At 45.7% G+C, this 288358-nt stretch overlaps 9 protein-coding genes and 2 pseudogenes across 11 annotated transcripts in view; 5 read left to right on the top strand and 6 right to left on the bottom strand.

Annotated features, from left to right (window-relative positions):
* LOC309550273 overlaps window positions 1-515 on the top strand; it is a 38919-nt pseudogene extending 38404 nt beyond the window's left edge. The window contains exons 4-5 of the transcript in view: window positions 1-276; window positions 358-515. The exon at window positions 1-276 is cut by the window's left edge and continues 758 nt beyond it. The product of the transcript in view is annotated as an uncharacterized misc_RNA (transcript). The remainder of the gene's footprint in view (window positions 277-357) is intronic.
* Window positions 516-34150: 33635 nt separating this feature from the next.
* Window positions 34151-34740, bottom strand: LOC309550772 (ferritin heavy chain, oocyte isoform). The gene has a single exon (XM_082251107.1). The coding sequence runs from the start codon at window positions 34713-34715 to the stop codon at window positions 34182-34184; it is 534 nt and encodes a 177-aa protein (XP_082107233.1). The 5' UTR covers window positions 34716-34740; the 3' UTR covers window positions 34151-34181.
* A 5568-nt stretch (window positions 34741-40308) lies between these two features.
* On the bottom strand, window positions 40309-58885 carry LOC309550272 (uncharacterized protein; the record flags this gene model as incomplete). Its single annotated transcript, XM_082250680.1, has 2 exons — window positions 40309-41706; window positions 58880-58885. The coding sequence occupies 2 exons, from the start codon at window positions 58883-58885 to the stop codon at window positions 40504-40506; spliced, it is 1209 nt and encodes a 402-aa protein (XP_082106806.1). The 3' UTR covers window positions 40309-40503.
* A 32912-nt stretch (window positions 58886-91797) lies between these two features.
* On the bottom strand, window positions 91798-93753 carry LOC309550271 (uncharacterized protein; the record flags this gene model as incomplete). The annotated part of the gene is made up of 2 exons (XM_082250679.1): window positions 91798-92358; window positions 93681-93753. 2 exons carry the CDS (start codon window positions 93751-93753, stop codon window positions 91955-91957), a joined length of 477 nt encoding a protein of 158 aa, XP_082106805.1. The 3' UTR covers window positions 91798-91954.
* A 14899-nt stretch (window positions 93754-108652) lies between these two features.
* Window positions 108653-115452, top strand: LOC309550270 (uncharacterized protein; the record flags this gene model as incomplete). The annotated part of the gene is made up of 4 exons (XM_082250678.1): window positions 108653-108682; window positions 112916-113407; window positions 113936-114407; window positions 115337-115452. The coding sequence occupies 4 exons, from the start codon at window positions 108653-108655 to the stop codon at window positions 115450-115452; spliced, it is 1110 nt and encodes a 369-aa protein (XP_082106804.1).
* A 436-nt stretch (window positions 115453-115888) lies between these two features.
* On the top strand, window positions 115889-225940 carry LOC309550269 (uncharacterized protein; the record flags this gene model as incomplete). The annotated part of the gene is made up of 4 exons (XM_082250677.1): window positions 115889-115894; window positions 122115-122327; window positions 181359-182328; window positions 225583-225940. The coding sequence occupies 4 exons, from the start codon at window positions 115889-115891 to the stop codon at window positions 225807-225809; spliced, it is 1416 nt and encodes a 471-aa protein (XP_082106803.1). The 3' UTR covers window positions 225810-225940.
* LOC309549904 (uncharacterized protein) lies at window positions 152738-162029 on the top strand (the record flags this gene model as incomplete). Its single annotated transcript, XM_082250394.1, has 2 exons — window positions 152738-152929; window positions 160473-162029. The coding sequence occupies 2 exons, from the start codon at window positions 152738-152740 to the stop codon at window positions 161991-161993; spliced, it is 1713 nt and encodes a 570-aa protein (XP_082106520.1). The 3' UTR covers window positions 161994-162029.
* Window positions 225941-262469: 36529 nt separating the features above from the next.
* The window catches only part of LOC309550268 (uncharacterized protein), a gene marked incomplete at both ends in the record, with an annotated part of 461917 nt that continues 436028 nt past the window's right edge, over window positions 262470-288358 (bottom strand). Inside the window, 2 exons of the mRNA XM_082250676.1 lie at window positions 262470-262480; window positions 262748-263298. Coding sequence (XP_082106802.1) covers window positions 262470-262480; window positions 262748-263298 — 562 coding nt within the window. The remainder of the gene's footprint in view (window positions 262481-262747; window positions 263299-288358) is intronic.
* Window positions 275407-280386, bottom strand: LOC309549902 (annotated as a pseudogene). Its single transcript has 3 exons — window positions 280362-280386; window positions 275653-276144; window positions 275407-275577 (listed from the first exon to the last, which is right to left on the bottom strand). The product of its transcript is annotated as an uncharacterized misc_RNA (transcript).
* LOC309549901 (uncharacterized protein) lies at window positions 282415-283981 on the bottom strand (the record flags this gene model as incomplete). The annotated part of the gene is made up of 3 exons (XM_082250392.1): window positions 282415-282621; window positions 283028-283125; window positions 283957-283981. The coding sequence occupies 3 exons, from the start codon at window positions 283979-283981 to the stop codon at window positions 282418-282420; spliced, it is 327 nt and encodes a 108-aa protein (XP_082106518.1). The 3' UTR covers window positions 282415-282417.
* The window catches only part of LOC309549900 (uncharacterized protein), a gene marked incomplete at its 5' end in the record, with an annotated part of 101551 nt that continues 97172 nt past the window's right edge, over window positions 283980-288358 (top strand). The window contains 1 exon segment of the mRNA XM_082250391.1: window positions 283980-283986. Coding sequence (XP_082106517.1) covers window positions 283980-283986 — 7 coding nt within the window.

Below are 288358 nucleotides of genomic sequence, written 5' to 3'. Positions count from 1 at the left end.
AGCTTCCCTATTCATGTTCAGAGTGTGGGAAATGTTTTAATGATAAAAGAAACCTTCTTAGCCATCAGAGAATACACACAGGTGAGCGTCCCTATTTATGTTTAGAGTGCGGGAAATGTTTTATTCGTAAAGGACAACTTCTTAGCCATCAGAGAATACACACAGGTGAGCATCCCTATTCATGTTCAGAGTGCGGAAAATGTTTTAATGATAAAAGAAACCTTCTTAGCCATCAGAGAATACACACAGGTGAGCGTCCCTATTCATGTTCAGAGTGTGGGAAATGTTTTAATCATAAAGGACACCTTCTTCGCCATCAGAGAATCCACAGGGGAGAGCTTCCCTGTTAATATTCAGAGTGTGGGAAATGTTTTAATAATAAAGGAAACTTTTTTAGCCATCAGAGAATACACACAGGTGAGACTCCCTATTCATGTTCAGAGTGTGGAAAATGTTTTGCGCTCAAACGTTTACCTGTTAGACACCCGAAAGTTCATAGAGGCAAGCCTCTCTAATCTTGTGCAGAGTGTGGAAAATGTTTAACTAAGAAAGAACCTACTTACACCCAGGTGAGCGCCCTTTTTAATGTTATGAGTGCGGGAAATGTTTTCCAAACAAATGTTTATTTCTTAGAAACCAGAAAGTTCATACGGGCGAGTGTCCTATTTCATGTTCAGAGTGCGGGAAATGTTTCACTCCTTATGTACGTTTCAAACGTAAAAAAAATTAACACTTATATTAGAGGCTCCGTTTTCATGTTCACGTACATGTACTGTGGCAGGGCGGGCCGTTCTGGACAGAATCACGTACCTGTAAGTCATCTGCATTTCTGGGTCTGGGGCCAGAACAGTTCCAGGAGTTCTACTCTTATCACAGTTCCCAAAGCAAAAGGAGACATCCACCACATCTTCAATCCTAGGGCCCTAAATGTCCTCAGCTGGGCACAGGAGGCCCTAAATGTCCTCAACTGGGCACAGGAGGCCCTAAATGTCCTCAGCTGGGCACAGGAGGCCCTAAATGTCCTCAGCTGGGCACAGGAGGCCCTAAATGTCCTCAGCTGGGCACATGAGGTCCTAAATGTCCTCAGCTGGGCACAGGAGTTCTGCATGCAATCCACCAGGTCATAGTCTCTTTATCAGGGAGACTTTTTTCTCTGACCATCCCACATACATGTACTGCAGTAGGGCGGCCGTTCAGCACAGAATCACGTACCTGTACATCATCTTCTTTTTTGGGTTTGTGGCGTGCACACACACCGCCGGCGCCCATCTTCCGCTGGACACAGCAGGAGCCAATCAGTGGGTCCAGCGGATGCGGTGTTTGTTGGTACCCGGCAATCATTCTCGAGAGAGGCAGAAAAGTTGTCCGCCAATATAAACAAGGTAGATCGCCGTTCTGTTAGTAGGGAAGATGGAGATCCTGTGTATCTGATAATGGAGAAAGGAGATATTGGCGCACAGAGATTATATATAGTCCAGCCAGCAATAAATATCTAAAAATACCAATGATCAGGGTAGGGGGTTGTCAGAACTATGGTAAGAAATAGGCATATTTTTCATATTGCATGTGAAGAATTATGAACTGCATGACCCCAGAGACAAAGTTCAATTCATGGCCTTCACTAGAAACTCAATAAGAGACTCCGGTTTGTAGTTTCCATTGTTTGTTGTTGAAAAGTGGTAAGCCGTTGTTGACTAACCCTGGAGATAACGACTATATTTTCTGGTCTTGAAAAGAGAATATATTTGAAGAAGCCATAAAACATTGTGTCCTGTCCATGAGTTATTTTCCATACAATAGCAGATCCTAACAGGTTCCCCAAGGACAGCTGTATCATGGATTACCTAACTAACACACCATTGTTTCAACTATGGAAAAATAAACAACAGAGGAGCCATGGGAAGAAAGTTTTTGGTTCATTTTCTGGTAATTAACTTAGACCTATTCCAACTGTATTTTTAAATGAATTTAATATAATCATAAGCATCTACAACCTCCTTGTTCCATCATATACCAAAAGGGGATGTGGAAAGATAATTATATGGACAATCCTCCATTGAAGATTATATTATATCAGTTAGATAGTAGTTGATGATTAAATTAGATTATTTCATATTGTAGATCCCAGACCATGTCATGATTATATTATTTACTAACATAATAATTCTCTAGTAGATAACCTTCTGATTGAATACATCACATGTGTCAAACAATTATAATCCCAGGTTATTGTGTATTAATTTAGATAATCTATAAGTAAGTCACGTATTCTTAATTAGGCTATATATATATATATATATATATATATATATATATATATATATATATATATATATATATAGATATATATGGTATTAGTATGTATGCTCATTAAACGGCGTTACCAGAACTGAACCTTTCAAAGAGATATTACAGAAATATCAGATGGCCAATGCCGGCACCATGAGAATATGGACAGATTCTCATTTTTTTTATTACTATAAATAAATGTAGTAACTTCTATCAAAGATTTTTTGCTCCCTGACATACATGGTGGTTAGTAGAGGTATTGCATAGTTACTCAACCAGTTAATGGTTATTTACCCCAACCATTGGGAAGAAGTTCCACCTTCTGGGTTTGGCTTATTGTAATTTTTATGGCCTTTTTGTCCTATACAATATATAAAGTAACCCAGACGAGACATAGAGACACACACATCCACCCATACACACTCATCATACTCCATCTTACTTCACCTTCATTCTACGCCTTACAGTCTGAAAAACTTTAAGGACACAAGCTCCTCCCTAACCAGCCACCATTTTGGGAAAGGCAGCCATCTCAGGACTCTGGTAAACGATCATTTTGAGCCAGCAGCCATTTTGAAATGGTAATTATTCATTATTGATTCTTTGATTTTTGTTTCCTTGTATGCTATAATCGTATGTTCAAGATATTTAGATAACCTTCCCAGTTGTAACAACCATTGTAGATTTTTCTCGAAATATTATTTTTGTTTTTATAAAATTTTTCCATTCTTGGTTTAGCGCTTTATTAGTGAATTAGTCTCACGTTTTGCATAGTCTGTTCTCACTCCAACTGCAGCGAAGTGACTGTTGGCTACGCAATTCGCAGACAACTTTGTCTGATATATAGAACTCTTGATATATGGTTTTTACTCCTTCTGGGGAAAAAGTAATCCTGTCCTTTTGATTTGTATTGCTGAGCCAAATTAATTCAACTAGCGTTATCATTAAGTTTGTATGTGAGCTATATGTGAGATTATATTTTTGTGTCACCCATGTCTATTTATTGTGAATACATGTCTTATAAATAAATATATATATATTCTCTACTGTAGTCTGTGTTCACTAAGATTGGTATATGCTGTTAAAAAGAAATTAATCAATTAAAAAGAATTCATTCTTCATTCAGAATAATATTCTCGAATGTGTAACGCACAACAGGGGTACTGTAAGAAAATTCTGAACCCAAGGTGTCAGAGGGGTCGGGAGACTTGTAGGGTCAGGACAACTAGGGGGTACAGTAAGAAATGTCTGAACCCAGGATAACAGAGGGGTCACGAGACTTGCAGGGTCAGGGCAATCATTGGGGTACTGTAAGAAATGTATGAACCCAGTGTGTCAGAGGGGTTGGGAGACTTGCAGGGTCAGGGCAACCTTTGAGGTATAGTAAGAAATGTTTGAACCCAGGGTGACAGAGAGGTCTGGAGACTTGCAGGGTCAGGGCCACCATTGGGGTACAGTAAGAAATGTATGAGCCCAGTGTGTCAGAGGGGTTGGGAGACTTGCAGGGTCAGGGCAACCTTTGAGATATAGTAAGAAATGTTTGAACGCAGGGTGGCAGAGAGGTCTGGAGACTTGCAGGGTCAGGGCCACCATTGGGGTACAGTAAGAAATGTCTGAACCCAGGGTGACAAGAGGGTCGAGAGACTTGCAGGGCCAGGGCAACCATTGGCGTACTGTAAAAAATGTCTGACCCCAAGGTGTCAGAGGGGTTGGGAGACTTGCAAGGTAAGGGCAACCATTGGGGTACAGTAAGAAATGTCTGAACCCAGGGTGTCAGGTCGGGAAACTTGCAGGGTCAGGGCCACCATTGGGGTACAGTAAGAAATGTCTGAACCCAGGGTGTCAGAGGAGTTGGGAGACTTGCAGGGTCAGGGCAGCCATTGGGGTACAGTAAGAAATGTCTGAACCCAGGGTGTCAGGGAAGTTGGAAGACATGCAGGGTCAGGGCAACCATTGGGCTACAGTAAGAAATGTCTGAACCCAGGGTGTCAGAGGGGTTGGGAGACTTGCAGGCTCACGGCAGCCATTGGGGTACAGTAAAAAAATGTCTGAACCCAGGATGTCAGAGGGGTTGGGAGACTTGCAGGGTCAGGACGACCATTGGGGTACAGTAAGAAATGTCTGAACCCAGGGTGACAAGAGGGTCGGGAGACTTGCAGGGTCAGGGCAACCATTGGCGTACTGTAAAAAATGTCTGAACCCAGGGTGTCAGAGGGGTTGGGAGACTTGCAAGGTAAGGGCAGCCATTGGGGTACAGTAAGAAATGTCTGAACCCAGGGTGTCAGGTCGGGAAACTTGCAAGGTCAGGGTCACCATTGGGTTAGAGTAAGAAATGTCTGAACCCAGGGTGTCAGAGGGGTTGGGGGACTTGCAGGGTTAAGACAACCATTGGGCTACAGTAAGAAATGTCTGAACCCAGGGTGTCAGAGGGGTTGGGAGACTTGCAGGGTCAGGGCAGCCATTGGGGTACAGTAAGAAATGTCTGAACCCAGGGTGTCAGAGGAGTTGGGAGACTTGCAGGGTCAGGGCAGCCATTGGGGTACAATAAGAAATGTCTAGAAGGGGGAAGTTTTGGTGCATCAGGCCAAAGGAGAAGGTGGGACTTTTACGGGCAAGTAGGTTTAAACACAGTTTGTAAAAATTAGTCAGATTTATTTAAAGAAATATATAAAAATTCCCAATTAGGGTACAATTAGGTACATATATTCAGTGCATAGGTGTTTGGGTTATAGACCCAAGGTGTATTTAGAAGAAGGAAAAGGTTTTGGAGTATATCCGTGACATAAGTGAAAAGGTGACTTTTTATTTTTTGGACATTTGTTCTCTGTTTTTCCAGGCTGGTTGCTTGGAAAAAATTCACAGAGATCAAGCTGTTGGTCCAAAGCGTGTTTATCCGATGCGTTTCGGCTACAGAGTAGCCTTTCTCAAGGATTTTGGGATATCACCAATTCTGTGAAGATAGTAGTAGGTAGTATTGATCTTTTAATGTACATCATTTCTGGTATAATATTTAGTATTGTGTTTTTTTATTTAATATATACATACTTTTTCTGTCTATTCATGTAAGCCTCCTTATGTCTGATCGGACACGCAGCAGGAACCACTGTGGTGCAACCTGGAGGGTATATATATATATATATATATATATATATATATATATATATATATATATATATATATATATATTATAGCAAATAAAGGTAAGAACACCTACCTGTACATTAAAAGATCAATAATACCTACTACTATCTTCACAGAATTAGTGATACCCCAAAATCCTTGAGAAAGGCTACTCTGTAGCCGAAACGCATCGGATAAACACGCTTTGGACCAACAGCTTGATCTCTGTGAATTTTTTCCAAGCAACCAGCCTGGAAAAACAGAGAACAAATGTCCAAAAAATAAAAAGTCACCTTTTCACTTATGTCACGGATATACTCCAAAACCTTTTCCTTCTTCTAAATACACCTTGGATCTATAACCCAAACACCTATGCACTGAATATATGTACCTAATTGTACCCTAATTGGGAATTTTTATATATTTCTTTAAATAAATCTGACTAATTTTTACAAACTGTTTCAAACCTACTTGCCCGTAAAAGTCCCACCTTCTCCTTTGGCCTGAGGCACCAAAACTTCCCCCTTCTAGATAAACAGGGACGGAGGCAACAAATACTATTTAGCTTTATAAAGGATCAAACCAACCCCCTCTACAGTAAGAAATGTCTGAACCCAGGGTGTCAGAGAAGTTGGAAGACGTGCAGGGTCAGGGCAACCATTGGGCTACAATAAGAATTGTCTGAACCCAGGGTGTCAGAGGGGTTGGGAGACTTGCAGGCTCAGGGCCACCATTGGAATACAGTAAGAAATGTCTGAACCCAGGGTGTCAGAGAGGTCAGGGGACTTGCAGGGTCAGGGCAACCATTGGGTTACAGTAAGAAATGTCTGAACCCAGTGTGTCAGAGGGGTTGGGGGACTTGCAGGGTTAGGACAACGATTGGGGTACAGTAAGAAATGTCTGAACCCAGTGTGTCAGAGGGGTTGGGAGATTTGCAGGGTCAGGGCCATCATGGGGGTACAGTAAGAAATGTCTGAACCCAGTGTGTCAGAGGGGTTGGAAGATTTTCAGGGTCAGGGCAACCATTGGGGTACAGTATCTTTAAGCAGCCTTCACTGCGGTAGATTTACATGGGCAATGATGTCACTGTGACAGACCTAGCTGGGACATGGGCTCTTACCCAATGACTATGGGCCCTGGTATTTAAGGGAACACTGCTTTTTGGAATGTGTATGCCTGGGGGATCAGTGAAGTGGTCTTGTTTCTGATTCATGTTCATGTCTCCCCAAAACACACAGACTCTGGGAGCTGGAGGTTCCATATTTGGGGCCTCTATGCCTCAAACTAGCAATGACAGTAGATGGTAATGTAATCCACTCAAACCACAGGGGTCCCCTGCCATAATGTGTTTATTGTAAGTAGGTCTCCTGTTATAGTCTGTTGCTTACTAGTCTGAGGAGCGGGGAGATCACTGTTTGTATTGGTAATTGTGCTAATTAACACACCTATTGTCTGCTAGCAAACTATTGGGGGGTGTGTTTACACTTGTAATAATGTGTATTGTGTGAGCTCAATGCCGGCAAGTCTGACCCGGAATAAGATCCCTGATTGTCCAGGTTGCTAATTAGCCTAATGTTTTTAGTGTTAGTTATATTTCTGTATACAGTTGTGTTTGCATATGATAATGTGATCAGCCTTACCTGAGTGTGTAGTGTATAAAAAGCCTGTATTCTTGTTCAATAAACAGTTCCAGTTTTGCAGCTAAACGAGTCCCATCTAGTTCTTGGTTGCAATATGTGGCTGTAATATCTGATATCTATGTTCAGACTGGAGGAAGCAGTATACTGATGGAAGCACTCAAGTGGAGTGTAGGACGGTTCCGTCACAATCACCACTATCCCCGCCCCTTCCTTTATATAGCGGATGACAGCTCAGGACGCCATTAGTCAGCGAGTGTTACCGTCTGAGATCGCTCCTGTGTGGCGGGTCATTGGGGTTATTGGTGGGTCAGTAGGGGGGGTTTGGCATGTTTTGGGGTGGTTTTTAACGACCGTCCGCATTTATACTGGGGCAGGCAGCCGCTCCCGGGCAAACCAACATAGCAATACAGGAGGCTTCTGCCCCCGCTCATCAGCTGGGAAGCCAATGCAGTGGGCAGACGGCTCCGATTGCCGCCTGACACCCCTGATCGCTCCCCGCTGAGAGAATACCTTGTATACAAGGTTTCCAGTTAATACATCCTGGGGTTGTGATATATGTGTAAAATATTTCCTTGTAACATCTCTGTTGTAATATCAGTTTCGTTCAATTGGATAGCAATAGATTATCGATCGATGTTGGTTTGGGCGGCAGATTGGTTTGTGTGTGTGCTGGAATTGGTTTTTGGCAGGAACTCTTCTATTAGTGAAACTGGGGGTTGTTTTAGACGCTGGCGTTTGAATTGAGCATTGAGCAGACAGATTTGGACTGCATTTCAGTTTTAAGTGGCAGATTGTGTTACACAGCCTAAAATCAGATGTATATGTATAAATGGTTCCTGCGCTATCCTGGGAATTTGAATCACTCCTTAATGCTGCACCACAATACTGACACTATAAACCAGTCTAAGAATCAATTAAAAAGGGGGTGATGGTTAATTGTAAGTGCAATACTTTATTTTTGGAATAAACTGTTTATAATACTGCACCATGATGGCCCTCTTTATTTAATGAGCCCCTGAGGTGGTGGTAGTAAACAGAGAGCCCGCGATACAAGGAGTCCCAAATAAGGAACCCCAGAGTTATACCAAGGATCGGGAACATACACAGGACCCCCTAGGAAGGTCCCAGGAGCCATAAGGAACCACGCGAGAGGGAAAGGCACACAAACACAGGCGTTTTATTTCTTTATTTGAGGTGAGAATTTAGAGCACATAGAAGTGACACCTGGTGGAGGAAATTAGTCACAGCATTTTATTTGCACGGAAGCACTTTTTTGGATCGTTTATATTTGGATTGAAGACACACTTTTGTTTGATTGGACAATCTTTGATTATTTTAAGTGGACTTTTTTAATCACACAAATTGTCAATATTTTATTATATTTTGAAAGAGATATAATTTGAAGCACCAAGCACTTTAGAGATTGATTTTATCACGTTTTAAATGAAATGCTTTATCACAATTCTTATTGAAGCACATTTATAACTTAATGGGAAAATGAAATTCACCTAATTATTCAATAGAGTAAAAAAGTCCCATCTAACAATCACGATACCAACACTTATATATAATTTTATAATAATTTAATATTCTAATTCATCCTTGAAGCGCACCATCACCCCCTTTTTAACAGCCTAAAATCAGCATTCCATGAGGATAGCTATTGTCTATATTCTGAATACGGCTGATCGTAAATCCTGTTTTTCTTGTTTTTTTGTACCTCTTTGTCGTATACCAAGAAACACGTTTGCTCAAACTCTTTGTTTTGTGCCGACCATGTGCTTGGCGGCCATTTTGTGATGCAACTTCCTTTGTGTGGCAGCCATTTTTGGGACTCCCACATTACCATTTTGTTAAATGGTGTTAAAGCCCATGTGGCTGAGATGCTATTTGGAGCTTTAACAAAACATTTTTCTCTGTTTTTGTTAAACATTTTTTTCTCTTTTTTGGTTATTTTAAACATTTTCCTCTGTTTTGGTATGTTATTTTTGCACTGTATTTCAGTTTAAAGTGGCGTTTCTTCATTTTAATTGAAATTCAACATCTAGGAAGATTTTTTTTAATTACAAGACCATTGCGGTTGTTTTTCTAGCTAGCTTTGTTCATCTTTTTTTGTTCATATTTAGCATATGCATATCCAACCCATCAGTTTTTTGTTTTTTTATGTCTGTTTTTAGGGGTAACTATTGTGTTTTCTAAGTTTTTTTGTTTAAGCTGTTTTTTGTGCTGTATTTTGTCTCATTTTTGTTGTAACTAAGTTTTTTTTCACAATGATAGACTACATTGTGGAGTGTGACTGATCCATTCTTTTATTGGATTCAGTTTTCAGGTTTGTTTTGTGCTGAGTAGTAGTGATGTCGCGAACCTAAAATTCGCGGTTCGCGAACGGCGAACGCGAACATCGGCAAATGTTCGCGAACCCGGCGAACCGCCATAGACTTCAATAGGCAGGCGAATTTTAAAACACACAGGGACTCTTTCTGGCCACAATAGTGATGGAAAAGTTGTTTCAAGGGGACTAACACCTGGACTGTGGCATGCCGGAGAGGGATCACGCAAAAAAAAGTTCTTAAAAATTATAATTTTTTGATAGAGAGCCAATTATTGGAAAAATTAAAAAAAAATAAAAATAAAAAATTTCTTTGGATTTAGCATCTGGGGGGTCTAAAAAGTGTACCTGTGAAGTTTCAGCTCTGTAGCATGTCCAGAACCCCTAAAAAACAGCATTTTTCTTATATTTTCAGGAATATGGCTTCTCTGCGGCTGGCTTTTTCTCTTGCAGGCATTTAGCGGGCATTTTTTTAGGCAGGCATGTCATTTTTTGTATTTAGTGTCTGGGGGGTCTAAAAAGTGTACCTGTCAATTTTCAGCTCTGTAGCATGTCCAGAACCCCTAAAAAACAGCATTTTTCTTATATTTTCAGGAATATGGCTTCTCTGCGGCTGGCTTTTTCTCTTGCAGGCATTTAGCGGGCATTTTTTTAGGCAGGCATGTCATTTTTTGTATTTAGTGTCTGGGGGGTCACAAAAGTGTACCTGTCAAGTTTCAGCTCTGTAGCATGTCCAGAACCCCTAAAAAACAGCATTTTTCTTATATTTTCAGGAATATGGCTTCTCTGCGGCTGGCTTTTTCTCTTGCAGGCATTTATCGGGCATTTTTTTAGGCAGGCATGTCATTTTTTGTATTTAGTGTCTGGGGGGGTCACAAAAGTGTACCTGTCAAGTTTCAGCTCTGTAGCATGTCCAGAACCCCTAAAAAACAGCATTTTTCTTATATTTTCAGGAATACGGCTTCTCTGCGGCTGTCTTTTACTCTTGCAGGCATTTATCGGGCATTTTTTTAGGCAGGCATGTCATTCTTTGTATTTAGTGTCTGGGGGGTCACAAAAGTGTACCTGTCAAGTTTCAGCTCTGTAGCATGTCCAGAACCCCTAAAAAACAGCATTTTTCTTATATTTTCAGGAATACGGCTTCTCTGCGGCTGGCTTTTTCTCTTGCAGGCATTTATCGGGCATTTTTTTAGGCAGGCATGTCATTTTTTGTATTTAGTGTCTGGGGGGTCACAAAAGTGTACCTGTCAAGTTTCAGCTCTGTAGCATGTCCAGAACCCCTAAAAAACAGCATTTTTCTTATATTTTCAGGAATACGGCTTCTCTGCGGCTGGCTTTTTCTCTTGCAGGCATTTATCGGGCATTTTTTTAGGCAGGCATGTCATTTTTTGTATTTAGTGTCTGGGGGGTCTAAAAAGTGTACCTGTCGAGTTTCAGCTCTGTAGCATGTCCAGAACCCCTAAAAAACAGCATTTTTCTTATATTTTCAGGAATACGGCTTCTCTGCGGCTGTCTTTTTCTCTTGCAGGCATTTATCGGGCATTTTTTTAGGCAGGCATGTCATTTTTTGTATTTAGTGTCTGGGGGGTCACAAAAGTGTACCTGTCAAGTTTCAGCTCTGTAGCATGTCCAGAACCCCTAAAAAACAGCATTTTTCTTATATTTTCAGGAATATGGCTTCTCTGCGGCTGGCTTTTTCTCTTGCAGGCATTTATCGGGCATTTTTTTAGGCAGGCATGTCATTTTTTGTATTTAGTGTCTGGGGGGTCACAAAAGTGTACCTGTCAAGTTTCAGCTCTGTAGCATGTCCAGAACCCCTAAAAAACAGCATTTTTCTTATATTTTCAGGAATACGGCTTCTCTGCGGCTGTCTTTTCCTCTTGCAGGCATTTATCGGGCATTTTTTTAGGCAGGCATGTCATTTTTTGTATTTAGTGTCTGGGGGGGTCACAAAAGTGTACCTGTCAAGTTTCAGCTCTGTAGCATGTCCAGAACCCCTAAAAAACAGCATTTTTCTTATATTTTCAGGAATACGGCTTCTCTGCGGCTGGCTTTTTCTCTTGCAGGCATTTATCGGGCATTTTTTTTAGGCAGGCATGTAATTTTTTGTATTTAGTGTCTGGGGGGTCACAAAAGTGTACCTGTCAAGTTTCAGCTCTGTAGCATGTCCAGAACCCCTAAAAAACAGCATTTTTCTTATATTTTCAGGAATACGGCTTCTCTGCGGCTGTCTTTTTCTCTTGCAGGCATTTATCGGGCATTTTTTTAGGCAGGCATGTCATTTTTTGTATTTAGTGTCTGGGGGGTCACAAAAGTGTACCTGTCAAGTTTCAGCTCTGTAGCATGTCCAGAACCCCTAAAAAACAGCATTTTTCTTATATTTTCAGGAATACGGCTTCTCTGCGGCTGTCTTTTCCTCTTGCAGGCATTTATCGGGCATTTTTTTAGGCAGGCATGTCATTTTTTGTATTTAGTGTCTGGGGGGTCACAAAAGTGTACCTGTCAAGTTTCAGCTCTGTAGCATGTCCAGAACCCCTAAAAAACAGCATTTTTCTTATATTTTCAGGAATACGGCTTCTCTGCGGCTGGCTTTTTCTCTTGCAGGCATTTATCGGGCATTTTTTTAGGCAGGCATGTCATTTTTTGTATTTAGTGTCTGGGGGGTCACAAAAGTGTACCTGTCAAGTTTCAGCTCTGTAGCATGTCCAGAACCCCTAAAAAACAGCATTTTTCTTATATTTTCAGGAATACGGCTTCTCTGCGGCTGTCTTTTTCTCTTGCAGGCATTTATCGGGCATTTTTTTAGGCAGGCATGTCATTTTTTGTATTTAGTGTCTGGGGGGTCACAAAAGTGTACCTGTCAAGTTTCAGCTCTGTAGCATGTCCAGAACCCCTAAAAAACAGCATTTTTCTTATATTTTCAGGAATATGGCTTCTCTGCGGCTGGCTTTTTCTCTTGCAGGCATTTATCGGGCATTTTTTTAGGCAGGCATGTCATTTTTTGTATTTAGTGTCTGGGGGGTCACAAAAGTGTACCTGTCAAGTTTCAGCTCTGTAGCATGTCCAGAACCCCTAAAAAACAGCATTTTTCTTATATTTTCAGGAATACGGCTTCTCTGCGGCTGTCTTTTCCTCTTGCAGGCATTTATCGGGCATTTTTTTAGGCAGGCATGTCATTTTTTGTATTTAGTGTCTGGGGGGGTCACAAAAGTGTACCTGTCAAGTTTCAGCTCTGTAGCATGTCCAGAACCCCTAAAAAACAGCATTTTTCTTATATTTTCAGGAATACGGCTTCTCTGCGGCTGTCTTTTACTCTTGCAGGCATTTATCGGGCATTTTTTTAGGCAGGCATGTCATTCTTTGTATTTAGTGTCTGGGGGGTCACAAAAGTGTACCTGTCAAGTTTCAGCTCTGTAGCATGTCCAGAACCCCTAAAAAACAGCATTTTTCTTATATTTTCAGGAATACGGCTTCTCTGCGGCTGGCTTTTTCTCTTGCAGGCATTTATCGGGCATTTTTTTAGGCAGGCATGTCATTTTTTGTATTTAGTGTCTGGGGGGTCACAAAAGTGTACCTGTCAAGTTTCAGCTCTGTAGCATGTCCAGAACCCCTAAAAAACAGCATTTTTCTTATATTTTCAGGAATACGGCTTCTCTGCGGCTGGCTTTTTCTCTTGCAGGCATTTATCGGGCATTTTTTTAGGCAGGCATGTCATTTTTTGTATTTAGTGTCTGGGGGGTCTAAAAAGTGTACCTGTCGAGTTTCAGCTCTGTAGCATGTCCAGAACCCCTAAAAAACAGCATTTTTCTTATATTTTCAGGAATACGGCTTCTCTGCGGCTGTCTTTTTCTCTTGCAGGCATTTATCGGGCATTTTTTTAGGCAGGCATGTCATTTTTTGTATTTAGTGTCTGGGGGGTCACAAAAGTGTACCTGTCAAGTTTCAGCTCTGTAGCATGTCCAGAACCCCTAAAAAACAGCATTTTTCTTATATTTTCAGGAATATGGCTTCTCTGCGGCTGGCTTTTTCTCTTGCAGGCATTTATCGGGCATTTTTTTAGGCAGGCATGTCATTTTTTGTATTTAGTGTCTGGGGGGTCACAAAAGTGTACCTGTCAAGTTTCAGCTCTGTAGCATGTCCAGAACCCCTAAAAAACAGCATTTTTCTTATATTTTCAGGAATACGGCTTCTCTGCGGCTGTCTTTTCCTCTTGCAGGCATTTATCGGGCATTTTTTTAGGCAGGCATGTCATTTTTTGTATTTAGTGTCTGGGGGGGTCACAAAAGTGTACCTGTCAAGTTTCAGCTCTGTAGCATGTCCAGAACCCCTAAAAAACAGCATTTTTCTTATATTTTCAGGAATACGGCTTCTCTGCGGCTGGCTTTTTCTCTTGCAGGCATTTATCGGGCATTTTTTTTAGGCAGGCATGTAATTTTTTGTATTTAGTGTCTGGGGGGTCACAAAAGTGTACCTGTCAAGTTTCAGCTCTGTAGCATGTCCAGAACCCCTAAAAAACAGCATTTTTCTTATATTTTCAGGAATACGGCTTCTCTGCGGCTGTCTTTTTCTCTTGCAGGCATTTATCGGGCATTTTTTTAGGCAGGCATGTCATTTTTTGTATTTAGTGTCTGGGGGGTCACAAAAGTGTACCTGTCAAGTTTCAGCTCTGTAGCATGTCCAGAACCCCTAAAAAACAGCATTTTTCTTATATTTTCAGGAATACGGCTTCTCTGCGGCTGTCTTTTCCTCTTGCAGGCATTTATCGGGCATTTTTTTAGGCAGGCATGTCATTTTTTGTATTTAGTGTCTGGGGGGTCACAAAAGTGTACCTGTCAAGTTTCAGCTCTGTAGCATGTCCAGAACCCCTAAAAAACAGCATTTTTCTTATATTTTCAGGAATACGGCTTCTCTGCGGCTGGCTTTTTCTCTTGCAGGCATTTATCGGGCATTTTTTTAGGCAGGCATGTCATTTTTTGTATTTAGTGTCTGGGGGGTCACAAAAGTGTACCTGTCAAGTTTCAGCTCTGTAGCATGTCCAGAACCCCTAAAAAACAGCATTTTTCTTATATTTTCAGGAATACGGCTTCTCTGCGGCTGTCTTTTTCTCTTGCAGGCATTTATCGGGCATTTTTTTAGGCAGGCATGTCATTTTTTGTATTTAGTGTCTGGGGGGTCACAAAAGTGTACCTGTCAAGTTTCAGCTCTGTAGCATGTCCAGAACCCCTAAAAAACAGCATTTTTCTTATATTTTCAGGAATATGGCTTCTCTGCGGCTGGCTTTTTCTCTTGCAGGCATTTATCGGGCATTTTTTTAGGCAGGCATGTCATTTTTTGTATTTAGTGTCTGGGGGGTCACAAAAGTGTACCTGTCAAGTTTCAGCTCTGTAGCATGTCCAGAACCCCTAAAAAACAGCATTTTTCTTATATTTTCAGGAATACGGCTTCTCTGCGGCTGTCTTTTCCTCTTGCAGGCATTTATCGGGCATTTTTTTAGGCAGGCATGTCATTTTTTGTATTTAGTGTCTGGGGGGGTCACAAAAGTGTACCTGTCAAGTTTCAGCTCTGTAGCATGTCCAGAACCCCTAAAAAACAGCATTTTTCTTATATTTTCAGGAATACGGCTTCTCTGCGGCTGGCTTTTTCTCTTGCAGGCATTTATCGGGCATTTTTTTTAGGCAGGCATGTAATTTTTTGTATTTAGTGTCTGGGGGGTCACAAAAGTGTACCTGTCAAGTTTCAGCTCTGTAGCATGTCCAGAACCCCTAAAAAACAGCATTTTTCTTATATTTTCAGGAATACGGCTTCTCTGCGGCTGTCTTTTTCTCTTGCAGGCATTTATCGGGCATTTTTTTAGGCAGGCATGTCATTTTTTGTATTTAGTGTCTGGGGGGTCACAAAAGTGTACCTGTCAAGTTTCAGCTCTGTAGCATGTCCAGAACCCCTAAAAAACAGCATTTTTCTTATATTTTCAGGAATACGGCTTCTCTGCGGCTGTCTTTTCCTCTTGCAGGCATTTATCGGGCATTTTTTTAGGCAGGCATGTCATTTTTTGTATTTAGTGTCTGGGGGGTCACAAAAGTGTACCTGTCAAGTTTCAGCTCTGTAGCATGTCCAGAACCCCTAAAAAACAGCATTTTTCTTATATTTTCAGGAATACGGCTTCTCTGCGGCTGGCTTTTTCTCTTGCAGGCATTTATCGGGCATTTTTTTAGGCAGGCATGTCATTTTTTGTATTTAGTGTCTGGGGGGTCACAAAAGTGTACCTGTCAAGTTTCAGCTCTGTAGCATGTCCAGAACCCCTAAAAAACAGCATTTTTCTTATATTTTCAGGAATACGGCTTCTCTGCGGCTGTCTTTTTCTCTTGCAGGCATTTATCGGGCATTTTTTTAGGCAGGCATGTCATTTTTTGTATTTAGTGTCTGGGGGGGTCACAAAAGTGTACCTGTCAAGTTTCAGCTCTGTAGCATGTCCAGAACCCCTAAAAAACAGCATTTTTCTTATATTTTCAGGAATACGGCTTCTCTGCGGCTGTCTTTTTCTCTTGCAGGCATTTATCGGGCATTTTTTTAGGCAGGCATGTCATTTTTTGTATTTAGTGTCTGGGGGGTCACAAAAGTGTACCTGTCAAGTTTCAGCTCTGTAGCATGTCCAGAACCCCTAAAAAACAGCATTTTTCTTATATTTTCAGGAATACGGCTTCTCTGCGGCTGGCTTTTTCTCTTGCAGGCATTTATCGGGCATTTTTTTAGGCAGGCATGTCATTTTTTGTATTTAGTGTCTGGGGGGGTCACAAAAGTGTACCTGTCAAGTTTCAGCTCTGTAGCATGTCCAGAACCCCTAAAAAACAGCATTTTTCTTATATTTCCAGGAATACGGCTTCTCTGCGGCTGTCTTTTTCTCTTGCAGGCATTTATCGGGCATTTTTTTAGGCAGGCATGTCATTTTTTGTATTTAGTGTCTGGGGGGTCACAAAAGTGTACCTGTCAAGTTTCAGCTCTGTAGCATGTCCAGAACCCCTAAAAAACAGCATTTTTCTTATATTTTCAGGAATACGGCTTCTCTGCGGCTGGCTTTTTCTCTTGCAGGCATTTATCGGGCATTTTTTTAGGCAGGCATGTCATTTTTTGTATTTAGTGTCTGGGGGGTCACAAAAGTGTACCTGTCAAGTTTCAGCTCTGTAGCATGTCCAGAACCCCTAAAAAACAGCATTTTTCTTATATTTTCAGGAATACGGCTTCTCTGCGGCTGTCTTTTTCTCTTGCAGGCATTTATCGGGCATTTTTTTAGGCAGGCATGTCATTTTTTGTATTTAGTGTCTGGGGGTCACAAAAGTGTACCTGTCAAGTTTCAGCTCTGTAGCATGTCCAGAACCCCTAAAAAACAGCATTTTTCTTATGATTTTTAGTAGAAAACTAATGCAGTGTCTTTCCAGCTGTCTTTTTTTCTTTCTGGCAAGCTGAAATATGATATGCCAAGGCAAACATGCCTATCAGTTGAGCTATGACACAGACAACACTGCACACATGGGGAAATATGTAAAACAAAAAACAGGAAAAGGAAATTAGGTGACGGTCACAAAACATGATATTGTGATTGGCCAAATAAAAAGTCACCTCGCGATGAGGTCGCGCCAAAGTCGCGCTAAGTCGCGCCAAAGTCGCACTGGAAGCGACGCTACTTTAGTGGTAGCGGCAGTGTAAACCAGCACTAAAACATCCAGTGTGTGAATACGATCAGGTATGATGTTTTATCGGTCAAGTAGTGTAAGGGTTACGCCCGTCGCCCGCTTCACAATGACAGACCAAACTCTGACAGACCAAACTCCCCGTTTAACAGTCAGTCAGTCCATTTGCACAACCGCAAACTCCCAATTTGCACAAGGTTGGATACCAAGCTAGCCATGTCCCGTTCCTTGTCCTCACTGACATCATTGAAGGTCTCTTCCTCCACCCAGCCACATACAACACCAAGGGTCCCCGAAAGGTGAGAACAAGCCCCCTGGGACGCCTGCTGTGGCTGGTATTCCACCTCCTCAAAGCCACCTTCCTCCTCTGACTTCTCTTCTTCAGACTCCTCTCTCTGCGTTGCCACAGGTCCAGCAATTGACAACGACAAGGCTGCTTCTGGTGGTGATGAGGACCACAACTCTTCCTCTTCATGCTCATCTACAGCCTGATCCAGTACTCTTCGCAGGGCACGCTCCAGAAAAAACGCATATGGGATGAGGTCGATGATGTTGCCTTGGGTTCGACTGACCACCAGGGTTGTCACCTCCGCAAAAGGACGCATGAGCCTACAGCCATTGTTCATGAGCATTCAGTAACGCGGCCAAAAAATACCCAGCTCCGCAGAAAGAATGAAAGAAAATGAATGTTTTTTTTTATGAAAAATTATCCTGCGGATCGCTTTTGGTCTGTACACAATGAAGCAACGACCTTATCATCTGGGGTGTGCCAACACAATCCTAGAGGTGATCGCTTCATTGTGATATGCAAGCCCCTTCACCACGACAAGGTAACGATCACGAAGGGGGATTGACACATGTATGTGCCTTTTTTTTTGTTTTTTGTTTTTTTGCAGCCACAGTGTAGCACCAGAGGCCAGAAAAATTAGGCATGTACACATGCATGAAAAAGCAGGTATTGTTGCAGCCGCTGCTGTAGCAGCGGCCTGAAAAATTGAGGTTTTAAGGCAGAAAGTGCACTAAAACATTGCGGCTTGAACCGTAGTTGGTGGCGGAGACGTCACGTAAGTCATCCGGCATGCAGAGAATGATTATATACAGCAGCGTGTGGACCATTTTTAGGCCAAGGCATCTCAGTCATCACCAGGCCTTTTTTAGTCAAATGCATCCCCCACTGTCAGTCCCTTCGGGATCCATGCCTCATTCATCTTAATAAACGTGAGGTAATCAAGACTTTTTTGACCTAGGCGACTTCTCTTCTCAGTGACAATACCTCCTGCTGCACTGAAGGTCCTTTCTGACAGCACACTTGAAGCGGGGCAGGCCAGAAGTTCAATGGCAAATTGGGATAGCTCAGGCCACAGGTCAAGCCTGCACACCCAGTAGCCAAGGGGTTCATCGCTCCTCAGAGTGTCGATATCTGCAGTTAAGGCAAGGTAGTCTGCTACCTGTCGGTCGAGTCGTTCTCTGAGGGTGGACCCCGAAGGGCTGTGGCGATGCATAGGACTAAAAAAGCTCCGCATGTCCTCCATCAACAAGACGTCTGTAAAGCGTCCTGTCCTTGCCGGCGTGGTTGTGGTGGTAGGAGGAGGATTACTTTCACCTCTTCCCCTGTTGGATTCCCGTTGTGCTGTGACATCACCCTTATACGCTGTGTAAAGCATATTTTTTAACTTATATTGTAGCTGCTGTATCCTTTGCGACTGCCGGTAATTGGGTAACATATCACAGACTTTCTGCTTATACCGGGGGTCTAGTAGCGTGGCCACCCAGTACAGGTCGTTCTCCTTCAGCCTTTTTATACGAGGGTCTCTCAACAGGCATGACAGCATGAAAGACCCCATTTGCACAAGGTTGGATGCCGAGCTACTCATGTCCAATTCCTCGTCCTCACTGATGTCATTGAAGGTGTGTTCTTCCCCCCAGCCACGTACAACACCACGGGTACCAGATAGGTGACAACGAGCACCCTGGGATGCCTGCTGTGGTTGGTGTTCCTCCTCCTCAAAGCCACATTCCTCCTCTGACTCCTCTTCCTCACACTCCTCTTCCAGTGTTGCCGCAGGTCCAGCAATCGATGGTAAGGCTGTTTCTGGTGGTGGTGATGGTGACCACAACTCTTCCTCTTCACGCTCATCTACGGCCTGATCCAGCACTCTTCGCAGGGCACGCTCCAGGAAAAAAACATATGGGATGATGTCGCTGATGGTGCCTTCAGTGCGACTCACTAGGTTTGTCACCTCCTCAAAAGGACGCATGAGCCTACAGGCATTGCGCATGAGCGTCCAGTAGCGTGGCAAAAAAATACCCAGCTCCGCAGAGGCTGTCCTAGCACCCCGGTCATACAAATACTCGTTGACCGCTTTTTCTTGTTGGAGCAGGCGGTCGAACATTAGCAGTGTTGAATTCCAACGTGTCGGGCTGTCGCAAATCAAGCGCCTCACTGGCATGTTGTTTCGCCGCTGAATATCTGCAAATTGCGCCATGGCCGTGTAGGAACGCCTGAAATGGCCACACACCTTCCTGGCCTGCTTGAGGACGTCCTGTAAGCCTGGGTACTTCTGCACAAAACGTTGCACAATCAGATTCAACACATGTGCCATGCACGGCACATGTGTCAACTTGCCCAAATTCAATGCCGCCAACAAATTGCTCCCGTTGTCACACACCACTTTGCCGATCTCCAGTTGGTGCGGGGTCAGCCACTGATCCACCTGTGCATTCAGGGCGGACAGTAGTGCTGGTCCGGTGTGACTCTCTGCTTTCAGGCAAGTCAACCCCAAGACAGCGTGACACTGTCGTATCCGGCATGTGGAATAGCCCCTGGGGAGCTGGGGGGGTGCAGTTGGTGTGGAGCAAGACGCAACAGCAGAAGAGGACTCAGCCGAGGAGGTTAGCAAAGAGGATGGAGTAGGAGGAGTAGAGGAGGTGGCAGCAGGCCTGCCTGCAAGTCGTGGCGGTGTCACCAACTCCTCTGCAGCAGAGCCACGCATTCCATGCTTGGCAGCCGCCAGCAGGTTTACCCAATGCGCAGTGTACGTTATATACCTGCCCTGACCGTGCTTTGCAGACCAGCTATCAGTGGTCAGATGGACCCTTGCCCCAACACTGTGTGCCAGACGTGACATGATTTCCTTTTCCACAATAGAGTACAGGTTGGGGATTGCCTTTTGTGAAAAATAATTTCGGCCGGGTACCTTCCACTGCGGTGTCCCAATAGCGACAAATTTTTTGAAGGCCTCAGACTCCACCAGCTTGTATGGTAAAAGCTGGCGGGCTAAGAGTTCCGACAAGCCAGCTGTCAGACGCCGGGCAAGGGGGTGACTCTGCGAGATTGGCTTTTTGCGCTCAAACATTTCCTTCACAGACACCTGACTGTGGGCAGGTGACGGGCAGGAACTGCTGAAGGTGAGAGGCGGAGGGGCGGGTTGTTGATAGGGGGCATGGAGGACAGCAGTGGTTGATGTGGCTGAAGATGCTGGACCAGGAGGAGGATGGTGGCTTTCAGTTTGTGTGCTGCTTTTACTCATGTGTTGATCCCATAGGCGTTTGTGATGTGAGATCATGTGCCTTCGCAAAGCAGTTGTACCTAGGTGGGTGTTGGACTTCCCACGACTCAGTTTCTTTTGGCACAGGTTACAAATGGCATCGCTGATATCAGAGGCAGACACACAAAAAAAATGCCACACTGCTGAGCTTTGCAAGGACGGCATTCTGGTGGTGGCAACAGCTTGCGTTGATTGGCGTGCTGTCTGGCTGACCCCGGGTGCCGAATCTACATGCTGTCTGACTGCGCCACTAGCTCCTTGCGATGACCTCCTCCCCCTGCTTCCAACTCGTCTCCTCCTCCTCTCTGTCTCCCCATCTGAACTTTCCCCCTCTTCTTCTGCTCTTCGAGCAGGCACCCAGGTGACATCCACAGACACATCGTCATCATCAGCCGCTTCACTTGACAACTCAGCAAAGGCAGCAGCAGCAGGTACAACATCATCATCATCACAATGTACGTCCATGTGTATAATGCTGCCTGACTGAGACATATCCCCGTTATCTACATCCTCTGGCACTAATAGTTGCGCATCACTTATTTCTTCAAACTGATGTGAAAATAACTCCTCTGACGGATCAAGTGAAGCGGCTGTGGTGCTAGTGTTGGTGGTGGTGCCGGCGGGCTGGCGAGTGGTAAATTGAGAGGTGCCCGAAGCTGAGCTGGAGGAGGATGGTGCATTAAGGTTCCGAGCGGAAGCTGTAGACGATTGGGTGTCCTGTGTAAGCCAGTCAACTATGGCCTCAGAATTTTTTGAGTTCATGGGCTGTGGTGGCCTCTGAACACTGGGCATTATTCTAGAGCCTAAGGAAATCACAGCACCACGACCACGACGGCCCTTGCGGGGTGGCCTGCCTCTGCCTGTCATTTTTTTTTAATGTGTTGTTACTGTTGTACTATGAGTGCAAGCTGCTGTGCCACCTTATATATCAGTGGTGGGTGGGCAGTGGCACAGTACACTCTCTGTGGACCTGACAGCAGTCACTGGCACCCAGACAACTGCAATTTTAAAAATATATATATATATTTTTTTTACTTTGCAAGCTGCTGTGCCACCTTATATATCAGTGGTGGGTGGGCAGTGGCACAGTACACTCTCTGTGGACCTGACAGCAGTCACTGGCACCCAGGCAACTGCAATTTAAAAAAATATATATCTTTTTTTTACTTTGCAAGCTGCTGTGCCACCTTATATATCAGTGGTGGGTGGGCAGTGGCACAGTACACTCTCTGTGGACCTGACAGCAGTCACTGGCACCCAGGCAACTGCAATTTAAAAAAATATATATATTTTTTTTACTTTGCAAGCTGCTGTGCCACCTTATATATCAGTGGTGGGTGGGCAGTGGCACAGTACACTCTCTGTGGACCTGACAGCAGTCACTGGCACCCAGGCAACTGCAATTTAAAAAAATATATATATTTTTTTTACTTTGCAAGCTGCTGTGCCACCTTATATATCAGTGGTGGGTGGGCAGTGGCACAGTACACTCTCTGTGGACCTGACAGCAGTCACTGGCACCCAGGCAACTGCAATTTAAAAAAATATATATTTTTTTTTTACTTTGCAAGCTGCTGTGCCACCTTATATATCAGTGGTGGGTGGGCACACAGTGGCACTGCAGTGGGCACAGTACACTCTGTGGACCTGACAGTCACTGGCAGCCCAGGCAACTGCAATAATAAAAAATATTTTTTTTTTCAATTTATTGCAACAAGATGCTGTGCCAACGTATATATATCAGTGGTGGGCAGTGCACTGCAGTGGGTACAGTGCACTCTGTGGACCTGACACAGCACTCACTGCAATTATGACAGAGAAAAAAAAAATATTTTTTAAAATGCCAGGTACTGTGCCTGTGCCACCCGAAATGAGTGTGGTGTGCACACAGTACAGTCTGTGGTAGGTCTGTGGCCTCTCACACACAGCGGGCAGGCAACTGCAGTGTACAATAGATATATATATATATATATATATATATAAAGAAAAAAATCTATTACCTTACCAGCCCTTGAAAGGGCTTTTGGGGACACTATATATATATATATATGTATATATATATAAATAAAAAAATCCTCAATTACCAGCCCTTAAAAGGGCTTTTGGGGACACTAGATAGATATAGATATATATATATATGAAGAAACAACTCAATTACCAGCCCTTAAAAGGGCTTTTGGGGACGCTAGGTATATATATATATATATATATATATATAAAAAAAAAAAAAAACACAAATACCAGCCCTTAGAAGGGCTTTTTGGGGTGCTGATATTACAGCAGTAGTGGACCAAGAACACTGCAAGACCAGGAACACTGACTAACTGTCCCTAGCTTAACAGCAGCAGCAGCAGCAGCAGCAGCTCTCCCTACTCTCACTACACACACTGCTTCAGAATGATCTAAGATGGATGCTGCCCTTGCTTATTTATAGGAGGTGGGAGGGTGTGGGAGGGAGGTACGCTGATTGGCTGGAAATGTGTCTGCTGACTGTAAAGTTCAGGGTCAAAGTTTGCCTCAATGATGTCTTATGGGGGGCGGACCGAACATCGCATATGTTCGCCGGCAGCGGCGAACGCGAACATGCTAAGTTCGCCGGGAACTGTTCGCCGGCGAACAGTTCTATACATCTCTACTGAGTAGCGGTTGTTTCTCACAGAGGTAGTTTTCGGTACTGCAGGTTGGATTTTAGGTAGAGAGGTTATACCTTCCAGTGTGCAATCAGTAACCGGCATCTCAATTTAATTTTTAATGCGACATCAAGGAATAGACTGAAGCCAAGGTTTGTATAGGGAGGACTTTCATTGTGCCTTCGGGGTTGTTTGACTGCATAGGTTAGGTCAAAACGAACATGTGTACTTTGAGCCGTCTACATGAAACGGGTAATTGCGACAAGCTTGTTTCAGCCTTCAACGTGTGAGGAGTAGATACCGAAACCCGCCCCACATTTGGCTGTGTAAAATAATCGGAGCTGGGGAGCGAGTGGGGGTTGATGAGCTGTATAGCTGTATGAAGTCACCGGGTTGAGGTCTTCTAGCTGATCGGCAGAGGGCCGTGTAAAATAGTTGGAGACCGGAAGCAGGCCAACACTGTCAAAGTTGGCACCTGGCAGTGTTGCTCCTAAACCAAGTGCAAAGGAGCGATTTGAATCGTCATGGGCAATGGTTTCGTCCGTGCAAGGGGGGGAAACGCAGGCCCCCTAAATTAGCCAAACAACTTTCGCGGTACATGAAGTCTGAGTTTGGGGCTCGGGCCATGAGACCCCCCAGGAAGTGGCATAACCAAGGGAAACAGTTGGTGCATCCCTTTGTTTTTGATGTCTGGAGATGGGAGGAGTTCATTATTAAATTTAGGACTAGGCTCCAGGCAACAAAGATGCTAAGCGTAGCGCAATGGTGGCTTCAGAGATCTATTATGGTCAATCAGCAAGGCGTGCATGAGGCGGTTTCAGTCCGGAAGAACCGCATTATGTACACTTGGCCTGATGAGATAGCCGAGTCCAGCGATCTGGTGAGAGAAGTGGAGGAAGCTCTTCCTGGGCTAACTTTACCGAGATGAGCCAGATCCGCTGACACTGAACCTGTCACTGTCTCCTGATTCACGGCTTGTTATCGACTCTACTGTCTCTGCACTTTAATCTCCATTTTCTTCAGCTCACAGTGCAGATCTCGATACTTGTAACACCCTCCCACCTCACAGTGTCTCTATCTCTCAACAGCCTGTCATAACAGCTGAGCCCTCTCTTTCTAACTCTGTGGCAAACTAGAAGTTCTTTTAACAGGTCTGCTATGGATGTGGAAAGTAAGGGTACATCAGGAATAATTGTCCGACTTACCTGGCTGGTCCGTGGGGTAAGTGGCAATTTTTTCCGGAGGACCCGGAAATTTTAAAGGTAGGTATGGTCAGAAACGACTATGACTTATCTTTTCAATAAGTTTTTATTAAAGATTTTCAACATACAATAACATATTTCGTTAGCATTGCATAGAACAGGATAATACAACATGAGAAAATATAGCTCATATCACAACTTGTACATACATTACACAGAGCCCCTCAGAGTTCTAGCCAATTCCCTAGGGAACCTCAAGCCCGTGCCAGGCGACATAGCCGGGTTGCCCCAAAGGGCCCAGGTGGGAAACCCAAGGAGCTCGGCACCCCTTCGGGAGCATACTGTGCCCATGCCCCCCGGGCTCCCACCCCCCCCAGCCAGATCTCCAGCAAGCGTCCATGGGTCCCCAGTACACTAGTCCTATATCCCATATCTCTTCCTCCCGGCCAACCGGGAGCATGGGATAGAACCGGTCTCCGAAGACTCTGCTGTGATAGGATACATAACAAGAATGGAGTAGATAACACTCAAATGTTGAAAACCAGTAGACTATCAACTGGACAGTCCAAACAAACAAAACCTCCTGTATTCAATAAACAATCAGCAATACCAATTCACAAGCAAGTGAATAGCAAACGTGCTCAATTAGGGTATTTATCTAGCCACCCCCTCCATTGCTGCTGGAATGTCTGGAAATTATTTCCCGAGCTAAAAAAAAAATTTTCATATGAGTGAATTATTTTCACTCGGTTGATGACTTCATAGACCGTAGGGATTTTGGTAGACTTCCATGCCGCCGCTACATTAGTTCTAGCCGCCGTTAAAATATGTGAGATAATACATCTATGTTCATTCGGGACGGACTGAATGCCTAAATTCAGCAGGGCCAATGACGGCGTCATAGGTATTTTTAGTCCTGTTACCGTAGCCACCAAAGCGTAGATGGCCACCCAGTAGCTCCGTAGTTTCCTACATTCCCAAAAAGTATGGAGTACAGTGCCCCTCGCTCCACATTCTCTCCAGCAAGCATCTGAAGAGTCCTCGTACATATGGACCAGTCTGGATGGAGTAAGGTAGCTCCTATGCAATATTTTAAGAGCCCCTTCCCAGTGGTTAGTGCAGTGCGTATATTTAAAAGAGGATTGTACAGCTGCCTGCCAATCCCCAATGGAATATTCTGCATCCAGGTCCCTTTCCCATGATAACATACACTTCAGTTTGGACTGGGCCTTAGGTTGCCTCAATACTTTATAAAACCAAGACAACCCGCCAGCTCTCGGTTTCCCCGAGGTGAGGTACTCCCACACCTCCTGAGGCACCCGAACTTGCAGTTCCGGGAACCTCAGGTGGTAATGTCGCAGTTGTGCCAGAAAAAAAAAATCATAGGGGGTGGAGGAGGACAGGACCTGGGAATAGGTAAGGGAGCGCTGGGCACCAGGGCTGGGACACCTCAGCGAGGGAATGAGAAACTCGTAAGAAGCCAGTGTGAGGTCTTTAGGCAAGGTAGGAATTCCAGACACCTGTCGCAGAGCCCCCCATCCATGAACTGTAGCCTGAATGGCCGGAACTCCAGGAAGTTGGAGACTCCGCCCAGTTTGAGCCGCTATTAGTAGGGAGGGAAGGTCTCTATTAGCTACCAGGGCCCTCTCAATGATAACCCACAACTTATCGGAGTGGGGAGTACACCATTCCTTAGCCTGATCCAGGAGGGCTGCTGCCTGATAACTTCTAAGATCCGGCATTCCCACTCCCCCCCAGCTCCTAGGCCTGCGCAGGGTAGAATAGGAAAGCTTGGGTACTTTCCCGTTCCACAAAAACTTCCTAAGCTGCTTGTCCATGTCATTAAAGAAATGTTGCGGAACAATTATAGGTATCGTTCTAAAGTAGTACAATACTTTGGGTAGTACCAGCATTTTGAACGCCGCCACCTTGCCCACCCACGACAGTTCGTGTTGGGCAATGTGAGACAGATCCCTATGCACTATCTTAGTTAATTAAGAGTAATTAATCAAGTATGTAGAGGCTGTTGGAAATGATAACTGTATACCCAGATATAACAAGGACTTGGAAGCCCATTGAAAGGGATGTTCTGTTCTCAACGCCTCTAGATCTCTAGAGGGGACATACATCGGGAGGCACTGGGACTTGGTAGTATTCAATTTATAATACGAGACCGCCCCGTACTCCTCCAGCACCCTAGCCAGGTTGCGCAAGGACGAGGGCGGGGAGGTCAGAGTGAGTATTACGTCATCTGCAAATAACCCTATTTTATGTTCCCTGTCTCCCACCCTAACACCCAATATGGATGGGTCACACCGAATGGCCTCCGCCAGTGGCTCCATAACTAGGGAGAAGATCAGGGGAGACAGAGGACACCCCTGGCGGGTGCCATTTGTGATCGTAAAGGTGTTGTCAGGGATACCACATGCAGGCATCCAGCAAGGGTGAGCAGATCAGTTGGCTGCACCAAGGAATCAGGACCCAGATGGATAAAGATGTAAATAAGTTTATTAAGCAAAATGACACACTCCAATACCAACACCAGTGACCATAAACAAGTAAACAAAATATAAATGATAACAGTACAAAACCCCAATAGAACCTAACAAACTATATACAAAGGGATGGAGCAAACAATAGCAGGACAGGACAGGGACAGGAGACAAGGAAAGCAGGGAGCCAGGTACAGGAAGCAGGATGCAGGGAACAGGACTCAGGATCAGGATACAGGTTTCAGGATACAGGTTTCAGGATACAGGTTCAGACAGGGACACGGCTAGCAGAGAAAATACTGAAGCACTGAGCCTCAGTGAAGGGCGGGCTTATATTCCCTCAGCAGTCCTCCTCAGGTGCAGCTTAATTAAAAGAACAGTCCAGCTGCTGGGAGACACCCGCTGGTGGGCCCTGGAACTGCGCCCCTCAGTTCCAGGAACAACAGTGCCACCAGCAGGTGACCCATGTAATGACACAGATCCTGACAGTTCCCCCCCTTTAAGGAGCGGCCTCCGGACGCTCCATTGTGCTTCTACCCCAAAAGTCCAAAAAGGTCTCCCCTCCATGTCTGCGGGTCTTCTAGCACTCTCTAGGCCAAAGTCCTTTAACTTGCCGGAAGGCGTGCCACCAGAGTCCAGCAATTGATCATGCGCCCCACCACCAGGGTCTGGAAGCCGTCTTGGCACCCCACAGGTCAAGTTCCTGAAGAAGCGTAACATTAGGGATACACCTGCCCTCATTGCAACACATGTCCCAACACTGGGACTGAAGGCAAGCTGGACATCAAGCAGGGGAGCGCCAGCGGCATGCAGGATATCCGGCAGTGGCACACCAGGCTGGGCAACAGACAGTGGCACATCAAACAGGGCGGCAGACCGTGGCTCAGCAGGCACTGGATCAGCAAACACTGGGTCAGCAATCACTGGGTCAGCGGGCACTGGAACAGCAAGCACTGGGTCAGCAGGCAAAGGATCAGCAGGCACAGGATCAGCAGACACATGATCAGCAGGCACAGGATCAGCAGGCACAGTAGTGGTCACCAGAACAGCAGGCACGGGATCAGCTGGCACCGGATCAGCGGGCTGAGTAAGAGACACCGGATCAGCAGGCACCGGAACAGCAGGCACTGGGTCAGCGGGCACTGGAACAGCAAGCACTGGGTCAGCAGACTGGGTAGTGGTCACCAGAACAGCGGGCACTGGATCAGCAGGCTCAGTAGGAGGCACCGGATCAACGGGCACTGGACCAGCAGGCATTAGAACAGCAGGCACTGGATCAGCAGGCTCAGTAGGAGGCACCGGATCAGTGGGCACTGGATCAGCAGGCTCAGTAGAAGGCACCAGATCAGCGGGCAATGTAACAGCAGGCACTGGATCAGCAGGCTCAGTAGGAGGCACCGGATCAGTGGGCACTGGAACAACAGGCATCAGAACAGCGGGCACTGGATCAGCAGGCTCAGTAGAAGGCACCGGATCAAAGGGCACTGGATCAGCAGGCTCAGTAGGAGGCACTGGATCAGAGGGCACCGGAATAGAAGGCACTGGATCAGCGGGCTCAGTAGGAGGCACCAGATCAGCGGGCACTGGAACAGCAGGCATCAGAACAGTGGGCACTGGATCAGCAGGCTCAGTAGGAGGCACCGGATCAGTGGGCACTGGATCAGCGGGCACTGGAACAACAGGCATCAGAACAGCGAGCACTGGATCAGCAGGCTCAGTAGGAGGCACCGGATCAGTGGGCACTGGATCAACAGGCTCATTAAGAGGCACCAGATCAGCGGGCACTGGATCAGCAGGCATCAGAACAGCAGGCACTGGATCAGCAGGCTCAGTCGGAGGCACCAGACAAGCGGGAACTGTAACAGCAGGCATCAGAACAGTGGGCACTGGATCAGCAGGCTCAGTAGGAGGCACCGGATCAGTGGGCACTGGAACAACAGGCGTCAGAACAGCGGGCACTGGATCAGCAGGCTCAGTAGAAGGTACCGGATCAGTGGGCACTGGGTCAGCAGGCTCAGTAGGAGGCACTGGATCAGCGGGCACCGGAACAGCAGGCACTGGATCAGCGGGCTCAGTAGGAGGCACCAGATCAGCGGGCACTGGAACAGCAGGCATCAGAACAGTGGGCACTGGATCAGCAGGCTCAGTAGGAGGCACCGGATCAGTGGGCACTGGATCAGCAGGCACTGGAACAACAGGCATCAGAACAGCGGGCACTGGATCAGCAGGCTCAGTAGGAGGCACCGGATCAGTGGGCACTGGATCAACAGGCTCAGTAAGAGGCACCAGATCAGCGGGCACTGGATCAGCAGGCATCAGAACAGCAGGCACTGGATCAACAGGCTCAGTAAGAGGCACCAGATCAGCGGGCACTGGATCAGAAGGCATCAGAACAGCAGGCACTGGATCAGCAGGCTCAGTAGGAGGCACCAGATCAGCGGGCACTGTAACAGCAGGCATCAGAACAGGGGGCACTGGATCAGCAGGCTCAGTAGGAGGCACCAGATCAGTGGGCACTGGATCAGCGGGCACTGGAACAACAGGCATCAGAACAGCGGGCACTGGATCAGCAGGCTCAGTAGAAGGCAACGGATCAGTGGGCACTGGATCAGCAGGCTCAGTAGGAGGCACCGGATCAGCGGGCACCGGAACAGCAGGTACTGGATCAGCGGGCTCAGTAGGAGGCACCAGATCAGCGGGCACTGGAACAGCAGGCATCAGAACAGTGGGCACTGGATCAGCAGGCTCAGTAGGAGGCACCGGATCAGTGGGCACTGGATCAGCAGGCTCAGTAGGAGGCACCGGATCAGTGGGCACTGGATCAACAGGCTCAGTAGGAGGCACCAGATCAGCGGGCACTGGATCAGCAGGCTGGGTAACAGGTATAATTGTATGTGTTGGGAAAAATCTCCTTTTCTTTTTAGGTTTAGATACAGAAATCTTGCTAGTGGTTGCAGGGCTATGAATAGATTGTGAAGTAGATGGAAGCGAAATGGCAGTATTGGGAGATGGTGGAAAAGGAGAGACAGTTACAGAGGAGAATTTCTGAGAGGTTGCTAGAGGCAACAGAGTAGTAGAGGAAGTTTTCACAGAGTTAAATGCAGGAAAAGTGCAACTCGTTAAGCCAGGATATGAACAAGCAGTGGAAAGCAAACCATACCTAACTGCAGCTGTGGTTGCTACGGGTAACGGAGAGGATAAACTTTGAGAAAACTGGTGTCCAGAGGCAGAAGTGGATTGGTGTGAGTTAGCTGATGCTAAATTGGAAAGATCTGACCAGGTTTGCAATAAGGCCTGAACAAAACTCAATTTACAACCCCCTTGTCTGATTAGAGAATATACAGCATTCATGCAATCCAACAGGGCCTCTGGAGAATACACTGAATAATGTTCAATAAAATAGGGTTTATCATCTTCCAAGAGCCACACAAGAGATACCACCTGAGAGACACTAAAAGGAGGAGAATAATCATCACCACCCTTAGGGGTATTAGATAAAGCCAACTCTGCACAGAGCTGAATAAGTGGCTGAATCTCTTTGAACAAAACTCTGCCTTTGTCAACAAACGAGTGGGCCAGACGGATGCATTCCAACAACTGCTCGCTAGTGTAAGTTTTCAAAATTTGGCGACAATATTCCCTGTCTTCTGTTACAAGCAAAGAAAAATAAAAGACCTCCTCTGACTGCATCTTGCAACAACCAGAAAATTCCTAATTCCCAGGTGCAACCGATCTGATCGTTAGTGGCTTCAGTATTCTGTCAGGGATACCACATGCAGGCATCCAGCAAGGGTGAGCAGATCAGTTGGCTGCACCAAGGAATCAGGACCCAGATGGATAAAGATGTAAATAAGTTTATTAAGCAAAATGACACACTCCAATACCAACACCAGTGACCATAAACAAGTAAACAAAATATAAATGATAACAGTACAAAACCCCAATAGAACCTAACAAACTATATACAAAGGGATGGAGCAAACAATAGCAGGACAGGACAGGGACAGGAGACAAGGAAAGCAGGGAGCCAGGTACAGGAAGCAGGATGCAGGGAACAGGACTCAGGATCAGGATACAGGTTTCAGGATACAGGTTTCAGGATACAGGTTCAGACAGGGACACGGCTAGCAGAGAAAATACTGAAGCACTGAGCCTCAGTGAAGGGCGGGCTTATATTCCCTCAGCAGTCCTCCTCAGGTGCAGCTTAATTAAAAGAACAGTCCAGCTGCTGGGAGACACCCGCTGGTGGGCCCTGGAACTGCGCCCCTCAGTTCCAGGAACAACAGTGCCACCAGCAGGTGACCCATGTAATGACACAGATCCTGACAGGTGTCCGACATAGCTGTGCTAGTAAAGACCCTAGCTGAGGGAGTAGTGTACAAGGCCGAAATGGCCGAGCAGACAGGACCCCGAAGCCCAAATTTCGTTAACGTCGCCTTTAGGTACCCCCAGTGAACCCTATCAAACGCTTTTTCCGCATCGAGCGTCAGGAACACCGAGGGCACCCTGCGACTTTCCACCACAGACAGAAGATCAAACATCCGTCTAGTTCCATCGGGGGCCTGCCTGCCCGTAACAAATCCAACCTGATCACTCCTCACTAGTAAGGGCGTGACCTTCGCTAGTCTTTGCGCCCATATCTTTGCATAAAGCTTCAGATCAGAATTCAGCAAGGATATGGGGCGGAAATTCTGCGGAGTATCAGGCGGCTTCCCCGGTTTCGGCAGCGCCACTATGACAGCCTGGAGCATCTCTGCAGGGAAAAACGATCTGGTCATAGCGGCATTAAACACCCGGCCTAAGTATGGCGTTACGATAGAGCCGAAGGTCTTAAAATATTCAGCTGAAAAGCCATCCGCCCCCGGTGACTTACCAGGAGGCAGAGAGCCAATAGCCATCTCAATCTCCTGGTCCGTAATAGGGGCATTTAAGCTCGCCAACATCTCTTCCGAGACCGTGGGCAGGCTCAATCTTGCCAAGAACCTCTGTATGCCCTCCGCCGACGGTTGCGGCGAAGTCGCATCGTCGACTATGACTTATCATAGGGCGTTGGTAAACCGGTGTCAGCTCACATCCTAGAGTAATTAAAATAGGCCCTCCCTTGCCTCACTGACACCAATGCAGCCAACACGGTTCTAAGATCTCAAGACCCTAGAGGCAAGGTTCCCCTTCCAGGGGAGACAACTCCCACTGTAGGTCTCACAGGCCAGATAGTGTCTTTACAAAGACTGAACCTCTCTATTGCAGGCTAGGCCAGTTCTGCAAGGAGAAGCTTGTTTTTTTTTAGGTCATTGCATTTCTCTGGGTACCCAACATCCAACCACTCAGAGAATACAGACACTGGAGGACCCCCAAAGACCTCGTAACCTTAAACGATGCACTATTTTTGAACCCTGCGTCTCTTCTTCCTGTTAAGGAGGAAGAGAAGGGGGAGAAGGTCATGCAGAAAAATGGTAATTTTCAAAACTTTATCTCGCTCTCTCTCTTTCTTTTTCTCTTTCTCTCTCTCTCTCATCAATTTCTAACTTTAGTAGGAACAACACAATTGTCTTTCTTTGATGGATTGGCAATCAGCTGAGACCCCCATTCCAGACGCTTACCTTTTTGTAGATGGTTCCAGGTACTACACCCCAGATTGTAAGACCGAGATCAGAGGATCAATTTCTATACAGATTCGAGATACGCTTTTTGGGTTGGCACATTATTGTGGTCCTGTCTGGAAGGCAAGAGGGTTCTTGACTAGTTTGGGGAGGTCGGTGAAATGTGTGGGGTTTATAGAGCTGTTCATTGCCTTCTGTTTGCCACACGAGATAACCATTCTGAAGGTAAAGGCTCATACTACTGAGACCACTATGGAAGCCAATGGAAATGCCTTGGCAGATAGAGCTGCTAAGGAAGGTGCTCTGAGCCCTGGGGCAGAGACCCTGATGCTAGCCATCCCCCCTGACGTGCCGCTAGAGGAATTTAGTAAACTGTAGTTCAAAGTGGAAATGCCGGAAAAGAGGAGATGGACAGCCTTAGGGCTACACAGGGTCCAGGCGACATCTGGGGTCTTGATGGTAAATGGTGTTTACCCAGATCGGTTTTTCCAATGATGGCCCACTTGGCTCATTACCCTGGGCATCAGACAAAGCTGGTTATGTGTGCATAGGTGGAGGAGCATTGGATTGGCCCTGGCTTTTCTACCGCAGCTGAAAACGGTAATGGTACCGAGAAAGCACTCACCCAAACCGGAATATCCCTTTCAGCGCATCCAGATAGACTATATTACTTTGCCAAAGAACAGACGAGCGTGTCTTGGTCTGTCTGGATATGTTTTCTGGGTGGCCAGAGGCTTGGCCCGTTCACAATGCCATTGCCACTGCCACCACGAAAAAGATCCTGTCTGAGATAGTTTGTTGCAGGGGGGGGGGAACTGCCGGGAATGATCAAGTCAGATCGCGGATCACACTGCACTGGGCAGATCTTTGCAGAGGTACGTAAGGTGCTTAAGGGATTCAAAGTAGCGGTAAGGTTGAACGGCTGAATAGAAAGGGCCATGGCTCAAATGTTTTTTCATTTCTCTTTACCCCATCAGGAATGCCCCATGGGTTATCACCCTAGAAGGTTTTGTTTGGGAGTCAACCAGAGACTGGATTGTACTTTCCTCAGCAGTTGTAATTTTTACATTCTCAGCTGACGGGGTGGGTGCAGTCCTGGAAAAGGGAGCTCCAAAAGGTCCATCATAGGGTTTGGGAGTCTCTGCCGAACCCTGACACGATAACCGGTGTACATTCTGTCCAACCAGGTGACTGAGTCGTTGTGAGGAAACGTCAAAGGACGGGATTGGAGCGGAGGTATTCTGAGGTATTACCAGGTTCAGCTGACAATGCCGACTCCCTTGAGGCTCTGGATACATGCCAGCCACTGCAAAAAGCTGCTCAACTCCATCCAAGAATGATGATGAGGAGTATAATTTTTATTTACATATTTAGCAAGTGTGTTTTAGCAAGGGTAATGCATTTTCAGCTGACCAAGACGGCAAACAGGTCTAATGGCTGGGTGTGCTCCAAACCTAGCTATTACACCCCAGCAATGGCAGACATTCGTATCATCATGAAGACAACCGAGAGACACTTGTCCACAGAATTTTTTTTTTTTTTTCACCTTGTACAATTTTATTAGTGTCAAAAATATAGCAGAGAAATGGGAATAAAGATTTCACAAATAAAACATAACAGATAGAGGGCAGGAAGCAGAACAAATCTCAGTCATGGGACTCCCCTAGTGTATGTTTGTCAAAGAGGTATTCAGCCATGCCATTTTGTGGGGCTCCCATCTTGCGCAGGTTGGTCACATGATCACCAATCTCCTTTATGGATTTCACTTGCTCATCCAAGTAATGGGTTTCCAAGAAGTCACAAAGATGAGGGTCATTGTGATCTGTAGCCAATTTGTGCAGATCCAAAAGGGACTGGTTGACATTTTTCTCCAGCTGCAGAGCACATTCAAGAGCCTCCAAACCACTGCCCCACTCATCACGGTCTGGCTTCTTCACATCCTGCAAAAATATCCTCCCTCCACGTTGGTTCTGCATCTTCATAAGTTTCTCTGCATGCTCACGTTCTTCATGGGATTGGTGCAGAAAATATTTTGCAAAGTTCCTCAATGCCACATCGTCATGATCAAAGTAATAAGACATAGACAGGTACATGTAGGATGCGTACAGCTCCAGGTTGACCTGCCGGTTGAGGGCGGCCTCGCAGTCCTGGTGGAAATTCTGGCGAACCTGGGAGTTCATGGTGTCCAATGGCGGGTTCCGTTCAATCACTCTGTCCACAGAATTTAATGACACATTCCTAGAGGGTAACATCAATTTTAGTTTTTATGTTAGCTCTGGCTCCTGTTCTTTTCTGGTCAATACAATTTGGGTATCGGGACAATCAGGTAGTCCACGGCTGGGCTTTAACTTTAGTTTTGGCACCGGAACTAGATTCGTAGGATCTACAACCTGTGGGACAGGTATAGCAGTCATCTCACCAATGAAACTCCGGGTGTTTTTACTGTAGGAGAAAATGGTACTAGATTTTCTTTTAGCTTCCAAGGGGGGTTTCTGTGAATTCATAGGGGAAGACTGCTGTTCCGGTATAGCAAACACCAGTGATAAGGTCCAAGCCCATATGGATATGGTAACTTCATTGCAAGGCAGAGCTATAGCTAGCGAGGGTTGGAATCATTTTATTGCTTTGGGAGGTTTTGAGTATTTTTTTTGTTCTCCATTGGATCTTGGTTGAAGAAAATAGAAGTATATATACTTATGTTGTTCTTGTTTCTACTCCTCCTATATGATCCTGTTGTCTGGTCGACCGAGTCACCAAAGCCCGAGCAGATGACCTCGTCCTGATTGCTGAGACGAGACGCCCCAAGATTCCGCCCCTGCATTCGACGCCAAAGACCCCAGCCCGACCGCTGGTCAACGCATCCCATCATCTCATGCCCTCCCTCTGAAGTCATCTCCCAAAGAACGGAACCCAAGTGTTGTTTCCTTTCGATGGATTGTTTTTACCCGTTATCTTTTTATAAACTTTTTGAAATGGATTGTTTTATTGTGAGAAGAACTGTTCTGTTTATTTAGAAGAAGAAGATTCATCAAGGGACACATGGGAGCATATGACAAAGAGGAGGGGCTGTTGTGGAAATTTTGATAGACATTTCTTTAGTTAAATAGTCATAATGTCTCCTAGTGTCAGTTTTACAGATAATCGCCATTTACAGTGATTGTCGCTTTAACTGTCATTGCAGGAAAGACTTGTTGGTGAAAATCTTCCATTGGATGAGAAGGCACAATACTAGTAGCAGAGAGAGTCCATTGCACAGATCTATGTCTGCAGTTCAGGGCCCTGTGCTGCTGAGATATGTCTGTGATATGGAAATTCTTAGCATTTTACCAAGATAAATAGATAGCTCCTTTTAGTCACATTCGATCGGTGTGACTGAATGACTGCTGCTATTATCTTATGCAGATAAAACCTCATTAACTGGAACAAATAGAATGGTCACTATCAAAAATGCTTTATATGTGAATCATGTTTGATGAAGACCCACTAACAAGTAATGGACTCATGTTTTTGGATTGACATGAATGAACAATGAAAAGCCATGTGCCCCTTGTGGCAGTTGAGCCCTTTGTTCGCTTGTGTCCATTCATGGGCATGTACTCCAGTTTCTATTGTGTTTTTTTGAATGTATACTTGTTCTGTGATTGGTGGTTTTGAAGCCACTCCCTGTAACTCCCTTTTGTTAAATAAACCTGATGTGTCCTGGAAGAGGGCAGTTTACTCAGAGGGACCCTCCAGAGAGCATCGGATTGACTACAGCAAGCGTGTCTGTTCATTTCTTTGCTACCAGCGCTTGGTAAACCGTTACACAAAAGAGCGGTACAATTGTACTTTTCAGTACAAGCTATTAATGGAGCTTGGTGCGTAATAATCTTGAGCGCACTGAAGCGGGTTTTCATGCTCCAAACCCTATTCATTTCCACAACAGGCCTGTTCTGAGTGGAAGAAAACAACAAGAGAAGGGCGCACCGACCTTGTGCATTACCACGGTGCGCCCTTCTCTTGTTGTTTTCTTGTAGTGCCTTTTGGATACCCTTGGTCCTGAGGGGGGCAGCAAGACCACTTCTTTTGTGTCATAAAACCACCTAGAAGATTCACCTTCCTGCATACCACTTGAGCGCAGGAGAGATATTGTTGTTTTCTGTTCTGAGAGGAACCTGTCCAGTTAAACCGCTGTATGGTCTGGGCCACTGTGTTGCAGCTCAGTTTCAGGGTCTTGGCAATCTTCTTAAAGCCTAGGCCATCTTTACGTAGAGCAACAATTCTTTTTATCAAATCCTCAGAGAGTTCTTTGCCATGAGGTGCCATGTTGAACTTCCAGTGATCAGTATGAGAGAGTGAGAGCGATAACACCAAATTTACCACACCTGCTCCCCATTCACACCTGAAACCTTGTAACACTAATGAGTCACATGACACTGGGGAGAAAATAGCTAATTGGGCCTAATGTGGACATTTTCCCTTAGGGGTGTACTCACTTTTGTTGCCAGCGGTTTAGACATTAATGGCTGTGTGTTGAGTTAATTTGAGGGGACAGCAAATTTACACTGTTATACAAGCTGTACACTCACTACTTTACATTGTAGCAAAGTGTAATTTCTTCAGTGTTGTCACATGAAAAGATATAATAAAATATTTACAAAAATGTGAGGGGTGTACTTACTTTTGTGAGATACTGTATATTTTATCTTGTACATAGGATCTTCAGGACAGATACCTATAGATACACAACACATTTTGGCCTGATTTTTCCCCCCTGTGTCCGCCCCAGGTTGGGTTAATTTGTTGGGGGATAGAAGGAAGGCCGTGTGCTAGTAAACCATGTTTGTATTTATTATGATGTACATAAATACAGATTATGTTCTATGTTTATGAAACACTAATATCGAGTCTGTTCATTTTAAGAAAAAACTGTCTGCACATCTTCATAGTCCTGAAGAAGCCTTGTTTTAAAACGCGTTGACCAGTGAACAGACGAAGATAGAGGAATATGATCCGAAGCAAACACAGTGACGTGCCTCCATCCCTATTGGTTAATGCAAACAGAAAACAGAGGTCGTGGGACTTTAAATGAGGCAGATCACCAACTAAGATATACAAAAATAGAATCTGAACGTAGTCATTTATTATACATACAGTAATTGATACAAATGTTGACAACAGTAACAAATATGATGTAGACATGTATACAAAAAAAAGCTGACACAAAAAAATCCATATAGTAAGGAGATTGTTATAATAGTAATAAGATATATTCAGTAATAAAGTACATGGTCGTCACTAAATGTTACATCTAAGTGAAGAGAGGAAATATCTATACCTACACGAACCTTATGATATATACCAACTTATCCTTATATATGTATGATGTACATGAGTGAAATTAGTAGGAGACATTGATCTCCTGTGTACGAGCTGAGCTCAGTTTGGGGCCAGTTTCCTCATTTTATTGAGATCTGGTTTTAGATAAATCAATAAATGTTATTTTAGGATAAATCCATGTAGTTGTTATCTGTCTCATGCTGTGCCCTTAAAGTCCACACATGACAGTGGTTCCTTGTGAACATCTGTAGGCTCCCATTTCTCTGAACAGATAGGATGTTGGGACTCATGAAAAAAAAATTACGTGGGATCCCCTCCCCCCCCCCCAGTCTATACCAGGCCCATACCAAAATGTAAAAAAATAAATGCAGTGGGGTGCCTCCAAAATCCATTCCAGATTCTTAACCTGAGCATGCAGTTTGGCAAGTCAGGAAAAGGGGGACAAGCGAGCTCCCTCCCTTCCAACCCATACAATGTCCTCACCATGGGGTGGGGTGGGTTTTTGGGCCAGCTCTGCCCTCCCCACCCCAAGGCACCTTGTCTCCAAGTTGACGGGGACAAGGGCCTCTTCCCCACAACCGTGGCCTGTGTTTGTGGGGGTCTGCAGGCGGTGGACCATAGTACCTGAACCTATTCACCAAAAAAGTGTCAAAAAGTAATAAAAACACAAACACAATTTTGGAAAAGACCTTTATGAAAAAATAAAAACCAGCCTCCCCCGATGTAAATACGTCATCAATCACAACGCCTGCCGCACCCAAAAAAATAAATTAAAAAAGACGCTCTCGCCGTCATGGAGGCCCTCTGCCTACTGCAGGCTCCCCATTTCACATCTTTTATATAGGTAAGGGATGGGGTCTACATCACCTGGAGACCATGCCCCTTCTGACGTCAGGGACCTAGCATGCACTGGTCCATGAGGTCAGAAGGGGGCAGTGCCACCAGGTGACGTAGACAGGTGACCCCGCCCCTTACCTATGTAAGAAATGTAAAATGGAGGAGGAGCCTTCAGTAGTTATTTTTTAATAAAGGATTTTTCAAAAATTGTGTGTTTTTAATAATATTTGACACTTTTTTGGTGAAAAGATACAGGTAATATGGTCCCGATACTCACATGGGGGGGCGGGATCTGGGGGTCCCCTTGGTAAAAGGGTCTTTCAAATTACGACAAGCCCCCTGACAGCAGACTCCCACAACCACAGGCCACGGTTGTGGGGAAGAGGCCCTTGTCCCCATTAACATGGGGACAAAGTGCTTTGGGGTGGGGTGGGGGGGGCAGAGCTTCCCCAAAGCACCGACCCCCCATGTTGAGGACATGTGGCCTCGTATGGTTAAGGAGGGGGGGCCCTCACTCGTCCCTCTCACTTTCCTGACCTGCCAGGCTGCATGCCGGGATATGGTATGGATTTTAGGGGAGAACTCACGCTGTTTTTTTTTTGGGCTCCTAAGGGCCTGGTATGGACTGGGTGGGGGGGGGGGGGACGTCATTTTCTTCTATTGCCGGGCAATGCCGACATTCTTTTCTTTACATTCAGCTGTGAGTGGGGAAGCCCGCTGACAGCTGATGAGTCTTGGTTGGTAAGGATGCAGGCGGCCTGCTTCCCGGCTTGCTGCCAAACAACCAGCTATTTCTTCACACAGAATTTGCATCAGTCGATCGTTTTTTTTGACTGATCCGAATTCGAATCGTTCTGAAAAGTTGGTATTCAGTAGAAAATGAATAAATGAAACTAATTTTAACAGATTTCAACGAGATTCATTGCAATTTCATTTGGAAATTTGGATACATCCGAATCTAGGAATAACCAAAAATTTGTCGGAATTTGTATTCTCACCGAAACAAATTTCATGTGTCTAACACATAATGGCCACCCACTAACAGCTGGGCTCCCAGCCAATGCAAATGGCCGCTGATGGCAGGGCCCACTCTCCAGGCATGGATCCACTACATATGTGTGCCATAACACCACCCCGCTGATAGCTGGGGACTCAATGACCACTCGGGACATCCTGGAAGACTTCTGGATACCAAAGGAAGCTCCTGACATCCCGCACAGCTGCCCAGCACCAGACCCGCCCACCAATACTTCCAATAGGTAGGAAAAATTCATACAAAAAATGGTCCTATAAGTGAGGAGGACAAAAAAGGAACGCAGTCATTGGCTTATCCTGAACATTTATGGGGTCGTATGCTGTCATGGACATCTGTCAGGAAAGCACATTATGATCACTAGATGAAACTGACCATTATAGGAAATCCCATTTCATCATGACTGGGGGAATGCGGGTCACATTTCATCAACACATTTATAACAACCAGATCTGTAAGTGTTTTTGAAATCTTCCCGCACAAAATGTACTCAGCCAATGAAAGGTAAGAACTCCATTTTTATTTTTCTCCTGCTATCAATGGCCAACACTTCATCCATGTCTCTGGTGATCTCTGATCTCCTTATGAAATGTTTCTTACATGATGAAGATCAGCCATGGAGTATATCTGAGGTGTATATCAGGGTGTGCTTCTTCCCCACATGTCCACCAACATTCATATAGAAGACATTTCCCGCACTCAAGGCACTAATACACCTCAAGGGTTGTGTGGGACCCCTGATGTACAGGAAGACATCACTTCAGTGAGGAAAATTTCCCTCACTCAGGACAGGAATACGGCTTCTCCCCTGTGTGAGATCTCTGATGTCTGTAAAGATTGGACTTCCTTGCAAAACATTTCCCGCACTCAGGACAGGAATGCGGCTTTTCACCCGTGTGCAATTTCTGATGTGTGGAAAGATGTGATTTGCGTGAAAAACATTTCCCACACTCAGGACAGGAATACGGCTTCTCATCAGTGTGCGATCTCTGATGCGTGTAAAGAGTGGACTTCTGTGAAAAACATTTCCCGCACTCAGGACAGGAATACGGCTTCTCACCAGTGTGCGATCTCTGATGTGTGGAAAGATGGGACTTCTGTGCAAAACATTTCCCACACTCAGGACAGCTATACGGCTTCTCCCCTGTGTGAAATCTCTGATGTGACGAAAGATATGACTTGCTTGAAAAACATTTCCCACACTCAGGACAGGAATACAGCTTCTTACCAGTGTGCAATCCCTGATGTGTGGCAAGATTGGACTTCTGTGTAAAACATTTCCCGCATTTAGGACACGAATACGGCTTCTCACCAGTGTGCATTCTCTGATGTATAGAAAGAGTGGACTTCTGCATAAAACATTTCCCGCACTCAGGACAGGAATCTGACTTCTCACCCGTGTGCAATCTCTGATGTGTGGAAAGATATGACTTGCTTGAAAAACATTTCCCACACTCAGGACAGGAATACAGCTTCTTACCAGTGTGCAATCTCTGATGTGTGGAAAGATTGGACTTCTGTGAAAAACATTTCCCGCACTCAGGACAGGAATATGGCTTCTCCCCTGTGTGCAATCTCTGATGTTTGTAAAGATTGGACTTCACTGAAAAACATTTCCCACACTCGGGACAGGAATACGGCTTCTCACCAGTGTGCAATCTCTGATGCGTGAAAAGACTGGACTTCTCTGAAAAACATTTCCCACACTCAGGACAGGAATAGGGCTTCTCACCAGTGTGCAATCTCTGATGCGTGAAAAGATTGAACTTCTCTGAAAAACATTTCCCGCACTCAGGACAGGAATACGGCTTCTCACCGGTGTGAGATCTTTTATGTACAATAAGCTTGTATTTAAAGCGGAAACACTTCCCGCACTCAGTACAGGAGAACCTCTTCTCTGTTGGAAGGACGGCACCGTCCCTCGCAGTCTGATGTTCCTCAGGATAAGAGGAATACGATGATCCGGCACTGTCCCTCACAGTCTGAGGTTCCTCAGGATAAGAGGAATACGATGGTCCGGCACCGTCCCTCACAGTCTGAGGTTCCTCAAGGTAAAAGGAATACGATGGTCCGGCACTGTCCCTCACAGTCTGAGGTTCCTCAAGGTAAAAGGAATACGATGGTCCGGCACTGTCCCTCACAGTCTGAGGTTCCTCAGGATAAGAGGAATACGATGGTCCGGCACCGTCCCTCACAGTCTGAGGTTCCTCAGGATAAGAGGAATACGATGGTCCGGCACTGTCCCTCACAGTCTGAGGTTCCTCAGGATAAGAGGAATACGATGGTCCATCTACACTGTGTGGTGCCGGATGGACATTTGAGGTAGCCGGGTTTTCTCCTGGACTATACTGTGTGATGTCCACATCTTCTACTTTACAGTCTGGAGACAAAGTGAGACAATCCTCTGAGGTTTTCCTCATCTCCCGTCCATGTACTAAAATAGAAATACAAAGATTATTACTAGACATCAGCAGATTGGTTCCCCTAAACCAGGACTCCGCCCACATTAGACAGCTTTGTCTCTGAGGATCTTACAATTCCTCACTCAAGGTAACTAGTAAATGGGTCCTCTGATCTCCTACCAGTTCATTTCTTTATTCATGGACCTTAGTCAGAGAGTGAGGAAACAATGAGAACTGTCTTTTATAGGAGTGACAGTGATGAGGGATTATAGGACGAGTGTCCCCCTCCCCCTCTATCACTCATTGCCATCTTCCTAACACAAGAAGTGCTGCACTTCCTTATTTAGTCCATGATTTAGTCATGAATAGCAGCGGGGCTGAGCCGCACCAGAGGTCAGAGAGTGAGGATAGGGGGAGAACAACCAAGATGAAGACTGGACTGATCCTGAAGACCACCATCATTGGGTTACTGTAAAAGTCTGTCCTCCAATCAAATCATCAGATATAAAATAAAATGTCCAGCTGGTAGGAAATGGGCGTAACAAAAGAGAATCCATAATATGTGTATATATAGCAGTGGGTAGAGGGGAGAAAGCAGAAGTCAGGAGTCTGTAATGTACAACATAGAGTATATAGTGCAGAAGTCAAGACTCATAATATTGGTATTCAGTAATCAGTGGTGGCTTACACGTATTCATGTCATATATGTATTTAGTGTTAATGACCCACCTGTGCTGATCTCTGTAGGAGTGTCCTCCTCTTTACATGTCCCCATTATTCCATCCTCCCCAATAGACTGCTGATCATCCCTCACTTCTTCTTCTTCTGCTTTAACTTCAACTTTAGAATCTCTCAGCTTTCCACTCTGAATATATAATAAAAATGACATCAATGGTAACAATGCAGATAATGTACAGATCCTAATGATACAATCAGTAATTGTTCCTCATCTACCTGATAATGGTGAGGGATGGTGTGACCTTCCTGTGTGGAATCCCGGGAATACAGAGGACGGGGACATCTCTCTGGTGGGTTCCTGGTATTTGGTGGCTCCATCATATCCTTGTGTCCTTCTGAAAACTCCTCCATCACTCCATATTCCTCATCCTCCTCTTTAACAACAATATTATAATCCCAGACGTTTCCACTCTGAATATATAATAAAACATTAATTGTAACAAACATGCTGTGTATAAATAATAACTACTAATAATTGTCAATCATTTACCTGATGATGGTGAGGGATGGTGTGACCTTCCTGTGTGGAATCCCGGGAATACAGAGAACGGGGACATTTCTCTGGTGGGTTTCTGTAGCTGGATGACTCCACCATGGTGTCCTGGTACAGATCTTTGTGTTCTTTTGGAATCTCTGACTCCTTCATCACCCCATCCTCATCATCCTCCTCTTTTATCTCTTCTTTAACCTCAACTTTAGAATCTCTCAGGTTTCCACTCTGAATATATAATAAGAATGATATCAATGGTAACAATGCAGATAATGTACAGATCCTAATGATACTATCAGTGATTGTTCCTCATCTACCTGATGATGGTGGGGGATGGTGTGACCTTCCTGTGTGGAATCCCGGGAATACAGAGGACGGGGACATCTCTCTGGTGGGTTCCCATTACTGTATCCATCTGTAGGAAACACACACACTGACTGAATACATTGTTTCTATGTGTTTATCAGATGATGGGGGATCTAGGTGGAGCCCCCGTACTGCTCTCTCCTTTACAATAAAGTCTCCTCTTACCCGGTGATGTGAGGGGTGGCTGATTGTCCATCATGACGTCCTTGTAGAGATCCTTGTGTCCTTCTAAATACTCCCACTCCTCCATTGAGAAACAGACAGAGACATCCTGACACCTTATAGGAACCTGACACACACAATGATACAGTCACCATCCAGACACAAATAGAAGACACTGCTGGAAGAAGCAGCAGAGAAGTGATGCATGATGATATATGTGGAGCAGACGAGCAGAGCGTGGGATCAGTGGCTGTGTGCGAGTGAGAGGAGCGGGTGTGTGACCGACTGCTTGTGGGTGTGTGAGTAACCGCCCCCCCCAGTACAGTGGCGGGGGCGAGCGGTGCTAGAACCCCCCCCCCGGAAGTAAAAGCGGGCGGCGAGCGGGTCAGTAACCCCCCCTCCCTTGTGCGGGCGGCGAGCGGTGCAGTAACCCCCCCTTTTGCGGCGGGCGGCGAGCGGTGGGGTAACCTCCCCCCCCCCCCCGGACAGAGAGGGAGAAGAGGAGACTAACAGAGCAAAGGCTGACCGGGAAGTGACAGAGGGAGGTGGGTGCAGAGGGGAAGACTGACCGACTGAGGGAGGAGGGAGGAATCCTTGTCAGGAACTGCAAGTGACAGGCTTAAAGGGACACACACTAGGTAAGTAAGACTGGTGACTGAGATTGAACACTGAGTGTCTGTGAGTACCTATTACTACCTGAGTGCCTGTGAGTACCTATTACTACCTGAGTGCCTGTGAGTACCTATTACTACCTGAGTATCTGTGAGGACCTATTACTACCTGAGTGTCAAGATGGGAGAGCTGGACCTGCTGAGGTTTGAGGAGGATTTAGATTTCGTGGGGATTACAGAGACTTGGTTTAACAACTCTCATGACTGGATGGCAACCATTCAGGGGTATTCCCTTTATCGCAGAGATAGAGAAGGTAAAACAGGGGGAGGGGTATGTCTGTATATTAAGAACAGTGTACAGGTAAGTATGAGGGATGATATTAATAATGGAGCCATGGACGAGGTAGAATCCCTATGGGTAGAACTTCAAAGGGAAGGCACTGTGGGGAAGGCATACTTGCCAACAGTCCCGTTTTTGGTGGGGCATTTAGTCTGCCGGGACTAGTCCCGGCAAATCAGTGTTGCCTCGGGCTGCCCGTAATTTGCTAAACCACATTGGACACAGAAAATGGCCATCATAAGGCAGGACTAATCAAAACCAATTATAGCTCTCGTGGGGGCAGTGCTGCGGTGTATTATCGTGAGATTCAGGCTACAGTCTAATTTGAATGAAAGTTTGTTAGCCAGTCGAGAATGCACCTTGTCTTTCCACCTGAAGTCTGCTATTGTCCCCCTGGGTAAGGAGCTGTGCGAGGGGTTCTCTCTCCTGTGTGTCTCTATCTGTCCCTCTCCATAGTAAGGGCCAATGGCATGCCAGCGGGGAAGCGCTGTCAGATCCCGGCATCTCTCAGTGTGAAGGCAGCTCGGCTGCAGTGACAGCTCCTTCAGTCCGGGGGGGGGGGGGAATGGGCGGAGCCGCAGCGAGAAGAAGCCAGGTGAGTGCCCGAGTCAGTGTGTGTGCTGTTGTATAGGAGGGGGATGGGGCAGCTGCATATAGAGGAATTGATCTTTCCCTATTCCTCCTGCAGTATTCAGTGGCTGCAGGAGGAAAAAGTAAAGACCAATTCCTCTATATGCAGCTGCCCATCCCCCTCCTATACAACGTCTTTTGCTGCCCCCCCCCCCAGTGCTCTCCAGCCCCCCCTCAATGCTCTTAACCCCCCTCCAGTGCTCTTAACCTCCCCTTAGTGCCCTTAGCCCCCCCGCCATTGCTCTTTAGCCCCCCCAGTGCTTTTCATCCCCCATGCTCTCTGGCTCCCCCAGTGCTCCCTGGCTCCACCCTCTGTGATTTCTAGTTTCCCCCCGTGCTCTTCATCCCCCTGGCTTTCCCTGCCCTCCCCCCCAGTGCTACCTGTTCCCCCCCCCCTCCCCCCAGTGCTCTCCATCTCCTGCGCCTTCCAACCCCCCTGCAATGCTTTCCAAACCCCTCCCTTAATTCTCTTCAGCCCCCCCCCCCCTTGCCCTTCAGCTCCTCTAGTGCTCTCTGCTTGCCCTGTGCTTTCCGGCCCCCTTAGTGCTCTTCTGCAGTCTCTGACCATCTCCTGTACTGTGTCTGCAGTCTCTGATCATCTTCTGTATCATGTCCTCAGTCTCTCTCTGACCATCTACTGTATCGTGTCCTCAGTCTCTGACCATCTACTGTATCATGTCCTCAGTCTCTGACCATCTCTTATATTATGTCCTCATTCTCTGACCATCTACTGCAGGGGTCTTCAAACTATGGCCCTCCAGTTGTTTAGGAACTACAATTCCCATCATGCCTAGTCATGTTTGTGAATGTCAGTTTTACAATGCCTCATGGGATGTGTAGTTCCACAACAGCTGGAGGGCCGTAGTTTGAGGACCCCTGATCTACTGTATCATGTCCTGAGTCTCTGACCATCTACTCTATCATGTCCTCAGTCTCTTGTATCATGTCCTCAGTCTCTGACCATCTCTTGAATTATGTCCTCAGTCTCTGACCATCTCTTGAATTATGTCCTATTCATCCAAGGCTCGGCAGTTCCTAAATGTTTTGCAGGACAATTTCATGGGTCAGATGGTGAATGCACCGACAAGAAACAATGCGGTACTTGACCTACTGATTACCAACAATACAGACCTGCTCACGGATATAGAAATACGGGGCAACTTAGGAAACAGTGACCATAGGTCAATTAGTTTCAGTATTAATCATAGTAATAGGAAACACAAGGGTAATATAAGAACACTGAATTTCAAAAGAGCCAATTTCCCTAAACTGCGCTCTCTGCTAGAAAATATCAAATGGGATAGAACCTTGAAAACAAAGAACACGGAGGAAAAATTGGAGTGCTTCAAGAGCATACTTAACAAAGGGATTGACCAGTGCATTCCAAAGGGAAATACATTTAAAAGAGCAAAACTAAACCCTGTGTGGCTAAACTCCCACACAAAAATGCATATTAATGCTAAAGGAAAGGCTGAGGGGTCATTGGCAGCATTTAAGCATTACAAAGAGTGTAATAAGAAATGTAAAGACAAAATTAGGGCGGCTAAAATAGAACACGAGAGACATATAGTGGAAGAGAGTAAAAAGAACCCCAAGAAATTCTTTAAGTATATAAACAGTAAGAAAGCGAGGCCAGAACACATTGGCCCCATAAAAGACAATAAGGGAGTTTTGGCCACAGAGGACAGGGAAAAGGCGGTAGTGTTAAATAATTTCTTCTCTTCAGTCTTTACAAAAGAATTGGGGGGGGGGGGGCTACACTAACCCAGCTTGTAAGGCCAAACTAAACAACACACCTCAGGAAATACCGCCATGGCTAACAGAAGATAGACTTAGAACTAAACTAGAGAAACTTAACATAAATAAATCCCCGGGACCGGATGGCTTGCACCCGAGGGTTCTTAAAGAGCTCAGCCAGGTGATTGCCAGACCATTATTCTTGATCTGTAAGGATGGTATACAGACGGGTATGGTGCCAGCTGATTGGAAAAAAGCCAACGTGGTACCAATATTTAAAAAGATATTGAAAGAGTGTATCAACGTGCTTTACAAAAATTATATTTCATATTACATTTGTTAGGGCTCATTCTACAATAGAATGTGGCCCACTGCAATTACAGATTTAACGATCCAGACTGACACTCATTCATACGGCCCGGGACATCAGACAGCTGTATTTTGCATTTAGACGACATGTTAAACCACCTGTTGATTCATTCATTCGAACACTTGTCAGTTGGATACTTAGCATTTAGATTACAAGACATGTTGCATAAACAATTGACAATTGCTTACATTAACACATGACAACTGAATGCAGCCGGGACGACTCTGTCACAGGACACAAATTATTATACGGGAACACCTCACATTGACACAAATGCATGGCAAAAGCAAAGGCCCTTTCATGTATTGTTCTGTCTGATATGTAATTTGACTGATGAATTGGAAACCGGTTTGGAGCAGGCTTTCCTGCTCAACAAATGTGCTTTAAATAAAATTAGTTGTGACTGCACTAAGTTTGAGTGCTATGTGTTGTCATAACTCCCGGCCGGACGGAGGATGAATTCATTATCTATTGGGGGGTTAGCAACTGAAGGACTGTAATATCATCATGATTGCCTCCTGACAAGATTGGAGCTAACAGTTTTGGTGTCAGAAAGTGAGATCTGCCAAAAACACAGTATGGGGTAAGTGATTATATTTTTATTATTATTATTACTACCCTATACTGTCAGAGCAGATAAACGGTACCCAGTTAACCGCTAATTTTAGCACCTCCCGGGAATCTGAAATTCCCAAAGATGGGGTCTGATACTCCAGCGCCTGAAGCGCCAAAGATAAAATGGGGTCTGGGACCCGGTTACAAAGCAGTACTGTGTGTGATAGTGAATTCTCCCTCCAAAACCTTGTATATATTTGTATAGACACTTAAGTGTATTTAGTCGTTATATAAGATTGCATGCCATTGTATAGATGTATGTGGAGATTGTATGTGATATTAAGCTGAGCCTGAAGGTATACACTTGGCCAACAAGGATAGTTAACATAGATGAGTTGGATGTGCATAAATCTGATTATTTAGATGCAGGAAACCACATAAGTTGGGAAACTAGGTTTTTCCAATAAAGTATAAATACTGACCTCACTACCCCTATATAGATATATATATAAACCTTCAAACTCAGCTGATCTCACTTTGTATTCTGAGCTTAAGATAATGGGAAATTTTCAAGGTAAGGAGAATTCCGAGAAAATGATGAAATTTACGTTTAGGAAGATTGTATGAAAATTGTATCGTGTATGGGCAACCTTAGATCCATGAATCGTTATGTTGTGTTCGTTTTAACACTGTTCCTAAAGGTGCTGTATCAGCAAAGCATTTCATAACACTAAATGAATATTGGTTGCATAATAATTTGTTTTGTGGTTATTACTTATGTTTTAAAAGTGATGTGATTTTGCCGTACTATGCTGGTCATGGCAGCTTTTAGAAGCAAGGAAATATATATTTGGTGTGTAAAGTGTGACCTTAAGGACTAAAATTGTATTTCTATCCTTAAAAATCGTAAGCAATTTTGAACTTTTATCATTACGGTTTTGTGTCACCGACCTTTCTTTCTTTATCATTGACTTTTAAAAAAAAAAAAAAAAAAAACACAAAAATATATTTTCTAGTGCCTTTTTAGCAAACAAACCCCCCTCCCCCCCCCCACCTCTTTCGGTCTGTGACACAGGTAATAGCAAGAGGGACTGTAAACAGCTGTATTGTCATACAAATTAACGATCAGTTTTGCCTTGTAGAGAAAACAAGTTTTAAGGAATGTTCCGAATTGCTAAAGAATGGGTGACGTATGGGTTCTTGTATTCAAATTAGAAATTACTAATGTTTTGAGCTGCTCATTTTTTTTTTTTTTTTTTTCTCAACCATGGTGAACAATAATAATTTTTTTTTTCTTTAAGTTTATGGTATACCATAATAATATAAAAAAAAAAAATATAGAAATCCACGTGGTAATAATTACTTTGATGTCAACAAATTTTGGTATTAGAGAAGTGCACTGTTAGGAAGGGAAATGTTTGATATGCTTACTGTATGTTAAATTCCTCTAACCGTGGTTTATTTCTAGGAGGAAAAGTAAAATGTTTTGTTACTAAAATTTTCTTGATGCTCATTTCTCAGATTAATTTAATTTGAGACCTTCAGAACGGAGGACAACCCAACCTTAATCACAGCCTTCAGCGACAACTCAACCCTATGGGAGTATTGTTTCCAAATTGTTTTTTTTTCTGATTGATTAGACTGTTTTTATGGGTGTTAGAAAGTTTTTATTTATTGGGTGTCAGATATTTGATGTGTTCTAATTTGACATATATGAGCTCTGGCATAAATGAGGTGCTATGCTTTAGATAATTAAGCATCTCTGTTTTTTTTTTTAGAGTTTTCTTTTGGTATATTGGTACATACTTTTGTATTCTGGTGCTAAACACTAATTTTTGCATCCATGATCTAATTTATGCACTTATGCTTTTTCTACCTTTTCTCTTGACAAGATTATTGGTATGGGATAATGTGCTCAGGCAGATACTATAGTACTACTCTTATATTATAATCTTGGATACAAATGAAATTTTACAGATTTGTGTACATATACCATATGTAACTCTGGAAACTAGTGAGCTGATTGTCATTTATATGTCACAGCACGTTATCAGATGTGCAGTATGTGAAATCTGTATTGTTAAATAGTAGAATAGAAAGCTGTCATTCAAAAAAGAAAAAAAAAAATAGGATGGAAGTGGTTGGCTTGTTGATAGTATGCTAAGAATTAAAATGAATTTATGCCAGCGTTACTACTTTGATAAAATTTTAAAGGTAACCTCCTGCGGTGAATTCAATTAGTTGATCTCTTTTCATCCAAAAAATTGACTCATTGCCCAGGTTTTGCATATGAATGGTTCTTGAAGTCAGATTTTGTGTCTCCAAGGCCATTTGGTTTCAATTTCCTGTTCAGGTGTCACCAAGCAATTGTGCAATCTCTTATAAATGTATGTTTGCATGAGTACTGACTTCTAGCTGTTTTGTGTGTCTCTATGTGTCCATGTACACAAGACAGCTTGAATTTCACTCCCTGTTGTTCAGTGATCACAGCATCTTAGCCATGCAAGGGATACTCAGTTCTAGGTAGCTTCCTGCTTGGGTGAGTCAGAGGACTGCAATTTAACCCATCTCCACCTCAGGAGGAATACAAGGCAGTTCAATCCCTCCAAGGGCCCTCACCATTGTTGCATGTGTAGACATGCTGTGTTCTCCGAAAACAGTGCCATTAAGTATCCTTCCTGTTACCTGCCTTCCTGTAGGCCCTAAACCTCAGTGCTGCGAGTAGTTTCACTAGCATTTATTTTTGCTGCCTGCCTATAGGCCAGAAGCCCAGTGGCACAAAATACTCCTGCCATTCTTGTAAAACTTGTATTTTGTCTCAGTACTTACCTGCTATTCTTGCTAAAGTCAGAATGACTTCAGACCCGTCTCAACCCCATGAGTCCATTTATTCTCATATCTAGAGATTTTGCAAGAGGAATATGTGGTAATTGAAAAATTAAACAGTGATTATGGTGATATCTCGCTCTCGTTTCCTTTGCCAACAGGTGCACCAACCCACCCATTCAAGCCTGGAGACAGAATCCTGGTGAAGGCCCCTCCATAAGCTGACGCCGCTAGACCGACCCCACGGACCTCCTGCAACAGTTCAAGCAGTGACCAGAACAGCGGTACTGACAGACGACTCCCCGGTTTGGATCCACGCATCGCGACAGACGGAAGCCCCACCCCTGGACCCCACGACAACTTACCGGAGATTGTGACGAGCACCAGCCGAATCATTGGAGATTGTGACGACGAGCACCAGACGAGTTCCAGCTGGATCTAGACAGACGCATTGGTACAATGCCAGCGGACACCTCTACTCCTGGAAGACGTCGCATTTGTGCGACAGTGGTACGCTTTGTAGCAAGCTGAGCACTAGTAGCCACTGTCTGGTTACTTGCAACATGTGCTCACCCCCCCCCCCCCCGAGAACCTCTCCTCATTTTGCCCTTGCTCACCCCAGGAAAAGAGAGAGACACGAGACATTCATGTCTCCACTTTACAGTCGAAGTCAAGCCGATTGGACACAAAGGACATTGTTTTTTCGTTATAGCCGCCAGGGACTTGGTCTGACCGCTCTGAACGAGGGTTGAAAGGGAATTTTTTTCCTCTCATTAAAAACGGGAGGTTTATTTTTTGCCCTTTCCTGGAAAAGGCCTTAGGACATGTTGAAAAATCACATGCCATCGTCAACAGGTGGTATGTGCTGCCATGGTCTATTTTGTAGTGACTTTATTGCCATAATAATGGAGTTGGATTTTTCAGGCCAAGGATTCTTGCAAGCTATGGCCCTCCCCATTGAACATGTCTGTTTTGATTTGATAGAATTCTAAGAAGTTATAGCCCTATGTGCACACAACCAAGTCACCAGCCTACATACACCTTGGAATATAATGTCACCTGTTTTGTGCTATTCAGAGACTCTAAGTGATCCCACCGTTATGAATAAGCTGGGATCAAAGGTTGGGTTGAAAGAGTGTATCAACGTGCCTTACAAAAATTATATTTCATATTACATTTGTTAGGGCTCATTCTACAATAGAATGTGGCCCCCTGCAATTACAGATTTAACGATCCAGACTGACACTCATTCATACGGCCCGGGACATCAGACAGCTGTATTTTGCATTTAGACGACATGTTAAACCACCTGTTGATTCATTCATTCGAACACTTGTCAGTTGGATACTTAGCATTTAGATTACAAGACATGTTGCATAAACAATTGACAATTGCTTACATTAACACAAGACAACTGAATGCAGCCGGGACGACTCTGTCACAGGACACAAATTATTATACGGGAACACCTCACATTGACACAAATGCATGGCAAAAGCAAAGGCCCTTTCATGTATTGTTCTGTCTGATATGTAATTTGACTGATGAATTGGAAACCGGTTTGGAGCAGGCTTTCCTGCTCAACAAATGTGCTTTAAATAAGAGCTACACTTACAATAAAATTAGTTGTGACTGCACTAAGTTTGAGTGCTATGTGTTGTCATAACTCCCGGCCGGACAGATGATGAATTCATTATCTATTGGGGGGTTAGCAACTGAAGGACTGTAATATCATCGTGATTGCCTCCTGACAAGATTGGAGCTAACAGATATATCCGGGTAACTATAGGCCGGTCAGCCTAACATCAGTAGTCTGCAAGATTTTGGAGGGGATGTTAAGGGACCACATACAAGACTTTAGTAATGAAAATGGTATTATTAGTAGAGATGGCCTTGCGGTTCGCCCGACGGTCGGTTCGCGGCAAATTTTGCTTGTTCACTACCCACCAAATTTTCGGACACATGGCGTCCTGCGCGGCGGCCATATTTGTTTACATTGGGGAGAACTTTGACCCGTGACACAGCCGTCAGGTGGAACGGGACAGCCAATTGAAACATTCCAGCACATGGACAGTCCCCCTACCCTATAAATAGACCAGATCTGGCGGCCATTTCACATTCCGCTTTCTGCCAGTGTAGGGAGAGGTCTGCTGTGCTCATTAGGGAGAGTTTGCTAGACACATATAGCGCTGTGAAGATCCACAAAAGCCCTTTTCAGGGCTGGTATTTCGGTATAGGCCTTCTACAGTCTCTTTTCAGGTTAGGGACAGGTATCCTGTGGTTGCTTTAGGGGCAGTTACAGATTGGCTGCAGTCACACAGAAATCGCTTTGTCAATGTCCACAAAAGTCATTTAAAGGGCTGCAAATTTTTTGGTATTGCTGTGCAGTGCACTAAAAAGGGGGGGGGGAGGGGGTTAATCCACAATATAATATACTTTGTAGAAAGCATATTATAGTGGATTAGTACTATTATTGTGCACTGTGTAGCATTGTGACAGGTGTGGTGGTAAGACTGAGCGTTTCTGCAGCAACACTACACACATTGGCAAGCTCCCTGGGCAATTATTTGTAGAACTGGTGTGACAGACCAGTAGCCCCCCAATAGCACATATTGAAGCGGGGTGTTATTTAACAGTATACTTTTATAAGAGTGTATTTTAGTCCTGCAAAAATTTGGCCTCTCTTGCTGTGTGCTACACACAGTGACAATAGTTACTGGCCAATTATTTGTAGAACTGGTGTGATAGACCAGTGCCCCCCCAATACCACAGATTGAAGTGGGGTGTTATCTACCTTTTTGCAGATATACTGCGATTCTCTAGAGACTTTTGTCACAGGGTAATTAAAAAACATGACAGGCAGAGGAAGAGGCAGATACGTACGCAGGGGTGGTAAGGGTAGAGCAAGAGCAGTAGGCCAGAGCCTAACTGTGAACTTTCAAAAGCAGCGTGCAATTACGACAAAGGACGCACCAGACTTGGTTGAGTGGGTCACTCAGCCTTCCTCTTCTGCACCCTTCTCATCCTCTCTATCTGCACCCCCAAAGACATCACCACCACCACCACATACCCTCCACTTGAGTCACTGAAATTATTTTCAGATCCATCACAAGACATTTGCGATGCACAGCCATTGTTGGCATCGGATCAGGAAGAGGAGGTAGCAACAGCCGCCACTCAGCAGTCTGACGACAGTACCCAGATCAGCCCAAGGAGGTTGGTCCCTGCTGTTGCTGCCTACTCCGAGATCTCGAATGTTAGTGGTGGGGAAGATGACGTGGATGATGACGAGTCTATGGACGTCACGTGGGAGTCCACAAGAGAGGAAGAGGAAGGGAGTTCAGAGGGAGAGACGGACCGGAAGATAGGGAGGAGAGGCAGGCAGAACTTGCATTGCAGAAGAGGTAGAAAGCAGACTGCAAATGTATCAGGAGCGAGCCATCAACCATGTACAGTCACATCTGGCGCTCCCAGGATGCCGGCACATGGCTCTGCAGTGTGGGCTTTTTTTAATGTGTCCGTTGCTGACAACAGTATTGCCATCTGCAGCCTTTGCAGTCAACGCATAAGTCGCGGTAAGCCCAACACTCACCTAGGGACAACCGCCTTAAGAAGGCACCTAAACTCCCATCACCGAGCCCAGTGGGAGAAACACCTTCAGAACCCGCAAAGCCACACTCCAGGCTCTCACTGTCCAGCTCCTTCTCCTTCTCCTCTCTCCTCACATTTTCCCTCCACTCCACCTTCCATGATGGCGTTATCACGTCGTTCTGGAAAAAGGCAGGCTTCTGTGGTCCAAATGTTGGAGTGTAAAAAAATGATGACGCCGGATAATCCTCTTGCCCAACGTTTGACTGCTGGCTTGTCGCAACTGATAGCCCGCCAACTACTGCCATATCAACTGGTGGACTCAAAGGCCTTTCGTAAATTTGTGGCCATTGGAACACCACAATGGAAGGTCCCAGGCAGGAAATACTTCTCGCAAAGGGCATTCCAGAGCTGTATGGCCATGTTAAGCGGCAAGTGAATATATCTCTGGCACACAGTGTTGGTGCCAAGATTCATCTGACCACAGACACATGGTCTAGCAAACACGGGCAGGGAAGGTATATCACTTTTACTGCCCACTGGGTGAACCTTCTGACGGCCGTTAAGCATGTAACCCGTGGCACCCGTGTAGATTTAGTTGTACCGCAATGGATTGCAAGCAGGCCTGCCTCTTCTTCTCCTCCATCATCCTCCCTCTCCTCCTCGGCTGACTCCTCCTCTTCCGCTGCTACCGTCTCTTCTCCTGCGCCACCCAACATCCCCAGAACCTATTCCACATACCAGGTGAGACGTTGCCATGCTGTGCTGCGTCTGTTGTGCCTGGAAGCCAAGAGCCACACTGGTCCTGCACTCCTTTCAGCTTTGCATACACAGGCAGATCAGTGGCTGACACTGCTGAATTTGTCAGTTGGTAAAGTGGTGTGCGACAACGGTGCCAATCTGCTGAGCGCGCTGAAACAGGGCAAAATGGCACACGTGCCATGCATAGCACACGTCCTGAACTTGGTGGTGCAGCGATTCGTTGGCAAATACACTGGGGTCCAGGACACCTCCCCAGTGGCAGCTCATGCGGGATGTATGCAGACTTCTGCGGCCATTCGATGAGATCACCAAACTGGTCAGTCAGGGCCAGGGCGCCATAAGTGACATCATACATAACGCCTTCTTTCATGAGCGTGCATTGCGTCGTGTCATTGATCAAGCCATCGAGGAGCAGGAGCACGAAGATCAGGAAGTAGCAATGTTGGATGAATTCCCAGGGGGTGCTACTCCATCTGAGACAAATCAACAGCAGGAGTCTGAAGAGGAGTCAGAGGAGGAGGATGGTGCTGGGGGGGGATGAGGAGGAGCAAGAAGAGCATGCTTTAAACCTTTCTGGGATCCCTGGTGTTATCCGTTCTGCTTTTCCATGCGCTGGCAGAGGAATGTCCAGTCACAGAGAGACAGTTGCGGGTAGCAATCCAACAGCACCTGCACGAAGAGGGCGGTTGGAAGATGTCTTGGTCACTTCAGATATGAGATCCTTCTTTCAGCCGAACCATCGACAGCTGTACTCCGGATCCAGCATGAGGGAACGCCTAGACCGACAGGTGTCCGACTACATCGGGTTAACGGTCGATGTGGACACTCTGAGGAGTGATGAACCCCTGGACTACTGGGTGGGCAGGCTTGACCTCTGGCCAGAGCTCGCGCAATTTGCAATGGAACTGTTGGCTTGCCCCCCGTCCAGTGTCCTGTCCGAAAGGACGTTCAGCGCAGTAGGGGGGAACGTGACCGATAAGCGCACTCGCCTAGCTCATGACAGTGTAGACTACCTCACATTTATAAAAATGAATGAGGCATGGATCTCTGAGGAATTCAACACATGTGACCAGTAGACCAGGTTTCATTGAAATTCCTCCACCCACAACAATTCCTGGTCCTTGGATTCGCTACATACAGCGGCATAAAAGGCATTTCATGTCCATTGAATGGCAAATTTTAGGAGCCTTTCAGGGCCGACAATTATTTTTTCTGTGAATGCCTACCGTACCTCTAGCCATCAAAAATATGTTTTTTGCTGTCAGGTCAAACCATGTGAGCTAATTTTTGGAGCCTATACAGGCCGACACTTACGGTTCTGTATCCTGTGAATTCCTACCGTACATCTAGCCATCAAAAAATACATTTTTTGCTGTCAGTTAAAACCATGTGAGCTAATTTTTGGAGCCTATACAGGCCGACACTTATGGTTCTGTGTACTGTGAATGCCTACCGTACCTCTAGCCATCATATACTACGTTCTTTGCTGTCAGTTCAAACCATGTGAGCTCATTTTTGGAGCCTATACAGGCCGACACTTATGGTTCTGTATCCTGTGAATGCCTACCGTACATCTAGCAATCAAAAAATATGTTTTTTGCTGTCAGTTCAAACCATGGGAGCTAATTTTTGGAGCCTATACAGGCCAACACTTACGGTTCTGTGTACTGTGAATGCCTACCGTACCTCTAGCCATCATATACTACGTTCTTTGCTGTCAGTTCAAACCATGTGAGCTCATTTTTGGAGCCTATACAGGCCGCCACTTCTGTATACTGTGTGAATGCCTAATGTACCTTCAGCCACAGAATATTACGTATTTAGCTGTCAGGTAAACCCATGTGGGCTAATGTTTGGGGCCTGGAATGGGCGACACTTACTTCTGTATCCTGTGAATGCCTAATGTACCTTCAGCCACAGAATATTACGTATTTAGCTGTCAGGTAAACCCATGTGGGCTAATGTTTGGGGCCTGGAATGGGCGACACTTACTTCTGTATCCTGTGAATACCTAATGTACCTTCAGCCACAGAATACTACATTCTTAGCTGTCAGTTAAACTCATGTGGGCTATTTTTTGGTGCCTTTTATGGCCGACACTTACTTCTGTATCCTGTGAATGCCTAATGTACCTTCAGAATACAACGTTCTTAGCTGTCAGGTAAATGCATGTGGGCTAATTTTTGGGGCCTGGAATGGCCGACACTTACTTATTTATCCTGTGAATGCCATATTTTTCAGACTGGAAATGAAAAACAATGGGTCTGTAAAGGTTCCGCCAAATTGTGGAATGGATGCGGACCCATTTTATAGATTTGTGAAAGGACCCAATATGTATTAGACAATGTATTTACCGGCTGCTGTCAGTTCTGGCTGATTTATGAAAAAATAAATAAAATATTTTTTGCTGTAAAAAAAAAAAAAAAAAAAATTTAGGGCAACTTTTTCAATTGCAATACTTCTGTTATGACATTGTCCATGTGCTGGGACTATTTGTGCACAGCTAGTACGTCTTTTGTGGCTGCAAATATGACCTAAAGGTTTTTAAAGTTTGCCTCCCATTAAAGTCAATGGGGCCCGCTGCAAACTCGCGGTTCGCTGACTTTTGAGAAAATTTGCGGCTGGTATTCGCGAACCGCCCCGGCCGATGTTCGTCCATCACTAATTATTAGTAGTAATCAGCATGGATTCATGAAAAATCGTTCTTGCCAAACCAATCTATTAACCTTCTATGATGAAGTGAGCTGCCACCTAGATAAAGGAAGGCCTGTGGATGTGGTGTATCTGGATAAAGGTAAGCCTGTTGATGTGGTGTACCTGGACTTTGCAAAGGCCTTTGACACCGTTCCCCACAAACGCTTACTGTTCAAACTAAGGAAGGTAGGTATGGACCATAAGGTGAGTACCTGGATAGAGAACTGGCTCCAGGGTAGGTTGCAAAGGGTGGTGATTAATGGGGAGTACTCAGATTGGGCAGGTGTGGAAAACGGGGTCCCCCAGGGTTCTGTCCTGGGGCCAATCCTGTTTAATTTATTCATAAATGATCTAGAAGGAGGGGATATCGGGTAAAATCTCAGTATTTGCGGATGATACTAAACTAAGCATGCCAATATCTTCTATGCAGGATGTGAAAACCTTACAAGCGGACCTGAACAAAATAATGGGGTGGGCAACTACATGGCAGATGAGGTTTAATGTTGAAAAATGTAAAGTAATGCACTTGGGTGCCAGAAACCAGAAAGCAAGCAACTCACTAGGGGGGGAACCTCTGGGTGAATCTAAGATGGAAAAGGACCTGGGGGTACTGGTAGACAACAGGCTTGGCAGTGGCATGCAATGCCAAGCCGCTGCAAGCAAAGCCAACAGAATACTGGGATGTATAAAAAATTAAAGTTACTTACTGGTAACGTCTTTTCCAGTAGTCTTTCAGGACAGGCACTTCTGAGAAAACCTGGCTCCTCCCTTCCTAGGAAACACCATCCCAATCAATTGGATTTAAGCCTCCCTCCAGCTGGCTGCCTCAGTTCTTCAAGAGTACCTCCGGCCACTGGGGAGACACAAAGATATATCATACTAACCTCCATCCTTTGATCATCTTATATTCAGAACTTCTTTGGGTGGGTATTAGTGCTGTCCTGAAAGACTAGTGGAAAAGACGTTACCAGTAATTAACTTTAATTTTCCCTTAACGTCTTTAAGGACAGGCACTTCTGAGAGGATAAGCGAGTACTTACTTTCGGGGTGGGACTACCGCTTGCAGGACTTTTTGCCCAAAAGCCTGATCTTTAGCGGATAGTAGGTCCAGTCTGTAGTATCTGGAAAAGGTTGTATAGCTGGACCAGGTTGCTGGCCGACAGATCTGCTCCGGGGTAGCTCCAGCTCTTTCCGCCTGAGAGGCCGCCATTGCTCTTGTAGAATGCGCCTTGATACCCATAGGAACCTCCTTCCCGGAAAGCCTATAAGCCCCACTAATGGCTAGCCTAAGCCATCTGGCTATTGACCGTCTGGACGCTTTAGTACCCTTTTTTGAACTAGTAAATAAAACAAAAAAGGAATCTGACTTCCTGAACTCCTTTGTGATGTTTAAGTATTGCAGAACATATCTTCTGATATCTAATTTGTGAAAATTAATTTCCTGTTCCCTCACAGGATCTGAACAAAACGTCGCTATCACTATCTCCTGGTCTCTATGGAACTTCGAGACCACCTTGGGAAGAAATGCTGGATCGGTCTTAAAAATAATTTGATCTGCAAAAATCTGTAAGAAAGGTGCTTTAACTGAAAAGGCCTCTAGCTCACTAACCCGTCTGGCGGTAGTGATTGCCACTAAAAAAACTGTCTTGAGGGTTAAGGTTTTCACCGAACAAGACTCAAATGGCTCAAATGGTTCTTTAATGAGAGCCTGCAAAACTAAGGACAGATCCCACATTGGAAATGGGAGACTTCCTGCTGGTCTTTATCTATTCAAAGCCTTAAAGAAACAGATCACCCAGGGATCCTTTGCTAAGGGAATTTCTAGGAACACGCTAATGGCTGAAACTTGGCTTTTCAAGGTGCTGATGACTAACCCCTTGTTTGCCCCCTCTTGCAGGAACTCGAGTACTGACACTGTGCTTCCTGCGTCTAAAGAGCTTGCTTTGCACCAACCTTTAAAAAACTTCCAAGTTTTTAGGTAAATGCTCTGTGTCTCTTTCTTTCTGCTTCTTAGCAGAGTTGGTACCAGTTGGTCCGAGAAACCCTTGCTCCTTAACAGTTCTTCTTCAGGCTGCAAGGCTCCAACGTTGTGCCTGAGGACAGAGTACTGGGCCCTGATAGAGGAGATCTTCTCTCACTGGTAACAACCAGTGGGGTTCTACCGCTAGGTGTTTTAGGGTCGAGAACCATGGCCTCCTTGGCCAGTGTGGCGCTATAAGGATTAGCGTCATACTTTCCTCCTGAAACTTCCTCAGGACCGCTGGTATTAGCACCAGCGGAGGGAAGGCATAAGATTTGGGGAGCCAGAGCGTCCACTCCTAGAGCTCCGTCCCATCTGTTCAGGGAAAAGAATTGAGGTGACTTTGCGTTTTGCCGTGAGGCAAACAGGATATTCGGTATTTCCCATCTCTGGGTAATCCCATTGAACACCTCTTGGTTCAGAGTCCAGCAGTGTTAATTTTGGCAGCAAATTTCAATTTAGTTTTAGTCTTAGTCTTAGGACTAAAATGGCATTTTAGTTTTAGTCCCATTTTAGTCTTCTGCAAGTGTTTTAGTTTTAGTCGTATTTAGTCGACTAAAACTCCAGTACATTTTAGTCGACTAAAACGTCCTACATTTTTGTCGACTAAAACTCATTTTAGTCATCTATAATCGAATGGGTTAATAGTTCAATTGTAATTTGTAATGCATTATTTAAGCATTTCTCTACAATTTCCAAACTCATTATATACTACTGCTGGTCCTGGAGTGAAAAATCTAATATGTTATTATTTATGGTATTAAGCTTTGAGCATGCACCAGTGTTAATTTTGGCAGCAAATATCAATTTAGTAGTTTAGTCTTTTGACTAAAATGCCATTTTAGTTTTAGTCGTATTTTAGTCATCTGAATTGTTTTAGTTTTAGTCATATTTTAGTCGACTAAAATTGTGTTAATTTAGTCGACGAAAACGTTTTAGTCGGTTTTAGTCGACGAAATTAACACTGGAGTCCAGTCGCCTTCCCTTACTGTTCTCCTGCTGAGAAAGTCGGTCATTTGGTTTAACTCTCCCTTGAGGTGAACCGCAGAACTTGAACTTTGGCCCATTGCAAGATTCTTTTTGCCAATCCCCAAAGGAGATTGCTCCTGGTTCCCCCCTGTCGGTTTACATATGCCACCACTGTGGCATTGTCCGACCGAACCTGGATTCTGCGTCCCTGCAAGTCTTCCTGGAAGGCTCTGAGGGCCAGCTCTACTGCCCTCAATTTCCTCCAGTTGGAGGATTGTTTCGCTTCTTCCGGTCCCCAAGACCCCTGCGCTAGCTTGGATCCTAGATGGGCCCCCCAGCCTGTGCTGCTTGCATCTGTGGTGATAATGGTGGAAGATATCTGAACCCAATAGAGGCCCTGCAATAGGTTTGAAGTTTTTCTCCACCACCACAGAGATCGTTTTACTCCGGTTGGGATGTGGATTAGAGTATCCAGGGAGTCCTGGCTGTGGTCCCACGCTTCCAGAATGCACAGCTGTAAGGGACAGAAATGCAGGCCTGCCCACTGAACTGCTGGGATGGCGGCTGTTAGAAACCCCAGTATGGACATGGCCTGTCTGACTGAGATTGCTTGGTTGGATTGTAACAGCCCTACCGCCTTGTCTATCCTCTGCTTTTTGTCCAGAGGTAAGAAGATTTTCTGTACAGTGGAGTCTATCTCGTAGCCCAAAAATAATATCCTTTGTGTTGGTACTGGGGAGGATTTTTCTAGGTTTAGTAGCCAACCCAGACTTTCCAGCATCCGTGTTGCATCTCGGAGGTCCCTTAACAATTGTTCTCGGGAATGGGCAAAAAGTAACAGGTCGTCTAGGTAAGCTATGACCGACAACCCCTGCAGATGCATGAATGCCAAAGTCTCTGCCATGACCTTTGTAAATATTCGGGGGGAAGAGGATAGACCAAATGGGAGGGCCTGAAACTGCCAATGCTGTATGTCCTCTCTTGTTTTTATGGCTAACCTCAGGAACTTCGGCTTCTCTCTGCAATGGGAATGTGCAGATAGGCATCCTTGAGGTCTATTGAGGCCATATAACAGTCTGGGGGAAGGATAGCCCTTATCGAATATAACAGAGTCCATCCTGAACTTCCTGTATCTGATTGCACGATTCAGGGGCTTTAGGTTTAAGATCAACCTGTAACTGCCTGAGGGCTTTACCACCACAAAAATGTGGGAGTAGAGCCCCTCTCCTACTTCCCCTGGTGATACCCTCCTGATGACCTTCTGTTTGCTCAGGTCCTTGAGGGAGGAGAGTATGGCCGTGGCCTTCTTCTCGCACCTTGGCAGATGGGTAACTAACATCCTGGCTTGAGAACTCCAGCTGATAGCCCCATCTTACGACATCCAGGATAAAATGGCTGGAGGTGATCTCTTCCCACTGTGGGAGAAAAGCCCCCAGTCTCCCTCCCACTGTGGTGAGGCTGTCACTGTGACTTTCTGGGCTGTTCAGGAGGGTGAAAAATAGCCCCCCCCCCCCCATGGCCCTTCCCTTTTTGACTCCAGGATTTTCTCTGTCCTTCAGATTTTCTTGGAGCCAAAAAATTATTTTGGGGATATGATCTTTTATTGAATCCCACCTTTTTCCCCTGCTTTACCAGAAAGGATTTTTTCCGATCTGCCGTTTGGTCTAGGATGGTCTCTAACCCTGGACCAAATAAGTGGTCCCCCGTCAATGGGATCCCACACAGCTTAGATTTGGATCACCTGTCTCCCTGCCAAGTTTTTAACTAAAGGGCTCTCCTAGCCAAATTGGTTAAGGCAGATGACCTGGCCGTCATGCGCACCGACTTCACAGAGGCATCCGCAATATATGCTACTCCCCGTAGCAGCATGGGGAAAGACGACAATATGGTCTCCTTGGCCGTACCAGCCTCAATGTGCGCCTTTATCTGAGTTAGCCAATACTCCATGTTTCTTGCTACCACAGTAATTGCCATAGAAGGTTTTAGGTTTCCTAAAGAAGAGTCCCATGCTTTTTTGAGGAGGGGGTCTGCTCTCTTATCCATGTGTTAGGATTGAGTTCCCCTGCTGGTGACACTGTGTTGCCCTGGACTGAATGCTGCATTTCCATTGTCCACCAGCAGGTGTCTCCCAGAAGCAAGCAGGCTTCTATGATCACCCAAACTGTGTTCAGCTGCCAGGTGGCTATTTAAGGCTGCTCCTCCCTTTCCCAGGCGCGTCACTATTTTGAATGCCTCCTTGCTGCCTGAACCAGTTGTCTGTGATCCTGATCTATCCTGTACCCCTTGCTCCTGCTCTCTGCCTTGTATCCAGTCTAGTTTGCCCTCTTCCTTGCTACCCTGCTCCCCTTGTCCTGTATAGTGTATATATTTGTAGATAGTTGGTTCTTTAGTTATTGTGTCTTTGGGGTTGGTTTTTGTTTACTGGCATTTCCTTAGTTCACTGTTGCTGTGTGTGTTTGCTTTGTGGTTCACTATAATAAATTTTACTTTAAGGCTATCTGTATTGTGTTGGTGTGTAGCTACATGTGTCTGGTCTCCCTAGTTGCTGCTGAACCCTTACATAATAGTGACGCCCAATACGACCAGATCAGCTACACTTTGGAGCTGGAAGCCAGTTGCTTTTGACTTCATTTTCCTGTTGTCAAGATGCTTAGAGTGCAGGTTATTAGTCGTGTGCATGCAGCAGAAGATAAAGATTTTTGTCGTTCATTGTTGCAGGCGCTGAGTCTCACTGAGGAGGAACTTTTGGAAAACATTCTGACAGCACATGCCTTAGCTGTTGAGGGCAGATACTCCCATAGACAAGTTCAGCCTTTAATTCAGGTCTGTTCTGAACTAGTATTTCAGTCGATCTCTCAGGGCCATGATGTTTTCACTCCTCCATTTACTATGTTCCAGGCTGGATTTTTGGGATGGTTGCTGAAATATTGTACAGGTTCTTTCTTCCATCAGTATTCCGCCTATTCACAGCAGGTGTTGTTAGATTGCATAGCTGCTGTTCAGTCTTTAATGGAGCAAAGGCAACTAGGGAAAGACAAACTGACTTTAGTTTACCCTCTGCTACAAGCCTGGTCAGAGATCCTATCCCCTGTTCTAGAGGAGCCACATAAAGTTATATCTGCTGAAATAAATCAAGAATCTTTTCCTCTGTTACCCTTAGCAACCACAGCTGCTACTGAGTGTTCTTTACCACCTGTAGATCAGTACCCTGCCACCAGTAACCAGTCTTCCTCAGTATGTAATTCATTGGAGGTTCCCCCTGCAATACTGTTAACCATAGCAACATCTCAGGCCTCTTCCTGTACTTCTGCTGCTCTTCACTCTATTCTTCCCAGTACTGTTACTACATTTCCATCAGCAGTACACTCTGGTCAGCATAATGCAAATGCTCACAGGACTCCAGTATGTAAGCCTAAAGATGAACAGAACTTTTTTCCTGCTCTTACAACTCTGCCACCCTCCATGCTGCTGACTACTGATGAGATCCAGCCGTCCTCCATGCTGCTGACTGCTGATGAGATCCAGCCGTCCTCCATGCTGCCACCTGCTGATGAGATTCAGCCATCCTCCATGCTGCCACCTGCTGATGAGATCCAGTCCTCCTCCATGCTGCCACCTGCTGATGAGATCCAGTCCTCCTCCATGCTGCCATCTGCTGATGAGATCCAGTCCTCCTCCATGCTGCCGCCTGCTGATGAGATCCAGCCGTCCTCCATGCTGCCACCTGCTGATGAGATCCAGCCGTCCTCCATGCTGCCACCTGCTGATGAGATACAGTCCTCCTCCATGCTGCCACCTGCTGATGAGATCCAGTCCTCCTCCATGCTGCCATCTGCTGATGAGATCCAGTCCTCCTCCATGCTGCCATCTGCTGATGAGATCCAGTCCTCCTCCATGCTGCCGCCTGCTGATGAGATCCAGACCTCCTCCATGCTGCCGCCTGCTGATGAGATCCGGTCCTCCTCCATGCTGCCGCCTGCTGATGAGGTCCGGTCCTCCTCCATGCTGCCGCCTGCTGATGAGATCCGGACCTCCTCCATGCTGCCGCCTGCTGATGAGATCCGGACCTCCTCCATGCTGCCGCCTGCTGATGGGATCCGGACCTCCTCCATGCTGCCGCCTGCTGATGGGATCCGGACCTCCTCCATGCTGCCGCCTGCTGATGGGATCCAGACCTCCTCCATGCTGCCGCCTGCTGATGGGATCCAGACCTCCTCCATGCTGCCGCCTGCTGATGGGATCCAGACCTCCTCCATGCTGCCGCCTGCTGATGGGATCCAGACCTCCTCCATGCTGCCGCCTGCTGATGGGATCCAGACCTCCTCCATGCTGCCGCCTGCTGATGGGATCCAGACCTCCTCCATGCTGCCGCCTGCTGATGGGATCCAGACCTCCTCCATGCTGCCGCCTGCTGATGGGATCCAGACCTCCTCCATGCTGCCGCCTGCTGATGGGATCCAGTCCTCCTCCATGCTGCCGCCTGCTGATGGGATCCAGTCCTCCTCCATGCTGCCGCCTGCCGATAGGGACCTGCCGTTTGTTGCCAAACCTGCCACGGGTGACTTGCCGGACTCTGCTGATACCGGGGCCGCTGTCCCGCCGGACTCTGCTGATACCGGGGCCGCTGTCCCGCCGGACTCTGCTGATACCGGGGCCGCTGTCCCGCCGGACTCTGCTGATACCGGGGCCGCTGCCCAGCCGGACTCTGTCAATTCACCCCTTGCTGTTAAACTGGACTCTGTTGACCGGGTTAAGCTCCCACTTGCTAATATGTCTGAGGCTCCTGAACTTCCAGCGTTATGTGGCCCAAATGGGTTTTCTGTGTGGGTTAAGATCCCTACTGTTGCTCGTTCTGTGTTCTTTTCGCAGCCAGCTGATCCTGTTATGCTAAGGCCAGGATGTCCAGATATCCACTCTGAACATGAGAACTGCATCTGCTGTTACGGCCCCAGTAGTAGAGGTCCTATGGGAAAAGGCAGTGTTCCATATGAACTTTGTCCTGACCCAGGGGTCATCTCTGCAATCCCTGGTGCATCTGGGGACCCGAGTGGGGTAACCTATGCCCTGGGTAGACCTGAGTGGCAGGTAAAATACAGAGCAGTCTCTAACAGTGTGAGAAGAGGTCCAGTTGTGATGGGACACCCTTGTGTCAGGGTACCTGCATGGACCAGGGACTTGGGCATTAAGCATTCGGGTAGCTTTCAGTGTCTCAACATTGGGACACAGGCTGCTTATAAGAATGGTAAGCCTTCGGTGTTGCGACTTCTTAGGGATCTGACCAGCAGGAAACCCAGCCAGTTTTGGGACCCCGGCGGTGTGGTTCTCAGCCAGCCTTCAGACCTTGGCAGTGGGGTACCCAGTCAGCTTGCAGACCCCAGTGGTGGAGCCTTATGGAGCGTCCGGAGGCCGCTCCTTAAGGGGGGGAATATGTTAGGATTGAGTTCCCCTGCTGGTGACACTGTGTTGCCCTGGACTGAATGCTGCATTTCCATTGTCCACCAGCAGGTGTCTCCCAGAAGCAAGCAGGCTTCTATGATCACCCAAACTGTGTTCAGCTGCCAGGTGGCTATTTAAGGCTGCTCCTCCCTTTCCCAGGCGCGTCACTATTTTGAATGCCTCCTTGCTGCCTGAACCAGTTGTCTGTGATCCTGATCTATCCTGTACCCCTTGCTCCTGCTCTCTGCCTTGTATCCAGTCTAGTTTGCCCTCTTCCTTGCTACCCTGCTCCCCTTGTCCTGTATAGTGTATATATTTGTAGATAGTTGGTTCTTTAGTTATTGTGTCTTTGGGGTTGGTTTTTGTTTACTGGTATTTGCTTTGTTCACTGTTGCTGTGTGTGTTTGTTTTGTGGTTCACTATAATAAATTTTACTTTAAGGCTATCTATATTGTTTTGGTGTGTAGCTACATGTGTCTGGTCTCCCTAGTTGCTGCTGAACCCTTACACCATGGGATCAGGAAGAGATCCCATATCCTCAAAAGCCAGATCCGTATGTCTGGAGACTCGTGAAAAGGCTGCGTCCAGTTTAGGTGATTTATTCCAGACGGCCGAATCATCTTCAGAAAAAGGAAACCTCCTTTTTAAAGCCCCAGAAAAAATGGTTTTCTTTCTAGGTCCTGCCATTCTTCTTTTATGGTGTCTACCAGGACCTTGTGTACTAAAAAAAAAAAAATTCTTAGGTTTTCCCAGACCCCCATACATCTGATCATGTAGGGATAAGGTTTTCTTTTCCTCTTGGATTCCCAGAGTGGTTTGGATGGCCAGTAGAAGGCCCTCCACCTCTTACAAAGACAGTTTGTACCTAGAGGTTCTGTTGGATTCCCCATCCGACCCCTCTGCCTCAGATTGCCCTTGGGAATTGGGGGGGGGGGGGTGTGTGCTGTCACACTCTTCCCCCTGATATTCAAGAACCACTGGTGCTTCCCCACTTGTAGAGGGTAGTACCTGTGGCGTTGGAGCAATTTCCTGCCGTGCCGACTGGGGGGTACTCTGCGGAAGCTGAATGGTAGCAAACAAATCTTTAAAAGACTGAAAAGTGCTAGTAAGCTCCTTGACTGATGTAGCTAAGGCTGCATTTTTACTTTCTGTGTGCTCCCTGACTAAACTATCCAGACAATCCTTGCATAAGGGTTTAGTCCAGGATTCCCCCATGTTAGCTTTGCAGGAAGGGCATCTCTTCTTTGCAATATGGGCTGTTTTTGCTATCTCAGAGGCCTTAATCTGAAAAAATTTAAACAAACATAGTAAAAACATGTACTCTCACTAGCGCCCCCAGCCCACACAGCTTGCCCCAACCGAGGGTGTTACTAGAGACGACCATCACCAAAAGATCCCACAGTGTAACCCTCAAGCCTCCCCGATTCCCTTATAGAGCCTCTAGGGGAAGGAAATGGAGCTAGAGGGAGAAGGTAAAGGAGTACCACCCCAGGTCTCCTTACTTATGGTGGCTTGTGCTGTTCTCCCCCGGAGCAGTCCCTGAGGCCTGTGCCTCCGACATGGCTCTTGGAGTGGCTCACAAATCCTTCAGGCAGCTGTCCCCCAGCTCTTTGAAATGCACCAGCCTTCATATCTGGCCCGCTCACCGGCGTGACCCGTAAGTCGCGGTTGCTGACGGAAGTGCCCGCCCCTACCGGAAGTGGCATCCTCCGTCATCCGGCCCGGCTGCTCCATACCGGCCGTACAGCGGGGGGGGGGGGTGCGGTGCACAATCGTCGGACGCTCTCCCCGAGCGCGGAGAGCAGCCCCCCCAGCCTGGGAAACCCCCTGAGCGGGGCTGGGGTGATAAACATCTTTTTGCGGCCGACAGGTAGGCGGGTCCCCCCCCCCGGTGCTGTCTTTATGGCCGCTTCTGAGAGTACCTGACTCCCTTGTAGCTTCAGCCTCCCCGCCTCAGCTATGGCTCCTCTTTGGACGGTGTCTCCCCACTGGAGGAAACACCAGAACTGAGGCAGCCAGCTGGAGGGAGGCTTAAATCCAATTGATTGGGGCGGTGTTTCCTAGGAAGGGAGGAGCCAGGTTCTCTCAGAAGTGCCTGTCCTGAAAGAAGATAAGGGAAAAGGGGATTCACTTCAGAAATAAAGAGATTATTCTCCCACTCTACAAGACTCTGGTCCGGCCACATCTGGAGTATGCTGTCCAGTTCTGGGCACCAGTCCTCAGGAAGGATGTGCTGGAAATGAAGAAAGTCCAGAGAAGGGCAACAAAAATAATTAGGGGAATGGAGGACATCAGCTATGAGGAAAGACTACAAGCACTGAACTTATTCTCTCTGGAGAAGAGACGATTGAGGGGTGATATGATATCAATGTACAAATACTGTACTGGCAACCCTAGCATATGGAAAAACCTATTCAGTGAAAGGGAATACAATAAGACACGTGACCACTCACTAAAACTAGAGGAAAAGCGGTTTAACCTTAAAATACGCAGAGGGTTCTTCACTGTAAGAGCAGTAAGGATGTGGAATTCTCTTCCGCAAACAGTCATATCTGCAGGGAGCATTGATAGTTTCAAAAAACGATTAGATGGGCACCTTAGAGACCACAACATAGAGGGGTATAATGTACGGTTAACAGAAAACACACACACACATCATAGGTTGAACTGGATGGACTGATGTCTTTTTTCAACCTCGCTAACTATGTAACTATGTAGCTCCTATACTTTCCTCAGAGCCCTCACTATTTTCCTCCCTCTGACACCAATGATAGAACATATTCTTCATGGCAGGCTAGGGAATGTTTTCTTCCTCCTGACCAGCAATGTAAGGGGCTCTATGCTCCATACTCCTGACCCCTGCACTCCATCATTGTGTTGGCTGCATATTGTAATGATTGCCCATTGGCTGCCTGTGTTGTGTAATAATTGCCCTTTGTAGGCCATGTATGGTCAGGATTAGAGATGGGCTCGGGCGTGGTCGAGTTTGCACGTGCCCGATCCCACCAGGAAGCCAACACTGCAATCCACTAATCACAGGCAGTGAGACATTTACTGATCTGTGCACCTGCGGATCGGGAAATGTCTCACTGCCTGTGATTAGCAGAGTGCAATGTCAGCTTCCTGGCACGTGCAAACTCGAACACGCCTGAGCCCATCTCTAGTCAGGATGGTCATTGTATTGTCTATTTATTATCAGTGCTGTTTGTTTAGAGGAACATATTACTAGAATTTATCTTCAAAATAAAGGGAATGTTCCGGCCACAAAAGTGGGTTCTAACCCTGAAGGGGTTAATCTAGGTTTCCACACTATATATGTGTGTATCATCATCTGCTGGAGATAAAATATGTCACAGTGACTATGGAGGAAGAGGACGGACATGACGGGGGGTTACTGGGTGTTAATAGAAAATAAGATATTATTACCTCCTCTGCTGCCTATTCCAACAACGTCTCCTCTCTACTTCCTCCCAACTCACCTCTCACCCGGAACTTCCTGTCTGTATTCCACAGAGACTTTCTGTCCGAGGAAGAAGAGAGGAGAAGTGGCAGCAGAGGAGGTAATAAGATATTATTTTCTATATATAATCTTTAATTACATAAAGAAAATGTCCTCCGTCCATTTTTATGCTGGAGGAACAGAAACAGAGGAATGTATAACACTGAGAATCAGATTGCAGTCCCCCAGTGAAATCACATAAGTAGGATGAGCAGCAAAACTTCCTCCAGCTCTCCTGTAGCGTCCTCACCAGGCAGAGCCGAGGTTCTCATAATCTATCTGGGGAAGAGGCAGAGCTCGGGGTGACCCCGACACTCACCTCTGGAAATATTCAGCAGCTTTCCTCCCTCGTCACTACTAACATTAATCCCATCCTCTGCCCCAACACCAACTGGGCCCCCAGATCTGTATATACTGGATGACCGGGAACCCCACCGTGTCTGTGCGATCTATACTCTGCATGTGTCAGAAGATACAAGACACAGCTACCTGCCCCCATCTAACACCGCTGTCCCCCGCTCCTCACCCCCCATCTAACACCACTGTCCCCCATTCCTCACCCCCCATCTAACACTGCTGTCCCCCACTCCTCACCCCCCATCTAACACCACTGTCCCCCACTCCTCACCCCCTATCTAACACCACTGTCCCCTGCTCCTCACCCCCCCCCCATCTAACACTGCTGTCCCCCACTCCTCACTCCCCATCTAACACCACTGTCCCCCACTCCTCACCCCCTATCTAACACCACTGTCCCCTGCTCCTCACCCCCCCATCTAACACTGCTGTTCCCTGCTCCTCACCCCCCATCTAACACCGCTGTCCCCCGCTCCTCACTCCCCATCTAACACCACTGTCCCCCGCTCCACCCCCCCCCATCTAACACTGTTGTCCCCCACTCCTCATTCCCTTATTTAACATTGCAGATCTCAACTCGTCACACCCCATATTTGATGCTTCTGCCCCCCACTCTTCACCCAAACCCCATGCTGCCACCTTGCTTTCTCTCGCTTCTCTCATGATATTGCTCTTATCTCTATTAATAACACACAGACCTGACCAGAGAGGTGAGGAGGATTCTCAGAAGATTCTTAGAAGGACACAAGGATCTCTACAAGGACATCATGATGGAGAATCAGCTGCCCCTCACATCACCGGGTAAGAGGAGACTTTATTGTAAAGGAGAGAGCAGTACAGGGGCTCCACCTAGATCCCCCATCATCTGATAAACACATAGAAACAATGTATTCAGTCAGTGTGTGTGTTTCCTACAGATGGATCCAGTAATGGGAACCCACCAGAGAGATGTCCCCGTCCTCTGTATTCCTGGGATTCCACACAGGAAGGTCACACCATCCCTCACCATCATCAGGTAGGTGAAGATGGATGTCGAGATCCTAAAAGTGATCTGACTGTATGAAAATATATTCCACTTTTAGGTATAAGGTTATTTGTGCTCACAGTTTAAAGAAACCATCCCCCGCTATTTTGTTTGTTTAGAATGAAAATCTGATAGATATAAAAGATGAGGTTAAAGAGGAAGAAGAGACGTATGTGAGGGGTGATCAGCAGTTCAGGGAAGAGGTTGGGATGATGGACAAAGTTAAAGAGGAGGAATCTTCTCCAGATATCAGCACAGGTGAGTGATGGCCACTAAATACAAAAACTGTTTGGGTATATGGATTGATGTTTGAGGATCAGTAGCCGATATATCGGGGGCCGGTATGCACTTTCCCCGATATATCGGAATCGGCCACCAAGGTGACCGATATTGCCGATATTTCGGGAAAGTGCATGTACCGGAGCGGAGTGATTCCTGCATCACTCTGGTACCGGCGTCTATAGCCAACAGTCGGCTGTCTTGTAATGACAACCGATGCGGCTGAGAAGCCACTCAGCTTTCATTACAAGACAGCCTTCTGCGGCTCGCCCGAGTCTCCCGTCCCAACGGGAGACCCAGGCAACCAGCCTGCACGGCTGCCGAAGACCTGATCAAAGCCGCATTCATGACATCACTTCCGGGTACTCGGCGCCAGATTCAAAAAAATGACAGCATTCAAAAAATCCAAACTTGTCGTTTTGAATGCTTTTAAGTGCAGAGGAGGGGTTTGGGGTCTTTTAGACCCTCAGGTCCCTCCAAAAGAGTACCTGTCAAGTGCTTAAAATACATGTTTTTTTTTTAAATGTACTAAAATATCAGCCGATACCGATATTCAATGACCAAAGTATTGGTATCGGCAACGAAAAACGTCAGATGGACTGAAACAGAATGTCCCAGAGATGTTCTATTGGATTCAGGTCAGGCGAGTGTGGGGGCCATTCAATGGTATCCATCCTCCAGGAACTGGCTGCATACTCTCACCACATGAGGCCGGGCATTGTCGTGCACCAGGAGGAACCCAGGACCCACTGCACCAGCGTAGGGTCTGACAATGGGTCCAAGGATTTCATCCCAATACCTAATGGCAGTCAGGGTGCCATTGTCTAGCCTGTAGAGGTCTGTGCGTCACTCCATGGAGACGCCTCCCCAGACCATCACTGACCCACCACCCAACCGGTCATGCTGAACGATGTTACAGGCAGCATAATGTTCTCCATGGCTTCTCCAGACCCTTTCACGTCTGTCACATGTGCTCGGGGTGAACCTGCTCTAATCTGTGAAAAGCACAGGGTGCCAGTGGTGGAGCTCCCAATTCTGGTGTTCAATGGCAAATGCCAATCGAGCTCCACGATGCCGGGCAGTGAGCACAGGGCCCACTAGAGGACGTCGGGTCCTCGGGCCACCCTCATGAAGTCTGTTTCTGATTGTTTGGTCAGAGACATTCACACCAGTGTCCTGCTGGAGGTCATTTTATAGGGCTCTGGCAGAGCTCATCCTGTTCCTCCTTGCACAAAGGAGCAGATACCGGTCCTGCTGATGGGTTAAGGACCTTCTACGGCCCTGTCCAGCTGAAACTGATTAACAACCCCCTCTGCTACTTCACTGAGCAGATGAATATCACAGGAGTTTCCCTGACTTGATGCTATACTCTGATTATAAAGTGTTGAGCAGTGTATATGAGTGTGGAAAACTCTTGGTAATTTTTCTTGTCTTCTGACAGACGGACTCTGTGGTGGGAATAGAAGGACATCGGAGGAAGATGTGACTACAGAAGATAATGACATGGCATCTTCTCCAGAAGTAAATCCCGTTCCTCATAATATACATGACAGACCTCACCATTGGAGGAGATCATTGGAATCTCCTGATACTTCACATAATCCTCTAATATCTGACAGTGCCGATTTAATACAATTTAATACAGGAGGAATCAGAGGGTCCTGCTCTTTAGAGCTTACAATCTAGGAGGAAGGGTCAAGTGATACAAAAAGGTTAAAACTGTTGGGGATGGGCTGATGGAGAAAATAAAAGTACAGTTGTTAGGTGGGGGTAGAATAGGCTTCTTTGAAGAGATGAGTTTTCAGGGATCATCAAAAGTCAAACAGAGAGGAGGTAGTCAGATAGATTTACATAGGGAGTTCCATAGGATAGGAGAGGCTTGGGAGAAGTCCTGGAGGCAAGCATAGGAGGAGGTGACAATGGAGCTAGAGAGGAGGAGATCCTGGGAGAAACAAAGAGAACCATTTGGTTGGTTTTGGTTTTTGGTTTGGTTGGTTTTGTGAGACTAGGTTAGTGATGTAGCTGGGGGCCGAGTTGTGGATGGCTTTGTAAGTTATTGTTAGTATTTTGAATTTAATTGTTGGGTTAGTGGCAGCCAATGGAGGGATTGGCAAAGAGGGGTGGCAGACACTGAGCAGTTTATAAGGTGTACAAGTCTTGTAATAGCATTCATACTAAAAGGGGATAACCTATGTAAGGAGAAGCCAATGAAGATAGAGAGTTACAGTATTCGAGGCAAGAGATAACCAGGGAGTAGATTAGGAGCTTTGTGGTGTCATTGGTTAGGAAGGGCGTATTTTGGAGATGTTTCGGAGGTTAAGCTCTAAGCTGTGGACAGTGAATGGATATGGAGCAGAAAGGATATTTCCGAATACAAGATTACACCTAGAACCTTGGCGTGCAGGGACTGGTTGATAGTTGTGGCGTCGATTTTGACAGAGAATTCAGGGGAAGAGGCGCGTGGGGGAGGAAATATTATGAGTTCAGTTTTGGATTTATTGAGTTTGAGGAAGTGGTGTGACATCCAGGCTGATATGTCTGTTAGTAAATTAGTGATGCGTTAGGAGGCTGATGGAGTGAGATGAGGGGGTAGAGAGATAGATTTGGGTGTTGTCAGCTTAGAAATGGTATTAAAAGCCATGGGAGGCAATGAATTGACCCAGGGAGGATGTGTAGTCTGAGAATAGACAGAACCTTAGTGAACCCCAGCAGAGAAAGGAAGAGGATAGTACAGAATAGTTTCCATTGGTTTTAGCCGTTTGCCATAAGGAGAGCAGTTTCTGTGGAATGTTGAGGGCGAAATCCAGACTGAAGGGGATCAAGAGGTCAGATGGTCACTCAGTCGGTTGTAGATCAGCCGTTCAAGGAGTTTGGAGGAAAAGGGGAGCAGGGAGATGAGGCATAGGTTGTTTAGATTGGTGGCGTCCAGTGAGGGCTTTTTAAGGATGAGGGTGACAAGTGCATGTTTTGGAGAGTTGGGGACGATGCCAGAAGAGAGGGAGAAATGTAGGATGTGGGTTAGAGAGTGTAGAATGAAGTCAGAGGGTGACTGTAGCATTTGCAAGGGAGCAGGGAACAGAAGGCAGGTGGTTAGGTGGACGTTAGAAAAATGTTTAGAAGCCTCATTAATAGTTGCAGGGTTAAATGAGGGAAGTAACAAATGGGACATGGGGTGTTAAGTGGGGGATGTATCTGCACATTAGAGATCTCCTCATGAATTCAATTAATCTTATTTTTTATTATCTCCTGGGCAAAGAGGGAGTTGGCGGGTGGAGGCAGAGGAGGACAAAGAATAGAGTTGAATGTAGAGAAGCGCTGTCTGCTTGGCAGTGAGGAGGCAAGAGTAGTATTTTTGGAGGCCAGATTTATATTGGTTGAAGTATTTCTGGGACTTGGTCTTATGCCACAGGTGCTCAAGATCGCAGCTACATTTTCTGAAACTTCTGGTGTCATCTATTTTATTTATCTATTTTCCAAGATTGTAGAGGCTGGGGCCTGATTATGTGTGTAGTGACGGGGGCAAGATTGTCTAGGGAGGATGACAGTGAGCTGTTGTAGACAGAGTTGGCTAGGTTGAGGCAGGACAGGGATCAGATTTTGTCATAGAAGTGGTCAGTAGCAGAGTAAATAGAAGAGAAGGGTTGAGGTGTTGAAGGTTTCTACGGGTAACTGTTAGGTGGTTGGGGGAGAGAGGCAGTGGAAGACAGGGAGAGAGCGAAACTATTAAAGTAGTTATCAGAGAGTGGGAGAGGATTGTTGGAGAGGTTGCATGGAGTTCATAGATAGGAGAATACAAGGCCAGGGGTGTTACCATTGGAGTGAGTAGGAGCCTGTATCCATTGCTTCAGGTCAAAAGAGGAGGTTAGACTGAGAAGTTTAGAAGTAGCAGTAGTATTAGCATTAACAGGTGTTAAAGTCTTCCAGAATGATTGTTGGGATTTCAGAAAAGAGAAATGGGAGAAAATAGACAAATACAACGAGGAGAGTTGGGTGAAGTACCTGTTAGGTGTTGCTTGGGGCTAGATGGTTTCCCATCCCACCTTCCTTCCATCCACAGGGTCTGGGGGAGTGAGTTCAGAGAAGGCCACCATGGGAGAGGGAAGCGGGAGAAGCAGTGTCGGAATCATGACTCCAGGTTTCAGTAATGGCAAGTAGGTTAAAGGAATTTGTGATAAAGATGTAATGGAGGAAGGTGAATTTGTTACAGACAGAGCGGGCATTCCAGAGGGCGCAGGAGAAGGGGTGGCTGGTTTTTGGTAGAAGAGGAATGGAAAAAAAAGTTCTGTGGGTTGTGGTTGCTGCCAGAGGGTGTGGGGTGATGGGAGGGTTCAATAGAGTTAAATGATGGAGGCCCAGGGTTTGGGGATATGTCATCAGGGGTTAGAAGAAGCAGAGGGGTGAGGGGGTAATGTGGGAGTGTGATTTATATGAAGAGACATGCCCCAGCATCCTGGAGGTTTTTATCAGCATGTGGGTATAGAATGAGCAGGAGATGGTGAGTGCAGTAATAGGGAGAGGACAGAAGGGAGAGTGATATATAGAAGGTGTGGGGTGGAGAAGAGGGGTGAAGGAAAGAGAGTATAAGGAGAGAGGACACAACTACCAGAAGGAGTGGTAGAGAGCACATGTTACAGAGTGGAAGGAGAGCTGAATAGAGAGACAGGATCACCTGCAGCCTGTTTGGTACTTTTCAGTGCAGTTTGTTATTTATGTTCGCTTTGTGCAATCGCTGAAGTGCAGAACATGAAGTGCAAATCACTTATATAAAGAATCACTTAGAGAAAGAATCACTAAAGGAAAGAACCCCCAGCAACGTTCCCCCCAGTAACGTGCTGTCCCATAAGGGTGCTCTAGTTTTATTGTTACTGTTACTGTTAGGGATGGGGGTGGGTGTTTGTTAATAATTATTAATGAGTTAATATAAGGATTGGTAACTAACAAAGCAAACATTTTGCATCGAATGTGAGACTAGCAACAGGGCAGATCTGTAAATATAAGATCAGCACAAAACTTAGGTAAGACAATGCAGAGCAAAAATAACAACATAAAGATGCAGACAGGGCAACAGATGGTGAAGGCGACAACATTCCAAAATACAGACAGACACAGTGCAAGAAAAGTCAGTTTTCAGTTATGGGGGGATGTGAATGGACTGGGACATACCCGAGCAACACACAAACACAGGAAGCAATAGGTTTTCAGCTATGGGGGGATGTTAATTGAGCTGGGACATACCTGGTGGAGGTACAAATAAGAAATCTTCAGGTGAGATTCAGATGACGCAGAGGTTGAAGTGCAGATTGTTGTAGAAATTTCTGGTTGAGACTCTAAATAAAAGTTAACTCTGCATATGCAGGAACAGATTCATAGGACGCAATCTCTGTGTGTAAAATGTATTATTACATGTTATTTTATACATAGATAATAAGGGGGAGGTGTGAGATGTTATTAGAAGTAACAAATAGAAATCTGTTATTAAAGACTAGCGAATAGAAATATTATAACCCTGAGAGGGGGAGGGGAGTGAAGATAGGAGATCTTCTAGCAGAAGTTGTGTCTGAGTGATATGTGAAGGTTACAGAACACATTTCAACATTGAGAAGAAGATGGAGTCTCCTGTGCTTAAATGAAAAATACAATGAAAGTCATGTCATTGTCACTTGTATAAAGAGTCACTTAGAGAAAGATCCCAGCAACGTTTCCCCCCAGCAAAGATTGGATTGGATAGCAGGAGGAAGCTGCTGGAGGAGTAGACAGCTGTGGGGGAGGAGTCTGTTTTCTTCCCTCCAATGGCAGCCCAGTGTGGGTAGGAGGAGGACAGCAGGAGGAGATGTTTGCTCTCTTGGTTGTGAAGTATTCTGTACTATTCAGGACATTGTACCAGGGTGGATTTGATTTAAATCTCTGACCCACTGTTGACTCACCGACAGTCCCATTCACTTTAATGGGACTTTATTGGGGCTCCTCCCATGGCCCGCCTCTGGCGGCGAAACCTCATGCACGAAATCACGTAGTACTACATGGTTTTGCACAGCCGAGCCGCCCTGCCACAGTAATACTACGGTGGGTGGTCGGCAAGAGGTTAAAGGACAATATTACTAGAATTTATCTCCAAAATGAAAAGAATGTTCTGGCCTCATAAGAGGGGTTTATCTAGGTTTCCACACTATATATGTGTGTATCATCATCTGCTGGAGATAAAAGACGTCATAGTGACTATGGAGGAAGAGGACGGACATGACGGGGGGGGGGGGGGGGTTGTTGTTGTTACTGGGCGGCACAGTGGTGTAGTGGTTAGCACTTTCACCTAGCAACAAGAGGGTCGCTTGTTCGAATTCCAACCACGACACTACCTGCCTGGAGTTTGCATGTTCTCCCTCTGCCTGCGTGGGTTTCCTCCCACACTCCAAAGACATGCTGGGAGGTTAATTGGATCCTGTATAAAATTGGCCCTACTGTGTATGTATGTGAGTTAGGGACCTTAGATTGTAAGCTCCTTGAGGGCAGGGACTGATGTGAATGTGCAATGTATATGTAAAGCGCAGCGTAAATTGACTGCACAGGTACTACTAAGTACCTGAAATTAATAGAAAATAAGATCTTATTACCTCCTCTGCTGTCTCTTCCAGTAATGTCTCCTTGTTACTTCATAGTACTATATAGAACTTCCTGTCTTTGTTCTAGATCACTTCCTGTCTGTATCAAATAAAGTGAAGATAATCAGCGCAATCCTCAAAATAAAGTGAAAAACACAAAGCTGCAAGCAATCAGTGCCAAACACAAAACACCCTTAGTAATCAATAAAGTAATATTGCTGCGCTAAGTGAATAAAAATATCGCTTAAATATGTGACAAATAATGCTGTGATACTGGTAAATCAATAACACTTGAATAAGATAACAAATAATATTGTGATGATCATAAATCACTTGAATAAAGTGTCCCAATAAGTGAGCAGTGACTTTAAATAATATAACAAAAGTCCCAATAAACAGTGCAGTTTCAGTGATGTAAAATAAACAAATCTTCATCTGTGCAGAATGTGCTGCATGCTTCACTCTCAGTGCTCCAGTGACAGATAGTGAGATTAGCAGCTCACCTCAGATGGAGACTCAAATGAGTCAAGTCAGGCATATAAAGCAGTATTCACAATCGCCTGGTGATCACCTCTGCCTTCACCTCCAACCAATCTCTCAAACTCCAGGGATGTGGTGGATGAAAAACAAATAAAGGAGATCTAATGCTCTCTGTGTTGATTGGGGGGTTATTTATTATCAGTAAATATAATGCACTTACATAGACGGGCACTTCAGCCGTGCCAGCTAGCAATTGCCTCCAAACACTTCCTGGTACCTCCGGACCGGCGTAATGACGTGCAGGCTCCTCCCCCGTACGCGTTGCGTCATCGACTTCGTCAGCGGGGTCTTTTGTAACTTTTGTTATATTATTTAAAGTCACTGCTCACTTATTGGGACACTTTATTCAAGTGATTTATGATCATCACAATATTATTTGTTATCTTATTCAAGTGTTATTGATTTACCAGTATCACAGCATTATTTGTCACATATTTAAGCGATATTTTTATTCACTTAGCGCAGCAATATTACTTTATCACTTCCTGTCTGTACCTGACATCACTTCCTGTCTGTATTCCATAGAAACTTTCTGTCTGGGTAGAAGTGAGATCACCACCTTGTGGAGTTCAGAGGAACTGAAGCCCCGAGAAATGTCTAAACAACAATTCCTGTATAATGTCTATTTTACAGAGCTAACTAAAAACAAAGGTATACCTAAGAAAACAGATAACTCCTGCAATTGATCTTTTTAGTGAAGAAAATGCAAAAATATATCATAAAGCATAAAATATAAATCAATCCACTAATAATGAAGATGTTAAACATAAATTTCAAGGATGTATTGGTCACATAGGAATGGTGGTGGAGATCTCTCAAAATAAGAACACTTCCTTGAATGCTTATATAAATAAAATAATCCCCAAGTAAAAAAACAAACTGTAAAGCAGTAAATAATATATAAACTGGGTCATCCACTTCATCCATAAAGGCATTGTGATTCCAAATTTTCTAGATCACATAGAAGGAGGACTCATGGATGATTTCATACATTTATTTGGAAGGATAGAAGAATCCTCAGAAGGGATCATTTAGGTCGACAGGAAAGGCTCCTGACTGGTGGGATCATCCAAATATAATGATTACATCCATAAACTGGAGAGAGCTCGTTGAGGTGATAAAGCCAATCTGTAATCACTGTGTAGACGTTATCTCAGCACATTCCAGATGTGAAGAAAGTCTCAAGGTGGATTTAGTCTGTCATTTATCATAGGTAGACTCATCTCTTCAGGAAAGCATACCTCCAATTATTAACTCTTCCATCAGCTCATCCTCCACAGTTATAACCTTTTGTTCCTTTTGCCCAACGCCATTAGATTGTAAGCTCTTAGGAGCAAGACCCTCTTAACCCTCTTGTATTGTAACTGTACTGTCTCCCTTATAAAGTGCTGTGAAAACTGTTGGCACAATATAAATCCTATAAATTAATAATAATAATAATAGGTAGAAATGTCGACACATGGACTTCCACAGGGATCACAAGACTACATAGAGTATATAACTTGTACAATGTCTCCAGGTCACCAGGTAGAATTAGCCTGTAATTAGGAATACACAAATGTCCATAAAATAATTTCTACAAGGACCACGAATACCATCTAGGCATGGCTTGGGTGTCACCCATATTACTCAGAGCCCATAAAAGTCCACTCACTGTCATGGAACTTCACATTAAAGGAACTTCCTTTCAGGTGTAAAAACAAAAGTCTATCCATCATGACGTTGTTTTTTTTTTTTTTCTAATTGTTTGTTCTGTATCTGTTCTGTATCCTTCTTTCTCCGTGCATTTGTCAGATTTGTTATGCAATTGTCTGATTTTTATAGACTTTTTATCAATATTTTAATTTATGCATATTATGTTGTATATACAAGTTACTATATATTTTTTTTGTATGTGTTTTAATTTTGTCTCCAATAGCCCTGAAGAACGGGGAGTCTCTGTTCCCCCAAATAGCGTTGGCTTTAACATGTTCTGCTACCAATAAAACTAGGATCTTTTCAACATAAAGGTTAGCATAGACCGGTGCACGTTTTTGTACCCATTGTAGTACCTTGTGCTTGGCAATAACATTTGTCACCAAACATGAAAAACAAACATTTAAGTAAACCAACAACAAAACTTGTATGTGCAAACAGGGTTCTAGGTCTGCAGTTTTTCTTCTTCTAACTTCTTCTTATGAGGAAAAAAGGAATTTAATGCCTCTACATCTAAGGTAACGAAGACGACATCATGAGGTACTGACAGATTATTTGAAACATTCAGGAGGTGCAAAGTGTCCCTCACATAGGAGGGCAAAGCCACCACAAAAGGTTGTAGCAATTTATCATTATACTTATTGACCTTCTCAGTGAATGACCCCCCCCCCCGAGATAATAGGTCCTCCAGGGGGGTCAACCACCGATTTATGGGCTTTTGGAGGCCTATAAAAAAAATGGTATCAGTGAATTTATCTCCTTAAAAAAAGTAATAATCTTTTTATCCATTATACCCTTCTCAAAGGCTTCCTCAATCATACCAAAGAGGATCTTCTGATCATTCTCCAGGTTGATAGTTGGTATCTTAGTGTACCATTCCTTATTTTTTTAGGATCCTTTGACACTTTAACACATATCTTTGTCAAACAATGATGACACGGCTTCCCCATTGTCTGCAGCTTGATCACAATGTCTTCTTCTGTTCTTAAGCTGTTCCAAAGTAACGCATTTTTCACCCATAAGATTATCATTTGCCATCTTTCCAAAATTCACCATTTATAATTCTCTGGTAACTGCAGCCACAAAGCACCGTACTCCAGCTACTGCCAATAAGGGGGGAAAGAAGGAGATTTAACACGTAAACCCACATCATCTACTTTAGGCAGGACCATGTGTTCCTCACCATTCTCACATCTCTGAATTTCCTCCACCAGTTCTAAAGCCAACTGTCAGCTAAATCGCCTTCACTATCCTCTACATGGCCTTCCTCCCATAGGGCAACACAATCTCTTTTTTTTTAATATATATTTATTAATTTTATAAAACAGATTATACAATACTAGCACAATGCAGTGTGCAATGTACAAACAACAACAACAATAACCCATCAATAAACAATTTCTCTCTCCCCTGCAAGGTTATCCTATGTGCAGCTTACAGTCAGTGATTACATAGAATTTACACAACTTCGCCTACAGCTTCACCATAAACCAGTATACCATTTGTCAAAGTGTGACGTATAGGTAGTGATGTATAAACACATTTTTATACTCGTGGCAATTCAGGAGTAAGGGTCAGAGGACAGGCAATCCACCCATCCCATATTTTGTGAAATGTTTTATTTCTTTTCCTATTCTCAAAGCTTATATAGCGGAAGTGAGTCATTGACCAGTTTTAACCACAGAGATCTTGTTAAAGCTATCGATCCCTTCCATGATAATAGTAGGGACTTCTTTGCATAAAAGTAAAGAATACGGAGCAGTCTCCTAGCACTAGAAGGGATGGCCAGATCCCCAAAGATACCCAGAAGACAGTTTTTAGGGTTCACAATGTTTGGCAGGCCCAGTGCAGATGAAATGAAGGAGTTTATGTCTCTCCAGAACTCCTGGACTAAAGGACACGTCCAGAAGCATTGGAGAAAGTCAGCATCCCGACCACAACCCCTAAAACACTCAGCCGACTGAGATAATCCCATCTTAAAAAGTCTAGCAGGAGTGAGATGTGAATGGTGAAAAATGTTATGTTGTATAATGCGATCTCTAGAGGATATCACTGAAGTACCATATGTATCACTGAATTCAGACCAGTCTGATCCTGTAAGGAGTATATCCATATCTACCCATTTAGTCTGCGCAGTCTGGAACTTAGAGTTAGAATCAGCAATAAGAGCAGCATAATACATAGAAATGAGCCTAGCAGGGTCAGGGTGTCTAGCATTTTCTCCATAGGAGGGATCTGAATAGGGTTCTCCAATGAGCCAAACTGCGCACACACTGCATGTCTAACTTAATAATAATAGAAGAGATATGTGCGAGGTAAATCAAAGTCCGCACACATCTGGTGAAAGGATTTGTACCCTTGTGAGGTATATAGGTGACACCGGTATTTAACTTCCCTAGAATACCACCGCTGTGGGTCAAGCAAAACATATAACTCTCTGAGATTGGGATTAAACCAGGATGGACTATTGGGGGATGTGGACCATAAGTCTTTGGAAATCGTAGCCACTACATATTGAAACAGGGACAGGGATGTAGTTAGCAGTGACGTACCCGGAAGATCCGGAGTGGCAACACAATCTCTTAAAGTGGATGTAAAGCCAAATCTTTTTTACCTTAATTTACCTTAAGCATAAGTTTTTTTTTTAACCGTAAAGTGTTACTAAAGTCTATATATATTTCTTTTTTAAATTAAAATAACAAACATTTTCTACTTACCTGCTCTGTGCAGTGTTATTGCTCTGAGCGGCCCTGATTCTCAACTTCTCAGGTCCTCGGTGGCGATCTTGGCTCCTCCTCTTCTTTTTATGTCCACTTGGCAAGCAGTTTGCTAAGGGGGACACGCAGTGGATGCTCGCTCCCGACCTGTCTATCTATGGAGCCGCGTTCCATAGACTTACACAGAGGGACTTAGGCTCGCCCCCCACTTCCTCTTCACTGCATTTGATTGATCTCGTCTATTGATTCTAGAATGTAACACTTGTAAGACCAGCTTACGGGTAAATAAATATAAATCTTTAACTGCTTCAAAGCACGAACCTTTCATAACAGAGCAAAACCTCAAACCCTGAGAAAGAAGAAGAATCTGAGCAGTGGAGAGGATCACTTTGGAAGGATTGAAGATTGTAAAGTCACTTTCATCCATTGTTTTTCCATCCTGTGCATATCTTGTTCTATCCCTAGACTCTCTTTTTTTTTTTTTATTTATTGTATTGCTTAATTTTCGAAAATACAAAAATATATAATAAAAAACATCATCAAATATCATTTTTATCACATTACCTCCCTCTTCCCTATCCCTCCCACCCCTCTCTCCCCTACCCTCACCCCTCTTCCTCCCTCCCTACTCTCCACTTAGTATATTCACTTGTCTTCTTAAAGTCATTCCAATCTTCCCATATATCCACCCATTCCTCTGTCACACCCACCCATTTCTTATATATTCCATCGTTCTTATCCTTTCTACCCAATTAATCCAATCTCCCACTGTCGGAGCTTCCTCCCTCTGCCAATGCAGAGGAATCAAGCCCTTTGCGGAATTCAATAAATGGGGTATAATGGTTAGCCTATATTGCTTTATTGAACTCTTTATACCATAGAATAGGCAAAACCAAGGCTCCTCTGGAACCTCGGTATTTGTAATTTTCCTAATTTGGGCAAGAACTTCCTTCCTTCCCTAGTCTCTTGAGGCCTCCCTATCCACTCTTTGCTTGTGTGGATACACCTCATGTGAATACCAATGTAGCACTACCCCCACAGGGGCTGCAGATGACTGGTTTCCCTGCTCCTGCACAGCCAGGTGACATGCATTTTCAACTTCCATCCTGACACAAGGAACAGTCTTTGAGCTTGGTTTTTTTTGTTTATTAAGGGTAAAAGAGCCGGGGAAAAGGTACTGGGATTGTATAATATGGTCATGAACACCTACTTACTCGCCCTTTTTTAAAGTTACGAGTGTGGGAAATGTTTTCCAAACAAAGGTTTATTTCTTAGAAACCAGAAAGTTCATACGGGCGAGCGTCCTATTTCATGTTCAGAGTGCGGGAAATGTTTCACTCCTTATGTACGTTTCAAACGGCAAATAATTCACACTTATATTAGAGGCTCCGTTTTCATGTTCAGAGTGCGGGAAAGTTTAAAAATAAAGGAAATCTAATGAAACATCAGAGTATATGGAGAGTCGAGAAGGCACCACATTGACAAGCCATTGGAGGCCCTTTCTAAAGCCCTAAACTTTTTGGCAACCTGTCTATGACATTAGTCTTCCAAACTCTATCTCACTGAGCTGAGACCAGAAGAGTTCCAGGAGTTCTTCTCTGTCCACAGTTCCCAAACCAAAAGGAGACATCCACCACATCTTCAATCTTAAGGCCCTAAATGTCCTCAGTGGGGCAGAGGAGGCCCTAAATGACCTCAGCTGGGCCCAGGAGTTCAGAATGTAATATACCAGATCATAGCCTCTCTAGCAGGGAGACTTTTTTTTTTGATCACCCCACATACTTGTACTGCAGCAGGGTGGCCGTTCTGGACAGAATCACGTATCTGTACCTCATCTGCTTTTCTGGGTCTGGGGCCAGACCAATTTGAGGAGTTCTACTCTTATCACAGTTCCCAAACCAAAAGGGGACATCCACCACATCCTAAATCCACCAGGTCATAGCCACTTTATCAGGGAGACTTTTTTCTTTGACCACCCCCCATACAGGTACTGTGGTAGGGTGGCTGTTCTGCGCAGAATCACGTACCTGTACATCATCTGCTTTTCTGGGTCTGGGGCGTGCACATGCTCCTCCACCGCCCAGCTCCCACAGGACACAGCAGGAGCCAATCAGCGGGTCCGGCGGACACAGTGTTCGTCGGTACCTGGCAATCGTTCCCCAGAGAGGTGGAACATTTGTCTGCCAATGTAAACAAGGCAGATCGCCATTCTGTTAGTAGGGAAGATAGAGATCCTGTGTTTCTGCTAATGGAGGAAGGAGATACTGGCGCACAGAGTTTATATATAGTCCAGTCAGCAATAAATATATAAAAATACCAATGATCGGGGTAGAGGGTTTTTCAGAAAACATCACTGGTCTTTGGTTATGGGGGTACAATAAAGGAAATGCATGGGACCACCTATGGCTGCTGTCCTTGTGACTGGCTCTGTATAGACCAGGCATGTCCAACCTGCGGCCCGAGGGCTGCATGCGGCCCAGAACTGCAGGCAATGCGGCCCACTGCCCTCTGACAATTTTTAAATTGTTTTTGCTGGGGAGGAAGGAAGTTGGGTCGAGGGCAAGGCCAGAGCAGCTTCCAACTTTAGACAGATGGGACCTGAGGAAGGAGGCTCCGCCTCCGAAACGCGTTGTCCGTAGTAACAGCAGAGGCAGTGCACCCGTGTCTTGAATCTCCCACCTCGCAGCTCCGTACAACTTGTGGCTCCGGCTTTGGCTGAGGCTCTCCTGAGGCGCCGTAGATTACGTTGATATAGTGCGCAGGCGCACTAGAACCGGCATCCGGTGACCAGGCAACACAGGAAGTGAAGGAGAGCGGGGAAACAGCGGCGGCAGCCGCGAATGAGGAGACCGCAGAGTCACCATCTGGAGGGACGGGAGGAGCGAGTAGCTCCTGTTGGAATGCTGTAAAGCGATTGTCTTAAAGGAAAAGTGTGAGTGCAATTCCAATGTACTGTGTTGTTGTCCTTTATTAAAGCGTTATTGCCCGAGGTTGCGTGCGCTTTTCTTTACAGATTTGAACAACTTTAGACAGAGGCTGCCTCAGTGTTGAGGGGGGGGGGGTTTAGCATGTGCAGTGTTTCTGACTCCTACCACCATGACCACTTCGAATCACTGAAGTGGTCATGGTGGTTAGCGTGTTCCTTTATTATCTCTCAGAAGAAGTAAACCTCTGTGTACTGATTCCATTTCATTTGATCATCCTCTAGTTGTGTTAAATTAGTGCGGGTGGCACAGGGGCGCAGGAAGGGTGCGGCGGCATTTTATTACTTATATACCTTAACTATAGTATATATTTTATATGCGGCCCGAGAAAAATTTTCTACACTGATTGTGGCCCAGAGAAGCCAAAAGGTTGGACACCCATGGTATAGACCAAGAGGAAAGGCCTGTAGAAGGAGCCAAATAATCTGAGCGCGTAGCTTTGCTTCTCTTCTCTTCTCTTCTGGTACCTCCTATCCTTCCAGTGGCGGCACTTATGCTGTGCCTTCCATGCTGGATAGCGTGGCTTCTTGGGACTCCTCCAGGCTTCTGAGCTAGCCATCTCTCTGCCCAGCAGCCAGAACAGATGACAGCAGTCCTACAGGATGGTTCTAGGAGGATCCACAGACTCTGACACCAGATGAGCACTTTTATATTTTACCATCATTACCCACCATCTGCTGCTGGGAAGGGGGGTCAGCTGCTCTATCTTCCTTACCCTCATCTGGCGGTTGGGACCTATTATTATCTATAATATATATTGCATTGGTAGGAGCTGTGGAACTGCGGTTGAGCAGATCTATGTGGTGGGCTATTCTGCCCGTTTGAGGATGCGGCTGGTAGCGCCATCATCCCCCACTGGGGATGGATCCATTTCTGTTCTATCCACTGTGTGGGGTGGGCGGCATGCATGCTTTCTAGGGAGGGGAGGCCCCGCTTCCCTTCCGTCCCGCTTCACGCATCACGGTCCTCTGCTCTCTTGATGCGGTGCCTTACTGCGCAGACTCCCTGTCATGCGCATGCACCGCATTTTGGAGGTCGGAGGCTTGTGTTTTCGAGCCGGGCCGAGTGACCTCACACGCTCGCGTTCTGTGAGTGTGGACTTCTCGGTTGGGACCCATCTACAAATGGTGGCTTTAGAGCAAGACAGGAGAAGGGTGGCTCATGTTAGCCACAACTACTGGAAATACACATTTTGGGCTCCCATTTTCAAAGAGAGTTTTTGGAATATCGCTGACTAGGGAGGCTTACCCTGATGAGTACCTTCCTATTACAGGGGACTTTTGGCCATAGATGGAGGGTAAGACCAATACTTCTGGGTGAAAGGTATGCTACCCAGGGTACTTTCAATACTAACATATAATCTACTTTTGGATTTTAGGTTATGTTCTCTAAACTGGGATGCCGTGTACCCACATATACCTCTGATATACTGTATATATATATATTTTTTTTGCCGGATTGTTGTGACCAAACGAATCAAACTATCGCCTGTAAAACCACTACCAGTGCCTGTGGAACTACGCTTCCCTCTCTTTCCAGGATTACCCTCTTTGGGATTACACTGGAATTCATTTGTCCTAGATGGTGTGTATGTGCTTTTAGGTAAGAGCTTTCTTGGTTTTTGATTGTTGTATACATTGTGACACGACCCATCAGGAAATAGTCTATTGCTTAAGATATATTGGGGAGTTCCCTTTGAAGGTTTAGATATACTGTTTAGACATACTGGATATATTGAATTATCTGTCCCTGATGCGGATGTATAAAATATTAACTATATATCTCAATAGAACTTAACAAGCCTATACACATGGTTAAGAGTAATTGTTTCTGTGTCAGTATGAAATATACATGCCCACTTATACTCTCTGTACAGTTTTCCATCACTGGTACGTTTCCCATTGCATCCAGGATTTACATCATTATATTATGTCTATCCGCTGGGTATGCCCCCATCCTCATATCATCAGGTGGTTTGCTCTTAAATTTCCACGTGACTTTTTCTCTCTTGCTCCTTTTGGCTCCTTTACCGTTTAGAATGCTACTAATAAAAAATACATTTGTTAAAATTTTTAAAATAATTATATTGATTTTTTTTTCTTGTCTTTTTGTATAGAAATCTTTTGTATATTCGTACTGAGCTCCTAAAGAAGCGCAAAACTAGCACGAAACATGTTGGGCTGAGTGTACCCCAACATCAGACATGCCCCCATGGTGTTGTTTGTCCAGTTTCTTTATTATAATTTAGGATACCCTGGCTGGGGTTCCTGGTTCTAACAATACTGTTGGGCAATATATCTCCATCACTGAGGATGGCTGTCTAATTTGGTATCATTAATTGTCGTTTTGTCTGTGTATTTCTAATCATGAAATGCTTTTAAATTAATTGTAATAAAATTATTTTGAAGTTTTTTAAATTGTTGTAAGACTATGGTGTGCCACTAAAGTCCATTCTCAAATACAATTCCTTTCTAATTAATATAGGATGAGGCACAGATTTATCCTTTAGTGTCCACAGTACCACTCTGTGGTGACACTGAAACTTAACAAAAGTGAGTACACCTCTAAGTTAAAAAGTTCATATTTAGCCCAAAGGGTCAATATTTTGTGTGGCCACCATTATTTTCCAGCACTGCCTTAACATACTTGGGCATGGAGTTCACCAGAGCTTCACAGGTTGCCACTGGAGTCCTCTTCCACTCCTCCATGATGACATCACCGAGCTGGTGGATGTTAGAGACCTTCCCCTCCTCCACCTTCCATTTGATGATGCCCCACAGATGCTCAATAGGGTTTAGGTCTGAAGACATGCTTGGTCAGTCCATCTCCTTTACCCTCAGCTTCTTTAGCAAGGCAGTGGTCATCTTGGAGGTGTTTGGGGTCGTTATGTTGGAATACTGCCCAGCGGCCCAGTCTCTGAAGGGAGGGGATCATGCTCTGCTTCAGTATATCACAGTACATGTTGGCATTCATGGTTCCCTCAATGAACTGTAGCTCCCCAGTGCCGGCAGCACTCATGCAGCCCCAGACCATGACACTCCCACCACCATGCTTGACTGTAGGAAGACACACTTGTCTTTGTACTCCTCACCTGGTTGCCGCCACACACCCTTGAAACCATCTGAACCAACTGTTTTTTCTTCCAAACTTTTTTATTGAAAATAGAAAACATAACATAGGACAAAAACAGAGTTTTTTCTTCCATTTTGTGACAGATAGCGATAATAGAGCAGTCCAACAGAGACCAAAGTAAATGAGCATTAACAGTAATACAATGATCAAGGAAGGCACATCAGATTGTCAAAGATCAGGCAACAGGCAACAATCATAATAATAGAGAGTGCAGCGGGTGACCAGTGTTATAAGACCTATGTCCGTGGGATATGTAAGGACTAAAGCCCCGTACACACGCACAGATCGTTGTCATACAAACGTCGGCGGACGAAAGATCTGCCGATTGTACGCGTGTTAGTATGGTGCCTCCGACAGCTGTCTGCACACAATCCGCGGACAAGAGTCTTTCTTGCAAACATGAAAATTTTTGTCTGCAGACACCAGAACGGACGATTGTTCGCCTGTCAGTACAGAAATCAGCCGACAGACTGCAGATTTGCAAGACTGGGCATGCTCAGAAAATAAAAAACACAGGGAAAGTTAACCATTACATGACATCACTTCTGCAGTCAGCTGAAGTCTGCGGACAAAATTGTTGTGCTGTCCTTGTGCTGTCTTTGCACTTTTCAACAGACACCGACATCCCGGGGAGAAAAGATGAACATTTGTATGACGACGATCTGTGCGTGTGTACGGGGCTTTAGTTTGAGATGTATAGCAGTAATAAATACGATATAGATCCTAAATAAAGCGCATATATGTGGGTTCGGGCAGAGATGGGATTAAGGAGACATTGTAGCAGGTCTGTCAGTTGCATGTGGGGCGATGGTCAACGGATAGAAGGTAGTCCATAGTCGGAGGATGGGGCCTGCAGTGTCAAGATCTACAGCTGTCTCTGTATAGAGGGTGCGAGGTTGTAATAGCAGGCTAAGAGAGTGTGAACTTGTCATATTGTTAATCTTAAGGGAGGTGCATATAAGGGGAGGGGGGGGTATAAAAAAAGGGGGGGGGGGAGGAGGGAAAAAAGAAGCAGGAAGAGGGGGAAGAGAGGGAAGGGAAGGAGAGCATTCCTTGTCTCCTGCTCTCCAGGAGCCCAGGCGGTCTTCTGAGCTTCATGGCATTAAGGGGAACGGTCAGGAGGCCACCTAAGTGCTGATGTGGCCAGCATGGTTGAGTAGTAATAGTATCATGGTATATGGTAGTTTTCCGGTCCTGTCTGAAAGAGCGCTAGTTAGTTTCTCGGGGAATAGAAAAAAACTCATAAGAACAGGCTGGGGTATCCCTAAGAGATCAAGTGTGAATATTCTGTAGTTGATTTGAAGTGCGTCCAGCAAGTCCATTTGGAGATATAGCCCTGTGGGTTATCTCTCAAAATTTCTATCAGTTCTTCCATCTCCGCTATTCTGTCTAGAGCGATGAGCCATTCTTTTATGGTGGGGGGTCCACGGAATTCCAATGTCTCAGTATACATAACTTGGCTGCATTCACCATATGCATAGCTAGCGATTTGTAATAGGTCTCTGCTTTCAGAAAATATATGTTTGGGGGTTTTATCTAATCTTCAGGCCCAAAATCTGCATTTTACCATGTGTGCAAAAATAATGCAAACACAGCTCTGGCAGTGAAAGGGTTAATGTGAGCTAGATGGGATCACACTGCTGTTGTCACATTAGAGCTCCCCCTAGCTGCAGCCTGGTAATAACATTGCTAGGAGGTCTATTCATTTATCTGCTCCATACTTCCCATCTTTATATAAACGTCTCCTGACATTTAGGGGTAAATATTAGAACATTTACATAGCAATTCTCTCAGTGACAATGCATGTACATTCCTTCTGTGTGAATGGGGGGTAAACACAACAAATGTTATTCGGCTCTTTGCTGTGCTGGTCAAATGTTTGACATTGATTTACAATTGAAAATGTTGCATTCAGCCACTAGATGGCATTCATTTCTATTATACTTAGTGCCATCTATTGGACACATGTGGTATCTTCTCTTATAAATCAATGGTGGGTTTAATATTGTTGGTTTAGATAATTTATGTTCTCTGATTTCTCCTGTTCTCATGTAACCACAAAGGAAATGAAAGGGTCTATTTATAAAGAAAAGCTGGAAGAATGTGACATGCATTTGCCCACCAAATATGACAAAGTTTTGCCATATTCAAGGTAATAGAGTGATTTCCTATGATCGTCAGCTCCATCTAGTGTCCATAATATGGCATTTTCCCTGAAATACCTCCATCAGAAAGAATAGTGCAATACTGCACTATGGACACTAGATGGAGCAAAATATCATAGAAAGGAATGTATGAAGTAAAATATAACCAACATTTCTCCAGACTGGATGAAAGCTTCTCACATTTGTCCACAAATAATTTTAGAAACAGACAAAAAGTGTTTGTGAAATCTTCCCGCACAAAATGTACTCAGCCAATGAAAGGTGATGACCCAATTTTTATTTTTCTACTGATATCAATGGCCAAAACGGGACAAACCTTCATCTATGTCTCTGGTGATCTCTGATCTCCTTAAGAAGTGTTTCTTACATTATGAAGATCAGCCATGGAGTATATCTGAGGTGTATATCAGGGTGTGCTTCTTCCACACATGTCAACCAACATTCATATACAATACATTTCCCGCACTCAAGGCACTAATACACCTCAAGGGTTGTGTGGGATCCCTGATGTACAGGAAGACAGGACTTCAGTGAGGAACAATTCCCTCACTCAGGACAGGAAAGTGGCTTCTCCCCCGTGTGAGATCTCTGATGTCTGTAAAGATTGGACTTCACTGAAAAACATTTCCCACACTCAGAACAGGAATATGGCTTCTTACCAGTGTGCAATCTCTGATGCTTGGAAAGATTGGACTTCACTGAAAAACATTTCCCGCACTCAGGACAGGAATACGGCTTCTCTCCTGTGTGAGATCTCTGATGCATGGAAAGATTGGACTTCATTGAAAAACATTTCCCGCACTCAGGACAGGAATACGGCTTCTCTCCTGTGTGAGATCTCTGATGTGTGGAAAGACTGAACTTCTCTGAAAAACATTTCCCGCACTGAGGACAGGAATACGGCTTCTCTCCTGTGTGAGATCTCTGATGCTTGGAAAGAGTGGACTTCTCTGAAAAACATTTCCCGCACTCAGGACAGGAATACGGCTTCTCTCCTGTGTGAGATCTCTGATGTGTGGAAAGATTGAACTTCTCTGAAAAACATTTCCCGCACTCAGGACAGGAATACGGCTTCTCACCGGTGTGAGATCTTTTATGCACATTAAGCTTGGATTTAAAACTGAAACACTTCCCGCACTCAGTACAGGATAACCTCTTATCTGTTGGATGGGGTTCCTCAGGATAAGAGGAATACGATGGTCCGGCACCATCCCTCACAGTCTGAGGTTCCTCAGGATAAGAGGAATACGATGGTCCATCTACACTGTGTGGTGCCGGATGGACATTTGAGGTAGCCGGGTTTTCTCCTGGACTATACTGTGTGATGTCCTCATCTTCTACTTTACAGTCTGGAGACAAAGTGAGACAATCCTCTGAGGTTTTCCTCATCTCCCGTCCATGTACTAAAATAGAAATACAAAGATTATTACTAGACATGAGCAGATTGGTTCCCCTAAACAAGGACAGGCTGAGCCCCACCAGAGGTCAGAGAGTGAGGATGGGGGGAGAACAACCAAGATGAAGACTGGACTGATCCTGAAGACCACCATCATTGGGCTACTGACTCCTCCCTCATTATCACTTTCTGTTTAAGGTTCCAAAGTCTGAGGATGTTATCACATTATTATCACCATGTAAAAGTCTGTCCTCCAATCAAATCATCAGATATAAAATGACCAGCTGGTAGAAAATAGGTGTAACACAAGAGAATCCATATTATGTGTATGTATAGCAGTGGGTAGAGGGGAGAGAGCAGAAGTCAGGAGTATGTAATGTACAACATAGAGTATATAGTGCAGGGGTCAGGAGTATGTAATTATACAACATAAATTATATATTATAAAATACCCTCCAATGGAGTGGGGACTAGACAAAACAAATTCCAAAAACATGGCATATAAAACAATATCCATTTTATTACATACAGATTAAAAACTAGATTATAAAAGAATGTGGCTTGTGAACATTTGTGTAATACCATGCTGAAAATAGAGGCTGAATTGTGACCATCTAACATGAACTTCCAGACCAACAGGCTGGAGCAGAGTGATTGGTGGTGCAGCTGAGCTGCCAGAACAGCACCGTGCTTTGCTGTTATCGGTGTTTTTGCAGCAACACCACCCAGCCTGATGAATCTGTGAGTCTGGAAGCTCATGTTAGATGACCTCAGCTGTCCGCTCTGTATTCAGCATTACACTTACCATTGGGCGACAGTTCCATCTAGCAGTGTGGTGTTGCTGTCACTAGTGTAATTACATCCATCTGAGGATACCTGGTCCTATTTTGATGCCCCCTGTGGCTATGCAGACAATCACAGCGCCCTCTGTCTTAAGCCTAAGCATCATGGTGGCACAATTTCTTGTCTTTATGATCCTTGGCTTGTCCATGTGAAGGCAGTGTATATGGCCGGAATACCTTTATACCATATGAGCATCCCGAAGAAGACTGCCAACCCTCATTTTTGAAACGCCTCGGATGTCTCATTTCATTATTATGTTTTGGTTGAGGTCTTGGTAATCATACCGGTAAACTGCTATCTCACAAATGTTCACAAGCCACATTCTTTTATAATCTAGTTTTCAATCTGTATGTAATAAAATGGATATTGTTTTATAATCCATGTTTTTGGAATTTCTTTTGTCTTATATGCCCATATTAGTCCCTTCTCCTATGGAGGGTATTTTTTGGATGTTATGACCGGGATGATTGCATTCTCACAGCTTTCCACCATTTACATATAATATAAATTATATAGTGTAAGGGTCAGCACTCTTAAGCTTCCACTGATTCCTGAACACCAATATTATATGTTTACATGAGGCAATTTGCAGAGATCCCACACCGCTGCCTCCCATCTCCTGAGACTGCACTCAGTGACTTGGGTGTGAGACTATACAGACATATCCCTCCACCCGGCACAGCCAGCAGACAACAGAGCAAGTAACCCCGGGAGAATTGTTCTATCAGAGATCTTACTAGACCCGGGCATGGGGCAGAAGAACCAAAACACATGTCCTAGGTGCCTAGGTCTAGTATCACCTATAGTGAAAATCAACATTTTGCTGCCAGCTGATCCCCAGAATCTCCATAAATCCAGTCTAGATAAATTGTGTCTGCAGCACAGAGAAGGAAGATTATCCGAGAGAAATACAGGAATACAGGACAGGGAACACAGCTCAGGAAAGTGACCAGGGGATTACAGGCTGATATCACCCAGTCTCTGCCCTACTCTGGACCAATCAGTGAGCAGTATGGGTGGAGGAAGGTATTTAGTGTTAATGACCCACCTGTGCTGATCTCTGTAGGAGTGTCCTCCTCTATAAATGTCCCCGTTATTCCATCCTCCTCCATAGACTGCTGATCATCCCTCACATACCTCTCTTCTTCTTCTGCTTTAACCTCAAATTCTATATCGATTGGATCTCCACTCTAAATCAAGAAAATGAAAGAATATCATCTGTAAAATATAAGATTTAATATTGCAACATCACATCAACAATCCACACATTGTCTTCATGAGTCTGTGTTTTATAAGCTCCGCCCACTAACCTTATAACAGGTGGTGTGACCTTCCTGTGTGGAATCCCGGGAATACAGAGGATGGGGACATCTCTCTGGTGGGTTCCTGGTATTAAGTGGCTCCATCATATCCTTGTGTCCTTCTGAAAACTCCTCCATCACTCCATACTCCTCATCCTCCTCTTTATACTCTTCTTTAACATCAATATTATCATCCCCGAGGTTTCCACTCTGAATATATAATAAAACATTCATTGTAACAAATATACTGTGTATAAATCAGAACTACCAATAATTGTCACTCATCTACCTGATGATGGTGAGGGATGGTGTGACCTTCCTGTGTGGAATCCCGGGAATACAGAGGACGGGGACATCTCTCTGGTGGGTTCCCATTACTGGATACATCTGTAGGAAACACACACACTGACTGAATACATTGTTTCTATGTGTTTATCAGATGATGGGGGATCTAGGTGGAGCCTCCGTACTGCTCTCTCCTTTACAATAAAGTCTCCTCTTACCCGGTGATGTGAGGGGCGGCTGATTCTCCATCATGACGTCCTTGTAGAGATCCTTGTGTCCTTCTAAATACTCCCACTCCTCCATGGAGAAATAGACAGTGACATCCTGACACCTTATAGGAACCTGACACACACAATGATATAGATAACATCCACACACATAGTTACATAGTTAATCTGGTTAAAAAAAAGACACAAGTCCATTCAGATTAACCAACATAGAAAACCTCTGTATGTTTAATCCTATACCCACACCGGTCTGATAACCTTATACCTTTCAGAATAAGGATCATTAACCACTATTCTCTGTCCTTTAGCCAATTTTCTATCCCTTTTACAAATGGATTTTACAGCCTGTAGACTTTTTACCACACACATTAGCCGTGTGTGGGGAACTGTGTCACACACTTTTTAAAAAAACCAAGTATACCACATCCACAGCCACCCCGCTGTCCAAGTATACCACGTCCACAGCCACCCCTCTGTCCAAGTATACCACGTCCACAGCCACCTCTCTGTCCAAGTATACCACATCCACATCCACCCCTCTGTCCAAGTATACCACATCCACATCCACCCCTCTGTCCAAGTATACCACATCCACCCCTCTGACCAAGTATACCACATCCGCAGCCACCCCTCTGTCCAGGTATACCACATTCACCCCTCTGACCAAGCATACCACATCCACAGCCACCCCTCTGTCCAAGTATACTACATCCACGCTACCCCCTCTGTCCAAGTATACCATGTCCACAGCCACCCCTCTGTCCAAGTATACCACGTCCACAGCCACCCCTCTGTCCAAGTATACCACATCCACAGCCACCCCTCTGTCCAAGTATACCACGTCCACAGCCACCCCTCTGTCCAAGTATACCACACCCACAGCCATCCATCTGACCAAGTATACCACATCCACATCCACCCCTCTGTCCAAGTATACCACATCCACCCCTCTGACCAAGTATACCACATCCGCAGCCACCCCTCTGTCCAGGTATACCACATTCACCCCTCTGACCAAGCATACCACATCCACAGCCACCCCTCTGTCCAAGTATACTACATCCACGCTACCCCCTCTGTCCAAGTATACCATGTCCACAGCCACCCCTCTGTCCAAGTATACCACGTCCACAGCCACCCCTCTGTCCAAGTATACCACATCCACAGCCACCCCTCTGTCCAAGTATACCACGTCCACAGCCACCCCTCTGTCCAAGTATACCACACCCACAGCCATCCATCTGACCAAGTATATCACGTCCACAGCCACCCCTCTGTCCAAGTATACCACGTCCACAGCCACCCCTCTGTCCAAGTATACTACATCCACGCTACCCCCTCTGTCCAAGTATACCATGTCCACAGCCACCCCTCTGTCCAAGTATACCACGTCCACAGCCACCCCTCTGTCCAAGTATACCACATCCACAGCCACCCCTCTGTCCAAGTATACCACATCCACAGCCACCCCTCTGTCCAAGTATACCACATCCACAGCCACCCCTCTGTCCAAGTATACCACATCCACAGCCACCCCTCTGTCCAAGTATACCACGTCCACTGCCACCCCTCTGTCCAAGTATTCCACATCCACAGCCATCCATCTGACCAAGTATATCACGTCCACAGCCACCCCTCTGTCCAAGTATACCACGTCCACAGCCACCCCTCTGTCCAAGTATACCACGTCCACAGCCACCCCTCTGTCCAAGTATACCACGTCCACAGCCACCCCTCTGTCCAAGTATACCACGTCCACAGCCACCTCTCTGTCCAAGTATACCACATCCACATCCACCCCTCTGTCCAAGTATACCACATTCACCCCTCTGACCAAGTATACCACATCCACAGCCACCCCTCTGTCCAAGTATACTACATCCACGCTACCCCCTCTGTCCAAGTACACCATGTCCACAGCCACCCCTCTGTCCAAGTATACCACGTCCACAGCCATCCATCTGACCAAGTATATCACGTCCACAGCCACCCCTCTGACAAAGTATACCACGTCCACAGCCATCCCTCTATCCAAGTATACGACATCCACAGCCATCCTTCTGTCCAAGTATACGACATCCACAGCCACCCCTCTGTCCAAGTATACCACGTCCACAGCCATCCCTCTGTCCAAGTATACCACGTCCACAGCCATCCCTCTGTCCAAGTATACCACGTCCACAGCCACCCCTCTGTCCAAGTATATCACGTCCACAGCCACCCCTCTGTTCAAGTATGCCACGTCCACAGCCACCCCTCTGTCCAAGTATATCACGTCCACAGCCACCCCTCTGACAAAGTATACCACATCCACAGCCATCCATCTGACCAAGTATATCACGTCCACAGCCACCCCTCTGACAAAGTATACCACATCCACAGCCACCCCTCTGTCCAAGTATACCACGTCCACAGCCACCCCTCTGTCCAAGTATACTACATCCACGCTACCCCCTCTGTCCAAGTATACCATGTCCACAGCCACCCCTCTGTCCAAGTATACCACGTCCACAGCCACCCCTCTGTCCAAGTATACCACGTCCACAGCCACCCCTCTGTCCAAGTATACCACGTCCACAGCCACCTCTCTGTCCAAGTATACCACATCCACCCCTCTGTCCAAGTATACCACATCCACCCCTCTGACCAAGTATACCACATCCGCAGCCACCCCTCTGTCCAGGTATACCACATTCACCCCTCTGACCAAGCATACCACATCCACAGCCACCCCTCTGTCCAAGTATACTACATCCACGCTACCCCCTCTGTCCAAGTATACCATGTCCACAGCCACCCCTCTGTCCAAGTATACCACGTCCACAGCCACCCCTCTGTCCAAGTATACCACATCCACAGCCACCCCTCTGTCCAAGTATACCACGTCCACAGCCACCCCTCTGTCCAAGTATACCACACCCACAGCCATCCATCTGACCAAGTATATCACGTCCACAGCCACCCCTCTGTCCAAGTATACCACGTCCACAGCCACCCCTCTGTCCAAGTATACTACATCCACGCTACCCCCTCTGTCCAAGTATACCATGTCCACAGCCACCCCTCTGTCCAAGAATACCACGTCCACAGCCACCCCTCTGTCCAAGTATACCACATCCACAGCCACCCCTCTGTCCAAGTATACCACATCCACAGCCACCCCTCTGTCCAAGTATACCACATCCACAGCCACCCCTCTGTCCAAGTATACCACATCCACAGCCACCCCTCTGTCCAAGTATACCACGTCCACTGCCACCCCTCTGTCCAAGTATTCCACATCCACAGCCATCCATCTGACCAAGTATATCACGTCCACAGCCACCCCTCTGTCCAAGTATACCACGTCCACAGCCACCCCTCTGTCCAAGTATACCACGTCCACAGCCACCCCTCTGTTCAAGTATACCACATTCACCCCTCTGTCCAAGTATACCACATTCACCCCTCTGACCAAGTATACCACATCCACAGCCACCCCTCTGTCCAAGTATACTACATCCACGCTACCCCCTCTGTCCAAGTACACCATGTCCACAGCCACCCCTCTGTCCAAGTATACCACGTCCACAGCCATCCATCTGACCAAGTATATCACGTCCACAGCCACCCCTCTGACACAGTATACCACGTCCACAGCCATCCCTCTATCCAAGTATACGACATCCACAGCCATCCTTCTGTCCAAGTATACGACATCCACAGCCACCCCTCTGTCCAAGTATACCACGTCCACAGCCATCCCTCTGTCCAAGTATACCACGTCCACAGCCATCCCTCTGTCCAAGTATACCACGTCCACAGCCACCCCTCTGTCCAAGTATATCACGTCCACAGCCACCCCTCTGTTCAAGTATGCCACGTCCACAGCCACCCCTCTGTCCAAGTATATCACGTCCACAGCCACCCCTCTGACAAAGTATACCACATCCACAGCCATCCATCTGACCAAGTATATCACGTCCACAGCCACCCCTCTGACAAAGTATACCACATCCACAGCCACCCCTCTGTCCAAGTATACCACGTCCACAGCCACCCCTCTGTCCAAGTATACTACATCCACGCTACCCCCTCTGTCCAAGTATACCATGTCCACAGCCACCCCTCTGTCCAAGTATACCACGTCCACAGCCACCCCTCTGTCCAAGTATACCACGTCCACAGCCACCCCTCTGTCCAAGTATACCACATCCACAGCCACCCCTCTGTCCAAGTATACCACGTCCACAGCCACCCCTCTGTCCAAGTATACCACATCCACAGCCACCCCTCTGTCCAAGTATACCACGTCCACAGCCACCCCTCTGTCCAAGTATACCACATCCACAGCCACCCCTCTGTCCAAGTATACCACGTCCACTGCCACCCCTCTGTCCAAGTATTCCACATCCACAGCCATCCATCTGACCAAGTATATCACGTCCACAGCCACCCCTCTGTCCAAGTATACCACGTCCACAGCCACCCCTCTGTTCAAGTATACCACATTCACCCCTCTGTCCAAGTATACCACATTCACCCCTCTGACCAAGTATACCACATCCACAGCCACCCCTCTGTCCAAGTATACTACATCCACGCTACCCCCTCTGTCCAAGTATACCATGTCCACAGCCACCCCTCTGTCCAAGTATACCACGTCCACAGCCATCCATCTGACCAAGTATATCACGTCCACAGCCATCCCTCTGTCCAAGTATACCACGTCCACAGCCATCCATCTGACCAAGTATATCACGTCCACAGCCACCCCTCTGTCCAAGTATACGACATCCACAGCCATCCCTCTGTCCAAGTATACCACATCCACAGCCACCCCTCTGTCCAAGTATACCACGTCCACAGCCACCCCTCTGTCCAAGTATACCACGTCCACAGCCACCCCTCTGTCCAAGTATACCACGTCCACAGCCACCCCTCTGTCCAAGTATACCACGTCCACAGCCACCCCTCTGTCCAAGTATACCACGTCCACAGCCATCCCTCTGTCCAAGTATACAACATCCACAGTAACCCCTCTGTCCATGTATACCACGTCCACAGCCACCCCTCTGTCCAAGTATACCACGTCCACAGCCATCCCTCTGTCCAAGTATACAACATCCACAGTAACCCCTCTGTCCATGTATACCACGTCCACAGCCACCCCTCTGTCCAAGAGAGAGACATGGGGGGGGGGGGGGGAGCTGTGAGGTCAGTGTGATGTCATAGGACATATAGACTCTGCAGGGAGGGACATTTGAATGGAGAGATTTGAGAGTCCTCTATATGAGGCTCCCTTGCAAACTAAATCATTTGTTCCAGGGTGCGTCCTACCTCTCCTAAACTGAAGAGTGAACTCTGATAGAAAAATCTGTCAGTAAAGTGTGAAAGTAATCTCTCATGTGAGCAGGTGATGTGCGGAGGAATGGAGTGTAAATAGCAGACAATTTTCTCCGGAGCTCCTAATGGTGGGGATGGATTTTGCTGCATGCTGGTGCCAAGTTTCCACCCCCCAGGGTCACTGCAGGTGTGGAGAAAAGCTGTGTAAGAGGATATGGAGGAGAGATGAGGAGGAGATCCAGGAATCAGGATAAAGGTCAGGGAAAGCAACAGACGAGCGCATCCAAGAGATGAAGCCGGGGTCACTACACAGAAAATCAATCCAAGGAAACAACAGGCAGGACGAGGAATAGCAAGAAGGAGCTCAGAGACAAATGAGAATATTGCTCAGCCAATGGGAGATTATCTCAGCATGATTTACATAATGAAGGAGATGCGGGGGAGGGGAGGAAGTCACTTAAGGTGACCATAGATACATGGAAATTCAGCTGGTTCAGCAGGGATCGGTCACATTTCCATCCATGTGTGGTCACTGCCGGATAAAAGTCACTCGATCAGCGGCAGCAGCGAATAGCTTCATCACTGATCGGTGTATTCTGAGAGCGGAGGAGCGCCCCCCATTGTCAGAATACAATAGTGCTCCGATGTGTGGATAGGGGAATCGCTTCAGTTTCTTTTTCTCTCATCCCACTGGCTGAACAATAAAACTGAACCATGTATGGCCAGCTTTGGAAGATAGATATATTATTCATCAACTGATCCCCCTGAAGGGGTTGATCTAGGTTTCCACACTATATGGAGATAAAAGACATCACAGTGACTATGGAGGAAGAGGACGGACATGACGGGGGGTTACTGGGTGTAAATAGAAAATAAGATCTTATTACCTCCTCTGCTGCCCCTTCCAGTAATGTCTCCTCTCTACTATCTCCTGACTGACCTTTCATCTGGAACTTCCTGTCTGTATCTGACATCACTTCCTGTGTGTACCTGGAATCACTTCCTGTCTGTATTTCATAGAGACTTCCTGTCTGAGTAGAAGTGAGAACACCACCTTATGGAGCTCAGAGGAACTGCAGCCCTGAGAAACATCTAGTAATGTGAACACGGCCTTGTGCTGTGTGTGTATGTACTGTAAATTCTTATAGATGGGATCATCTCCACTCCCACCAAGGGGGATAGAAATATTTCTCTATAGTTCATTAACAGATGTTGCTCCATATCTTCTTAGACCATTGGGTTATGCTTCTCCCATCAGGAATAGGACACTAGGCAGGAAAAAGCTTTACCACGCCTATGGGGCTGTCCCTGCAGGCATAACCCCACACACTCTGCTACAGCCCTCCATTTGTTTCTGCCTAGTTTAGGAGTAGGACCTAATTCCCTGCTGGGATTTGGGTCTTAGCTATTTAAAAGGGAAATTTTTGTTATATGTAATTTTTATTTACTAGTTTAGAGTTCCTGGAGAACTACAAGCAACAGCCGGCTGCAGTTTTGCACTAGATAATCTAGATCCAGCCTGGCCAGCGAGTATGAACAGGTTATAGTCCAGCACTAGGCCTCGCCATGACAGAGCCCTGATGGATGGGGAAGACCCAGCGAGTGGACCGTCACTGGGACGTGATGACCTGGAACGCCCTGAGTCGCAGTGTTCCCCCTGGCTGGCAGCACCCCCACCCAGGGTGAGAGGTGGTCTAATTGGAGTGGCGCCCACCTGGTACTGTGGTATGGTGAGTAATGCTGTCACCCCAATCTCGGGGTGGACGTGGGCCCCCTCCTTGGAATGGTTGGACCTTGGGGAGATCCCTCGGTTCCCATGGCCTCTTGGACATACCAGCCCCCCCCCCCCCAGTTATTCTCCCCCTTCCCCTAGTAGGTTCTTACCTTGGGGGGCGGTAATAGTATGGCCGCTGCGGTGTTCCTGCGGGGGGGGTGACTGTCCTGGTGGGGTCTTTTGTTAAGGACCTTCTGATGCCACTTGTCTGGGGCCAGGGGACCTGGGACTGGGTCCTGAAGACCACATGGCACGCCATGGGGGCCGCCATTTTGCTATAGCTTTGTGCTCAATATTTGCCATTGGAAATGTATGGGCAGCCATTTTCTGTTAGTTACCCATAAGAATTCATGGGACGGCCATTTTCTTGTAGTCCACATTCGCTGGACAGACAAAAGGCATGACACAATAGATCTAGTAATGACCCAGGCTTTTTTTCAACTTCCTGTATTAGATCGTTTTTACTTTATGTTTCACGTGTGATGGTGAGGGCGCCCCCTTAGTAGTGCTTCCCCACTCACCAGAGCAATATGACTCCCAGCTTTTCAGCTACCAGAGTCACAAACATCCTTCACACTCTCCTCACCTCCGATGGCAAAGGAACTGGATCCTCCTCGCTCACTCCTACAAGTCTGCTGCGCTTTCTGTCAGTCTCCCTCCTAGACTCGGCTTCCTCCTCCGACCGCTGTTCCAGCAGGAGCTCCGCCTCTTCATACACACTCAGGGAGGAGAGAAAGGGGAAGGATATACAGTACATACACACACAGCACAAGGCCGTGTTCACACTACCAGGGCTGCAGTTCCTCTGAGCTCCACAAGGTGGTGATATCACTTCTACCCAGACAGGAAGTCTCTATGGACTACAGACAGGAAGTGATGTCAGATATAAATAGGAATTCTGGGGGAGAGGTGAGTTGGGAGGAAGTAGAGAGGAGACGTTGCTGAAAGTGGCAGCAGAGGAGGTAATAAGATCTTATTTTCTATTTATACCCAGTAACTCCCCCCCCCCCCCCCCCCCCGTCATGTCCGTCCTCTTTCTCCATAGTCACTGTGATGTCTTTTATCTCCAGCAGATGATGATACACACATATATAGTGTGCAAACCTAGATTAACCCCTTCAGGGTCAGAACATTTCCCCACTTATGGGGCCGGAACATTCTCCTCATTCTTATTTCTCGATTAGTCTTTTTTTTAAACAACTTAGTTGACTTGTATTAGGTGTGGGGGATGGGATGGGGGGTTTGTTTTGACATAAAAAGAATCATATTTTGTCCCTCTTTACCAGCAGATCAAAAACTAGCAAAAAAGACTTTGTGATCTGTCAAGCCAAAGGTAAGAGACTTCTGGATCAAAAGAACACTAAACTGAATGTTCCTCTGTAATCCCACCGGGGTCCATTCTTCCCTCATATTATCCCCCATACATCCCCATCCTAATATTGTACAACCAGTACAGTCCACATCATTCTCTCTCATCAATTATTGGTTTACAGGGAAACCTGTATAGATCACATGACCAATGAGGATGGAGGAGGACCGGAGTCACATGACTGAGAAGATACTAAACCTCACCCTGGAGATCATCTACCTGCTGACCGGAGAGGTAAGGAGGATTCTGGGAGGTCACATGACATCCCTCTTATCTCTATTAATAAAACACTGACCTGACTGGAGAGGTGAGGAGGATTCTGGGAAGTCACATGACATCACTCTTATCTCTATTAATAAAACACAGACCTGACCGGGGAGGTGAGGAGGATTCTGGGAGGTCACATGACATCACTCTTATCTCTATTAATAAAACACTGACCTGACTGGAGAGGTGAGGAGGATTCTGGGAGGTCACATGACATCACTCTTATCTCTATTAATAAAACACAGACCTGATCGGAGAGATAAGGGGAATTCTGGGATTCTAACATGATATTCCTATTGGTTCTTCAATACAGAGATTTCCTCTTCTGAAGTCAGGTGATCATATGACCATCACAGTGCCTCCATGTGACTCCCTAAATCCTGAGAGACACAACATGGAGAAGATTCTAGAAGTCACCAAGAAGATGATGGAGCTGCTGACAGGAGAGGTGAGCGGTGCTGGGAATTCTTTTTTGTAATTTTATTTTTATTGAATTTCCCAAAAATAAAGAAGTTTCATCCATTGTATTTCACAACACAGGCAATGAAGAGGGTATATAGATATTACACCATGAAGAGGGTATATAGATATTACACCATGAAGAGGGTATATAGATATTACACCATGAAGAGGGTATATATAGATATTACACCATGAAGAGGGTATATAGATATTACACCATGAAGAGGGTATATAGGTATTACACCATGAAGAGGGTATATAGATATTACACCATGAAGAGGGTATATAGATATTACACCATGAAGAGGGTATATAGATATTACATCATGAAGAGGGTATATAGATATTACACCATGAAGAGGGTATATAGATATTACATCATGAAGAGGGTATATAGATATTACAGCTTGTAATAGCCAATAGACATACAGCATACTTGGACAGTATATGCAGTAAACTGAAATAAGTCTCCCACTGTAGTTGTTTCCGAATCTATTGAGAATATATCAATCTTTATAGCGAAGCTCCTGCCTATGATTTACTCATACCATACAAAGGATACCCTCGTCTGGGAGTGCTCTAACTTGTCTTTTTTGGAGCTCATATGTGACTCTTCCATTACACCCACCGCTGAGACCATATTTTTCTTTTTTCCTTTTTCTGGTTTCTAGTTTAAACCAACACGTTTGCCAATGTATGTTATTATTCAATTGTTGTTGTACATGATCTTTATTGGACATGCTATGTAATTGTTTTATGCAGTCATGTTGACTTCTTGTTATACTCAGTTGTTATATGCTACTGAACTGATAAACAAAATAAAAATTACAAGTTGAAAAAAAAAAAACTGAAATAAGTCAGAGGAACCCTGAAAGTTCTGGATAGAACATGGAGCTGTTTGGCCATCTGATGGACATGTCTGAGTTTGGTGGTTGCCAGGAGAACGGTACTTGCCTGACTGCATTATGCCAAGTGTAAAGTTTTGTGGAGGGGGGGTTATGGTGTGGGTGAGTTGAAGCTGTTATAGCTGCAAAGGGCGGAGCCAACTCAATATTGAACCCTACAGACTAAGACTGGGATGCCATTAAAGTTCATGTGTGTGTAAAGGCAGGCGTCCCAATACTTTTGGCAATATAGTGTAAGTGAAGGTTTTCAGTAACCGGGAGCACCTGGTATAATAGTTTGTAGATGGAGGATATGAGGTGTGGTTGGTGTCGGCCTTGGATTCATATGTGTTTGAATTTGGTTGGTCGGTGTAAAGCTAATGATGGAGGGGGGGGGGAGGGGGGAGAAAAACGCTTCCATTGAATATAAGAGGTAAAGAGGTTATTGGGAATATGGAGCTTAGTGTGGAATTCCTCAAAGGGTCTGAGTTTTCTTGTAACCAAATCTACAAAATGATGCAACTATAAGGAGAATTATCTGCAGGACTGTGAAAACAACAGCCAGGTCTATAAGAGGAAAAGGACCGCCCGCCGTCTATTTATGTCGCTACTTTGATATTAAATACCGGAGTTATGGTAACAGATAGCAGATAGCTGCCATAACCCCGGTATTTTCTTACACAGCCAGCGGTTCTCTTTCACATAAAAATGGTCCCAGCGGTGGATTCACCATGTGATCACTTTTATGGGTGGCGGGAGAGGTGCCCTCCCACTGCTTCCCGGTAATTTTACCCACTTACTGGAGCTGTCGGTAGCGGGGAAAACAATCCGATCCTTTTGCCTGATGGGCAGGAAGTCGAGTGAGGGCAAGATGGCCCCCCACTCCACTCTATGCTCTTGGAGGACCAGAGCGACATCATATGTCACTACTGCCCAACAACCTTAAAGGGCCAAATTTATTTATTTGCTTTTAAGTGTAAATGTGAGATGTGAGGTCTTTTTAACCCCAAATCTCACATTAACCACTTCTGACCCCCTTAATGACCAGGCCATTTTTTTACGATTCGTCACTGCATTACTTAAACTGACAATTACACGGTCGTGCGAAATTGTACCCAAATAAAATTGATGTCCTTTTTTTCCCACAAATAGAGCTTTACTTTGGTGGTATTTGATCACCTGTGCCATTTTTTTTTTGGCGCTATTAATAAAAAAGAGAGACAATTCTGAAAAAAAAAAACAATATTTTTTACTTTCTGCTATATAACATTCCCAATACAAAAAAATGTAAAAATTAAATGTTTTCATTATTTTTGGCCAATTTGTATTATGCTACATATTTTTGGTAAAAAAAATCCCAATAAGTCTAAATTGGTTGGTTTGCGCAAAACTTATCACGTCTACAAACTAGGGGAAATATTTATGTCATTTTTTTTTTTTTTTTTTACTAGTAATGGCGGTGATCAGCGATTTTTAGCAGGACTGCGACATTGTTGGAGACAGATCGGACCCCTAACTGACATTTTTGACACTTTTGGGGGGACCAGGGACATTACTACAGTAATCAGTGCTAGAAATATGCACTGTCACTGTAATAATGACACTGGCAGGGAAGGGGTTAACACCAGGGGGATCAAATGGTTAAATGTGTCCCTAGGGGGTGCTTTCTAACTGTGTGGAGGATGGGCTTGCTGAATGAACACGGAGACCTGTGTTCCTAAAAAAGAGGATCCCTGTGTTCATTACTGACAGAACAGCAGAACAGAACTGTTCTGTCTCTGCGGGGAGCCATCACAGGTGCCCGACAGACATTGCGGCGCTGGACCTACTGATTGGCTCCCCCTGTAGCCAATTGGTGCATGCGCACGCCCCCACTAGCAGTCCCGCAAAACGACGCACAGGTACATCGTTTCTAGTGACAGAGCCAATCTGCTGCAGTATAAGTACAGCGGCTGGTTGGCAAGTGGTTAAAATTAATAATTATATTTTATTATTTATTATTTTTTATTATTATCATGATATTAGTTTGTTCTTAGAATATGCACAATTTATTAACTATGCACAAGCAAATATTCATCTTTTTATTTTTTATTATTTTCTCTTTCTAATTGATATGACGATATTTTGTACATTTGTGATTATACTGTAGAGTTTGTATTTGATGGCAACTGACTCAATGGCAGCCATAAGCATTGATGGGTTAAGTGGCATCCAGATCTGCATAGCTCCGCCCACTCCCCGCCCCTCTATTGGGACACATACAGCTTAAATACTCCAGTTGCCTTTATCCCCATGACTTGATAAACCGCATGCATGCGAAACACGTCATCACGGCAACTGTCCAAGCTTGCATTCCATGCTGGGACCCTGAGGCTTCCTCTGGTTCTTCCTGATCCCGCCCACTGGCCGACTGTGACGTCACCCGAGCGCGCTGCTGTGCTCAGTCTGGTTCCCCGAGTGACAATATTGTATTTCCCAGGGCTATTGGATTGGTGCCCCTCTATCAGCCCACCCTTCCATTAATGCCCAGGGACCTTTTGCAGTAGTATTGTTGGCTTTTTCATTAACTTGACTGTTCTTATCCACCATATTGTGGGTAATGAACTGTTGTTACCCTTAATAGACCTGGCTGTTGTTTTCACAGTCCTGCAGATAATTCTCCTTCTAGTGACCACTGGGGGCACCGAGCGTGGTCTTTTGTTTTGTGTACGCCTGTATCTTGCACTATACAAAGTGTATTTTGACAGCTGCATAGGTTTGTCCTGGTCTTCCCATGAATCCATCTATGATCTGTTCTCTCAGCGCTCGGTATAAATGTTTGTTTAAAGTGACGCAACTAAAATCTATTGGCTTCGGCCCAGGGCAGGATCCTTCCATAGGACAGGGAGTCTGGGATGGAAGGATTATATAAAAGGTAAGCAGGAGAGAACATGGGGAAGAAAGAAAATACCGTGTGCAACATTTTTTCCATATGAACAACATGAATAGCATAGGGGAGGAGGATTGTTTCAGTGGAGAGGACATGGTGGAGTCAGCTGACCATAATAAAGGGCATGGGTGAGTGGGGTAGATAAGCCCAAATTCTATTTCAGACCAGCGACTGGGTGGGGGATGGACAGACCAGGACATGAAAGTCTGGAGGTGGGAGGCATAATAATAATTTAACCACTTCCCACCGGAAGGCCATCATATGACGTCCCGGACTTGAAGTGGTGATATCTGGATGATGGGTGCAGCTGCAGGCATCACCCAGATATCTTTCTTTTCAGCCAGCAATTCCCTATCTTGTAAAAGCCCTAGCTGGTCATGAGTCGCTTGATTTACAGGCAGCGGGAGGGGATGTCCTCTCCCTCTCCTGCTGCCCTCTAGTGCCATAGAGCTGACCATAGAATGGATGGTCCCCGGCCATCTCTATGCTCCTGGGAGGCCAAAAGCAACATTATGACATCACTTCTGGTGCTGTCAGATGTAAACACTGCCAGTTTTTCATCCTGGAATGCAGAGATCAATGTTTTATTTATCTCATGCTTTCCAGGGTAGAAGAGATATCTGGGGTCTACGTGACCCCAGATTTCTCCATAAAGAGGATCTGTCACGCCTTATTCCTATTACAAGGGATGACATTTCTTGTAATAGGAATAAAAGTGATAAAAAAAATAGAGTTGGTGTACAAAAAAAAATAAAAAAAAAAAAATAAATAATAATAATAAAAATGTTTTTAAAGCACTCCTGTCCTCTTGTGCTTGCATGCAAAAGCAAACGCATACGTAGGCTGCACCCGCATATATATATATATATAATATATATATATACCACACATGTGAGGCATTTCACGAATGGGTGCAATTCTAAAGCATGACACATGTGTTTGATACCTAACTACTCAGCGTAACATCATCTTATATATTTTACAAAAAATTGGCAAATAAATGATGATTTTTACATGTAGGAGAGAAATGCCAGAATTGGCCCGGATGGGAAGTGGTTAACAGGTCAGGTGCTCCCAGACCGCCCCTAGATCTCAGCCAAAGCAAAGTGGATTGTGCTATGCGATGGGACTTATGGTGCCATATAAATGTAACAAAGGTACTTTGCAGCAATTTCAGCCGAGAAAGAGGGACTTGGACCGGGAGAGTCTCCAATAGGTACAGCAGTTTGGGGAGGAACCACATTTTGAGGACATTTACCTTGCCTAGCCAGGAGATATTATACAGTAAGCATCCCATTGTTTCAGGGATAAATGTCTTGAAATAAAGAAGGAAGGTTAGCTTAGTATAATGAGGAGAAGGTGTCACATGAATAACGAGGGATTTGAGGGAACAGGTACACTAGTGATACGAGTAAGCGGATTGTAAGGTGCCCAGAGTTGTGGGAGGAATGTTGATAGAAAGAGCCTCGATCTTAGAAGTATTAATCTTATACCCCGGCAGTGTACTCAGGTAGATGATTGACAATTATTAGTAGTTATAATTTATACACAGCATGTTTGTAACAATGAATGTTTTATTATATATTCAGAGTGGAAACCTCGGGGATGATAATATTGATGTTAAAGAAGAGTATAAAGAGGAGGATGAGGAGTATGGAGTGATGGAGGAGTTTACAGAAGGACACAAGGATATGATGGAGCCACCTAATACCAGGAACCCACCAGAGAGATGTCCCCGTCCTCTGTATTCCCGGGATTCCATGCAGGAAGATCACACCATCCCTCACTGTTACAAGGTTGGTGCGATGGAGAATCTAGAACATGGACTTGTGGAGATGATGTGTGGATTATTTTATGTGAGCTTATATTTTACAGATGATTTTTCTCTCATTCTCATTTTTTTTTAGGGTGAAGATCTGATAGATATAAAAGTTGAGGTTAAAGCAGAAGAAGAAGAGACGTATGTGAGGGATAATCAGCAGTCTATGGAGGAGGATGGAATAACGGGGACATTTATAGAGGAGGACACTCCTATAGAGATCAGCACAGGTGGGTCATTAACACTAAATACATTCCTCCACCCATACTGCTCACTGATTGGTCCAGAGTGCCCAGGTCTAGCAAGATCTCTGACCGCAATTTTCCCAGATTTACTTGCTTTGATATCTGCTGGCTGTGTCGGGTGGAGGGATATGTCTGTATAGTCTCAGAACCACTTTACTGAGTGCAGTCTCAGGAGATCGGAGGCAGCATGTAAACGTTTAAGCTTGCACTGATTCCTGAATACCAATATTATGAGTCCTGGCCCCCGCACTATATACTCAATGTTGTACATTACATACTCCTGATCCCTGTACTATATAATCTATGTTGTACATTACATATTCCTGATCCCTGCACTATATACTCTATGTTGTACATTACATACTCCTGATCCCTGCACTATATACTCTATGTTGTACATTACATACTCCTGACCCCTGCACTATATACTCTATGTTGTACATTACATACTCCTGACCCCTGCACTATATACTCTATGTTGTACATTACACACTCCTGACCCCTGCACTATATACTCTATGTTGTACATTACATACTCCTGATCCCTGTACTATATAATCTATGTTGTACATTACATATTCCTGATCCCTGCACTATATACTCTATGTTGTACATTACATACTCCTGATCCCTGCACTATATACTCTATGTTGTACATTACATACTCCTGACCCCTGCACTATATACTCTATGTTGTACATTACATACTCCTGACCCCTGCACTATATACTCTATGTTGTACTTTACATACTCCTGACCCCTGCACCATATACTCTATGTTGTACATTACATACTCCTGACCCCTGCACTATATACTCTATGTTGTACATTACATACTCCTGCACCATATACTCTATGTTGTGCATTACATACTCATGACCCCTGCACCATATACTCTATGTTGTACATTACATACTCTTGCACTATATACTCTATGTTGTACATTACATACTCCTGACTCCTGCACTATATACTCTATGTTGTACATTACATACTCCTGACCCCTGCACCATATACTCTATGTTGTACATTACATACTCCTGACCCCTGCACTATATACTCTATGTTGTACATTACACACTCCTGACCCCTGCACTATATACTTTATGTTGTACATAATTCCGATACTGTATAGTCCTAACTTTTGTATCCTATATAATAAGTTGTACATTACATAGGCCTTACTTCTTTTGCACCCATTTTCTACCAGCTGGACATTTTATATCTGATGATTTGATTGGAGGACAGACTTTTACATGTTGATAATAATGTGATAACATCCTCCAACTTTGGAACCTTAAACAGAAAGTGATATTTGGGGAGTAGTCAATAACCCAATGATGGAGGTCTTCAGAATCAGTTCAGTCTTCATCCTCACTCTCTGACCTCTGGTGGGGCTCAGCCCCGCTGTTATTCATGACTAAATCATGGACTAAATAAGGAAGTGCAGGACTTCTTGTGTTAAGAAGATGGCAATGAGTGATAGAGGGGGTGGGGACACTCGTCCTATAATCCCCTCATCACTGTCACTCCTATAAAAGACAGTTCTCGTTGTTTCCTCACTCTCTGACTAAGGTCCATGAATAAAGAAATGAACTGGTAGGAGATCAGAGGACCCATTTACTAGTTACCTTGAGGGGGGGAATTAATTGTAAAATTCTCAGAGACAAAGCTGTCTGATGTGGGCGGAGTCCTGGTTTAGGGGAATCAATCTACTGATGTCTAGAAATAATCTTTGTATTTCTATTTTAGTACATGGACGGGAGATGAGAAAAACCTCAGAGGATTGTCTCACTTTGTCTCCAGACTGTAAAGTAGAAGATGAGGACATCACACAGTATAGTCCAGGAGAAAACCCGGCTACCTCCAATGTCCATCCGGCACCACACAGTGTAGATGGACCATTGTATTCCTCTTATCCTGAGGAACCTCAGACTGTGAGGGACAGTGCCGGACCATCGTATTCCTCTTATCCTGAGGAACCTCAGACTGTGAGGGACAGTGCCGGACCATCGTATTCCTCTTATCCTGAGGAACCTCAGACTGTGAGGGACAGTGCCGGACCATCGTATTCCTCTTATCCTGAGGAACCTCAGACTGTGAGGGACAGTGCCGGACCATCATATTCCTCTTATTCTGCGGAACCTCAGACTGTGAGGGACAGTGCTGGACCACCGTATTCCTGTCCTGAGTGCGGGAAATGTTATTCACAGAAGTCCAATCTTTACAAACATCAGAGATTGCACACTGGTGAGAAGCTGTATTCTTGTTCTGAGTGCGGGAAATGTTTTTCAGCGAAGTCCAATCTTTCCATACATCAGAGATTTCACAGGGGGGAAAAGCCATATTTCTGTTCTGAGTGTGGGAAATGTTTTTCACAGAAGTCTGATCTTTCCAAACATCAGAGATTGCACACTGGTGAGAAGCCGTATTCCTGTCCTGAGTGTGGGAAATGTTTTTCAGAGACGTCCGCACTTTCCAGACATCAGATATCGCACACCGGTGAGAAGCCGTATTCCTGTCCTGAGTGCGGGAAATGTTTTTCAGTGAAGTACCATCTTTCCAGACATCAGAGATTGCACACTGGTGAGAAGCCGTATTCCTGTCCTGAGTGTGGGAAATGTTTTTCACAGAAGTCCACTCTTTCCAGACATCAGAGATCTCACACGGGTGAGAAGCCGTATTCCTGTCCTGAGTGCGGGAAATATTTTTCAGTGAAGTCCAATCTTTCCATACATCAGAGATTTCACAGTGGGGAAAAGCCATATTTCTGTTCTGAGTGTGGGAAATGTTTTTCACAGAAGTCTGATCTTTCCAAACATCAGAGATTGCACACTGGTGAGAAGCCGTATTCTTGTCCTGAGTGTGGGAAATGTTTTTCAGAGACGTCCGCACTTTCCAGACATCAGATATCGCACACCGGTGAGAAGCCATATTCCTGTCCTGAGTGCGGGAAATGTTTTTCAGTGAAGTACCATCTTTCCAGACATCAGAGATTGCACACTGGTGAGAAGCTGTATTCTTGTTCTGAGTGCGGGAAATGTTTTTCATGCAAGTCCTATCTTTCCACACATCAGAGATTGCACATGGGTGAGAAGCCGTATTCCTGTCCTGAGTGCGGGAAATATTTTTCAGCGAAGTCCAATCTTTCCATACATCAGAGATTTCACAGGGGGGAAAAGCCATATTTCTGTTCTGAGTGTGGGAAATGTTTTTCACAGAAGTCTGATCTTTCCAAACATCAGAGATTGCACACTGGTGAGAAGCCGTATTCCTGTCCTGAGTGTGGGAAATGTTTTTCAGAGACGTCCGCACTTTCCAGACATCAGATATCGCACACCGGTGAGAAGCCGTATTCCTGTCCTGAGTGCGGGAAATGTTTTTCAGTGAAGTACCATCTTTCCAGACATCAGAGATTGCACACTGGTGAGAAGCCGTATTCCTGTCCTGAGTGTGGGAAATGTTTTTCACAGAAGTCCACTCTTTCCAGACATCAGAGATCTCACACGGGTGAGAAGCCGTATTCCTGTCCTGAGTGCGGGAAATATTTTTCAGTGAAGTCCAATCTTTCCATACATCAGAGATTTCACAGTGGGGAAAAGCCATATTTCTGTTCTGAGTGTGGGAAATGTTTTTCACAGAAGTCTGATCTTTCCAAACATCAGAGATTGCACACTGGTGAGAAGCCGTATTCTTGTCCTGAGTGTGGGAAATGTTTTTCAGAGACGTCCGCACTTTCCAGACATCAGATATCGCACACCGGTGAGAAGCCATATTCCTGTCCTGAGTGCGGGAAATGTTTTTCAGTGAAGTACCATCTTTCCAGACATCAGAGATTGCACACCGGTGAGAAGCCGTATTCCTGTCCTGAGTGTGGGAAATGTTTTTCACGGAAGTCCACTCTTTCCAGACATCAGAGATCTCACACGGGGGAGAAGCCACTTTCCTGTCCTGAGTGAGGGAATTGTTCCTCCCTGAAGTCCTGTCTTCCTGTACATCAGGGGTCCCAAGCAACCCTGGAGGTGTATTAGTGCCTTGAGTGTGGGAAATGTCTTCTATATGAATGTTGGTGGACATGTGGGGAAGAAGCACACCCTGATATACACCTCAGATATACTCCATGGCTGATCTTCATCATGTAAGAAACAGTTCATAAGGAGATCAGGGATCACCAGAGACATGGATGAAGTGTTGTCCCGTGTTGGCCATTGATAGCTGGAGAAAAATAAAAATGGAGTCCTTACCTTTTATTGGCTGAGTACATTTTGTGCGGGAAGATTTCACAAACTCTAACAGATCAGGTTGGTAAAAATGTGTTGATGAAATGTGACCCGCATTCCCCCAGTCATGGTGAATTGGGATTTCCTATAATGGTCAGTTCCATCTAGTGGCCATAATGTGCTTTCCTGACAGATGCCCATGGCAGCATATGTTTGGGTAGCCCCGCCCTCGTTCCTCCCCCATAAGACCCCATCCATGCCTGGAGAGTGGGCCCTGCCATCGGCGGCCATTTGCATTGGCTGGGAGCCCAGCTGTTAGCGGGTAGCCATTAAGTGTTAGACACGTGAAATTCGTTTCGGTGCGAATACAAATCCGGACAAATTTTTGGTTATTCTTAGATTTGGATGTATCCAAATCTCCAAATGAAATTGTAATAAATTTAGTTGAAATCTGTTAAAATTTGTTTTGTTTATTCATTTTCTAATGAATTCCAAATTTTCAGAACGATTCGAATTCGGATCAGTCAAGAAACGATCGACTGATGCAAATTCTGTGTGAAGAAATAGCTGGTTGTTTAGCAGCAAGCCCGGAAGCCGGCCGCCCACATCCTTACCAACCAGGACTCATCAGCTGTCAGCAGGCTTCCCCACTGACAGATGAAAGTAAAGAAATGAATGCCGGCATTGCCCAGCAATAGAAAAAACGGCGTGGTTCCCCTCCCCCCCCCAGTCCATACCAGGCCCTTTGGGGCCAAAATTAAAGAAAATAAAAAAAAATAGCGTGGGTTCTCCCCTAAAATCCATACCAGACCCTTTATCCCGGCATGCAGCCTGGCAGGTCCGGAAAGTGGAAGGGACGAGAGAGGGCCCCCTCCTCCTTAACCATACCAGGCCACATGTCCTCAACATGGGGGGGTGGGTGCTATGGGGAAGCTCTGCCCCCCCACCCCTTCCCACCCCACCCAAAGCACCTTGTCCCCATGTTGATGGCCTGTGCTTGTGGGGGTCTGCAGGCAGGGGGCTGTTCATAATATGAAAGCCCCTTTTATCAAGGGGCCCCCAGATCCCCCCCCGCCCCCCCCATGTGAATGAGTATCGGGACCATAGCACCTGTACCTGTACCAGAGGGCCTCCATGATGGTGAGAGCGTCTTTTTTAATTTATTTTTTCGGGTGCGGCGGGTGTTTGGTGACGGATCTACATCGGGGGACTCTGGTTTTTATTTTATAATAGAGGATTTTTCAGAAATTGTGTGTATGTTTTTATTACTTTTTGACGCTTTGGTGAATAGGTACAGGTACTATGGTCCTGATACTCATTCACATGGGGGGGCGGGATCTGGGGGGACCCCTTGATAAAAAGGGCTTTCATATTACAACAAGCCAACATGGAGACAAGGTGCTTTGGGGTTGGGGGGAAGAGGTGCCCCAAATCACCCCCCCCCATGTTAAGGGCATGTGGTCTGGTATGGGTTAGAAGGGGGGCGCTTGCTTATCCCCCCTTTCCTGACCTTCAGAACTGCATGCTCAGGTAAAGGTCTGATATGGATTTTGGGGGACCCCACGCCATTTATTTTATTACATTTTGGCGTGGTCCTGGTATAGACTGGGGAGGAAGGGGACCCCACGTCATTTTTTTTTTTTAACATTTTTCTATTACTGGGCAATGCCGTCATTCTTTTCTTTCCATTCATCTGTAAGTGGGGAAGCCCGCTGACAGCTGATGAGTCATCGGTTGTTAAGGATGCCGGCGGCCGGCTTCCCAGCCCCCTGTTTTTAACAACCCGCTATTCTTCACACAGAATTCGAATTAGTCGATCGTTTCTCGATCGATTGGAATTACGATCGTTCTGAAAAATTTGAATTCGTTAGATTAATAAACTAAACAAATTTTACCGAATACAAAAATAAATTTCTCTGTCGCTCATTGACAGACGTAGTCCTCGTTGATACTAACAACTCGGGTTATGCTGCCCTCTACAGGAGTAGGACTAGACAGGAAAGAAAACATTCTGGCCACACCTTAGGGGCAGTCCCAGAGGGTATATCCTCTCTCTCTCTGCTACAGCAAATCAGTTTTTTTCTGTCTAGTTAGGAGTAAGGACCTAGATGCCTTGCTAGGATCTTCGGTCCTGGCAGGATTTTTTTTCTTAGAAAGATTTTTTAGACAGCTTTTTTCTCCAGTGTTCCTGTGAGATCTTCAAGCAAGAAAGCTGGAACTGGGCGACGGGCTGGATGTTGAGATCCAGTGGTCACCCCAGTTCAGCCTACGAGCGCGTGCAGGCCATAGCTCTGCGCTGGGTCGGCCGCGACATAGTCCCACTGGACGGGGACTGGCCCTGCGAGTTAAACGTCTCGCTTAAACGCCAATGACCATGAGTCACGGTGTCCGTATTGGTCGACAGCCCTCCCACTCCGGTGGAGAGGGGTACTGTCAGGAGTTGGCGCCCGCCTGGTTCCGGTATGGTGAGTAGTATGTTCCCCCTTTTCCCCCTGACGGGTTTGTGGTGAACGCGGGCCCCTCTCTGAAATGGTAAGGATGGATCTCCCCTCTATCCTATAACATGTCACAGATCCCCCTATTTGAGTGTGATTTTTGTGAACAAGAAACCAGGAGGCTTGGTTTGGGAGCTGACAATCTAATGTCATTTCAAAACTGTAAAGATGACTGAAGTCAGTGGCAGTACTAGAATATTACTGTGATAGTATAAGGTATCCTACCTGTCAGAAGTGTTCACAGGGCGATGGCTATACATGTATACTGCAGTCCAGATCGCATTCCTCCAGCAAAGGCAGATGCCTTCCGACGGCCCACGGACCGCATATGGCCCGCCAGGGTCCGGTACCGCCGGCCAGGCTGATCACCATTAGGGTGAAGGTTTGTGGGGCCGAGATTCTCCCACAGGAGACACGCCGTTATCCTGTACAGGCCGCCGCCATTGTCTGTGAGATCGCACGAGGCCGCCATATTAGCGTAGCCTCGTGTCTCCAGCATGGGGGCGGCCATGTTTGAGGTGACCCAAACACCTCGTGGAGCTAGGGGAGGCGCCGGAAGGCGTGCAGAGGGGCGGAGCCGCCTCCTTTGTACCCGGGAATCCAGCCAAAAGACTTCCTGTCTGTTCTAGACAGTGCTGAAACAAGTTGCATTTGAAACTCTGAGCATCAAGTGGTGAGCCTTGAGGTCTATCTCTCTCTCTCGCTCTGTAGGGGTCCCTAAGCAGGTAACACTGAGGGGCATTGTGGCGCTGGGGGTCTGAAAAAAAAAAAAAAAAGGTTTTATTTTTTTGGGCAATTGATTTTTTCCGGGTAATATCTGGAATTATCATGGACCCTGCCACACAGGTACCCCCACCTGTTTCCCTCGAGGGGGCCGCGGGACCCGCCAGTGCACAGAGTATGGATGCATTTACAGCAGTTTTGGAGTCTTTGGTGGCTCGGGTGGAGACGGCCTGTCAGGAACGGGGGTCAAGAAAGCGACCCCCGCCTACCCCTATATCATCTGAGACTTCAGATTCAGATTCTGAGATGGTCATTGCAGCTGCAGGTCCCTCTGCAGGGGCTGTTGTCTCAGGTAAAGTTCCCTCAGACAGTGAGGAGGACATTCATGCTTCCGCCATAGCACAAGAAGAAGCATTGGTGGACGCACTAGTTGTGGAGGGCATGCATCTATGTCAGCGGTAATCCTCAGACGTGTGCTGTGGTTAAAATGCTGGTCAGCGGACCTAGGTTCCAAAAAGACCTTGGCGAATCTCCCCTTTCAGGGGAATCGTCTATTTGGGGCCACCCTAGATGAGATCATTAAGGATGCCACTGGGGGCAAAAGCACTTTTTTGCCACAGGCTGCTAAAGCTAAAGGACCTCGTAACAAGCGTGGACCTTTCTTTGCCGCCCATAAAGGGTTCGTTCGCTCTGCTGGAGCAAGCGGGAAGGGCAAAACCTCTCTAGGAGGGTTCAAGAAGCGCTGGTCGGACAAACAAAAGACCGACTCAGCCAAACCTGAAGCTAAGGCTTACACAGCCTGAAGGTGCGCCCCCACCCGGCTTGAGGGTAGGGGGACGTCTTCACCGGTATTCAGAGCACTAGATCGAGCATCGATCATTGCTACCGGTGCGATTCTTCCCTTCCAACATTTTAGTACTACAGGGAGCGGTAGTTACCGTTCCCTGAACAGATCATTTTTTTTACCTTTTCCAAAGATTAGTCTCAGTTCCCCACAGGAATCGGATCCGGTTGAGCAGACAGACCAAGGAGCCTCTAGCCGGGTGACTTCGGTCTCTAATGTTCAACCAGGAGAAATCATCACTCCTGATAGGAATCAGGTGTCTGATAAATGTGTGGGAACACAGAACGATCAGACTTTGTCGGATTGCCTGGGCCAGGTAGCTCTAGGGCAGCCTGGTTCGGATCCAGTCAGGCAATATCAGGGTGATGACTTAAGTCAATCACCAAGGATTTTACCATCTGTGTCTTCTTCAGAGCATCCCGGAGGCGCGGAGATTGGTAACGCGCGCCCACGATCCTCCAGCGGACGCAGCAGACGCGCTGAACGGCCTGTAAAGGCAGTGTCAGCTATTAGAGGTATTCCCTCCTCTCAGATTGCTGCTGAGATTTCTCCACAGGATGGAGATGGAGGGAACTCCAGTTAAGTTATCCTGGAAATTCTAGGCTAGCCTCGTCAAGTCGGTCAGGCCGACTTGGACATGCTAGTCGCGAACGCTCCTTGGAGACTTCCTCTCAGGGAGGGTCTGCGGTCTCAAGGACCGATCTTCCATTGTGCTTTACAGTCGCTGGTTTTAATGGCCTGGCCATTGAGACCCAGGTACTGAAGGACAGAGGGTTGTCAGCTTCAGTTATTCCTACTCTAATTAAGGCAAGGAAAGCGACTTCCAGCAAGGTCTATTATCGCACATGGAAGACTTGTATCGCGTGGTGCGAATCTTTGGGATTTCCTCCACGTACCTATTCGGTGACCCGAATATTGGCTTTTCTGCAAAAGGGGGTTGATCAGAAACTATCCTTGAGCACCATCAAGGGTCAGGTTTCATCATTAGCAATCTTCTTTCAGAAGCCATTGGCTACTCATTCCTTGGTGCGGAATTTCATTCAGGGGGTGCGGCACCTGGCTCCACCAGTCCGCGCGCCCTTACCGCCCTGGGATCTTAATTTGGTTTTGTCGGTTCTGCAGAAACCTCCCTTTGAAAACATCAGGGAGATTCCCTTGCTTACTTTATCCCAGAAGGTGGCCTTCTTGGTGACTATCACTTCTGCACGCAGGGTGTCAGAACTGGCTGCATTATCATGCCAGTCCCCATATTTAGTGATTCATAGGGATAAGGTAGTTCTTCATCTGAAGCCATCCTTTCTTCCAAAGGTGGTTTCAGACTTTCATCTGAATGAAGATATTGTGCTACCTTCCTTGTGTCCTCAGCCCAATCATCATCGGGAACATGCGTTGCATTCCTTGGATGTGGTTCGGGGAATCAGGGTATACCTGAAGGCTACGGAATCGTTCCATAAGACGGATTCACTTTTTGTGATCACGGATGGCCCCAGAAAGGGGTTGCCTGCATCTGCCGCAACTATCTCAAATGGATTAGACAGACGGTGGTACAGGCTTATTCTATTAGGGGTCGGAATCCTCCGTTCCCTGTTAAGGCGCACTCCACTCGAGCGCTCAGTACTTCCTGGGCCTTCCGCCATCAGGCGTCTGTGGTCCAGGTATGTAAGGCGGCCACTTGGTCGTCGGTACATACCTTTACAAAATTTTACAAAGTTGATGTGATGGCATCGGCGGTTGCCTCATTTGGCCGCAAGGTTTTGCAGGCCGCAATTTGAGGAGACCGGTGGTCTACCTCGAGGGTTTTTTTCTGTTGGAATTTCTGTTGAGTCTCATCTTTGATCGATGAGCCTTGAGAACTTCTAGTTGGCACCGGTTGGGCCTTCTAGATTGGATTTTTGTTTTCCATTTTCCCACCCCTTATTTGTGGTACTGCTTTGGGACGTCCCGAGTTGTTAGTATCAACGAGGACTACGTCTGTCAATGAGCGACAGAGAAAAATTGATTTTTGTAAAATCTTACCGTAAAAAAATCCTTTTCTCTTAAGCTCATTGACAGACGTAGTACCCGCCCCTCTGTTTTGAGTTGGGTTGGGTTAAATTCTCTAAACACTGCTTTGTGACATAACTGATTTGCTGTAGCAGAGAGAGAGAGGATATACCCTCTGGGACTGCCCCTAAGGTGTGGCCAGAATGTTTTCTTTCCTGTCTAGTCCTACTCCTGTAGAGGGCAGCATAACCCGAGTTGTTAGTATCAACGAGGACTACGTCTGTCAATGAGCTTAAGAGAAAAGGATTTTACAAAAATCCATTTTTATTGAAAACTAAACAAAAGTAAACAAATTCCAAAACCAAACTAAACAAATTCTATAATGATACAAAATTAGTAACATAACGAATCTATCCGAAACGAAACAAATGTTTCCATTCTGCACATGTCTCCTAAGCGCACCCAACCCAGATATAGCAGTTGTGTTCCTGCCTCTGGGAACCGGGTCGCCCTGCAGATGCATCGATTGCCCTGTGGAAGAGGTCTGGGACACATGAGTATGTTTGGCTTGAGGTCAGCAGAAGGGAGCAGACGCCATGCGGGCTGCTAGGGAGTAACCAAAAGGAAAACATATGGAGAGGACTCTGCTCTCTGGGTGATCGATGTGCATTGCAGCATTTTATCAAAGTTTGGTGCAGTCGCCTACCTTTGTCTTCTTTTCTGTCCTGAGGAGCAGGGGCGGCCCGTCCATTGGGGGTGCAGGGGCGCTGCCCCCCCCCCCATCCATGCGCTCGACGCCCCTAATCTACATGCAGGGCGCTGAACGCATGGATTCCAATAGGAGATTTTCTTTTTTCTGAAGCATGTGAGTAAAGCCAGAGGCTCTAATATGTTTCAAAAAAGGGTGGGCTCTGGGCACAGAGCACTGCGCCCTGAGCCCATCCAGTTGTGTGACAATAGCGAATGAATATTCCCTATTGTCACACTGACTCTCCTCCCAGCCAATCAGGAAGAGGCATTGTATTCCTCTTCTCTTGAGGAACCTCAGACTGTGAGGGACGGTGCCGGACCATCGTATTCCTCTTATCCTGAGGAACCTCAGACTGTGAGGAACAGTGCCGGACCATCGTATTCCTCTTATCCTGAGGAACCTTAGACTGTGAGGGACGGTGCTGTCCTTCCAACAGATAAGAGGTTCTCCTGTACTGAGTGCGGGAAGTGTTTCCGTTTTAAATACAATTTTAATGTGCATAAAAGATCTCACACCGGTGAGAAGCCGTATTCCTGTCCTGAGTGCAAGAAATGTTTTCTACAGAAGTCCAATCTTTCCACACATCAGAGATTTTACACAGGGGGAAAGCCTTATTCCTGTCTTGAGTGCGGGAAATGTTTTTCACGTAAGTCACATCTTTTCACACATCAGAGATTGCACACGGGGGAGAAGCCTTATTCCTGTCTTGAGTGCGGGAAATGTTTTTCAGAGAAGTCCACTCTTTCCAAACATCAGAGATTGCACACTGGTGAGAAGCGGTATTCTTGTTCTGAGTGCGGGAAAGGTTTTTCACGCAAGTCATATCTTTCCACACATCAGATATTGCACACGGGTGAGAAGCCGTATTCCTGTCCTGAGTGAGGGAATTGTTCGTCAGTAAAGTCTGATCACCAAAGACATGGATGAAGTGTTGTCCCGTGTTGGTCATCGATTCAGGAGAAAAATAAAAATTGAGTCCTTACCTTTCATTGGCTGAGTACATTTTGTGAGGGAAGATTTCACAAACACTTACAGATTTGGTTGTTATAAATGTGTTGATGAAATGTGACCCGCATTCCCCCAGTCATGGCGAATTGGGATTTCCTATAATGGTCAGTTCCATCTTGTGGACTTATCCTGACCTGCCAGTCTTCATGCCGGGATAAAGGGTCTGGTATGGATTTTGGGGGAGAACCCACACCGGTTTGTTTTTTTTTTGTTTTTTTTACAGTTTGGTCCCCCAAAGGGTCTGGCTTGGACGGGGGGGGGGGGGGGGGGTCAGGTCAGGAACCACACTTTTTTTTTTTTTTCTATTTCCAGGCAATGCCGGCATTTTTTTCTTTACATTCCTCTGTCAGTGGGGAAGCCCGCTGACAGTTGATGATTCATGGTTGGTAAGGATGCGGTTGGCTGGCTTCCCGGCTTGCTGCTTAACAGCCAGCTATTTCTTCACACAGAATTTGCATCGGTCGATTGCTTTTTTTAACTGATCTGAGTTTGAATCGTTTTGAAAAGTTGGAATTCGTTTGTAATGAATTTCGTTGAAATCTGTTAAAATTATTTTTGTTTATTGATTTTCTATTTCATTTGGAGATTTGGAAACATCTAAATCTAGGAATAACCAAAAATGTGTCCGAATTTGTATGTCAAAAATTGTGTGTGTGTGTTTTTTTTTTTTGTTTCATAAGAGTTTATAGATGTAGCACCTTCCTGGTCAGGTGATAGATAGCAGATGTGGTTTTGGCTTTTTCTGCTTAACAGGAAGGCAGCAGGTAAAAGCATTGGAACTCTCTGCTTATCAGGGAGTGGAATCTGCTAGTCAGGTCTGTTGCATGTGTTTATGTGTGATTCATGTGGGCTGAGAGAGTGTCCCCACTGTGTCCAATGAAGAGGCACGTTGGACAGTGGAGGAAGCCCAGCCACTGACACACAGGCTTTCATACCGTCCCATGGGTTTGGCACACAGAGTGGTGCATCATGGGATGGGGTATAAAAGCCATGAGCACATGTGGCAGGAGGTCTTTGGGCGGGAAGTCAGGTCCCAGAAGGAGGGTGACGGCTGTTTTTCCTTCTGTAGCTGTGGATGGTGGTCACAGGCAGTCGGCCTGGTGAGCCAGGGTGTAGAGCTGAACCAGAGGTCCGGGGGAAGCTGACTGGTGGAGTTGGAGACAACGGAGACTCTGGAAAAACAGTGTCCGTGAGTACAGAGGAACTTGTTCATGGGTCTGCCCAGGAAGGGGACCACTCCAGGGATAGTCAGTGGACGGGTGTCAGCACACACCCTGAAGATACATGACAAGTGTAGCACTTCCCCCGTAGGAGCTGCTGAAATGGGTTCCCCTGGGTCACTATAAGCAACTGGTGATGGTAACTTAGGAAGGGGACCACTTCCAGTGTTAGTCAGTGGACAGGTGTCAGCACACACAGTGAGAGTGAAAGGGGTTGCCAATGTATATACCCTGAAGATACATTACAGGTGTAGCACTGCCCCCGTAGGAGCTGCTGAAACGGGTTCCCCTGGGTTACTATAAGCAACTGGTGGTGATAACTTAGTACTTAAAGTTTTAAGTTCAGACAAGGATCAGTCCATGAAAGTTGCTTTTTGTGTTTTTATTTCAATTAGAATGGGAGAAGGGATGAGTGGGATACTCCAACTATGAACTATGCACAATTGCTGAGGACACTAACTGTAAAGAGTGCGGCAAGGCCACTGCTTCACCCTGCTACTGAAGTGAAGATCTAAAGGGTGAACTATTTCTTAAGTACTCTTCAGGGTATAACTTAGCACCCCCTTCTCACTTGCTGTGTGTGCTAGCTTCTGACCATTGACCTCACTGGAGTGGTCCCCTTCCTAAGCAGACCCCTGGCAAGCACCCGGGTACTCATGGACACTGTTTTTCCTTCGGTCACTCTGTCTTTTGCTCCACTGTCAGTATCCTGGACCTCTTAGCTCAGCACCACACTCTGGCCCACCAGGCTGACTGCTTGTGACCACCTTCCTTGCTGACAGGAGGAGAGACAGCCGTCGCTTTCCTCCTGGGACCTGGCTTCCCGCCCAAAGACCTCCTGTCACATATGTCCCCGGCTTTTATGACCTATCACACGATGCACGGCTGTTGTGCCCTCCCACTGGGACAGCCACAAAAGTCTGTGTGTCACTAGCTGGGTTTCCTCCACTGTCCAACAGGCTCCCCTATTGGATACAGTGGGGACACTCCCTCTGACCAAGTGAATCACACATGGACACATGTAACAGGCAAAACTACTCATCAGGCTCCCCTGATAAGTAGATGGAGCAGCCCAAATGCTTTTTCCTAGCACCTATCTAGGAGGGTTCTACACAAGCAGGAACATTTATTCTATCTTCACTTCAGTGCCGGGGTGAAGCAGCGGCCAGTGGGTACCCCCAATTTATTGAGGCAGATATGGCCGCCATGGACGTTCCCCATCCTAATGGATCAGTGTCCTTGCATTCTGATGGTGAAGAGGACCACCAATTTCCATAGCAACTATGTTTATTTTTTTGTCCCTTGACTAACCATAGTGCATTTCTGCCCACCCATTTCCTGTGTGTTTTGTTCAGTGCCTGTTGTAAACTTGCAGTTATCACTGTTGTACCATTTTATAATTTTTACAATGTTTACTTTGTAGTTACATTTCTGTAGATATTATTCTATTATTAAACTTCTTAATAACATAACAAAGAGCCAACACCTCTGTCCAATTATATAGGATTTATTTTTATGTTTGCTTTATGTAAACAAGTATCAAACTTGGTAACCAAAGAAAGAAGACCTTAGGTCTTCAAAATACAAAACTCTGATGCTTGCATGTAAAAAAAAAAAAAAAAAAAAAAAAAAGGTTTTCAGTTTCAAGTATATGTAGCACTGCCCCCTAGAGGACTGCTGAGAATTGCACTTTCTGGATTCCCCTGGGTTACCTGTAGCAACAGTCTATTGAAACATATAACTTTAGATGCTTGGCCCAGACAATGAACAATCCAGGTGTAACAGGAAGTCAGCTAAATCTGGGAATGTAGTCACAGGAAGGAGATACATTTCCACCTGATTTAGAAAGTCCATTAATTAATTTAGGGTGTTGGCTACAGAGCTAGCCAGCAGGAAGTTGAAAGGCCTTCACCTGTTCAGAATGAGGGAGTTAAGGCTCTATAATTTGTTCAGAGAAATTCCTATTGTTTGCTGCCTCCAGAAGCTGCATCCTGAAGCCATGTGGGCTGGGAGCAGGAGGACAGTCAGCGTGTGCCTCCCGACAGGATGTGTGGGCCTGGGAGAAGACCCCCCGGAGTGATGTGTGCCCGGGACGGTAACCAAGGGTGAATACGTCTCAAAGGTGAGAAGACGAACTGTTGATGTGAAAGAAACAAAGGACTGTGTTGCCCTGTGAAGCTATTATAAAAGGACTATTGAGTGTCCGCTGTAGGACAAGGAAGTCTGCCCGACGGTAGGTTGGAGACAGACACTTAGGCAGGTTCCAGTTGTGAGAAGGTAGCCGCCCACAGAGGCAAGGATTTATTTTCTGTTTTATTTTATTTTGGATGTTTTGCTGCATACAGCCTGGTGAAGAAAACACCATTTAATAAACCACACTGTTTGTTTACAAGCACTTGTCGGCTACCTCTCTGGGAAAACGCACCCCCCAAGGGGTCGTCCACGCCTACCACCGAGCTAATCCCTCACATATGGTGGAGGTATGCAGTGGGCAGAAGCAGCAAGATCCCTGCAAGGAAGTCCAAATGTTTGATGAACTTTGTCTGGTGCATGAGATTGCACAATCTATGTGTGCAGGAGAGAAGATCCTGAAAGAAAAAAAAAAAAAAAAAAACGTGTTTTAAAGAGACAGGGGTCTCAAACTTTTTTGATGAACTTTGTTGTGTCTGGTGCAAGTGACTGCACAAACTGTGTGCGCAGGAAAAGAGATCTTGCAAGAGAGAGAGAGAAAAACTACATGTGTTAAAGAGACAGTGGTCTGAAAAATTTTTGCTGGACTGTGAAAAATTTGTTTGTGGAGTTATTGAAGATGGGGCGTTCAAAACGCCTGAAGAATGCAAAGATAGATGAAATGAGAGACCGGATTCTATGGATGGAGGGGATGTTGCCGTCTGAACCAGCCCCATCCATGCCTAAAGAGAGTCTACTAAAGAGGAAGGTTGTTGTCCCTAGCAACACTGATGAAACCGCTATGGAGACGCAGTGTGCTCAGATGAAAAGTAAACTCAAAATGGAGGAGATGTTGAAACATCTGATTATATCAAATGCAGCTCAACAGCAAGCAAATGCAGCTCAACAGCAGGCAAATGCGGATTTTCAGCAGAGCTTTGCAGCTCAACAAAAGGCTCATCAAGAGAGCATGGCAGGCTGGAAACAGAGACGCCAGCAGCCAATGGAGGCCATCGGTTTGGAAGAAACCGAGTATGTGTGCAGGGCTGAGTTGGATGCCTTGCAACGGAAAATGGAAGAAAAGGAACAAGCCTTGGAATTGCTTAAAATGGAGCATAGAAACTTGCAGGAAATGAATGAACTACTCAAGTCTCATGTGTTACAGTGGGAAGAATCCACTGCTCTTCTTTTGGTCGAGTTGCAAAAACGCAGAGAGACTATAATGGAGAAAGATACCATCCTCATGGAAAAGGAAAGTGAAATTCAGACTTTGCAGAAGCAAAGTATGGCTGATATGTTGGAGTTGCGTAATCAGCTGGAAAAAAGTCTTCAGTCTTTGGGAGCTACAAAAATAGACCTGCAGGAGTCGCAGGAACAGAATGTCGCTCTGAAAACGACATTGTCTCTCAGCGACAACGAGAAAAGTGAAAGAGAGGCTAAATTACTGAGTACTGTGTATGAGCTCACTACTTTGAGCAATGTGGTAAATGAATGGCGTGCGGACTGTGAAAGTTGGAAAGGGGAAGCCCAACGTGTCCAGCAGCAGTTAAAGGAGAAAGAAGCCTGTGTGGCAGAATTACATTCTTATTCCCAGATGCTAGCCAATGAGGTGAAGGCTCTTATGCAGGGAAAAGGAGATTGTGAACATAAGAGGGAAAAAGTAGAGGCACAGCTTCTGGAATCGCAAGTCAAGGTGTCAGAAGGTGACCGATTGTGTGCTAAGCTGTCAGAGAAGGCAAACCGACTGCAGGTTGAGTTGGACAATGTTACAAATCAGCTTTCTCAAGCAGACAGAAAATCTAGAGAAATTGCGGAAGATTTTTCTATCTTGGAATCGCAGCTGCAAGACACGCAGGAACTCTTACAGGAAGAGAGGTGTCAAAGGCTGAGTTTTAGCACAAAGCTCAAACAAATGGAAGATGAGAAAAATGGCTTCCTGGAACAATTAAAAGAGGAGGCGGAAGCAAAGAAAAACCTATCAGAGCAAGTCGCAACATTGCAAGCTCAGATAGCGGATATGAAAAAACGCATGGAAGAAAGCGTTGGTTCATTACAGTGTGTTGAAGATGTGAAAAAGAAGTTTGATCAGATGCTTGGTGAAGAGAAGACTGTGTCTGCAAAATATGCAGAAGAACGCGCACGTGCAGAAACGGAGGTGCGTGATAACGAGAGCAAAGCCCTGTTCTTGGCTCGCTCTTTGGAGGAAGCTCTAGAGTGTAAGGCTGAACTAGAAAGTGTTGACAAACAGCTGCGTACAGAAATGGAAGAATTGGTCAGCTCCAAGGATGATGTTGTGAAAAGAGTTCAGGAGCTAGAAAAGTCTAAGCGAGCCTTAGAACAGCAAGTAGAAGAGATGAAGATTCCGTTGCAGGAACTGGAAGAGGAATTCCAGGCAACAGAGGATCTGTCCCAAAGAGGGGATAGTGTGCCTGATGCAGTTTTTAAAAGGATCAGTGTTTTGGGGTCTGTCCTGAGTGAGCCTCAGAAATGTGACGACATGTGGCTTGAATCACCCCTTTGGAATAAACCGTTCCTTCAAAAACTTCAAGCATTGGAAAATGTATCATTAGAACTTCAGCAAACAAAGGAGCTGAGTAAGAAATGTGGTGATTTCTCAGTTCAGGCTGAAAACCTAGTGGAGAAAACTAAGGCTGTTGGTGAAAACGTGAAGCAAATGAATAAGTGCCTTTCAGGGAGTGTTTCCAAAATGGAACTGGTGAAAGACGGGTGGCAGAAGTTTGATCGTGATCTTGAGATGCATTCCATGTGGAATTCAGATAGAGAAAAAGAACTAGGTGACCTTGAGCGGTCAAATAGTTCAGCAGAAAGTGCATTGAAGAAACCTGTAAAAGAATGTGTTGCAGTTCCATGCTTCTTCACTGATGCAGAGAGGAGGTCTATAATGGATACCACCCAGATCGCTGGGTTCAACTGTGTTGTTGCCTTTGACCCCTATGTTGGTGGAAGGAAAGTTGATGATGTTCTGGTTGGCTTCTTCTGTGAAGAGTTTGGCAAGAAATATAAACTGAATATCAAATCAAATAGTAGGCCTTTACTGCGACTCGCTCAGGAGGGCGAAAAGTTTAAGAAGTTGATGAGTGCAAATGCTTCAGATCTGCCTATGAATATGAAATGTTTAGTGAATGATATTGATATCTCTGGGAAAAGGAACAGGGGTCACTTTGAAGAAATGTGTGACAGCCTGTTGTCTCAATTGGAAAATCCTCTGCACAGCATCTTAGAGCAAGCAAAGCTCAAGAAGGAAGATCATTCCCTTTTACAACAAAAAGTCAATGATTGTGTACAGATGTATGGAGAGGCAACTCAAGTCACAGAGGGATGTCAAGAGTCCCTACTTGGAACAAAGCTTAGTGAAGCAAAGGTTCTCAAAGTTTTGTGGAAAACATTTATGGATTGCAGAGAGAGGCGTCTTAAGAATGTTGAAGACATTAAGACTAGCCCAATTGAGTTGCCTATGGATCACGGTCCTCCGTGGTGGATTGGACAGACGGTTATGAGGGACAAGCTGTCTGACATTTATGAGAAAGCTGTCAATGAAGATGACAGAAACGAGAAGGAGCGAAATGATGCCAAAAATGCAGTTGAAGAATGTGTATATGAGATGAGAGACAAACTGTGTGGCATTTATGAGAAATCCGTCAATGAAGATGACAAAACAGTTTCATCCGGAAGCTTGAGGATAATAGGAGGCTTATCAGTGAGTCAGCAGTGCTTGACACATGCGTGCCTGGAAATCTGTGTCCCAACCCTAGGGTTGAAACAAGAGGGGGGGGTATGTAACAGGAAGTCAGCTAAATCTGGGAATGTAGTCACAGGAAGGAGATACATTTCCACCTGATTTAGAAAGTCCATTAATTAATTTAGGGTGTTGGCTACAGAGCTAGCCAGCAGGAAGTTGAAAGGCCTTCACCTGTTCAGAATGAGGGAGTTAAGGCTCTATAATTTGTTCAGAGAAATTCCTATTGTTTGCTGCCTCCAGAAGCTGCATCCTGAAGCCATGTGGGCTGGGAGCAGGAGGACAGTCAGCGTGTGCCTCCCGACAGGATGTGTGGGCCTGGGAGAAGACCCCCCGGAGTGATGTGTGCCCGGGACGGTAACCAAGGGTGAATACGTCTCAAAGGTGAGAAGACGAACTGTTGATGTGAAAGAAACAAAGGACTGTGTTGCCCTGTGAAGCTATTATAAAAGGACTATTGAGTGTCCGCTGTAGGACAAGGAAGTCTGCCCGACGGTAGGTTGGAGACAGACACTTAGGCAGGTTCCAGTTGTGAGAAGGTAGCCGCCCACAGAGGCAAGGATTTATTTTCTGTTTTATTTTATTTTGGATGTTTTGCTGCATACAGCCTGGTGAAGAAAACACCATTTAATAAACCACACTGTTTGTTTACAAGCACTTGTCGGCTACCTCTCTGGGAAAACGCACCCCCCAAGGGGTCGTCCACGCCTACCACCGAGCTAATCCCTCACACCAGGGGATTTGGTTTTTGTGTTTTATTTAGAACTGGGGTGGGAGAAGGGATGAGTGGGATACTCCGACTATGAACTATGCACAAATCTGAGGACAACTAGCTGTAGTATGTGGCAAGGCCGCTGCTTCACCTTGCCACTGAAGTGAAGATAAAGAATATGATTCTGTTATAGTTTCTCTTCAGGGTCCGAACTTGGCACCCCCTTTCTCACTTGCTGTGTGTGCTGGCTCCTGTTCACTGACTCTCCACTGGAGTGGTCCCCTTCCTGGGCAGACCCCCGGCAAGCTTCCCGGTACTCATGGACACTGTTTTTCCCAAGGTTGCTCTGCCTTCAACTCCACTTGTCAGCATCCACTGGACCTCCTGGCTCAGCACCACACTTCTGTCTCACAAGACCGACCGCCTGTGACCACCTTCCATACAGACAGGAGGAGAGACAGCTGTCACCCTCCTCCTGGGACCTGGCTTCCCGCCCAAAGACACCCTGTCACATGTGCCCTTGGCTTTTATAACATATCCCAGGATTCACCACTGCTTGTGCCAGCCCACTGGGATAGTCATCTGTGTCACTGGCTGGGTTTCCTCCACTGTCCAGCAGGCTCCCCTATTGGATACAGTGTGGACACTCCCTCAGACCAGATAAATCACACATGGACACATGCAACAGGCAGAACTACAGAACCGGCTGATAAGCAGATGGAGCAGACTATGGTTTACCTGCTACTCCCCTGTTAAACAGGCAGAACAAACTATCCCCTCTTCCTAGTACCTATCTAGGAGGGTTCTACATCTATAATATTTTGTTTGACTCCATATTGCAGGGTGATATCATGAGTCGCAATAAACCCCTTGCATAAATCACAACTGTACCAACTACTGTGTAGTATTGTGTATACAGTGGCCACGAATATTTCTATAACAAAAAAAAATTGGGTTCTGAAACGCACAAACTTCAAAGTGTGCCCAACCTCCATCTGAGACATGTCCCCATATAAGATGCATCATTAAATTGTGTGGTGTGATTTTGTGTTGGTAACCTCTCCTTCATCTCCTCCACTTCATTTCCAAAAATAAAAAAATGGATTTGGTTTGGCAAGATTTATCAGGATCTGTAAAAAGTATACTGGCATTCATCTTACCTGGACACATTCTGGTTTAACAGGCAGTGTGCAGACAAGAAGGCTGGAGCTGAGGACATAAAGGGGGGGTTGAGAAGGTAAAATTGAAGCAATTTGACCATGCCACGATAGAAAACCTGTCTTTAGTGAGGATAGGATACATAAGAATCAGCAGGAGTTTGGATATATCTGATTACAGCAGAGGTATCAGTCTGATTAAACCACAATATAAAAATAAAATAGCCATAGAAATAACTAATTAGAAGCTGTCAACAAAACTACAAACTTTCATAAAGCGAGTAAGGAGAATGCAGGGAAGAATGGCTTGGTTCCCTGCCCACATCTATGGATGATTCAGATTGGGAAGATAAAGTGGAGGGTGGAGGACAGGGATTTGGCTGCTCATACATTCTTTGTAAACCCTGATGAGATTGGAAAGATGTGTACATTGGTGGGGATCCCTGAGTAAGGGCTCATGACAGGTGTACTGTTATAGTAATTGTGATGGAAAAGGACACCCAGACGGGGTATCTCGTCCAAGAAGCTGCTTCCTAAGCAATCTGGAACACGGGATCCATGAATCTGGCTATAGTTACCCCAATAACTCGACAGTACAAGTTTTGGAGTGAAACCAGAATGAACTGTTTTTTGAAACACATGCACAAAGAAAATATACACTCTGTCAACCCCCTCCCCCTAAGAACCAATACACACAAACATTAACGTCCCATAATAAACTTACTCAAGGCAGACAGGAACAAAAGAACAATGGAATGCAGGTATTCAACAATAACAAACCCCCACCCCACTAGCAAGGGTCTGAAGCACTTTTGCAATATCCTAGCAATCTGCAATATACTGTATCTTCATATATTTCCTGAGGGACACCTTTCAGAAATATCATTGTCCCAAGTGAAAGAGGCCCTTCACTCTTTCAACACAAACCACACATATAGAACCCAGGGTAACCGGGGTAAAACAAAAGGCTGAGTCCAGTGGGGTTGTACAGCGAGTCTGATTAATGCAGACCCGACTGGGGTTCTTGGTCATCCTGTGCCCCTAATAGACACAGGGTGACTTACACATACGAGGAACAGGGGAAGCTGGACAAGTAGTCTCCCAACCTCCCCAAAGCAATCTGGGTTCCACAAGCCCCCCAACCAAAGTGACTCACAACACAGTAATGGACGGGCAGTGATTTTGTAAAAGAGCCACTTGGTGTATGAAAGCCCAATCTCCAGGGCTGAAATCTACGAAATGGGCGTTGCATTGCAAGCAGAAACTATATACATAATATATGCATATATATCACCCTTGACGTCAGTACGCTTATCAAGAGGGACCTCCCTGATTACAGACAGTAACATTCTGCAAATCATCACATCAGGGTCCGCGATCTTGAGGAATTCATCATCATCTTTTGAGGTAGAGGCTTGAGAATGGTTTCTCATTTCTTCAAGTAAGCGATCAAAATATTCTTCAAAAGGGGGCTCTTGCTGAGTACGACGTGTTCAACGGGTGGTGGAACCTGACTGGATTCTCCTATCAATATTTTCCTGTAAGAACAATGAGAATACAGATGAGCTTTTCTACAAAATATGTCACTGCACTTACACCATCTGCCATTTTTTATAGGTGTCAACAATAAGTGGTTTGTAGATGGATGTTGTGATATGACAATATGTGACACTGTGAAAGAAACACACCACAGGTGCTTGAGTGGGTGGTTGACTTTCATCCATAGAAACTGGTTCTGCATTTGTCTCTTGGTTTGCTTCAGCTTCAATTCCATTGTCTGATGAAATACTTCCATGCCTTGCTCTAGTGGGAACGCATGAGATGGTTCTAGTTAAAAATAATAGCATTCAAATATTTTTAAAAAAAAATTAACACTTTCTGCAGCTTCTTGGATAAAAGAAAAAAGACAAATTAAACTTACGGTCGCATTTCATTGGTGCGCCTCAAAAATGACAAAGCCTCTGCATGAGGGTTAGGCCTATGACACGTTGAAGGTGCTCCACTTTTCTCGGCAGACCTCTCTTCATTGAGTTCCTTCTTGTAGCAGTCACGGAGGGACCTCCATCTTATACCAATCTCCTTTTCCTGAAATATATTCCATTGAAAAAAAAAATTGAACAGATGACAAACATAATGGATGGAGCACAAATAATTGACCAAAAGCAAACTATTTACCCTAGAAAACTGCATTTGCTATTTTTAAGGTATGGTTGCTATAGGCAACTGATCCCATGTATGTATACCCCTGCACCCCAACACATCCATCAATGTACTCACCTCAGTTCTCCTGTTCAATTGCAAACATGTTTTCCCAGTTTGAAGTCAGAAATTGGTACACTTCCTCCCATTTCAACCTCTTCAAGACTCTGTTGGAGTATCCTGGGCATTCAGGGTCCCAAATCTCTGGCCGGTCGTGCACCAAGACTATTATGGCCTCATGAGAGATATCACGGGCTGCTATTGCATCTCTATACACTCCCTTGTTCAACTTCCTGTGTCATTCCCAGGTATACCTTGTAAAATTCTGATGTGCTTCCTGTTGTTCTTTCTTTTGTTGCCGTTGCTAGCCGCAGTTGAAAAAGTGCACTGCGATTACCAACGATTGTGCTCTGCACCAATCGAAGGGCACTGCGATTACCAAAAATCAGTCCTGGACAAAGTAAAATCAATTTTTTCTAAACGTACAAAATCATATGAAATTAAACCGCTGCTAAACGTTGTGTGTGAATAGGGTCATAGGAAAGCATTGTCTCAGTTTAGCTGCGGTAGATAACTTCATCTATCCTCAGCTAAAAGCTGATATCTAACCGTTCGTGTGAAAGGGGCCTTACAGGTGGAAAGAGTACTCTTCTTCCTCAATCCTCTAAGGGCAAGGCGCCACGCCATAGACGGGTGCCTTTCTTCACTTTTTTTGTACCTCCAGATCGCAAAAAAAAGGAAAGCCGTTCAGGTCTTCTGGGGGTTCCAAGAAGTCATGATCAGGTATATCAAAGACCAGCCAGTCCAGATCTGAAGACTAATCCTCGTCTGCATGAAGGGGTGCCCTCAACCGCTTCTGGGGTAGGGGGGCTTCTTTCTGGAACCGTGGACTTCCTTGATTAAGGACAAATGGGTTTACGCACTGATCCGATCAGGGTACAAGATCGAATTCCGGTCTCGACCGTCGGACAGGTCTTTACCGTCCATTCTTCATCTCTCTCCCGACCGGTTAAGGGATCTATGAGTGGCGGTACAAGATCGCACAAGGAGTGATTGTACCGGTTCCCTGTCAGGAATGCTTTCAAGGGTTTTATTCAAACCTGTTTACTGTGCCCAGAAAAGAGGGCAAGGTGCTTCCAATGCTGGATCTTAAGGCACTGAACCGCTTTGTGCGGGTACAGAAGTTTCGGATGGAATCCATCTACACGGTAGTGGCGACCTTACACCAGGGAGACTTCTTGGCCTCCATAGATATCAAGGACGCATATATACACATCCCTATCTTCGCTGGGCATCAGAAGTTTTTTCTCTTTGCCGTAGCAGAGGAACATTATCAATTTGTGGCGTTACCCTTTGGTCTTGCCTCCGCTCCAGGGTTTTGACCAAGGTACTGGCCCCGGTGTTGGCATTACTGCACCAATGGGGGCTTGTGGTACTGGGGTATCTGTACGATCTCCTATTGAGAGCGGACTCTCATTCAGCCCCGTTGGGCGATTTGTCGATCACTGTCAGAACCCTGCAAGAGTTCGGTGGAATATCCATTTCAAGAAATCTGCCCTGATACCTTCCTTGAGACTGGATTATATGGGCCTGACTCTGGATTCCACTTTGGCGAGGGTCTTTCTTCCCTTGGACAAGCTGCAAAAGTTGTAGGGGGCGATTCAGTTGCTGTTGGCAAACAATCTGTCCTCTCCGTGGACTTGCATGCGGGCTTTGGGTCTGATGGTATCGGCCTTTGAGGCGATTCCATTTGCTCAGTTCCACATGAGACCTTTGCAAAGGCAGATTCTTGTCAAATGGAAAAAGGATCTGAAATCCTTGGACAATTTGATATGGTTGAGCAACAACACAAAGTCTGCTCTGTTGTGGTGGCTTTAGTCACCAGCACTATGCCAGGGCAAGTCTTTTCTGCCGTTGTTTTGGACGATGGTGACCACGGATGCCAGCCTATCAGGCTGGGACGGGGTGCTGAGAAAGCTTTGTGCCCAGGGAACCTGGACAGTGGAAGAATCCAAACTACCGATTGATGTTTCGGAGCTCAGAGCAATAAAGCTTTGTCTGAGCCAATGGATGAATTGTCTGCGAAATTGTCCGGTTCAGATTAAATCGGACAATGCCACGACTGTGGCTTACATTAATCATCAAGGGGGCACCAAGAGTGTTTGTATTATCTGTTCTTCAAAAGCCTCCTTTTGAGAACATTCGGGAGATTTCTCTTCTTTTATTGTCTCAGAAGGTTGCCTTTTTGGTGGCTATCACTTTTGCCTGCAGAGTATCAGAATTTGCAACATTGTCTTGCCACTCACCCTATTTGGCGGTCCACAAAGATAAGGTGGTACTCCAACCTAATCATTCTTTTCTTCCTAAGGTGGTTTCTGATTTTCATTTGAATGAAGACATTGTGCTGCCTTCACTCTGTCTCAAGCCCAAGCATCCCAAGGAAATTGCCTTGCATTCTTTGGAAGTGGTTCCAGCGATCAGGGTTTACCTGGCGGCCACTGAGTCTTTCAGAAAATCAGAGGCTCTTTTTGTCCTTACCGAGGGACCTCGTAAAGGATTGGCTGCATCTGCTGCGACCATATCCAGATGGATCAGGCAGACGGTTGTTCAGGCTTATTCACTGAAGGGTCAGGTTCCTCCTTTCCCTGTGAAGGCGCATTCTACTAGAGCACTGAGTGCTTCTTGGGCTTTTCGCCATCAGGCGTCAGTGATGCAAGTTTGCAAGGCGGCAACTTAGTCATCTGTGCATATGTTCACAAAATTCTACAAAGTTAACGTGTTGGCATCTTCGGATGCTTCTTTTGGCTGCAAGGTTTGGCAAGCTGCTGTTAAAAAGAGCACCTTTTTTTTGCTGCTCTTTGAGGGTGTGAATTTTTTCTAGGTGAGCTCCAGTTGTTCCAGGTTGAGTTCCAGGTCACCTGGTTGGCTAAGTTTAGCCTTTGGGGAATTCCGTTCTTCTTTGCGTTGTTTTTCCCACCCCTCATGCATATACTGCTTTGGGATGTCCCAATGGTCTAAGAAGGTATGGAGCTGCGTCTGTCAATGGATGATAGAGAAAACTGGATTTTTGTACTTACCGTAAAATCCTTTTCTCTGAAGTTCATTGACAGACGCAGCACCCACCCCTCTACTTATGAGTGAAATGGGTTTTTTTGTATTCTAAACACTGCTTACAATGAATCTGAGGGCTGTAGCAGAGTGTGTGGGGTTATGCCTGCAGGGACAGCCCCATAGGTGTGGTAAAGCTTTTTGCTGCCTAGTGTCCTATTCCTGATGGGAGGAGCATAACCCAGTGGTCTAAGAAGATATGGAGCTGCGTCTGTCAATGGACTTCAATGAAAAGGATTTTACGGTAAGTACAAAAATCTAGTTATTACTGCTCGGGGGGGAGACATTTTGGCACCTTTGATTTTGCAGTAAAATTGATTGCAGATTTAGTCATGTAGAACATCTGTTATATGGATACAAAGAACCCCAGCCGAGAGTAAAGGGTGGAAATGGCTCCTGATCCCCAGATTTGGGCAATTATGTCACCAATATCAATGGGAAAAACCTGCGCTATGTGTAACAACTCAAATACCTACAAAAATAACTTATACCGGACTGCTGCTGTAACAAAGGTAAGAGTTCCCTTTATCAACTAGAAGAGCATTATGTGTCACAGCGCTGTCCTATTGTGTGTGCACATAAGTGATCACAAATACACTAAAATATGTGGATACATTCATATATAAAGTGCTAGGGGCTCAAAATAATATTCTCTGATTGCTTCTCGGCCTTTTGGCTAAGATCAAGTGTAGTATCTGTTCTTATCAGTTTAATATCTGATACGTCCCCTATCTGGGGACCATATATTAAATGGATTTTCTCTTACGTCCTCCGACAGTCGCTGCCATCTTCATATTCGTCACAATGGGGTATTAGACTTTGCTCCGTAGGAGTAGCTAGGCAACAGAATATGTCAATATTAAAGCTTTTAACATATCCCCACCCCAGGGGGTGGTCCCCTCAGTCTATACCCTCCTGCTTCCTGTTTCCTGCTTCAGTTTCAATGTCTAGCTTGTCAGGAGTAGCTGGATGTCTCTATGCTGGGGCATTTTGTCTCAGCCTTCTCTCTTTTTTGATTTTATTTGAGTTTTTTCTCTCTTTCTTTATTTAGCTGTTATTTTTACCAGCAATAGTTAGATCTTCGGATGAAGAGGATAATGCGGGCTGCGTCTCGGGCTGACTCCCCTGGTCGCAGGTTGTGGGTCAGTGGCTTCTCAGCCCGCCATCGAGCGTTCAGTCAGGTACCGCTCCTGAGTTTTCTGAACGACCCATTCCTGTTCCGTGCAGGGATGCTAGGGTGAGGTGGCTACCTCACTGGACGCTGTGCGGTTTCTCAACCCACCTTCTGCTGCGTCCTGGATGCGACTCTCCCTGTCTCATGTACAGCGGCTTGTTCGCCTGTGCGGGTCCCCCACGCCATGTAAGAGGTAAGTGTATTCATGTGGGGACCTGTCTGTCTGGGGGGTGTCAGTCTGGGACTGTGTTACCTTGCCCTGTGTTCACACTATTGATGTTTCCCTATCTCTCACACTGCATGCTGTGGGCTGCAAGGAGGGGGGGCTGTGCTGCACTTCTGTGTCAGTCTGAGTGTGTGAACGGCTGTGTGCTGTGGAACTTGATGCTATCATGTTTGGGGCACATTACAGCGCCGCTGCGGCGGTCCACCATGTTCTTTATACCTATGTGGTGTATTTTTATTCCACCTTCATGAGGTGGGGGAGCGGCGGTTTCGGCGCCAAACGGCGCCATTTTGGCTGTACTCGCTCCAGCCGCATGGTACACATGCATGGCGGCCATTTTCTTGTAGCCTCCCATAGGCTTTAATGGAGCGCCCTGAATATCAGCAATTCCTTTTCTACAGGAGCACCGATCTGGCCAGCAGCAGCAGCGGTCTCTCCAGGTCTTTTCCCTCTATTCTCTGTATCCTTGCCTGAGTATAACTTCTCCCTGTGGGGGTCCCTGGTGTGGGTGTGCTTGTGTGACGGTGGGCTACGTTCGCAGCGCCTTATTTAAAGGGGCGGTCACCCATTTTATTTTACTCATTTTGGGGCATGGATTCTCAGGAAAGCATATTTCCTGTCACATTGGTGGGAAGCCAGGGGACTGCGGTTTTCCCCCTCGGGGGGGGGGGGGATTTGGCTGCGATTGTGGCTAGCCTTGCGACTCAGATGCAATTGCTGATGGCTGCTCAATCCTCAAAAAGGCCCGGAGTTTTCAATTTCCTCTGATCAGAGGGTGTTGGTGATGGGGCTGCTGTTGCTGGGGTCTCCTTGTCGGGGTCCCGTTCCTCCCTGGACCTTGTAGGGTCAGAAATGGAGGCTGAGGTTGAGGGGGTTGATATTCCTCCCCCTGGCTCGTCTGAAGAGCTGGCACTCATGGATGAATTGGTTGCTTCTATCAAGCAAACACTGCGCTTACAGGATGAACCTTGTCCTCCTGCTGCCTTGGCGGCTTATGGGACGCAGAAAAGACGCAAAACATTGCAGGTATTTCCCTGCACTGATGATTTTCAATGCGCTGTAAAGGAACATTGGCGTAATATACGCAAGCCTTTTGCTATACCAAGTAGGTTTAAGCTGCGCTATCCTTTTACGCCCGCTACTGATGGGCGTTGGTGTGTCCCACCTCCGGTGGATCACGCGATAGCGGTTCTGAATAAGCCCACTGCGATTCCTGCTGAGGAGTCCCTTGCCCGTCATGCCTATTCTATTATGGGTTCTATGCTGAAAGCTTTATTTGCTTCACTTATGGCGGCCCAGGCTGTCGCGAGCTGGACGCAGGTGCTTAATCGCGTCCTGGTGGCTGATTCTGCCTTCCAGGCGACTTTGGATATGGTGGATCGAATCCACCAGGGTGTCATGTATTTGTGTAATGCGGACCTGGATATGGTTCCGTTGGCTGCACGTGTGCATGGTGTGGCGGTATTGTCTCGCCGTTTTGGTTTGGTTGAAGTGTTGGTCGGTGGACCAATCTTCGCGTAAGACCTTGGCTAATCTGCCCTATGATGGTTCTCGCCTTTTTTTGGTGAGTCCCTAGATACGTTAATTAGGGGGATCACGGGTGGTAAGAGCGCGCTTTTACCCTAATCTCACAAGGCTAAGACGGCTTCTGGTAAGAAGCCGTGGACTGGTAAGCAAATGTCCAGCCAGTCCGGTTCAGTGGCCCACAACAGTGCGGCCTGAAGGGGCGCCCACACCCGACTCTGGGGTGGGGGGACGCTTGCTCGGTTTCCTTCAGCCATGGCTGTCCCGGGTTCGGGACAGGTGGGTTCAGGAAATCGTTCGATCTGGCTACGAGATCGAGTTTCTCTATAGGCCGGAGCGCAGATTTTTTCCCTCAAATCTTCTACTGTCCCCGGAGCGTTTGCGGGATCTGCATCTAGCGGTGCAGGACCTGAGGGCTCAGGGAGTGGTGGTCCCGGTGCCTCATCGGGACAGGTTTCGGGGGTTCTATTCCAATCTGTTCACCGTGCCCGGGAAGGAGGGCAAGGTACGTCCGATTCTGGACTTAAAGGCGCTGAACCGCTTTGTGCGGGTGCGCAAGTTCCGCATGGAATCTCTGCGGTCGGTGGTGGCTGCCCTGGTTCCGGGGGAGTCCATGGCTTCCATCGACTTGAAGGATGCGTATCTTCACATCCCGAATTTCGAGGGTCACCAGAGGTACCTTCGATTCGCCATAGCGGAGGATCACTACCAATTTGTGGCGTTGCCCTTTGGTCTCGCCTCGGCTCCACGGGTGTTCACCAAGGTGCGGGCACCGGTTTTGGCTTTGTTGAGAGCCCAGGGCGTCTCTGTCCTAGGGTATCTGGACGATATTCTGGTTCGGTCTGCGACCAGCCAGGGTCTGGAGAAGGCTCTGTCCGTTACGATGCAGTCTCTGCAGGAGTTTGGTTGGACGATAACTTTTCCAAAGTCAGCACTGTGCCCATCGGTTCGTCTCCCTTACCTGGGAATGGTTCTGGACTCTGTCCAGGCGAAGGTCTTCCTACCAGACGACAAACTCAGGACTCTTCAGGAAGGAAGTCAGGTCCCTCAGGGACGCTCCGTCCTCGTCCACTCGGACGTGCATGAGATGTCTGGGATTGATGGTCTTGGCTTTCAAAGCGATTCCCTTCGCCCAGTTTCACACGCGGGGTCCAGGTGGGACGGGCGACCGCGATCTCTGGATCCGGATTTCGCTGGGCCATCGCACCAGAAGGGTTCTTCTGTGGTGGCTCCTGTCCCCACCGGTGTTAGGGGGCAAGTCTTTTCGTCCTCTATCATGGACGGTGGTCACCACGGATGCCAGCCTGTCGGGCTGGGGTGGTGTTCTGGGCGTTCTTCAGACAAAAAAGAATGACCGCACTTCTGATGAATTTTCAAGGAAAGGAGTATCTTTATTCCACATCAATCAAATGGCAGGTACACACTGTGATTGCAGGACAATCGGTGGACGCGTTTCACGACTGGATATGTCGCTGATGATGAATAAGCGACATATCCAGTCATGAAACGCGTCCACCGATTGTCCTGCAATCACAGTGTGTACCTGTACCTGCCATTTGATTGATGTGGAATAAAGATACTCCTTTCCTTGAAAATTCATCAGAAGTGCAGTCATTCTTTTTTGTCTGAAGCTATCCTGGATTGCGGATCCGACCGGCACCTGATCCTAGCCTCACCTGGAGCGGTCTACCCTGTTTGGACTTTGCCTGTTCTGGGCGTTCTGTCCGCCCAGGGAACTTGGTCGGAGGGGGAATCCTCCCTTCTGGTCAGCATTCTGGAATTGCGTGCGATGATTCTCTGCCTTCAACGTTGGCCGGACAGGCTGCAGGGCTGTCCGGTTCGGGTGCAGACGGACATTGCCACGGCGGTGGCTTACGTCATTCGCCAAGGGGACACCAAGAGGGCCCGGGTGGCTCGGGAAGTGGCCGACATTCTGTCTTGGGCCGAGACGCATGTCCCGGCAATATCGGCGGTTCACATTCCAGGGGTTGGAGAACTGGCGGGCGGATTATCTGATGCCGCCAGTCCCTGGACCAGGGGGTATGGCCCCTCCATCCGGATGTTCTCCAGATGTTGTGTGCGACGTGGGGTCTTCCGGAGGTGGACCTGTTCGCGTCTCGTCTGTACAGCAAGGTGTACAGGTTCGTGGCAAGGCCACGCGATCCTCGGGCAGACGCATTGGTAGCTCCGTGGCATCAGTACCGACTGATGTATGCGTTTTCACCGTTTCAATTGCTGCCCAGGTTCCTTCGCAGGTAGGTCTCGGAACCAAAACACGATGATTCTTGTGACACCGGACTGGCCTCGCCTGTCCTGGTACGCAGACCTTGTGCATTTGGCGGTCGACGCCCCGTGGCGTCTGCCTCTTCGGGAAGATCTCCGGTCTCATGGGCTGATATTTCATCCTGCCTTGCAGTCGCTGGCTTTGCCGGCCTGGCTGTTGAAACCGAGGCCCTGGGGGATAGGGGTCTCTCCCCTGAGGTCATTCACACTTTGATCGACGCAAGGAATTTTTTTCCTCGGGGTAGGTCTTTTACCGTATTTCGGAGGCCTATTTTGCCTGGTGTGAGTTCAGGGGGTCTTCACCTCGCCCGTGGTCGGTGTCTGGGGTGTTGTCCTTCCTTCGAAAGGGTGTTGGCAGCGTTTGGCGCTGGCTGTGATCAAGGGTCAGGTGTCTGTGATGGCTGTTCTTTTTTCAACGTCCTATGGCATCTATCTCCTTGATTGGCACTTTTGTTCGGGGGCATCTGGTCCCTCCTAGGAGGGTGCCTCTGCCTCCTTGGGACTGGAATCTTGTTCTGTCCGTGTTACAACATGGTTCTTTTTTGAACGGATCGGGTAGATCTCGTTGTCTATGTTGTCCTAGAAGGTCACCTTTTTTGGTGGCGATCAATTCGGCTCGCAGTGTCGGAGCTGGCAGCCTGTCCTGCCATTGTCCGTATCTGGTCAATCGCTTGGTTAAGGTGGTCTTGCGACCTAACCCTTCTTTTTTTCCGAAGAGGGTTTCGGAATTTCACCTCAATGAGGACATTGTCTTGCCTTCGCCTTGCGCGAAGTCTAAACATTCGGAGGAGGTGGTGTTGCACTCCTTGGATGCTGTTCATGGCGATTAGGGTTTACCTAAAAATCGTCTGAATCTTTTCACATGTCGGATTCTTTGTTTGTCCTTCCGGTGGTCCTCGGAAGGGCGTTTCGGCGTCGGCTTCTGCCGTCGCCAATTGGTTCAGACAGGCCGTTGTACAGGCCTATGCTTTGCGGGGAAAAGTTCCCCTTATGCCTGTGAGGGCGCACTCTACCAGATCTCTGAGTACGTCTTGGGCCTGTTGTCATGGGGCTTCTGTGGCCCAGGTGTGTAGGGCGGCGACTTGGTCGACCGTGCACACCTTCACTCTGTTCCGCAGAGTGGATGTTCAAGCATCGGCAGATGCTTCCTTTGGCCGCAAGGTTCTTAGTGCGGCGGTCCCTAAGGGTCCCTGGTTTTGGTCCTTTGGGCTGTTTGGGATTTCTTTGTATCCCTGGGTTACTTGTTTTTTTCTCCTGGGTTGTTGCTCCTGTTGAGCAAATTTTTTCTCGTGTTGCCCAGCTGGTTTCCTTCCTTTGGTAAGGTTACTTTCTTGATGTGGAGACTGCGTTGCCTTTAGGCGCGGCTGCGTTTCCCACCCCTCATGTTTGCACTGCTTTGGGACGTCCCCATTGTGACGAATATGAAGATGGCGGCGACTGTCGGAGGACGTAAGAGAAAACGGAATTTTTGTAAAATCTTACCTGTAAAATTCCTTTCTCTGAGTCCTCCGACAGTCGCCGCCCCCGCCCCTCTTTTGGGGTTTAGGTACTCTACTGCTATTCCACTGAAACTGAAGCAGGAAACAGGAAGCAGGAGGGTATAGACTGAGGGGACCACCCCCTGGGGTGGGGATATGTTAAAAGCTTTAATATTGACATATTCTGTTGCCTAGCTACTCCTACGGAGCAAAGTCTAATACCCCATTGTGACGAATATGAAGATGGCGGCGACTGTCGGAGGACTCAGAGAAAGGAATTTTACAGGTAAGATTTTACAAAAATTCCGTTTTTAGAACAGGGAGATGGAAGAAGAGCTTGCTCTGTCCACTCCACGCATCGACCTGGTATTGCAGTACCTCCAGGACCGGTGCACAAAAAAAAAGAAAAATAATAATATTCTCTGTAGATCCTCTGCTTCGACTTTACACCTACTTCATTGATCTTATGGTGTTTATCAATAATCTAAGGAAACTGAACCATGTGAAAATTCATATACAACATAAAGTGCTTTGTGCTCAAGATGCTGTTCCCTGCAGATCCACTGCTTCCATTTTGTACCTACTTCTTTAATCTTATATTTGCTGCTATAATAAATAAAGTGAACATCTATGCAAATTCATGTAATCATACAATATTTTGTGCTCAATATAGTGTTCTCTGCAAGTCCACTGCTTCCACTTTTCATCTACTTCAATTAAGTTCTGTTGCTCCAAAAAAGTTCACAACTTAATGAAAAGTTGATAAGGTGTGAAAGTTCTCCGTGCTCCAAACTGTGTTAGCTGTAGTGTAGCCACGCCTTCTTCCACCTCTTACACACGTGATGGTGAAGGCGCCCCCTTAGTAGTGCTTCCCCACTCACCAGAGCAATATGACTCCCAGCTTTTCAGCTACCAGAGTCACAAACATTCTTCACACTCTCCTCCCCTACGATGGCAAAGGAACTGGATCCTCCTCGCTCACTCCTGCAAGTCTGCTGCGCTTTCTGTCAGTCTCCCTCCTAGACTCTGCTTCCTCCTCCGACCGCTGTTCAAGCAGGAGCTCCGCCTCTTCATACACACTCAGGGAGGAGAGAAAGGGGAAGGATATACAGTACATACACACACAGCACAAGGCCGTGTTCACACAACCAGACGGTTCTCAGGGCTGCAGTTCCTCTGATCACCACAAGGTGGTGATCTCACTTCTGCCCAGACAGGAAGTCTCTATGGAATAAAGACAGGAAGTGATGTCAGATAAAGACAGGAAGTTCCATTTGGTAGGAAGGAGAGAGAAGACAATGCAGGAATTGGCGGCAGAGAAGGTAATACGTAGATTAACCCCTTCAGGGGATCAGTTGATGAATATTATATCTTGCTTCCAAAGCTGGCCATATATGGTTCAGTTTTATTCTTCAGCCAGAGGGATGACTGAAAAAAAAAACTGAGGCAATTCCCCCATCCATACATTGGAGGGGGGTGGGGGATCCTCCCGCTGCACTATTGTATTCTGACAATGGGGGACGCTCCTCCACTCTCAGAATACACAGATCAGTGATGAAGCTATTGGCTGCAGCTGCTGATCGAGTGACTTTTATCCAGCAGTGACCACACATGGATGGAAATGTGACCGATGCCTGCTGAAACAGCTGAATTTCCATGTATCTATGGTCACCTTAAGTGACTTCCTCCCCTCCCCCTCATCTCTTGGATGCGCTCGTCTGTTGCTTGTCCTGACCTTTATCCTGATTCCTGGATCTCCTCCTCATCTCTCCTCCATATCCTCTTACACAGCTCTTCTCTACACCTGCAGTGACCCTGGGGGGTGGAAACTTGGCACCAGCACTCAGCAAAATCCATCCCCACCATTAGGAGCTCTGGAGAAAATTGTCTGCTATTTACACTCCGTTCCTCCGCACGTCACCTGCTCACATGAGAGCCTCATATAGAGGGCCCCTCAAATCTCCCCATCCAAATGTCCCTCCATTCAGGAGTCTATATGTCCTATGACATCACACTGACCTCACAGCTCCTCCCCCAATGTCCCTCCATCTGGCTTTTTTCCTCATGCTGCTTGGATGTGGGCGGACCCTTGGCATCCTCACTAGCAAAGTGGGTCTGTTGGTCCTGCATTGTATGTAATGATGTCAGAATGCCTGCAACAAGCTTTTACTCTGCGTAGTGTGGGGGTCCTGTGTGGGTAAATTATACCTCAGTCTGAGGTGGGGCTTTAATCAAATGGAAACCTGAATGGAGAAGTGTGGAGGATTCTGGGAATATCATTTGATTTTACTATTTGTGTTCAGATCTAAAGTTTTCCTCCTGTGAAGTCTGGAGATCATATGACCATCACATTGCCTCCACCTCCCACCCTGATAGACTAGAGAAATACAAAGAAGATTCTAGAAGTCACCAGAGAGATCATGGAGGAGAGGTGAGCGGTGCTGGGAATTCTGGGACATTACCCAGTAACAGACAAGGGATGTGTCTGGATGGTGACTGTATCATGGTGTGTGTCAGGTTCCTATAAGGTGTCAGGATGTCACTGTCTATTTCTCCATGGAGGAGTGGGAGTATTTAGAAGGACACAAGGATCTCTACAAGGATGTCATGATGGAGAATCAGCCGCCCCTCACATCACCGGGTAAGAGGAGACTTTATTGTAAAGGAGAGAGCAGTACGGAGGATCCACCTAGATCCCCCATCATCTGATAAACACATAGAAACAATGTATTCAGTCAGTGTGTGTGTTTCCTACAGATGGATCCAGTAATGGGAACCCACCAGAGAGATGTCCCCGTCCTCTGTATTCCCGGGATTCCACACAGGAAGGTCACACCATCCCTCACCATCATCAGGTAGATGAGGAACAATCACTGATAGTATCATTAGGATCTGTACATTATCTGCATTGTTACCATTGATGTCATTGATGTCATTTTTATTATATATTCAGAGTTGAGGTTAAAGAAGAGATAAAAGAGGAGGATGATGAGGATGGGGTGATGGAGGAGTCAGAGTTTCTAAAAGAACACAAAGATCTGTACCAGGACACCATGGAGGAGTCATCCAGCTACAGAAACCCACCAGAGAGATGTCCCCGTCCTCTGTATTCCCGGGATTCCACACAGGAAGGTCACACCATCCCCCACCATCATCAGGTAGATGAGTGACAATTATTGGTGGTTCTGATTTATACACAGCATGTTTGTTACAATTAATGTTTTATTATTTATTCAGAGTGGAAACCTCGGGGATGATAATATTGATGTTAAAGAAGAGTATAAAGAGGAGGATGAGGAGTATGGAGTGATGGAGGAGTTTTCAGAAGGACACAAGGATATGATGGAGCCACCTAATACCAGGAACCCACCAGAGAGATGTCCCCGTCCTCTGTATTCCCGGGATTCCACACAGGAAGGTCACACCATCCCTCACTGTTACAAGGTTGGTGAGACAGAGATTATAAAACACAGACTCATGGAGACAATGTGTGGATTTTTATGTGATGTCACAATAATAAATCTTATATTTTACAGATGATATTCTTTGATTTTCTTGGTTTAGAGCGGAGATCCAATCGATATAGAATTTGAGGTTAAAGCAGAAGAAGAAGAGAGGTATTTGAGGGATGATCAGCAGTCTATGGAGGAGGATGGAATAACGGGGACATTTATAGAGGAGGACACTCCTACAGAGATCAGCACAGGTGGGTCATTAACACTAAATACATTCCTCCACCCATACTGCTCACTGATTGGTCCAGAGTAGGGCGGGGACTGGGTGATATCAGCCTGTAATCCCCTGGTCACTTTCCTGAGCTGTGTTCCCCGTCCTGTATTTCTCTCGGATAATCTTCCTTCTCTGTGCTGCAGACACAATTTATGTCTCTAGACTGGATTTATGGAGATTCTGGGGTTCAGCTGGCAGTAAAATGTTCATTTTCACTATAGGTGTATATATCAAACCTAGGAACCTAGGACATGTGTTCTGGGTCTTCTGCCACTTCCTTGGGTCTAGCAAGATCTCTGACAGAACAATTCTCCCGGGTTTACTTGCTCTGTTATTTGCTGGCTGTGCCGGGTGGAGGGATATGTCTGTATAGTCTCACACCCAAGTCACTGAGTGCAGTCTCAGGAGATGGGAGGCAGCGGTGTGGGACCTCTGCAACTTCTCTCATGTGAGCATTTAGAGTGGGTGTAAACCCTCCATATACCCAGTGAAGTGACTGGCCTCAGGTGATACTCAGAGATGAAACAAATCCTCCTACATAAGTTGTACCCCTTTATCTGCATTCCTCTCTTCTTTACATCAATTTGAAGTCCAGAATTTAGACAGTTTGTCTGAGCAGTCAGAAAAAAGGGGACGGGGATCTGAAGTTACAGCTTGTCTTAAATAGGGACTACTATATCATGTTAGTTTTTGGCTGGGCTGTACTTAGCTCAGACTGATTGTTCAGTTTTTCGCCTGGTTTTTCCCTAAGCTTAAGCTGAGTTGTGATTTCTCACTGTGGCCAGTAGATGTCACCGCTATCACTGGACATAGTATGACATTTCACCAACCAAACTAAAATGATAATTAACCCAAAACCAAAAATGTCATACATTGCAGCTTACCAATCATTAGATGTGGTGGCTGCATTACTTTTCTTTTTAAGGCTTTTTCCCCTCTGTTTTCACCTGGTCACACCTTCTGTATTAGAGCGCCCCCACTCTGGAGACAGCAGCGTTATCAGTCTGGGGGGGGGGGGGGAGAGTGTTAGATGTATTATCAGATTTAAAAACAGTAACAAATTGAAGCCAAACTCCGTCTCACACTTTTTTTTTTTTTTTTCAAATTCAAATTTCAGTTTATTAAACAAAAAAGGAGCATAAAGTACAGCATGCGTATAAACAAATACAGGTCACATCAAAGGCAAACGTGATAAAGTGTGGTAGCAAAGTACCAATGTAAAAGAACTCAAATATTCATAAACCATATGTATGCATATCACAACAGGTAAAGTCCATAGGCATCAGACATCCCAGAAGTATGACAGCGGAGATCTGCAGAATATGCAATGAGGTGTAAGCGCTGGGAGCTATAACCAATGGGTTCACATGTAGTAAATTGGGGAATTAACCGCGCTAAAGGAATAAAACAAACAAGCAGCAACTTCAAGTGTGACCACACCCTAAAGAATATATGTAAATCAAGTTGCGCTAATGTGATCTATGGAGGTATAAAGTCCACAAAGTCCCAATATTGGAAAATATCTTGGGTAAGATCCTGAACTCGACTCCCTTAAGAGTGTACGCTTACCAGATTGAGGTAAGAATAAAGCGGATATGCTTAATCTTGTCACTTTGATAGATGATCCAGGCCCGTGTGAGCAGTGAACTCGGAGGTCATTGGATCATGTAAAAAATACAAACAAACGCAATAGCGTAAAACCCAACAAAAAAATATAGTATCACCTTGAGTGTGACTTAAAGTGGAGATTGGGAAACGTGTAAAAGGCTGCCACCAAGATAGCAGAGTGAAACAAAAAAAATTTTATGAAAATTTATAAAAATTTAGGGGTGAATAACCCTAACAAAACAGATGCAGGATAAGGTGCAAAAAATATTCCAGTTGGAGTTGCCTCTTACCAGACAAAATTAAATTATAAGCCCAAGTGAAAGATAAAGTGTTGAAGATATGTGTTTGGACCATCACCAACTAAATCAGCCTCTTACCAAAAACAAGTTTAAAGCAAGTGTGTAGAAATCAATCCAAGTGACACAGGATGCAATACCAGATAAGCACCAGTAGGGGTCGCCTCTTACCAGATGTTAAACTCAGTCAAGCTTGTATGGAAATCAATAATCGGGGTCCAAACATGAATTCTGGGATCCTCGCTTACACAGAGCGGAGAGCAGGAGGCGGGACAATCTCGAGGAAGGGATGGGTTCACATGCTGTAGGTGGTACAGTACGGAATAACTGTGTATGGGAAGGAAGGGTGTAAGGCGAGGTAAGGGAAAAGACAGAAAGAAAAAGGAGAAAGGATGGGGAAGTGGTACAGAGGTAGGGGGAAAGCAATGACGAAAAAAACCAATACGGGAAGAAGGGCTACAGGTAGCAGTGTATGGGAAAGGAAGCGAGCAGCCTGTGCGGGCGACCTCGATGCCATTCAGCCCGTGTCCAGTGGGGAGGAAGCGCTCAGAGCCTGTCCCTCGTCTGAAAGAATGTACATATTCCAGCATGCCCATGTTTTAGAGTATTGCTCTCGTCTACCCTGTGCGGAGAGTACCAGATCCCGAATCCACTTCACTCTGCACAGCCAGAGAGAAATCGTCGGGGGTGTCCTACTTTTCCAGCAGAGGCTAATACACGACTTAGCCGCATCCGTGAGGTGTCGAATCACAGACCGTTTGTAGCACTTCGGGGCCATCCCGGAGCAGTGCAAAAGGAAGAACACAGGGTCATCCGGGACAACGTAGTCCATCATTAGCTGAGTAACCCTGCGCACCTCCATCCAGAAATCCCGGAGCAGAGGGCAGCTCCAGAAGATACGGGACAAAGTACCCCTATCCTGTTCGCAACACCAACACCTATCGGATGCCTCCGGGAAGATGTGGCGGAGTCTGACTGGAGAGTAATACCAATGAGTAAGGATCTTATAGTTTGATTCTTGGATGCGGGTGCATATCGAAGATTTAAGGGAAAAACAAAGGATGTTGCGTCTCTGGGCAGCAGAGAATGTCCTATGCAGCTCCCCTTCCCACTTAAGGAGTCCCGGGCTTCCTCACGGGGAAGCGAAAGGAGGGCATACAGTTGAGAAAGGGCATGAGGCATGACACCCCGGGTGGTTAGGATATGCCTGAAGGGCGTCAGATCCCTCTCAAATTGTGATGGGGGCCCAACTCCCTGAAAAAATGGAGAAGATGCAGAGCCTGCCGGCGCGACAAGCGGAACCTCCATCCTGTGGTGGTCAAATGAGCGAGGGTCGGCCAGTCCCCCCCTGTGGGACACTTGGAATTAACCCTCCCGAAGGAGCTCCCCAAACCTGTCCTCAACACATCCCGGGAGGAACCTCGGGTGTCCCAAAATCGGGTACAGCGGGGAGTGTCCGTCCGAAAGGCCCTTGTTAAGGACCACTGCATCGCAAACCCTAATCGTCAGGCCAATGGTGGGGTGGAGCTTAAACGTGTTAGGCACATCCCGAGGTATCAGAGGTGCCCTGTGTAGAAGTAACGGAAATAGGGACAACTCCAAGGTCACCCACTGTTTAAGGTGAGCGTGTCGGGCCCAATGATCCACCTTGTCAGCATAGCTGCCTGGTAGTAGCGGCGGGGGTCCGGTAGCGCCACCCCTGCATGAGGTTTAGGCAAAACAAGAAAGCGGCGGGGGGGCCAGCTGTGGTCTCTTCCCGACCCAAATGAAGTTTGTAAAGGCGGATTCCACCTTCTGAAAAAATTGCGCTGGAATAAAGACCAGTAACGCTTGAAATAAGAACAGAAGCTTGGGCAGCACCGACATCTTAAGGATATTGCTGCGTCCGAACCAAGAGTGAAGCCCCCTCGACCACTTGTCAAGCAGAGCCCGTACAGCCGTGAGGAGGGGTGGGAAGTTCAGTCAGAACAGATCCGCAGGGTTGGGCGAAAGCCAGGTGCCCATTTAGCGCAGGCCCTCCGATGCCCACCTAAAAGGAAAATTGTGAGCTAAAAGTTCTCGTAGAGTCGTTGGAAGAGCAACTCCCATGATCATTGGTAAAATTAATCTTCAGGTTTTAGAGTGCGCCGAAAACCTCGAACTCCCTCAGGAGACAAGGCAGGGAAATCAAGGGGTGGGAAAGGGAAAAGAGGAGATCGTCCACATAGGCCAAAACCTTATACGTGTCAGACCCCACAGAGACCCCAGAGATGTCCGGATTTGATCGAATCTTGGCCAGAAAGAGCTCCAGGGAAAGCGCAAAAAGAAGGGGCGAAAGTGGGCAACCCTGCCGGGTGCCGTTAAGTATACAAATTGGATCCGAAAGGACTCCATTCGCCTTTACCCTCGCGCTAGGATTAGAGTAAATACTCAGGATCCGGGAGATCATCCTCTGACCCAGCCCAAAGCGACGCAGGACTCCAAATATAAAGGGCCAACTTACTCTGTTTAACGCCTTTTTGGCGTCGGTACTCAGAAAAATCGTCGGGGCAGCAGAGTGACGGGCAACGTGTATCAGATTGATGACCCTTGTAGTGCTGTCCCTAGCCTCCCGCATAGGGACGAAGCCCACCTGGTCCAAATGGACCAGGTCCGGGAGCCGGGACTGGAGTTGGAGTGCTAGAAGTTTGGTAAAGAATTTTAAGTCCGCGTTGAGAAGCGAAATCGGCCGGTAGCTACCGCAGACTGAAGGATCCTTCCCTTCCTTGGGGATAACAGAGATGTGGGCACTCAGGGCTTCCTCGCGAAACTAAGAGGTATCCCCAACTGCATTAAAAAGTTGCAGCATTGGAGGAATCAGGAGGCCGTAGAGGTCAGCGTAGAAGGCGCCAAAGTGGCGCGAGATTTCCTTGGGGAGGTAACCCTTAGCACCCCCGGGGTCCACGAGAAACAGGACATAGGAAGCCGCCTGCTGCTCCCTGAGGGAACGAGTGAGTGCCCTCCCACATTTCTCCCCAGACTCATAAAAGATTTTCTTGCAACGTTGAAGCGCTGCCTTGGCACGGTAGTGCAGGAGGTCCGCAATTTGGTCCCCGAGGTGGGACAGTGCACCTCCATCCCGTTTGTGTCTGCAGTACCGCCACCTCCTCAAGCAGCTTGTCCAACTGCGCCTCTCTCTCCCTTTTAAGGCGAGCTCTGTGGCTGATGAGAACCCCCAAATCACCGACTTGTGGGCTTCCCAGATCACTCTGGGTCACTGTTCGGAGTTGTATTCAATTTAAAGAATGTCTGTAGCTGTTGGGTGATGTCAGCCAACACCCCGAGGTCCTGGAGGAGGCTCTCATTGAGCCTCCAGTGCCAGTCAGAGTCTCTACGCGTACCACTGATGTTGATCGTGAGAGTCACCGGAGCATGATCCGACCACATGATGGAGCCTATCTCCACTCCCACAGTGGATTGGAGGAGGCGATGCGGAACGAGAAACAGATCAATGCGGGAATACGCCCGATGTGGGTAAGAGTAAAACGTGTAGTCCCGTTCTCCCGCATGTAGGACTCGCCATGCATCAACAAGTTGTAGATCAAGTGCAACAAGGCCTGGACCCGGCGGCGCACACTCCCGGGGACCGAAGAGGTACCCGTGGAGGTGTCCACCGAGGGATCGAGCTGGACATTGCAGTCCCCACCCAGCAGAAGCTTACCCTCCACAAAATCCATCAGGGAAGACAAAGATTTCCGAAGAAAACTCTCCTGGTGTGAATTGGGAGCATATATTGTGGCAAACGTAACTTTAACCTCCCCCCAAACGGTCCTTCAGAAACAAGAATCTGCCCCTGGAGTCCTCCCTGCGCTCCAAGAGGGTCCAGGGTAAACGGCTGGAGATCAAGATGGACACTCCCCGAGATTTGGATTCAGAGTTGGCAGCATGGTACACACACGAGTAGAATCTGTTTTGAAGGAGGGGCAAGATTCCTACTCTAAAGTGGGTTTCTTGGATAAAAGCTACGTCCGCTCGGAGACGGCGCAGTTCGCCCAGGAGCATGCGCCGCTTCTCGGGTACATTCAAACCCCTACCATTAAGCGAGGTCACCCGCACGGGATCCATTAAGGGGTAGGAGGTGGGGAGCAGCGTCGGAGAGCAGACTGGAGGAAAAAAGGGGGAAGGTAGGGGGGAGAAACTAAGTGGGGAAAAGGGAGAGGTAAGGAAGAAGGTGCTGTCCCGCACACACAAAAGGAGGAGGAGGGAAGGGTAGAGGAGAAGGCTGGAAGAAGGAGATAGCGGGGAAGGGACGGGAGAGAAACATAGAAACATAGAATGTGTCGGCAGATAAGAACCATTTGGCCCATCTAGTCTGCCCAATATATCTGAATCCTATGAATAGTCCCTGGCCCTATCTTATATGAAGGATAGCCTTATGCCTATCCCATGCATGCTTAAACTCCTTCACTGTATTTGCAGCTACCACTTCTGCAGGAAGGTTATTCCATGCATCCACTACTCTCTCAGTAAAGTAATACTTCCTCATATTACTTTTAAACCTTTGCCCCTCTAATTTAAAACTGTGTCCTCTTGTGGTAGTTTTTCTTCTTTTAAATATGCTCTCCTCCTTTACCGAGTTGATTCCCTTTATGTATTTAAAAGTTTCTATCATATCCCCTCTGTCTCTTCTTTCTTCCAAGCTATACATGTTAAGGTCCTTTAACCTTTCCTGGTAAGTTTTTTCCTGCAATCCATGTACTAGTTTAGTCTCTGAACTCTCTCTAGAGTATCTGTATCCTTCTGGAGATATGGCCTCCAGTACTGCGCACAATACTCCAAGTGAGGTCTCACCAGTGTTCTGTACAGCGGCATAAGCACTTCTCTCTTTCTACTGCTTATACCTCTCCCTATACATCCAAGCATTCTGCTGGCATTTCGTGCTGCTCTATTACATTGTCTTCCAACCTTTAAGTCTTCTGAAATAATTACTCCTAAATCCCTTTCCTCAGATACTGAGGTCAGGACTGTGTCAAATATTCTATATTCTGCCCTTGGGTTTTTACGCCCCAGGTGCATTATCTTGCACTTATCCACATTAAATTTCAGTTGCCAGAGTTCTGACCATTCTTCTAGTTTTCCTAAATCCTTTTCCATTTGTCGTTTCCCTCCAGGAACATCAACCCTGTTACATATCTTTGTGTCATCAGCAAAAAGACAAACCTTACCATCGAGGCCTTTTGCAATATCACTTATGAAGATATTAAACAAAATTGGTCCCAGTACAGATCCCTGAGGTACCCCACTGGTAACAGAGGGAGAGGGAAGAGGAGAGAGGTAGGATGTGGTGCAAGATTAAGAGGCAGGGAAGGGGGGGAGAGAGGTGTAGCCGGAACCGAGGGGGAGGGTGGGTGGTCAAGATTAGGTAGGTGGGGGAACACTAAGAGGAACTAAAACCAAGACACCCCGAGGATCCCCCTCCTGGAGGGACGGGAACCTGTCAGGGGTGTGGGCCTAAAGGGGGAAAAGGCCTGAAAGTGGGTACGAAACTGGGGAAGGCGAGCTGAGCGGTCAGAGCTCAACCCGTCTAATGTGTCAACACCAAAAAAGGTAAAAAAAGTAAATCTTAACTGCCATGAGCATAGAAAAACATTTAAGCAATGAGCAGAACATCAAGAAAGCGGTTGCTGATTGCAACTGCAATGCAAGGTCTATTGCGATGGGCATGTTGCCCCTGGAGCCCTAGGAGAGGTATAGGGGCATTGGGTGCTCCCAGCTTGTCCCCTGCATCCCAAGGGATGCAAACCCTCCTCCCCCCAAAGATCCCAAGGGGGACCAAACCTCAGGGTGGACCCCCCTCCCAGTCAGCCACCCGTGGAAGAAATAGACAAGCCAATGAGTGCGTCCCAACCCTAATAACCGGACCCCATCCGAGTGTCCAGCACCGTGTCCCGGGCAAGGGCTCAGGACACCATTAGCCAGCGGGAGCTGATCACCGCCCCCGTCAAGCCCAGCACCCCACCCCTCGCCGGAGCCGAATCCCCCAGGGGCTCGGGTGGCTTCCAGCAGCAGGCCCACCCCCACCCACCAAATCGTGTCACACCCATCCAACTCCTGCCGTCACCCCCAAAGACCCGGCGTCTAGTCCAGCCAGCCCCCCTCCCCCACAGCTAGCAGTAGGCGCCGTGTGGGTCGGGGGAAAAGGGCGGCCGACCCAGAAGCCGTTGGCATCCCCTGAGCCCCCCACCACAGTGGTTGAACGAGGCAAACCAGAGATGTCTGGCTCGTCCTCCCGCACTCCCCCCGCCACCCATCCGGTACCCCCCGGTTCATAGAATCATAAAACAGTGACGAGTAGTGCAAAGTGCACATCAACAACAGCTTAACTAAATCATACCCATACCGAACAGTATAAAGGCACACGTGGTAGCATAAAAAAGTGGGGGGGTAGTAAACCATAACCGCCATAGTCCGGGGTGCTCCGGAAAAGCAAAAAGGTAGATCGAATCGGCACCTAGCATTCCCCAAGGGTCACCAGGGTGGGGGTGCAACGGAGAGACGGCCACCACTCTACAGTCATGTCCGGGAGATAGGTCAGGCAGCAGGAGTGAGGGAGCCGTCCCGATCCTGACACATAGACAGCCGGGCAGAGCGCGGGAACCAAGGGGAAGGGCTCGCACAGCAGTCTTACCACAGTCTCAGCATCTTGGAGGGGGAGAGAATATGGATCGGTAAGTGAACGTAGGTCACAGGGGGAGCACCCAGCAGTCTAGGCCCCAGGCAGAGCTAACAGTCAAAGGCGTAGGGGAAGGATGCCGTTGTGTACGCCAGGGACAATGGGAAGTAGAGCTCCAGGGCAAGGCCCAGAGACCGATCAGTCTTCTCTTTCCGATGTCGCCGGTTCCATAGGCAGCCGACGGCATCCACGGGGAGTGCGGGGAGGGAGTCCTCTGTCTCGGGTCGGCGTAGAAGGTGGACCGCGTCCCAGGCCTGGTAGATCTCGTAACCAGTTGGGCACCACGATCGGCTCCATGTCCAAAAAGGCGAATAGTTCCGGGAGGTCACCCGGGTGGCGAAACCACAAACGAGGAAGCTCCCTTACGTCCCTTACGTACCGTGAGGGAGATAGGGAATCCCCACCTGTAGGTACACCCCAACTGCCGGATCCATTCCAGAAGGGGATGCAGAAGGGCTCTACGCTGAAGGGTTGCCCGCGATAGGTCAGGCAATATCCGGACTCTGGCTCCATCGAAATTGATGTCTCCCGCCTCCCAAGCTTGTCTGATAATGGTGTCTCTGTGTGCATAGCGTTGCAGCCGGCAAATGACATTGTGCGGCAGGGCAGCGTCCGAGGATCGGGGGCCCAGTGCCCTATGCACCCTATCGAATTCCAGGGGGCGAGCCTGAAGGTCCGGGGTCAGACGTTGGCAGATGGCTCGAACCGTGTGTTGCAAGGAATCCTGTCCCGTGGCTTCTGGGATCCCCCGGAGCCGCAGGTTGTTCCTGAGGCTTCTGTTCTCCAACTCCTCCAGACGCAATTGCAGATCTCCGACATGAGTAGCTTGTTCCATTCGGGCAGCCTTCAGACGGGAGACCCTCTCCTCCAGAGAAGTGACGGAGGACTCTCCTGCGGACACCCGGTCAGTGAGCACCTGAACGTCAGAGCGCACCGCCTGCAAGTCTCTAGCATGTGCCTCCTCCAGGCACTGGGCCAAGGCTTCAAAGTCCCTTTTGGTAGGCAAGGCCTGTATCAGTGCCCGGAGGTCTCCCGCCTTCCCCTTGAGAAACAGTCATTGAGGGAGAGTCCATGGGTGGTGCCGAAGGGGTCGGGGACTGCAGGGGAGGGCTGGCAGCCTTAGGCCTGGGGGGGAAAGTCCAGTCAAGTGGCCCATTGAACCACCGAATCAGCTCACCATCCATCTGCACCACGTTGCCCACAGAGAGAGGGAGACTGCTCCACATTGCCCATACAGAGAGAGAGAGAGGGGGGGAGACTGCTCCACATTGCCCATACAGAGAGAGAGAGAGAGGGGGAGACTGCTCCACATTGCCGTACAGAGAGTGAGAGAGACCGCTCCACATTGCCTTAGAGAGAGAGAGAGAGACCGCTCCACACTGCCTGCACAGAGAGAGAGAGAGAGAGACCACTTCACACTACCTGCACTGAAAGAGAGACTGCTTTACAGAGAGAGAGACCGCTCCACATTGCTTGCACAGAGAGAGAGACTGGTTCACACTGTCTGCACAGAGAGAGAGGGAGACCGCTCCAGATTACTTGCACAGAGAGAGAGAGACTGCTCCACAGTGTGAACCGGTCTCTCTTTGCGCAGGCAATCTGGAGCTGTCTCTCTCTCTGTGTGGGAAATGTTGAGCGGTCTCTCTCTCACTCTGTGCAGTCAGTGTGAAGCGGTCTCACTCTGTGCAGGCAGTGTGAAGCGGTCTCTTTCTGTGTGGGCAGTCTCTCTATGTTTGGGCAATTATATGTAGCAGTCTCACAGATTGATTGCCCCCAGAGAGATTGAGACAGAGAGCCTGCCCCTTCCCCACACTCAGTACACAGACCAAAGAGACTGCAGGAAGATTTAGGCCCTTTTCACACTATCCGTCCGTCGGACGGATTCCGTTTTCTCAGGAGACACAGCTGTCAGTTTTCCATGCATCTCTATGGGGGAAATATAGATGGACGGATGGAAAATAGGGTTTCCATCTGTCCAGATTTGACGGATCGGATGGGGTGTCCGCTGCCATCCGATGCCCCATAGGAATGCATGGGGGGACCGTTCAGATCCGCCAAAAAAACCAAACAGGCAGATCTGAACAGTCTGCCTGTGTGAAAGGGGCCTAAGAGTAAAGTCTTGGCTGTCACTGCTGCCACACTAAGCGCTACTTGTGGAGTCAGGACCTTCTCTGGTGAGTGAGCACCACACCACTGGGCAAGCCAAGCAACCAGTGTAGCTGAGAGTCACAGTGAGTGCAGCAGGCTAAAAACGCAAGTCCTGTTGTCTCCCTGGGCACAACCACCAGGTTCTCCAGGCTGCAGGCTCCTCCTGTGCCAATTGCAGGTAGTAAGAAAAGCACATGCCGGTGCACCGGCCCCCAGAGCCAGATAAGGGCATTGTGGGTCTGGTGCTGCAGTGGAGTAGGTTTAGGAGTGGCAGGGATATGACATACAGTAAGTAACGTCATATCCCAGCTCTCCTCTTACTGGCCACCCTCCTCTGTTTCCAGGAGCCTGTGCTGACTTGTATCCAGATTTGGTGGCAGCCACACAGGTGTAATGTTAGGGAAGCCTGGCATTTGATTTACCAAACTTCCATAAGAGTTGTGTGTTGGTGTGTGAAAGTTTCCCAGCCATCAGAATACGGTGAACACTGCCGGAAGCTATAACAGCCAGCAGTGATCGACAATAAAAAAGAGACGCTGGTTGTACTGAAGTCAGTTGATAAATTCTGTACAACCAGTCTGCACATAGATAGATCTAATCCTGCCGGTTCAGCAGACATTTCAATCTGTCTATGGTGGCTTAATTCCATTAGTCTCTGGGTTTAATAATATCCACAAATCTTCTAAAAGGGGCTCCACTAGGTGAAGAAATTCACTTTGAACTTCACCTTATTTTCATAACTCTCTATAGGTGATAGATGTGCAAACAATGAGGTGGATGGAATAGAAATAAGGTGGAGTTCAAAGTGAATTTCTACACCTAAGTGGAGCCCCCCTTTTAGAAGTGCCATTATCCTGGAGGGACTGGCATAACCTGGAGGGACTGGCATAACCTGGAGGGACTGGCATAACCTGGAGGGACTGACATAACCTGGAGGGACTGGCATCTAGGAAGTTAATACAGGCAGGGAGGAAATGTGATATCACCTCCTCACTGCCTGACAAATGCCTTTTGAAAAGTGACCTGAGCATGGATCACTTTTCAGTGAAGTGGCAGTTCCTGCTGTAAGTACCTTTGGGCTCACACGGTGTGCTGCGGTTTGGCTGATGTGCTGATGTACTCACAGTTTTCCTTAGCCGCAGTCCCTTAGGCTTCTTTTAGGTTGTGGGTTTTTGCTGCATTATCAGAAAGTGCACCAAAGATGCAGCATGCCGGATTTTTTGTGCACTTTCGGAACATGCAGTAAAAATGTGCACTCTAATAGGAGGTCTATGGGACTGGGGGTAACATGCAGGAAGGCTGCCAGTACACCAGTCCAGCATTGCAGCCAAACCATACCAGTGTGCGCCCAGTGCATAGCGCCTATGGCAAGCAAGGTACTGTCGCCGGCTGCTAGAAATAAAAATCTCTCTGCAGAGAGGGGAAGGGAGACGCAGCAGGGGGTGGGGGGGAGAGGTGAGGAGAAGTTCACTTACTTGCATGGGCACTGGACATTCACAGGATTCATTTCAGGCTCTGACAGCTCAGCTGGAACTTTCCCGCCCACACATTCTTTTCACAGACAGTCAGAGCACACAGTGTGGGCGGGCAAAGAGAGGGCAGAGCAGCCTCTAGCAGCCAATCCATGTGGAGGAGGGAGGGACTGGATAACTCGTTTCATAACCCAGAGACTGTCAGTCCTGTCTGTGTCTGTGACAAAACACATCGCTTCACACACAGCCGCACTCGGCCAGCTCTGGAACTGCTTGTGTGCAGTTCTGAGCTGGCAACAAAGCGGCCTTTGTACAGCAAATCAGAGCGGCCCAGGGGGAGATTGCCCTCCTTCCCCCCAGCCCAGTCCGCCCCTGGGCTCAGCCCCGCTGTTATTCATGACTAAATCATGGACTAAATAAGGAAGTGCGGGACTTCTTGTGTTGGGAAGATGGCAATGAGTGATAGAGGGGGAGGGGACACTCGTCCTATAATCCCCTCATCACTGTCACTCCTATAAAAGACAGTTCTCATTGTTTCCTCACTCTCTGACTAAGGTCCATGAATAAAGAAATGAACTGGTAGGAGATCAGAGGACCCATTTACTAGTTACCTTGAGGGGGGAATTGTAAGATCCTCAGAGACAAAGCTGTCTGATGTGGGCGGAGTCCTGGTTTAGGGGAACCAATCTGCTGATGTCTAGTAATAATCTTTGTATTTCTATTTTAGTACATGGACGGGAGATGAGGAAAACCTCAGAGGATTGTCTCACTTTGTTTCCAGACTGTAAAGTAGAAGATGAGGACATCACACAGTATAGTCCAGGAGAAAACCCGGCTACCTCAAATGTCCATCCGGCACCACACAGTGTAGATGGACCATCGTATTCCTCTTATCCTGAGGAACCTCAGACTGTGAGGGACAGTGCCGGACCATCGTATTCCTCTTATCCTGAGGAACCTCAGACTGTGAGGGATGGTGCCGGACCATCGTATTCCTCTTATCCTGAGGAACCTCAGACTGTGAGGGACAGTGCCGGACCATCGTATTCCTCTTATCCTGAGGAACCTCAGACTGTGAGGGACGGTGCCGGACCATCGTATTCCTCTTATCCTGAGGAACCTCAGACTGTGAGGGACGGTGCCGGACCAACGTATTCCTCTTATCCTGAGGAACCTCAGACTGTGAGGGACGGTGCCGGACCATCGTATTCCTCTTATCCTGAGGAACCTCAGACTGTGAGGGACGGTGCCGGACCATCGTATTCCTCTTATCCTGAGGAACCTCAGACTGTGAGGGACGGTGCCGGACTATCGTATTCCTCTTATCCTGAGGAACCTCAGACTGTGAGGAAAGGTGCCTTCCTTCCAACAGATAAGAGGTTTTCCTGTACTGAGTGCGGGAAGAGTTTTAATTATAAATCCCAACTTAGTGTGCATAAAAGATCTCACACAGGGGAGAAGCCGTATTCCTGTCCTGAGTGCGGGAAATGTTTTTCACAGAAGTCAAAACTTCACACTCATCAGAGATCTCACACAGGTGAGAAGCCGTATTCCTGTCCTGAGTGTGGAAAATGTTTTTCAGTGAAGTGCAATCTTTACAAACATCATAGATCTCACACAGGGGAGAAGCCAGTTTCCTGCTCTGAGTGTGCAAAGTGTTTTATATCTAAATCTGAACTTAGCAGGCATAAAAGATCTCACACAGACGAGAAGCCGTATTCCTGTTCTGAGTGTGGAAAATGTTTTTCAGTGAAGTCCCATCTTTACGCACATCAGAGATTGCACACGGGGCAGAAGCCACTTTCCTGCTCTGAGTGCGGGAAACATTTTCCAAACAAATCAAACCTTGTTACACATCAGAGGTCTCACACAGGGGAAAAGCCGTATTCCTGTCCTGAGTGTGGGAAATGTTTTTCAGTGAAGTCCCATCTTTACAGACATCAGAGATCTCACACGGGAAAGAAGCCACTTTCCTGTCCTGAGTGTGGGAAATGTTTTTCAGTGAAGTCCCATCTTTGCGCACATCAGAGATCTCACACGGGGCAAAAGCCAATTTCCTGCTCTGAGTGTGGGAGATGTTTTGCACAAAAATCAGACCTTGTTACACATCAGAGGTGTCACACAGGGGAGAAGCCGTATTCCTGTCCTGAGTGTGGGAAATGTTTTTCAGTGACCTCCAGTCTTTACAGACATCAGAAATCTCACAAGAAGAAGCCCTATTCCTGTCCTGAGTGCGGGAAATGTTTTGCAGTGACCTCCAGTCTTAAAACACATCAGAGATCTCACAAGAAGAAGCCGATTTCCTGTCCTGAGTGCGGCAAATGTTTTTCCCGGAAGTCCAGTCTTTACAGACATCAGAGATTGCACATGGGGGAGAAGCCGTATTCCTGTCCTGAGTGCGGGAAATGTTTTACACAGAAGTGCAATCTTTCCACACATCAGAGATTGCACACGGGAGAGAAGCCATTTTCCTGTCCTGAGTGAGGGAAATGTTCCTCACTCAAGTCCTGTCTTCCTGTACATCAGGGGTACCACACAATCCTCGAGGTGCATTAGTGTGTTGAGTGTGGGAAATGTCTTCTATATGAGTGTTGCTGAACATCACAGCTCTCATGTGGGGAAGAAGCACTACCTGATATACACCTCAGATATACAAACTTGATTCCAAAAAAGTTGGGACGCTGTACAAATTGTGAATAAAAACAGAATGCAATGATGTGTAAGTTTCAACTTTCAATATTTTATTCAGAATACAACATAGCTGACATATCAAATGTTTAAACTGAGAAAATGTATCATTTTAAGGGGAAAATAAGTTGATTTTAAATTTTATGGCATTAACACATCTCAAAAAAGTTGGGACAAGGCCATGTTTACCCCTGTGTGGCATCCCCTCTTCTTTTTATAACAGTCTGCAAACGTCCGGGGACTGAGGAGACAAGTTGCTGAAGTTTAGGAATAGGAATGTTGTCCCATTCTTGTCTAATACAGGCTTCTAGTTGCTCAACTGTCTTAGGTCTTCTTTGTCACATCTTCTTGTTTATGATGCGCCAATTTTTTTCTATGGGTGAAAGATCTGGACTGCAGGCTGGCCATTTCAGTACCCGGATCCTTCTTCTACGCAGCCATGATGATGTAATTGATGCAATATGTGGTCTGGCATTGTCATGTTGGAAAATGCAAGGTCTTCCATGAAAGAGACGACGTCTGGATGGGAGCATATGTTGTTCTAGAACTTGGATATACCTTTCAGCATTGATGGTGCCTTTCCAGATGTGTAAGCTGCCCATGCCACACGTACTCATGCAATCCCATACCATCAGAGATGCCGGCTTCTAAACTGAGCACTGATAACAATTTGGGTTGTCCTTGTCCTCTTTAGTCCAGATGACATGGCGTCCCAGTTTTCCAAAAAGAACTTCAAATTTTGATTTGTCTGACCACAGAACAGTTTTCCACTTTGCCACAGTCAATTTTAAATGAGCCTTGGCCCAGAGAAAACGCCTGCACTTTTTTGGCCTATAGAGTTTTAGCCGGCAACGGCGAATGGCACGGTGGATTGTGTTCACCGACAATGTTTTCTGGAAGTATTCCTAAGCCCATGTTGTGATTTCCATTATAGTAGCATTCCTGTATGTGATGCAGTGCCGTCTAAGGGCCCGAAGATCATGGGCATCCAGTATGGCTTTCCGGCCTTGACTCTTACACACAGAGATTGTTCCAGATTCTCTAAATCTTTGGATGATATTATGCATTGTAGATGATGATGATAACTCCAAACTCTTTGCAATTTTTCTCTGAGAAACTCCTTTCTGATATTGCTCCACTATTTTTCACCGCAGCATTGGGTGAATTGGTGATCCTCTGCCCATCTTGACTTCTGAGAGACACTGCCACTCTGAGAGGCTCTATTTATACCCACTCATGTTGCCAATTGACCTAATAAGTTGCAAATTGGTCCTCCAGCTGTTCCTTATATGTACATTTAACTTTTCCGGCCTCTTATTGCTACCTGTCCCAACTTTTTTGGAATGTGTAACTCTCATGTAATCCAAAATGAGCCAATATTTGGCATGTCATTTCAAAATGTCTCACTTTCAACACTTGATATTTTATCTATATTATATTGTGAATTAAATATACGTTTGTAAATTAGTCCATTCCTTTTTTACTCACAATTTGTACAGTGTCCCAACTTTTTTGGAATCGGGTTTGTACATTCACTGAGGATGCCCTCATAAATTTCATAAGATATGGGATAGATGGCTCCAAGTCGTGGAAACTTGTGGATAGTGAACTCGAGATGGGATTTTGTCCCTCAGTTTGGCAACCAGTACCAAGTAGGCCCAGCGGGCTTTCTGGTTATCCTACAATGTATATCATAATACAATGGGTTTACATAATAGTTCTCCTTCTATTGTGAGTTACACCTTGTCTTGCATAAATTTGTGTTCATCAGGGATGAAAGACTCCCTTGAATATTTTTCAAGTTTTACTTTCTGTTCATTGCTTACTCATCAAGCCATATTTGTAATATTGTACCTTTTTCATATGTACAGTATAATGTTTCAATAAAAGACAATGTTTAAATTAAAAAAAATACAATTAGTGCTGCTGCGCCATAAAAAAAAAAAAAAAAACACTGCGGATGCATTAGGAATAGCACCTGTGACACAAAAGGGAGGACAGCAACTTTGCCCTAAGTACAATTAGTGCTGCTGTGCCACAAAAAAAAACCCCACTGCTGACACAGAAGGAATAGCACCTGCGACACAAAAGGCAGGACAGCAATTATGCCCTAAATAAATTTAGTGCTGCTGCACCTCAAAAAAAAAACCCCCACTGCTGATGCAGAACTAATAGCACATGCGACACAGAAGGGGGAGTACTAATATTGCAGCAACAGAATCTAATACAGCAAAAGAAAAAAAAATATATCAATTAAAAAAAAATGGGATCCGTGAGGTGACACAGACGTGTTGTAGACACCAACACTTCAGTGGCCCCACTACACCGTGTTACACAAGAATCACAGCACAGCACTACACCGACTGCACTACACTGTGTCATACAAGATGAATCAGCACAGCACTACACTACACTGACTGCCCTACACAAGGATCAGCACAGCACTACACTGACTGCCCTACACACAAGGATCAGCACAGTACTACACTACACTGACTGCCCTACACAAGGATCAGCACAGTACTACACTTCACTGACTTCCCTACACACAAGGATCAGCACAGTACTACACTACACTGACTGCCCTACACACATGGATCAGCACTACACTACATTGACTGCCCTACACACAAGGATCAGCACAGCACTACACTACACTGACTGCAGTACACTGTGTTATTCAAGAATCATCACTACACTACACTACACTACACTGACTGCACTACACTGTGTAATACAAGAATCATCCCTACACAACACTGACTGCCCTACACACAAGGATCAGCACAGCACTACACTGACTGCCCTACACAGGGCCGCTGATAGGGGGGGGGGGGCACCAGCCCTCTTGTAGGGGGCCCGAGCACACAGGGGGGCCCACACAGAGAAGGGGATTAGTGATGGACAACAATTACAGAAATCTTCCTCCAGCACCTGAATCTGATCTGTCCCTCTCCCTTGAGGGGAGAGTCTCTTGAGGGGGGAATTGTAAGATCCTCAGAGACAAAGCTGCCTGATGTGGGCGGAGTCCTGGTTTAGGGGAACCAATCTGCTGATGTCTAGTAATAATAGTAGTAGATGGACGGGAGATGAGGAAAACCTCAGAGGATTGTCTCACTTTGTCTCCAGACTGTTAAGTAGAAGATGAGGACATCACACAGTATAGTCCAGGAGAAAACCCGGCTACCTCAAATGTCCATCCGGGACCACACAGTGTAGATGGACCATCGTATTCCTCTTATCCTGAGGAACCTCAGACTGTGAGGGACAGTGCCGGACCATCGTATTCCTCTTATCCTGAGGAACGTCAGACTGTGAGGGACAGTGCCGGACCATCGTATTCCTCTTATCCTGAGGAACCTCAGACTGTGAGGGACGGTGCCGGACCATCGTATTCCTCTTATCCTGAGGAACCTCAGACTGTGAGGGACAGTGCCGGACCATCGTATTCATCTTATCCTGAGGAACCTCAGACTGTGAGGGACAGTGCCCAAACAATCGTATTCCTCCTATCCTGAGAAACTTCAGACTGTGAGGGACGGTGCCGGACCATCGTATTCATCTTATCCTGAGGAACCTCAGACTGTGAGGGACAGTGCCCAAACAATCGTATTCCTCCTATCCTCAGAAACTTCAGACTGTGAGGGACGGTGCCGTCCTTACAGCAGATAAGAGATACTCCTGTACTGAGTGCGGGAAGTGTTTCCGTTTTAAATGCAAGCTTAATGTGCATAAAAGATCTCACACTGGTGAGAAGCCATATTCCTGTCCTGAGTGTGGGAAATGTTTTTCACAGAAGTCCACTCTTTCCAGTCATCAGAGATTTCACACGGGGGAAAAGGCATATCCCTGTCCTAAGTGCGGGAAATCTTTTTCAGAGAAGTCTACTCTTTCCACACATCAGAGATTGCACACTAGTGAGAAGCCATATTCCTGTCCTGAGTGTGGGAAATTTTTTTTCAGAGAAGTCCACTCTTTCCAAACATCAGAGATCTCACACTGGTGAGAAGCCGTATTCCTGTCCTGAGTACGGGAAATGTTTTTCACAGAAGTCCAATATTTCCACACATCAGAGATCTCACACGGGAGAGAAGCCACTTTCCTGTCCTGAGTGAGGGAATTGTTCCTCACTGAAGTCCTGTCTTCTTATACATCAGGGGTCCCACACAACCCTGGAGGTGTATTTGTGCCTTGGGTGCGGGAAATGTCTTCTATATGAATGTTGGTAGACATGTGGGGAAGAAGCACACCCTGATATATACTTCAGATATACTCCATGGCTGATCTTCATCATGTAAGAAACACTTCGTAAGGAGATCAGAGATCACCAGAGACATGGATGAAGTGTTGTCCTGTGTTGGCAATTGATAGCAGGAGAAGAATAAAAATGGAGTCATTGCCTTTCATTGGCTGAGTACATTTTGTGTGGGAAGATTTTACAAACCTGGTCAGGAAGGGGCTAAAATCTTCCGGGGCTTAAGTGGTTAATAACACCTTATACTAGACAATATACACAAATTAGAAAATACTTCAACAACATTGGTACAGACATCCATGCTCTCATCTGCCAGGTTTCCACCCACTGTCCAATATACTCCATGGCTATTGGATCAGTGTGAAACATCAAGACAGCATGAGCTGTGTCCCTGTTAGGCAGAGAAACCAAAAACAATATCCACTCATTCTAGCACCTACCTAGGAGGGCGCTACATCTGTATGGCAGGGTCTGTTTCAGTGGCGGCTGGTGCTCAAAATTTTTGGGGGGGGCCCAAAAAGAAAAATTTGTGGCAAAAAACGCGGTAAAAAAAATGCGTGACTTTGACGTCACACAAGTGTTAAAGGGGACTTCAGTAATCAAGGAACAGTGCCACCAACTTGGGAACCATCTTATACCAGGCCACTGTGTGCCATTTACTATTAATAAATATATAGTGCCAGCCAGGCCAGCAGCCTGCTTAGCAGTGTACACAATATAAGACAGCACAGGCCAGGCCAATTACATTGTACACTGGCTAAGTTAGCATAGCACTTTACCTGATGTACAATGTAATTGGCCTGGCCTGCGCTGTCTTATATTGTGTACACTGCTAAGCAGGCTGCTGGCCTGGCTGGCACTATATATTTATTAATAGTAAATGGCACACAGCGGCCTGGTATAAGATGGTATAAAACTCAGTAAAATTATTAAAACAGAAAGTTAATATTCTGAAGAGGAGTAATTGTCCTATGAAAAGCAATGCCATTTAAAAAGTAAAATAATTTAGAGCCTGCTCACTGAATTCACATAAATTAGTAAATGTCTGCACATGAATTAACTCCAACACAGATATACATACTGTACACAGGCTGTTAATATTTATAGGCCACAGATACCCTGTATATGTAGGCCTTAGACATGACCAGAGCGCCGTGCCCCCATCAATGCAGTGACCAGCTTGTCTGCCCCCATCATCAATGCAGTGACCAGCTTGTCTGCCCCCATCATCAATTCAGAGACCAGCTTGTCTGCCCCCATCATCAATTCAGAGACCAGCTTGTCTGCCCCCATCATCAATTCAGAGACCAGCTTGTCTGCCCCCATCATCAATGCAGTGACCAGCTTGTCTGCCCCCATCATCAATGCAGTGACCAGCTTGTCTGCCCCCATCGTCAATGCAGTGACCAGCTTGTCTGCCCCCATCATCAATGCAGTGACCAGCTTGTCTGCCCCCATCATCAATGCAGAGACCAGCTTGTCTGCCCCCATCATCAATTCAGAGACCAGCTTGTCTGCCCCCATCATCAATGCAGTGACCAGCTTGTCTGCCCCCATCATCAATGCAGTGACCAGCTTGTCTGCCCCCATCATCAATGCAGTGACCAGCTTGTCTGCCCCCATCATCAATGCAGTGACCAGCTTGATTGCCCCCATCATCAATGCAGAGACCAGCTTGTCTGCCCCCATCATCAATGCAGAGACCAGCTTGTCTGCCCCCATCATCAATGCAGTGACCAGCTTGCCGTGCCCCCATCATCAATGCAGTGACCAGCTTGCCATGCCCCCATCATCAATACAGTGACCAGCTTGCCGTGCCCCCATCATCAATGCAGTGACCAGCTTGCCATGCTCCCATCATCAATGCAGTGACCAGCTTGCCGTGCCCCCATCATCAATGCAGTGACCAGCTTTCCGTGCCCCCATCATCAATGCAGTGACCAGTTTGCTGTGCCCCCATCATCAGTGACCAGATTGCCGTGCCCCATGTCCCATCAATGCTGTGACCAGCTTGTCTTCCGTGCCCCCCCTATCAATGCAGAGACCAGTGTGCGTGCGTGCATGTCCCAAGCAGTGTGTTGGCCGGGTCCCCCCCTGAGGCATCACTTCACTTACCTCACTCACTAGTGTCGTCACTGCGTGCTGCTGCTGCTGAGTCGGCCCGGGACTACTTACAGACACTGAGACGCAGACGAGAATAACACAAGAGGAACGATTCCCTCTTCTGTCTTCTTCCTCACGCGCTGGCTCTCCTCTGGTCTGACGGCACCGGCGGGCGGGAAGGTAATGACATGACACTGGGACGGTGAATGACTGATGCACGCACCGCCCCCATGTGTCACGTCACCCGGGATGTCGCCCTGTGTCATTGGTCCAGGCTGGAGTCTGGACCAATCACAACCAGGACATCACTAAAGTGGGTAGTGTTGGGATGCAGAGACCCCTAGAAGTCCGCCAATCGGCGCCTCTGCCTGCCGCACGTGGGGTGCAAAATCCCACCCCCCATAGCCACTAGTAGGCCCTGGGCTGAAAATGGTATTCTTTTTTTCTCTTTGGCCACAGATTGGGAGGGCGGCGCCCCTGCGCCCCCTATAGACCGGCCGCTACTGGTCTGTTTGATTATTCACCTGCTGGGATGGTGCTCTGTGAGAAGCTGCAGTGTCAGTATTCCTTTAGCAGTAATTAACCCCTTACAGGTTTTTCTCACCTAGAAATCAAACAACTGTTACACTGTCTTGCCATAGTTTGATTTAGGAATTTAAAAAATAAATTACTACATAGCTTGAGTAGCAATTATATATGGTATAATATTTTTTTTCCTAACAATATGGAGTTCTCCCTTGCACCGTCTCTATTTATCATGGATTTATTCCTTACTGCGACAGGTCCTTGTGCGGCTGCAGCCTAATCCCTCTATGCTGTGGCTGCTCTATGCAGGTTATAGCTGGAGGGGGGCAGCGTCTTCCTTACTGATACTGTTCCTGGATTGTCAGCCCTTCTGCAGGCCTCATAAAGCTGGTGTATGGGAAGCTGACTAATGGACACTTTCTATTAAACCTCTCCAGATCTGCATGTATTATGCACACTGTAGACTGGGCCTTTGGTGCTTGACAGGCAAAACCCTGTATAAATTTCCTGCTTTGTTCAGGCATCCAGGGAGGAAGATGACCCCTACCAACAGGTTGCCACTGGTAGTCAAGACACTCTAAAGGAGTCTGTTACAACTCTCCCTGTGCAAGGAGTCTCAACTCTGACAATGTCAAGCTTTTCCCTTGCAGGATCAGTCAACTGACCAATTTAACCCTCTTCAAACAATTCCTAAAAGGAAGATGAGATGTCTATAAGCAGGTTTTTGTACCTCCCTTCCTGCAGAGGTAACTACAATGCAATTTTTTTTCGCACTTCCAAAGCAGTGCATTGCCTTTTTTCCCTATGATGTTTAAGCTAGAAGCCCGTGCTAGAAGAGTGGTGCAAATTGAACAGAAGGACAGAGCAGCGGAATGTCTTAGTGGTCATCACCTTGCAGCACTGGGTTGCTAAGTTCAAACCCCAACCAGAACACTTCTACCTGCACTGCAGGACGTCAGATTAGGCGCTTGTGAAGAGGGAGAGGTCTTCCAGTATAATGAGTCACCTATTTGGTTGACGTGGCCTTCATGAGCTTAGCCATATGCATGGAGTTGCCATTGGGGGATGCTGTGTCCTTCAGGGGTATACTCAATAATGATGATTAGGTGGGTCCTTGGGGGGTTTAGGGTCTTCTGGTGGTAACTTTGTGTTGGACTTGTCCCTAAGGGGTATATCTGTCTGCAGTTGTAGCCTGTGAACCTGCCTTAACCTTTGCCTCTCTTCCAATGCAATGGAAGTTGAGATGAAGAACATTGATTCTGTCCAAAATAATAATTCTATGAGTGGGACAATCTTGTCTGCATTGCAAAGGTTTAAACTGTATCCTTTAAGGGCTAGCTTCAATTGATAGCAATGAGCTGCATTTAGTCCGCCTCCTGCTTTAGAGTAAATGTCTGCCGAATGAAATAAACTGCAGTTCTAGAGTCAGTGTCTAACTCCAAAGAGGTTTGCTCCTGCAGTTCTGACTTGAAGTCCAGAAAGAATAGAAGAGAGAAGGAGAGTCCTCAACTAAATAGTCAGAAAAGAGCTCCACTTCAGGAGAGAGGTTGCTTACCGGTCTTTTTCAGATTGTGCCACCCATACATATCTTATGGGGAGCTGGTTGCTCCTCTTCTGATAGGAGGGTACAGTTTTGGTCTCAGACATTTGGACCTTCAGGACAAGCACTTCAGGCCATGCTTGAACATTCAGTCACCTTAAAGCCTCTGATTGTGCCAGGAGGAATCCTTTGCTTCTGCAACAATGCTTGATACATTTTCAACCGATTCGAATTGCCCTGAAAGCGTGAAATGAAACAAATTCTAGAAAGCGAAATAAATAACTAAACAGATTTATCCGAAATAAAACAAATGTTTCCATTCTGCACATGTCTATGATGTTCAGCTTAAATATTAATTAATATGGTTATTGATGTTGTATGTTTAAATAGAGAGAAAGCAGTATAGCGGGTTTGCTATGACTAAATGCTTGTAGTGTGAAACGCGTTGACAGTCTCCTTTCTCCTGCCATGTTGTCACTTCTGGATATATTCTAATAAAGGAGTATTTTGTTGGAGCATGATTGTCCATTCAAGTGTCTTTTGATGACTCTGTGACCAGCTGGACTTGCAATGATTGTGTGAGCAGAATAATGTGCACCAACCTAGAATGGGATATATTTGCGGGTTATCTTCACTAGTTTATGACGCAGAGACAGGAGGGAATGGAGAGGATATGGATGCCGTACTGGAGGAAGGTGCAGAGGATTTCTCTGCCCCACATTGTCATTATAATGAAGAAGGACCTTCACACAACATGCTTGCTAACGTTGAAAAGTTAATTTCCTGTGTCTGCAAAATCCTTGACATTATACCAATGAGAAGAAGATTGGGATTCTGGCACTCCAAATGGTTTATGTCTCTACAAATAAGCGGATGCTTAGGGGGGCGCGGACATTATTCTCCTGTATTAAACCACTTCCCGCCCAACGACCTCATATGACGTCATGGACTTTGAGTGAAGATATAGGGATGATGGGTGGAGCTACAAGCATCATTCACATATCTTCTTTTTCTGCCGGTGATTCCCTGCACCATAAAACCAATCATATGGGCTGTTCAGCCGCTTGATTGTTTTTACAGGCGCCGCCCTCATGAAAGTAAAAAATATTGTTTTTCTTTTTAAAATTGTCGGTCATTTTTTGATTATAGCGCAAAAAATTAAAAACGCAGAGGTGATCAAATAACCCCCAAAAGAAAGCTCTATTTGTGGAAAAAAAGGACATTGATTTTATTTGGGTACAGCATCGCACGACCGCGCAATTTTCAATGAAAGTAATGCAAAAAATAGCCTGGTCATTAAGGGGGGTAAATCTTCCGGGGTTGAAGTTGTTAACTGTCAATTACGCGGTCGTGCGACGATGTACCCAAATAAAGTCAATGTTCTTTTTTTCCCCACAAATAGAGATTTCTTTGGGTGATGTTTAATCACCTCTGCGGTTTTTCATTTTTGCGCTATAAACAAAAAATGTCTGACAAAACAATATTTTTTACTTTCTGCTATAAAACATCCAATAAAAATGCAAAAAAATATTTCTTCATTAATTTATGCCAATATGTATTCTGCTACATGTTTTTGTTTAAAATAAATCTCAATAAGCGTATATTAATTGGTTTGCGCAAAAGTTATCTCATCTATAAACTATGGGATATATTTATGGAATTTTTATTTTTTCACTAGTAATAGCGGGGATCGGTGACTTACAGCAGGACTTTATTGCAGCGGACAAATCAGACACTAACTGACACTTTGTGGGAACCAGTGACACCAATACAGTGATCAGTGCTAAAAATATGCACTGTCACTGTACTAATGACACTGGCTGGGAAGGGGCAATCAAAGGGTTAAATGTGTGCCTAACCAGTGTTTTTGTATTGGGGGCGGTGCTTTTACTAGGGGAAGGCATGGGTCAGTGCCTCTGCTTGCAGGAACATAGGACCATGCCTTCCCTACTGACAGAATGGCAATCTGCCTTGTTTACATCAGTGTTTCTCAACTCCAGTCCTCAGGGCTCACTAACAGGCCAGATTTTAAGTATTACCTTGGGGAGATGCAGACTAGAGTACTGCAATCACTGAGCAGCAAATTATATCACCTGTGATGTATTTCAGTTATCTTGCAAACCTGGCCTGTTAGTGTGCCCTGAGGACCGGAGTTGAGAAACACTGGTTTACATAGACGGATTGCCATTCTGCCTGTGTACCCAACGATCACCGGGTGACAGCGGACATCGCGTCTGCGGGACCTGCTGTGTAGAATCACAGTGGTAGGGAGCCGCTGGCAGCGCGCACTTGTGCACGCTACCTGGAAGTGCAGGATCAAGTTTATATACGGGGTTCTAAGCAGCAGCCCTGTAGCAATAAAACTGCTATAGGGAGGTCGGAAAGTGGTAAAGACTTTTTTCTTTCACACCCCCAAATTTTGAGTACCCCAAAATTACATTCCAGACTGTGAATCTAGTAGGTGTTTAAAAGTGTCCTAAAAGCAAAGAAACAAAAAAAAAACAGTGTGAGGTCAGCCAGGAAATAAATACCAAACTGTTAATCCGAGCATGCAGCCCGCCTGGCCAGGAAGGGGGGGGGGGGTGAGCGTGTGATGGTAATAGGCAGTAATATATTTCTCTCCCCCTTGCTGGGAGTGGAGATGACCCATCTATAAGGATATACAGTACATACACACACAGCACAAGGCCGTGTTCGCACTACGAGGCATTTCTCGGGGCAGCAGTTCCTCTGAGCTCCACAAGGTGGTGATCTCACTTCTACCCAGACAGGAGGTCTCTATGGAAGACAGGAAGTGATATCACAGGAAGTGATGTCAGGTACACACCAGAAGTTCCATGTGGCACAAAGAAGAGAGGAGACATCGCTGGAAGTGGCAGCAGAGGAGGTAATAAGATCTTATTTTCTATTTACACCCAGTAATCCCCCCCCCCGTCATGTCCGTCCCATTCCTCCATAGTCACTGTGACATCTTTTATCTCCAGCAGATGACGATACACACATATATTATAATTATTTTACAGAATTTATATTGTGCCAGAGGCGCAGGGCCCTGGTGCTAGAAACCATGAAGGGCCCCCCCCCCGGACCCCTGGCCGGGGCCCTTCCCTTCAAGCCTGGGGCTCTTCCCACTGATCCTGTGGCCCTTTACTCTCCTTGCGGGGCCTAGAGAGCATTCGATTTCTTTCTGCTTATGTGGTGATCTCTTTGTGCCCTGTGTGAGAGCGGCACCTTCGCGGTTACCTGGTCCCAGTGCATCCGTTAGTGAAACCTCCACACCATCCGGTTACACCTGCCTGTGACCCCTGAGGGGTAAAAGCTTTGTTTGTCTCAGGTCTCTGGGTCAAAGTTTAAGGTGAGAGGCTTAGATCTCTGGTTGTGGTGGAGTGAAGCACAGTATTTTGTACTAATCACGTTATTGGGTGATCACAGTTCTGGATACCGGAATGCACCTATGCTTTATGGACACTGAGATTGCAATTTTTATTGTATACACAGATTGATTTCCGATATATGTTACACTTTGTTTCTGGCGCAGCACCTTTTTAAGTTTGAACACAATGCTATGATGCCTGGCCACTCCACCAGGGCAGGAACGAACTGAGCACAGCAACCAGGTACTTGCGGTTGGCAGACAGGCAGAGTGGTTCAACGACAGTCCAGTTACAAGGCAGGCAAGGTTCACAATAGTCAGGGTCAAATCCATAGTCAAAAGGCAGGCAGAGTTCAGAGAGTAGTCGAGATCTGCATTAAAGCCTTCAACAAGAGAATCCAAACAGCAGGGCAGACAAACAGAGAGCTTGGAGCACATGTTACAAACGCAATATCACAAGCATGGGACTGCAGGCTTGCTTGGCTTCAAAAAGATTTGGTCTCCACCCAGAGACTGACCACATCACTCACTTTGCAGATATACCGAAAGAAAGAAAGAATACATCACAGCCAAAACCAGGATGCTGGAATGAGGAGAGAGCACAACTGTCAGGAACCATAAACCAGGCAGAGACAGAAAAGTAGTTAAAAATCACACCTTTAATGTAATAGCAAAAATAACACAGAACAGGAACGTAGTCAAAAACGGAAGACAGAGCGGGTAATCAGACAAGCTGGGATCAGAAATCAGTGTTGTTAGAAGCCAAAAATCAGGAATAGAAATCAGAAGAGACGTCAGCCAGGGCAAGTCATAACAGAGACACACTAGAGATGTTGACCAGGCAAAGGCACGGAGGAAATGAGCAAGGCAGTTTAAATAGCAAAAAGGGTCTGGCTGTAGGCTGGACTAATGAGGCAGGTAATGGTAACCAGGTTAGTTACTGTGGAAACAATGAATGGCTGCTAATTACCCGACAGCTGAGCAGCCTCTGTGCTGCTATTGATAGCAGAAGCCCAGCCCTGACAACAACACACTCCTGACAAACGGATTATACCACTTTTATTAGTGTGGGGGGGGTGTATTTAAGGAGGATTGGAATATGTATGTCTTTATTTTTTAGGATTCAAATAAGAAAGAGGAAAAAATCTCATTTGTAGTAAATATCCAGAATGTTTTTTTTTCCCCGTAATGATCCCAGTCTCAGATATTCATCCTAAAATGTGATCAGTAAAGTCTCTGGAGTACACGGAGATCACAGGAACATAAGTCCTGACAAAGCCCACAGAAAAAGTTAATCTTTAATTTTAGAAGAGGTGGGACGCACCCGGGAGAATATGATTTTTTTGTGTGCAGAAACCTCACACAGTGCCCCCACAGCTCCTCCTCCCAATGTCCCTCCAATCAGAGTCAGAATATCTTATGACAGGACACTGACCACACAGCTCCTCCTCCCAATATTCCTCCTATCAGGATCAGAGTATCCTTTGACACCACACTGACCACACAGCTCCTCCCAATGTCTCTCCAATCAGAGTCAGAGAATCCTATGACACCACACTGACCACACAGCTCCTCCTAATGTCCCTCCTATCAGGGTCAGAGAATCCTATGACACAGAGGCGTAACTAGAACCTTCAGGGCCCTAGTGCAAGAAACCATGAAGGGTCACCCTGAGCCCCGGCCAGGGCCGTTCCCACTTATCACGGGGGTTGGAGGGCAGCAGGACCTGGATAGGAGGGGCAGCGGGGGTGACACATAGAGGAACAAAGCCCCTCCATTTTCCTCATGCCTATGGGAGGGAGAGGAGGAGAACTTGGCTTTTAGCAGCTGCAGGAGAAAAATGGAGGGATTTGTTCCTCTATATGCCCCCCCTTCTCATCCAGGTGTACAGGGAAATTACATGGGTCACAACCATTGTGACCCCTTTAGTTGCGCCCCTGGGATGAGTGGCAGCGGTGGTGGTGGGGGATGGGATCAGTGGCAGCAGTGGTGGTTGGGTGGGGATGGGATCAGTGGCAGCGGTTGTGGTGGGGGGATGGGATGATTGGCAGCTGTGGTGGAGGGGGGAATGGAAAGGGATAAGTGGCAGTGGTGGTGGGCTGGGATGAGAGGCAGCAATGGTGGAGGGGATGGGATGAGTGGCAGCAGTGGGGGGAATGGAATGAGTGGCAGGGGTGGTGGGGGATGGGATGGAATGAGATACGGGGTGGTGGTTGGGGGGGGTAATGGGATGGGATCAGTGGTGGGGGGCTGAGTGGCAGCGGTGAGGGGGAGATGGGAGCAGTGGTGGTGGGGGGATAGGATGAGTGGCAGTGGTGAGGGGGCATGGGATCAGTGGCAAGGGTGGTGGTTGGGGGGGGATGGAATGGGATGAGTGGTAGCAGTGGTGGGGGGGATGGATTCAGTGGCAGCAAAGGTGCTGGTATGGGGGGGGATCAGTGGTAGCGGTGAGGGGGAGATGGGAGCAGTGGTGGTGGGGGGATGGGATGAGCGGCAGTGGTGAGGGGGGCATGGGATCAGTGGCAAGGGTGGTGGTTGAGGGGGATGGAATGGGATGAGTGGTAGCAGTGGTTGGGGGGATGGTTTCATTTGGAGCAAAGGTACTGGTGTGTGTATGGAGGGGAAGGGGGGGTGGGAATCAGTGGCAGTGCTGATATTGAGGGATGGAATCAGTGTCACTCCCTTGCAGATCACTCGTCCCTCCTCTTTGCTAGGTCTCAGTATATCTTCGGCTTTCTTCCTGTGTCTCCAGCAAATCCTATCCCATCTTGGGGTCTCCTCACACGGTGGAGAGCTCCTCCCCCTTCACTCTACTGGCCCAGCCCGGGTCAGCTGATTTTCTCTTTCAGTCCCCCGACATTGTATCTCCCAACCCTACTGAACTCAATGGGCGGCCAGAGAGGATGGGCAGGGACTGTGTGCCTGTAAGTACCCATGACTGCGGGCAGAGAGGATGGGCGGGGCGGGGACTGTGTGCCTGTGAGAGTGCACGTTAATGACCAGTGTACTATCTACCGAGCAGTGGCAGGCCCCCCTACAGTGGTGGAACTCCAGGACCCATTTCACAAGTGCGACTGCTGCAACCCTGGTAATTCCCCCACTGCTATGACATGACACTGACCACACAGCTCCTCCTCCCAATTTCCCTCCAATCAGAGTCAGAGAATCCTATGACATCACACTGACCTCACAGCTCCTCCCTCCAATATCCCTATATCCGACTCTTTATTTCTGGTGCTCTTAGGATGTGGGCTGAACCCCAGGCCTCCTTACTTTCAAAGTAGGGATGTTGGACCTGCATTGTATGTAATATCAGAAACCTCAGCATGAAGTGGGGTTTAAATAAAAAGAGACCTGACCAGTGAGGTGAGGAGGATTCTGGGAATGTCATTTGATTTTACTATTTGTCTCCAAATCTATAGTTTTCCTCCTGTGAAGTCTGGAGATCATATGACCATCACATTGCCTCCACCTCCCTCCCTGATAGAATAGAGAAATACAAAGAAGATTTGAGAAGTCACCAGAGAGATCATTGAGTTGCTGACAGGAGAGGTGAGCGGTGCTGGGAAGGACGTCATGATGGAGAATCAGCCGCCCCTCACATCACCGGGTAAGAGGAGACTTTATTGTAAAGGAGAGAGCAGTACGGAGGATCCACCTAGATCCCCCATCATCTGATAAACACATAGAAACAATGTATTCAGTCAGTGTGTGTGTTTCCTACAGATGGATCCAGTAATGGGAACCCACCAGAGAGATGTCCCCGTCCTCTGTATTCCCGGGATTCCACACAGGAAGATCACACCATCCCCCACCATCATCAGGTAGATGAGGAACAATCACTGATAGTATCATTAGGATCTGTACATTATCTGCATTGTTACCATTGATGTCATTTTTATTCTATATTCAGAGTGGAAACCTGAGAGATTCGAAAGTTGAGGTTAAAGAAGAGATAAAAGAGGAGGATGATGAGGATGGGGTGATGGAGGAGTCAGAGTTTCTAAAGGAACACAAAGATCTGCATCAGGGCACCATGGTGGAGTCATCCAGCTACAGAAACCCACCAGAGAGATGTCCCCATCCTCTGTATTCCCGGGATTCCACACAGGAAGGTCACACCATCCCTCAATGTTACAAGGTTGGTGGATTGGAGCATCTAGAACATGGACTTCTGGAGAGGATCTATATATTTTTTTTTTTTTTATATATAATATCACAATAATGAAGCTTATATCTTTCAGACGATATTCTCTCTCATTTTCTTGATTGATTTAGAGTGGAGATCCAATCGATATAGAATTTGAGGTTAAAGCAGAAGAAGAAGAGAAGTATGTGAGGGATGATCAGCAGTCTATGGAGGAGGATGGAATAACGGGGACATTTATAGAGGAGGACACTCCTACAGAGATCAGCACAGGTGGGTCATTAACACTAAATACATTCCTCCACCCATACTGCTCACTGATTGGTCCAGTGTAGAGCGGGGACTGGGTGATATCAGCCTGTAATCTCCTGGTCACTTTCCTGAGCTGTGTTCCCCATCCTGTATTCCTGTATTTCTCTCGGATAATCTTCCTTCTCTGTGCTGCACAATTTTATGTATCTAGACTGGATTTATGGAGATTCTGGGGTTCACCTGGCAGCAAAATGTTGTTATTTACCATAGACGTTGCTTGACGTAGACACCTGGGGTATGTACCTTGGGTCCTCTTCTCCATGCCCGGGTCTACCAAGATCTCTGACAGAACATTTCTCCCAGGATTACAATTCACCCAAGTCACTGAGTGCAGTCTCAGGAGATGGGAGGCAGCGGTGTGGGACCTCTGTAACTGATTACTAAACACAAATATTTGACTCCTGACCCCTGCTCTATCTACTCTATGTTGTACATTACATACTCCTGACCCCTGCACTATATACTCTATGTTGTACGATACATAATCCTGACCCCAGCACTATATACTCCATGTTGTACATTACATACTCCTGACCCCTGCACTATATACTCTATGTTGTACATTACATACTCCTGACCCCTGCACTATATACTCTATGTTGTATGATACATAATCCTGACCCCAGCACTATATACTCTATATTGTACATTACCCCATTCTGATACTATATAGTCTTATCTGTTGTATCTTATACAATATGTTGTACATTACATACTCCTGACTGCTCTCTCTCCTCTACCCACTGCTATATATACACATAATATGGATTCTCTTTTGTTACACCCATTTCCTACCAGCTGGACATTTTATATCTGATGATTTGATTGGAGGACAGACTTTTACATGTTGATAATAATGTGATAACATCCTCCAACCTTGGAACCTTTAAACAGAAAGTGATAATGAGGGAGGAGTCAATAACCCAATGATGGTGGTCTTCAGGATCAGTCCAGTCTTCATCTGGGTTGTTCTCCCCCCCCCCCCCAATCCTCACTCTCTGACCTCTGGTGGGGCTCAGCCCTGCTTTTATTCATGACTAAATAAGGAAGTGCAGGACTTCTTGTGTTGGGAAGATGGCAATGAGTGATAGAGGGGGAGGGGACACTCGTCCTATAATCCCCTCATCACTGTCACTCCTATAAAAGACAGTTCTCGTTGTTTCCTCACTCTCTGACTAAGGTCCGTGAATAAAGAAATGAACTGGTAGGAGATCAGAGGACCCATTTACTAGTTACCTTGGGGGGGGAATTGTAAGATCCTCAGAGACAAAGCTGCCTGATGTGGGAGGAGTCCTGGTTTAGGGGAACCAATCTTCTGATGTCTAGTAATAATCTTTAATAAACAGGCAAAAAATTTGGGGGAGCATACCCATGTATTTCTAAAGCTGCTGCAGCTATGAACCAAAAGACATGTATATTAAAAAAGAATAGCGCGCAAATGCAAAAGAAATAACTACCAAATGTGAAGACAATCCATAAATAAAAATGGGGGTTTGGTCCCACCATATGGCCATATCGTGCTCAAGCCCACTACTGCGTCAAAGTACCCCATTATCAGTGGGTCCTACACTATCCATGAAAAAGAGATGAATCCAGCCTTTCTAACCCTTGGAGATAATACCCCTTGCTGGGAAAGATGTGCAAATGCACTACAGGGGACTCCTCCTTTATCCACTTGATGGTGGACACTGATTGAGTACAGGTGTGTGTGGGGGGGTCTTTTGGTTCATAGCTGCAGCAGCTTTAGAAATACATGGGTATGCTCCCCCAAAATTTTTTGCCCGTTTATTATGTATTCGGTCTGACCAGACTATCGAGGTTGAGCACCCCACCCCACCCCCCCCCACACACACCTGTACTCAATCAGTGTCCACCATCAAGTGGATATAGGAGGAGTCCCCTGTAGTGCATCTGCACATCTTTCCCAGCAAGGAGTATTCTCTCCAAGGGTAAGAAAGGCTCGATTCATCTCTTTTTCATGGATAGTGTAGGACCCACTGATAATGGGGTACTTTGACGCAGTAGTGGGCTTGAGCACGATATGGCCATATGGTGGGACCAAATCCCCATTTTTATTTATGGATTGTCTTCAGATTTGGTAGTTATTTCTTTTGCATTTGCGCGCTATTCTTTTTTAATATACATGTCTTTTGGTTCATAGCTGCAGCAGCTTTAGAAATACATGGGTATGCTCCCCCAAATTTTTTGCCTGTTTATTATGTATTCGGTCTGACCAGACTATCGAGGTTGAGCAACCCTCCCCACCCCCGCCCCCCCCCCACACACACCTGTACTCAATCAGTGTCCACCATCAAGTGGATATAGGAGGAGTCCCCTGTAGTGCATTTGCACATCCTTCCCAGCAAGGAGTATTATCTCCAAGGGTTAGAAAGGCTGGATTCATCTCTTTTTCATGGATAGTGTAGGACCCACTGATAATGGGGTACTTTGACGCAGTAGTGGGCTTGAGCACGATATGGCCATATGGTGGGACCAAACCCCCATTTTTATTTATGGATTGTCTTCAGATTTGGTAGTTATTTCTTTTGCATTTGCGTGCTATTCTTTTTTAATATAGTAATAATCTTTGTATTTCTATTTTAGCAGATGGACGGGAGATGAGGAAAACCTCAGAGGATTGTCTCACTTTGTCTCCAGACTGTAAAGTAGAAGATGAGGACATCACACAGTATAGTCCAGGAGAAAACCCGGCTACCTCAAATGTCCATCCGACACCACACAGTGTAGATGGACCATCGTATTCCTCTTATCCTGAGGAACCTCAGACTGTGAGGGACAGTGCCGTCCATCCAACAGATAAGAGGTTCTCCAATGCTGAATGCGGGAAGAGATTCCATGCTAAATACAATCCTATTGTGCATAAAAGTTCTCACACCACTGAGAAGCCGTATTCCTGTCCTGAGTGTGGAAAATGTTTTTCACGCAAGTCCAATCTTTCTGTGCATCAGAGATTGCACACTGATGAGAAGCTGTATTCCTGTTCTGAGTGCGGGAAATGTTTTTCACAGAAGTCTAATCTTTCTGTGCATCAGAGATTGCACACTGATGAGAAGCCGTATTCCTGTTCTGAGTGTGGGAGATGTTTTTCACGCAAGTCGTGTCTTTCCACACATCAGAGATTGCACACTGGTGAGAAGCCGTATTCCTGTCCTGAGTGTGGGAAATGTTTTTCACGGAAGACCACTCTTTCCGCGCATAAGAGATTGCACACTGATGAGAAGCCGTATTCCTGTTCTGAGTGTGAGAAATGTTTTTCACGTAAGTCCAATCTTTTCACACATCAGAGATTGCACACGGGTGAGAAACCGTATTCCTGTCCTGAGTGTGGGAAATGTTTTTCAGAGAAGTTCCATCTTTTCACACATCAGAGATTGCACACGGGTGAGAAACTGTATTCCTGTTCTGAGTGCGGGAAATGTTTCTCACGGAAGTCCACTCTTTCCACACATCAGAGATTGCACACGGGTGAGAAGCTGTATTCCTGTCCTGAGTGTGGGAAATGTTTTTCAGTGAAGTCTGCTCTTTCCACGCATCAGAGATCACACACTGGTGAGAAGCCGTATTCCTGTCCTGAGTGCGGGAAATGTTTTTCACAGAAGTCCACTCTTTCGACACATCAGAGATTGCACACGGATGAGAAGCCGTATTCCTGTCCTGAGTGCGGGAAATGTTTTTTAGTGAAGTCTGCTCTTTCCACGCATCAGAGATCACACACTGGTGAGAAGCCGTATTCCTGTCCTGAGTGCGGGAAATGTTTTTTAGTGAAGTCTGCTCTTTCCACGCATCAGAGATCACACACTGGTGAGAAGCCGTATTCCTGTCCTGAGTGCGGGAAATGTTTTTCACAAAAGTCCCATCTTTACAAACATCAGAGATCTCACATGGGGGAGAAGCCATATCCCTGTCCTAAATAAGGGAATTGTTCCTCACTGAAGTCCTTTCTTCCTGTACATCAGGGGTCCCACACAACCTTGGAGGTGTATTAGTGCCTTAAGTGCGGGAAATGTCCTCTATATGAATTGGTGGACACGAGGGGAAGAAGCACACCCTGATATACACCTCAGATATACTCCATGGCTGATCTTCATCATATAAGAAACACTTCATAAGGAGATCAGAGATCACCAAAGACATGGATGAAGTGTTGTCCCGTGTTGGCCATTGATAGCAGGAGAAAAATAAAAATGGAGTCCTTACCTTGGAGTACAATGGAGTACATTTTGTGCGGGAAGATTTCACAAACACTTACAGATCTGGTTGTTATAAATGTGTTCATGAAATGTGACCCGCATTCCCCCAGTCATGGTGAATTGGGATTTCCTATAATGGTCAGTTCCAGCTAGTGACCATAATGTGCTTTCCTGACAGATGTCCATGGCAGGATATGTTTGGGTAGCCCCGCCCTTGTTTCTCCCCCATAAGACCCCACCCCACCCCCATAAATGTTCAGGATAAGCCGATGGCTGCGTTCCTTTTTTGTCCTCCTCACTTATAGGGCCATTTTTGTATGAAGTTTTCCTACCTTTTAGAAGTATTGGTGGGCGGGTCTGGTGCTGGGCAGCTGTGCGGGATGTCTGGAGCTTCCTTTGGTTTACAGAAGTCTTCCAGGATGTCCCGAGTGGTCATTGAGTCCCCAGCTATCAGCGGGGTGGTGTTATGGCACACATATGTAGAGGATCCATGCCTGGAGAGTGGGCCCTGCCATCGACAGCCATTTGCATTGCCTTTAAGTGGCCATTAAGTGTTAGACACGCAAAATTTGTTTCGGTACAAATACAAATTCAGACAAATTCCTAGATTCGGATGCATCCAAATCTCCAAATGAAATAGTAATCAATTTAGTTGAAATCTGTTAAAATTTGTTTTTTTTATTCATTTTCGAATGGATTCCAACTTTTCAGAACGATTAGAATTCGGATCAGACAAAAAATGATCGACCGATGCAAATTCTGTGTGAATAAATAGCTGGTTAAGTAGAAAGCCAGGAAGCCGGCCGCCTGCATCCTTAACAACCATGACTCATCAGCTGTCAGCGGGCTTCCCCACTGACAGATGAATGTAAAGAAAAGAATGCGGACATTGCCCGGTGTTGGCTTGTGGTCACTTCTAAGGGTATGTAGACTTGATGACCTGACCAGGTTTGACCCCTCAGTCTCAGCTGGCCTGGAGATCACTCTGATTAACATAACACAGACAGTGTATGGTTGCTCAGAACAATCTGACGTATCATTTATTCAACACAGTATATATAACAAAACAGTATGATTGCAGTATAGGTCACACTCATGAAGACTTTTCAAAAGAACAATACATCTAGTATGTGACTAAAAAGACGAGATTTAGATAATAAAAGAGCTATGAACGTATTTATCAGAAATTGAAACATTCTAGTGCATGGGAATGCGTGGGTATGAATTTATGCAAGCTCATGATTTTCCAAACATGAGAAGCTGTGAAATATGTGCTGAAACTATAAAATGGATGCTGAAAACTTAAAATGGTGCACCCTTGGTTCATGATATTCTATCAATCCCCTCTTTTTAAATCCTATACATGATTTCATAATTTTGTTCCTCGTCTATCCCCTTCATTCAAACTATTTCTGTTTTGCAGACATGTTGGGAAGGGGCTGCACATCTGGCAATATATGCCACAATAAGCTTGAAGAGTGCATACAATACTATAATAAAAACTACTACAACCAAAAGCGATTTGTTAATGTAGTAGATATAATTTATCAAGTCTACATTTTTTGTTAATGGTAATTGTGGGGATAATTGATTCAAACCCCGCTGCCACTTGATCTCTAGCCTTAAATTAATTTAGGACCCCTCTTTGGCTATAAATCTGGCTTATTCCTGCAAAATTTCAACCTCCTGTCTATGTGTTTCTGTATTATCTTATGATGATAAGGGATTTAAAAAAATTGGTGTTATGTATTTATGTGCAGTATTTATAGTCAGTAGCAGATTCACACAGCCCAGTCAATGCTACACCCATTTGTTCTATTTCCATCTCATTCATTAGCACCTGTTTACTCAATGTCCGTAGTTCAATTGTTCAGAAGACCCACCTTTAGCTGTGTTTTATTTTTAATCTGATTTAAAATAAATAATTGTTTACTTTTCATCGGTTCTATTCCCCACCCAGTTTACCTTAAGAGCCGGTTCACATACAGGCGACCCGACTTCCCGGGGCGACCTGTGAAGTCACGGTGCACAGCTCGCACCGCGACCTCGGAGCGGCATGTACGGACTTCATATCATTGAAGTCAATGCAGGTCGCTCCAGGTTGCCCCAAAGTAGAACAGGACCCTTTTTCTAAGTCGGAGCGACTTGTGTTGCTCCTATTAGAACGGGTCCTGTGCTACTCTATGGCAGGCGACCCACGGCGACTTGTCAGGCGACCAGGTCGCCTGACAAGTCGCCCCCAGTGTGAATGGGGTCTAAATGAAAAAATCTAAAATATATCTAATCTAAAGTGTAGATTCCTACTTCCCTTTCCCTGTCTGAATGACCAACTCAGAAAATCTTATTCGGCTATGTTAGGGCTGAAAAATGTCCAGAATTGAAAAAATAGAAAAACGAAATGTTGGACTAACAGGACAACAGTAAACTTTTAATTTTGAAAGCATAGGAGTGGGTATAAACATCAACCCAGGGGCATTGCTAGGTGGTAAAAAGACCAGGGGCTGCAGCCCGAAGGTAAATTTGATAACCCCTCCCACAAGTCCCACCCAAGCTCCACCCAATACCCCCCCGCCCCTTTCCTGCCCAATGCCCCACCATAAAATGACTCACCCTTCACAGCTATAACAGGCACAGATGTTGGATGAGAAGCCCTGACCTCACAAATGTGCTTCTGGAAGAATAGAATCAGAATAGTCAGGGAGGGAGAGGGGGATAAAGAGAGAGAGAGAGGGATCAAGAGAGAGAGAGGGATAGAAGGAGAGAGGGATAGAAGGAGAGAGGGATAGAAGGAGAGAGAGGGAGAGAGGGGGATAGAAGGAGAGAGAGGGATGGAGAGAGATACAGGGATAGAAGGATAGATAGAGGGGATAGAAGGAGAGAAAGGGCTAGAAGGAGAGAGGGGTATAGAAGGAGAGAGAGGGATAGAGGGGGATAGAAGGAGAGAGAGGGATAGAAGGAGAGGGAGAGAGGGATTGAAGGAGAGAGAGAGATAGATAGAGATACAGGGATAGAGGGGGAGAGAGGGAGTGAGAGAGAGAGGGATAGAAGGAGAGAGAGAGAGGGGTAGAAAGACAGAGAGAGGGGGATAGAAGTGTAGAGGGATAGAAGGAGAGAGAAAGAGATACAGGGAGAGAGAGAGAGAGAGAGCGAGAGAGGGAGGGATAGAAGGAGAGAGAGGGAGGGATAGAAGGAGAGAGGGGTGGAAGGAGAGAGGGATTGGAGGGAGAGTAATAGAAGGAGAGAGGGAGGGATAGAAGGAGAGAGAGGGATAGAAGGAGAGAGAGGGATGGAAGGAAAGAGAGGGATAGAAGGAGAGAGAGGGATAGAAAGAGAGAGGGAGGGAAGGAGAGAGAGGGATATAAGGAGAGAGAGGGATAGAAGGAGAGAGGGAGAGTGAGGGGGAGGGGGGTGGTAGTGAGGGGGATAGAAGAAGCGAGAGAGGGATAGGGGAGAGAGAGGGATAGAAGAAGAGAGAGGGATAGAAGGAGAGAGAGGGATAGGAGAGAGAGAGATGGATAGCAGAGAGAGAGGGATAGAAGGAGAGAGAGGGATAGAAGGAGAGAGAGAGGGATAGAAGGAGAGAGAGAGGGGGTAGAAGGAGAGAGAGAGAGAGGGATAGAAGGAGGGAGAGAGGGATAGAAGGAGAGAGAGGGGGATAGAAGGAGAGAGAGGGGGATAGGAGAGAGAGGGGTAGAAGGAGAGGGATAGAAGGAGAGAGAGAGAGGGATAGAATGAGGGAGAGATAGGAGAGAGAGGGAGGGAAGGAGAGAGAGGGAGAGAGAGAGGGGGTAGTGAGAGAGTGGGAGGAGGGGAAGTAGTGAGATACAGGGGGAGGGGGGTAGTAGTGAGAGAGAGGGGGAGGGGGGTAATAGTGAGAGAGAGGGAGGGGGAAGTAGTGAGGGGGAGGGGTAGTAGTGAGAGGGGGAGGGGGGTAGTAGTGAGAGGGAGGGGGTGGTAGTGAGGGAGGGGGTAGTAGTGAGAGAGGGGGTAGTGAGGGAGGGGATAGTAGTGAGAGAGGGGGGTGTGAGGGGGAGGGGGTGGTAGTGAGAGAGGGGGGAGGGGGGTGATAGTGAGAGAGAGGGGGGAGGGGGGTAGTAGTGAAAGAGGGGGAGGGGGGGAAGTAGTGAGAGAGCGGGGGGTAGTAGTGAGAGAGAGGGACGGGGAAGTAGTGAGAGAGAGGGGGGAGGAGGGTAGTAGTGAGGGAGAGGGGGAAGTAGTGAGGGGGAGGGGGGTAGTAGTGAGAGAGGGGGGTGGGGGTAATAGTGAGAGAGGGGTAGGGGGGGAAGTAGTGAGAGAGAGGGGGGAGGGGTAGTAGTGAGGGAGGAGGAAGTAGTGAGGGAGGGGGGTAGTAGTGAGAGAGGGGGAGGGGGAAGTAGTGAGGGTGAGGGAGGGGGGTAGTAGTGAGGGGGAGGGGGCAGAGCCAGTAACACTTACCAAGTCCAGGAACCGGCGCTGACACCATCCATCCCACGGCTGAATCCTTCCTGCCCTGGCCAGCTTCAGTCAGTTTCTCTGATGGCAGGGAGGTGGGTGGAGCCAATTTCAGGTGCGGAGGATGAAAGCTCTGAATGCTGGGGGAGGAGGGGAAGCTGTGTGTGCACATACAGCAGTTACAATTGGTCCTGCCCCCTGACACCTTCCTCCCCAGCCAGCTTCTGTTTCTCCAAGCACGGAACAAGGGGGCGGAGCCCCGCATACGGCCCCGCCCACACCCAACATCAATGCTAAAACTTGACAGCTGCAATCACTCTCCTTGCAGCTGCCCCCCCCCGAATCGCTGTGCTTTAATGTTACAATGCTGATATGTAGCCCCGAGTTCCCGGCGAAACCCAGGCCTTGGGACTCGGGGCTAATCATTTTTAATGAGCAACAGGAGACCCGGGGCCTTTGGGGAGCACACTCGGGGCTATAGCCCCGGTCAGCCCCCCCCTGCCGACGCCACTGCATCAACCTTTCCTTTTCAAGAGTTTAAAAGCGTAGAAACTTGTCAAAGTCCTCCAAACCTGGTGATGGACAGCAGAGTCTTAGACATCCGGTGATCAGGTCGCAGCTGCAGCACAACAATCGCAATGTAGTAGAAATGAAAGAACTGTAGAATACAAAGTCCATATCTTCCGTACTATTGCAGCTCACAAGTCATAAACGTGCAGGTACATAACCACCATGGTAGGTGGAACTTTACAGATCATTCAGGCACTTGATCATCAGAGCAGATAAAACAGTTCAGAAACTTCACTATCAGAACAATTCAGGTACTTGACCATTAAGCGGATAGAACAGTTCAGGTAATTGACCACCAGAACAGGTGGAACTTGCACCAACAGTTCAGCTGCTGATCAGTGACAAAGTCCTTATACACGGTTGCTGCTGTCAAAAGATTTATCTTTCTCCAATATGCTTGTTGTGATTGACGTCAAGGCAGGTGTGTTACCAAGACTGTCAGTCCAACATTCCATAGCTAACAATAATGCCCATATAGCCCCTCATAGATTTCTGAACAGTTAAATCCATGATCCCTAGCGACCTGACCTAAATAACACTAAAAGAAAAACTCAACTTTCCTATTCAGGGCGAAACATTGGTACAAAAACACCACCACCATCTCCCAACTGAACTTCTACATAACTTTGTATCTAAACTAAACAATGTCCAACCATAGGCCCAACTTCAAACTACTTAATGTGTGCATTTCCTCTATATACTCCGGTCTCCTCCCACATTCTAAAGACACTGAAAACGAATTGGATTTTATCTATATTTACCCCAGTTTCTGTGTACATATTACCCATACATATAAGTGTCACCATACTCCGCATGCCTGACTCAAACCCAGGTAATCAGGGAAAATTTAAGAAACCCATATGTGGGAACCTATCTAAATTCATAATCATTCATAAAGAAAACATAATCAAGTGTAAGAAAGATTGCTAAGTGTTAGATATAACAGTGTGTAATATATGTGTGTGTAAGTATGTGTATATATCAGTGGCGGCTGGTGTATTGAGGGCGCAGGGGCGCCGTCCTCCTATCCATTCGTCCGGCCCCCTAATCTGCATGCGGGGCACCGAACACATGAAGCTTAATGTTTTTTTTTTTATTTGAAATCACCTGATTAGAGCCAGAGGCTCTAATAGGGTGATCCAAAGGGTGGAGCCAGGGCGCAGAGCAGTGCGTCCCGAGCCCACCCATTGTGTCACAATAGCGAATTAAAATTCACTATTGTCACACCAATCCTCCTCCTGGCCAATCAGGAAGCGTGTCCGATACGCGCTTCCTAAATGGCCACAAGGCAAACCCCATGCCATTGGCCGAGGAGGAGGCAGGAGCGGGAGGACTGGAGGAGACGCGCCGCCGGGGGACACAGTGAGGAGAAGCCGCCGCCGGGACTGAAGAGAAGCCGCCGCGGCTGCTGCAGGGCTCAAGGTAAGTGCACTGGTCTCGGGGGGGGGGGGGCCCACACTGCATTGAAGGGGGCATGCACGCACACTGGTCTCTGCATTGATGGGGGCATGGCACGCTGGTCACTGCATTGAAGGGGGCACGGCAAGCTGGTCACTGCATTGATGGGGGCACGGCAAGCTGGTCACTGCATTAAAGGGGGCACAGCAAGCTGGTCACTGCATTGATGGGGGCACGGCAAGCTGGTCACTGCATTGAAGGGGGCACGGCAAGCTGGTCACTGCATTGATGGGGGCACTGCAAGCTGGTCACTGCATTGATGGGGGCACGGCAAGCTGGTCACTGCATTGAAGGGGGCACGGCAAGCTGGTCACTGCATTGAAGGGGGCACGGCAAGCTGGTCACTGCATTGATGGGGCGTGGCAAGCTGGTCACTGCATTGAAGGGGGCATGGCAAGCTGGTCACTGCATTGAAGGGGGCACGGCAAGCTGGTCACTGCATTGATGGGGGCACAGCACGCTGGTCACTGCATTGATGGGGGCACGGCACGCTGGTCACTGCATTGATGGGGGCACGGCACGCTGGTCACTGCATTGATGGGGGGCATGCTGTGGTAACTCTGCATTGAATGGGGGCACGCTGTAGTAGCTCTGCATTGAATGGGGGCACGCTGTAGTAACTCTGCATTGATGGGGGCACACTATACTTTGATTACTGAAGGCCCCTTTCACACTTTTGTGACCTAAAAGTCATGCAATTTTTTGCCGCAAAGCAATGCCTATTAGATTTTTTCTGTTTGCACCCCCCCCCCAAAAAATATTTTGAGCACCAGCCACCACTGGTATATATATATATATATATATATATATATATATATATATATATATATATGATATATGTGTGTGTGTATATATATATATACACAATAGATGCACCGCATCGGAGTGCAATCTTTTTTACCCATAATAAACCAGCTCATATTAATTAATCAATTTAATTATCACCATGGGGGGAGTGTCTGGACATCAGCCGCGCCGGTCGCTTGGAAAGGGAGCTCCTACACCACCAAGTGAAATCCCTCCCCATGCTACCTACAACTTCAAGGATGGCTACAACTACCACCATTAGAAGGGCCTCTCTCTACTGACACGACCCATATATATATTTGGGGTGCTCAGGAGCGGATCGCCTGCACACGAAAATCACGACCTACTCACGGCCCCGTCGCTTGTACACTAGCTATTAAGGACAATACAAAATAGACATACATCTCCAGTGATCATTCATTGTTGTCCTATCTTATACTGTTACTCTTGGCTTGGTCATACATTTAACATGTTATACAGAACTTGTCTAGTCAGCTATCTTGTTCAAATATCCTGATAAGAGCAGCCTTAGGATATCAGCTTGTGAGAGAAATCCTTTGTATGAGAGCAAAGGATGAGCATGAAATTATTGATACAAAGGATTTCTCTCACAAGCTGATATCCTAAGGCTGCTCTTATCAGGATCTGTGGTCATACCCTAGAAGATCACACAGATTTCAACGCCCGATTTCCATCTACCTGTGGTGAGTAGGGAATCATAGGGGGAGCACCAGCACTTTGGTTCAAGCAATAGGAGCACTACAGCACTTGGATATTGAAAGGGCTACTGAAAGGGCTATTAATTTTTTGCACTTATTTATTAATTGAAGCACTACAGCACTTGGATATATGCACTTAAGGACTATTAATTTATGCATTGAAAGATTATTTATTAATTTATTTTAAAGCATATCTGCATTGCACACAGGTTTATCCATATAATACTGATGTGGATTATTGTGAATTTTGCACATTTATGTATTATACAGTTGCGTTGTATACTATTCATTTGAGAAATTTGCACATAGATAGCAGCGCTGATCACTTTTAGTTTCTATCACTGTAAAGGCATTAGCGCTTTATTTTTTCAGCATCAGCTATATTGCACATTATCACACTACTTAAATGTATTTATTTACCATAAGCGCGAGGCTACCTACCCCTTTTGTATCTTCTTCAAATATTTACCATTTGGAAAGAACACATAGTTTTTATCAGTGGGTGGAGCGGTCTTCCTTTCCACGCCCAGTGGGCTAGAAAGAGAAACTAAAGATTTTTAAATAATTCTAATATTAATGGCTGCTTTTGGAAATCTAAAGGGTGTTGGCCTCAGTCAGTTATTTTCTCTTTGTTTCCAATTAATCTTACGGTTACAAGAAAAAAACAACCATTTTAACTAGGATTTTATATCTGCAAGACGTCTCACACACCGGATGTGTCCATACAAGGAGGAGAATAATTGGGGGGGGGGGGGGGGGTCAAAGGGGGAAGCTGCAAGTCTCTCTCTCACCTCTCTCCTCTCACAAAAACACACATACATGAGGGGGGCGGACTCTGCAGATACAAGCAGTCTTCTCTGCCAGAAATTATTTGTTTTCAGCATACAAAGACTTTCTAACAAAAACTTCTGTTTTTCTCATATACAGTACTAGTTTACAGAACTTTGTTTGATTGCTTATCTCTCGTAATAATAAACTTAGCACAAACTCTCAAACATAACTGTCTGTAATGATCTCTCCATTTCTCTCTCCATTTTTATGAAGACACAAACTGACGGGAGTGGGAGGAATCTGGGTGGGCACACAGGCATTTTAGTACCTACACTATTAACCCTTCTGTATTTCATGGGCACCTTTGTCCAGTCAAACCCTGAGTCTGATGGGCCATACACACTATAAGATTTTCTGAAGACTTTTTCCTTTAGATTTACCAAAACCAGATAATATGAGGTCAAACCTAAACACTTTCAATTTGTATGCAATCTGGCAGGCCCTTGCATTACATAGAAAAGGTAAATCTGAAGGAAAAAGTCTTCAGAAAATCTTATAGTGTGTATGGCCCATTAGTCAGATCCCAAGATTCTGTTATTATATCATTTAGCTCAGGTGTATCTATGGGCTTAATTACTACATAATTTCCCATTATAATATATGGAAATTGCATCACTGATCTTACTTTCTACACTGCTAGTAATGTAATAGGGTATACACCAATACACCAGTCAGACAATGAAGTACTTGCCACAGCCTTATCTTCCCTTGGAATTTCTTTTCCTCTTGCTCCCTGTTCCCCTCCCGCACCATGCTGGCTATCTGGGCATTGTTGTTCTACGTGTGGGTAAAGACGCAGTAGGATTTGGTCTTAAATCATCCTCTTTCTTTAGTGGAAGAGAGGAGTATACTGCATCATAACTAGCTGTAGGGGCAGTGGAGACATATGGGGGAAAGTTTTCCAAAGGAGACTTTACTGCAGGTATAAAAAAATTCTGTTTCTCCACAGAGTGGAGACCCGGTGCTTCTGTCTTTATCATTAACTTTGGGCTGTCCAAAAATTAATTCTATAACTATTATAGGAACAAAGATGTTTACATTTGAACCCCCCCTCCCCTTGGCAAATAGCAAATTTTCAAGACTTCGCACCAAGACTCCCCTGCACATAGGGAACCACCGGCAAAATGTTATTTCTCATTAGCTATAATTTTATAGAAAATAACCACAGAGTATCCTGCGGACTATGTCAATTTATGTTTTTCCTGATAAAACAGTGTTTTTATCCACTACTACTATGCTCACTATCATACAAGATAGGCACAAGTTTATAAATAGCAAAATAATTTAATTTTATAGAGATAATCGTATGTGTGTGAATGCTGGAACTCTTAAGCCCCGTACACACGCACTGATTGTCGGCCGAGCGATCGGCCATCTTTTGTCCGGTGCTGTCCTGTCGGTTGAAAAGTGCTAAAGACTGCACACAAATTTTGTCGGCCAACAACAGCCGACTGCAGAAGTGATGTCATGTGATGGTTAACTTTCCGTGTGTTTTTTCTTCTCTGAGCATGCCCAGTCTTGCTCATCTGCTGTTTGTCGGCCAAATTCTGTACTGACTGAGGAACAATCGGCCGTTCTGGTGTTGGCCAACAAAAACTTTAAAGGCTGCACACCAGATTTTGTTCAGCCGAAAAGTCGGAGTCAGTTGTCGGAAGCAGACAGGGGACTTGTCATAATATGAAAGCCCCCTTTTACCAAGGGGGACCCCAGATCCTGCCCCCCCCATGTGAATGAGAATTGGGAACATATTTACCCGTACTTATTCACCAAAAAAGTGTCAAAAAGTAATAAAAACACACACAAAATAACTACTGCAGGTTCCTCCATTTGACTTTTCTTACATAGGTAAGGGGCGGGGTCACCTGTCTACTTCACCTGGTGACATTGACCCCTTCTGACATCATGGACCGGTGTATGCTGGGTCCCTGACGTCAGAAGGGGCGGTGCCACCAGGCAATGCAGACAGGTGGCCCTGCCGTATACCTATATAAAAGATGTGAAACTAATGAACCTGCAATAGGCAGAGGGCCTTCATGATGGCGAGAGCGTCTTTTTTTATTTTTTCGGGTGCGGCAGACGTAATTGATGATGGATCTACATCGGGGGACGCTGGTTTTTATTTTTTAATAAAGGATTTTTCAAAAATTGTGTGTGTGTTTTTATTACTTTTTGACACTTTTTTGGTGAATAGGTACAGGTAATATGGTCCCGATACTCATTCACATGGGGGGGGGGGGGCGGGATCTGGAGGCCCCCTTGGTAAAAGGGGCTTACAGATTACAATGAGCCCACTGCCTGCAGACCCCCACAACCACATGCCACGGTTGTGGGGAAGAGGTCCTTTTCCCCATCAACATGGGAACAAGCTGCCCCAAAGCACCCCCCCCATGTTGCGGGCATGTGGCCTTTTATGGATTAGGAGGGGGGCGCTTGCTCGTCCCCCCCCTTTCTGACCTGCCAAACTGCATGCTCAGGCAAAGGTCTGATATGGATTTTGGGGGGACCCCACACTATTTATTTTTTTTACATTTTGGCATTGGCCTGGATTGGCTGGGGGGAAGACCCCACATCATTTTTTTAAACATTTTTCTATTGTTGGGCGATGCCGCTGTCACGTCGGATAATGCCTTCCGTCGGATAGTGCATCCGATGGACTGCGCATGCGCGGTAATGACGTCACTCCAGCTGACTGCTCCGCTCAGCTGGGGTTGATGTCATTATTGCTCCGCTCAGCTGGGGTTGACGTCATTATTGCGCATGCACAGTCCATCGGATGCACTCTTCGATGGAAGCCTGCGTTGTCAGGGTTATTTGGGGAGGTTAAATTTACAAATAGAAATGAAATGTCATATTTTGTTCTGTATAGAATTATGAGCAATGATATCCATTTTTGTCAGGTTACTAAAAGGTTAAATATAATTTAACAGAAAAGTGCCTGTTCAGGAAATTATTAAACAGGTTTAACCCAGACATGCTGTGTTGACCTAAGGTAATACATAAATAGTCTGTTGACTTTCTTTAGACAAAGACTAGCTGATAATATACCAAGATAATCTTATCTGTGTATGGAATCATAAACCTTAGTCAGTATTTTATAAAAACCTTAGTCAGTATTTTCTATACTTAAACCCATTTATATAATCATAATACAATGTACATGTGCATATTTTATTATTATGATTATATATATATATATATATATATATATATATATATATCGGGGGGGGGGTCTCACTGCTATTTGCACATTGCAGCTCTGCAATATTTCTTACCTTTTGCAGAGCGGGTGACACCATCACTCCTGCCCGGGTTAGATTTTAATTTTGCCGCCCCATCCCCCCCTACAAGATTTTCCTCTTACCTTCTTAACACTTGGTACTCATATCCCCAAAAATTCTAAGAAGTATGTTTTTACTTTCTATCTCATGAACAAAACGTGAGAAATGACGTATATATATCTTACAATCATTCCATAACCACATCCCACATACACCGCATATATCATTAGAAGAAAATATGCTTATAAAATAGTTTACCATTTGCCAAAAAAAAAAAATGTCACTGGAATTCATTTTAAAAATCTGGTCACCTTATTGTAATAGGCAGTAATATATTTATATCCCCTTTGGTGGGAGTGGAGATGACTAGAGTTGAGCGGACACCTGGATGTCCGTGTTCGGCGGGTTTGGCCGAACCTTAACAAAAAGTCCGGGTCCGTGTCCCGGACTTTTTCCGAACTTTACCCGGACACCGAACCCCATTGAAGTCAATGGGGATCCGAACTTACAGGCACTAAAATGGCTCTAAAACACCAATGGAAAGGGCTACAGTGCTGCAAATGGCAGCAAAACGTAGTTAAGAGCATGGCGAGTGCTCTGCAAACAAATGTGGATAGGGAAATAACTTAAAACAACAAAAAAAAAAAAACAGAAAAATAAAACAATGTTCTTCATCTGTGAAGGACGAGGCCCATATGGAGTAGGAGGGAGGTTGAGGTGGATGTGGCGTGCGCACAGGGTGTGCCGGGTGTGCCTGGGCACACCCTAATCACCTAGGGCACATTAGCATTATCGCTCTGTTTGCCAGTGAGGAGATGGGAAAGATCTCCCTCGGACCTGCTCTGCCATAGGAGAAGTGCCACACACTTCTATTTCACTTTGCCAGAAGGGAGAGTAATGTATCGGGGCCATGTACATGTAGGCAAACACATGCATGTGTATTTAAACTTTGGGGTGCACACCCTAATGCAATAGGCTGCGCACACCTATGGGCGGTGTAGGTGGAAGCGGCGGTGGAGGAGGACGAGGTAGCCAACACTGCTTTTTTTCAGTCATTTTAAATGAGGGTACACCCCAAAAGAGTGAGAAAGAGCAAAAATAGAACAATGGCTGGGTAAGGTCGGTATACATCTCTATTCTACACAAGGTACGGAAAAGTCCCGTGGGATCCATGCCTGGTTCATTTTAATGAACGTGAGCTTGTCTACATTGTCTCTGGACAGGCGGCTGCGCTTGTCTGTGATAACGCCCCCAGCCGTGCTAAATACACGTTCAGATAATACACTGGCTGCAGGGCACGCCAGCACCTCCAAGGCGTAAAGGGCAAGCTCAGGCCAAGTGCCCAACTTGGAGACCCAAAAGTTGAAGGGGGCAGACCCGTCATTCAGTACATCTAGGCGTGTGCATACATACTGCTCCACCATGTTGGTGAAATGCTGCCTCCTACTAAGACGTTCCATATGAGCTGCTGGTGCTGCTGTTTGTTGTGGCGTGCTGACAAAGCTTTTCCACATTTCGGCCATGCTAACCCTGCCTTCTGAGGTGCTGGCGGTGCCCTGGTTGCGTTGGCGACCTCTTCCTCCTCCTCCTCCTCTGCCTTGGCCTTGTGCTTCCACTGTGGCCCCGCTGTCAGGTAGGAATGCCAGCAGCATCGCATCTACCAGCGTGCGCTTGTACTCGCGCATCTTGCGATCGCGCTCCAGTGAGTGAATTAAGGACGGTACGTTGTCCTTATAACGGGGATCCAGCAGCGTGGCCACCCAGTAATCAGCACAAGTTAGAATGTGGGCAACTCGGCGGTCGTTGTGGAGACACTGCAGCATGTAATCGCTCATGTGTGCCAGGCGGCCCAGAGGCAACGAAAGGCTGTCCTCTGTGGGAGGTGTATCGTCTGTGTCCTCTGTATCCCCCAGCCACGCACCAGTGATGGCCATGAGCTGGCCTGGGTGCCACCCTGTTGTGAACATGGTTCCATCTCCTCCTCCATCTCCTCCTCCTCATCCTCCAGAACTGTGCCCCTGCTGGACAATTGTGTCCCTGGCGTTTGTGTGTGCAGGAACCCACCCTCGGAGCCCCTTGCGAATGACTGCCCTGAAAGCCTTGGAAATGTTACCTCTTCATCCTCCTCCTCCTCATCCTGTGCCACATCCTCTTCCATCATCGCCCAAATTGTTTTTTGACGGAGGCATAGAAGTGGGATAGTTAAGCTGACAACGGCGTCATCGGCACTGGCCATGTTGGTGGAGAACTCAAAACAGCGCAACAAGGCACACAGGTCTCGCATGGAGGCCCAGTTATTGGTGGTGAAGTGGTGCTGTTCCGCAGAGTGACTCACGCGTGCGTGCTGCAGCTGATACTCCACTATGGCCTGCTGCTGCTCGCACAGTCTTTCCAGCATGTGCAAGGTGGAGTTCCACCTTGTGGGCACGTCACATATGAGGCGGTGAGCGGGAAGGCCGAAGTTACGCTGCAGTGCTGACAGGCGAGCAGCAGCAGGGTGAGAACGCCGAAAGTGCGCACAGACGGCCCGCACTTTCTGCAGCAGCTCTGACATATCGAGGTAATTTTTAAGGAACCTCTGCACCACCAAATTCAGTACATGCGCCAGGCAAGGGATGTGCGTCAAACCGGCTAGGCCCAGAGCTGCTATGAGATTTCGCCCGTTATCGCACACCACCAGGCCGGGCTTGAGGCTCGCTGGCAGCAACCACTCATTTGTCTGCTGTTTCATGCTCCTCCACAACTCCTACGCGGTGTGTGGTTTTCCCCCAAACAGGCAAGTTTTAAAACTGCCTGCTGTCGTTTACCCCTGACTATGCTGAAGTTGGTGGTGAAGGTGTTACGCTGACCAGATGAGGAGGCGGTAGAGGATGAGGAAGCGGAGTAGGAGGAGTTAGGAACAGGAGGCAAACTGAAGCGCCCTGCAATCCTCGGTGGTGGAAGGACATGCGCCAAATTGCTATCCGCCTCAGGCCCATCCGCCACTGCATTTACCCAGTGTGCCGTTAGGGAGATATAACGCCCCTGACCATGCTTACTGGTCCACGTATCGGTAGTTAGGTGGACCTTGGCACAGATGGCGTTGCGCAGTGCACACCTGATTTTTTCCCCCACTTGGTTGTGCAGGGAAGGGTTGGCTTGCCTGGAAAAGTAGTGGCGACTGGGCACGACGTACTGTGGGACAGCCACCGACATAAGGTTTTTAAAACTGTGCGTCTCCACCAGACGGAATGACAGCATTTCAAAGGCCAAGAATTTTGAAATGCTGGCATTCAGGGCCAGGGATCGCGGGTGGGTAGGGGGGTACTTCCTCTTCCTCTCAAGTGTTTGGGAGATGGAAAGCTGAACGCTTCCACGGGACATTGTGGAGATGGTTGGTGACCCAGGTGGTGGTGTTGCTGACAGATCGTCTGTTTGCGGGGTGGCAGGTGCCGGTATCACTACAGATGTGGATGGAGAGGCCGAGACTGCAGCAGAAGAGGAAGCAGGAGGAGCCAGAGACCTTTCTTGGTTTTGAAGGTGTCTACTCCACTGCAGCTCGTGCTTTGCACTTAGATGCCTGATCATGCAGGTTGTGCTCAGGTTGAGAAGGTTTATGCCTCGCTTCAGGCTCTGATTGCACAGGGTGCAAACCACTCGTGTCCTGTCATCAGCACATTTTCTGAAGAACTTCCACGCTAGAGAACTCCTTTGAGCTGGCTTTGGTGCGCTCGTTCCCTTGCTGCATTGGGCAGTAGCAGGCGTAGTGTCTAGGGCACGGCCGCTCCGTTTCTGCACCCTGCTCCCTCTTCTGCTGTGCTGGTGGCTCTGTGCGACCACCGCCTCTTCCTCCAAACCACTCAGATCAACTGCACGACCTTCATTCCATGTGGGGTCGAGGACCTCATCGTCCTCCACATCATCTTCCACCCAGTCTTCACCCCTGCCCTCCTTGTCGGTCTCCACAATTCTGAGTGCCGCAGCAGTTGGCACCTGCGTTTCGTCATCATCGGAGACGTGCTGCGATGGGCCTTCCATGTACTCATCTTGAGAAATAAGTGGTTGGGCATCGCTGCACTCAATCTCTTGCACTTCTGGGGCAGGGCTAGGTGGATGGGCCTGGGAAACCCTGCTGACAGTCATCAAAAAGAAGAAGAGACTGCTGCATGACTTGGGGCTCAGACTGCTTGCCTGATTTGCAAGGGGGTGAGGTGAAAGACGGTTGGACATTGGCTGCAGGTGCCAACTCTGACCTTTCTGCAGTAGACTGGGTGGGAGACAATGTGAAGGAACTGGAGGCACTGTCAGCAGCAAACCAATCTACTATCGCCTCTACTTGTTCTGGCCTCATCACTTCTAGAGGCGCATGATGCCCTACCAAATACTGCTGCAGGTTCTGTCGCCTACTCACACTTGAGGAAGGTGTTTCACTTGTGCGTGTAGCTGGCACAGATCGACCACGTCCTCTCCTTGCAACAGGAGCTCTACCAGCAGCACCACGACCCAGGCCACGGCCCCTATTTGTGTAACGCTCCTGCGTTTCTTATATGGTGTGGATTTTCAGCTGCAGAAATAGTTCCACGTCAGCAGTCATGTAAGAGATATGCTGAGATACCATTCCCAACCTCAATGACTCATCATGTGTGGAAGGTCTTATTTCAGCCAGTAAATACACACAATTAGCAAGCTGGTTCCTAGAGTGACTTTATGTATGTGGTAACACAATGATGAAGGTTGAGGGATAGGTTGAGTGGAGGTGATAGGTGATAGACACTTGAAGGTGAGACAGTAGCAGATGGATGCAGGAAGGTTTAGCAATGTTGTATGATAGCAGATGATAGAATAGCAGGTGGACATACAAAAGAGATCAACCCAGTGCAGAAAAGTAGCAGTAGTCTCAAGAGCTAGCAATCTAGTTTATGCAGATGTAATAAACAGTCTTTACTATGCAGAGCTAGATAGTGTAAGCTTAGTATAAGTTTATAGAGAATTCCCCTGCGGGGTACTTAGCACTATTAGCGATACAGCCGAAGGGTGGTTCAGGAGAGGCGGATGATCCAGTAGCGGGATACAGGGATCAGCGCAGCGAGGTTCCGTCAGCGAAGTAAGCTTGCAAGCATGGAAGCTTCAAGCAAGGTTAGCATCCAGATAAGGGTGTTTGAACGAACACATGTGAGTGAGAACCGACGCCTTAAATAGCCATCTAGTCCGGCGCTGAGTGATGACAGCTCCAGTCTTAAAGGTGTATGCGCACCTTTCCAAAAGTAAATGGTAGGGCGCATACACTTGTGGAAAGTGTAATTTAGGGTACCAAAGGTACGGGAACATTACAATACCCCCCCTTAAGGCCTGCTCCTGAAGGCCTCTGGAGCTGGTTTGTCTGGGTATCTCGCATGAAAATTGCGGATTAATCTAGGGGCATGTATGTCAGAGGTGTTTAGCCAGGTGTCTTTTTGGGGCCCATAGTTCTTCCATCTAACCAAGTACTGAAGTCTTCTTCTGTAGATACGAGAATCTAGAATCTCTTTTATCTCTTATTCTTCTCCACCTTCAACTTGTACAGGAGGGGGAGGTGGAATATTAGGCCTTATTCCGTGGTCCGGAACATGGGGCTTCAGTAGCGACACATGGAAAATGGGATGGATTTTTAGGTCCATTGGCAATGTAAGCTGCACTGCAGCTTTTCCAATAAGTTTCTTGATTGGGAAAGGTCCCAAGAACAGAGGTCCAAGCTTTTTGCTAGGGATCTTCAGTCTCAAGTTTTTTGTTGAGAGCAAAACGAGGTCCCTGATAGTATACTGTGGAGAAGGTCTTCTACGAAGATCATAGTACTTCTTTTGTTGACTGTGAGCGTGTGCAATGGTAGTATTTAGTAAACCCAGAGAATCCTTTATTTGGGTAAGATAGTCTGAGGCTACTGGGTTATTTGAAAGAAGGATGCGTGGAGGGAGAATAGAGGGATGGAACCCATAGTTCAAGTAGAACGGACTCTGCTTGGTTGTACTGTGAGTTGCGTTGTTGTAGGCAAATTCTGCCAGGGGGAGAAGATCCAACCAATCATCCTGTTGGTAAGAAGTGTAACAACGTAAATACTGCTCGATACATTGGTTGACTCTTTCAGTCTGTCCGTTGGTCTGCGGATGGTAAGGAGAAGTGAGCTTCCGCTCAATCCGTAGTATGTGACATATTTCTTGCCAGAATTTAGAAATAAATTGGGATCCACGGTCAGACAGAAGAGTTTTTGGGATACCATGTAATCTGAAGACATGTTTCATCAGGAGTTCTGCCGTTTGTTTGGACGAAGGTAGTCTGCGAATAGCAATGAAATGTGCCATCTTTGTCAGATGGTCCACTGACACCAAGATGGTATTAAATCCTTTGGAAGGAGGCAATTCTACGATGAAGTCCAATGCAGAGATGTATAGTAACGAAGTAGAACTACTTAAGTACTGTACTTAAGTACCGAAATGCGGTATCTGTACTTTCCTAGAGTATAATTTTTTTCTCCTACTTCTACTTTTACTTCACTACATTTTTTCGATGATTTCGATACTTCTACTCAAGTATTTTTTTTTTTGTGCTGCATAGTTACTCGTTACTTTAAAAAAAATTACCACTGCCAGAACAGTAGATGGCAGGTTGCATAAAGCTCAAAAAAATGTGTATAATGTCATTTGTAAATCAGCGCATACGAAAATAAAGGCTGTGTATAATAAAAGCTGCTATACCAAATCTTTCCAATAAAAAGAAAATATGAAACAAAAAAATAAATGGTGCTACAGCGCTTAAAGTGCATCAAGAAACTACTAACAAACACAGGTTAATCATTTGAATAAATCATTTGAAATAATAAAAAACAATATGATGTTCAAACTTTTGACTTTCTTTTTACTTTCTTTAATAACTACATAACACAGTACTTGTACTTCTACTTTCAGTACTTGAGTAGAAATTTTTTTTCAAAACTACTGGTACTTTTTACTTTTAGTACTTAAGTAGCAATTTTTTTGAAAAAACTACTTGCAATACTTAAGTAAAAAAAATGTTGAATACTTTAGTACTTCTACTTAAGTAACTTTTTCTGCGAGCACTTCCACTTCTACTTAAGTAACTTTTTGATCGAGCACTTGTACTTTTACTCAAGTAGAAATTTTGAGTACTTTATACAAGTCTGGTCCAATGACAAAACCTCCCATGGAGTTTGGGGTATTGGTAGACTGCATAGTAGACCGGATGGTCTCGTAGTGTCAATTTTGGACCTGGCACAGACATTGCATGAAGAGACGAATTTTTGTATAGATGTTTTCATGTCAGGCCACCAGAATTGTCGAGAAATCAAATTGAAAGTCTTTGTCATACCCATATGTCCTGCCATAGGCACATCATGCGATAATTCCAAGATCTTGGTGCGTAGGGTAGGTGGTATGTAAAGTTTGTCGTTGTAGTAGAGGAAGCCTTCTGCATCAGTATTTAGTTGTGGTGGGGGTGAATCCAAACTTATACCATGCAGAACCTCTTCCTTTAAGGAACGGACAACTCCAATAATGCGTTTGTGAGGTATTATAGGAATGGAAGGGATTTCAAAGTAGCTTTCTTCAGTTAGTCGTGATAGTGCATCCGCCTTTTTGTTCTTATCTGCAGGTGTGTAGGTCACTAGGAAGTTAAACCTTAGAAAGAATAGTGACCATCGTACCTGTCGATGCGAGAGAGTTTTGCTAGTCTGAAGATATTGGAGGTTTTTATGGTCCGTGTATATAATTATTGGTAGTTGGGTGCCTTCGAGTAAATGTCGCCAATTTTCCAGAGCCAATTTTATAGCAAGCAGTTCCTTTTCACCCACGGGGTAATTTATCTCGGGACTGCTCAGGGATTTAGAAAAAAAGGCGACTGGATGAAGTGGTGAAGTGTGGGTAGGTCGTTGGGAGAGTATTGCTCCTACTGCCAGATTTGACGCATCTACTTCCAGAATGTATTGGAGGGATGGGTCTGGATGGCGTAATATGGGAGCGGAAGTAAACCTTGTCTTTAACAAGTGGAAAGCCTTATTTGCTTCTTCTGACCATTTAAATGGTATTTTTATGCTAGTGAGCTGTGTGAGGGGTCTCACAATAGCAGAAAAGTTTTTTATGAACTTCCTGTAGAAATTTGAAAATCCCAGGAATCGCTGTAGCGCCTTGCGTGTAGTTGGTGTAGGCCAATCCTGAATGCAGGATATTTTACTCATGTCCATCTCGATTCCTGTTTTGGATATGATGTAGCCTAGAAAGAGTACCTCATCTTTATGGAACAAGCATTTCTTCAGCTTCACATAAAGATTATGTGCAAGCAATCTCGATAATACAAGTCTTACATGTCTTATGTGTTCAGACAGGGTCCGTGAATATATAAGTATATCGTCCAGATATACCACAACACAGACATCTAGTAAGTCTTTAAAAATATCGTTTATAAATCGTTGGAAAACTGCAGGGGCATTGCATAGGCCGAATGGCATCACAAGATATTCGAACAATCCGTATCTAGTTCTGAATGCAGTCTTCCACTCGTGTCCATCACGGATTCGAATGAGATTGTATGCTCCTTTCAGGTCTAATTTTGAAAAATAGGTAGCTCCACGCACCTGCTCAATGAGCTCAGGGATAAGCGGTAGAGGATAGCGATCTTTTATTGTGATAGCATTCAATTTCCTGTAGTCGATGATAGGTCTGAGACTTGAATCTTTATTGCGAACAAAAAAGAGTCCTGCTGCTGTGGAAGAAGTGGAAGGCCAATTAAAACCTTTTTCCAAGTTCTCATCCAAATAGGTTTTGAGATGGGCAAGTTCATCCTGTGAAAGAGGATAAACATGACCGAACGGCAATTTGCTATTTGGGAGTAGATCAATGCTACAATCATAGTCTCGATGAGGAGGTAATGCTTGAGCATTTTTCTCAAGAAAAACCTCAGAAAGATCCTGATAACATAGTGGTGCAATCTCATCTGTCACCATAGACAGAATCTTCCCGGAAAACGGGAGGTTACACGTTTCCTCGCAATAACAAGAAGGGAAGGTCAAGGACCGTTTCTTCCAATCTAAGGTTGGTTGGTGTGTGTGCAACAAGGGAAGTCCCAACACAATGGGAAAGTGGGGTGATGGTATTAAATCGAAGGTAGAAGTCTCCCTATGAGACTCGTTAATAGTGACTAGAAGTGCTTGTGTCTGATCGGTGATCGGACCAGAGGATAACGGAACACCGGTAATAAGACTTACTGAGACAGGTTTGAGTTTAGAAATAATAGGAATTTTATTTAAAGCAGCAAAACATATATCCATATAATTTCCACAAGATCCTGTGTCAATCATGGCCTTAGTAGTAATCCTGTTCTGGTCCCACTGTAATGTCAAAAAAACAGAAATGTAAGGGTTAGTGAATGAAGTTATCAATCCTCCTAGGGAGACATGTGAACACTCACCCTTCTTTTTGTTGATTAGGGGACAGACGTTTATCTTGTGATCCGGGGATGCACAGTACAAGCAGAGATTTTCATTTCGTCTTTTGGTTTTTTCCATAGTTGATAGCGGTGGGCGTATGGTTCCTACCTCCATAGGAACGGCCAGACTCCGAGAGGAAACGGATAATGGCATTCCCATCTTTTCAGCCTTTCTTTCTCGTAGTCTTCTATCTATGGTAATACTGAGTTGCATTAGTGCATCCAGGGTTTTTGGCAGATCCGCTCGGGCGAGCTCGTCCTTAACGGCTTCTGATAGGCCAAGCCTAAATTGGGTTTTCAGAGATGCATCATTTCATTCTGAATCAATGGTCCATCTCTTGAACTGTGCGACAAAGTCTTCTACAGGCCTCCCTCCTTGTTTCAAGGATCTTAACTGAAGATCAGCAGTACTCTGCCTATTGGGGTCATCATATAGGCTAGTGAGCTCTGCCAGGAACAAGGCATAGGAGTTGAGAAGCAGGTCGTTTTTCTCAAAAAGAGAATCTGCCCAGGCTCGAGGATCGTTTGATAGGTAAGAAATAATAGTACAAACCTTATTGTGATCAGTAAGGTAGGTACGAGGTTTTAACAAAAAAAGTAACTCACATGCGTTTTTAAATTCGCGAAATTTTTTGCGATCGCCTGTAAATACCAAAGGGAGATTTATCTTGGGTTCAGGGGACTGAGCAGAGGTAAGTTGTGTCAGTCTAATTACCTGCTGCGACAGAGCCTGATTGTCTTCTTTTAATTCAGCAAGTGCGTGTATTAACGCAGATACTTGCTGTTTTAATTGTGTCACCTGAGTGGCTATTTCTGCTGAATCCATTTTTTGGTTCGTTCAATCTGTAACGCTCCTGCGTTTCTTATATGGTGTGGATTTTCAGCTGCAGAAATAGTTCCACGTCAGCAGTCATGTAAGAGATATTCTGAGATACCATTCCCAACCTCAATGACTCATGTGTGGAAGGTCTTATTTCAGCCAGTAAATACACACAATTAGCAAGCTGGTTCCTAGAGTGACTTTATGTATGTGGTAACACAATGATGAAGGTTGAGGGATAGGTTGAGTGGAGGTGATAGGTGATAGACACTTGAAGGTGAGACAGTAGCAGATGGATGCAGGAAGGTTTAGCAATGTTGTATGATAGCAGATGATAGAATAGCAGGTGGACATACAAAAGAGATCAACCCAGTGCAGAAAAGTAGCAGTAGTCTCAAGAGCTAGCAATCTAGTTTATGCAGATGTAATAAACAGTCTTTACTATGCAGAGCTAGATAGTGTAAGCTTAGTATAAGTTTATAGAGAATTCCCCTGCGGGGTACTTAGCACTATTAGCGATACAGCCGAAGGGTGGTTCAGGAGAGGCGGATGATCCAGTAGCGGGATACAGGGATCAGCGCAGCGAGGTTCCGTCAGCGAAGTAAGCTTGCAAGCATGGAAGCTTCAAGCAAGGTTAGCATCCAGATAAGGGTGTTTGAACGAACACATGTGAGTGAGAACCGACGCCTTAAATAGCCATCTAGTCCGGCGCTGAGTGATGACAGCTCCAGTCTTAAAGGTGTATGCGCACCTTTCCAAAAGTAAATGGTAGGGCGCATACACTTGTGGAAAGTGTAATTTAGGGTATCAAAGGTACCGGAACATTACAATTTGACGGTCTCCTCATATTTCTGTAATTTATGATCTTGCCCTAGAAAGGTGTTTATTGAATAGCGGAATAAAACAACAACAGTATCGCACGGGTGTATCTCACAGTCAAAAATGCAAACTATGCCGCAATTTAATTTTTTATACCCCAAAATGGTGTATATTGAATAGAAAAAATGCTAAAAAACTGTGTATCTCACACGTACAAACACAGACTAGGCCCCAATTAAAAATTTTTGTACCCTAAAGGGAGGATGAGGAAGAAGAGTAGGAGGAGTTCGGAACAGGAGGCAAACTGAAGCGCCCTGCAATCCTTGGCGGTGGAAGGAGATGCGCCAAACAAATTTAAAAGGTGTATCTCACACGTACCGACACAGACTATGCCGTAATTTAATTTTTTACACTCCAAAAGGGTGTATATTGGATAGCGGAATAGGAAAAATTTTATAATACGGTGTATCTCACACGTACAAACACAGACTAGGCCCCGATTAAAATTTTTTGTACCCTAAAGGGAGGATGAGGAAGAGGAGTAGGAGGAGTTCGGAACAGGAGGCAAACTGAAGCGCCCTGCAATCCTTGGCGGTGGAAGGAGATGCGCCAAACAAATTTAAAAGGTGTATCTCACACGTACCGATACAGACTATGCCATAATTTAATTTTTTACACTCCAAAAGGGTGTATATTGAATAGCGGAATAGGAAAAATTTCATAATACGGTGTATCTCACACGTACAAACACAGACTAGGCGCCGATTACTATTTTTTGTACCCTAAAGGCAGGATGAGGAAGAGGAGTAGGAGGAGTTGGGAACAGGAGGCAAACTGAAGTGCCCATCAATCCTCGGGGGTGGAAGGAGATGCGCCAAACAAATTTAAAAAGGTGTATCTCACATGTACCGATACAAACTATGCCGTAATTTAATTTTTTACACTCAAACAGGGTGTATATTGAATAGCGGAATAGGAAAAATGTTACAAAACGGTGGTGTATCTCACACGTACAGAATCAGACTAGGCCCCGATTACTATTTTTTGTAGCCCCAAAGGCAGGATGAGGAGTAGGAGGAGTTCGGAACAGGCAGGAGGCAGACTGAAGCACCCTGCAATACTCGGCGGTATGAGATGCGCCCCAAAAATTGGAAAGGTGTATCTCACACGTACCCACACAGACTATCCCGCAATTTAATTGTTTTTACCCCAAAGGTGTAGATTAAATAGCGGAATAGAAAATATTATCAAAAGGTGTATGTATCTCACACGTACAGAACCAGACTAGGCCCAAATTACTATTTTTTGTACTCCCAAAGGCAGGATGAGGAGGAGTTCGGAACAGGCAGGAGGCAGACTGAAGCACCCTCAAATCCTCGGCAGTATGAGATGCGCCCCAAAAATTGGAAAGGTGTATCTCACACGTACCGATACAGACTATCCCGCAATTTAATTGTTTTTACCCAAAGGTGTAGATTGAATAGCGGAATAGAAAATATGATATCAAAAGGTGTATGTATCTCACACGTACCGACACAGACTATCCCACAATTTAATTGTTTTTACCCCAAAAGTGTAGATTAAATAGCGGAATAGAAAATATTATCAAAAGGTGTATGTATCTCACACGTACAGAACCAGACTAGGCCCAAATTACTATTTTTTGTACCCCCAAAGGCAGGATGAGGAGTAGGAGGAGTTCGGAACAGGCAGGAGGCACACTGAAGCACCCTCAAATCCTCGACAGTATGAGATGCGCCCCAAAAATTGGAAAGGTGTATCTCACACGTACCGATACAGACTATCCCGCAATTTAATTGTTTTTACCCAAAGGTGTAGATTGAATAGCGGAATAGAAAATATGGTATCAAAAGGTGTATGTATCTCACATGTACCGACACAGACTATCCCGCAATTTAATTGTTTTTACCCCAAAGGTGTAGATTAAATAGCGGAATAGAAAATATTATCAAAAGGTGTATGTATCTCACACGTACAGAACCAGACTAGGCCCCGATTACTATTTTTTGTACCCCCATAGGCAGAATGAGGAGTAGGAGGAGTTCGGAACAGGCAGGAGGCACACTGAAGCACCCTCAAATCCTCGGCAGTATGAGATGCGCCCCAAAAATTGGAAAGGTGTATCTCACACGTACCGATACAGACTATCCCGCAATTTAATTGTTTTTACCCCAAAGGTGTAGATTTAATAGCGGAATAGAAAATATTATCAAAAGATGTATGTATCTCACATGTACAGAACCAGACTAGGCCCAAATTACTATTTTTTGTACCCCCAAAGTAGGAGAAGTTCGGAACAGGCAGGAGGCAGACTGAAGCACCCTCAAATCCTCGGCGCTATGAGATGCGCCCCAAAAATTGGAAAGGTGTATCTCACACGTACCGATACAGACTATCCTGCAATTTAATTGTTTTTACCCCAAAGGTGTAGATGAAATAGCGGAATATAAAATATTATCAAAAGGTGTATGTATCTCACACGTAGAGACCCAGACTAGGCCCAAATTACTATTTTTTGTACCCCCAAAGGCAGGATGAGGATTAGGAGGAGTTCGGAACAGGCAGGAGGCACACTGAAGCACCCTCAAATCCTCGGCAGTATGAGATGCGCCCCAAAAATTGGAAAGGTGTATCTCACACCTACCGATACAGACTATCCTGCAATTTAGAAAATGGCCTCTGCCCCCACCTATAACTGGCCTTCATAGCAAAGAACACATGGAAGGGCAACGCACATGAAACAAACAAAGATAAAATTCCCAGTTCAATTTGCCAACCAGTCTGCTTACCAACCAAATTGGCCTGTCTAACAGTTTGCGTCAATACAGGGGTTTAGTTAGCACACATTTGCAAACGCATGTGAAAGCTGCAGGGCCACGTCAAGGCTCCCTGTTACCTGCAGTCCTAACTCTAATGAATTTTAAAGAGTCTCCACAGTGGGAGCACATGCAAGCTAATGGATAGATAGGGGGCAGGTGAGCCTGGAGGTGGCCCATCCCTCCTGAAAGGTAATTGGGGGCATAATGGAAGCCCAGCTGATAGTATTACAGCAAAGGCACCCAGTATGTCCACTCACCAGTACACATATACAACAAAGAAAATGGCCTCTGCCCCCACCTATAACTGGCCTTCATAGCAAAGAACACATGGAAGGGCAACGCACATGAAACAAACAAAGATAAAATTCCCAGTTCAATTTGCCAACCAGTCTGCTTACCAACCAAATTGGCCTGTCTAACAGTTTGCGTCAATACAGGGGTTTAGTTAGCACACATTTGCAAACGCATGTGAAAGCTGCAGGGCCACGTCAAGGCTCCCTGTTACCTGCAGTCCTAACTCTAATGAATTTTAAAGAGTCTCCACAGTGGGAGCACATGCAAGCTAATGGATAGATAGGGGGCAGGTGAGCCTGGAGGTGGCCCATCCCTCCTGAAAGGTAATTGGGGGCATAATGGAAGCCCAGCTGATAGTATTACAGCAAAGGCACCCAGTATGTCCACTCACCAGTACACATATACAACAAAGAAAATGGCCTCTGCCCCCACCTATAACTGGCCTTCATAGCAAAGAACACATGGAAGGGCAACGCACATGAAACAAACAAAGATAAAATTCCCAGTTCAATTTGCCAACCAGTCTGCTTACCAACCAAATTGGCCTGTCTAACAGTTTGCGTCAATACAGGGGTTTAGTTAGCACACATTTGCAAACGCATGTGAAAGCTGCAGGGCCACGTCAAGGCTCCCTGTTACCTGCAGTCCTAACTCTAATGAATTTTAAAGAGTCTCCACAGTGGGAGCACATGCAAGCTAATGGATAGATAGGGGGCAGGTGAGCCTGGAGGTGGCCCATCCCTCCTGAAAGGTAATTGGGGGCATAATGGAAGCCCAGCTGATAGTATTACAGCAAAGGCACCCAGTATGTCCACTCACCAGTACACATATACAACAAAGAAAATGGCCTCTGCCCCCACCTATAACTGGCCTTCATAGCAAAGAACACATGGAAGGGCAACGCACATGAAACAAACAAAGATAAAATTCCCAGTTCAATTTGCCAACCAGTCTGCTTACCAACCAAATTGGCCTGTCTAACAGTTTGCGTCAATACAGGGGTTTAGTTAGCACACATTTGCAAACGCATGTGAAAGCTGCAGGGCCACGTCAAGGCTCCCTGTTACCTGCAGTCCTAACTCTAATGAATTTTAAAGAGTCTCCACAGTGGGAGCACATGCAAGCTAATGGATAGATAGGGGGCAGGTGAGCCTGGAGGTGGCCCATCCCTCCTGAAAGGTAATTGGGGGCATAATGGAAGCCCAGCTGATAGTATTACAGCAAAGGCACCCAGTATGTCCACTCACCAGTACACATATACAACAAAGAAAATGGCCTCTGCCCCCACCTATAACTGGCCTTCATAGCAAAGAACACATGGAAGGGCAACGCACATGAAACAAACAAAGATAAAATTCCCAGTTCAATTTGCCAACCAGTCTGCTTACCAACCAAATTGGCCTGTCTAACAGTTTGCGTCAATACAGGGGTTTAGTTAGCACACATTTGCAAACGCATGTGAAAGCTGCAGGGCCACGTCAAGGCTCCCTGTTACCTGCAGTCCTAACTCTAATGAATTTTAAAGAGTCTCCACAGTGGGAGCACATGCAAGCTAATGGATAGATAGGGGGCAGGTGAGCCTGGAGGTGGCCCATCCCTCCTGAAAGGTAATTGGGGGCATAATGGAAGCCCAGCTGATAGTATTACAGCAAAGGCACCCAGTATGTCCACTCACCAGTACACATATACAACAAAGAAAATGGCCTCTGCCCCCACCTATAACTGGCCTTCATAGCAAAGAACACATGGAAGGGCAACGCACATGAAACAAACAAAGATAAAATTCCCAGTTCAATTTGCCAACCAGTCTGCTTACCAACCAAATTGGCCTGTCTAACAGTTTGCGTCAATACAGGGGTTTAGTTAGCACACATTTGCAAACGCATGTGAAAGCTGCAGGGCCACGTCAAGGCTCCCTGTTACCTGCAGTCCTAACTCTAATGAATTTTAAAGAGTCTCCACAGTGGGAGCACATGCAAGCTAATGGATAGATAGGGGGCAGGTGAGCCTGGAGGTGGCCCATCCCTCCTGAAAGGTAATTGGGGGCATAATGGAAGCCCAGCTGATAGTATTACAGCAAAGGCACCCAGTATGTCCACTCACCAGTACACATATACAACAAAGAAAATGGCCTCTGCCCCCACCTATAACTGGCCTTCATAGCAAAGAACACATGGAAGGGCAACGCACATGAAACAAACAAAGATAAAATTCCCAGTTCAATTTGCCAACCAGTCTGCTTACCAACCAAATTGGCCTGTCTAACAGTTTGCGTCAATACAGGGGTTTAGTTAGCACACATTTGCAAACGCATGTGAAAGCTGCAGGGCCACGTCAAGGCTCCCTGTTACCTGCAGTCCTAACTCTAATGAATTTTAAAGAGTCTCCACAGTGGGAGCACATGCAAGCTAATGGATAGATAGGGGGCAGGTGAGCCTGGAGGTGGCCCATCCCTCCTGAAAGGTAATTGGGGGCATAATGGAAGCCCAGCTGATAGTATTACAGCAAAGGCACCCAGTATGTCCACTCACCAGTACACATATACAACAAAGAAAATGGCCTCTGCCCCCACCTATAACTGGCCTTCATAGCAAAGAACACATGGAAGGGCAACGCACATGAAACAAACAAAGATAAAATTCCCAGTTCAATTTGCCAACCAGTCTGCTTACCAACCAAATTGGCCTGTCTAACAGTTTGCGTCAATACAGGGGTTTAGTTAGCACACATTTGCAAACGCATGTGAAAGCTGCAGGGCCACGTCAAGGCTCCCTGTTACCTGCAGTCCTAACTCTAATGAATTTTAAAGAGTCTCCACAGTGGGAGCACATGCAAGCTAATGGATAGATAGGGGGCAGGTGAGCCTGGAGGTGGCCCATCCCTCCTGAAAGGTAATTGGGGGCATAATGGAAGCCCAGCTGATAGTATTACAGCAAAGGCACCCAGTATGTCCACTCACCAGTACACATATACAACAAAGAAAATGGCCTCTGCCCCCACCTATAACTGGCCTTCATAGCAAAGAACACATGGAAGGGCAACGCACATGAAACAAACAAAGATAAAATTCCCAGTTCAATTTGCCAACCAGTCTGCTTACCAACCAAATTGGCCTGTCTAACAGTTTGCGTCAATACAGGGGTTTAGTTAGCACACATTTGCAAACGCATGTGAAAGCTGCAGGGCCACGTCAAGGCTCCCTGTTACCTGCAGTCCTAACTCTAATGAATTTTAAAGAGTCTCCACAGTGGGAGCACATGCAAGCTAATGGATAGATAGGGGGCAGGTGAGCCTGGAGGTGGCCCATCCCTCCTGAAAGGTAATTGGGGGCATAATGGAAGCCCAGCTGATAGTATTACAGCAAAGGCACCCAGTATGTCCACTCACCAGTACACATATACAACAAAGAAAATGGCCTCTGCCCCCACCTATAACTGGCCTTCATAGCAAAGAACACATGGAAGGGCAACGCACATGAAACAAACAAAGATAAAATTCCCAGTTCAATTTGCCAACCAGTCTGCTTACCAACCAAATTGGCCTGTCTAACAGTTTGCGTCAATACAGGGGTTTAGTTAGCACACATTTGCAAACGCATGTGAAAGCTGCAGGGCCACGTCAAGGCTCCCTGTTACCTGCAGTCCTAACTCTAATGAATTTTAAAGAGTCTCCACAGTGGGAGCACATGCAAGCTAATGGATAGAGGCCATTTTCTTTGTTGTATATGTGTACTGGTGAGTGGACATACTGGGTGCCTTTGCTGTAATACTATCAGCTGGGCTTCCATTATGCCCCCAATTACCTTTCAGGAGGGATGGGCCACCTCCAGGCTCACCTGCCCCCTATCTATCCATTAGCTTGCATGTGCTCCCACTGTGGAGACTCTTTAAAATTCATTAGAGTTAGGACTGCAGGTAACAGGGAGCCTTGACGTGGCCCTGCAGCTTTCACATGCGTTTGCAAATGTGTGCTAACTAAACCCCTGTATTGACGCAAACTGTTAGACAGGCCAATTTGGTTGGTAAGCAGACTGGTTGGCAAATTGAACTGGGAATTTTATCTTTGTTTGTTTCATGTGCGTTGCCCTTCCATGTGTTCTTTGCTATGAAGGCCAGTTATAGGTGGGGGCAGAGGCCATTTTCTTTGTTGTATATGTGTACTGGTGAGTGGACATACTGGGTGCCTTTGCTGTAATACTATCAGCTGGGCTTCCATTATGCCCCCAATTACCTTTCAGGAGGGATGGGCCACCTCCAGGCTCACCTGCCCCCTATCTATCCATTAGCTTGCATGTGCTCCCACTGTGGAGACTCTTTAAAATTCATTAGAGTTAGGACTGCAGGTAACAGGGAGCCTTGACGTGGCCCTGCAGCTTTCACATGCGTTTGCAAATGTGTGCTAACTAAACCCCTGTATTGACGCAAACTGTTAGACAGGCCAATTTGGTTGGTAAGCAGACTGGTTGGCAAATTGAACTGGGAATTTTATCTTTGTTTGTTTCATGTGCGTTGCCCTTCCATGTGTTCTTTGCTATGAAGGCCAGTTATAGGTGGGGGCAGAGGCCATTTTCTTTGTTGTATATGTGTACTGGTGAGTGGACATACTGGGTGCCTTTGCTGTAATACTATCAGCTGGGCTTCCATTATGCCCCCAATTACCTTTCAGGAGGGATGGGCCACCTCCAGGCTCACCTGCCCCCTATCTATCCATTAGCTTGCATGTGCTCCCACTGTGGAGACTCTTTAAAATTCATTAGAGTTAGGACTGCAGGTAACAGGGAGCCTTGACGTGGCCCTGCAGCTTTCACATGCGTTTGCAAATGTGTGCTAACTAAACCCCTGTATTGACGCAAACTGTTAGACAGGCCAATTTGGTTGGTAAGCAGACTGGTTGGCAAATTGAACTGGGAATTTTATCTTTGTTTGTTTCATGTGCGTTGCCCTTCCATGTGTTCTTTGCTATGAAGGCCAGTTATAGGTGGGGGCAGAGGCCATTTTCTTTGTTGTATATGTGTACTGGTGAGTGGACATACTGGGTGCCTTTGCTGTAATACTATCAGCTGGGCTTCCATTATGCCCCCAATTACCTTTCAGGAGGGATGGGCCACCTCCAGGCTCACCTGCCCCCTATCTATCCATTAGCTTGCATGTGCTCCCACTGTGGAGACTCTTTAAAATTCATTAGAGTTAGGACTGCAGGTAACAGGGAGCCTTGACGTGGCCCTGCAGCTTTCACATGCGTTTGCAAATGTGTGCTAACTAAACCCCTGTATTGACGCAAACTGTTAGACAGGCCAATTTGGTTGGTAAGCAGACTGGTTGGCAAATTGAACTGGGAATTTTATCTTTGTTTGTTTCATATCCTGCAATTTAATTGTTTTTACCCAAAGGTGTAGATTGAATAGCGGAATAGAAAATATGATATAAAATTGGTTATTTATCAATAGCACATGTGAACAGCAGTGTATTATCACAGTCAGCACAGCAGCACTGAATGAAAAACGCTGCACACAAGTGACTGATAAAAAAAACTTTTTTCTCCCTCCTCAGCGGGCAAAAAGATTGTGTTCACACCACCCCACACACAGCAAAATCGATGTGGACCACTGAACCTGCCTATCTCCAGACTCTCTCCCCAAAAGGATCGATAAGATCGGTCACTGCCGGCACTGCAAACCCCCCCCCCACACAGCAAAATCGATTGTAGAACACTGACCCTGCCTATCTCCAGCCTCTCCCTAAAAGGATCGATAAGATCGGTCACTGCCGGCACTGCAAAACCCCCCCACACAGCAAAATCGATTGTAGAACACTGACCCTAAATATCAGCAGCCTCTCCCTAAAATGCCCTAACAACTCGCCCTGCCTAAAGCACTCCGACCTGTCCCTCAATTCTTTTCGGACACAATATGATTTTTGCCTGTCTGTCCCTAATCAGCAGCCAGCACGTATGATGTGTGCTCTGTCCCTGAACTACAGCATAATGACGCAGCGGCACTCCGTCTCAAACTTATAAAGACTTGGTCACATGCTTCAGATGGCCAATCACAGCTACTAATACATTTGTATGCATGGCTGGGATGGCTTAAGGCACACCAGTTAAACGCTTGTTGATTGGCTGTTGAATGCCCGCCATTAAAAGCGCGCCAATACATACAAACCCGGAAATAAAATGACCGAACACGGATTTTTAACCGAACATACAGTAAAGTCTTCGGGTCCGTGTTCGGGTAACAAAAATCCAATTATTCGGTACGAACACGAATAATACAGTCCGTGTTCGCTCAACACTAGAGATGACCCATCTATAAGGATATACAGTACCTACACACACAGCACAAGGCTGTGTTCACACTACGAGACATTTCTGCAGTTCCTCTGAGCTCCACAAGGTGATGATCTCACTTCTACCCAGACAGGAAGTCTCTATGGAAGACAGGAAGTGATGTCAGCTATGGAAAGGAAGTGATGTCAGGTAAAAAAAGGAATTTCCGGGTGAAAGGTGAGTCGGGATGAAGTAGCGAGGAGACATCGCTGAAATTGGCAGCAGAGGAGGTAATAAGATCTTATTTTCTATTTACACCCAGTAACCCCCCATCATGTCCATCCTCTTCCTCCATAGTAACTATGACCTCTTTTATCTCTAGCAGATGATGATACACACATATATTATTATACAGAATTTATATTGTGCCAGAGGCGCAGGGCCCCGGTGCAAGAAACCACTAAGGGCCCCCCGGACCCCTGGCCAGGGCCCTTCCCTTCAAGCCTGGTGCTCTTCCCACTGATCCTGGGACCCTTTATTAGGGTCTCGCAGTGGGCCCCTTTCACAAGTTCTGCGGTGGGCCCCTTTCCTGCCATCTTGGCCTCCCCACAGTGGTGGAATGCCAGGGCCCGATTGCAAATGTGACCTTTGTAATCCTGGAAGTTCACCCACTGCTGTCAGTAGTTTTTATTTTTTGGTACTTTAAATGTACTATTTTTTATAATTTTATTTTATTTTTTTTACAATGTCACTGACTATGACTCTGTCCATTCAGAAAAGGAAGGAGCTGGTAAATGACATATTTAACGACCCCTTCCTGGTTCTCTATTGTGACACATCCCCTGCAGCAGCAGCTCGCAGGAGAGGGGAGGGAGCACAGTGGGGATTGGGGGGGGGGGGCAGGGGAGCACACAGAGGCAGCAGAACACAAGTGAACTGGATAGGAGGAGTGGCGGTTTGGGCAGCATACAGAGGAACCAATCTCCTCCATTTTCCTCCTGCAGCTACTGGAGGAAAATGGAGGACAGTGATTTCCAGGTGTACAGGGGAGCCGCACAGGCCTCCTAGAGCACGGGGCTTGGTTGCAATTGCAACCCTGCAAACCCTGTAGTTACGCCCCTGTATTGTGCCAACAGTTTGCACAACGTGAGGGCAGACAGTACAGTTACAATGCTCATTAAAGCTTACAATCTAAGAGGGGGGTCAAAGGATACAAAAGGCAATTACTGTGGGGGATGAGCTGATGGAGAAAATAAAAGTTCAGTTGTTAGGTGGGGCAGGAAAGGCTTCTCTGAAGAGAAGGATTTTCAGGGATGGTCTAAAAGTGGACAGAGTAGGAGACAGACAGACAAATTGGGATAGGGAGTTCCAGAAGATGGGAGAGGCTTAGGAGAATCCCTAAAGTCGAGCATGGGAGGAGGTGGCAAGGGAGCTAGAGAGCAGGAGGAACAAAGAGAACAATTTGGTTGGTATTGTGAGACTAGATTAGTGATGTTACTGAGAGCTGAGTTGTGGATGGCTTTGGGGACACTGAATGGAGGCCGATAAAGGAAAAGGAATTGTCAGCACTCCAGGTAAGGTCAAAATTCAGGTTTATTGACTGGACATCCAAATATGACAATCGTGACAAGGTAGACGCTTTTCACACACTGACTATGTGCTTAATCTTTAGTAATGATTAAGCACACAGTCAGTGTGTGAAACGCATCTACCTTGTCATGATTGTCATATTTGGATGTCCAGTCAATAAACCTGGATTTTGACTAGGAGCTTTATGATGTCATTGGTTAGGAAGGGGGGTATTTTGGAGATGTTGCAGAGGTTGAAGAGGCAAGATTTAGACAGTGATTGGATATGGGGCTGAAAGGATAGTTCACAGTCCAGGATTACACCTAGCACCCTGAAATGCGGGGACGAGTGGATAGTTGAGAAGTTGATTTTGGCACAGAAGTCAGGGGAAGGGGCACGTGGGGGAGGAAATATTATGAGCTCGGTTTTAGATGGATTGAGTTTGAGGAAGTGATGTGACATCCATGTTTATATGTCTGTTAGTAAATTAGTTATATGTGAAGAGACTGATGGAGTGAGCTGAGGGGTAGAGACAAAGATTTGGGTGTCATCAGTGTAGAAATGTATTGGAAGGCATGGAGGCTATGAGCTCACCCAGGCAAGAGGTTTAGATGGAGAACAGGAGTGCATCACAGCCAAAACCAGGATGCTGGAATGAGGAGCAGAAGCACAACTGTCAGGAACCATAAACCAGGCAGAGACAGAAAATGCAGTTAAAATCACACCTGTAATGTAATAGCAAAAATAACACAGAACAGGAGCGTAGTCAAAAACAGAAGCCAGGGTTTGGAAGCCAGAACAGGTAATCAGACAAGCCAGGATCAGAAATCAATAGAGACATCAGCCAGGCCAAGTCATAACAGGAACACAGCAGAGACACACTGGAGATGTTGACCAGGCGAAGGCACAGAGGAAATCAGCAAGGCAATTAAATAACAAAAAGGGTCTGGCTGTAGGCTGGACTAATGAGGCAGGTAATGGTAACCAGGTGAGTCACTGTGGAAACAATGAATGGCTGGTAATTTAGCTGTCAGCTGAGCAGCCTCTGTGCACTGAGTAGAGAGCTCCTAATAATCGCAGAAGCCCAGCCCTGACAACAACACACTCCTGACAAACGGATTATACTACTTTTATTAATGGGGGGGGGGGGGGTATTTAGGGAGGATTGGAATATGTATGTCTTTATTTTTTTAGGATTCAAATAGGAATAAAGAGGGAAAAATTTCATTTGTAGTAAAAGTCCAGAATATTTTTTTTCATAATGATCCCAGTCTCAGATATTCATCCTAACGTGTGATCAGTAAAGTCTCCGGAGTACACGGAGATAGCAGGAATATGATGTGTCTTTGCAAAGCCCAAAGACAAAGTTCATCCTTCTGTTTAGGAGAGGTGGGACGCACCCAGGAGAAATGATTCTTTGTGTGCCGAAACCTCACACAGCACCCTCCACAGCTCCTCCTCCCAATGTCCCTCCAATCAGAGTCAGTGAATCCTATGACACCACACTGACCTCACAGCTCCTCCTTCCAATGTCCCTGCAATCAGAGTCAGAGAATGCTATGACATGACACTGACCACACAGCTCCTCCTTCCAATATCCCTCCAATCAGAATCAAAGAATCCTATGACACCACACTGACCTCACAGCTCCTCCCTCCAATATCTCTCTATCCGACTCTTTATTTCTGGTGCTCTTAGGATGTGTGCTGAACCCCAGGCCTCCTTACATTCAAAGTAGGGCAGTTGGATCTGCATTGTATGTAATATAAGAAACCTCAGCATGAAGTGAGGTTTAAATAAAACAATATAAATATATTCAATATAGTAGAAAACAACTACTAGATATATAAGGTGCAGTGGTGGTATAAAGAGAAAACCACTCTAGAGAATTATCTCATCAAATTATAGATACAGATGAATAATACCAATAATAGTAATACAAGGCAAAAAACAAACACATGAAAGAACCATGCAGAAGGGTATAAATAGGATCCATGTAATCTAACTAGTAAAAAACTTTATTGGTTGAAAAATTCCCTGAATGTGGAACACATGAGTGAAATGATCCCCTCCACCAAACACAGCACAAATAACAACACACCAGACCAGTCTAGAGTGCACTAACTGTTCCAGAGGAAGCTTGTACACTCAGCAAGTGAAACGCGTCATTGACAATATACCTTGATGGGGGTCCTGGACTCTCTTTTTTTTTTTTTCTTTTAAATTTTTATTGGAATTTTAGTTTAACAATTTCAACAATAACATTTACAATTATTTGTTACTTCTGACTCATTGCTTGGTACATGTAACAACAGTTAGGGAACCTTCCCGTACCCCTTCTTCCTCTTGGAGACACCAGAGCCTTTGGGATCAATTATTATTTGATATCCATCTGCACGGATTCAGGCAACTTTACCTGCATGTCTGTATTCCAGCGTCCACCTACTACGGCTCATAGAGCTGATTTTGCTGCCTGGTTACATCATCTGCTGCTTAATTAAATCAATTGATTCTACTTCACCAGCGTCGGAGGTGTAGCCTTGGCCAGCCGGACTTTGAAGTGTAACTATGATCCAAGTGGATGGATAGTGCAAGCGCCAGCACTAAGTACTACTAGTGCCTCTCTGTGCCCCGTATCTGGAGGACCTTATCTGGGGAGTTTGCCTTGCCTTTCTGCTTTACCATGCTCCTGTCCTTAGAGATCTATAGCTTTCTTCAATTGCTTTTCCACTACTGATGCTGCCAGCCACTTCATTATTCACATCAAGTGTCATACCTTTTGTGGGTACTTGCCTTATCTCTACTTACTTTATGAGGACTAAGCATTGATGCCCTCTTTCTATTCTGGATCCCATGTTGCTCAATAGTATCTCCATTTGTTAGGACTCATCGGGACCAAACTTCCACTGAATTTTATGAGGAATGCTCTATATCAGGAAGAAAAGCTCAGTAAAAAGGTATAAGTAGTGGGGGTGCATCCATCCCGAAATTGTTTCACAAGGAATATCCTGTAGGATGGAACCCAAAGGTGGGCCTCCTGCACGGAAAAAGCGGGGGAATGGGATGTTTCTGATGCTCTTATGTAAACAGTACAGACATATAGTCAAATATTAAAGTAAAGCAGAAGATGTAGATAGAATAAAAAGATATATCCTTTATTAACACATATAAATCACATATAAAATTTACAAAATTGTATACGGCATATATACATATCTCCAGATGCCTGTTAAAGACAAAAGAACAAAAGAGCAGATCCAACTTCAATTTGTGCCATGCACATGTGCTGGGGAACTGAAACTTGGACCCAAAGACCCCTACGCGTTTCGACTAAGTAGTCTTCCTCAGGGGGAAAGGTGGTCCAGAGTTCCTCAGAACATATATCTAAACATACAATGTAGAGAAGAGATTCACATTAACTGACATATTAAATATCAAAATTATGTAGAAAGGCCATAATGTATTGTACACTTACATTCAGTATTGGTAATTGCACTTAGAAGGTCTGCACATGTAACATATTCTGCAGGTCTCCCCTCAGGGACCCCCAAGAAAGGAAAGAGCCCGATCCAAGTCAGGGGACCACAAGGGGCAGGAGCAATGAAGGGCCGAAGCCGAACCTGATGGAGACATGGCGGGGTGGCAGGTAGGAGGGGAAAGGGGAAGAAAAAGAGATAGAGTGAAAAGAAAAAGAAGAGGAAAAACGAAAAAGAAAATTGAATAAGAAGAAAGGGAAAAAAAAAAAAAAATTTTTTTTTTTCCCTTTCTTCTTATTCAATTTTCTTTTTCGTTTTTCCTCTTCTTTTTCTTTTCACTCTATCTCTTTTTCTTCCCCTTTCCCCTCCTACCTGCCACCCCGCCATGTCTCCATCAGGTTCGGCTTCGGCCCTTCATTGCTCCTGCCCCTTGTGGTCCCCTGACTTGGATCGGGCTCTTTCCTTTCTTGGGGGTCCCTGAGGGGAGACCTGCAGAATATGTTACATGTGCAGACCTTCTAAGTGCAATTACCAATACTGAATGTAAGTGTACAATACATAATGGCCTTTCTACATAATTTTGATATTTAATATGTCAGTTAATGTGAATCTCTTCTCTACATTGTATGTTTAGATATATGTTCTGAGGAACTCTGGACCACCTTTCCCCCTGAGGAAGACTACTTAGTCGAAACGCGTAGGGGTCTTTGGGTCCAAGTTTCAGTTCCCCAGCACATGTGCATGGCACAAATTGAAGTTGGATCTGCTCTTTTGTTCTTTCGTCTTTAACAGGCATCTGGAGATATGTATATATGCCGTATACAATTTTGTAAATTTTATATGTGATTTATATGTGTTAATAAAGGATATATCTTTTTATTCTATCTACATCTTCTGCTTTACTTTAATATTTGACTATATGTCTGTACTGTTTACATAAGAGCATCAGAAACATCCCATTCCCCCGCTTTTTCCGTGCAGGAGGCCCACCTTTGGGTTCCATCCTACAGGATATTCCTTGTGAATGCTCTATATCACACACTGTTTTATTTTAGCATGAGGATGTTGGTTTAATCACTACCTTTATGGTAGTATGCACTGCTTGATTTACACCCTTGTGGCTTTGTCTGTCTGAGATTTCTCGAGGATCAACACTTGTAACTCCCTTGTGGAGTAGTTGATACCCTGCACAACCACTCAGGAGTACATCAAATGTAGCACCCTCCTAGGTAGGTGCTAGTGAGGGAGTATAGGTTTTGGCTTTGTCTGCCTATCAGAGGAGCAGCAGGGAAATCTATATTGCTTTCTACCTACCAGAGAGCAGTATCTGTGAGTTAGGGCTGCTCAGTGTGTGAGTCATTGGGTCTAGAGAGTGTTTCACACTGATCCAATAAGGAGGCATGTTGGGACAGTGGGAGGAAACCTGACCAATGGGTACACAGGCTTTGATACAGTCCCAGTGATTGGCAGAGTTTGGTTGTCTCGTTGCATTGTGGGATACTGTATAAAATCCAGGAGCACATGTGCTGCGTGGTCTTTAGCTGGTGAGCAGAGTCCCGGAGGGAGGGTGCAGCTGCCTCCTCCTCTGTAGTGGTGTCACATGGTGACAGGCGGTCAGGCTGGGGACCAGAGGAAAGGAACTGAACCTAGAGGTCCAGGAGAACTGACTGGAGGGGTAGAGACACTCGAGACCCTCGAAAAACAGTATCGTGGGTACAGGGGATCGTGTCCAGGGGCCTGACCTGAGGGGGACCACCCCGGTGTAGGATAGTCAGAGGATGGGTGTCAGTCTGTGGAGTGAAAGGGGATACTAGGAAGGTATCCTGAAGATAATCTATACTATCAATTTATCTGCACAGAGACTTCATCTAAAATCCACCTAGTGGCAGGGTAAATCAGCAGCCTGGCTGCATCGCAAATAAGAAGTCCTCTACCATTGTGAATGGTTTGATTTGGAGTATCCCACTCTTCCCTTCAACCATTCCTAATTAAATAAAACAACAAAAAAATAACTACATCCCCTAGACTGTTTATTGACTGAGCCAAGGAGTAAAGTGTTAAATTGTGCATGCTGCAGTTGCTAATGGTAACCCAGGGGGACCCGAAGGTGAAGAATTCAGCAGTCCTCCAGGGGGCAGTGCTACACAAACATGTTAGTGCACTCTGGATTGGTCTCGAGTTTGGACAGTTTTTTACCATTGTCACATTTTATATGTTGTTATTTATGCGGTGTTTGGTGGAGGTGATGTTCTAATCATTTCATTCATGTGTTCCATATTCAGGGAATTTTCTATCAATAAAGTTTTTTACTAGTTATATTACATGGATCTTATTTCTACACTTCCGCATGGTTCTTTCATGTGTTTGTTTTTTGCTTTAAATAAAAAGAAACCTGACCAGTGAGGTGAGGAGGATTCTGGGAATGTCATTTTATTTTACTATTTGTGTTCAAATCTAGAGTTTTCCTCCTGTGAAGTCTGGAGATCATATAACCATCTCATTGCCTCCACCTTCCTCCCTGATAGAATAGAGAGATGAAAAGAAGATTTGAGAAGTCACCAGAGAGATCGTCGAGGATAGGTGAGCGGTGCTGGGAAGGAGGTCATGATGGAGAATCAGCCGCCTCTCACATCACCGGGTAAGAGGAGACTTTATTGTAAAGGAGAGAGCAGTACGGAGGCTCCACCTAGATCCCCCATCATCTGATAAACACATAGAAACAATGTATTCAGTCAGTGTGTGTGTTTCCTACAGATGGATCCAGTAATGGGAACCCACCAGAGAGATGTCCCCATCCTCTGTATTCCCGGGATTCCACACAGGAAGATCACACCATCCCTCACCATCATCAGGTAGATGAGGAACAATCACTGATAGTATCATTAGGATCTGTACATTATCTGCATTGTTACCATTGATGTCATTTTTATTCTATATTCAGGGTGGAAACCTGAGAGATTCTAAAGTTGAGGTTAAAGAAGAGATAAAAGAGGAGGATGATGAGGATGGGGTGATGGAGGAGTCAGAGTTTCTAAAAGAACACAAAGATCTGTACCAGGACACCATGGAGGAGTCATCCAGCTACAGAAACCCACCAGAGAGATGTCCCCGTCCTCTGTATTCCCGGGATTCCTCACAGGAAGGTCACACCATCCCTCAATGTTACAAGGTTGGTGGATGGAGCATCTAGAACATGGACTTCTGGAGAGGATGTGTTTTTTCTTTTTATATAATATCACAATAATAAAGCTTATATCTTCCAGATGATATTCTCTCTCATTTTCTTGGTTTAGAGTGGAGATCCAATAGATATAGAATTTGAGGTTAAAGCAGAAGAAGAAGATAGGTATGTGAGGAATGATCAGCAGTCTATGGAAGAGGATGGAATAACGGGGACATTTATAGAGGAGGACACTCCTACAGAGATCAGCACAGGTGGGTCATTAACACTAAATGCATTCCTCCACCCATACTGCTCACTGATTGGTCCAGAGTAGGGCGGGGACTGGGTGATATCAGCCTGTAATCCCCTGGTCACTTTCCTGAGCTGTGTTCCCCATCCTGTATTTCTCTCGGATAATCTTCCTTCTCTGTGCTGCAGACACAATTTATGTCTCTAGACTGGATTTATGGAGATTCTGGGATTCAGCTGGCATTAAAATGTTGATTTTTTTTTTTACCATAGATGTTGCTTGACCTAGGCACCTGGGGTATGTACCTTGAGTCTTCTGCCCCATGCCCAGGTCTATCAAGATCCCTGACAGAACAATTCTCCCGGGGTTATTTGCTCTGTTCATTACTGGCTGTGCTGGGTGGAGGGATATGTCTGTATAGTCTCACACCCAGGTCACTGAGTGCAGTCTAAGGAGATGGGAGGCAGCGGTGTGGGACCTCTGCAACTGATTACTGAACATAAATATTATGAGTCCTGACCCCTGCATTATATACTCTATGTTGTACATTACAGACTTCTGCTCTCTCCCCTCTACCCACTGCTATATATACACATAATATGGATTCTCTTTTGTTACACCCATTTCCTACCAGATGGACATTTTATATCTGATGATTTGATTGGAGGACAGACTTTTACATGTTGATAATAATTTGATAACATCCTCCCAACTTTGGAACCTTAAACAGAAAGTGATAATGAGGGAGGAGTCAGTAACCCAATGATGGTTGTCTTCAGGATCGGTCCAGTCATCATCTTGGTTGGTTAGAGGAACCAATCTGCTGATGTCTAATAATAATCTTTGTATTTCTATTTTAGTAGATGGACGGGAGATGAGGAAAACCTCAGAGGATTGTCTCACTTTGTCTCCAGACTGTAAAGTAGAAGACGAGGACATCACACAGTATAGTCCAGGAGAAAACCCGGCTACCACAAATGTCCATCCGGCACCACACAGTGTAGATGGACCATCGTATTCCTCTTATCCTGAGGAACCTCAGACTGTGAGGGACGGTGCCGTCCTTACAGCAGATAAGAGATTCTCCTGTAATGAGTGCGGGAAGTGTTTCCGTTTTAAATGCAGGCTTAATGTGCATAAAAGATCTCACACCAGTGAGAAGCCGTATTCCTGTCCTGAGTGCGGGAAATGTTTTTCACAGAAATCCACTCTTTCAAGACATCAGAGATTTCACACGGGGGAAAAGCCATATTCCTGTTCTGAATGCGGGAAATGTTTTTCAGAGAAGTCCACTCTTTCCAATCATCAGAGATTGCACAATGGTGAGAAGCCGTATTCCTGTCCTGAGTGTGGGAAATGTTTTGCACAGAAGCCTAATCTTTACAAACATCAGAGATCTCACACAGGGGAGAAGCCGTATTCCTGTCCTGAGTGCGGGAAATGTTTTTCAGAGAAGTCCACTCTTTCCGTGCATCAGAGATCGCACACTGGTGAGAAGCCGTATTCCTGTCCTGAGTGCGGGAAATGTTTTTCAGATAAGTCCACTCTTTTCGTGCATCAGAGATCTCACACTGGTGAGAAGCCGTATTCCTGTCCTGAGTGTGGGAAATGTTTTTCACATAAGATTGTTCTTTCCTCACATCAGAGATTGCATACTGGTGAGAAGCCGTATTCCTGTTCTGAGTGCGGGAAATGTTTTTCAGAGAAGTCCACTCTTTCCACACATCAGAGATTGCACACTGGTGAGAAGCCGTATTCCTGTTCTGAGTGCGGGAAATGTTTTTCAATGAAGTCCACTCTTTCCACACATCAGAGATTGCACACTGGTGAGAAGCCGTATTCCTGTTCTGAATGCGGGAAATGTTTTTCAGAGAAGTCAGCTCTTTCCACACATCAGAGATCGCACACTGGTGAGAAGCCATATTCCTGTTCTGAGTGCGGGAAATGTTTTTCATTGAAGTCCCATGTTTACAGACATCAGAGATCTCACACGGGGGAGAAGCCGTATTCCTGTCCTGAGTGCGGGAAATGTTTTGCACGCAAGTCCCATCTTTACAGACATCAGAGATCTCACACAGGGGAGAAGCCACTTTCCTGTACTGAGTGAGGGAAATATTTTGCACAGAAGTCCCATCTTTCCACACATCAGAGATCTCACACGGGGGAGAAGCCGTATTCCTGTCCTGAGTGCGGGAAATGTTTTTTGGATAAGTCCAATCTTAACAGACATCAGAGATCTCACACGTGTGAGAAGTAGTATTCCTGTCCTGAGTGAGGGAATTTTTCCTCACTGAAGTCCTGTCTTCCTGTACATCAGGGGTCCCACGCAACCCTGGAGGTGTATTAGTGCCTTGAGTGTGGGAAATGTCTTCTATATGAATGCTGGTGGACATGTGGGTAAGAAGCACACCCTGATATACACCTCAGATATACTCCATGGCTGATCTTCATCATGTAAGAAACACTTCATAAGGAGATCAGAGATCACCAAAGACATGGATTAAGTGTTGTCCCGTGTTGGCCATTGATAGCAGGAGAAAAATAAAAATGGAGTCCTTACCTTTCATTGGCTGAGTACATTTTGTGTGGGAAGATTTCATAAACACTTACAGATCTGGTTGTTATAAATGTGTTGATAAAATGTGACCCGCATTCCCCCAGTCATGGTGAATTGGGATTTCCTATAATGGTCAGTTCCATCTAGTGGCCATAATGTGCTTTCCTGAAAGATGTCTATGGCAGCATACGTTTGGGTAGCCCCTCCCTCGTTCCTCCCCCATAAGACCCCACCCCCATAAATGTTCAGGATAAGCCAATTGCTGCGTTCCTTTTTTTGTCCTCCTCACTTATAGGACCATTTTTGTATGAAGTTTTCCTACCTATTGGAAGTATTGGTGGGCGGGTCTGGTGCTGGGCAGCTGTGCGGGATGTCAGGAACTTCCTTTGGTATCCAGAAGTCTTCCAGGATGTCCCAAATGGTCTTTAAGTCCCCAGCTATCAGCGGGGTGGTGTTATGGCACACATATGTAGCGGATCCATGCCTGGAGAGTGGGCCCTGTCATCGGTGGCCATTTGCATTGGCTGGCAGCCCAGCTGTTAGCGGGGGGCCATTAAGTGTTGGACACGTGAAATTTGTTTCGGTGCGAATACAAATTCCGACAAGTTTTTGGTTATTCCTAGATTCAGATGTATCCAAATCTCCAAATGAAATTGTAATGAATTTTGTTGAAATCTGTTAAAATTTTGTTGTTTATTCATTTTCTAACAAATTCCAACTTTTCAGAACGATTCGAATTCGGGTCAGTCAAAAAAAATGATCGACCGATGCAAATTCTGTGTGAAGAAATAGCTGGTTGTTAAGCAGCAAGCCGAGAAGCCGGCCACCCGCATCCTTACCAACCATGACTCATCAGCTGTCAGCGGGCTTCCCCACTGACAGATGAATGGAAAGAAAATAATGCCGGCATTGCCTGGCAATAGAACAAAACGGCGTTGTCCCCCTCCCCCTTTCCATACCAGACCCTTCGGTTAGGGATAGACCGATATGTTTTTTTCAGGGCCGATACTGATATTTTGGTCACAACGTATCGGTATCGGCCGATATTTTGTACATTTTAAAGTTTTGAAAATGAAGACAATTTTTGACACAAATCTAGTACTGAACATGTTAATATTTGTATAATGCTTAATGGCTAGCTGGCACCCTGTGGTCGATGGGTGGCTGGCTGGTACCCTGTGGTTGGTGGCTGGCTGGTACCCTGTGGTGGGTGGGTGGCTGGCTGGCACCCTGAGATGACTGGGTGGCTGGCTGGCACCCTGAGGTGGGTGGGTGGCTGGTACATGGCCGGTGGGTGGCTGACTGGCTGGTACAGGGCCTGTGACTGGCTGGTACAGGGCCTGTGAGTGGCTGGCTGGCACCCTGTGGTGTTTTGGTGGGTGTCTGGCACCCTGTGGTAGGTGGGTGGCTGGCTGGCACCCTGTGGTGGATGACTTGCTGGCACAGGGGCTGTGGGTGGCTGGCTGCAAGAGAGCTGCCCCAAAGCACCCCCCCATGTTGGGGGCATGTGGCCTGGTATGGGTTTGGAGGGGGGCACTTGTTGTCCCCCCTTTCCTGACCTGCCGAACTGCATGCTCAGGTAAAGGTGGTCTGGTATGGATTTTGGGGGGACCCCATGCCATTTATTTTAAACATTTTTCTATTGCTGGGCAATGCCGGCATTCTTTTCTTTCCAGCTGATGAGTCATGGTTGGTAAGGATGTGGGTGGGCGGCTTCCCGACTTGCTGCTTAACAACCAGCTATTTCTTCACACAGAATTTAAATTAGTGGATCGTTTCTCGACCGATCAGAATCCCAATCGTTCTCAAAGTGTGAAATGAAACAAAATCTAGAAAGCAAAATAAAATAACTAAACAGATTTATCTGAAACAAAACAAATATTTCCATTCTGCTCATGTCTATGATGTTCAGCTTAAATATTAATTAATATGGTAACTGATGTTGTATGTTTAAATAGAGAGAAAGCAGTATGGCGGGTTTTCTATGACTAAATGCTTGTAGTGTGAAACGCGTTGACAGTCTCCTTTCTCCTGCCATGTTGTCACTTCTGGATATATTCTAATAAAGGAGTATTTTGTTGGAGCATGGTTGTCCATGCAAGTTTCTTTTGATGCCTCAGTGACCAGCTGGACTTGCACTGATTGTGCGAGCAGAATAATGTGTACCAACCTAGAATGGGATATATTTGCGGGTTATCTTCACTAGTTTATTATTTTCCTCTATATAATATTTTCTAATTCTTCAATCAGCCCTCGCTGTCTTCTACTGTCTACACAGAAGCAGTGTTCCCGGATCGGTGCAACCTTGGGAGCTGTACTCAGACCCCCACGCTCTGGAAATGCCCTGTAATGTTGTTTCAGGCATTGGATCCAGCATGAGGTGTTCCCTATGGCACTTGGTGCAATGTGTTGAGTTAGCCGCAGGGTTCTATACAGGTCCAGGGTTGTAGTTCATCACTATGGAACCTCATAAATTTGGAACCCAGTCCCTGAGGAACTCTTCGGGGGTATGCCCACCATTTTGAGTAAAGCATGGACCTTATATACAGTCCAGCATTCAGGACAGATAAGACAGGGTCACCCTGTAACTTTGACCATTACTCTATAAAACATTATTAAGTCTGGAATGTATTCCCCTTACGGCATAAGCTTTTCAAACTTTGCGCTAAAATTCAGAGCTCAGTCTCAGGTGGATGACCAGGTGTTACGTCACACCACTTGTCACACCCTTTAATGCCACTTCCACCTAGAGTCCTGATAAGGTACTCCGGTGCCCTTTCACCACTCGTTGCAGGACAGTCAACACCTGGGTTACCGCGTACTCCTTTCAGACACACTGCACCCTATCTCCTACACCCTATTCCATGAGTACCACACAGGGGGATACCCTCACTTGTAGCTATGGTGGAGACCAGGAGAAAGGGAGCCAATTCTAAATCACAGGAGATTGGCTCTGCCAAAGGTCCACTCAATACTCAGCCTTGAAGTGACAATGTGTCTCTTGTACCAGAGTAGGACCCAGTTTTACCACCAATGTCCATATCCAGTTCTAGCTCTATCTCAGGCACACAACATGTGGCCTTCCTGACGAAAGCAGAATTTTCTGTCACCTTTATGGTGGTTAAGCTAGAAGCTCATTCTAGAAGAGGGGTGCAAAGTGAACAGAAGGACAGAGCAGCAGAATGTCTTAGTGGTCAACACCTTGTCCCAACCGGGACACTTCTTCCTGCATTGTAGGATGTCAGATTAGGCATTTATGAAGAGGAAGAGCTTTTCCAGCATAATAAGCAGGGATTTTTTTCAGTGGCAATGCGGGGGACCGCAAATAGGGCACCTCTAGCACTGACCCCTATTTTGGCAAGGGGGGTCTCTTGTTGCTGAGGAGGTCTATTATTGCTGGTGGAGGACCTACTATTGCTGGGGGATGGGTCTTAAATTTCTGGGGGTCAGTTGTTGCTGGGAGGGGTCGGTTGTTGCTGGGAGGGGTCTATTGATGCTGGCTGTGGGGAGACCTGTTGTTGCAGCCAGTAGTTTATTATTTGCCAGGGGGGAATCTGTTATGGATGGTCCATTTTTGTTAGGGGATCTTTCGTTACCGGCTGCAGGGAATCTATTTTACTGTTTTTCTTGTTATCTTTACCAAATTCCATACAAATTACTCAGCACCACAAAATGATACCTGGTTCTGTATTGTCTAAAAGGGCAGTACTGGGAGGTGGGTAGAGGGTGGAACCAAGAAATGGTGCTTGGAGGTGTGTAGAGGGCTGAACCAAGGACTGGTACTTGGAGATGGGTAGGGGTGGAACCAAGAAATGGTGGGTGGAACCAAAGAATGGTGCTCAGAGGTGGTTAGGGTTTGGAACCAAAGAATGGTGCTCAGAGGTGGTTAGGGGTTGGAACCAAGTAATTGTGCTCGGAGGTGGGTAGGGATGGGAACCCAGGAATGGTGCTCAGAGGTGGGTAGGGGTTGGAACCAAGGAATGGTGCTCGGAGGTGGGTAGAGGGATGGAACCAAGGAATGATACTCAGAGGTGGGTAGGGACAGAGAAAGGGGTAGTACCTGCATCTATTCTCTGGGAAAACAGGCCCTGATAATGAGTCACCTGTTTGCTTGATGTGGCCTTTGTGAGCTTAGCCATATGAGTTGTCATTGGAGTATGCTGTGTCCATCAAGGGTATACTCAGTCATGATAATTGAATGTGTCCTTGGAGGGGTGCAGCATCTTCTGGTGGTAACTTCATGTGTTGGTCTTGGTCTTGTTCTTCAGGGGTATATCTGTCTGCAGTTGCAGCCTGTGAACCGGCCCTAACCCTTGCCTGTCTTCCAATGCAATGGAAGATGGAATTAAAAATATTGATTCTATCCTAAAGAATAATAGAGTAATGGTCAGAGGTATAGGGTGACCCTGTCTTATCTGTCCAAAATGCTGGACTGTATATAAAGTCCATGCTCTACCACCAATGTCCGTTTCTGGTTCTAGCTCTTTCTCAGACACACAACATGTGGGCTACCTGACCAAAGTAGAATTTTCTGTCTCCATTCCTTGGACAGATTACGTCTTAATATGGCCATCTTTGTCCACAGCTCTAAAACTCCCCGCCTCTTCTCCCGATCCAGTTTCCCAACCGGAGTCAGATCCCGATATGCCGTTCCTAGAGGATGCAGAGACAGGAGGGAATGGTGAGGATATGGATGCCGTACTGGAGGAAGGTGCAGAGGATTTCTCTCCCCCACATTGTCATTATAATGAAGAAGGACCTTCACACAACATGCTTGCTAACGTTGAAAAGCTCATTTCCTCTGTCTGCAAGATCCTTGACATTATACCAATGAGAAGAAGATTGGGATTCTGGCACTCCAAATTGTTTATGTCTCTACAAATAAGCGGATGCTTAGGGGACCGCGGACATTATTCTCCTATATTAAACCACTTCCCGCCCAACGACCTCATATGACGTCATGGACTTTGAGTGAAGATATCTGGATGATGGGTGGAGCTACAGGCATCATTCACATATCTTCTTTTTCTGCCGGTGATTCCCTGCCCCATAGAATGAATCATATGGGCTGTTCAGCCGCTTGATTGTTTTTACAGGCGCCGCCCTCCAGAAAGTAAAAAATATTGTTTTTCTTTTTATTTTAAAGTTGTCGGTCATTTTTTGATTATAGCGCATCAATTTTATTTGGGTACAGCTTTGCACGACCGCAAAATTTTCAATTAAATTAACGCAAAAAATGGCCTGGTCATGAAGAGGGGTAAATTTTCCAGGGCTGAAGTTAACTGCCAATTGCGCGGTCGTGCGACACTGTACCCAAATAAAATCGATGTCCATTTTTTTCCCACAAATAGAGATTTATTTTGGGGATATTTAATCACCTCTCCGGTTTTTCATTTTTGCACTATAAACAAAAAATTTCTGACAAAACAATATTTTTTACTTTCTGCTATAAAACTTCCAATAAAAATGTAAAAAAAATGAATTTCTTCATCAATTTATGGCAATATGTATTCTGCTACATGTTTTTGTTTAAAATAAATCTCAATAAGTGTATTTTAATTGGTTTGCGCAAAAAAGTTCTTGTCTATAAACCTATGGGATATATTTATGGAATTTTTTTTTTTTTTACTAGTAATAGCGGCGATCGGTGACTTACAGCGGGACTTTATTGTGGCGGACAAATCAGACACTAAATGACACTTTGTGGGAACCAGTGACACCAATACAGTGATCTGTACTAAAAATATGCACAGTCACTGTACTAATGACACTGAGAAGGGGCGACTTAAGGGTTAAATGTGTGCCTAGCCAGTGTTTTTGTATTGGGGGAGGTGCTTTTACTAGGGGAAGGCATGGATCAGTGCCTCTGCTTTGCAGGAACACAGGATCCATTCCTTCCCTACTGACAGAACGGCAATCTGCCTTGTTTACATAGCCAGATTGCCATTTTGCCTGTGTACCGAACTATCAGCGGGTGCCGGCGGATATCGCGTCTGCGGGACCTGCTGTGTAGAATCACAGTGGTAGGGAGCCGCCGGCAGAGCGCACTTGCGCACACTACCTGGAAGTGCAGGATCACGTTTATATACGGGGTTCTGAGCAGCACGGCCGCCCTGTAGCAATAAAACTGCTATAGGGAGGTTGGAAAGTAGTAAATACTTTTTTCTTTCACACCCCCAAATTTTGAGTCCCCCAAAATGATATTCCAGACTCTGAATCTAGAAGGTGTTTAAAAGGGGTCCATAAAGCAAAGAAACCAAAAACAACTGTGTGAGGTCAACCAGGAAATAAATACCAAACTGTTAATCCGAGCATGCAGCCTGCCTGGCCAGGAAAGGGGGGGGGGGTGAGTGTGTGATGGTAATAAGCAGTAATATATTTCTCCCCCCTTGGTGGGAGTGGAGATGACCCATCTATAAGGATATACAGTACATACACACACAGCACAAGGCCATGTTCACACTACGAGGCATTTCTCGGGGCTGCAGTTCCTCTGAGCTCCACAAGGTGGTAATCTCACTTCTACCCAGACAGGAAGTATATATGGAAGACAGGAAGTGAAGTCAGTTATAGAAAGGAAGTGATGTCAAGTATAAAAGAGACGTTTTCGGGTGAAAGGTGAGTTGGGAGGAAGTAGATAGAAGACATTGTTGGACGTGGCAGCAGACGAGGTAATAAGATCTTATTTTCTATTTACACCCAGCAACCCCCGTCCTCTTCCTCCATAGTAACTGTGACCTCTTTTATCTCCAGCAAATGATGATACACACATATATAGTGTGGAAACCTAGATTAACCCCTTCAGGGTCAGAACATTCCTCCACTTACAGGGTCAGAAAATTCTCTTCATTCTGGAAATTTGTCACCTTTCCCACCAATCATCTTCTCACCTTAGCAGTCTCTTGTAACGAGGGATGAGATTTGGGTTCTCCTGAAATTTGCCCTTTCACACCCTTCCTCTGAAGATACAAATATCCCCATGCCTCATTTTATTAACCATGTGTCTGCCCCTCCTGTAGGCCCAGGATCGGCATGGTGAATGGAGTGGAGGGTGATCAGTTCTCAGATCTCCTCTCTGGGGAATGAATCCAGAAGAGATGAGCATTTCATCACTTCCAGGTTCAGTGCCATCATTCCCTGGTCACTGTAGTCAGTGAAGAAGCTGGTTGATCTCGATCTGTATTTCATCAGCTTCACTGGGGTCCATAGGTGACGTTGGAGGTCTAATAGACCCCTAGTGTCTCCTTAAAGAGGACCTGTCATTTATATTACGCTATCACAAAGGGGGGTATTGGCCGCACACTAGAGTGAGAGCAATGAATCTGGGGCCGTTATTACCAGGTTTCTCTAAACGAATGACCTGTAGGAGCTTTTATAGTGTTGTCTTTGCACCATGTTGGGTAATGAATTTAGACACTATTTCATGGGGACACATAGTTTTAAGAGTTGACGTAATTGTGTGTATGTGGGGGGGGGGAGGGGGCTTTGTTTTTACAAGCATAACATGCAGATTTTATCGTGTGTGAAAATTTAATTTTGTTTAAAGCCCATCTCTGGGGAAACAAAAAATAACCAAAACCCAAATGAGCATTTAACCCTCGTATAATGGGGGCAGCCCCACTTCAAGGGTTACATGGTCATTTATTTGTAGGGAACCAGTAAAAGCTTGTTTACTTATCTGATCCTCTGATCCCTCAATACCGGCACTCTCCTCTACTCCCCTACACTCTGGCAGTGGACTGTCCCTCCTCCTGTCTAATCAAGGGCTTTGGGCTGTGCATTGGTCTTGATGGTCTCAGAGAACCTGTGACCACTCTTCATAAAAAAATCCCCTTAATTTACCCTACATGTTCCAATTCCCACCGGGTGCAACCCGCCTATATCCCCTTATATCCCCATCCTAATATTGTCCAACCAATGCAATCCAGATAATTCTTCATTATCCGTCTACAGAGAAACTCGCATAGATCACATGACCACGCCAATGAGGATGGAGGAGGATCAGAGTCACATGACTGAGAGGTTATTAAGCCACACCCTGGAGATCATCTACCTACTTATCGGAGAGGTGAGGAGGATTCTGGGAGGTCACATGACATCACTCTTATCTCTATTAATAAAACACAGACCTGACCGGAGAGGTGAGGAGGATTCTGGGAGGTCACATGACATCACTCTTATCTCTATTAATAAAACACAGACCTGACCGGAGAGGTGAGGAGGATTCTGGGAGGTCACATGTCATCACTCTTGTCTAGTCTGGTCAATAGACCATGTTCTTATTGTAGACATATAGATGATGTCAGATAATTGATATCGGTTTATCTTTCTCCTGATCTGTAGGATTGTGTTGTAGTGAAGGAGTCTACTGGAGAGCCAATCTCAGGAGGATGGAGCAGGACCCAAATGCCCACCATGGTGCCTCCACCTCGTTCTCCGATACCTGAGAGAATCAAAGAGCAGAAGATCCTGGAACTGACCACCATGATGGTCCATCTGCTGACAGGGGAGGTGAGCGGTGCAGGGAATTCTGGGACATTATCCAGTAACAGACAAGGGATGTGTCTGGATGGTGACTGTATCATTGTGTGTTTCAGGTTCCTATAAGGTGTCAGGATGTCACTGTCTATTTCTCCATGGAGGAGTGGGAGTATTTAGAAGGACACAAGGATCTCTACAAGGACGTCATGATGGAGAATCAGCCGCCCCTCACATCACCGGGTAAGAGACTTTATTGTAAAGGAGAGAGCAGTTCGGAGGGTCCACCTAGATCCCCCATCATCTGATAAACACATAGAAACAATGTATTCAGTCAGTGTGTGTGTTTCCTACAGATGGATCCAGTAATGGGAACCCACCAGAGAGATGTCCCCGTCCTCTGTATTCCCGGGATTCCACACAGGAAGGTCACACCATCCCTCACCATCATCAGGTAGATGAGGAACAATCACTGATAGTATCATTAGGATCTGTACATTATCTGCATTGTTACCATTGATGTCATTTTTATTATATATTCAGAGTGGAAACCTGAGAGATTCTAAAGTTGAGGTTAAAGCAGAGATAAAAGAGGAGGATGATGAGGATGGGGTGATGGAGGAGTCAGAGTTTCTAAAGGAACACAAAGATCTGTACCAGGACACCATGGAGGAGTCATCCAGCTACAGAAACCCACCAGAGAGATGTCCCCGTCCTCTGTATTCCCAGGATTCCACACAGGAAGGTCACACCATCCCTCACTGTTACAAGGTCAGTGGATTGGAGCATCTAGAACATGGACTTCTGGAGAGGATGTTTTTTTTTTTTTTTTTTTTTTTATAATATCACAATATTAAAGCTTATAACTTTCAGATGATATTCTCTCTCATTTTCTTGGTTTAGAGTGGAGATCCAATTGATATAGAATTTGAGGTTAAAGCAGAAGAAGAAGAAGAAGAGAGGTATGTGAGGGATGATCAGCAGTCTATGGAGGAGGATGGAATAACGGGGACATTTATAGGGGAGGACACTCCTACAGAGATCAGCACAGGTGGGTCATTAACACTAAATACTGTACATACATGACATAAATACATGTAATCCACCACTGATTACTGAATACCAATATTATGAGTCCTGACCCCTGCGCTATATACTCTATGTTGTATTACAGACTTCTGCTCTATCCCCTCTACCAACTGCTACAGTATCTCACAAAAGTAAGTACACCTCTCACATTTTTGGAAATATTTTATTCTATCTTTTCATGTGACAACACTGAAGAAATGACACTTTGCTACAATGTAAAGTAGTCAGTGTACAGCTTGTATAACAGTGTCAATTTGCTGTCCCCTCAAAATAACTCAACACACAGCCATTAATGTCAAAACCGCTGGCAACAAAAGTGAGTAAATCCCTAAGTGACAATGTCCAAATTTGGCCCAAAGTGTCAATATTTTGTGTGGCCACCATTATTTTTCCCTCTTGGGCATGGAGTTAACCAGAGCTTCACAGGTTGCCACTGGAGTCCTCTTCCACTCCTCCATGATGACATCACAGAGCTGGTGGATGTTAGAGACCTTGCACTCCTCCATCTTCCATTTGAGGATGCCCCACAGATGCTCAATAGGGTTTAGGTCTGGAGACATGCTTGTCCAGTCCTTCACCTTTACCCTCAGCTTCTCTAGCAAGGCAGTGGTCGTCTTAGAGGTGTGTTTGGTGTCGTTATCATGTTGGAATATTGCCATGCGGCCCAGTCACTGAAGGAAGGGGATCATGCTATGCTTCAGTATGTCACAGTACATGTTAGCATTCATGGTTCCCTCAATGAACTGTAGCTCCCCAGTGCCGGCAGCACTCATGCAGCCCCAGACCATGACACTCCAACCACCATGCTTGACTGTAGGCAAGACACACTTGTCTTTGTACCCCTTACCTGGTTGCCGCCACACACGCTTGACACCATCTGAACCAAATAAGTTTATCTTGGTCTCATCAGATCACAGGACACGGTTGCAGTAATCCATGTCCTTAGTCTGCTTGTCTTCAGCAAACTGTTTGCGGGATTTCTTGTGCATCATCTTTAGAAGAGGCTTCCTTCTGGGATGACAGCCATGCAGACCAATTTGATGCAGTGTGCGGCGTATGGTCTGAGCACTGACAGGCCGACCCCTCACCCCTTCAACCTCTGCAGCAATGCTGGCAGCACTCGTACGTCTATTTCCCAAAGACAACCTCTGGATATGACGCTAAGCACGTGCACTCAACTTCTTTGGTCGATCATGGCGAGGTCTGTTCTGAGTAGAACCTGTCCTGGTAAACCGCTGTATGGTATGAAAAAACAAAGAGAGAGGGATGAGAGGGTCCCACAGCAAACTGGGGTCTCTACACTCTCTCACAAGGCAATGGGACTTTGGAGGCTAAGAGTGGGTTTTGATCCTGATGAAAATAAATACACAAATAATATAAAAAATATAGCATTTATTTATACAGACATAAAAAGATTCGTATCACAAAAGCGTATATTCAAATGACAAATAGTGCATGTGCATAAGACAATACAGGTTAAACCACTGGATCCCAAAAAGTCACTTAAAGCAGAGGCAATTGATGTGAAACATCTATTGAGTCATGATGTGATCATGATACCAGTATATAATGGTATGGGATACATCAGTGGGAACTATGGAATCGCGACGCGTTTCGCTCATGTCGCTTCCTCAGTCGATTCCGTTAACCTTGTCCATTGAAAAGACATGCTTAATAAGCGAAATCTTTATGCCAGAAAAAGATATCTGGTCCAGGTAGAGGCGTGTCACATGTAGCTCCCACAGGTTTGGCCCTTATTGGCTGCCCAGCACAAATTAATACTCAATATTTCGAATGTTCCATAAGGAATCAAAATGGTGCGTCCCCCGCTTTAAAAAGGAGTGCTTATCAGAAGCCAAAATTGAGTTGCCAAAGAAGTGAACCCAGTCACTGCCGATATGACCAACAGCCTCTCCACGTGGTGTGCACGCCGACACTCTATAGTCTTGGCCACCGTGCTGCAGCTCAGTTTCAGGGTCTTGGCCACCGTGCTGCAGCTCAGTTTCAGGGTCTTGGCAATCTTCTTATAGCCTAGGCCATCTTTTTGTAGAGCAACAATTCTTTTTATTTTAGATCCTCAGAGAGTTCTTTGCCCTCATGTTGAACTTCCAGTGACCAGTATGAGAGAGTGAGAGCGATAACACCAAATTTAACATACCTCCTCCCCATTCACACCTGAGACCTTATAACACTAACGAGTCACATGACACTGGGGAGGGAAAATGGCTAATTGGGCCTAATTTGGACATTGTCATTAGGGGTGTACTCACTTTTGTTGCCAGCGGTTTAGACATTAAAGGCTGTGTGTTGAGTTATTTTGAGGGGACAGCAAATTTACACTGTTATACAAGCTGTACACTCACTACTTTACATTGTAGCAAAGTGTCATTTCTTCAGTGTTGTCACATGAAAAGATAGAATAAAATATTTACACAAATGTGAGGGGTGTACTTACTTTTGTGAGATGCTGTATATACATAATATGGATTCTCTTATTTACGCCCATTTCCTACCAGCTGGACATTTTATATCTGATGAAAAAATCAAATGAAAATGAAAATAAATTTCTTCCCCCAAATCTGTAGACAATAAGTGGGAAATAATAATCCAATCTGTGCGATATCACCGCGCCGTGTAACAATCAGACTTACAATTCTAAAATATGAAATCTATTAAACAGTGTCAGGAAATGAATAAATAGTAATGTGATCGTCCAATAAGAGGATAGAAATGTGTGTCATGTGACACGTGTCATCAGTCAGGGCCAATATAAATGATAAAGTGCGAGTGCAGAAATTGCAGATGAGAAAGGTGCTGGTGGTCACTTCCACTCACCTTACCATCTGACTCCTGTGTTACCAGCGAGTCCCACAGATCCCTTCCCCCTCTAGGGATATCGCTCACTCCTCCCCTCCTTCCTCTTCCTCCACGGTGTATATGGGGGGGGGTTAGAAAATGACACCCCCTCTAGTGCTCTCCGTCTATCTGCTTTATTCAACATTAAAATCCAAGATGATAGAATTACAAAGCCGGGACTTGAGCAGTGCGGACTAAACAAGCTTCACAATGTGATCCTTCACTCAGATACCCCTTCCCTGGGATGGCTGAGATGGGATGTCCCTGTGCAGGCTCCGCCCATATTTTCTATCCCCCCCCCCATATATACCGTGGAGGAAGAGGAAGGAGGAGAGGAGGGAAATTATTTCCCACTTATTGTCTACAGATTTGGGTGAAGAAATTTATTTTAATTTTTTTTGGCGCTGCATTTTATTTGATTTTTTATTTGTTTTTGTGTTTAGTGAAAGAAACTTTCTGAATGTAAGCTGCCATTGGGTGAATGTTTCTGTGAATATTTATACACCATTCTTTACACTACATGATTGTACAGATTTATTATTTATTTTATATCATATTTTATATCTGATGATGTGATTGGAGGACCGACTTTTACATGGTGATAATAATGTGATAACATCCCCCAACTTTTGAACCTTAAACAGAAAGTGATAATGGGGGAGGAGTCAGTAACCCAATGATGGTGGTCTTCAGGATCAGTCCAGTCTTCATCTTGGTTGTTCTCCCCCCATCCTTACTCTCTGACCTCTGGTGGGGCTCAGCCCCGCTGTTATTCATGACTAAATCATGGACTAAATAAGGAAGTGCAGGACTTCTTGTGTTGGGAAGATGGCAATGAGTGATAGAGGGGGAGGGGACACTCGTCCTATAATCCCCTCTTCACTGTCACTCCTATTGAAGACAGTTCTCGTTGTTTCCTCACTCTCTGACTAAGGTCCATGAATAAAGAAATGAACTGGTAGGAGTTCAGAGGACCCATTTACTAGTTACCTTGAGGGTGGAATTGTAAGATCCTCAGAGACAAAGCTGCCTGATGTGGGCGGAGTCCTTGTTAAGGGGAACCAATCTGCTGATGTCTAGTAATAATCTTTGTATTTCTATTTTAGTACATAGACGGGAGATGAGGAAAACCTCAGAGGATTGTCTCACTTTGTCTGCAGACAGTAAAGTAGAAGATGAGGACATCACACAGTATAGTCCAGGAGAAAACCCGGCTACCTCAAATGTCCATCCGGCACCACACAGTGTAGATGGACCATCGTATTCCTCTTATCCTGAGGAACCTCAGACTGTGAGGGACGGTACCAGACCATCGTATTCCTCTTATCCTGAGGAACCTCAGACTGTGAGGGACAGTGCCGGACCATCGTATTCCTCTTATCCTGAGGAGCCTCAGACTGTGAGGGACGGCCCGGACCATCGTATTCCTCTTATCCTGAGGAGCCTCAGACTGTGAGAGACAGTGCCGGACCATCGTATTCCTCTTATCCTGAGGAACCTCAGACTGTGAGGGACAGTGCCGTCCTTACAACAGATGAGAGGTTTTCCTGTACTGAGTGCGGAAAATGTTTCCATTTAAAATACCAACTTAATGTGCATAAAAGATCTCACACTGGTGAGAAGCTGTATGCCTGTCCTGAGTGCAGAAAATGTTTTGCACAGAAGTCCAATCTTTCCACACATCAGAGATCACACACTGGTGAGAAGCCGTATTCCTGTCCTGAGTGTGGAAAATGTTTTTCATTGCAGTCCCATCTTTCCAGACATCAGAGATTTCACACTGGTGAGAAGCCATATTCCTGTCCTGAGTGCGGGAAATGTTTTTCAATGCAGTCCCAACTTTCCAGACATCAGAGATTTCACACTGGTGAGAAGCCGTATTCCTGTCCTGAGTGTGGGAAATGTTTTGCACAGAAGTTTACTCTTTCCACACATCAGAGATTGCACACTGGTGAGAAGCTGTATTCCTGTCCTGAGTGCGGGAAATGTTTTTCAGTGAAGTCCGCTCTTTCCACACATCAGAGATCTCACACTGGTGAGAAGCCGTATTCCTGTCCTGAGTGCGGTAAATGTTTTTCATGGAAGTCCACTCTTTCCACACATCAGAGATTGCACACTGGTGAGAAGCCGTATTCCTGTCCTGAGTGCGGGAAATGTTTTTCAGAGAAGTTTACTCTTTCCACACATCAGAGATTGCACACTGGTGAGAAGCCATATTCCTGTCCTGAGTGTGTTAAATGTTTTTCAGATAAGTCCAATCTTTCCACACATCAGAGATCTCACACAGGTGAGAAGCCATATTCCTGTCCTGAGTGCAGGAAATGTTTTTCACAGAAGTCCAGTCTTTCCAGACATCAGAGATCTCACACGGGGGAGAAGCCATATTCCTGTCCCGAGTGAGGGAATTGTTCCTCACTGAAGTCCTGTCTTTCTGTACATCAGGGGTCCCACACAAACCTTGAGGTGTATTAGTGCCTTGAGTGCGGGAAATGTCTTCTATCTGAATGTTGGTGGACATGTGGGGAAGAAGCACACCCTGATATACACCTCAGATATACTCCATGGCTGATCTTTATCATGTAAGAAACCCTTCATAAGGAGATCAGAGATCACCAAAGACATGGATGAAGTGTTGTCCCGTGTTGGCCATTGATAGCCGGAGAAAAATAAAAATGGAGTCCTTACCTTTCATTGGCTGAGTACATTTTGTGCGGGAAGATTTCACAAACACTTACAGGTCTGGTTGTTATAAATGTGTTGATGAAATGTGACCCGCATTCCCCCAGTCATGGTGAATTGGGAATTTCTATAATGGTCAGTTCCATCTAGTGGACATAAAGTGCTTTCCTGACAGATGTCCATGGCAGCATACATTTGGGTAGCCCCACCGTCATTCCTCCCCCATAAGACCCCAACCACATTAATGTTCAGGATAAGCCAAAGGCAAAAGAGAGGGAGTGATTGAAGATGTGGGATAAAGAGTGTAGGATAGAGTCAGAGGGTGACCGCAATATTTGCAAGGGTGCAGTGGGCAGGTGGTTAGGTGAGTGTTGAAAAAAGTTTAGCAACCTCGTGTATATTAGCAGGGTTGAAAAAGGGAAGAGTTGACTGTGCCTGTGAATATGGAGTGATATCTGTACAGCAGAGATCTCATCATGAATTGTATCAATCTTATTTTTGTAGTGATTGGCGATCTCCTGGGCAGTGGATCAGTTAGTGGATAAAGGCAGTCGAAGATGAAGTAGCATTAAGGGTAGAGAAAGGTTGATGGGGATGGGATGATAAGTTGTTAATGAGAGTGATGAAATAGGTCTGCTTGGCAGTGAGGAGACAGGAATTGTATTTTTGGAGGGCAGATTTATATTGGTTGAATTCTTTATAAGACTTATTCTTACACCTGAGGCCCTCAAGAGATGTTTTTTGAGAAGGATTTTCAGGGATGGTCTAAAAGTGGATGTTTTTTTGAGACTTCTGGTGTCATCTGTTTGCCACTGTTGTAGGCATCGGGGCCTTAATCTATGTGTACTGAGGGGGCCGAGCTCATCCAGGGTGGAGGACAGAGATCTATTGTAGACAGAAGTGGTTAGATTGGGGCAGGGCATGGGTGAGATTTTGTCATAGAGGTGGTCAGTAGCAGGGAAGAGAAGGGTTAGGTGGTAAAGGTTTCTATGGGTAACTGTTAGGTGGTTGGAGGGAGAGGTGAAAGTCTGGGAGATTATGAAACTAATAAGTTGGTGATCAGAGAGAGAAAAAGGATTGTTGGAGAGTTTTCACAGAGTGCATAGGTAGGAGCATACATAGTCAAGGGTGTTGCCATCAGAGTGAGTAGAAGCATGAATCTATTGCTTCAGGTCAAAAGAGGAGGTTAGATTGAGAAGTTTAGAAGTAGTAGGAGTGTTAGCTTTAACAGTGATGTTGAAGTCACGAAAATGATTTTGGGAATTTCAGAAGAGAGAAAGTAGACGGTCAAGAAAGGTTGATACGGGTCCAGTAGGCAGATAGATCACAGCACTTCTAAAAGAAACTGGGGAAAATAGATCAATACAATGTGCCTCAAATGAGGAGAGTGACAGAGAGGCAGGTGGGTGAAGTACCTGAAAGATGCTATGTGGAGCTAGAAGGATTCCCATTCCACCTCCCTTCCATCCACAGAGTCTGGGGAAGTGAGTCCAGAGAAGGCCATCATGGGAGAGGGAAGCAGGAGCAGCAGTGTTGGATTCATGAAGCCAGGTATCAGTAACAGCAAGTAGTTAGTGATAAAGAGGTCATGGACAGAAGCTAGTTTGTTAAAGACAGAGCAGGCATTCCAAAGGGTGCAAGAGAAGGGGAGGCTGGTTTTGGGAAGAAGAGGGTTAGAAACTAAATTGTGTGGATTGCTGCTGTTGCCAGAGGGCATGTGGTGAGGAGATTTGGGTACAGTTAAGCGATGGAGGCCCAGGGTTTGGGGTTTAATCTCTAGAGGTTGGGAGAAGCAGAAGGGTTAGGGAGGTAATATGGGATTGCAATTTATATGAAGGTACATGCCTCAGGGTTCTGGAGGTTTTATTAGCATGTGGGTTTAAAATTAGCAGGAGTTGGTGAGTGCAGAAATAGGGAGAGGACAGAAGTGAGGGTGATATTTATAGGCTGTGGGGTGGCGAAGAGGGGTGAGGGAAAGAGAGATTAAGGAGTGAGGACACAACTGTCAGAAGGATTGGTAGAAAGCACATGTTACAGAGAGGAAGGAGAGCGGAATGGGGAAACAAGGTCACCTGCAGTCTGTTTGGTGTTTTTCAAAGTAGTTTGCTGTGTATTCTCACTTTGTGCAATCGCTGAAGTGCAGAGCCGAAGTGCGCCCACTTATAGAAAGACATGCTCCCCAGCCCTATATAGTGTGGAAACGTAGATTTACCCCTTCAGGGTCATAGCATTCCCCCACTTACAGGGCTCAAACATTTCCTTAATTTTGGAGATGTCACCTTTTCCTCCAATGACCTTCTTACCTCATCAGTCTGTTGTAGAATTACTACATCTATACCAACAATGTCATGCTTACCCCTAACTCAGGTTTTTTTTTTTTTTTTGCCAGCCGCATATCAAGTCATCACTGTGGGAGAAGGAAGAGACAATGAGGAAAGGGAGGGGAAAAAAAGGAAGAAATAGGGGAGAAAAGGAAGAGAAGGGAACGAAAATGGGAAGGAGGAGGAAGGGAAAAGGGGAGGGAAAAGGGGGGGGGAGAGAAAAGGGAAAGGAAATAAGATAGAAAAAAGGAATAAGTTCAGTGATGACTGGAGCATATACATCAAATATCCAATAATGATGCTGATATGATGATGATAATGAAAAGGCGAAAATTCGAAAATGAGCCATTAAGAATCCAGAGGAATGTGTTAGACCAAAATTGTTGCGGTCCTTTTCTATCTCACCTTAAACCAGTGACGTTGTAGCGTGGCCCTAATGCCTCGTACACACGCAATGATTATCGGCCGACCGATCGTCCGACTTTTGTCCAGAGTTGTGTTTTGTTGGTTGGAATGTGCCTAGACTGCACACAAATTTTCTCGGCCAACAAAAATCTACTTCAGAAGTGATGTCATGTGCTGGTTTACTTTCCGTGTGTTTTTTCTTCTCTGAGCATGCCCAGTCTTGCTCATCAGATTTTTGTCTGCCGAAATCTGTACTGACTGACGGAAAATCGGCCGTTTGTGTTGACGGCCAACAAAAATTTTATAGCCTGCACACCAGATTTTATTCGGCCGAAAAGTCGGAGTCGGTTGTCGAAAGCATCATACTAACAAGCCGAAAATCGGCCGATCAGACGTTGGCCGAAAATTCCCGGCCAATAATCGATGCGTGTGTACGAGGCATTAGTGTGGAAATAAACAGCAGATGCCGCATAACTGTCGGCGTCTGCTATTTATATATCTTCTAGCAGGGAATTGTCAGACACGCCAAGAGTTGGCATGTGACGTCGCCTGCTCTGATCCCACCGACTGCGCATGCGCGAACCTTGCGCATGCGCAGTGCTGCCGCGACCGAGACCGGACTGCCACAGCAAAGACAGGGAGCTCCGAATGCATGTTGCTGTCCTACGGGGGATCACATGCCTGCCAAAAGGGAATAGCCCAACCAGAAGGGCTTCGACATACATGGTGCTCTGATCCCAGCTTTAGTCACCTCTGTACATACAGAGTAATCATAATCAAACATGGATGTAATTGCCCAGATGAAAATAACAATTGCTTGTTTGCATAATAGATAAAGATAAATATACAACATATATGTCAAAACAAAAAGGACATAAAACAGTGACATTATTTGGCATCACTATGGATACAAAGTACTGCTGCTAATAGACAAAGTCCACTAACTTGCAACTATCTATATCTCAGTTTTTCTTGTCACATAAAGGACAAAGAAATTGGGGAAAAAGAGGGGGGGGGGACAAAAGGGGGGTTATTGGGAATGAATAAAGGGAAAGGGAGGAAAAGAAAGGGAAGAAATGGGGAAGGAAGAAAAGGGAAGGAATGCATCAAAGAAAAGGTTTATATGTTATTACCTAATTTAAGTCGGGAGGAACAACCGCATTTAGCCTTTCTATCCTCAAGGTTTCTCCTTGTAATAGTTTCCTGTCCCAATTTCCACTTTGCGGATCCTCATGAACAACTTCCAACACAAAAAACTTTGCCACCTCTGATCTAAATCTGTGGCATAATCCGATGTGCTGACCGATAGCTGTTAACTTGCCACTATTGGAATAATAAAGATGGTCACCAATTTGTTGGCGTAATTCACGCCTAGTTTTTCCCACGTAAAATGCGTTGCATTCGCATATCATGAGATATATTACGCCTCTAGTACCGCAATTGACATGTGTACGAGGCGAAAAGTGGTCACCGTTAAGCAATCTATATGTGGTGCCCTCAAGCACCCATGGGCAACGGGGGCACTCACCACATTGGTTGGTGCCCACTGAGCGACTGCCAACATTATCATAGTGGCTGTGGATAAGTCAGTCACGTAGGGAGGTGGCCCTGCGGAACACTAATTCCGCGGTATCTTTGACATATTTTTTAATAATGTGGTGCTCAGTCAATAGGTGCCAATGGGGAGAAATTACTGAACGGAGTTGTTGATGTTGAGCCGAGAATTTTGTTACCAATTTAACTGTATCCAATTGTGGAGGTTTGGGAGAAGGATACAGTAAAGAGTTTCTGTCCCTGGCACGGGCCCTATTAAAGGCCTTTCTTAGGTTGGTATGGGTGTACCCCCTCTCGAGAAGGCGATCGCGTAGGGAATTTGCTTGGATATGAAAATCATCATCCCTGGAACAGTTCCTATGTAGGTTGCGCGTACGGGATACTGTAAATAAGGGATTTAGGATGTGCGCTTGTCGCATGTAGCAACGTATTACCAGCCGACGGTTTGCGGTACAAATCAGTGATAATAGTTCCATTTGGTAGTTTCATGATCATAAGATCCAAAAAGGAAATTTGATGGGCACTGTAGGAGAAGGTAAATTGTAAGTTCCAATCATTCATGTTTAATATACCCAAAAAATCATGTGACATGTCCTCAGGACCCGTCCACGCCAGGAACAGGTCATCTATGTACCTGTACCAAAACGGGACGAATTCTAGAAAGGATGCATACCTCTCCTCTGAAAAGACCATTCTCTCCCACCCCCCCCCCCCCAAGTAGATATTCGCATAAGATGGTGCACATGTTGTCCCCATGGCCATGCCCTGCATTTGCAAAAACATCTTGTCCATGAAGACAAAATAATTCCTGGTAAGAATAAATTGTAATAACTTCAGAATAAACACACTGAGTGGCCAAAAATAAATGGTCCGGTGACACTTATAGTGATAACTCCTCCATCCCTAAATCCTTTACATACAAAAAGGGAAGGTTGCTCTGGGACTTTAACCACTTTACCACTAGAGCATTTTGCTGTCTTACGTCTGGGCCACTTTTTGCGATTCGGCTCTGTGCGAATTTAACTGACAATTGCGCGGTCATGCGACGTCGTACCCAAACGAAATTTACATCCTTTTTTTCCCACAAACAGAGCTTTCTTTTAGTGGTATTTGATCACCAGTGCGATTTTTACTTTTTGCGCTATAAACAAAAAAAAAGCGATTATTTTGAAAAAATAACAATATTTTTAACATTTTTTTATATGAAATTCCCCCCAAAAAAGATGTAAAAACCAATTATTTTTTAAATTTTTGGCCAATTTGTTTTCTGCTACCCATGTTTGGTAAAAAAAAATCGCAATAAGCATATTTTGATTGGTTTGCGCAAAAGTTATCACGTTTACTAACAAAGGGAAAGATTTATGTCATTTTTGGTGTTTTTTTTTTTAACGAGTAATGGCGGCGATCTGCGATTTTTTTTTTTGCGGGACTGCGACATTGTGGCAGACAGATCGGACCCTTGACTGACATTTTTGACACTTTTGGGGGTACCAGTGACATTACTGCAGTAATCAGTGCTATAAATATGCACTGTTACTGTAAAAATGACACTGGCAGGGAAGGGGTTAATTTTATTGGAGAGGGAGGGGTTAATGTATGCCTGGTGCTTACTGACGTGTGGGGGGGAGGTGACTGTGTGAGCCAGGGACAGATCGGATGTCCAGCTATGCTGAACACTCCAATCTGTCACTCCCTGTCACTGAGGAGATCCGCCCGCTCTGTTTACACAGGCGGGCGGATCTCCAAACTGGATTCCCTGACGATCGGGGCAGAGCAGCGGCGATTGCCACCGCTCCTCCCCTGGCCTGACTCCCGCTGTGAATGAAAACAGCGGGAGCGCGCCTCCGGTGGCGCGCGAGCGCCGCCTACAGGGGAGAGGTCTGGCAACGTAGGTCTACGTCGTCAGACCTACAAGAGCCACTTTGCCGCAGTAGTACTCCGGTACTCATCGGTAAAGTGGTTAAATGAGGCGAACACAGGTGGCCACTCAATGGAGTAAATGTAATCTCAATTTAATGATCAGTGTAAAAAATGACAACATGTAACACGGTACATAAAACGTTAACCAAGCCAAACAAAGGTATAGGCACAAATGTAATACATGCTTGAAATTAGTAACTGTGTTGTTGCATGGTTGTAAACAGGCATCTTAATAACTTTGACGCGTTTCCCGAGCACTCCGCTCGCTTCTTCAGAAATGGATGTGTGCATGCATGTCTGTGATATGAAGAAATAATATTGTAACAACAATCCAAAAAATAGTTATTGATGATGTTTGCAGGGTACAAAACCCATGAAGGATCCCAAGTCGGGGACCCATACTTACAAGTCAGCCAAGCCTGGACAGCGAAGAGACACTGAACTCCAGTGGCGGCATGAACGCCTGATCCGGGAGCGGATGGAAAGGGACCCAGAAACACCCAGCCGGGAGAGGATGAGGGACAGGAGATTGGTATGTGTGTGTAGAGTGAGGTGCCAGATGTCCATGATCACTGACTAAAATAAATATATGTAGGTTGTAGCAATGTAATAATAAACTGCATCATAGATATATTAAATATAAATATGTATTGAATGTACAGCAACAAGGACGTAAATGTGAGGGCTGGTGCAGGGATCAAGGGAGGAGATGCACCCAAAATTGAAAAAAATGCTTAGTATGAGTAATGTGGGAAGCAAAGTGAAGACAAAGAAAGAGTGGTAAAAACAAAAAATAGCGATTGGAAGAGATATATATATATTGTACCGTGTATGGTGCAAACCAAAAAGAGAGGGGAACAAGGAAAACTGAGGTGCAGAGGGAAATTAATATGAAATAGTATGATTCATGACTGTGTACCCACCGTGTGTAGTGTGTGGACCCAGGGATGAGAGGAAACTCCCTTCGTACAAAAACAGGTGAGTCAATGAATACCTGTGTGTACCCGTCTCTCATATATGTCTCCCGGATAGGGCGTGGCCGGGTCCCACCCCAAACGCCATGTGCTCTGGTTAAGAGGTGCAAACACCAGAATGGCGTCTGTCACCAGATGGAGAAAGATGGTGCTAACGTGCCGATTTCATCCGGCCAAGAGATGTGACATACCGCGTGCATGACGTGATGATGCCACAAATTAACCACTTTAGCCCCAGAGGATTTGGCTGCTCAATGACCAGGCCATATTTTGCGATTCGGCACTGCGTGACTTTAACGGACAATTGCGCGGTCGTGTGATGCTTTACCCAAACAAAATTGACATCCTTTTTTTCCCACAAACAGAGTTTTCTTTTGGTGGTATTTGATCACCTGTGCAATTTTAATTTTTTTGCGCTATAAACAAAAAAACAGCGATAATTTTGAAAAAATAACAATATTTTTCACATTCTTTTATATGAAATTCTCAAAAGAAAAAAATGTAAAAATCAAAATTTTTTAACATTTTAGATCAATTTGTTTTCTGCTACATATTTTTGGTAAAAAAAAATCGCAATAAGCGTATTTTGATTGGTTTGCACAAAAGTTATTGCGTTTATTGGAAAGATTTAGGTCATTTTTCTTGGTTTTTTTTTTTACTAGTAATGGCAGCGATCTGCGATTTTTTGCGGGACTGCGACATTGCGGCGGACAGATCGGACCCCTAACTGAACTTTTTGACACTTTTGGGGGTACCAGTGACATTACTAAAGTAATCAGTGCTAAAAATATGCACTGTTACTGTAAAAATGACACTGGCAGGGAAGGGGTTAACAGTATGGGTGATCAAGGGGTTAAATGTGTCTCTAGGGGTGTGATTCTAACTGTCAGGGGGCGTGGCTTGTGAAGTCATCACAGAGACATGCGATCCTATATAGCAGGATCACATAGCCTCTGTGATCACTTCAGGGAGAATGACAGACGGCTGTGTTTACATCAGCTGTCTGCCCTTCTCTCTCTGCTGCAGGAGATCGTGAGTGGCCGGCGGACATCGGAGCCGCCTGCCACACACACTGGCTCCCTGGCTGACGAGCCGGGGCGGGAGCGCGTTCTGAGCGAGCGACATAGTACTACATCGCTTTGCCCATGAACGGCTGCCTGCTGCAGTAAATCTGCGTTGGGCGGTCGTTATGTGGTTAATGGACGTCACCAGTCAGCTGCATGGCATGACATGGCGCCAATGCAAGGGTGGCCCCGCCCATCAGCAGACAGTAGGGGACAGCAGGGGAGGATGCACCTCCCCAGGACATGCATCACAGCTCCCGGAACTGGTCAAAGTCACCACCAGGAGGAATGCAAATCGCCGGCCAGGTCCGGGCAGCTGCAAATAACACAAGAGTAGACAAAAACCACAATGAATTCATTCACTCACCTGTTTGTACACGAAGGGAGTTTCCTCTCATCCCCGGGTCCACACACTACACACGGTGGGTACACAGACATGAATCATACTATTTCAGATTCATTTCCCTCTGCACCTCGGTTTTCCTTGTTCCCCCTTCTTTTTGGTTTGTCCCACACACGGTACAATACATATCTCTTCCAATCGCTATTTTTTGTTTTTGTTTTCACCACTCTTTATTTGTCTTCACTTTGCTTCCCACACTGCTCATACTAATGTAACCCTGTAGAGTTACACAGGCTGTATTATCTGAAATGCCCAGTAGATGGCAGATGGACTCAGTATGCTGTTAATAAAACATTGAGCATTGATCACAGGACTTGGCCTTTTCAGTCACATTATTGTGGCATCATCACAGTGTGACCAGGAAGTGGTTTGTGAGGAGATGAGAAGACTGAGGGAGATAGAGACCAGCTCTGTATGACTTCTTATCCTTCTGCTCAGGTTTTATCACCTATTAATGTCCTGGGAGGACTTCCTGCACAGCTCTGAGGAAGGAGGTCATGGAAGACTTCTAGAAGTTACCACATGCTCAGCCAGAGAAAGGACATGCGACTAGCTGTGAAAGACTGCAGCACAGAGATAGAACCTTGCTGAGAGAACTTGCTTCACCCAAGACCACACCAGCTGAGAGAGGGACCTGCTTTCAAAGACACGCACTGAGTCCAGACGTCTGGTGAATCCAGTGAGAGGAGACTGCAGCGGAATGACCTGTTTAATTGTGTTGTGAGGGTAAGCCAAGCCTCTCCCTGTATCACCCCAGGGCACCTGTCTCCTCACTCACAGTAAAGACTCTGAGGTCCAGAGTGGACATTGCACATCTCAGGCTGCTTCAGTGACCCTGCGGAGCAGGACTTATAAGGGCCCCAACTCTCCTATGTGCACCAACGGCCATTAGGGCGAAGATAAGGGGGTGGGATGCAGGTGTGCTAGTGGGTGGGTGAGGAAAATCCGCATTGCATTGTTATCTGCGTTACTCTATTGTATTTTCCCATGCATGTTGGTTCATTTGCTACTTACTATATAAAGTTAGTTCCAGTTAGGCTGTGTCAGTCTCATTGCACCAAGTATGTTCCCAGTGGGACCCCACATCCCTAACCCGGATGCCCCACTGGGTGGAGGCACTGCCGCAGACATGTACCCCAGCTCCCAGATAGCGGAGGCTCAGGATCCGCCTGTCAGGCATAGTGAGTTAACTAGGTTCAGGGACCCCAAAGACAGTAGGGGGCGCCCTCAAAACCCCGTTACATATGGAGGCACTGCTGAGATCTATTGGGGTACAACCAGGGAGAATAGGTTAAGTCCTCAGGCCACTCCCTCCTTTGCAAAAGAGTGGGCCCAGCAAAGAAATGTACCATTACAGTAAGCTGTGATGTTATGCAAAGTCCCCTCCTGCTGTGAGATGAATCACGTCATCTTGTGTATATAAATTCGACTGGGAATAGAAATGGCGACCATCAGGGATATCCTGCAGGATTCTGAAGGCCAAACTTACATGTTAATATATTGTCATACGGACTTGGGAGACCATGAGATGCCTACCAACGTTCATTTATATGGAGCCCCGGATGAAGGATGCTCCTTAGTGTACGCTCTCCTTGATAAGGAAGAAAGGGTCTCACTGCAACCACCCTTTAAATTAGAACAGAAAGACTATGTCACAGAAAATTATTCTAAGCTCCTGACTCCCATCTCCGGAAAGGCCGGAGCCATTCCTAAACAAGCTGCCCATCCTATTACAGGACAGGGGATGATTACTCCTAAAGCAGAATCTCATCCATCTACAGCATTACTGAAACCAGACAACCCTGAAGTACGCACCCTGCCTACAGGAGGTAGTGATGTATCGGACATACTACAGAAACTCTCAGAAGCCATAGTGACGGCAAACCACACCCATAGTTACCACAAACTAAAAGTGTTTTCTGGGAATCAGCCTGTTGCTGCAGGAGAAGAGCCTTTTGAGGTCTGGAAGGATAATGCTATGCAGTTGTTGGAGGAATGGTCTTGTACGGATACCATAAAGAAACAGCGGTTGGTAGAGAGTCTTCGTTTTCCCGCTACAGACATGATAAGACTGTACAAGGGAGTAAATGGGCAAGCTACTGTGCACGACTATCTACAAGTCTTACAGGATGCTTATGGGAAATCAGAAGATTTGGATGATCTGTTGGTTAAGTTCCTAGCCACTAAGCAGAAGGAGCATGAAAAAGCCACTGACTATATCAACCGGTTACAGCTATCGCTAGGAAAGTTATTCCATAAAGGAGCAGTCACTGCCTCTGAGTTGGATGCTCGGCTATTTAAGCAAATTCAGAGAGGTGGTTTGACCAATAATCCAGTTATGATTCTGCTGAGAGCCAAGTTGGATGATAAAGTTCTGCCTTATTCCACATTAATAAATACAGCCAGGAGATTGGAAGAACCAGACGTGTCCACCCCTACAGAAGGAGAAAGAGGATACAGAACTGTCAGCTCTTAGGAAGAAGGTGGCTGAATTGGAGCTCTTATGCAAATCACCACCAGAGAGAGCAGATCCTCCCCCTGGAAGTGGGGGGCAACACAGGAAGACTCAGAAAAAGCTGTTTCCTGAGGATTCACCCCGCCGAGGGGACTGCTTTAAATGTGGAAAGTCAGGGCATTTTCAGCGGGAGTGCCCTGTGAATTCCATGGAGGTGGATGTGGAGGTGCTGGCAACCGAGCTCGAGGAGACTCAAATGACCAGGTCTTACAAGCGAAGGAAGACCCGGCCTACATATAGTCTATCTGTTGGAGTAAGATTGGGCCTAAATCTTTGATACATGTGCAAGTAGAAGGAATTCATGCTTCAGCGTTGCTAGATACAGGTTCTCAAGTCACCATTATCTACAGAGACTTCTATGAACGTAATTTCAAACACATTCCTATGGAACCTGCAGGAGAGTTTCAGCTATGGGGCGTTGGGTCTCAAGCTCAACCTGTGGAGGGATGCATAAAAGTGACCATAACTATTCCCCAGTTAAACACCGGGATGATATGTCCTATGAAGCTGGAAGATTTGATATGCCCTGCAGCCAAGAAAGTGTGTGCCCCAATAATATTGGGTACTAATGCAAAGATGGTACAGGATGTATTCAGGGCCTATCTGACAGAAGTGGGAGATGTCTCCTTAGACCGATTGATGGAGGTCAGCCCTGTCCTAGGAAAAGAGTGTCAACGACTAGCCCTTGAAACAAAACCAGGGTTGTGCCACTATTCAGGAACAGAACCTGCATTTGTGAAGCCTGGTGAGACCAAAACTTTACGAGCCATAGCCTCAATGCACCATGAAATGTTGGGGGGAACTGGACAATACCTTATTGAGTCTCTGCCTGAAGAGGATCAGAAGAAGGGCTGGACTCTCATACCTGAGGTAAAAGATTGGCGAAAAAGGTGGTGTCGGAGCTTTCCTGTGATGGTACAGAATTTAACCCCCACAGAAATCCGGATTGATCGTCATCAGAAGATTGGTGTGATACACCTTTTAGATCAAGTTTTGTCCATCATGTCTGTGAGTGCAGAACAGGAGGATCATGTGAAAACACCTTTAGATTTTGATCTGAAAGATTCTCCTCTACCACAGCAGTGGAAAGACAGCCTTCGTTCAAAACTGGCCACCCGAGAGGGAGTGTTCTCCAGAGCAGAGATGGACATGGGGTGTTCTAAGAGTGCCACCCATGCTATAAGACTTGCTGATTCTACTCCTTTCAGAGAAAGGTCAAGAAGAATACCCCCTCGAGATATGGAAGATGTCCGGGACATACTCCAGCAGATGGAAGGAGCAGGCATCATCACAGAGTCCCGGAGCCCCTATGCCTCACCTATTGTGGTAGTGAGGAAAAAGAATGGTTCAGTTCGGCTATGTGTGGACTACCGTACTCTGAACAAGAGGACTGTGCCAGATCAGTACACTTTGCCCCGGATAGAGGATCTCCTGAACGCCCTATCTGGCAGCCAGTGGTTCAGTGTGCTTAACTTGAGGTCTGGATATTATCAGGTACCCATGAAGAAGGAGGATCAGGAAAAGACAGCTTTCATCTGCCCTTTGGGGTTCTTCCAGTTTACCAGAATGCCACAGGGAGTCACAGGAGCTCCTGCTACTTTTCAGAGGCTGATGGAGAAAACTGTGGGGGATATGAATCCCAAAGAGTGTCTAGTGTATCTAGATGACCTAATTGTTTTCGGGAAGACGCCAGAGGAGCATGAACAAAGGTTGCTAAAGGTGTTGGATCGACTTCAAGCTGAAGGCCTGAAGCTATCAGTGGACAAATGCCGATTTGCCCAAAACTCTGTTGTGACGGTACTAGCCGTCACTATGGGTGACGGATCACCCTGTCCCTGGATTGTAAACCCCTTTGTGTCATTTTCTTATGAGTTTTGGACATTGCATTTTATTTTCCCTTTATTCATCCTCTGAACAACTGACTCATGGCATTGAGTTAATGTAATGTAATGTTACAACCCATCCCCCCCCCTCCTGTTTCTGTGTCTAAGTGTGTGGATTCATGGCAGACAATGGTCTGAGTTGGAGACATCTCTCCGCAGGGGGTGTGTATTAAGACTGCCTGTTTCAAATGTACAAATGTTCAGTTCTCATTGGTTGGTCTATGTTCCCTTCCCCCCCCTTCTGTGGAAAGGCTAAGGGGAGTTTCCCTAAATGTATGTAAAACTGTGTCTTGGAATGTAATAAACAGTTTAAGCTCTGCATGGTTAACCCTCAACACCTGTGTGGATTTTCTCGTGATTGAGGGGTTACGGGCTGGGTATGGCTTCTCCGCAGGCTGTGGGTGCGTTTGGAGGACAGGAGACACAGTTTCGTCGGATGTGCCCAGCTGGGGTACAAAGATCCGTAACATCTGTCACTTATGTGGGGCACATAGTCTCCGCTGAAGGAGTAGCCGCAGATCCTGCTAAAATTGAAGCAGTGTTGAATTGGCCAAGACCAAATAACATCAGTGAGTTGCGGTCCTTTCTCGGATTCTGTGGTTACTACCGAAGGTTCGTGAAAGACTACTCAAAGATTGCTCGAGAGTTACATGACCTGCTGAAGATTACCTATGACGTAAGGGGTGCTAAGGCACCATATCCTAAAGACCCTTTTGGAGAGAAATGGACTTCAGGATGTGAAGACGCCTTTCTGACATTGAAGAAGAGACTTACAGAAGCTCCTGTCTTAGCCTATGCAGACCCCGAGAAACCATATATCCTCCATGTGGATGCCAGTATGGAAGGCCTAGGGGGTGTACTGCACCAAAGTTATCCAGAAGGATTGAGGCCGGTGGCTTACATAAGTAGAAGTCTTACAGGTACAGAGAAGAACTATCCAGTTCATAAATTGGAATTTCTGGCACTCAAGTGGGCCATCGTGGATAAGCTGCATGACTATTTGTATGGAGCAACATTTGAAGTAAGGACTGACAACAATCCACTTACCTACATACAGACTACAGCTAAGCTGGATGCCACAGGACATAGGTGGTTGGCTGCCTTGTCAAGCTACAGTTTCAGCCTGAAGTACAAGCCTGGGCCCAAGAATGTCAGCGCAGATGCCCTGTCCCGCAGACCTAGACTCCCACCTCACCGAGAAGAAGAGGAGTGGGAAGAGATCCCTGGGCCGGGGGTAGGAGCCTTTTGTCAGATGTATGTGGTGGCCGAGAGTCAAGAAGAATTTGCCGAGCTAAGAGGGATAGACTCCATTAGCCACTCTCCGGAAGCTGTGCCTGAGGTGTTCCATGCTCCAGTCATGCTTCAACAGTGGTCCAGTATAACCACAGAAGACAAGAGGAAGGCTCAAGCGCAGGACTGGTATATTGGGATAGTTATCAGAGCAATAAAGACTACGAATCCTAAATTGCTGACTTCTCTACCTGTGAGTCAAAGAGAATTATACCAAAGAGAATGGAGCCGACTACATCTCGAAGAAGGAGTACTCTATAGGGTCGTGAAGTATCATGATCACCCTGACAGAAAACAATTAATACTACCGCACAGATACCGTGGCATGGTCCTGAGAGCTCTCCACGATCAACATGGGCATCTCGGGGTGGACAAGACCTATGGCCTAGTACAAGATCGGTTCTATTGGCCTCGCATGAGGGAACATGTTGAGCAACATGTACAGACATGCAGGAGGTGTATCCAGAGGAAGACCCTGCCTGTGAGAGCTGCCCCTATGGGTCATCTGAAAAGTACGGGACCCATGGATCTTGTGTGCATGGACTATCTCTGCATTGAGAACGATACAGCAGGAATTGGAAATGTGCTGGTGGTAACGGACCACTTCACCAGATATGCTCAAGCCTTCCCCACTAAAGATCAAAAGGCTGTGACTGTAGCCAAAGTCCTTTGGCAGAAGTATTTCATTCCCTATGGACTACCCAATCGGATACACTCTGATCAAGGTAGAGACTTTGAGAGTAAGTTGATCAAGGAGCTGTTGGACATGTTGCAGGTGCAGAAGTCCAGAACCACACCTTATCATCCGGAGGGCGATGCACAGCCAGAACGGTTCAATAGGACCCTCCTAGATATGCTAGGGACTCTCAAGCAAGTCGAGAAGCGGTCTTGGAGTAAACATGTGGAAGCCATGGTCCACGCATACAACTGTACAAGGCATGAATCTACAGGGTTCTCACCCTATTTCCTAATGTTCGGAAGAGAAGCTCAATTGCCGATAGATGTCCGTTTGGGAGTGTCTCCTGATGGAACAGATTCAACTTCACACTTTCAATATGTGAGGAACCTCAAACAAACCCTTCATCGGGCCTATGAGTTGGCCACCCAAGCTGCAGCAAAAATGGAAGAACGGAACAAAAGAAGGTATGATGCTAAGGTGAGATATTGGGAGATTCAAGCAGGGGATAAAGTTCTTCTCCGGAATCTAGGTGTGCCTGGAAAACACAAACTGGCTGACAGATGGAAAGATACCCTGTTTGAGGTTGTGTCCAAACTGGAAGGACTGCCAGTGTACAACATTAGGGGCCCGGAGGGCCGAATAAAGGCTTGGCATAGAAACCATCTGCTTCCAGTTGTGTATGCTGATGAAGAGAAGGAGAGTGGTGAAGAACTGAGGGAAAACCCAGCAGAGAGTCCTGGAAATGGGGCAGAGGAGACCCCGGGGACTCCCAGTGCAGAGGATCAGTGGTGGTCATCACTCGCTGAAGAAACACAGCAATTGCCTCCTTCAACTCCTGTGGTTTCACAAAGTTCTCCAAGGTTGAATCCAGAAAGTCCTTGTTTTGTGCCTGGAACTTCCCTTAGAGACTCTAGTTCGAGGGCAGGAGTCGAAGTTCCACAGTTGATGTCCCAAGATCCTCTTCCACAGCGAGAACTGAGACACAGCACCAGAGTGCGGCAACCCCCTAGGGCCCTAGTTTATGATAATATAGGAGAGCCCAGTTATGCCCCGCTGACACAATCGGCATCTAAAATGGCCACTTTCCTACATGCACTAGCTGAAGTGGTAAATGTTAGTGACTCTTTACCCTAGATAACTAGCTAGCTAGGATGTTACTGTGCTAACTGTACTGTATGTATGCTAAACCTTTTTCTGTTGAATTTTTGTTAAGCCCCCTGGCTAGGACTTGCCAGTGGAAGGCAAGTATTTTTCAAGGGGGAGCATGTAACCCTATGGAATTACACAGGCTGTATTATCTGAAATGCCCAGTAGATGGCAGATGGACTCAGTATACTGTTAATAAAACATTGAGCATTGAACACAGGACTTGGCCTTTTCAGTCACATGATTGTGGCATCATCACAGTGTGACCAGGAAGTGGTGTGTGAGGAGATGAGAAGACTGAGAGAGATAGAGACCAGCTCTGTATGACTTCTCATCCTTCTGCTCAGGTTTTATCACCTATTAATGTCCTGGAAAGACTTCCTGCACAGCTCTGAGGAAGGAGGTCATGGAAGACTTATAGAAGTTACCACATGCTCAGCCAGAGAAAGGACATGCGACTAGCTGTGAAAGACTGCAGCACAGAGATAGAACCCTGCTGAGAGAACTTGCTTCACCTAAGACCACACCAGCTGAGAGAGGGACCTGCTTTCAAAGACACGCACACGAGTCCAGACATCTGGTGAATCCAGTGAGAGGAGACTGCAGCGGACTGACCTGTTTAATTGTGTTGTGAGGGTAAGCCAAGCCTCTCCCTGTATCACCCCAGGGCACTTGTCTCCTCACTCACAGTAAAGACTCTGAGGTCCAAAGTGGACATTGCACATCTCAGGCTGCTTCAGTGACCCTGCGGAGCAGGACTTAAAAGGGCCCCAACTCTCCTATGTGCACCAACGGCCATTAGGGCGAAGATAAGGGGGTGGGACGCAGGTGTGCTAGTGGGTGGGTGAGGAAAATCCGCATTGCATTGTTATCTGTGTTACTCTATTGTATTTTCCCATGCATGTTGGTTCATTTGCTACTTACTATATAAAGTCACTTCAAGTTAGGCTATGTCAGTCTCATTGCACCAAGTATGTTCCCAGTGGGACCCCACATCCCTACCCCGGATGCCCCACTGGGTGGAGGCACTGCCGCAGACATGTACCCCAGCTCCCAGATAGCGGAGGCTCAGGATCCCCCTGTCAGGCATAGTGAGTTAACTAGGTTTAGGGACCCCAAAGACACTAGGGGGCGCCCTCAAAACCCGTTACACTAAGCATTTTGTTTCACCTTTGGGCGCCTTTCCTCCCTTGAGCCCTGCACCAACCCTCATATGTACGTCCTTGTTGCTGTACATTCAATATATATTAATATTTAATATATCTATGATGCAGCTTATTATTACATTGCTACAACCTACATATATTTATTTTAGTCAGTGATCATGGACATCTGGCACCTCACTCTACACACCCACACCATTTTCCTGTCCCTCATCCTCTCCCGGCTGGGTGGTTTTGGGTCCCTTTCCATCCGCTCCCGGATCAGGCGTTCATGCTGCCACTGGAGTTCAGTGTCTCTTTGCTGTCCAGGCTTGGCTGACTTGTAAGTATGGGTCCCCGACTTGGGATCCTTCATGGGTTTTGTACCCTGCAAACATCATCAATAACTCATTTTGGATTGTTGTTACAATATTATTTCTGCATATCACAGACATGCATGTGTGTGTCCATTTCTGGAGAAGCGAGCGGAGTGCTCGGGAAACGCGTCAAAGTTATTAAGAAGCCTGTCTACAACCATGCAACAACACAGTTACTAATTTCCAGCATGTATTAGATTTGTGCCTATACCTTTGTTTGGCTTGGTTAACATTTTATGTACCGTGTTACATGTTGTCATTTTTTACACTAATCATTAAATTGAGATTACATTAAGGCCGCTTTCACACATACCGTCCATTCAGTTCATCAGTTCAGGCACGTCAAAATGCATCAGTTTTTCCATCCGTTTTTTTTTACATCCACTACCAATGCAAAACCGGATGAAAAACAGACCGTTTACATCCGTTTTTCGTCCGACCCGTTTTTTTGACGGATGAAAAATAGGGCATTCATCCGTTCCAAAAAATGGACCGGAAGAGGATGAAATGGGATGTTAACGGATGATCATTAATTGTTATCCGTTTTTACATAGAGATGCATTGATGTCCGTTTTTTCATCCGTCAACGGATGGATGACAAACGGACTGTATGTGTGAAAGGGGCCTTACTCCACTGAGTGGCCACCTGGGTTCGCCTGATAAAGAGAGAGGTGATGACCTGGTGGATTGCATGCGGAACTCCTGGGCCCAGCTGAGGACATTTAGTGCCTTAAAGCCCCGTACACACGTACCGATTGTCGGCCGTAAATATTCGGCCGCCGACCGATCGGCCGATTGTAGGCTTGTTAGTATGATCTTTCCGACAGCCGACAGTGCATTTTCGGCCGAACAGAATCTGTCGTGCAGACTTTAAAATGTTTGTTGGCTGTCACCAGAACGGCCGATTGTTCGCCAGTCAGTACCGAATTCGGCCGACAAAGAGCAGATTTGCAAGACTGGGCATGCTCAGAAAAGAAAAAACACACGGAAAGTTAACCATCACATGACATCACTTCTGCAGTCGGCTGTTGTTGGCCGACAAAATTAGTGTGCAGTCTTTTGCAGTTTTCAACAGACACGACAGCCCTGGACAAAAGACGGCCGACGATCAGTACGTGTGTACGGGGCTTTAGGTTAAAGATGTGGTGGATGTCTCCTTTTGGTTTGGGAACTGTGGACAGAGAAGAACTCCTGGAACTCTTCTGGCCTTAGCTCAGTGAGATAGAGTTTGGAAGACTAATGTCATAGACAGGTTGCCAAAAAGTTTAGGGCTTTAGAAAGGACCTCCAATGGCTGTCAATGTGGTGCCTTCTCCACTCTCCATCTCACTAATAAAACCCCAATGGATGACTCTCTATGAACTGATCACATTCCAATCACCGATCATCTAATCATTGGTAAAAAAGAAGACTCGGCACAGAATATTGTACGAAGAGTTTTTATTGGACAAGATCAGAATAAGCGATTACCACACAGTAATGATATGAATAAAATAAAGCTTAAATCTTTTATAATAGAATTAACAAATGTGTCAAATGTATTAATAATCATACATTGGTTGGACTCTGATATAAAGGGGAACTCTAATGTAAGGGGGTTTCTGCTCCCCAAACCTCCCACTTACATCAGAGTTCCCAGCATTCCCCCCTTAATTAGGGTTCCCAAAGCCCCCCTTACATCAGAGTCCACAGGGCACCTGATGTAAGGGGGGCTTACCCACACTCTGAACATGAATAGGGAGGCTCAACTGTGTGTATTCTCTGATGGCAAAGAAGGTTTCCTTTATGATTACCCCTTAACAACCGCTGATGTGCAGGGCACGGCATGGCACAAAAGGGGTTGTACCGGGCTGATGTCTGCAGCTAGAGGCATCATCCCAGTCTCCGTTTTCAGAGCCAGCGGTCGGCTTTCAGGTGTTAACAGCCGATGAGGCAAGGGAGCCACTCAGCCGTTACACCAGCGAGAGGGAGGGGACGCCCCCCCCCTTCCGCGGCTCTGCCCGGGTCTCCCATACCATCGGCTGGCACGTCTGCTGGCTGCTTTGAGACCCAAACAAAGCCGGATTTGGCTCCAATCGGGTCTCCAAAGTAGTAACCCAGAAGCGGCGGCATGACGTCACATCCGGGTTATTCAACGTCACGACGTCGCCAAATTCAAACCTCTATCACTATTCAAAAATGCAGATTTCGGCATATTGAATAGAGTGAAGTGCAGGGGAGGGGTTTGGGGTCTGATCCCTCCATAAAGAGTACCTGTCACTGCCTATTACTGTCACATTCCTCCCCCCGATCCCGCCATAAAGAGTACCTGTCACTGCTATTACTGTCACATTCCCCCCTCCCCCCCGATCCCTCCATAAAGAGTACCTGTCACTCCTATTACTGTTACATTTCCCCCTCCCCCGATCCCTCCATAAAGAGTACCTGTCACTGCTATTACTGTCACATTCCCCCCTCCCGCCGATCTCTCCATAAAGAGTACCTGTCACTGCCTATTACTGTCACATTCCCCCCTCCCCCCGATCCCTCCATAAAGAGTACCTGTCACTGCCTATTACTGTCACATTCCCCCCGATCCCTCCATAAAGAGTACCTGTCACTGCCTATTACTGTCACATTCCCCCCCTGATCCCTCCATAAAGAGTACCTGTCACTGCCTATTACTGTCACATCCCCCCTCCCCCCGATCCCTCCATAAAGAGGACCTGTCACTGCCTATTACTGTCACATTCCCCCCCGGATCCCTCCATAAAGAGTACCTGTCACTGCCTAATACTGTAACATTCCCCCCGATCCCTCCATAAAGAGTACCTGTCACTGCCTATTACCGTCATATTCCTCCCCCTCCCCCCCATCCCTCCATAAAGAGTACCTGTCACTGCCTATTACCGTCACATTCCTCCCCCTCCCCCCGATCCCTCCATAAAGAGGACCTGTCACTGCCTATTACTGTCACATTCCCCCCTCCCCCCAATCCCTCCATAAAGAGTACCTGTCACTGCCTATTACTGTCACATTCCCCCCTCCCCCCAAACCCTCCAGAAAAAGTACCTGTCACTGCCTATTACTGTCACAAGGGATGTTTACATTCCTTCTCACACCAATAAAAGTCATCAGATTTTTTTTATTTTTTCCAACTGTGCTAAAATTAAAAAGTTAAATAAAATAAATAGGAAAAAAAAAATGTAAAGCGCCCCGTCGCCGTGAGCTCGCACACGAAAGAAAACGCTTACGTAAGTCGCGCCCGCAAATTAAAACGGCGTTCAAACCACACATGTGAGGTATCGCCGCGATCACCAGAGTGAGGGAAATAATTAAAAAGAAAAATCTCCTCTGTAACTCTAAACTGGTAACCGTTAAAATTTCTAAAGCGTCACCTATGGAGATTATTATGTACCGTTTGTCGCCATTCTGTGGTGTGTTTGGAGGTTCTAAGTCATTTTCTAACTAAAATATAAATTTTAACATGTAAACCACATGTGTCAGAAATGGGCTCGTTCCTTAAAGAGTTAGAACATTTCCTGCACTCTGAACATCAACAGGGAAACTCTCCCCTGTGGATTCTCTGATGTCTAAGAAGGTGTCCTTTTTGACTAAAACATTTCCCGCACTCTGAACATGAATTGGGACGCTCCCCTGTGTGAGTTCTCTGGTGCCGAAGAAGGGTTCCTTTTTGACTAAAACATTTCCCGCACTCTGAACATGAATTGGGACGCTCCCCTGTGTGAGTTCTCTGGTGCTGAAGAAGGTGTCCTTTTTGACTAAAACATTTCCCGCACTCTGAACATGAATTGGGACGCTCCCCTGTGTGAATTCTCTGATGCTCAAGAAGGCTTCCTTTTTGACTAAAACATTTCCCGCACTCTGAACATGAATAGGGAAGATCACCTGTGTGTATTCTCTGATGTCTAAGAAGGTGTCCTTTTTTACTAAAACATTTCCCGCACTCTGAACATGAATTGGGACGCTCCCCTGTGTGAATTCTCTGGTGCCGAAGAAGGGTTCCTTTTTGACTAAAACATTTCCCGCACTCTGAACATGAATAGGGAAGGTCATCTGTGTGTATTCTCTGATGTCTAAGAAGGTGTCCTTTTTTACTAAAACATTTCCCGCATTCTGAACATGAATAGGGACGCTCCCCTGTGTGAATTCTCTGGTGCTGAAGAAGGTGTCCTTTTTGACTAAAACATTTCCCGCACTCTGAACATGAATAGGGACGCTCCCCTGTGTGAATTCTCTGGTGCTGAAGAAGGCATATTTTTTGACTAAAACATTTCCCGCACTCTGAACATGAATACGGAAGGTCACCTGTATGTATTCTCTGATGGCTAAGAAGGCTTCTTTTCTGTTTAAAACATTTCCTGCACTCTGAACATGAGAATGAATTCTCTCCTGTATGGTATAAAGAAGATTCCCTGAGATGAGATGGTTTCCCGCACCCGTCGGCACTGTCAGATATTAGAGGACTATGTGAAGTATCAGGAGATTCCAATGATCTCCTCCAATGGTGAGGTCTGTCATGTATATTATGAGGAACGGGATTTACTTCTGGAGAAGATGCCATGTCATTATCTTCTGTAGTCACATCTTCCTCCGATGTCCTTCTATTCCCACCACAGAGTCCGTCTGTCAGAAGACAAGAAAAATTACCAAGAGTTTTCCACACTCATATACACTGCTCAACACTTTATAATCAGAGTATAGCATCAAGTCAGGGAAACTCCTGGGATATTCATCTGCTCAGTCAAGTAGCAGAGGGGGTTGTTACCAACAGGTGCACTAGATGGGCAACAATGAGACGACCTCCAAAACAGGAATGGTTTTACAGGTGGAGGTCACTGACATTTTCCCTACTCATCTTTTCTGACTGTTTGTCACTAGTGTTACATTTGGCTGGGGTCAGTGTCACTACTGGTAGCATGAGGCCATACTTGGACCCTATAGAGGTTGCACAGGCAGTCCAACTCCTCCAGGAAGGCACCTCAATACCTCCCATTGCCAGAAGGTTTGCTGTGTCTCCCAGCACAGTCTCAGGAGCATGGAGGAGATTCTAGGAGACAGGCAGTTACTCTAGGAGAGCTGGACAGGGCCGTAGAAGGTCCTTAACCCATCAGCAGGACCGGTATCTGCTCCTTTGTGCAAGGAGGAACAGGATGAGCACTGCCAGAGCCCTACAAAATTACCTCCAGCTGGACACTGGTGTGAATGTCTCTGATCAAACAATCAGAAACAGACTTCATGAGGGTGGCCTGAGGGCCCGACGTCCTCTAGTGGTCCCTGTGCTCACTGCCCGGCACTGTGAAGCTTGATTGGCATTTGCCATTGAACACCAGAATTGGCAGCTCCACCACTGGCACCCTGTGCTTTTCACAGATGAGAGCAGGTTCACCCTGAGCACATTTGACAGACGGGAAAGGGTCTGGAGAAGCCGTGGAGAACGTTATGCTTCCTGTAACATTGTTCATTGGGTGGTGGGTCAGTGATGGTCTGGGGAGGCGTATCCATGGAGGGACGCACAGACCTCTACAGGCTAGACAATGGCACCCTGACTGCCATTAGGTATTGGGATGAAATCCTTGGACCCATTGTCAGACCCTACGCTGGTGCAGTGGGTCCTGGGTTCCTCCTGGTGCACAATAATGCCCGGCCTCATGTGGTGAGAGTATGCAGCCAGTTCCTGGAGGATGAAGGAATTGATACCATTGAATGGCCCCCACACTCGCCTGACCTGAATCCAATAGAACACCTCTGGGACATTCTATTTCAGTCCATCCGATGCCCCCAGGTTGCACCTCAGTCTGTTCAGGAGCTCAGTGATGTCCTGGTCCAGATCTGGGAGGAAATACCCCAGGACACCATCCATCGTCTCATTAGGAGCATGCCCCGATGTTGTCAGGCATGCATACAAACATGTGGGGGCCATACACACTACTGAGGACCATTCTGAGGTCCTGTATTGACATTTCACCAAAATGGACTCGCCTGCTGCATCATTTTTTCACTTTGATTTTCGGGGTGTCTTTGAGTTCAGCCCTCTGTAGGGTGATAATTTTCATTTCCATCAAACTATGTGGCATCCTTTCCTTCCTAACACATGACCCAGTCCATACCAGTATAGATCCTAACACATTACCCAGTCCATACCAGTATAGAGCCTAACACATTAAAACATTTTGATGCCTCAGGTCAAAGAAAATGGGACTTTTACGGGCTTATAAAAAATTATATTTATTGGAGATTGTTAGAAAATTTCTTGCTATTGAGCAAAAAATATATTTAGAAATACAAACAAAATAATATAATACAAATGGTGCAAATGGGTTATAGACCCATGTGAGGAGGTGAGAATGGAACGAAAGGTGACAAGGTGAAAATGGTGACTTTTTTGAAACTCTGTCTGTGGGGCTCAAAATTATGAGCTTGTTGAGAGAGAGTGTGTCTTGTCAGACTTCCAACGCGTTTCGGCGTATATTGCCTTTATCAAGGAAGCGGAGACAGTTCACCATGTCTGAAAGATGTAATAAATATATATTGAAGTGTACAATATAACACTATTTGAAAAAATAGTGAAAAAATATATGTAGTATTATTATTTTTTATCATTCATTATTTATTTTTTATTTCTTATTTTCTATTATTTAATTTTCTTCATTATTTATTTTCCATCCCAGGTATGACATATGTGCCCTCATTTGGTACCACCGATCGATGCCCATCGATCACCCCACCAAAATGGATAGCCCCCCTTTTCCTCTCCTTGTAATTACTATTGCTGTTTAATATAATGTTCAATGCATAATTATCTCCTTATTATTATTATCATTTTTATTTTCAATGTCTGTACCATTTATGTACATTGCAACCAGTGACCAGGATAGGTCTAATTGCCCGGGACTGTCGTATTCCCCTCCTGCCTTCCCAAATCCACCCGGCACGGGGAGCCCCAGAGCACCCTTCTCTGGGGACAGACAAAGACTTTGGGGATTTCTATCCCCCGAGATCTAAGTCTCATCTTCGTGTCGGAGGCTACGGAACATCCTGCATTATACCCATCACGTCACAGGTAGGGTGCGCGCGCAGTCCATCAGCGCGCGCATCACCGCCCTCACGCCGACCTGGGATTGGATCAGCCCGGAGATATGCGCGCGCAACTCCACCGGCGCGCGCATCGCTTCCTCGCTCCGACCCGGTCCCATGATCGGCGTCATGACGCACGCTTGCGCATGCGCGGTGGGCTATATATAGCCGGGGATTTCTAACAGGGCGCCACTTCCCTCCAACCGAGGGACAACGCGGACGCCCTAGGACATGCTCTTCTGGACCCACACCACTTCAATCCAGCCTTACAAATCGTAAGTTTTCATCCAATCAATGCTCTATTTTTGCATTGTTGGATGTACTTTAGTCACAACGTGCATCAAATGCCTCTCTACAAGGCTGATCAGCACAAATACTTTCTTACCAGGGAACTAACAGGATCCATGACCAGGGCTCCCCCTGCTGTTCTGAACCTGGAATTCCCTATATATGTAAGTCTCAATACGCTTTTACACCAATACCTTTTAAAAAAACATCCATACCTGTACCGTCACCAATCACATTCCTCTACCATGCAGGCTCCATGAAAAACACTCTCCACAGACCTTCTAATTAACAAAATTGGATCACCATCAAGTCTTTCAACTGTAAGTGACCAGCACCACACTTTATAGTGCTCTCAGGAAAAAGTAAATTATAAAAATAAATACATTTTCAAATATTGATCCAATAGGCTATACCTTTAGGCCAACCAGAAGGATTTCCTTCATGTGACCCCCATGCTGTGTAAGATAAGGATCCCCTCCATGTGATCCCTATGCTATGTAAGTCTGCTTAACATATATTGCCTATTTAATTCCTATTTTAACCATATCAAACCGGCAATATTACCATCACCCAAAATCATATCATTTCAGACAGCCACTCCACAGAAATCCCGTGAGAATAGTTTTGGAAGAGCAATGGGAATAATACAACCCGGGACATAACCGCCTTGGTCACTTGTATGCGTTTACTACATATATTTTTTCACTCTTTTTTCACTATTTTTTCAAATAGTGTTATATTGTACACTTCAATATATATTTATTACATCTTTCAGACATGGTGAACTGTCTCCGCTTCCTTGATAAAGGCAATATACGCCGAAACGCGTTGGAAGTCTGACAAGACACACTCTCTCTCAACAAGCTCATAATTTTGAGCCCCACAGACAGAGTTTCAAAAAAGTCACCATTTTCACCTTGTCACCTTTCGTTCCATTCTCACCTCCTCACATGGGTCTATAACCCATTTGCACCATTTGTATTATATTATTTTGTTTGTATTTCTAAATATATTTTTTGCTCAATAGCAAGAAATTTTCTAACAATCTCCAATAAATATAATTTTTTTAAGCCCGTAAAAGTCCCATTTTCTTTGACCTGAGGCATCAAAATGTTTTAATACGTTTCTCTGGGACGGTGGCTACACCAACTTAGTTTAGGTATCAGGGATCGCATCTTTTTTTTCTTAGAGCCTAACACATTACCCAGTCCATACCAGTAAAGATCCTAACACATTACCCAGTCCATACCAGTATAGATCCTAACACATTTCCCAGTCCATACCAGTATAGATCCTAAAACATTACCCAGTCCATACCAGTATAGATCCTAACACATTACCCAGTCCATACCAGTATAGATCCTAACACATTACCCAGTCCATTACAGTATAGATCCTAACACATTACCCAGTCCATACCAGTATAGATCCTAACACATTACCCGGTCCATACCATTATAGATCCTAACACATTACCCAGTCCATACCAGTAAAAATCCTAACACATTATCGAGTCCATACCGGTATAGATATCCAGTATGATGTTTTTCTGGGTGCAATCACATCACCAAACTATGACAACTAACCAGATCAATGATACCACCCAACCAAACATCACTAAGTAAGCTTTAACCCATTCTTGTATAATTACCCGAGCTGATATCTGGAGAAGTTTCTTCCTTTTTAACTGCGTCCATCATCCCAACCTCCTCTGTAAAATGCTGATCACCCCTCACATACGTCTTTTCCTTTATAACCCCAATTTGTACATTTATCAGATCTTCATCCTAAACCAACAAAATGGGAGAAATAATAATAAATACAAAAAATAAATAAATAATAATAATAGAAGAATGATATCTCTTAGGGCTTGGGATCACTTTCCTACATTCTCATTCACCTGATGATGGTGAGGGATGGTGTGATCTTCCTGTGTGGAATCCCGGGAATAAGGAGGACGGGGACATCTCTCTGGTGGATTTCTGTAACTGGATGACTCCACCATGGTGTCCTGGTACTGCCTTCTGTGACCTTTTGGAAACTCTGCCTCCTCCATTACAAAATCCTCATCATCCTCCTCTTTTATCTCTTCTTTAATGTTAACTTGTGTGGAATCCCGGGAATACAGAGGACGGGGACATCTCTCTGGTGGGTTCCCATTACTGGATCCATCTGTAGGAAACACACACACTGACTGAATACATTGTTTCTATGTGTTTATCAGATGATGGGGGATCTAGGTGGAGCCTCCGTACTGCTCTCTCCTTTACAATAAAGTCTCCTCTTACCCGGTGATGTGAGGGGCGGCTGATTCTCCATCATGACGTCTTTGTAGAAGTGGATCTACAGATCCACAAACATCAATCCATATACCCAAACAGTTATTGTATTTAGTGGCCATCACTCACCTGTGCTGATGTCTGGAGAAGATTCCTCCTCTTTAACTTTGTCCATCATCCCAACCTCTTCCCTGAACTGCTGATCACCCCTCACATACGTCTCTTCTTCCTCTTTAACCTCATCTTTTATATCTATCAGATTTTCATTCTAAATACAAACAAAATAGCAGGGAATGGTTTCTTTAAAATGTGAGCACAAATATATGGAATATACATGGAATATGGAATATATATAGTGGAATATATTTTCATACAGTCAGGTCACTTTTATGATTTCGACTTCCATCTTCACCTACCTGATGATGGTGAGGGATGGGGTGACCTTCCTGTGTGGACTCCCGGGAATACAGAGGACGGGGACATCTCTCTGGTGGGTTCCCATTATTGGATCCATCTGTAGGAAACACACACACTGACTGAATACATTGTTTCTATGTGTTTATCAGATGATGGGGGATCTAGGTGGATCCTCTGTACTGCTCTCTCCTTTACAATAAAGTCTCCTCTTACCCGGTGATGTGAGGGGTGGCTGATTCTCCATCATGAAGTCCTTGTAGAGATCCTTGTGTCCTTTTAAGAATCTTCTGAGAATCCTCCGCACCTCTCTGGTCAGGTCTGTGTTTTACTAATAGAAATAAGAGTGATGTCATGTGACCTCCCAGAATCCTCCTCACCTCTCCGATCAGATCTGTGTTTTATTAATAGAGATAAGAGCGCTATCATGAGAGAAGTGAGAGAAAGAAAGGTGGCAGCATTGGGTCTGGGTGAAGAGTGGGGGACAGAAGCGTCAAATATGGGGTGAGGAGTGGAGATCTGCAATGTTGAATAAGGGAATGAGGAGTGGGGGACAACAGTGTCAGTGGGGGTTGTGGAATATAGGTGAGCAGTGTGGGAAGGGGGGTGAGGAGAGGGGAACAACAGTATTGGATGAGAAATGAGAAGTAGGGAATGGGGGTGATAGATGGGGGGTGAGGGATGGTGAAAAGCGGTGTTAGATGGGGGGTGAGGAGCGGAGGACAGTGGCGTTAGATGGGGGTGAGGAATGGTGAACAGCAGTGTTAGATGGGGGTGAGGAATGGGGGGCAGCAGTGTTAGATGAGGGTGAGGAATGGGGGACAGCGGTCTTAGATGGGGGTGAGGAGTGAGGGCTCAGTTGGAGTTGGGACAGAGGATGGGATTAATGTTAGTAGTGACGAGGGAGGAAAGCTGCTGAATATTTCCAGGGGTGAGTATCGGGGGCACCCCGAGCTCTGCCTCTTCCCCAGATAGATTATGAGTACCTCGGCTCTGCCTGGTGAGGGCGCTACAGGAGAGCTGGAGGAAGTTTTGCTGCTCATCCTACTTATGTGATTTCACCGGGGGACTGCAATCTGATTCTCAGTGTTATGTGTTCCTCTCTTTCTGTTCCCCCGACATAAAAACGGAAGGAGAACATTTTCTTTATGTAATTAAAGATTATATATAGAAAATAATATCTTATTACCTCCTCTGCTGCCACTTCCAGCTACGTCTTCTCTCTTCTTCCTCCCGACACGCCTCTGAAATTCCTATTTATATCTGACATCACTTCCTCTGTGGAACTACATCACTTCCTGTCAGTATCTTACATCACTTCCTGTCTGTTCCTCACATCATTTCCCCTCTGTGCGTTCCATCTGAGAGAAGTCAGGTCACCACCTTGTGGACCATATTGTAAGGTGACCAGATTTTTAAAATGAAATCCGGGGACATATTTTTTTTTGGCAAATGGTAAACTATTTTATAAGCCTATTTCCTTGAAATGATCTATGCAGAGTATGTGGGATGTGTTTATGGAATGATTGTATGATATATATGTTATTTCTCACATTTCGTCCATGAGATAGAAAAAAAAAAAAGATAAAGATACTTTTTAGAATTTTTTGGGATAGGGCTACCAAATGTTAGGAGGATAAGATAGAGGGAAAACTTGGAGGGGGGATGGGGGCAGCTAAATTAAAATCCAATCCGGGCAGGAGTGATGGTGTCACCCTCTCTGCAAAAAGTAAGAAATACTGCAGAGCTGCAATGTGCAAATAGTGGTGAAACCCCCGATATATAATCATAATAAAATGTAAAATATGCACATTAATTGTACTATTTATTATGACATATATGGGGGGGGAGGGGGGTTCACCACTATTTGCACATTGCAGCTCTGCGATATTTCTTACTCTCTGCAGAGAGGGTGACGCCAGCACTACTATATTGTAATACATTGGTTGATTTGCACAGGATATTCATTTATAGGTTTTACCATTATAAGTCCATTTGTAGAATATTATAGATGAAGTGTAGGGCAGTACTGCATTTTTTGTTTTTTTATTGTTGCACGTTAGATGAGGAAATCAGCTAACAAGATTCTCTTATTGCTTTTGAGATTTTTTTAGTTGCATGGTAGTTGTTTTACTTGATTTGTTATGTCCTCAGTGGACAGGTAACCAGTGGCCCTGCATATTGGTGGTCAGTGTGCCCCTGTATGCTGGCAGTCAGTGTGCCCCCTGTATGCTGGTGGTCAGTGTGCCCCCTGTATGCTGGTGGTCAGTGTGTCCCCTGTATGCTGGCAGTGAGTGTGCCCCTGTATGCTGGCGGTGAGTGTGCCCCTGTATGCTGGTGGTCAGTGTGCCCCTGTATGCTGGTGGTAAGTGTGCCCCTGTATGCTGGCGGTCAGTGTGCCCCCTGTATGCTGGTGGTCAGTGTGCCCCCTGTATGCTGGCGGTCAGTGTGCCCCTGTATGCTGGCGGTCAGTGTGCCCCTGTATGCTGGCGGTCAGTGTGCCCCCTGTATGCTGGCGGTCAGTGTGTCCCCTGTATGCTGGTGCTAAGTGCAGAGTTCAGGAGGATGCCACATGCAGGAATCAGGAAGATGCCACGTGCAGGGTTCAGGAGGAAGACAGGAGTTCAATTGCACAAGACACAGAGGAGTCAATGGGCCCTTCTGAGGAGTGTGTGGAGTCTCAACCTAGTTGTAGCTCTCAAGGTTTGGAAAGTGAATCTGGACCCAGAGATGGGGTGTCATTAAGGCTACGAAGGGAGATACACCCGCCAAAGAGACTGACGTATGATACTCTTAGAAGAGAGTTCTGAAGAACAAATTGTAACGCCCCAAGGAAGATGATGTTTTTCCACCCGCTGACACTATTAGGTTGGCCACTGATTTCTTGTTGGCCTATTGTAAGAGTGACTCAGACCTTTCTAGTAATTTGTATAGTCAGCTGTTCGAAGGTGCATTTATTGACCAGTTGTCAGCTGCTATTCCACACAAGACTGCTGTTAGTTGTAATTATGTGGTACTTTATATCTCAATGGAGTCTCCCACTTAGGAGTCCCATCATCTTTGGGGACCAAAGACATTCAAGTGGGGGGAGGATGTAGCCAAGTGAAGAAATCGCTACCAGCATAGTTAAGGCTGATATACTGTTCCTTTAAGTTTGTTGCTTATTTTGAGGTTCTCCTGAAGAGTGGCGTGTTGGATTGTGGAATATATAGTCCAGTGGATTCTGCGGGGGACTATGGGAGAGTCTATAAATAAGGGGCGGAGTCGGATGTTCGCTCTCTTGCCTCGGGGACAGCGTGCAGTGTGGATGTGCCCGAGAATCGCTGTGGAGAGCAGAGCGAGTAGAGGCTGTGGCCTAGTGCAGAGACACCTTGGAGAGGTGGCGGATGTCACAGAGGAGTGACTGATCGAGAGCGGAGACACCTTAGAGAGGTGGCGGACGTTACAGAGAGGTGATCAGCTTGGTGCGGAGGACTGTCAGAGGATTGGGTGAGAGACACCTAATTGTAGTGAGCACAGCAGCTCACGGACATAGTGAAAGGGCCTGTGATGCAGCAGAGACACAGAGAGTACTTTAATGTAGTGGAGCGGTTGCCATGGGACACTCCTGATCTTTCATAGTGCTTGGCGAACCGGGAGGCCTCATCTGTACACATACAGTGGTTTATACTGACTTCATTTTGAGACAGAGCCTGAATTACAAATACCCATTTTTCCCTTTGGATTACAAATATCATTCACAGAATGATTAGAGCCCCAACTGCTGACAAAGATTAGCAAGGCCATGCCCAGGAAGAGACTCATTTAATTCATAGGAAAGGGGCCCCCCTATAGGTGATAGAGTGCACTCTTTCAGGTTATATTTAAGATTGATATAGATTCTCTTGAGATATATCCATGCAGCTGAGTTAGTCAGATCCAACTGTTTTATCTACAGTTAATATAGAGGCAAACGTCTGATTTGTCACTCTCACACATTTATAAGAGGAATTTAATCATTATTATATTCATATATTTCTTCAGTTAGATATTGTTATATCTAGTTGTAGCTGACATTATTGGTGTATGAGATTCTGAGTCTTGGGCCACTCAGTGATTCTGGGACTTTAAGATTCAGAATGTCACTTTGGTTCTTTACACTCATATTTCCTGTTGTGTTGAAACTATATCTGTTCATTTCCTTCTTAAGTCAGTAAACTGATATATTGTTATTCAAGTGTCATTGTTGTTTCTCTGAACTACCATGTCAGAACCCATAGTGTCAAGCGGGTTGGAGGTGCCTGAGGGTCAAAAGAGTGTGAAGGAAACTAACATACTCAGCAGCCCCTGTGGGGGGCGCGCTACATATATATATAATCTCTGTGCGCCAGTATCTCCTTCCTCCATTAGCAGAAACACAGGATCTCCATCTTCCCTACTACCAGAATGGCGATCTGCCTTGTTTACATTGGCAGACAACTGTCCCGCCTCTCTCAGGAACGATTACTGGGTACCGACGGACACTGTGTCCACCGGATCCGCTGATTGGGCACCGGCGGCGCCTGTGCATGCCCCAGACCCGGAAAAGCAGATGACGGACAGGTACGTGATTTTGCGCAGAATGGCCGCCCTACCGCAGTACATGTATGTGGGGCAGTCAAAGAAAAAAGTCTCCCTGATAAAGAGAGAGGCTATGATCTGGTGGATTACATGCGGAACTCCTGGGCCCAGCTGAGGACATTTAGGGCCTTAAGATTGAAGATGTGGTGGATGTCTCCTTTTGGTTTGGGAACTGTGGACAGAGAAGAACTCCTGGAACTCTTCTGGCCTTAGCTCAGTGAGATAGAGTTTGGAAGACTAATGTCATAGACAGGTTGTCAAAAAGTTTAGGGCTTTAGAAAGGACCTCCAATGGCTGTCAATGTGGTGCCTTCTCCACTCTCCATCTCACTAATAAAACCCCAATGGATGACTCTCTATGAACTGATCACATTCCAATCACCGATCATCTAATCATTGGTAAAAAAGAAGACTCGGCACAGAATATTGTACGAAGCGTTTTTATTGGACAAGATCAGAATAAGCGATTACCACACAGTAATGATATGAATAAAATAAAGATTAAATCTTTTATAATAGAATTAACAAATGTGTCAAATGTATTAATAATCATACATTGGTTGGACCAATAAAAAGCCGGCTACTTCAATGAATCTAAAGGACCAAAAAAATTAAGCAACCAATCATCAGGTATGCATTCTTGACCGTGATGCGATTGAGGACCCTATAATCAATGCAAGGTCTCAACTCACCCCCCTTCTAAGAAGGTTCACCAGTGAAAGATAAATCCTGATTGGCTGCTGTGGGTTAATGCATGTTACAGTGATCTTTTTCCATCCAGTAGGTTAGATCTATATACATATTTATAAGTAGAACACAAAAAGAATGTATTGTCAGAATTGTTTGTCTGCTGCCCCATGTATTGTCATGAATGCCCACTTGTTGCCCCCATGTATTACCAACAGGTGCGCACACCGTGGTGAACAAGCACGATATTACGTGTGAAACGCGTCCACCTTTCTGTATCCCGTATTGACTGTCTGCAATAAATATCATCGCTATAACCTGTTGGAGTGCGACCATTTTCATTGGTTTTATGCCCCATATATTGTCAGGATTGCCCACTTATTATCCCATGTATTGTGCGGATTGCCCACCTGTTGCCCCATGTTTTGTCTTAATTGCTCACTTGTTGCCCCATGTATTGTCATGGTTTCCCGCCTGTTGCCTCATGTGAGGAGGGATCGGTAAAGGTAGACAGTTGAGTCATGATTTTACCACCCCCCTTAAGCTTAAATGGCAGCCGGATGGGGCGGTACACATGGCACTGCAATTTGCGTCTGCTGCAAACCTCGCACCCCCCGGTCACATTGGGCAATGCTATTCAACTGAATGGGGTTGTGCCGCAACAGCCCCGATGCATACAGTTGCAGCGTACTGGCGTGGGCTTTACAGGGTTAACAGAAGGGCTCCCAGCTGCCTGCCAACCCCACAGCGGGTCAGAGGGCGATGCGGGTGTAAACCAACCCGAGTGGACTGTGGTGGTTCCACATTTGTTTATGGACTAAACAGTTCCACCCGTTACAATCCAGCGTCCATTTCCCGTAGTACCAGCAGGGGGTGTACTCTGATGTTTCATTATATTTCCTTTATTTTTAAACTTTCCCGCAGTCTGAACATGAAATAGGACGCTCGTCCGTAGGAACTTTCTGGTTTCTAAGAAATAAACCTTTGTTTAAAAAAAACATTTCCCGCACTCGTAACATTAAAAGGGCGCTCACCTGTGTGTAAGTAGGTGTTCTTTCTTAGTTAAACATTTCCCGCACTCTGCACAAGATTAGAGACGCTCGCCTGTATGAACTTTTCGGTGTCTAACAAGTAAACATTTGAACGCAAAACATTTCCCGCACTCTGAACATGAATATGGAGGCTCACATGTATGTATTCTCTAAAGGCTTCCTTTATTATTAAAACATTTCCCACACACTGAACATGAATAGTGAAGCTCACCCCTGTGCATTTTCTGATGGCTAAGAAGGTTTCTTTTGTGACTAATACATTTCCCACACCTGGCACATGAATAGGGACATTCAACAGCATGTATTCTTTTGATGGCTAAGAAGGCTTACTTCATGAGTAAAACATTTCCCACACTCTGAACATGAATAGGAACGCTCACCTGTATGTATTCTCTGATGTTTAAGAAGGTTTCCTTTATGATTAAAACATTTCCCACACTCTGAACATGAATAGGGATGCTCCCCTGTGTGTATTTTCTGATGGCTAAGAAGGTTTCCTTTACGACTAAAACATTTCCCGTACTCTGAATATGAATAGGGAAGGTCACCTGTGTGTATTCTCTGATGGCCAAGTAGGCTTTTTTTGTGTTTAAAACATTTCCCGCACTCTGAACATGAATAGGGAAGCTCACCTGTGTGAGTTCTCTGGTGCTGAAGAAGGTGTCCTTTTTGATTAAAACATTTCCCGCACTCAGAACATGAAAAAGGTCGCTCCCCTGTGTGTATTATTTGATGGTTATTTAGGCTTACTTCATGATTAAAACATTTCCCGCACTCTGAACATGACAATGAATTCTCTCCTGTATGGTATAAAGAAGATTGGCTGAGATGAGATGGTTTCCCGCACCCGTCGGCACTGTCAGATATTAGAGGACTATGTGAAGTATCAGGAGATTCCAATGATCTCCTCCAATGGTGAGGTCTGTCATGTATATTATGAGGAACGGGATTTACTTCTGGAGAAGATGCCATGTCATTATCTTCTGTAGTCACATCTTCCTCCGATGTCCTTCTATTCCCACCACAGAGTCCGTCTGTCAGAAGACAAGAAAAATTACCAAGAGTTTTCCACACTCATATACACTGCTCAACACTTTATAATCAGAGTATAGCACCAAGTCAAGGAAACTCCTGGGATATTCATCTGCTCAGTCAAGTAGCAGAGGGGGTTGTTACCAACAGGTGCACTAGATGGGCAACAATGAGACGACCTCCAAAACAGGAATGGTTTTACAGGTGGAGGCCACTGACATTTTCCCTACTCATCTTTTCTGAGTGTTTGTCACTAGTTTTGCATTTGGCTGGGGTCAGTGTCACTACTGGTAGCATTAGGCCATACCTGGACCCTATAGAGGTGGCACAGGCAGTCCAACTCCTCCAGGATGGCACATCAATACCTCCCATTGCCAGAAGGTTTGCTGTGTCTCCCAGCACAGTCTCAGGAGCATGGAGGAGATTCCAGGAGACAGGCAGTTACTCTAGGAGAGCTGGAAGGGCCATAGAAGGTCCTTAACCCATCAGCAGGACCGGTATCTGCTCCTTTGTGCAAGGAGGACCAGGATGAGCACTGCCAGAGCCCTACAAAATGACTTCCAGCAGGACACTGGTGTGAATGTCTCTGACCAAACAATCAGAAACAGACTTCATGAGGGTGGCCTGAGGGCCGACGTCCTCTAGTGGGCGCTGTGCTCACTGACCGGCACTGTGGAGCTCGATTGGCATTTGCCGTTGAACACCAGAATTGGCAGCTTCACCACTGGCACCCTGTGCTTTTCACAGATGAGAGCAGGTTCACCCTGAGCACATGTGACAGACGTGAAAGGGTCTGGAGAAGCCATGGAGAACATTACCCAGTCCATATCAGTATAGATCCTAATGGATTACCCAGTCCATACCAGTATAGATCCTATGGCATTACCCAGTCCATACCAGTATAGACCCTATCGCATTACCCAGTCCATACCAGTATAGATCCTAACACATTACCCAGTCCATACCAGTATAGATCCTAACACATTACCCAGTCCATACCAGTAAAGATCCTAACACATTACCCAGTCCATACCAGTATAGATCCTATTGCATTACCCAGTCCATACCAGTATAGATCCTAACACATTACCCAGTCCATACCAGTAAAGATCCTAACACATTACCCAGTCCATACCAGTATAGATCCTAACACATTACCCAGTCCATACCAGTATAGATCCTAACACATTACCCAGTCCATACCAGTAAAGATCCTAACACATTACCCAGTCCATACCAGTATAGATCCTATTGCATTACCCAGTCCATACCAGTATAGATCCTAACACATTACCCAGTCCATACCAGTATAGATCCTAACACATTACCCAGTCCATACCAGTAAAGATCCTAACACATTACCCAGTCCATACCAGTATAGATCCTATTGCATTACCCAGTCCATACCAGTATAGATCCTAACACATTACCCAGTCCATACCAGTATAGATCCTAACACATTACCCAGTCCATAGCAATATAGATCCTATCGCATTACCCAGTCCATACAAGTAGAGATCCTAACACATTACCCAGTCCATACCAGTATAGATCCTATCGCATTACCCAGTCCATACAAGTAGAGATCCTAACACATTACCCAGTCCATACCAGTATAGATCCTATCGCATTACCCAGTCCATACAAGTAGAGATCCTAACACATTACCCAGTCCATACCAGTATAGATCCTAACACATTACCCAGTCCATACCAGTATAGATCCTAACACATTATCCAGTCCATACCAGTATAGATCTTATCGCATTACCCAGTCCATACCAGTATAGATCCTAGCACATTATTCAGTCCATATCAGTATAGATCCTAACACATTACCCAGTCCATACCAGTATAGATCCTAACACATTACCCAGTCCATACCAGTAAAGATCCTAACACATTACCCAGTCCATACCAGTATAGATCCTAACACATTACCCAGTCCATACCAGTATAGATCCTAACACATTACCCAGTCCATACCAGTAAAGATCCTAACACATTACCCAGTCCATACCAGTATAGATCCTATTGCATTACCCAGTCCATACCAGTATAGATCCTAACACATTACCCAGTCCATACCAGTATAGATCCTAACACATTACCCAGTCCATAGCAATATAGATCCTATCGCATTACCCAGTCCATACAAGTAGAGATCCTAACACATTACCCAGTCCATACCAGTATAGATCCTATCGCATTACCCAGTCCATACAAGTAGAGATCCTAACACATTACCCAGTCCATACCAGTATAGATCCTAACACATTACCCAGTCCATACCAGTATAGATCCTAACACATTATCCAGTCCATACCAGTATAGATCTTATCGCATTACCCAGTCCATACCAGTATAGATCCTAGCACATTATTCAGTCCATATCAGTATAGATCCTAACACATTATCCAGTTCATACCAGTATAGATCCTATCGCATTACCCAGTCCATACCAGTATAGATCCTAGCACATTCCCCAGTCCATACCAGTATATATCCTAATGCATTACCCGGTCCATACCAGTATAGAAAAGAAAAGAAAAAGGAGGCGCAAACACCTAGTGCATTACCCGTGGTCACCATTTAAAATATTTTAATAAAATGCCAAATGCATACTCACAGACAAGAAGAATGATAAAAAATGCATAACAAGAATCCACCACACATGGAATGGAACATGTCCTTGTGGATAGAACCGCTAACGCGTTTTGGGAGTCAAGCTCCCTTCATCAGAGCTGGTCATATCAACAGCAGCCCCAAATAAATACTAGCATCAATTGAACCGGTTCCTCCCACCTCCTATGGGTGGTGGGTGGGACCGTCCGGTACACTGACCAACCCTCTGTCCTCATCCACCTCAATATTAAAACAAAATGTCTCTAAGGAACCACTGACCTATGGTCAATGGCAGGACCTAAACAAAAACGGAGAAAAGCACAATACTGTATCTGCATTTTATTATATTATAATATATTTTAGCTCTACAGTTATAGGATGGGGAATTAGGATACAGGTACTTTGGGTGGACTTTGTCCACAATATTCAATAATCTTTTGCCATTAACGTATACGATGGTAGCCCCAGTTGAATGTAAGACGTCAGCAGGTGGAACGGTTCAAATGGTTTTAGAGGTTATACCGGAAGTGACGAAACGCATCAGTTTGGACGCATAGCGTCATTACGTCAGTCAGTTGGAACGCAAGCCGGAAGCACCGCTCGCCACTCTGCAGAGAGGAAGCGCAGCCCGCACCAGCCGACCACTGACCACCATGGATTGTCTTTTTATACAATTCTTTGCCTTTTAACCCATTTTATTGGGTAATAAACTTGTTTTGATCATACTGCACTATATGGAGCTTCTGTTTCCTTTTATAAATTGCCAAAATACCATGGTGTGAGGAGTCAGTTTACAATCCAGACCAGCTCATAGGAGGAAAAAAAGGGGGAATCCATCCCAGCCCAGGGGGGCACTTAAGCACAAAAGGTCCTAGTGCTGTAAAGCACATAGGACCCACTGGTTCTGATTTTATCTACCCACAAATCACGGCAAAACGGATTGATGTCACAGAATAATAAGGACATTCACGTTTGAGCAATTGCACCTGAAATTACATTGAACCATATATTCACTAAGGACTTTTCTGATTTTCTTGAGCACCAAGTCACTTTATATATATTGGACTTTTATATATATTAACAGTCACAAATTGTTTTTTATATATTTCTGTTTGCTACATTATTGCTACATCTATTATATTGTATGATATTTATTTATTCAAGTCACTACCATAATTATTGAGTCATATACTTGTTATCATTTATTTTAATCAGCAAGCGCTGTAGTTAGCTTTTCTTTGACCCTTAAGCTAATCCCATCCATTTCTGTTTAATACCTATAGCTGCTGCTGCATTATTCATTTCAATTTACACTTATTTATTGGTTTAATTCATTTAATATCTATCCTTGGCGTGGGGAATATACTCCTTATATTTTTTTATCTAGTTATATGGGATAGAACCCTGGGAACAAAGAACACGGAGGAAAAATGGGAGTGCTTCAAGAGCCTACTAAACAAAGGCATTGGCCAGTGCATTCCAAAAGAGAATACATTTAAAAGAGCAAAACTAAACCCTGGGTGGCTAAACTCCAACATAAAAATGCATATTAATACTAAAGAAAAGGCCTTCAAAAAATACAAGGGTGAGGGGTCATTGGGAGCATTCCAACATTACAAAGAGTGTTATAAGAAATGTAAAGACAAAATCAAGGCAGCTGTGGATGTGGTGTATCTGGATAAAGGAAGGTCTGTGGATGTGGTGTATCTGGATAAAGGAAGGCCTGTGGATGTGGTGTATCTGGATAAAGGAAGGTCTGTGGATGTGGTGTCTCTGGATAAAGGAAGGCCTGTGGATGTGGTGTATCTGGATAAAGGAAGGCCTGTGGATGTGGTGTATCTGGATAAAGGAAGGTCTGTGGATGTGGTGTATCTGGATAAAGGTAAGCCTGTGGATGTGGTGTATCTGGACTTTGCAAAGGCCTTTGACACCGTTCCCCACAAACGCTTACTGTACAAACGAAGGAAGGTAGGTATGGACCATAAGGTGAGTACCTGGATAGAGAACTGGCTCCAGGGAAAGTGGAGTCCCCCAAGGTTCTGTCCTGGGACCAATCCTGTTTAATTTATTCATAAATGATCTAGAGGAGGGGATATTGAGTACAATCTCAATATTTGCGGATGATACTAAACTAACCAGGCCAATATCTTCTATGCCGGATGTGGAAATCTTACAAGTGGACCTGAACAAAATAATGGGGTGGGCAACTACATGGCAGATGAGATTTAATGTTGAAAAATGTAAAGTAATGCACTTGGGGGCCAAAAACCAGAAAGCAAGCTACTCACTAGGGGGGGAACCTCTGGGTGAGTCTAGGATGGAAAGGGACCTGGGGGTACTGGTAGACAACAGGCTTGGCAGTGGCATGCAATGCCAAGCCGCTGCAAGCAAAGCCAGCAGAATACTAGCATGTATAAAAAAAGGTGATTCACTCCAGAAATAAAGAGATTATTCTCCCACTCTACAAGACTCTGGTCCGGCCACATCTGGAGTATGCTGTCCAGTTCTGGGCACCGGTCCTCAGAAAGGATGTGCTGGAACTGGAGAAAGTCCAGAGAAGGGCAACAAAAATAATTAGGGGAATGGAGGACATCAGCTATGAGGAAAGACTACAAGCACTGAACTTATTCTCTCTAGAGAAGAGACGACTGAGGGGGGATATGATATCAATGTAAAAATATTGTACTGGCGACCCTAGCATAAGGAACAAACTATTCAGAGAAAGGAGATACAATAAGACACGTGGCCACTCACTAAAACTAGAGGAAAAACGGTTTAACCTTAAAGTACATAGGGGGTTCTTTACTGTAAGAGCGGTAAGGATGTGGAATTCTCTTCCACAAGCAGTGGTGTCAGCAGGGAGCATTGATAGTTTCAAAAAACTATTAGATGGGCACCTTAAAGACCACAACATACAGGGGTGTACAGTGTATGGTTAACAGCAAACACACACACACATCATAGGTTGAACTGGATGGACTGATGTCTTTTTTCAACCTCACAAACTATTTAACTATGTATATCCCTCCATCCAGCACAGCCAGCAAATAACAGAACAAGTAACCCCGGCAGAGATCTTGCTAGACCCGGGTATGGGGCAGAAGACCCACATCACATTTCCCAGGTGCCTAAGTCTAGTAACACCTATAGGGAAAGCCAAGATTTTGCTGCCAGCTGAACCCCAGAATCTCCATAAATCCAGTCTAGAGACATAAATTGTGTCTGCAGCACAGAGAAGGAAGATTATCCGAGAGAAATACAGGAATACAGGACGGGGAACACAGCTCAGGAAAGTGACCAGGGTATTACAGGCTGATATCACCCAGTCCCGCCCTACTCTGGACCAATCAGTGAGCAGTATGGGTGGAGGAATGTATTTAGTGTTAATGACCCACCTGTGCTGATCTCTGTAGGAGTGTCCTCCTCTATAAATGTCCCCGTTATTCCATCCTCCTCCATAGACTGCTGATCATCCCTCACATACCTCTCTTCTTCTTCTGCTTTAACCTCAAATTCTATATCGATTGGATCTCCACTCTAAATCAAGAAAATGAAAGAATATCATCTGTAAAATATAAGATTTATTATTGTGACATCACATAAAAATCCACACATTGTCTCCATGAGTCTGTGTTTTATAATCTCTGTCTCACCAACCTTGTAACAGTGAGGGATGGTGTGACCTTCCTGTGTGGAATCCCGGGAATACAGAGGACGGGGACATCTCTCTGGTGGGTTCCTGGTATTAGGTGGCTCCATCATATCCTTGTGTCCTTCTGAAAATTCCTCCATCACTCCATACTCCTCATCCTCCTCTTTATACTCTTCTTTAACATCAATATTATCATCCCCGAGGATTCCAATCTGAATGTATAATAAAACATTCATTGTAACAAACATGCTGTGTATAGATTATAACTACTAACAATTGTTCCTCACCTACCTGATGATGGTGGGGGATGGTGTGACCTTCCTGTGTGGAATCCCGGGAATACAGAGGACAGGGACATCTCTCTGGTGGGTTCCCATTACTGGATCCATCTGTAGGAAACACACACACTGACTGAATACATTGTTTCTATGTGTTTATCAGATGATGGGGGATCTAGGTGGAGCCTCCGTACTGCTCTCTCCTTTACAATAAAGTCTCCTCTTACCCGGTGATGTGAGGGGCGGCTGATTCTCCATCATGACGTCCTTACATCTTATAGGAACCTGACACACACAATGATACAGTCACCATCCAGACACATCCCTTGTCTGTTACTGGATAATGTCCCAGAATTCCCAGCACCGCTCACCTCTCCTGTCAGCAGCTCCATCATCTTCTTGGTGACTTCTAGAATCTTCTGCATGTTGTGTCTCTCAGGTTTTAGGGAGTCACATGGAGGCACTGTGATGGTCATATGATCACCTGACTTCAGAAGAGGAAATCTCTGTATTGAGGAAGCAATAGAAATATCATGTTAGAATCCCAGAATCCTCCTCACCTCTCCGGTCAGGTCTGTGTTTTATTAATAGAGATAAGAGTGATGTCATGTGACCTCCCAGAATCCTCCTCACCTCTCCGGTCAGCAGGTAGATGATCTCCAGGGTGAGGTTTAGTATCTTCTCAGTCATGTGACTCCGGTCCTCCTCCATCCTCATTGGTGCCATCATCTATGAAGGTTTCCCTGTAGACAGATAATAATGATAACAGAGAATTATCTGGATTGGTATTGGTTGTACAATAATAGGATGAGGATATCAGGAGGTAATATGAAGGTCAATATTTATTTAAGCACTATGGTCCCAGTGAGAAAATATTTAATCTGGACAATTTAGTGTTTTCTATGATCCTTGGGGTCCGAGATATTCATAAAATTTGGCCACCTGGATCACAAGTTACATTCTCCATGTTGGGTGTGAGATGAGGAGGAGATCCAGGAATCAGGATAAAGGTCAGGACAAGAAACAGACGAGCGCATCCAAGAGATGAAGCCGGGGTCACTACACAGAAAATCAATCCAAGGAAACAACAGGCAGGACGAGGAATAGCAAGAAGGAGCTCAGAGACAAATGAGAATATTGCTCAGCCAATGGGAGATTATCTCAGCATGACTTACATAATGAAGGAGATGAGGGGGAGGGGAGGTGACCATAGATACATGGAAATTCAGCTGGTTCAGCAGGGATCGGTCACATTTCCATCCATGTGTGGTTACTGCCGGATAAAAGTCACTCCATCAGCGGCTGCAGCCAATAGCTTCATCACTGATCTGTGTATTCTGAGAGCGGAGGAGCGCCCCTCATTGTCAGAATACAATAGTGCAGCGGGAAGGATTCTCCCATCCCCCTCCAATGTGTGGATGGAGAATGAGTGTAGCTATTTTTACTCATTCTGCTGGCTGAACGATAAAACTGAACCATGTATGGCCGAATTTGGAAGGAAGATATATTAATCATCAACTGATCCCCCTGAAGAGGTTAATCTAGGTTTCCACACTATATATGTGTGTATCATCATCTGCTGGAGATAAAAGACGTCACAGTGACTATGGAGGAAGAGGACGGACATGACGGGGGGTTACTGGGTGTAAATAGAAAATAAGATCTTATTACCTCCTTTGCTGCCTCTTCCAACGAGGCTGAAGTTGGTTTCTTATTCGTCCAGTTTCTTATTCACTGAAGTTGGTTTCTTATTCGGCAGTTTCTTATACATTACTATGACAAATTAACCTTTTTTCCTCTTATTCCTCTGCAGTAAATCTGTTTTTTTCTACATAAATGTTAAATATTATTTGTGAACAATCAGATTAATAAAAAAAAATCTAGATTATTTGTTGTTTTTACTGAAAAAAACGATAGTGAAAAATGGATGAAAAAATATGCATTTTGAATAAGTAACTGAAGAATTTAAGGGGTTAAATGCTGTTGGGCCACTGATCTAATGGTGGAAATACAAAGAGTAAGGGCCCCTCCATAATACCCAACTGTACCCAGCCTGGCCCAAACTGTGGATTGGCAAGAAAACAGGTGCCAACCTTACCAACTATATACATTTTCATCATTTTGAATAAGTAACTGAGGAATTTAAGGGGTTAAACGTTGTTGGGCCACTAATCTAAGGGAGGGAATATAAAGAGTAAGGACCCCTCCACAATACCCAACTCTATCCAGCCTGGCCCAAACTGTGGATTGGCAAGAAAACAGGTGCCAACCTTGCCAACTATATACATTTTCTGCATTTTTAATAAAAAACTGAGGAATTTAAGGGGTTAAATGCCGTTGGGCCACTAATCTAAGGGTGGAAATACAAAGAGTAAGGACCCCTCCATAATACCCAACTGAATTCAGCCTGGCCCAAACTGTGGATTGGCAGGAAAACAGGTGCCAACCTTGCCAACTATATACATTTTCAGCATTTTGAATAAGTAACTGGTGATTTTAAGGGGTTAAACGCTGTTGGGCCACTAATCTAAGGGTGGAAATATAAAGAATAAGAACCCCTCCATAATACCCAACTGTATCCAGCCTGGCCCAAACTGTGGATTGGCAAGAAAACAGGTGCCAACCTTGCCAACTATATACATTTTCCTCATTTTGAATAAGTAACTGAGGAATTTAAGGGGTTAAATGCCGTTGGGCCACTGATCTAAGGGTGGAAATACAAAGAGTAAGGACCCCTCCATAATACCCAACTGAATTCAGCCTGGCCCAAACTGTGGATTGGCAGGAAAACAGGTGCCAACCTTGCCAACTATATACATTTTCAGCATTTTGAATAAGTAACTGGTGATTTTAAGGGGTTAAACGCTGTTGGGCCACTAATCTAAGGGTGGAAATATAAAGAATAAGAACCCCTCCATAATACCCAACTGTATCCAGCCTGGCCCAAACTGTGGATTGGCAAGAAAACAGGTGCCAACCTTGCCAACTATATACATTTTCCTCATTTTGAATAAGTAACTGAGGAATTTAAGGGGTTAAATGCCGTTGGGCCACTGATCTAAGGGTGGAAATACAAAGAGTAAGGGCCCCTCCATAATACCCAACTGTATCCAGCCTGGCCCAAACTGTGGATTGGTAAGAAAACAGGTGCCAACCTTGCCAACTATATACATTTTCAGCATTTTGAATAAGTAACTGGTGATTTTAAGGGGTTAAACGCTGTTGGGCCACTGATATAAGGGTGGAAATATAAAGAGTAAGGGCCCCTCCATAATACCCAACTGTATCCAGCCTGGCCCAAACTGTGGATTGGTAAGAAAACAGGTGCCAACCTTGCCAACTATATACATTTTCAGCATTTTGAATAAGTAACTGGTGATTTTAAGGGGTTAAACGCTGTTGGGCCACTGATATAAGGGTGGAAATATAAAGAGTAAGAACCCCTCCATAATACCCAACTGTATCCAGCCTGGCCCAAACTGTGGATTGGTAAGAAAACAGGTGCCAATCTTGCCAACTATATACATTTTCAGCATTTTAAATAATTAAGGAATTTAAAGGGTTAAACCCCGTTAGCCCACTAATCTAAGGGTGGAAATATAAAGAGTAAGAACCCCTCCATTATGCCCATTCCCTCCCTTAGATTAGTGGGCCAACTGCGTTTAATCCCTTAAATTCCTTAAATATTCAAAATGAGGAAAATGTATATAGTTGGCAAGGTTGGCACCTGTTTTCTTGCCAATCCACAGTTTGGGCCAGGCTGGATACAGTTGGGTATTATGGAGGGGTTCTTATTCTTTATATTTCCACCCTTAGATCAGTGGCCCAACGGCGTTTAACCCCTTAAATTCCTCAGTTACTTATTCAAAATGATGAAAATGTATAAAGTTGGCAAGGTTGGCACCTGTTTTCTTGCCAATCCACAGTTTGGGCCAGGCTGGGTGCAGTTGGTTATAATGGAGGGGCCCTTACTCTTTATATTTCCACCCTTATATTAGTGGCCCAACAGCATTTAACCCCTTAAAATCACCAGTTACTTATTCAAAATGCTGAAAATGTAGATGGTTGGAACCTGTTTTCCTGCCAATCCACAGTTTGGGCCAGGCTGGGTGCAGTTGGTTATAATGGAGGGGCCCTTACTCTTTATATTTCCACCCTTAGATTAGTGGCCCAACAGCATTTAACCCCTTAAAATCACCAGTTACTTATTCAAATACTGAAAATGTATATAGTTGGCAAGGTTGGCACCTGTTTTCCTGCCAATCCATAGTTTGGGCCAGGCTGGATACAGTTGGGTATTATGGAGGGGTCCTTACTCTTTATATTTCCACCCTTAGATCAGTGGCCCAACGGCATTTAACCCCTTAAATTCCTCAGTTACTTATTCAAAATGCTGAAAATGTATATAGTTGGCAAGGTTGGCACCTGTTTTCTTGCCAATTCACAGTTTGGGCCAGGCTGGGTACAGTTGGTTATAATGGAGGGGCCCTTACTTTTTATATTTCCACCCTTATATTAGTGGCCCAACAGCATTTAACCCCTTAAAATCACCAGTTACTTATTCAAAATGCTGACAATGTATATAGTTGGCAAGGTTGGCACCTGTTTTCCTGCCAATCCACAGTTTGGGCCAGGCTGGATACAGTTGGGTATTATGAAGGGGTCCTTACTCTTTATATTTCCACCCTTAGATCAGTGGCCCAACGGCATTTAACCCCTTAAATTCCTCAGTTACTTATTCAAAATGAGGAAAATGTATATAGTTGGCAAGGTTGGCACCTGTTTTCTTGTCAATCCACAGTTTGGGCCAGGCTGGTACAGTTGGTTATAATGGAGGGGCCCTTACTCTTTATATTTCCACCCTTAGATTAGTGGCCCAACAGCATTTAACCCCTTAAAATCACCACTTATTCAAAATGCTGACAATGTATATTGTTGGCAAGGTTGGCACCTGTTTTCTTGCCAATCCACAGTTTGGGCCAGGCTGGATTTAGTTGGGTATTATGGAGGGGTCCTTACTCTTTGTATTTCCACCCTTAGATCAGTGGCCCAATGGCATTTAACCCCTTAAATTCCTCAGTTACTTATTCAAAATGCTGAAAATGTATATAGTTGGCAAGGTTGGCACCTGTTTTCTTGCCAATCCACAGTTTGGGCCAGGCTGGATACAGTTGGGTATTATGAAGGGGTCCTTACTCTTTATATTTCCACCCTTAGATCAGTGGCCCAACGGCATTTAACCCCTTAAATTCCTCAGTTACTTATTCAAAATGAGGAAAATGTATATAGTTGGCAAGGTTGGCACCTGTTTTCTTGCCAATCCACAGTTTGGGCCAGGCTGGAT

Source organism: Pelophylax lessonae (genome assembly GCF_965119305.1).
Source record: "Pelophylax lessonae genome assembly, chromosome: 3".
NCBI classification, from domain to species: domain Eukaryota; kingdom Metazoa; phylum Chordata; class Amphibia; order Anura; family Ranidae; genus Pelophylax; species Pelophylax lessonae.
Note: the sequence above shows the minus strand (reverse complement) of the source record. Positions and strands in the feature narration are given on the sequence as shown.

Excerpts from the sequence above, each read along its gene's own strand:
- LOC309550772 (XM_082251107.1), bottom strand. The coding sequence starts at position 34,715 with ATGAACTCCCAGGTTCGCCAGAATTTCCACCAGGACTGCGAGGCCGCC.